Source organism: Hemitrygon akajei, chromosome 16 (assembly GCF_048418815.1).
Source record: "Hemitrygon akajei chromosome 16, sHemAka1.3, whole genome shotgun sequence".
Lineage (NCBI taxonomy): Eukaryota > Metazoa > Chordata > Chondrichthyes > Myliobatiformes > Dasyatidae > Hemitrygon > Hemitrygon akajei.
In genome coordinates, this window is record NC_133139.1 from 81,306,279 (window position 1) to 81,594,636 (window position 288,358).

Consider the following 288,358-nt stretch of genomic DNA (forward strand, 5'->3'; position numbering starts at 1 on the left):
CATGGGATGTTAGGTGAGAAGAAGCAGAATGCTATCCCAGGGAAGGGAAAAGGGGTGAGGATTGATGTGCAAGAAATGGAATTAATACAGCTGAGGGAAGCATCAATAGTGGTGGAAAGGAAATCCTGATTTCTGGAAAAAAACAAGAGGATATCTCGGATGTCCTGGAATGGAAAAAACCCATCCTAAGAGAAGGGAACAGCATCTTTACAAGTGACAGGGTGGGAAGAGGCATTGTCAAGATAAATGTGGATATCAACGGTTTTGTAAAAGATGTTGGTAGATAATCTGTCCGTGGAGATGGAGAGAAAGGTCAAAGATGAACCAAATACATTTGAGAGCAATATGAACATTGGAGGCAAAATTGATGAGCTCGGCATAGGTGCAAGAAACAGCAGCAATGCAGAACTAATGCAGCAGAGAAAGAGTTGGGGACCATTCCTGATGTAAGCATAACTGAAACATCAAGAGGAAAATACTTCAACCGTTGGAATCATGCCTACCACAAAAGAAGATGGTTATGGCTGGGTAAGGTGAATCATCCTTGCTTCGGAACTTTGCTGTTGGAGACTCGTAAGTCCGATCATTTTCAGCCGCTTTATGTATGACCTTCTTGCTGATATTAAGGTAGAACAAGGGAGATCCACTAATGATATTGTAAGGAAAAAGAGTTAAATGTGATTCCTTCTCGGTATATGCTAAGACAAAATGATGTTAGCTTGGAGTAAGATTGGTCAGAGAAAGTACAAGAGAAGCAACATTTAGAGAAAGTTAAAGGAGGGCAAGTCGACTGCCATAGTAGTGGGTAATGGTGACAAACGTGTTTGTCTGGGGAAGTTGACATCATTGTGCAGGTGCACGGTACACAGTGCATGGGCTTATAATTACGTTCAGCATTGAAGGAATGTTTAACGGCATACAAAGGGGCGCATTTTTTTTTGTGCAGGAGAGAGCTAGGTCACGCCAGTGCTTGTGCTGAGAGTTGGAAAAGACGGGACCAAGTACATCCAGAGACTTAGAGTATACCGAGTTAGAGAGAAAGGCTGTGTGAAAGTTTATTGACGTTCTGCAGATCAGCTCGTTTTGTAGATGATACTGTGAGTATTCCTTTGCTTTTTGTGCTACTATAGATGTTTGTAGTTGTTTTTTTCCTCTCTGTATTGCACTTGCGCTGGTTCTAATAGTGTTTCCTTGTGACCTTCAACACATGTGCACTGCCTCCCTTGCCCGGGGCTGAATCAGAAAAGAACACAGAATGAACTTTAAAATAAATTTCCTTACAGATATCGAGTGTTCAATTCCTCAAGAAATAAAACAGATCACACTTTCATTTCCCCAAATAGTTACTCGTTTACCCACAGCATGCAGGGGCCGAGAGTCCTGGCCAGCTCATCTCTTTCCAGAGGCCATGTGTAGATCATGACCACAGTAATAGATTGTAAACAGAGGATTTTATATGCAGTGTGTATGTTAAATAATTTGAAGACCCAGCCTGGCTCAGATTTAGTTGTCTTTGTGGGGATGGTTTTGGGGATAGTGCAGGGAGTTGGGGGTCAGGGACAGAGAGAGTTAGAAGTCAGGGGTAGAAGCTGGTGTTTGGAACACTGCGCTGTCGAATGTCAGCGATCCCAGAGGTTGGCGTGGCATATGCCGAAGAGACTAGCAATCCCCAGATTGGCGAATCCCGTACGACAGGAATCACAGTGGCTGGTGAGATCCCTCCACACCTCCCGGGCACCGGGGAGGGGTGGTGTGAGTCCGGAGGTCAAGGCCTGAAGGTCAAATCCACGTTTGGCGATTTCCCGGGGTGGACAGATTCCGAAGGTAGAAGCCTGAAGGTCATAGCCCTTAGGTTGGCTTGTCCAGAAGTCAGAGGCACGATGTGTGAGAGTCCAGGCCAGTTAAGGGAGGCTGAGAGTCTCAGGTCAAGGATTGGAGGCCCAGAGGTGAATGTCCTGGGATTGGAAGCCTGACTGTGCGAGTGAGGATGGAGTCTGTTTGTTGCAAGGTTACTGAATGCAGAGTCTGGTCATGAGACGGGAAATCATTGTTCCTGCTGCCACTCTGTTGAACATTGTTGGCATCCTGTGTTGTCACCACACATTCCAGCCACACTGGCTGGCTGGACCTCTTCACATCGTTAGGTGTGTTGGTTGTTAACACAAACAGTGTATTTCTCTTTATGTCTTGATGTGTGAGAGATAAATGAATTAAAGCGAATCACACTTGCTGTCAAGCCTGAGCTACAATTGGCTCTAGGACAATAATGGGGAAAGGAATAATGCCATCCATCAGACACAAGGGCCAGGGTACAGCTGACAGGTGTTGTCCCAGTCTGACAGCCTCTTGTGATCAGGACACAGGCAAGTCAACAGGATAACCGGAAAAGTCTGATTTTTCTTCTATTCACTGATTGTGGGCATCAAAGGCAAGACCGACATTTATTGCTCGCAGGGAACTGGAGGAGCCACGTTTTTGGATTGTGGTGAAGATGTTCCCAGGATGATATGGAATAGGAGTTCCAGAATTTAGACAGTAATACAAGGTGCAAGTCAGAACAGTGTGCAACATGGGAGGAACTTGCAGCTTATGATGTTAATGTGCTGCCTTTGTCTTTTATACGGTTGTGCTTAGGCAAGTAAATGCAGTACATTTACAAATGTACACACTCAAGAAGTGTGGGGGGTGGGTAAGAACACCTATTAAGGATTATTCAATGCTGAATCCATTTTCATCAGCTACCATTAACTCCAGATCCTAAATACTTTCCTAGTAAGTTAAGTCTCACCAAGCTGGACCATAACACGAGAATCACCTGCACTTGGAATCATACCAAGACCCACTCAGAGGACCTCCACATTTCTCTTACAGTACAGCAATTAGGGGACAATACAAACCAGGGGCTTGGCCACTTTTTTTTTTAAACAGGTTTGACGCATCTTCTGTTACTGCACACATTTTGGAACTGTGACATTCAGTCCAGTGATAAGTTTGATTTGGATCCCTTGCTGCTACACCAAATCAAAGACCGAGTTCATGTCAAGGGCAGTCACGTTCCTGGACTCTGCACTTTCACCTCGTTTGAACCGTACCGATCCTCGTAGAACATCTGAGAAGCTCAGAGCTGCTGCACTCAGTTCCAGTTGATACCCAATGGAAGTTTGGAGACAGTGCAAGAGGGAGGATAGGCAAGTGATAGAGAAGGGATACGCTCAGACCGATGGTTTGAGAAGCATCATGAACAAAGCAGATCAGAATTAGTACTTGGAGATATGATGTGGTGGCCATTACAGAGACTTGGATGGCTCAGGGACTGGAATGATTAGAGTGCCAGGTTTTAGATGTTTCAGAAAGGACAGGGTGGGAGGCAAAAGAAGTGGGAGCGTGGCACTGTTGATCAGAGATAGTGTCACGGCTGCAGAAAAGGTGGACGTCATGGAGGGATTGTCTACTGAATCTCTGTGGTTGGAAGTTAAAAACAAGTCAATAACTCTACTGGGTGTTTTTTTAAAATATAGACTGCCCAATAGTAACAGAGACATCGAGGAGTAATAGGGAGACAGATTATGGAAAGGTGTAATAATAACTGGGTTGTCGTGGTGGGAGATTTTAATTTCCCAAATGCTGATTGGTATTTCCCTAGAGCAAGGGGTTTAGATGGGGTGGAGTTTGTTAGGTGTGTTCAGGGAGGTTTCCTGACACAATATGTAGATAAGCCTACAAGAGAGGCTGTACTTGATCTGGTATTGGGAAATGAACCCACTCAGGTGTTAGATCTCTCAGTGGGAGAGCATTTTGGAGATAGTGGTCACAATTCTATCTCCTTTGTCATAGCATTGGATAGAGATAGGAGCAGACAAGTTAGGAAAGAGTTTAATTGGACTAAGGGGGAATGTGAAGCTATCAGGCAGGTCCTTGGAAGCATACATTGGGAACAGATGTTCTCAGGGAAATGTACAGCACAAATGTGGCAAATGTTCAGGGGATGTTTGCATGATGTTCCGCATAGGTACATTCCAATGAGACAGGGAAAGGATGGTAGGGTACATGAACTATGGTGTACAAAGACTGTTGAAAATCTAGCCAAGAAGCTTATGAAAGGTTCAAAAAGCTAGGTAATGAAGGAGATCTAAAATATAAGGCTAACAGGAAGGAGCTTAAGAATGAAATTAGGAGAGCCGGAAGGGGCCGTGAGAAGGCCTTGGTGAACAGGATTAAAGAAAACCCCAAGGCATTCTACAAGTATGCGATGAGGAAGAGGGTGAGACATGAGAGAATAGGACCAATCAAATGTGACAGTGGAAAAGTGTGTATGGAACCGGAGGAGATAGCGGAGGTACCTAATTAACACTTTTCTTCAGTATTCATTACGGAAAAGGATCTTGGCGATTGTAGGGATGACTGACAGCGGATTGAAAAGCTTGAGCATATAGACATAAAGAGGATGTGCTGGAGCTTTTGGAAAGCAAAAAGTTGGATAAGTCTCCGGGACCAGATGAGATGTACCCCAGGCTACTGCGGGAGGAGATTGCCGAGTCTCTGGCAATGATCTTTGCATCATCAATGGGGACGGGAGATGTTCTGGAGGATTGTAGGGTTGCAGATGTCGTTCCCTTTTTCAAGAAAGGGTATAGGGGTAGCCCAGGAAATTATAGACCAGTGAGTCTTACTTTAGTGGTTGGTAAGTTGATGGAGAAGATCCTGAGAGGCAGGATTTATGAACATTTGGAGAGGTATAATATGATTAGGAAGTCAGCATGGCTTTGTCAAGGGCAGGCCGTGCCTTACGGGCCTGCTTGAATTTTTTGAGGATGTGACTATGCCCTTTTGATATTAACAGGCAAATTGGTGTTCTAACTGGACTGGAGCTATTGAGTCAGAGAACCAACTAGCTCTGAACCACTTCTTTCATTGCGATCTCCCTGGACAGTACTTGACTTACCTGGATTCTTGATACAGTGTGATGTGAATGGAATTGCCGTTGTGATGATGGGAATCCCAGGAAGTGGCCTCTTTATGAGAAAGATACAAGTGCTGCATTGGCACTTATATGCTGGGCCATGACATCACCAATCATATCCTCCTGCAATTCTTTTTCCTCTGCAATTCATGCTTGTACGTGGAAGGAACATGCAGCTCTGACTGGTTTGTTGTTTGGGTCCAGGTGGAGCCTATGTGAAGGGCGGCTACCTCTCAAATCAGCTGACCATAAGTTCAAGGGGCAGTTCCGACAGAGTGAGAATACTCACCATTCGAGTGAACTCCTTCTCAAGTTCAGAGTGGGTGGCTTATTACACAGAGAGAATCTCATCATCAGCCGGGTTAGCAGTGTTGCAAGCCTTAGCCTTTTATTGAGCCAACTCCTTTTAAGTTAATATACAGTACACGTACTAAAAATAAACATCTGATGGAAACAAATACTTTCAATTCATCCTTCACTGAGTAGTAATGAACAAACAGATTACATAAATCAAGCTGCATGAATCACACAACATTAAACCTTGGTCTTTTCACCTCATCGCTCAGTGCATATTCACCGCTTACGCCACAGACACGTCCTTAAATATTGTGTCAGTTCAATAATGTTCAAGTAGTAGTTATTAAGTGCAAGATTGCTGTTCAATGTCAGGCAGTAGACCAGTGAACAGAGAAATATGCAATAGCTGTTGGAAAGACATCCTGTGAAGTCCCTGCACTCTCCCAAACACACAAACAAAAAAAACTTTGTGATTATAGAAAGTGCAATGGAACCCAGGCAACTGGTGGATCCCAACTACCAATTAAATGATGTTCAGAGATTACTGTTCATTCGTAACAGTGGTGGATTTAGTGAACTGAAATTAGACAAATCAGAAATATCGTTGAGCCACAAGGACACCAGAGAAGGAATGGATTGGCTGCTAGAGGCAAACAGGTTTGGTTTAGTGCAAGCTCAGCAGAATGCCTTAAACTGCAGCATTGCCTTTACTTGAAACTCTTAAATGAAACAGTCCCACTCAAGGAATTTGACAGTTTCGGCTTGTTGTCTTAGTTATCAACTTACCTCATAAAACATGGATTACACCAGGCACCGTGGGCAGACCATTCCTTAAAGTCCCGTAACTATTTCCCCCTGCCCCATTCCTCGTGACTATTTCAGGGAATTCCACAGTGATGAGTTTGTATAACCCAGAGAATGAATTCAGAGGATGAATTCCTGGAAAAGTGGAGGTTTGATTTTACACACCTTCGCAATCTCAACAGTTAAACACTCTCTTCACAGCATCCGACACTGCAAGCCCAGGACAGGCCTGGAGCCTGTTCTTCAGAGATTACTGCCAAGCTCATAAAGGTTTTCATTTTGCTATTTAAATTCCACTGAACGTTTTTTTAATGGTGGGGCCGCAACAAAGACCAGAGAACTGCAACTCAAATGTATTAAAGATAAGCAGACGTTCCCAACAGAATTTTGGGTTATAGAAAAATCCCAAGGAGATTCCAGCCTTAGAATCACAAACATTGAACTATCAGCAGCAAACTTTTATTTAACTGATGCAGTTGGGCTCCTCCAGTGACCCCATGGATATATCCAGATAATACGAATAGCCACAAAGGGCTTAGAAACACTGAAGCAGGATGATGCCAACCAGCTAGAATTCTTGCCAGTTGAGTTTCTCCAAGTAGGTAAATGATCCAGGCTCATCCCATTGCCTGTGCCAACATCGTCAAGACTGAATTTTAAATAAAGCCTTGTAACATGTCACACAAAAGGCAAATGTGCACCAGCAAAATACTGCACTTCCAGGAACCAGGGGAGAGACAAAATGAAGCCAGAATTTCAGACTTTAGACAATGGTAACTTGAGCTCATTCACCAAAGTGCAAGGCTTCACAGCTCGAGCCAAGCTTACTTCACTGCAGCTACACAAAGCCCTGTTTCTCCCGGTGTACGGTTTTGGGACTGTATTTTAGAAAGGATTTATCTATCAAATATGAATGAATGGAAGGCAATTATTGCAGCTTGCAGCAGGGATAGGAAGTGCTACTGGGATGCATGTGTGCATGCACATGCAGACAAGTTCAACCATAGCACTCGACACACTCTCCTGTACTAAGTCCACACAAGGACAGTTTACGTGGCACAATCATTTCATGGTTCAGCGGAGCCACTACACAACATTTATTTCACGGTCTCTTTGTGCACCGGTCACTTGCTCCTAGCAAGATGGCTACCTGTTCTAGTCAATTCATCGAATATAACCATCATATACAGGGCAGTGTGGGGTGGCTCAACCCTATAATACAGATTATCAAACACCTCCAATCACCAGTCTAAGAGGACCCAAATTATGTCACAATGGCACTCATCCTGGAGTAAAGTCCCCAGACCGAGAAAGAGGGTGTTATTTACCACAAATGTTCCACCCATCTCCCCAAAGTGAAACACTATGGGAAGCAAGTCAACAGAAGGCCAAGGATAATGATACCCTTGGTTCCAAAGTTGCAGACAGTATATCCCAACCAATGATAAATGTTTCCCGTTCCTGTATACTTGCTGCCAACAGCTATTAGAGACAAGGGGAAACCCAGGGCCACAGTAAAATGAGACTCTTTAAGTGAGGAAAAGGTAGCATTGTCAGTCATATAGTAAAACTCCGACTGTGAGGAAGTAAACAAGTAATGGTGCTCTCCCTGTCTTCGTTGTCTGGGATCAGTGTGGCCGGGTACTGGACTCTGAGGCGTGGCGGGTGCGCAGTATGGTGTGACCGTTCACGTAACCATTGCGTTTGGTTAGGCCACCAGCCAGGATATCCTGAATATGCTGCACAATCAGATTGATGGCAACTGCAGAGAGAGAGAGAAAAAGGATTTCAAATGAACGCACTAGACAAATCAGGCGACCTTCCCCCCCCCCAACTCACTACACTTCCTAACCCCTTTCAAGTATCCACACCCTCAACCACTCCACTCCCCTTCTGGATTATACTAAACCTACAGAACTATTTAGCAAAGCTCCCTCAGGGAACTGTCAATGATTCTCACCACACCGCAGGAGATGCAATGTCCTTGGAAGAGATTGAGTTAGGAACACCAAGTCTGCATTCAGGGGTTAGAACAGGGCTGGAGACAACCCACAATAGGAGGTAAGCTCCAGGTTTACAGGATCAGACATTTGAATTGAATAAACAATAGACAATAGGTGCAGAAGTAGACCATTCGGCCCTTTGAGCCTGCACCGCCATTTTGAGATCACGGCTGATCATCTACTATCAATACCCGGTTCCTGCCTTGTCCCCATATCCCTTGATTCCCCTATCCATAAGATACCCATCTAGCTCCTTCTCGAAAGCATCCAGAGAATTGGCCTCCACTACCTTCTGAGGCAGTGCATTCCAGACCCCCACAACTCTCTGGGAGAAGAAGTTTTTCCTTAACTCTGTCCTAAATGACCTACCCTTTATTCTCAAACCATGCCCTCTGGTACTGGACTCTCCCAGCATCTGGAACATATTTCCTGCCTCGATCTTGTCCAATCCCTTAATAATCTTATATGTTGCAATCAGATCCCCTCTCAATCTCCTTAATTCCAGCGTGTACAAGCCCAGTCTCTCTAACCTCTCTGCGTAAGACAGTCCAGACATCCCAGGAATTAACCTCGTGAATCTACGCTGCACTTCCTCTACAGCCAGGATGTCCTTCCTTAACCCTGGAGACCAACCACATACTCCAGGTGTGGTCTCACCAGGGCCCTGTACAAATGCATAAGGATTTCCTTGCTCTTGTACTCAATTCCCTTTGTAATAAAGGCCAACATTCCATTAGCCTTCTTCACTGCCTGCTGCACCTGCTCATTCACCTTCAGTGACTGATGAACAAGGACTCCTAGATCTCTTTGTATTTCTCCCTTACCTAACTTTACACCGTTCAGATAATAATCTGCCTTCCTGTTCTTACTTCCAAAGTGGATAACCTCACACTTATTCACATTAAACGTCATCTGCCAAGTATCTGCCCACTCACCCAGCCTATCCAAGTCACCATGAATTCTCCTAACATCCTCATCACATGTCACACTGCCACCCAGCTTAGTATCATCAGCAAATTTGCTGATGTTATTCTCAATGCCTTCATCTAAATCGTTGACGTAAATTGTAAACAGCTGTGGTCCCAATACCGAGCCCTGTGGCACCCCACTAGTCACCACCTGCCATTCTGAGAAACACCTATTCACCGCTACCCATTTACCCTTGGTAAATCCATGCTGGCTCAGCCCAATCCTATCACTGCTATCTAGATATGCCACTATTTCATCCTTAATAATGGACTCTAGCAACTTCCCCACCACCGATGTCAGGCTGACAGGTCGATAGTTCTCTGTTTTCTCCCTCCCTCCTTTCTTAAAAAGTGGGATAACATTAGCCATTCTCCAATCCGCAGGAACATCCTGAATCTAAGGAACATTGGAAAATGATTACCAATGCATCCGCAATTTCCAGGGCCACCTCCTTTAGTACCCTAGGATGCAGACCATCTGGACCTGGGGATTTGTCAGCCTTCAGTCCCATCAGTCTACTCATCACCGTTTCCTTCCTAATGTCAATCTGTTTCATTTCCTCTGTTACCCTATGTCCTTGGCCCATCCATACATCTGGGAGATTGCTTGTGTCTTCCTTAGTGAAGACAGATCTAAAGTACTCATTAAATTCTTCTGCCATTTCTCTGTTTCCCATAACAATTTCACCCAATTCATTCTTCAAGGGCCCAACATTGTTCTTAACTATCTTCTTTCTCTTCACATACCTAAAAAAGCTTTTGCTATCTTCCTTTATATTCCTGGCTAGCTTACGTTCATACCTCATTTTTCCTCCCCGTATTGCCTTTTTAGTTAAGTTCTGTTGTTCCTTAAAAACTTCCCAATCATCTGTCCTCCCACTCACCTTAGCTCTGTCATATTTCCTTTTTTTTTTAATGCTATGCAATCTCTGACTTCCTTTGTCAACCACTGTGGCCCCTTTCCCCCCTTTGAATGCTTCCTTCTCCGGGGGATGAACTGATTTTGCACCTTGTGCATTATTCCCAAGAATACCTGCCATTGCTGTTCCACTGTCTTTTCTGCTAGGATATCCATCCAGTCAACTTTGGCCAGCTCCTCCCTCATGGCTCCATAGTTTCCCCTGTTCATCTGCAACACTGACACCTCCGAGCTGCCCTTATCCTTCTCAAACTGCAGATAAAAACTTATCATATTATGATCACTACCTCCTAATGGCTCCTTTACTGCAAGATCGCTTATCAAATCCTGTTCATTACATAACACTAAATCCAGAATAGTCTTGTCCCTGGTCGGCTCTCGTACAAGCTGTTCCAAGAATGCATCCCGTAGGCACTCTACAAACTCCCTATCCTGGGGTCCAGCACCAACCTGATTCTCCCAGTTCACCTGCATGTTTAAATCCCCCATAACTACTGCAACATTACCTTTGCCACATGTCAATGTTAACTCCCTATTCAACTTGCACCCAATATCCATGCTACTGTTTGGTGGCCTGTAGACAACACCCATTTGGGTCCTTTTGCCCTTACTGTTCCTCAGTTCTATCCACACAGACTCTACTTCTCCTGATCCTATGTCCCCCCCCCCCCCCCCCCTTGCAAAGGACTGAATCTCATTCCTCACCAACAGGGCCACCTCACCCCCTCTGCCCACATTTCTGTCCCTACGATAGCACGTATACCCTTGTACATTCATTTCCCAGATCTGATCTCCTTGCAGCCATGTCTCTGTTATCCCAACGACATCATAGTTACCCATTCGCACCTGAGCTTCAAGCTCATCCGCCTTATTTCTGACACTTCGTGCATTCAGATATAGAATTTTTAGCCCATTTCTCCTCTCTCTGTTTGAATCGCTGCCTATTATGCTTAGCCCAGCTCCCCGAACTCCCATCGGGCTATACGCCCCTAGAATTTTGTTGTCCTTCCTAAATTTACTTATTCTTTCAACACATTTAACTCCATGTTCTGTCAGACCATCCCTCTGTACATGTGTCCTCCTTATCACTTGTTCGCCTCACCTTTCTCTACTACACACTTAATATTCCGGAACCGTGTAGTCCCCACCTGTCCTTTATTCTTCCTCTCGCTATCCTCTCTCACATTCTGGATCCCCGCCCCCTGCAAATTTAGTTTAAACCCCCCCAAGAAGCACTAGCAACCTTCCCCGCAAGAAAGTTAGTACCGCTCCAGTTCAGGTGTAAACCGTCCCGTTGGAACAGATCCCACCTTCCCTGGAACAAAGCCCAATTATCTACAAACCTGAAGCCCTCCCTCCTGCACCATCCTCTCAGCCACGTATTAATCTGTATAATCTTTCTGTTCCTTGCCTCACTTGCACATGGTACAGGTAGCAATCCTGAGATTGTTACCCTGGAGGTCCTACCTGGAGAGTACCTGAGGAGGAAGGTAAAGCTGCGCAAGCGCGGGTGACGTCAGCGGCGAGCGCGGGCTTTAAAAAGCGGCCCACTTTCAGGAACGGGCAGCGGAGTGCGTGGGAGCAGAGTGCTGGGCTTTGGGTCAGCGGGCTTCGGCGCAAGGGGACTTCGGTGAGAGGAAATCAGTGAGCCTGAGGACGTGCTTGCTGAGGTAAAAAGGTAAGGTCAGTAGGTTCTTTTTTAATTTATTCTGACTAATCTGGGATCAGGTAACGGGGGAAGACAGTTAGAGCAATGGTGTGCTCCGTATGCAGTATGTGGGAGGTCAGGGTCAACACAGTTGTCCCTGATGACCACACCTGCAATAGGTGCATCCAGCTGCAGCTCCTATCAGACCGAGTTAGGGAATTGGAACAGGAGAATCGTAGGGACTAGAAAATAAACTAGAAAATATTTCCACTGGTGAGTCAATCAATAGTAGATTATTTTGGCAAAAGACCAAAAGGGAAGAGAAATAGAAATCTTTTGTGTTCCACTTAAGAAGACAATGGAAACAGATAATCAATAACTTTAATGGAGATTTTATCTTTCCGGAATGGAGCAGTGCTGGTAATCCCACCATTCATTATTTAGTTTATTTGTTCTTCAGGTTTTTCTTCTGCTTCATGGATGTCTGCTAAGAGTAAGACTTTCAGGTTGTATACAGTACTGATATTTAATGGAACCATTGAACCATTATTGTTCATCCCTACACCCCTGTGTAAATGGAGATTCCTAAACCTCTGCAGTCTGTACTCCCACTGTTGTTGGAGAGTGTTCCAGGATTCAGAGTTAGTGGTGATTGACAAACGGTGATTTGGACAGGAATTTGCAGACCACGGTCAACTTTGGGCGCATCAGACACCAAAGCCCGCTCATCGTGTTTAGTCAATTCAGTGTCTAAGTCAATGGTAGATGACAAATTGATTATGCCTCAATGAAATGATTAGAGTAAAACTAGCCAGAATGCTAGTAGGTCTGAATTCACACAGGCTGGGCATCCTTATCTGAAGGATATACTTTTGAGATTACTGAATAGTTTTTAAAAAAAAAATTTCAAATTAGAAATGAGATTCAAATTCAGTAAATGCATTGGAGGAATTTAAATTCAGATCTCTGGATTACCACACCCTCGCTGTCAATGTGACTAAGATCAGAAATCAGCGGGAGTGGGTTGAGCATCAACGCTCTTCCAAAAGGCAGCACAACCGTCGCCAGCCAAATCGCTGCTTTGTTCTATTTTCCCATTCAAGTCCGATTCCAACAGACATCACCACTGGCAACACCATTCAATCTGACCAAAGCATTTGGCCCTCATCTACCCCCTCCCATACTGATCCAAGCTCACCATCACAGCAGCAGACAAAATGATTCCATAACTTCACACCTCCACAGATCTGTCCCAAACCACCATGCTGTCCAGATCAACTACTGCAGGTGGCTCTGAACTCACCGAGATTTTCAACTCCCCTGGGGATAATAACATCAGCGTATTTCTTGGTCTGTGAATGAGACACAAATGATTAAATTCACAATAGAACAAGGACCACTCCCATCACAAACAGTCATGCAAGTAGGACAACCCCTCCGTAAGCAAAGGTCTGGCCTGTTCTCTGACAGGCTGAAATTTAATGATCCATCTCATTGGTCCCTAAGACCAGAACAGTCCCTGTAGCCCAATGCACAATACCCCTTCTCACCGGAAGGCAGAACTCCTCAAAGGCAGGCTTGACGAATGTCGTGTACTGCGTCAAAATCTGCTCCAAGTCACGGCCCCTTTCATTGATGTCACGCAAAACTGGGATGCGAAGGATAAATAAAACAAGGGTTAAAAATGTGTACGCTTGCTACACTCCCTGCACTGGGATTGCTCGCAAGATTGGAAAAAGCGTGTGTGGACATGGAGAGAGGGTGAAAACAGGAAAGGTGCTTCAAAGCTCGGACTGCTCAACAGTGATCCAAACACACACCTTTACACTGATCCTTGCCCCAACACCAAAAACCAAAACAGCCTGGGGGAACAAGTGTCTGAGGGGATACGTGGAAAGTAAAAGTCCTGGGATCTGGCTAGAAACAAGTTCATGTGGATCAAAACAATGGAACTTAATTGTGAGATGGCAATAGAGGATAGTGTTGAGATCAAACCCCCCTAACTTTTCATTCCATCCATTCTTCACCTATATATCCACAGTACCACCCCTCCCTTGAATGTACGTTAACCATTTCATCCCCGCCACCCCCACATGGTCCTTTCACTCCTCTCCATCCACCAATCTATAAACCTATTTCAGGGTATTCTTAACTGTTTGCATTTCAAAATCGGCTCCAACAGGGGAGACCCATCCTAATATGCTTTCCCAAAGCTGTTTCCTCTGCCCCATCAACCAATTTCAGTCCCTAGATGATCATCCCAAGCCCACTCACCAACTTCTCCCCCTCTGTGCTGGCACAAACCCCTCACCTCTGCGAGAGAGACGAGTATCAGCATCCGTATCCACGAAGAGCTTCATGTGGAACAAGTCCCTGATCTCCTGGGAATAGAAAACCAGAATGCCCTCGAAAAGAACCACATCCGCAGGATAAACTGGCACCATCTCCGGCTTCCTGTAACAAGAAACCTCGTCACAAGACATATGGACTTCCCAAACCCTCCTGTCCTGCCTTGCAATCAGATCCATTTCCATCCATCCATCCACCCTGCCTCCTTCTGTGTGCATCGTGCACAAATAAATACATCTTTTTTTTTAAAAAAGGAACCTTCCAACTAAGCAGCACAGAACCCTGGTCAAACCGGGGGCATTGTCCAAGATCCAAACAGAATCACTCTGTCGCGGCAATGCATCGTTCACCGAGGTGGCAGAGTAACAAAGCAGCTTGAACACACGGGATCCTGCAGTTGCTGGAAATCTGCTGGAGATGGCGCCAGTGAACATCGCTACCACATATGACGCCTCTCACAAAACTGCTTCTTTCACTTCCTTTACATCTTTTGACTGTGAATGTGTTTCTGGTACGGTTAAGAGCCGGCGATCTACAATTTTGAGATCCATTGAGCAATCTGGCGTTTTGCTGTCTCCGAGAAGGTTCCAAGAGGCGAGCACCCTCAAATCGATCAAGCATTTCTCGCGGAAGATTTAAATAGAAGCGAGCGAGTGTTCAGCGCTGTCTACAGCCTCTTGCTTGCTGCTCCTGAGGGAAGGACCCTCTCAAAGCTGTCGGAGGATGGTACCAAGGTTCTGGATCTGTGATTTAGGGATTGGTCTGTAGCTCACTTGGTCTCTTTCAGTCTTACGTTTATATATTCTGTGCCTTTGCCCATTCTGTCTTGTTGCCATTTGCGCAAATTTTTGTGTGTGTGCGTGCAGGGGGGATGATGTTATTCTTTGAATGGCTTCTGTGGTTTTCTTTGTTACGTGGCTAACTGGAGAAGACAAATCTCAGGGATAAATAGTGCACACACACACACACACACACACACACACACTTAGATAATAAATGTGCCTTGAAATCTAGAGTAACACACACAAAATGCCGGAGGAACAGCAGGCCAGGCAGCATCCGTGGAGAGGAATAAACAGTCGACGGTTCAGGCAGAGACCCTTTATTAGCACTCATCTACTCTACCTCCCAATTCAGTGACTCAGGTTGACCTTGAGTGCCATTTGTATTTCCTCTTGGATGTTCTTGTTTACCTCATAATTCGTGGTTTGGTTGGGAAACTATTAATTTCCCCCAATGTAATTCACTGATAAAAGAATCGAAGAGAAAGCCACAGGCACGCCAGAAGGAACAGTTGTGGTCACAGGGAAATAAAAGGGGGCGAGGGATTGCGCAGACTGCTCTGCCGGGTTCCTTGTGTCTCAGTAAATAAGCAAGCACAAGGTCCAGGGTAACACATGGGCTAGTCAGACACCAAAGTGAATCTCCTACCCACTGAGGACCTGAGAGATGGTTCTCTGTAAAACAAGTTGAGACTCTTGAACACTCTACTCAAGGACACTAGATCACTCTGACTGGGGGTCCATGCCAGGGTAGATCACCCATCCTTAGAATACTCATCAGAATTGAAGGTTTATGTAACAACTGCTTTGATACAAACCGTGAATGATTAACGAAGTCATAAACTGGAATTGGCACCGTCCGCCCATTAATAATGTCCTTGAGAGTACGGAGAATCAACTCGTTGTCGAATGCATCTGTGGGTGGTAGAACGGCATAATCAATACGGCGCAGAGCTTGGAGAAAACAGCAAGATCTAGCAGGACACTAGGATAACACACAATCGCTTTGATACAGGGAATTTTCTGTAAAAGAACAACCCCGACTGCATCATTCCCTTTACCCCTGCGACACGGTGTCATGCTTTATGTCTACAACAACATCCCCACCACCACCATCTTTGCCACACAGTTCCCAGCAAAACTCCCGTGGGCACTCTCTCTCCTCCCATTCTCCTTGCTTGCTTTTCTGTCCACCCGATCAGCTGCTTATCTATAATGGCAGCAGGTACCTGGATGGTCGAAGTTATACTGCCCTTTACTGGCCTTCATCCTCTGCTCAGGGGTCAGCACCTTGTAGAAGCTGTCCTGGCTCAGGATCACCACTTGCCTCTGGTCTTGATCCACTTTGTTCTGTCCCAGCAGCTCAACAATTTTCTGACACACAGATGACTGTCCAAAAGAAAGAAAACATCAAATTCAATTCTCTAGTTTATTCAACAGCTCTAACTGCACCAAAAATCAGACAGAGACACATTCGCCCACTGCAGAATTCACACAGTGTACTGGAGCTGAAACCTCTAATCGGGGGCAAAATCCCTGAAACTGGCAAAGGATCTGAACACTGTCAAAAGCTCAAGAACAGCCGACACTCCTAACTTAGTGGTTATAAACAGGCATAACACTGCCATCTATCAAACGGGGAAATTAGCCAGGTAGTCAATTCCATTCCAGCTAATTACTGCTCATTCACCTCTCCACCAGCACCAGAGTGATGGAAAGTGTCAATGACAGTGTGCACAATACTCGCCGGTGACTCAGAAACGGACTTTACATTTCTTCTTGTCGCTGAACCAGAGGGTCACTCCATCAGGAATCGAAGAGCTGTGAGAGATTCTTTTTTTTTTAAATAATCTGCAGCTAACCTTTACATTATTGCATTTAACAAGGCACAGCATGCTATTGATCTGCTAGAGTTTGTTGTGAAGAACACTGATGCAGTCGAGTAGAAAATTCCTTCACTAGCATTAGACAGAAAACTGGAACAGCAATAGTTCAAAGTTATAGTTGTCAACTGAATACACACAGTACAAATATCAAAAAAAATTAGCATCATAAAATTACCACACTAGGACTTACCGACTCACCTTCAAGGACTTGCTACAACTTATGTCCTCAGTACTATTTTCATTTGCACATTGTTTTGTCGGTCTTTCTGAACATATGGTTCCTGCTGTAAGTTCCATTTGTAATATTTGGTAACATGCAGGGGTGCAGGCAAGTTTGTGAACTTTGCAGAATTTTCTTTATTTCTACATAAATAAGTTAAAATGTGATTAAATCTTCACGCAAGTCTTAAAGCTAGATAAACAGAACTCAATTAAATAAATAAATAACACAAAACATTATACCTGTTTATTTATTTATTGAGAAAAATGACCCAATATTACATGTATTTGTTGGAAAAAGTATGTGAACCTCTGGGGTCATGCCTTCTACAAAAGCTATTTGGAGTCAGGTGTTCCAATCAATTAGATGAGATTGGAGGTGTGGGTTGTAGAGATGTCCTGACCTATAAAAAAGTCAAAGTCAGGTTACTGACAGAGCCTGCTCTTCTCAAGAAAGATCTGTTTATGTGCACCGTGCCTCGATTAAAACAAATTTCAGAGGACCTCAGAAGAAAAATTGTAATGATGCATGAAGATGGAAAAGGCTATAAAAGCATTTCTAAAAACCTGAGAGGTCATCAGTCCACAGGAAGAGAAATTGTCTACAAATGGAGGAATCTCAATACTGTTGCTACTCTCCCTAGAAGTGGGCATCCTGCAAAGATCACACCAGCAACAGCACAACGTGCAATACTGAAGGAGATGAAACAAGAACCCAAGGGTTAACAGCAAAAGACCTACAGAAATCTCTAGAACTTGCTAAAGGCTCTGTTCACGTGTCCACTATAAGAAAAACGCTGAACAAGAATGGTGTTCGTGGAAGGACACCACGGAGGAAACCACCACTCTTCAAACAAAAAAAACATTGCTGCATATCTCAATATTCTGTGGATAGATGAGACAAGTTGAACTTTTTGGCAGAAATGCACACCGCTATGTTTGAAAGAAAAAGGACACCACGCCAACACCAAAACGTCATCCCAACTGTGAAGCATGGTGGAAGGAGTGTCGTGGTTTGGAGTTGCTTTGCCGCCCCAGGGCCTGGACAGCTTGCAATCACTGGAGGAACAATGAATTGAAATTTGTATCAAAACATTTTACAGAAGAATGTCAGGGTAGCAGCCCTAAAGCTTAATAGAAGTTGGAAATTGCAACAGGACAATGATTCAAAAGACAAGAGTAAATCAACACCTGAATGGTTTAAAAAGAAGAAAACTTTTTTTGGAATGGACGAGTCAAAGTCCTGACTTTAACCCTATAAAAATGTTGTGGAAGGATCTGAATCAAACAGCTTCAAGGAAGCAAGGAAGCCCACCAACACCCCAGAGTTGAAGCAGTTTTGTAAGGAGGAATGTCCTAAAATTCCTCCAAGCAAATGTGCTGGACTGATCAAGTTACAGGAAACGTTAGGTTGAAGTTATTGCTGTACAAGGGGGTCACACCAGTTACTGGAAGTAAAAGTTCACATACTTTTTCCAACAAATACATGTACTATTGGATCATTTTTCTCAATAAAAAAACAAACAAGTGTAATTTTTGTGTTATTTATTTAATTAGGTTGTGCTTATCTAGCTTTAGGACTTAGGTGAAGATCTGATCAAATTTTAGGTCATATTTATGCAGAAATTGAGAAAATTCTACATGGTTCACAAACTTTCTAGCACCACTGTATATATTTTTCGATTATAAATTTACTTTTGACATTTTGACAAGCACAAGTTGGCATACCTAGTAGCAGCTACACATAAACGTCCAGATTAAGATCCTATGAGCCTTGGAGGGCAATTTGTTTTCATTGCCTGGTCACATGTTCAATGACGTGCAAATGGATCCACTGAGTATTGTAAACGTCAGACGTAGGGATTAGCTCCGCCCCTCCGAATCAACCGTTAAACGTCACGACGCTGACGTCGCGCACCCCACCGACAATGTGCCTGCGTCTCCGTTGACACGCGGTTCACAATCTAATAGCGGGCTAAAAGCTAGCGGCTAGCTCAGTACTCCGGCTGAAGGCCCCGCGGTGAATACCGGTAGCGCTACTGACCTTGCCGCTGGCGGTGCCGCCGCTAACAGCAATCAGGAAAGGCCGGTGCGGCAGCTTCCTCTCAACAGCCACATCTCCCGCCATCATCGCCGACATTACTGGCGGCCTCCTGGCGCATGCGCACCTTTTCATCCACTCGTCAACCGAACCTGATTCCTACAGGCGGTGACTCGATTGGCTGATCGTTTTCGCGGACGTCACCCTATGCGACATTTTATTGGCTAATCAAGTGTCAAACAAGGTTGAAGCCCTACCTTCAACAGCAGCAATATAGGTTGCGGAAAAAAGAAGAAAGGAAGAGCTTTTTAACTGTCTAGAGAATGACTGTGATTTCTGAACGAAATAATGCAGGCACTTCAACAAAAGTCTCATCATAAAATAATTATTTTAATATATTCACCCCAACGTTACTTTTTTTAAAATATAAAACGGTCGTCTTGTGATGGCCCTTGCGACTGTACTTTCCTCACCCACTTATCCCCATTTCTTTCTTTATCCTGCATTTTTTCCCTTCTCTTCCCTCTCTGTGGGAGACTTCCTGCTTGCTTGCTGTACCCAAGAAGGCGACTCCATCCGAAATGTATGACTAAGGACCGATTGTCTTCACATATCATGTGATGAAGGTGCAGGATAGGCTGGTCCTGAGTTACCTTGGACGGCAGGTGAGGTCTTCATTGGACCCTCAGCCTCATGTGGGAGTGGATCATCTACCTGTTGCCGAGAGCTCACTCCCACCTGGTGGCATTGTGAGAATTACTGTGTTTGATTTCTCTGGTGCATTCAATGCAATCCAGTGAGAAGCTGCAAAGGATGTGGGTGGACAAATCCACTATCTCCTCGATTTCTGACTGCAGACGCCAGTTTGTACGGCTGGCTGATTCTCTGTCTGAGATGGTGGTGAGAGGCCCTGGAGCACCACTAGGGACTCTCCTGTCCCTGTTTCTGTTCACCCTGAACACCTCAGAATTTCAGTACAAATCTGAATCTTGTCACTTGCAGAAGTTCTCTGATGACTCTGCGGTGGTTGGGTATATCAGAGATGGGCAGGAATCAGAGTACTGATGGGCAAGTTTGTGGAGTGGTGCAGGTGGAATCACCAGCTCCTGAATGTGGGTAAAACCAGGGAGATGGTGATTGATTTTAGGAGTAAGAGGACTGACGAGTCCTGTATACGTTCTGGAAGAAGTTGTTGTGGTGGTAGAGGAGTACAAATACTTGGGTGTTCACCTTGACAACAGACTTGACTGGAAAACCAACACAAAGGCTGTTTACAAGAAGGGGATGAGCAGATTCTATTTTCTAAGGAAGGTGAGATCCTTCAATGTGTGCAGATGTTGGAGATATTTTACCAGTCTGTTGTAGTGAGTGCAGTCCTCTTTGCGGCTTTATGTTGGGGGAGCAGCATTGGTGCTGGTGATGCAAAAAGACTAAATAAATTCCATCAAAAAGGCTGGATCCATCCTTGGCTACAACCACACTTTTGAGTTGGTGGTGCAAATGGATCAGTGGTGCAATGGATCACTACACAGTTATCCATTATGGACGATCAGGCACGTCCTCTGCATGACCTACTGCATAAACAGTGGAGCACCCTTTTGAAAAGGCTCATTCAGCTGCGCTGTCACAAGGATTGTCACAGAAAACTTTTCCTACCAAATGCAATAAGCATATAGAATAGTTATCTCTGTGCAACAGAGCACACATCATAGTACAATAGTCTGTGCTTTATTTTGTATGTTATTATTGCACAGTAATTTATTATTGTGTATATTACTATTCTGTACTTTATTATTAGTTAATATTATTATAGCTAAGTGTGTTTTTAAATGTTGCTGCTTTAGCAAAATAATTTCCCACTCGGGATCAATAGTATACTTATCATTATTACTTCCACCTTGTACCTTCCAACCTACCACCTCCTCCCATTCTGAGCACGCACCAGCCCACGTCTATCTCAACTACCAACCCACTGGGTAGCAGGGTGGAGATATGCCCCTACCAAAGGCACTCCTTCCTTCTGCTAGCCTGCAGGTCACCTTGGGCAAGGTGTAGCACCCACTTAGCTCCCCCCTCCCCCCACTGAGGAGTCATGTGAAGCCACGGGAGCAGATGGTGGATGAGCATATGAGCAGCTGGTGCATATCATGCCCTGGTTATGCAACCATTGACGCCAAGCAGACTATGTCAGAAGTTTATTCATAATAGCTGGAGTTACTCTGCCAAGAAGAAGGCACGGCAAACCACTTATATAGAAAAATTATAGTCAAAGACCATGATCGTCTACATCATACAATACGGCACAGAATGATGAAGAGCAACCCATACTTTCCTTATTCACTCAAATCCCTGAATTTGCAGATGTTTTTGAGGGTGGAGGGAAGGGAACATGGGAGGGGGAAGTTGTGATAGAGGGTGAGGTACAGAGATAGCAAAAAAAAAGGAGGGAAGAGGATGAAGAAGAAGAGGTGAGTGCGAGGTAGTTTAGTTGGTGAGTGCACAGGAGGAAATAAAAGGTCTATGAGTGTGGTTGTAATGGGGCATGGGGAAAGGAGAGAGGGAGTAAGAAATGGTGTTTTGGGAAGAGGGTGACAGGGTAGCTGGGTTTAATGGGTTGCAGGAGGCAGGGGCGGGTTTCCCACAAGCACTAATATTATATGTGCTGCAGAGATGTTTTTGTGACAGTGTGAACTTTCCCTAGGTGCCCTAGTTTCCACCTACACGCCAAAGATGTGCTGTCTGGCAGGTTACCTGCCTTCAATAAATTACCCTTTGTATACATGGGTGTGAGCAGAACTTCAGGTGGGTGTTATGTGGGGGAATTACTCTGAATGAAACCCAGCCCAGACTGGATGTTGTAATGACCTCCTTCCATGTTGTATCGAACAGCTGTGTTACGAGACGGAGATGGGGGTGAGTGGAAGGATAAATGGATGGCAGAATTGGAGGAATTACGGGATAAGGTAGAGGAAGAAAGGGTGAGAGGATTGAGGGGGGGGGGGGGGTAGGGGTGTTTCTTCCCGCCCCAATTTAATCTGGAGGTATGCGGCTGGGGTGAGGGTGAGGGATGCTGACCGGTAGAGGGAGGGGGAACTGGCAAAGGCCCGGGAAGTAGGGGAGAGAGCAGGAGGATGGAAATTCTGGAGAATGGAGCCAAAGAGAGGGGCGAGATCCAGTGCAGGGCTGAGCGCTGAGGAAGACGGAAAGTTGAGTGAGTCACTGTCCGCCCACTAATGGCAAGAAGTTTGTCGCGGGCTCCAGTTGTCCAGGCAGCGCCCGTTTCCGCTTCCGACAGCGCCAGCTTCCGCTTCCGGCCTGGTCATGGCGGCGCCCCTCTGCGTCCTGAGCCGCGTGGAGTGCCCGGTGACTCGGGCCCGGCTCTGCCGCCTCCAGCTCCCGCACCAGGTGGTGGACACCCCCGTCTTCATGCCGGTCGGCACCCAGGGCACGCTGAAGGGGATCGCGGTGCCGCAGCTGGAGGCGCTCGGCTGTCAGATCTGTCTGGGCAACACCTACCACCTGGGCATGCGGCCGGTGCGGAGTGCGGTTGGATGGGAATGGGAGCGGGCAGGACTCGGGGAAGGAGCCGGAGGAGGGGAGAAGATCGGGGAGGGGAGGGTGAGAGGAGGAGTGGCCGGGGGGTGATCCGGGGGTAAGGAACCGAGGCGGGAGTGAGGGACAGAGATCTGGTGGGAGAGGGGTAGTCCGGTAGAGGGAATGGTGGGGTGGGTAGGAAATCCAGAGGAGGGGAGTTCTGGGGAAATGAAAGGAGGCCGAAGTGGAGGGAAAGGATGGGGGTGGAAGGAGCTGAGAGTATCGGGAAGAGACGAAGGTGGCTGGGGTTGTTAGATTCTTAGCAGATGGTGGAGGGAGCCACAGATGTGGAAAACAGATGACAGGCCAGAGGGGTGGTCACTGTTGTGCAAAGTCATTCTATTTAGATAGTTTTTCACTTTCAAGGCCACTTCATAAAACATTCTCTTCCTGTCACTTGCTTGTTCATTTCCCAATTAGTTTCTTTCAATATTTCCTTGTTATTTATTGCTCTGCTTTTAATTTCAAATTCAAGTACAAGTTCCTCGGGACCATGGTGTATCCACAAAACACGTATCTCACACACACAGCATATAAAACAAAATATTACCATAAATAAGATAATAAAATAGAATTCAAAATGCATAGCACAGGTAAACAGTAAACAGCTCACTGACCTACTGACAAGACCTTGGTGGTGGCAGGGTATTCATTAGTCTCACAGCCTGAGGGAAGAAGCTGTTACCCAGTCTTGATGCTCCTGTACCTCCTTCCTGACAGTAGTGGGTCAAAGACATTGTGGAATGGGTGTTAGGAATCCTCAACAATACTTTGGGCCCTCAGTATACAGTGCTCTTGGTAAATGTCACTGTTACGAACCTGTAACAATTTAGAAATGAACCAACAGCAATAGAGTTCACACTTGCAGTCTGGTTTTGATGTTAAAACCACCATCTTTATTAGTATCTACTTATGGCAACTTAACCAAGATATACACAAGTTAACAGTGTTAGTGTATTTGTGTGTAAACTATCGAGCCTGGGGGAACAAGGCTTAGAGTCTTGAGATGGTAAAGTATGAAAGTTCAGTAATCGAAGGAATAAATGATGGGAGAGAGATATTTGTAATCCAAGGTAAAACGTAGAGAGAAGGGAATTACATCAAATTCCACAGGTTCCACGATGGTATATAATAAAAATCAATTGTCGAAGATCCTCCGTCGAGCCGTTCCAAATCCACACACGAATTCCCATCAGAGTGATCTGTCACAGAGGTGTCGTCTTCAAGGGGTTAACACATAACATACCCAGGCAAGGGTTAACTTCGATTGGTCCCACAGGACATTCCTAAATCCACTCCTATGGATTACACAGTGACAGGCACACGTTCGATGTGCACTGGATGGATAATCAACCCACCCTTTGGGTGAGGCAGAGTTCCAACTTCCCAGCTTCCACAAGCTGGAGCTGCTACCCTTTCCAGGTTCGCTCCCCTCTCTCTCTTCTGACTGTGACTGTCTGTGTCCTTGTTTTAAAGGTAAACAAGCTGCGAGTCAGTCAGTGAACAACATCACAGCCCTGCCTCACTGAAGCACTCTTTTAAAGTGACAGTCCACAGTAAATGAAACCTGCAGGTTCGTAACAATCACAAACAGAGGAGGGAGACCCCTGTGATCCTCCTGGCAGCTTTTACTAGATACTTCTATCAGATAAATCCCTTCATAACCAATTGTGTTTCAAGGAAAACAACCTCCCCTTCTCCAGTTTAACCACAGATAATTCTACCTCGTGTCAATTCTCTCCTGCACTAAAATAACTACATCACTCCTAAGGGGGGCACGCAGAGAATCACAGTTTCGTTGTTTCATTGTGGCTTCATTCCTCTCGTAGTGAGTCGCTCCATTTATAAAGCATGAGTCCCTTCTGAATCGCTTTTAACAAACAGAATGCAAATTCCGTGCCTTTGTACTTGCAGGCTTGTGTCCTCTGGTTTATATTGCCTATCCTCACTATCCCTACCAAAATGCAACACTTCGTATGACATTTCAACTGTCTGTCTTTTGCCCATCGTGCTGTCTATCCTCTAAGTCTCTTACTATCTCCCTCTCAATTCAATATGCGTTCAAGCTTCGTGCCACCTGCAGAACTGGCGGTGGAGAGGGTGGTTCTGGCGAGGTCAGGCAGGAGCTGGGGACAAGTTAGAATGGGTGAGAGTAGTGTAGGATAGCTCTGGGCAAAGGCCAGGAGAGGAGGCTGATACAGGGAAAGAGGTCGAGAGACCGTGGATCAGGCTGTGGGGATTATAAAGAAATTGGAGTAAAGGGAGGGAGGGACGGAGTTTTGAGTGCATGTGGCTGAGGGGGAATGTAGGCCTCTGGTAGAAAGAGAACTGGGGAAGCAGAGATTAAATCTGGCAACATGACTCAATGTCAGCCTGATTCTCCAATTCCCGGTTCTGGGGACTAATTTGTTGTGGAGCGCGGACATGCTGCCTTCTAGGCCTGGGATGAAAGCTCACTCTCTATACTTCCAGGGCCCGGATTTGATCGCAAAAGCAAACGGGCTGCATGGATTTATGAACTGGAAAAGAGCATTGCTGACGGTGAGCATTTGTTTAATAGCAGGGAAGAATGTCCGCTTTAAAGAACCATTTAAAAATGTAGTATATCTTGCTGTCATTTCCTCTGTTTAGAGACTGTGATATGCAGGCTACCCCTCATTTGATTGTCCTATTGTCCTGCAGATGGAGCATTGACAAATCAGTCTCTGTGTGTCCCTTGTGGGTTCAGTAACAAAGTTAGGGAAGTCCAGTGATGGAGACAGGTTGAACACGTTCCACACACTCCCATCATTGCCCATACAGCAGGTATTCAGTTGGTCGCCAGTTTGCACGATCCTCGTGACATCCTAAACGCAACAATCAGATCTTCATGATGGGTTCAGCTCTCTGCTGAAACCTGCTGTTAAATTTATGCGATCACCCTTTGTCATCTGATCCACTATTCCCTCAATTATCTGTGTTCCATTTTGCTTCAATATCTGCAGAATACTTCTGATCTCCTGATGATCAAACCGTACACTGGACTCAAATTATGGTCACATCAAAATTTTATCAAGCATCATAGAAACATAGAAAACTTAGAGCACAGTACAAGTCCTTCAGCCCACAATGCTGTGCCAAACGTGCAGTCAGCCCTCCTTATCCGCGGATTCCGCATGTGTGGATTCAACCAACCGCGGATTGGGAAAACCTGGAAGTTCTCTCTCCAGCGCTCGTTGTTTGAGCATGTACAGGCTATTTTTTTCTTGTCATTATTCCCTAAACAATACAGTATGACAACTATTTACATAACATTTACATTGTATTATAAGTAATCTAGAAATGACTTAAAAGTACAGGCAGTCCCCGGGTTCTGAATGAGTTCTGTTCCTGAGTCCGTCTTTAAGTCAGATTTGAGGTCGGAACAGGTACATCCGGTATTATTTAGCGTCAGTTAGTCAAATGTTTTTCTTAGTATATAGTACATATTTTACCTTTCTATGCATGTAAAACACTTAAGAAACGTACGTATTTCAATAATTAAACCACTGCGTTGCTTAGTAATAATTGTAGCTTTCATCGGGGCGGGGCCTTTCAAATGCTCCTTTAAAATTGTTCCGATCATTGACCGACTGTAGCCTAACGCTTTTCCAATGACCGATTGCGTTTCACCTCTTTCAGATCGCTTTATTACTTCCACCTTATTTTCAGTCGCGATCGTGATTATTTTCGTGAACAGAAACACTGCAGATTCAGAGCTGCACCGCCAGGTCCACCGTTCTGAACATGTTAAATAAAGTCCAGGGTTCCGCTGGGTCCTAAAGACCACCGTATTGTTTCAGGTTAAATAAGGGACTTGAGCATCCGCGAATTTTGGTATCCGCGGGGGGTCTCGGAACCAATCTCCTGCGGATAAGGAGGGCCAACTGTACTTACTTTAGAAATTACCTAATGTTACCCATAGCCCTTTATTTTTCTAAGCTCCGTGTACCTATCCGGGAGTCTCTTAAAAGACCCTATAGTATCTAACCTCCAACACCGTTGCCAGCAGCCCATTCCACGCACTTACCACTCTCTGTGTAAAAAAACTTACCCCTGACATGTCCGCTATACCCACTTCCAAGCACCTTAAAACTGTACCCTCGTGCTAGTCATTTCAGCTCTGGGGAAAAAGCCTCTGACTATCCACATGATCAATGCCTCTCAATCATCGTATACACCTCTATCAGGTCACCTCTCATCCTCCGACACTCCAAGGAGAAAAAGCTGAGTATCATGATTGCTACTTAATACTGATCTTTAAATATATCCATATATCTGATTTATTCCTTGCCACCAGATATTTTAATGATTTCAAAGTTCAAAGTAAATTTATTATCGAAGCACATATATGTCACGTATTCAACCCCGAGATTCATTTTCTTGCAGATGTTCCCAGTAACCTCAAGAAACAGGGTAGAATCAATGAAATACCACCCCCAACAGGATGGACAAAGTAACAATGTGCAAAAAAAACAACAAACTGTGCAAATACAAAGGAAAAATAAGAAATAAACAATAAATATTAAGAAATGAGATGAAGAGGCCTTGAAAGGGAGTCCGTTGGTTGTGGGAACAGTTCAATGAAGTTATCCCTTTTGGTTCAAGAGCCAGATGGTTGAGAGGTGATAACTGTTCCTGAACCTGGTGGTGTGAGTCCTGAGGCACCTGTATCTTCTTCCTGATGGTAGCAGTGAGAAGAGAGCATGGCCTGGGTGGTGGAGGTCCTTGATGATGGATGCTGCTTTCCTACAACAGCGCTCTGTGTAAATGTGCTCAGTAGTGTGGTGGGCTTTACCCGTAATGGACTGGACTAAATCCATACTTCTTAGACATTTTTCTGTTCAAGGGCATTGGTGTTTTCATAACAGGTTGTAATGCAAATAATCAATGTACTCTCCACCACACGCTTATAGAAGTTTGTCAGCGTTTTAGGTGACTTGCCGAATCTTCACAACTTCATTTTACTGTCAGGCAGGCAGCCCAGTTTCTCTTTTATCCATGCACATTATCTTTCATACCTTTTTGGAAATGTCTTTCATGGTGAATAATGTTTCAGATTTCACAGCACTGAATTTCCCCAAGCCTAGAACTGAAATTCTCCTGTTTTCTACCCAATTCCAATGAGGTTTGCAGCATTGGTTTGTTCAGAGGCCCAACCCCTGGCCCATTGATTAGAAAGCACTTTGAATTCCATTACTGTACAACAGCAGAAAAAATTACATTCAATTAATTAAATAAAGCTGGAATTTAAAAAAAAGACTCATTTCTGAAGTAAGGCCATCAACTAAAATGTTCCTAATGTTTTTAGCTTTTTAATTGCAGACTGCTGCAGCAGTCATGGACCCAGGGACTTGGAATATATTTTTTGTGTGACTGTATTTTATACTGTATGTGCTTTGTGCTGTGAATGACTGTTGGTACTGTGTGTTTTGCACCTTGGCCCCAGAGTTACACTGTTTCGTTTGGCTGTATTCATGTATGGTTGAATGACAATTAAACTTGAACTTTCTCTGTTTTGACCTCAGTAATGCTTTCTGTGAAACTGGGAGATTCTCCATTATTAGACAGCCCAGCTGATTCACTCCAGAGCAGGAAGTCTGCAGCTGATTCCTGACCCACCAATGGCTGAGGAAGCCCCTCGACTGAAAGAACAAATAATGATAGACTGCAAAAAGCTGTCGTTATCAGTCGCATCCTTGTCAAGGTTATCCTGTTCAGATTAGAGACCCACAGAGCATTACAGTGCAGAAGCTGGCCCTCCTGCCCACCTTGTCTGTGCTGGCCTGGTTTTCCGCCCAGTCCCTGGTTCCTGTGCCTCAGTAGCCCTCCCAGCCAAACGTCTCTTAAATGTTACAATGGAATCAGCAACCACCACTTCCACACACACACACACCACCCTCAGAGGAAAGAAGATTACCCTCGGAGCGCCGTTCACCATAAGACATAGGAACATTCATTGCCCTTCCATTTGGGCATTAAGTCTGCTCCACCACCCCACCATGGCTAATTCCTCCTCGCACTTGGAAGTCTTCCTGCCTTAAAACGGGTTCACAACCTGGGGTCCGTGGACTCCTCGGTCAGTGGCAGGGCTCATGGCACAAAAGGTTGCGAACCCCTCGCCCTAAAACGTTCTCGGCTTCTTTAACCCTTTCAGTTCCAGCTTCTTCATCAGCCCTGAATTCCTCCTTTATTTTTAGGCATTCCTTCACCTCCCATCAGTTCCCAAATAAACCTCTTCCCATCCTCCACTCCTTTAAGCACATGAAGTGCGACCTTGATCTGCTTGTATTATCGTAGCCCCTCAAGGTAAGAAAAGGACTCGTTAAAAAAAAATAAAAGTTAGCTTATTATGTTGTTCCTTGACACGATTGCTTAAATGAGGTTACATTGCCCCTTCAAGATGCCTGCTCCAGAATGTGATATGGTTTCAATTGTTATTCCATAGTACATTTTTTTACAAGGTAAGTCAGAGTGTTGTAATTATCAATCCCTTTTATTCTGATCACTCTCCTTGGATGTTCCATTGCCTTTTATAATAAAAATAAATGGGTCTGAAGTAACCACAGATGTATAAAATCACAGTGGCGGGTGGTTGTGATTCCCTCTGGTTTACCTCCCTTTCTCCTTGCAGGACAGCGGTGGATTCCAAATGGTGTCTTTGGTGGAGCTGGCAGAAGTCACGGAAGAAGGGGTGCGCTTTTGTTCCCCTTATGATGGGAAGGAGATTCTACTGTCACCAGAGAAGTCGATTGAAATTCAGAATGCACTAGGTAATTAGCTGAGAATGCCTCAGGTACACCTGTGGCTAGGATCACAACTTCCACATCATCAGGAGGCAAGTGTGCAATGGAGAGGAACTCCTGTGGGTGGTTGAGCTCGGAGAAATGCTCCACAGTCCATCCCACTTTCAGAGTTAGTGAGGTTCAAGCAAAATGTGTATTCTTGTTGGTTTCGCTCCTGGTTTCCCTTTGGAAATGGCCACCCAGCAACAAAAGTGCCCTGATGCCTACAGGTGGATGGAATCCACACAGAAATTCAGGGATTTTCAGACATTGGGAACGATCATAACACGTTGGAGCAGAATTAGGCCATTTGGCCCGTCGAGTCTGTTCTGCCATTTTGTTGTGGCTGATTTATTTTCTCTCTTAAAGCCATTCTCCAGCCTCCTCCCTGTAACCTTTGGTACCTTTACTGATCAAGAACGTATTAATCTCTACTTTAAATATACTCAACAATTTGGTCTCCACAGCCACGTGTGGCAATAAATTCCTCAGATTCACCACCCTCTGGCTAAAGAAATTCCTCCTAATCTCTGTTCTAAAGGGATGTCCCTCTATTCTGAGGCTGTGCCCTCTGGTCCAAGACTGTCCTGCTGTAGGAAACATCCACTCCTGTCCACTCTTAATCAGTAAGTTTCAATGAGATTCCCCCCTCGTTCTTTTAAACTCCAGTGATACAAGCCCAGTGCCATCAAACACTCATACATTAACCTTTTCATTCCTAGGATAATTCTCATGAACCTCCTGTGGACTCTCCAATGCCAGCACATCCTTCCTTTGATATACTGCTCACAGTATTCCAAATGTTGTCTGATAGATGTTTTATAATGCCTCAGCAATACATCCTTGTTTTTAGATAGATAGATAAATACCTTATTAATCCCAAAGGAAATTGCAGTGTCGCAGTACGGTAGCGTTACATGGGCACAGATACAAATATTAGAAGTAGAATAAAAAATAAGTTACCACAAACAATCTTAAGAGGAGGGGGTCATCATTTCCCCAGCTATAGGTTGACTCATTATGAAGCCTAATGGCTGAGGGTAAAAATGACCTCGTATAGCGCTCTTTGGAGCAGCGCAGTTGTCTTAGTCTATTGCTGAAAAGTGCTCCTCTGTTCAGCCAAGGTGGCATGCAGAGGGTGAGAAACATTGTCCAGAATTGCCAGGATTTTCTTTCGGGTCCTTTGTTCTACCACAGCCTCCAGTGTGTCCAGTTTGACTCCTGTAACAGAGCCAGCCTTTCTAATCAGTTTATTGAGCCTGTTGGCATCACCTGTGTTGATACCATTGCCCCAGCACACCACCGCATAGAAGATTGTACTGGTGACAGCAGACTGGTAGAACATGTGAAGGACTGACCTGCATATGCCAAAGGACCTCAGTCTCCTCAGAAGGCAGAGGCAACTCTGGTCCTTCTTGGACACAGCCTCAGTGTTGGTGCTCTACTCAAGTCTGTCATCTAGGTGCACCCCCAGGTAGCTGTAGTCCTCTCGAACTGAATACTAACATCTCATCTGCCTTTCTTACTACCAGCTCAACCTTGAGGAAGTCCTGCGATAGGACTCCCAAGGGACTCAGTGCCAACTTTCCCCAGACCTCGTTAATTAGCCTCGGCTATTGCCTTTGCTGAGGTCAGGTTGTGTTAGGTGTGAGGGTGGAACAGAAACAGTAGAGAAAGGAAGACGTCACTGGATGGGAGGGTTTGCTGAGATTAGGTGTGAGGAAGAGTAGGGTATGATGGGCGGGGTTTGAGTTCCACCTGTTTAATGTCATTCTTTCCATTCTGCTCTCTTCCCACATATTGTCCCCCTCTCTTTCCTCCACCTCTCGCTGATAAGTTAGGTTCAGACATCATGATGCAGTTGGACGATGTTGTGAGCAGTACCGTGACTGGCCCCAGAGTGGAAGAAGCCATGTTCAGGTCAGTGGGAACACATCTCAAAGTGACCTGGCTCCTCCTGCGTGCAGCACTGCTGTCTCTGTGTTTGAAACAGGAATGTGCTTTCGGTCTCAGTTTATAATGAGCTGCTCTTCACCACTTGTACTGGTGAACCACTGCTTTGCTAAACGTGCTCACGTTGTCGCTGTGCAGGAATCTCTAGGAATTTAAACACAGTAATGAAAAAACAGCACACACAAAACGCTGGTGGAACGCAGCACGCCAGGCAGCATCTATAGGAAGAAGTAGAGTCGATATTCACCAGGACGAAGGGTCTTGGCCCAAAACGTCGACTGTACTTCTCCCTATAGATGCTGCCTGGCCTGCTGTGTTCCACCAGCGTTTTGTGTGTTGTTGTTTGAATTTCCAGCATCTGCAGATTTCCTCGTGTTTGCAAATGAAAAAACAGCAGTTGTTATTTCAAAAGTCACAAAGGTTTCAGGCTTCGAGGGGAGGTGATGGAAAACAAATGCAGCAGTAGACATGAAATCTGATTCAAAAACACTAACGCTGAAAGAACTCAATCAAGCAGAACCTGTCGGAGGGGAGAGCAGGTAACATTCCGGATCAGTGACCCCTCCTGGATTCTCTTCTCACGGATGCTGCTGGGCAGGCTGAGTTCTTCCAGCATTTCTGCTTCTGAATCTGAAGCTGTTCTCCAGAGGTTAACCTTTCACTGCCCTCTGAAAGTCGCCCAGCAAGTGATTTTCCACCATACAGAGGGGCTGAAAGACTATAAGACACAGGAGGAGATCTGGGCTATTTGCCCATCAAATCTCCTCTATTTGACCATGGCTGATTTATTATCCCTCTCAACCCCATTCTCCTGCCTTCTTTCCATAACCTGTAATCTTAACCTTCTTCTCCATAATCAGGAACCTATCAAACTCTTTTTTAAAAATATACTCAATGACTTGGCCTCCACAGCTGTCTGTGGCAATGAATTCCACAGATTTGCCACCCTTTGGCTAAAGAAATTCTTCCTCATCTTTTTATTCTGAGGCCGTGTCCTCTGCTCCTGGACTGCCTCCCTATTCGTAACACCTGATGTCCACTCCAGGCCTTTCCATATTTGATAGGTTTCAATGGGACTCTCTCCAACCCCCCCCCCCCCCCCCAATTCATTCTTCTAAACTCCAGTGAACAGAAGACCAGAGCTGTCAAATGTTCCTCATACAGTAATCTTTCCTTCCTGAGTTTATTCTCCTGAACCTCCTCTGGACCCAGGCAGTGTTACAATCAGTTGGAACTTGCTACGCCATCTGTTGTTTGTAGAAAAGCTGCTGGAAGGGAACACCCTTCACACAAGTCTATCAGGTCGTGGTCAGTATGGAACATTTTGGAGGCCTGGTGGGAGAAGGATGTGGTGAATCCTGTGGATAGCTTCCTGGCGCTACCCGTCACCAGAACTCTGAATATCTGCTCTTTTGGCTGGCAGTGAGAGAGCTCTCTCCACCATCACCACTTTATAGTCCTCACCGCAGATCCAGAGTCTCTGTGCGTACAGCTTTCTGGAGGGCTGCATCTCCTCCTGACTGCTGGAGAGGTCCAGGAGAGTTTTCCCTCAAGCAGCTGTGTTGTGGGCTGCTGCCAGAAACATCTCCTGTTGCTGGAAGATCACCATCCAAAGATAGACTTTGACCAGCCTGCCTGAAACTTGCCTTTATTTATTGAGATTTAGTGCGGAATAGGTCCTACCAGTCCTGATTTAGCCCAAGCCTAATCACAGCACGATTTACATTGACCAATTAACCTACTAACTCGTAATCCTTTGGACCATGGGAGGAAACCCACACAGTCACAGGGACAATGCACAAACTCCTTACAGGCAGCGACGGGAATTGAACCTGGATCGCTGGTACAGTAACAACTACGCTACCTTGCCACCAAAATTGAAAACTGCCAACTCCCAAGTTGCAGAGAGAGGCTGAGGGACGCAGCGATGCTCGGTGAAGCCACCACAGTGGCTCTGTGGGGAAGGGTTTGATCCTACCTCTTCTGGGATATCTCAAACCTTTGCAAAGCCTACAAAGGGTGGTGTGTGCAGCCCAGTCCATCACAAGCAAAGCCAACCCCAGCACTGAACACGGACAAGGAGTGCCACCCCCATCATCCAGGCCATACTCTCTTCTCACTGCTACTATCAGGAAGAAAATGCAGGAGCCTTAGGTCCCACAGCACCAGGTTCAGGAACAGTTAATACCCTTAAACCATCAGGCTTTTGAACCGATGTGGGTAACTTCACTCACCTCAGCACTGAACCAATTCCACAATCTATGGATTCACTTTCAAGGACTCATGTTCTCTGTATTTGACTATTTCTGATTTACACAGTTTGACGACTTTTGCACATGGGTTGTTTGTCAGTCTTTGTGTGTAGTTATCCATTGATTCTACTGTATTTCTTTGTTTTACTGTGAATGCCTGCAAGAGAATGAAAAAAAATATATATAGACACACACATACCTTGTTAATAAATTTACTTTGAACTTTATGAATGAGATATTTTAAGGAGGAAACATGGGTGAGGCATTATAAGGGATTGTATTGAATTGCTGGTACAGTGAGCGTGGTCCTGATGCTTACTGTACGTAGTATGGGTAAAGTATAATTTTGATAAATGCTATATGCATTCCTGGTGGTGCCAGGTGTATTCCTAATCATGAAAGATGAGTGATACTGCTGGTCCTACCGACCAGTAATGCACATAACTTGTGAATAAATAGTAAGCAGAAGTAAATTGGAGCAACACACACAAATGCTGGAGGAACTCAGCAGGCCAGGCAGCAGCTAAGGAAAAGAGACTGGCCTGCCGAAGGGTTTCGGCCTGAAATGTCGACTGTACTCTTTTCCATAGATGCTGCCTGGCCTGCTGAGTTGCTCCAGCATTTTATGTGTGTTGCTCGGATTTCCAGTGATTGCAGATTTTCTTTTGCTTGTGAAAAGTAAATTGCAATGCCTTGTGACCAGGTGAATGACTGCTGGTTATGTTAGTGAGAGCTGGTCCATTTTTGCCAGGTAGCTGTTTGAGTATAAGTACACATAGACAGTCCTGCAGTACATTGACACAACCTTCACATCCCGAGGTGTTTGACAGATTCTGTATGTTTCCATCTCTGGCTTCCCTTGATGTCCTCACATGCACTTTCATCCTTTTTACTTTGAGATGTACAGTTTAATTGCACAGAATTTTCAGTGCAGAAACTGACCGTTTATCCTGCAAGCTGCGTGTATCCATTTACTTCATCACTTTATCGACGTTAGCACATCGGCAGCTAACTGATTCGTCCATTTAAATGGATGCAGGCATTTGGGTACAGACACATAGACTGGGATTATTGAATGATAGATCGCACTGTACTGTTCTCTTGCTCAGTGTACGTGCTCTCTCAAACCTGAAATGAATGACGGGAACTGTGTCTTTGCCTACGAAGGTCTATCCGCTGGTTGGATCGCTGCATTGCAGCAAACAAGAATCCCAAGCAACAGAACCTGTTTGCAATAATTCAAGGTGGCCTAGATGCTGAACTCCGAAAGAAATGTCTGGAAGGTGAGGTCGTGAGCTCTCAATATTTCTACTGTTCTTCAATGTTAAAAGTTGAGATCCCTTTTTGTACGATTTGCCCCATTGTGTTCTAATTTGCATTTCTCAGCTCTGTGTCAGATTCAAACCGCCTTGCACATCGCACATCTTTGATAAGTAGCTACCCAGTTGTCATCAATCCACTTCCATGGTGTCTTTCTTCCTCAGTTTTGAGTTTTCCGTTGCTGACCCTGTACTCCAAACTTCCAACAAGCTGCGCTTTCTTGAGCTCTCCAACGTAAATCTCCTCCCGGCAAAGATCCCCCACCAAATGCACGCTCCATTCTGGGTTCTCTTATCCCAAACCGCTTATGCTGTCACCTGATCACTGTTCCCAAACAAACATAAATAAAATGAAATATATATGAAGTGCAAAAGATGAAATAAGGTGGTGCTCATGAACCATTCAGAGGGAAAGAAGCTGTTGCAAAAAGGTTAAGTGTGAGTCTTCAGGCTCCTGTACCTCCTCCCCGGTTCTGATCTGTTTGTACACACAGCGACTAGGTGGCCTATGAGAGATGTAACAGTTACATCCTTTCCATGTCTTCTATCCAAGAAACTCTTTATGCTTCCCTTCATGAGCTTCTGCCATGAGCCTCACCCTCCATTCCCATACCTCCCTCCTCTCTCTGCAGGAAAAGAGCAATGGTGTCTGTAACAGGACTCTAACTGCGCATCACAAACCTAATGAGAGGCCATGAAGTATGAATAGGGTAATGGGTCACTGGCTCCAGTCTACTAACGCTTAGGACATAGCTCACTGCCCAACCGGATGGTCTGTCTTCCCTTTTCAGTATCAAATTTTAATGTGTTTCACCCGTCCCTGGACCCTGTGGGTGCTTTCTGTCTCCTTCCTTTCTAGTCACGGTCTCTTCCTGACTGGAAAGAGACCATTTTGGCTCATGGAGTCTGTCCCAACTCAGAGAGCAAACGTCCCCTCCTGCTAACTTTCCGTTTTCTGTTCTCCTGCTATTCCTGTCAACTCAGGTTCTGACTGCTCACTTCATACTGAGGGCAACTTACAACAGTGAATTAACTGAAGTCTGCACATTTTTGAGCTGTGGGAGAAACCAGAGTGCCTGGTGGAAATCCAGGTCATTTCACTGGGAGAACGTGCAAACTCCACACAGATAATGCCTCATGTCAGGATTGAATCCAACTCGCTGGAGCTATTCATATTTGTTGCATCGTTTCAGAGATGATCAAGCGTGACGTCCCTGGTTTTGCTATCGGAGGACTGAGTGGCGGCGAGGAGAAGGACCATTTCTGGAGAATGGTGTTGCTTAGCACAGATCACCTGCCACGGGAGAAGCCGCGATACTTGATGGGAGTGGGGTATGAGAGAGCCCATGTGCATGACTGTCTATCTTTTGGTATGAATCCTTGCTTTACCCACTCCCTTCCACCTGTCTGTGTGACTGACTGCTGCTGCCCAGCCTTTGTCTGCATGACCACGTAGATGCTCTCATCTGGAAAAGTAGTTGGTTTTGATAGAGTGGGAGGGTCCACTGTTGGAAATTCATTGCATGAAAATTGAGAACTTTTAAATGCAAATCTTTGCTGATAAATTCCTGTGACTAGAAGTGCTAAGTTGAATCAGTGCCCAAGAGGATGCATATGTCTGACCAGGACCATGGCTAGGGAGGCATTCATAGATGAAGGACATGAAATTCAGAGATGCAGTCTGAGAGGTGAATGGATTGAAATCACTTGTGCATTTGAGGTCTCTTATCCCTTTTACTGCTTCCACCACCAACCTCTCTTCGCTCTCTCCGACCAGGTACGCAACGGACCTCGTGGTTTGTGTAGCTCTGGGCTGTGATATGTTTGATTGTGTGTTCCCCACACGAACAGCGGTAAGGACTTCCTTGGTGTTAGGTTTTCCTTGGGAGGCAAAGTGGGGTGTTTGTATCTGTGCCTACCTACTGTCCCTGAGAGCAGGTCAAATGGGAATGGGATCTGTCCGGGCATGGATTTAAAGAATTAGGAATTTAAAGTGTCAGGGCAGTAGTTAACAATTTACTTGCTGAATTGCAATAAACTAAAACCATTGATGTCAGGATCAAGGACTCTGAATGCAGGGCTAAACTGGAGACATGGGGTTTGAGCAACACCTTAGCTCTACAGCTGTGCAGCCTAATCTCTCTCTGATCTCTCAGCGGTTTGGATCAGCACTTGTCCCCTGGGGATCTCTGCAGCTGAAAAACAGACAATATGCCAAGGATTTTAAGCCTATTGATGAGGACTGCACCTGTCCTACATGCAAGAGGTAAGAATGTTGGCCATTTCATTGTGTACGTGTAATATGTTGGTGGTCACCATTACAAAGCTGTGCCTTTGTGCTCAGTTGCATCATTGAACTCCACAGAAAGATAATTCTGACAGTTACTGCCCCTGCTGACTGCATATCAGCTGGAAAAATGTTGTAGATGAGCATCTAGATTAGAGGAAGTTGCTGCTACCGTTACCAATTGCCTGGTGCGTGCGTGGCAGCTTCTGTAAATTATAAACACAAGATTCTGCAGGAGTTGTTAATCCAAAGCAATACATTTAAAATGCTGAAGGAACTTAGCAGGTCAAGCAGTCAATGGAGAGAAAGAAACAGCTGATGTTTCTGGTGGGGACCTTTCGTCAGGACTAGATAGGGAAAGTGGGAGAGGAGAAGGAGTACAGGCTGGCAGGTAATGGGGAAAACCAGGTGAGGAGTAGTTGGGAGTGGGTATAGTGAGAGGCTGGGAGATGATAAAAAAGGTAAAAGGCTGAGTCTGATAGGAGAGGAGAGTGAACCGTGAGAGAACGTGAAGGAGGAGGGGCACCAGAGGGAGGTGAGAAGCAAGAGGGGATCCGGAAAGGAAAAGGGACGAAAGGGGAGGGAAGAAGAAATTAGGGAATCCAATGTTCATGTCATCAGGTTGAAGTATGACCTCATCATGGCAATAGAGGTGGCCATGGACCAGCAGGTCAAATTGAGAAATATAATTATAATGGGTGGTCACTAGAAACTGTTGGGGGACTTGGTGGATGAAGGATAACACCTGGCTTAACTGTGGTGTTCTGCATGGATCATATAGACTCAAAATGAAATCAGTATTACATGTGTAAGTGTACATCAGGTACAGGCTGTGTATTAGGGGAGGGGTGGGCACAAAAACCCCTACAGGGTAGAGGTTGTTTACCCCAGAAGTTGATTTAATTAGTCAGTTGCTCTTTTGTGCTGACAGGTATACACGAGCATATCTCCATGCCTTATTCAAGAGTGATACAGCTGCCCTCCACCACATCACAATCCACAATGTCGCCTACCAGGTGGGTGAGCTTTACTCTTAAGTTATGCAGGGGATATTTGGTGATGGTAAAGAGGATTTTTGTTCTGTGTTCAAACCCCCTGTATCTGGCCAGAGACAGAGGTAAAGAACAACTTTGATTTTGGTAGCATTTTCTCCCTTATATGCTGTCTGTCACATAGACTGGTTACACTCTGGGTGTAGGTTGCTGGACATGTTAGAATGCACCATTGGTGTAGGTTATTACTGTTGGCACATTTGGAGGGAGGGAGAAGTTTAGACTTGCTGCATATGAAAATATGATAGATGCAGGGTTTCACAGCAGATTTTAAAAAAATATTTAATATATTTGTTGAAGAGCTGTAGTCTGCAGTGCTATAGACTTGGACTTAGAAGCCAGAATTGGATGGGGTAGCTCATTTTTAACCCATACAGACAAGTGTCATAAATTTACTGTGGCTTCTCTACAGTACGTCTGGTTGAGGCTGCTGCTTTCTGCATTGCTGTTACAACTAGATTAGTCTTGCTTTAACCAAATGGTTGAATCCACAAGCTGGATTACAATGAAAGGTTCACCAGAATGTTGTATCTGCACACTCAGAATACAGATTGGCTACAGCTTCTCCATTCCTTAAAGCAGGTCAGGCTTTTAGTTAGTGGAATCTATATTCTCAAAAGCTGTGGCTACTCATAGAAACTTAGAAATCAAACAGGGCCTAATACAGGGAAGATACTTCCTCTGTCTGAGTGCAAGATCTCAGGGGAAAAAACAGTAGGCTGTTCAGAACCGAGATTAAATTTTCTAATTGGGTGTAAATCCTTCTAATTTCTTGAGTTCATTCAGACTTAAGACAAGAATTGTGGTCTTGATGAATGGTAGATCCAGTTCGAAGGAGAAGATGGCTTCTTCCTGTTTCTATTTCTCATGTTTTTTTTAGAAAAACAAGCTACCCTGGGATTTCAGGTCAGGCCTGGATCCAATGGCCATCCTGATCTGCTGGGATCATTGCTGCACTCTTTCTGGTACAGGAGGCGTTCATTTTTAAGACAGTTGCATATTGTTTTCCAGTTGAACCTGATGAGTTCGATCCGTGAGAGCATTCAACAAAAGAGATTCCCGGCATTCATTCGGCAGTTCATGAAGAGGATGTATGGAAGTGCAGATAAATACCCACGCTGGGCTGTTGAGGCACTGAGTGCTGTCAATGTTAGACTGGACTAGAAGCTGTGAAATCAGGAAGCCCCAGCTCGCTGAGAAGGTTAGGGGCTGCCCAAAAGGTATCCAGCGTATGTAGCTTGTGACCTGGTGCTGCTGCATTTGCCCATGTCGTATCAGTATCTATGTAATATTTTTAAGCAATAAATTCAGTTTTTCACAAAAATAAAAAGCATTTTGTTTGTCATGTGACAAGAGTGGCTCCAGTAGTAGTTCATTTCCCTCTGTAAATACTGCCTAACCTGCTGCGTTCCTCCTGCTTTGTGTGTTGCATGCACCAGGTTTCCAGCACATGCAGTCTCATGAGTCTCCAAATTTCCAAATGTAGAAATAAACAATGGAAAATGGGAATTGTCGCTGACAGGGTCATCACTTTCGGGAGAGTAAACAATAACTCTGACAGAAAATCCACCCCGAGGAGAGCAAGAGCTGCAGTCAGGGTGGCAGAATGGTTAGTGGAGAGATTTCTAGAGTTCTTTAACTGAAGGAGCACAGATCTCTAAAGGCTGTTGCCCTGTTGAATATTCAGAGCAAGGATGCCAGCTGTGGAGGGATTTATTGGAAAAGGTGGAAGGTTGAAAATCAAGGTGTGGTTTAAATGCTATTATGGAAATGATTACTGAACTAGGATTAAATTCAGATTAATGCATGATTCATGTTCCCAACCTTAATTTGTTTCTCTACTAATCAGAACAGATATAAACCCTCAGGTTACAAATGAACTTAAAAATATTCAAGGGTTACCATCTAAACGTATGACTAAATTACTTTGTTCTCCACTTGAATGAAATCTGTATTATAACCAGCCAAAATGTGGAGATCTGCTCTACTTCTGATAAGATTTTGCCGGTACAAATGCATCTCCTGCTGTTTATATTCACAGCCCATGAACTAGTCAACTTCCTACAATTTTTCTTCCACCCCCCCCACTTTGTAATTTGTGTAAACATTTTTCAAGAAGTAATCTGAATTACCAACTCAAATCATTTTTGACAAATGTTCCATAGTAATGAACTGTTCAGACAATACCTTTACCGCAGGCTGATTGTTTATTTTTGTGCTGCAACTAAAAGATAATTCAATTGCTTACTCAAAGGGCTGTTAAGGGACTGTGAGGAAATGGGTAACCATAGGAGCAACATCACTGAACACACACCATCACCACTTGGATGACAGTGTTCACGGGAGGACGGACAGCCTTAATCACGAGGCCCAGACCTGAAAGCCAGTTAGTCTTGGTTTGCCCAAAAAAGCTTAAGAAAAAAAAACCCTGAAAGTGAAAATACACATCAAGACAAAATTCATGAAAATTAGGGTACCACAAAGTTCAGCATTTGCATTACTTTGTAAACGTTTTATTCAACCACTGAGGAAGATCAACTGCAATACTGTTCCAACTAATACAGGAAAAAAGGTACAAAACATCGTATCTTAAAATAATTCACACAATTATAAAACTAAACTGGGAAAAGTACATTTCAGAACAAAGCCACTTCTAGACAATGAAAAATATTGAAGAGTTATACATTACAGAGAAGGAGGGATATTATAGCATCACAACTGCCAGGCAAAAAAAAAAATGACCCATTACAAAGTGAATTGCTGGAACCAGAGTGCATTACTGCTTATTTTGGTGTACTATTTTAAAATTTAATTTTTAAAGGAACAATTGAAGGTGCCAATAACACAGGGATTGGGGAAAAAATGGAAAGAGACAAAAGTTCTGCTTAACATTACAGCATTGGGGTCACACAAAAAATCTTCATTCAATACAAGCCAGCACCAAGTTGATCTGCTGTGATCTTGTCAATACAGTATCTTGTCCAACACAGGGCATTATTTGGTCAGCAGTTGACAATGCCCACTATCAAGTCCTTTTTCCACTACTTTCCAAGACAAATAATAATTTAACATTTTATACAATTATGACTATGCAGAATTATTGAAGTAGGCTCTCTGCCACAGCAAAATAGAAGGCAGCCGGTGCCAATTAGTTGGTGGTGCTGGAATTCCAGTCTGGATCCTAAACACTACAAAGAAGCATCATACACCACAGCATTACTTACTACAGGAATGCTATTAAACTCAACCAGTGCTAGTGGAAAATGGTCAAGGTGTTTTCTTTTTAAAATTCATTGGCAGCATAAAAAAGATACAGCAGTTAGAAAATAAAACAGAAGGGATATAGAATTTTCTGTAACAGGTCCTGGACATGAGTATTTATCTGTATTGATAGCTGTTCATGTGGTCCCCTCGACTATAGCCCCCACCAGAGCTTGAATAGGCTGACTGACTGGAACCATATCCTCCAGATAATGGTGCGTTATAGCCACTCTGAGATGTGTACCCTGTAAACAATTTACAAAGTTAGCAGAATCAGACAATTGCATAGAATACCCAATACTCTCCAAGAAACATTATTAACCTTTCTCTTCCTACAGATGCAACCTGACCTGTTGCACTCCCTGCATTTTCTAATTTGATTTTAGATTTCCAGCGTCTGCAGATCTGGTTTTGACTTGTGTTCTATTGAGAACTTCCCTCACCCCAGTTGCCAGTTCACATCTCCCAGTTTCCATCCATATAAAAATATTATTAGCTTTGCAGCAATCACTTCAAATTCTTCTAACCAGTACAAGCCCATCCTATTCTTGCTTGATGCCAGGAAGGGAAATGAACAAATGTTTCTACTAGTTATGAGTGTCTTCAACCTGAAACATGAACTTTCTTTCTCTTTCCATTTCCATGGACCTTCTCAGAATATTCAGCATTTTTCCAATGTCTGCAGATTCTTTTAATCTAATATCAGAGTTCCTTCAAGGCAAATATATTGTGTCTTTGTTCAGGAGATCAAACCTACAGTACGTTTGTACTGGTGTCACTTATTTCATTGCCCCACTTACTTCCTTGTAACCTATTCATCAGCTCTGGCATCGTGGTTCTATGACCTAGAACCAACTAGAATGTTTTTGGGGTGAGAGATGAAGTGGGATCGCCTGGGAAAAATCCAGTTAATCACAGGAAGAATGTGCAAACTCCACACAGATTGCACAAGGTCAGAATCCAGCCTGGGTTTGAGTCAGAGTACAGAAACAGGTCCTTTGGCCCATCTCAGACATGCTGAGAAAAGGAAATGAGAGGGTAATAAATCAGCCACAATGAAATGGCAGAGCAGACTTAACAGGGCAAATGGCCTAATTCTGCTCTTGTGATCAAGATGCATGCATTTGGCTCACATCCACAGGCTGTCACTATCACATCACTACCCATTATTCTTTACATGGAAACACACCATCTACTTCCCTATAGGTAACTTATAAAATTCAGGGAAATTTGCAAGATCAAAGCCAAGTTTCAGTAGTCAGTTCTTTCACAGCCCTAGATGTAGGCCATGTGGTCTACCAAACTGATTAATAGTTTCATTAATTTCTCCTGTGACAAGTGTTTTATAAACACAATAGTAAGTAAATTCTTGGTGCTCCACTCTTACTAAATTAGTCCCCCCTCCCCCATTTCCAGAATTCAGTAACTTCTACTAGGTAGTTTACTTTTTAAAAAAATAAAACACCAAAATTTTGAGAACTTCATTGCTGAATCCTGTCAACTCCTCCAACTCCCAATTTTTGAATTTTTAGAGACAATAAACAAACATTCCTTTAATGATTTTAAATTCTTTTGTCAAGGTTTGACCAATTTTTCAATGGTGCTTTACTTCTCAAAGAAAATGTTATTAAGAAATCTGTTAATTGTTTGCATTGCTCAATTACTGTCGTACATTTTATATTTAGAGATACAGCTCAGAACAGGCCTTTCCAGCCTATCCTTCAACCATTTAATACTAGCCTAATCACAGAGCAATTTACAATGACTAATCAACCTACTATCCGACACATCTTTGGACTGTGGGAGGAAACCCAAGTGGTCACAGGGGAACATATAAACAATTTACAAACAAGCACTGGAATTGAACGTGCAAACTCCAATACCCCCAAGCTGTAACAGCTTCGGGCTAACCAATATCGTATCACGCTGCCCATCTTTAGTTTCCAATCTACCTTGATCCACTACTTGCACCCATCATTTGTCAGATTTATGGCAATAATTATTTTAATTCGAGGTCACAGTTAATCACATTAATAACACTTCAATAGATCTTACCAGAATAAGAGCCACCGGAACTTCCACCTCCTCCATAAACGCCTGATGTGCTAGAAGAATATGAACTACCTCCTCCAGAACCGTATGACGAACCACTGTATCCTATAAAATTACAGCTTTTTATTATATATTTACTGGCTACTTTCCTTGCTTAACAGACGTTAGAGGGGAACAAGTAGTGCTCAAATCGGAGTACTACATTGTTGACTCTGTCACTTTGAGACTGCACCTCGAATTACTATACACTGCAGGACAGCATGGCTTTCAATGCACAGGGAAGCACTGCACTAGGCATATACATCTGCCAAATGAGTTTTCAAAAAATGTGCAGGTTCAAAATTATGAAGTGCAGTATTCATTCTTGAAAGATATCGTACACATCCCCCATGTGCTATTTCTACTAACCCTACCTATACTGATCTCTGTTGCCCCTTTGGATTCATTAGCTCCTTGGGGAGGGGGAGCCTGCTGCATGGGCAACAACTCTCTCTGTATCGTACTACCCTGCCTTGCATAACACAGCTAGGATGCAACATCGAACCCTATCAACGGAGGGCATTAAATGTTAAATGCAACAAAAGATCTATAAAATGCACAATATCCCTTTATTTCCACTCCCCTACAGTGTAGGGGCGACAGACAGGCAAGAATAGGCACAGGCCAAGTTCATGTCAAGTTTTTTCTTCATTCTTTGCCCATCAATGCATACTTAGGGCAGTGAGAATAGCTTCAGGGACTCGGTTCTGTTCTTTGTACAAGATGTAGGAATTCTGGGAGATCTCCAGCCTTCCAGATACAGCCTCCACTGAACAGCAGCTCCTCAAACGCTCTAAGGAACTGAAGCTGCAGCTCTATGACCTTTGGCTCATATGGGAAAGCAATGAGGTGATGGATAGCAGTGACAATGAAGTAGTCACCCCCCACCCCCCCCAAAGTTGCAGGGGGCATGTATATGGGTGACTGTCAGGAGGGGGAAAGGTTAATTGGCAGCCAGTGCAGAGTACCCCTGTGGCTGTTCCCCTCGATAATAAATATATCGTTTGGATACTGTTGAAGAGGATGACCCATGGGAGGAACTGCAGTAGTGATAGGTGATTCCATAGTTAGAGGTGTAGTTGCAAGATTCTGTGTGTGAAAGAGACACCTGGATGGTATTTTGCCTCCCAGATGCCAGGGTCAGGTACATCTTGGATCAAATCCATGACATTCTAAAAAGGGTGAGCAGCCAGAAGTTTTAATACATATTGACACCAATGACAAAAGTAGGAAAAGGGAGAAGTTCCTAAAGAGATCATTTATAGAGTTAGGCAGAACAGCAGGATCTCCAGGCTAGAAATCTCTGCATTGCTGCCCATGCCATGTGGCAGTGAGGATAAGAGTAGGATGATTTGGCAGATAAATGCATGGCTAGAACAGGGGGCAAGCTTCAAATTTCTGGATCATTGGGATCTCTTCTGGGGAAGGTATGATCTGTACAAAAGGGCTGGGTTACATCTGAACCTGAGAGAGTCCAATATCCTTGCAGGTAGGTTTGCTAGAGCTGTTAAGAGAGGGTTTAAATTAATTTGGCAGGGAGATGGGAAGTGGGGGTGATGAACTGAGGATGAAGCAGTTGAGATACAAGCAAATGTAGTATGCGGTGATACTGAGGATAGACAGGCAGATTCTAGTGACTGCAATTTTGCCCTGTAACAGGTTCTAGTGTAACATGGGGACAAAGTCAAAAAGGGTGATGAATATAGGACTGAAGATGTTCTATTTCAATGCAAGACATATGGAATAAGGTTGATAATCTTGTAGCACAGTTAAGAGGTTGGCATGTATGATGCTGTGGGCATTACTGAGCCATGGCTGTAACAAGATCATAGTTGGGAACTTAACTTAACTAAAGGATAGAAATTGTACTGAAAGGACAGGCAGGTAAGTCAGAAGGTGTCTTAACTGTTGGTAAAAATGTAAATCAAATCCTTAGATAAATGTGACATGGATTGAAAGATGTAGAAACCTTGTGGGTAGAGTTAAGAAAATGCTGGGGTAAAATTACCCCTGATGGGAGTTACAGTAGATACATGCCTCTGAACAGTAGTCAGGATGTGGGCTACAAATTACAATGGGAGATAGAAAAGGCATGATGAAAGGCAATGTTATGATCATCACGGCAGATTTCAATATGCAGGTAGAATGGGAAAATCTGATTGGTGTTAGATCTCAAGAGAACCTGTAAAATGCATACGAAATGGCTTTTTAAAGCAGTTCATGAGAGAGGGGTTGGCCAAAGTTGATTGCAAGAAAACACCAACAGGGATGACAGCAAAACAGCAATGGATGGAGTTTCTGGTGGAAGTTCAGAAGGTGCAGAACAGATGCATACCGAAGTATTCTACAGGCAGGGTGATGGAACTGTGGCTGACAAGGGAAGTCGAAAACAACATACAAGTGAAAGAGGGCATATAATAGAGCAAAAATTAGTGCGAACGTTAGAGAATTGCGAAGCTTTTAAAAACCAACAGAAGTCAATGAAAAAACACATTTGAGAGAAAAGATGACATATGAGTAAGCTATAAGCAAAATTATCAATGAGAATACCAAAAATATTTTCAGATATATAGAAAGAGTAAAAGAGAGGCGAGAATAGCTATTGGATCACTGGATAATGACATTGGAGATTTCGTAACGGGGGACAAGGAAATGCTGGACAAACTGAATAAATATTTTGCATCAGTCTTCAGTAATGAAGACATTAGCAATATGCAGGAGATCCAAGTGTCAAGGGGCAGAAGTGAGTGGAGCTACTATAACAAGGGAAAAGGTACAACACAAAGTGCTGGAGGAACTCAGCAGGCCAGGCAGCATCTATGGAAAAAATTAGTCGATGCCTGGCCTGCTGAGTTCCTCCAGCATTTCGTGTGTGTTGCTCAGAACTCCAGCATCTGCAAATTTTTCTCTTGTTTGTGACTACGGAAAAGGTGCTTAGGAAACTGAAAGGTCTGAAGATAGACAGGTCACTGATCCAGACGGACTACACCCAAGGTTCTGAAAGAGGCGACCGGAGAGATGGTAGTAACGATCTTTCAAGAATCATCTGATTCTGAAATGCTTCTAGAGGACTGGAAAATTGGAAATGTCACTCTATCGTCAAGAAAGGAAATGAGGAGGGGGTGCAGAAGAAAGTAAATTATAGGCCAGTTAGCCTGACCTCAGTGGGCAGGGGAAAGATGTTGGAATCGATTGTTAAGGATGAGTCTCTGGGTACGTGAAGCCACATGGTAAAAATAGGCCAAAGTTAGCACGGCTTCCTTAACGGAAAATCTTGCCCTACAAATCTTCTGGAATTCTTTGAATAAATAAAAAGCATAACAAGATAATCAGTGGATGTTGTGTGCTTGGATTTTCAGGGCTTTGGACAAGGTTCTGCATGGAAGGCTCTTAAGACGAGAACCAATTGTATCACAGGAAAGATATTAGCATGGATAGAGAATTGGCTGATTGGCAGGTGGCACTGAGTGGGAATAAAGGGAGTATTTTCTTGTGGGGTACTGGGGATAAGTGGTGTTCTGCAGGGTTCAGTATTGGGGCCATTTCTTTTTACCTCATCTGTCAATGGCGGATGACAGAATTGATGGCTTTGTGGCCAAGTTTGCAGACAATATGAAGGTATGACCCGGATGAAGAAGTGGAAGGATGGGTTAGTAAATTTGCTGATGACACAAAGGATGGGGGTGCTGTGGATGTGGAGGGCTGTCAAGAGTTACAGCGGGACATTGATAGGATACAAATCTGGGCTGAGAAGTGGCAGATGGAGTTCAACCCAGATAAGTGAGGGGTGGTTCATTTTGGTTGGTCAAATATGATGGCAGAATATAGTATTAATGGTAAGACTTGGCAGCGTGGAGGATCAGAGGGATCTTGGGGTCCGAGTCCATAAGACACTCAAAGGTGCTACGTAGGTTCACCCTATGGTTAAGAAGGCATACAATGCATTGGCCTTCATCAATTGTGGGATTGAGTTTAACAGCAGAGAGGTCAGCACCCACTTGGAGTACTGTGTCTTATTCTGGTCGCCTCACTACAGGAAGGATGTGGAAACCATAGAAAGGGTGCAGAGGAGATTTACAAGGATGTTGCCTGGACTGGAGAGCATGCCTTATGAGAATAGGTTGAGTGAATTTGGCCTTTTCTCCTTGGAGCGACGGAGGATGTGAGGTGTACAAGATAATGAGAGGCATTGATCGTGTGGATAGTCAGAGGCTTTTTCCCAGGGCTGAAATGGCTAGCACGAGAGGGCATGTTGGTAAGTTGTTTTTTTAAAAAAAACGCAGAGTGGTGAGTGCGTGGAATGGGCTGCCGGCGGCAGTGGTGGAGGCGGAAATGATAGGGTCTCTTAAGGGACTCCTGGATGGATACATGGAGCATAGAAAAATAGAGGGCTATAGGTAAGCCTATATAGTTCTAAGGTAAGGACGTGTTTGGCAGAGCTTTGTGGGCCAAAGGGCCTATATTGTGCTGTAGGCTTTCTATGTTTCTAGGTGGAGGGGCAGGCAGTGTTGAAGAAGCAGGGAGTCTGCAGAAGAAGTTAGTCAAATTATAAGAATGGGCAAAGAAGCGGCAGATGGAATACAATGTCAAGAAGTGTACAGTCATGGTGGAAGAAATCAAAGGGTAGACTATTTTCTAAATGGAGAGAAAATTCAAAAATCAGAGGTGCAAAGGGACTTGGGAGTCCTTTTGTATGATTTCCTGATGATTAACTTGCAGGTTGAGTCAGTGGTGGGAAAGGCAAAGGCAATGTTAGCATTAATTTCGAGAAGGTGAGAATTTCTAAGGATATAATGCCGAGGCACTGGTGAAGCTTCACTTGTAGTACTTTGAGTAGTTACGGGACACTTATCTAAGGAAGGATGGATGACATTGGAGAGTGTTCAGAGAAGATTCATGAGAATGATCCTGGGAATGAAAGGGTTATTTTATGAGGAGTGTTTGATGGCTTTGGGCCTGTACTCACTCAAAATTAAAACCAGTGGGGGATCTCGAAACCCACTGAATAATGGATCACCTAGACAGAGTGAATGGGGATGGGGGATAGGATGTTTCCTATAGTTCGGGAGTCTCGTCAAAGGGCACAGCCTCAGAATAGAGGGTTGTCCATTTAGAATGGAGAAGAGGGTGGTGAATCTGTGGAATTCGTTGCCACATGCGGCTGTGGAGGCCAGGTCATTGGGTGTATTTATGGTAGAGGTTGATAGGTTCTTGATTACTGAGGGCATGAAAGGTTAAGGGGAGAAGGCAGGATAATGTGATTGAGAGGGGAAATGGATCAGCCATGATGAACCACTCGATGGGCCCAGTAGCCTTCTTCTGCTCCTATGGCTCACGGTCTTATGATTAGCCTAATCTTTGGTTGAATGGTAGCAGGCTTCTTCACTTACTTTCAAAACATTGTTGTTGTTAAACACCAATGCACATCCAACACACTGTCTGTAAACTTCCTTTAGTCTTGTGATTAATTGAACAGAAAAAGAAAATTACTTACCACCTTTTCGTTCATATTCCATGCTACCACCGAGACTCTGACTTGGATAGGAACTACTATAGGAGGATCCTGAATAGGAATAATTTTGATTATTGTAGACTTTTGGTTTTGTTGAGGTTGAAAGCGGGGACTGGCTGTAGCTACTGTATTGGCTCGGGTTGTATGAGGACTGCTGAGACTGGTAACCACCACCACTTGCTCCACCAGTGTATGATGATTTCTGAAGTGAGGGCTGTGGCTTGATTGGCTTTTTTAATGGAGGGGTATACCCATCATTCTGGCTGTAGGAGTAGCCCCCCGGCGTGCCTGAACTGGAGTAACTGCCACTGTTGTAGTAGTTACCTGTGGAATGAAGGAGAAACCATTTAACAGTCCAGTCATTTTATCCCAACTTCTTTGGACTAAAGATTTCATCTTGAATACAAAACCTTTATACTATCAAAATTATCAAATTGAAGAAAATCAGAGTGAAGATTTCCTTACTTGCAGCCATCCACAGCAACAATTCAAAAGACTTGGTTGTTTGACCAACAACCAAGTTCACTGTGCACTCTTAAAAGGCAATTTTATTTATTGAGATACAGCGCAGAACAAGCTTCCGGCCCTTCAAGCTGTGCTACCCAGCAACCCCCAATTTAATCCAAGCCTAATCATGAGACAATTTACAATGGCCAACTGGTACATCTTTGGATCGTGTAAGAAACTGGAGCACCTGGAGGAAACTGTGAGAATGTACAAACTCCTTACAGTTGCAAGCAGGAATTGAACCAAGGTCACTGATACTGTAAAGTGTTGTGCTAACCACTACGCCATGTAGCTTAGCCTAGTGGTTAGCACAAGCAGGATACACAAAGGGGAGTCCGTGGATGTTGATTACTTAGATTTTCTGAAGACCCTTGACAAGGTGCCACACATGAAACTACTTAATAAGTTAAGATACAGACATAGGTAGAAGATTGGCTCATTAGCAGGAGGCAAAGAGTGGGAATACAGGGGGCATTTAGAGATGTCTGCTGGTGACTAGTGGTGTTTTGCAGATGTTGGTGTTGGGACTGCTTCTTTTCACACTAAATATCAATGATTTGAATGAAGGAATTAATGGTCAAGTTTGCAGACAATACAATGGTAGGTAGAGGGTCAAGTAGTGTTGAGGAAGTAGGGAACAATTTAGATTAGGAGAATGGGCAAAGTGGCAGATGAAATATAGTATAGGGAAGTGTATGATCATGCACTTGGGCAGAAGAAATAAGGGTACAGACCATTACAAAACAGAACAAATTAAAAAAAAATAATCACAGGTGTAAAGGGACTTCAGTGTGCTCATGCTGGATTCCTTAAAGACTAACTTGAAGTTGATTTGGTAGTAAATTTGAATGCTTAATCACCAGGTCAACAAATGCAGGACCTCAAATTTTAAAGATCTCGTTTACAGCCTATTGGCTTCTTCAATGCCCATCCTTGTCAAAATACACTAGCATCCCATCCCAATGCAATCAAACATACAATTACAGTTCCACTTTACTAATGGGTGATCTTGATCTCAATTAAACACCTTCCATTTCCTCCAGAATAATTTGTTTCTCTGCTCTACCACCATCCTCACTAAATAATTTCCTTCTGACATTCTCACAAGCCATTGCAAGAAATGCAACATCTTTTTACCTATTCCCATTGCATCATTCAGGAACCAAATAACATTCCCAGGGATTCACTTGTAATTATTTTAATCTAGCATACTGCATTCAATAGAGAAATCAAACAAAGACTGGATAACTGCTTTACAGATTCCCCAGGGGCAATCCTAATCTTCCCATTCTCTGCAATTTTGATTCTACAATTGTACAGCTAATAGAAGTGCTAACCTCACAGCACTAGAAAAGCCTGGTTCAATCTCAACTCTGTGCTTAATTCCATGCTTTTTTCCTATGACCATGCATTTCTTTTCAGTGTTCTGGTTTCCTCCCAAAATGTGTAGACTGGTAAGTTATTTGGCCATTAAATTACTGTATAACTGCACGAATAGTAAATATGAAAGCTGGGGTGGATTGGTGACAATGGTGAGGTGAGAATGTGGGGAAAAGTGAGATTCATGTAGCAAATAGGTGATTGATAGAGGACGTGGACTTAATGGGCATCTCTATCTTTCTATAGCCAAGAACAGGATTCAAACTGCATTTTAAAAATTCTGACACTAGTTTGTAGGTGGATGTTTCACTTTTGAGTGAGATTGAGAACAAAGGTTTCTTCAAGGGTAATAAACTCATGGAATTGTCTACCACAGAGAACCATAAAAAGCCAAATTGCTAAATACTAAAGATAGATTAATTTTACACACAAAATGCACCAAGGGGCATGGGGAAAGAGCAGATACAGTAATTAAACAGATGATCAGCCAAAATCATAAATGGCTGGATAGGTTTAAATGGCCAAATGGCCAACTCTTTGCTTCTTTTATCCACTTTTACATTTACAACTGAATATTAAAACCAGCAGTGCAATTTTACTGCAATGCAACCGTGACATAACTGCAACAAAATGAGATGCATTTCGGATAGGCCGCTGTTATCAACACATACCCCAATACAGAAAATCAAGTAAACTTAAGTTTTATTTTAATACCAGCTTTAAAATTAACAAGTAGTTCTCCAACATACATGTTGTTCTGAGGTTGCATTGTATTTCATCGTTACATCATTAGGTGAGCATGAGAGGAAATCCAACTGAACATCTTGTACACTTGAATGCTTATAAACAAAGCATTCCATTCAAGAATCAATTTCATATGGTACTTTATACATTTTACAAGAAACTTGGTCACAGATGAATCAATCTTAAATTGTTAAATCACTTTTAATTCTTAAGCCTTTAGTTTAGTACTTTAAACAATGGGTTGCAGAGCAACTTTAATTGAGATTGGAATATTCAGGAAATTTAACACTAAATTAAGAAATTCAAGATTGCTTTTTAATCAGATGACAAATATGAGATCAGGAAATAATTCTATGATAGCAATTGCTCTCTCAAAAAGGCCAAGACATCACTGAAATATCATTTTAGTAATTGTACTTGTCTATATAGTTAATGGGCTTTTAGTAAGAGGCCTTTCTGACCAAGGTTAATTATGTAATTTCAAAAATATCAAATTTACATTGCCAGGTGGAAAAGTTTACATTGACTTTACTGATACTTGCAATGAAGCAGAACAAGTATTAAAATAGTTCAAGGACCAGATATATATTCTTTACATTTCTCTTTCCTACATATCAGGAGGCTGAGGAAATAGCCCAAAACCGTAAAACCATTCATGATCAGCTAGATGGGTTATTTGAAAGGGATAGTAATGCCAGGCCTATACATAATCAATGATACCTTCCAGTGAAGAATCAGAAAAATAAAGATGTGGTGCATTCAAGAGATGCTAGGATAAGCCATGGAACAACAGGCTAATGAGCCTTACATCAACAGTGGGTGAGTTACTGGAAGAGATTAAGAGAGGCTAAGCAAGGATTGTTAGCACCACTTTGTGCATGGGAAATCGTATCTCACTAATCTACCGTAGATTCCGGATTTTAAGCCGCTACTTTTTTCCCACATTTTGAACAGCTTTGAACTCTGCGGCCTTTAATACGGAGCGGCTAATGCATGATTTTTTTCATGCCGCCAAAAACATTTTGCCTCGTAACAGTAGACCAATAAAATTGATGAGTAGTTCACAGAGGTCCAATGAAATTGTACGATAAATCAAGCGCACTTTCACAATTAAATTATTCTAAATCAGTCATTTGTACTCACCCTCATCAACATGGAAAACACTCGAAGAAAAGCATTGTGCTGCCTTTATGGCAGTTATTTAGTTTATAATATTTTCGCTTAGTAATTCATTTTCTAGTTAAAGTTAGAAGAGTTTTAACTATATTTGTTTTCTGTACTACATCGCGGGATGCTATGACGGCGGGACGGCGGGGGGCGAGCGGTGGAGCGAAAACGCTGCTTTTAAGTTAAAGGCGATCAATAACTTTTCCTGGTAGGCTGCAGTATATATATTTTTTACCAGTCGTTAGGAGATATTGGAATGTTGTTCAGTAAAAAAGTATACGCAACGTATATTTAAAAGTAGCCGCGTTACAGGCACGGTTCGAAAAAAAGCATTTGCAATATGTATTTGTTTATGTTACCATATGGATTTAATTAAAAGTTAAAAAATCCTCACGTGTAATATCTTTCTGTGTAAATATCTCCTATTACAACGTGGGACACCTGCGGCCGAAAATCCGGTGCGGCCTGTACAAGTAAAAAATTGATTTTCTTTCTAAAATTAGAGCCAGCGGCTTTTAATCAGGTGCGCTCTGTAGTCCGGAATCTACGGTAAGTAAGTATTTTGTTTGAAGAGGGGACGAAGAGGAATGATTACTGCATTACAATAGCCATTGTCAACATGAACTTGGCTTTTGAGAAGGTCCTGTATGATATGAACATCTAGGGTGAGCTAGCCAACTGTATAAAAAAATTGGCTCTGTGGTAGTGGAGAGTTATTTTTTCATATTTAAAGCTGCAATTAGTAGTGCACTGCCTAGATTAGTACTGGATCTACTGTTGTTTGCCATTTATGTTAATGACTTGGATGAGAATGTACCACAAGTTTACAAATAGCAAAATTGGCGATATCGTGGATAGTGAAGGTGGTAGTAAAGGTTGCATTTCACTGGACAAAGATTTTGCTTCCTGAATACTTTTGGGTGTGTCTTAGCATGAATTTCCCCTAACAAGCACCATTTTAAAAAAAAATCATCTACATTTGTTATTTCAATTCATAATTCAAGTCAATTAAAACGTTACCCACAATGTAAGTTGAAGTTCTTTTCCTCTTGCCCAGGCATGCTTTGGCAGGACAAGATTTAGAAAATCCACAAAAGCATCATGCACACCACATACCACTTTAGGCATTGATTTTACATGTTTGAGTCTGCCATCATGTTAATGTGCAAGCTTGACACACATAGAATATTGGGTGTACTCATTAAAATAATTGTATTTTCAGGAGTACTTGTGATAGATATAACTGAAAGTATTGAGGCCGTTGCAACACTGGTGAGACATTTTGCTGTGACAATCTCAAAAGATAGAATCCTCTTATTAAGAAAGCCTATGAGCTTTATTTCAGGTGCAAAATTCAAAACAAGACAAAGCATGGGCTCCTCACATTTGTTGTGCAACATGCACTGTTGACCTTAGAACTTGGCTCAGAGGTACTCTGAAGTCAATACTGTTTGCTGTACCGATGATATGGCGAGAGCAGAAGGATGTGACAGATTGCTACTTCTGTTTTATCAGTGTTGTTTCCCCTGCTGAAAACAAGAAATCCATTGAATGCCCCAATCTCCCTTTAGCCATGAGACTTGAGCTGCATGACAATAGTCTTCCAGTACAGAAGCCACCAGAATACGGTGCCCAGAGGCAGACGAAGATGCCATAATGCACGAGCCAAAACTGGAAATGACACGGATACTGATAGATCTCAAGTGAGCCTCATCTGATAACTCAATCTGAGTTAAATGATCTAGTCAGAGAAATGGGTTTGTAAAAAGGCAGAAGAGGAATTACTGGGTTCAAGATTGCAAGGCTGGAATCTGCTAACACCAGGCACAAAAATTTCCATGGGAAGGATTTCAATTTTTGAGACAGGTGTCCCCCAGGTGTTTTGTTAGTCCACGAATCAAATTGGTGATCAGTGACAGGTAATTTGAAGAACTTCTTGTGGGACTGAGAAAATCACATGGAAGGCATTCAAGAATGTTGTTGAAAATTTTCTTGGCAACTACAAAGCACCAAGCTACATGCAGCTGGTTGATAACATGCTTCAAACATTCAAAACCCCAAGTGCAACATGTCACTAAAGATTCATTTTCTAAATTCCCATTTAGTCTTCCATACAAATCTTGGCGTCAGTGACGAGTACAGTGAAAGGTTTCACTGGGACATTGCGGTCATGGAGAAATGGTATCAGGGCAACTGGAATCCATCAATGTTGGCTGATTATAGTTGGAAACTTAAGTGAGAAGCCTCAGTCACTGAGTACAAATGAATATTTTCAAAACCCATTTTTAGCATAATTGATCTTCTGCAAAGCGTCAGCACCATCATGCGGTTAAACGCTTTATATTCAATACAAGTTAATTTCTTGTTTCTCCAAATTCCTATAAGTAGTCTGAAGTTATATTTGTGTTCAGCTTAAACAGTCTTATCATAAATTTAAAAAATTCTGAGGAAGTAACACTCAAAAAAAAAATTTGGTGTCCAGTGTTATGTTTACCAAAAAACATGGATTCTTCAGCTGAGCAAGCACAGGCTTGTAAAGTTAATTGCAAGTGATAACACTGGATATGGTGTATGGAAACACCATTCCATCCTGGACGCATTAACAATGCTTCATAGTAAATGGGTTAAAAACTTTTATTGAATTTGAATGAAACAATTTGACATCAGTCCTAATTAAATTGCTATACAATTGTTCTCATAGAAAAAACTGTTACAACACAAAAGCAATAAAAGGTTGAGGCACAATAAAATAGGTCATACAGAAGATCGCTTGAATTGCAACCCTACTGCTTCAACTGAAATCTTTATCAGATATGGTTGGATCCGTATATACCACATCTTACTGTCTACATTAGAAAAATCTCAATTTAAAACAAAGAATCCAAGCCCAGCACAGAGTGAAAGCAAAACTCTGATTTGAATCATTTTGATCTAGCCGAACATCAGTAGAGAAAATGCTGGAAAGAGTGGAAGATGTGGGGAACACAACTACAGCAGGACCAAGCAAATATCAACATAGGTTTTTGAAAATGTAATGTCAATTTTAGCTAGAGGACAAGATTACCAGAACTCATTAAGGGATGGGAATGGGGAGAAAAAAAAAAATCACTAGATATTGAATATTCAGAATTTTTAAAAGGTTTGCTAAAGTTGCAAGGACAAATGCATGGAACAAGGCAATACATTGGCACAGAATAGGAATTTGTTCACATATAGATAGCATATATTATGTGTTTGGGCTAACAGCTGCAACTGATGGAAAAAATGCAACTTACTCCACTTTGGAGTACAGAACAGAAAATTTAATTTACAAAAAGGGACAAAGACTGGGTGGTGATGTTTGAAAGTCTTGGTTGGTTTGTACGCAGGTTACTGCAATTCAACATAGAGAAACAGCGAACAATTAGGAAGCCAAATGAAATGCTAGCCTTGTTACTGGAGGACTCAAGTACAGGAATTATCATATTACTGGGACCAAGGGTGTTGTGTACTGTTTTGTTCTCCTTACCAAATAGAGGATATACTTGCCTTAGAGGAAGCATAAATATTCAGTAGACTCGTTCCTGGGTTGGCATATTTCCAACTAAGAATGAGATCTCATTGAAATAAAAGTCCTTGAAGGCTGGACAGAGAGCATCACTACTGCCAGCAGCTGAGGACCAGAGATCAATTTCTTAATAAAGGTTAGGCAATTTAGAACTAAGGGGAGAACTTTATTCAGAAGGTGACAAATCTTTGGAATTTTCTACCCAAGTGTCAAGTTCATTCAAAAAAAATTCTGGATAGCAAATTAAATGAGTGATATAAAAAATTGAGAGAATAAAAAAAAAAGTGAGGTAGAAGATCAGGTGCTGTGAACGAATGGTAGAACAGGCTCAAAAAGGAGAGTTTTCACCTGCTGTAGTTTTTATGCTTTATCAAATACTGCCATACAAATAATTTAATATACTAGCCAAAACACCATAAATTTAACCAGTGAAACAAAGGATTTTAGATAAAATTCCACACTGAGATAAACACTTAGTAAACATCAATCCAGTGATTTAATACAACATAGCATTCTTTCTGCTCCCTGACAGAACCCCTTTATATTACATACTGGTAGATTCACAGACACAGACAAGTATAAGGAGAAGAGATTATTATGTATCAGTATCTAGAAATATGTCAAGTGCACTTGCAAAAGATGCTCTAATCAGCACTGAGGTTCTTTCTGATTGAAGTTAATTTCTTAAATAGCAAAATGCCATATGGAGATTAATTTTTTTTATTTAATCCAGCTCCAAGTCAAAATATTACTATTCAAAATTTATGTTGATTAGAATAAACTACTAATTGTATCCAAATCACAACACCTAATCTGTAAACAAAATTAGTTGCCACCAGAACTTGTGAAACCATTATTAAAACATCAATTCAACATGTTCAAATACTGTTAACCTAGGTCGTTTTCAGAAAATGAAAATATCCATATTCATGTGACCAATGTACAGCTCTAAATACAGAACTGGATATTTTAAAACTTTATAGGAAATGTTACCCGACCATGAGTAACAGTGATGACATACAAAATAAAAAGCAAGTTACTTTGTGCCAACTACATGTTCCATGTAACATTTAGGATAGCCTTTAAATTATATAAGAGTTAAACTTTAATACTCAGGCTGACAATAACAAGACTATCATAGGGTGAAAAAATATTCAGAGCCAGAACCGTTTCTTTGGATAGTAAAATCCTTTTGTTTCTTCCATTTCTTTATCTCCTCCCTGCCCACCCCCCAGACTTATTGCTTTATAGGTGTGGTGATCTTGTAGAAGCCTCCTCCCCAAGTCTTTGTACAAAAAGAAACAAATACTGCAGACAAACACTTCCGTGATGGATGGCAGAATTCGGAGTCAAAATCAGTGTGAATTTGCCGTTTCAGTGGTATCGACAAGAAACCAGAGTCCAGATGAAGCAGTATAGTCCAGCATGTGTTTACGGGTTTGGAGCATCAATAGTTCAAATGAGTTAGACCAAACTGGGAGGGGCAGGATTTTGTATCAATTTTCACCCTCTAGCCAGAGGGAAAATCTTGGAAGCTGTCTTTGAAAAAGTCACCTACAGCTGGGAGACAGAGCAGAGAGAAAAAAAAAATTAGGCGTGCTTGGTAAAAGGTAGAATGCCAATTTTTTTTTAGATTTCTCTGCTCCTGTCACCTCGTGCAAGTGTCTTTTTCTGAGGGAAGCAGCTTCCTTGTGTACAATTTCAGTTGATAACTGCAGTTTGCTTCATGTGGCTTACAAAGCAGAGAAATATAAAACATGCCAACTGCAATTCAGCAATAAGCAGTGGGTACAGACATGCTAGAAGACTTCTGGCATTAGATCCAGTTCATAGGGTTGTCATCAAGTACACACCACCCAATACAGAACCAAACTTCATACTGAGCTAGTAGATCTCAGCCAATGAGATTATAAATAGAGGGGAGCCCAGTTTTAATTAGGTTAACACAGCCAGATAAGGACTAGATCAATCAGAGCTGATATGCCCACTTTTAGTAAAATAATGACCCACACTTGGATGAGGACATCTAAAAAAAATTATTAGCTGTAAAAGATGACAAATTCTATACCCTATATCAATTGCATTTTTTAAATGTTGAAATCAGCAACCATTTTTCAGTGCTATTATGACTGCCAACTCAAAATGCTAACTTTAACTTCAAATAATATAGCACAGTACAGGTCCTTACGCCAACAAACAAGCTGACCATTTAACCTATTCTAAGATCAATCTAATCCTTTCCTCCTACATAGCTCTTTTTTTCTATCAACCATGTCCCTAAGAGTTTCTTAAACATCCCTGAAGTACCTGCCCCTACCAGTAATCCTGGCAGGGTATTCCACACACTCATTATTCTATAAATAGCCCTAGCTCAGTCAACATATCCTAATAAGACATGTGCTCTAACCAGGAAGCATACTGACAAATCTCCTCTGCACCTTCGCTAAAGCTTCCACATCTTTCCAGAACTGAACACAACAAAGGGTATCTGCTTGAAACGTCAACTGTACTCTTTTTCCGTAGATGCTGCTTGGCCTGCCGAGTTCCTCCGGCATTGTGTCTGTTACTTGGATGTGCTGCAGATATTCTCTTGTATGACAATATTCCAAGTGTAGTCTTAACCAGGGTTTAATAGAGCAGCAATATTACCTCACAACTCTTGAACTCAACCTGACTAATGAACACCAACACACCAATGCTTTCTTAACAATCCCATCAATCTGTGGCAACATTGAGGGATCTGTTACACCACGTTGCTAAGAATCTATTGTGCCTTCAAATTCGACCTTTCAAAGCGAATCACTTCACTTTTCTGAGTTGAATTCCATCTGCCACTTCTCAGCCCAGCTCTGCATCTTGTCAATGTCCCAAAGTAACCTACCACAATCTTTGACATTATCCAGAACTGCATCAACCTTCATGTTATATATATATTTTTTTACAAAGAGCAAAGGGGTTACAGAACAGATCCTGGGGAACACCACTGGTCACCAAACTCTAGGCAGAATACATTACATCTACTACCACCCTCTAACCTGCAGTGGGCAAACCAATTCCGAATCCATGCAGCCAATGTTTCCCAGATCCAGTATCTCTTCCTCAATGAGATTACAATGGAGAACCTCGTCAAACACCTTACTAACATCCATATACACTACATTCAATGCTCTACTTTCAATTAATTTTATCACTTTCTTGAAAAGTTCAGTCAGGCTGAGGTATAACCTGCCTATCAAAGCCGTGCTGACGAAATGTAATCAGCCTATGCTTCTCCGAATGCATGCAAATGCTGCCTCTAATAGTTTGCCCACAAGTGAACAAAGAAATAACATTTGCCACCTTCCAATCTTCTGGTAATACACCTGTGGCCAGTGAGGATGCAAAGATCATTGCCAAAGGCTCAACAATCCCTTTTCTTGCTTCCCATAGTAACGCGGAGTCAGAATCAGATGACGTGATTCTGATCCCATCAGCCCCGTAGCTTTATCCTAATGTTCTCCTTTCTTAACACTGACATGTTCCAGCATATTAACCTGTCCTCACACAATCATCCAAGCCTCTTACTGATGAATACTGAAGTATTCAGGAGGATCTCCCTTACCTCTGACTCTAGGCACATTTCTTAACCCTGATTGGTCCTACCCTTGCTCTAGTCATCCTTTTGTTCTTCACTTACGTGTAGAATGCTTTGGGATTTTCCTTAATCCTACTCGCCATGGCCTTTTCATGTCATCTAGCTTTAAGTCCCTTCTGAAGTTAATTCCTAACTACTTTATAATGCTCCAGAGCCCTGTCTGATCCTTGCTTCCTAAACCTTATGCTTCTGTCTTCCTCTTGACTAGACAATCCACATTTCTTATCAGAATTGGTTCCTTCTCTCTACCATCCTTTCCCTGCTTCAATGGGACAACCCTATGCAGAAATACATGCAAGTACTCCCTAAATAACTTCCACATCTCCAATGTGCATTTCCCCAGGTATGTCTCCAATTTACACTAAAGTTCCTGCCTTACAGCATAATTCACTCTCCCCAAATTAAAAACTTTTCCATACTACCTGTTCCTTCAAGGCTATGGTAAAAGTTAGGGAGTCATGGTCACTGCTCCAAAATTCTCACCCACTTGGGCAGGCTCATTGCCTAGTACTAGATCTAGTGTAGCTCCTCTTCTAATCAGCCTGTCTAGATACTGTATCAGGAATCCATTCTAAATCCCACCTCATTTAAGCCTATTGCACTAATGAGGTGCCGATCAATATTAGGGAAGTTGAAACCCTCCCTTGTTATTCTGCACCTTTCCAAAATCTGCATCGTGACTTGCTCCTCATGATCTGCTCTTTTGCTCTGGGGGTGGGGTGGAGGGGAGAGGACGGGTCAACAGAATACTTGCAATTTAATGATTGTTTCCTTCCTCTTTCTGGCTTTCATCCATGCTGACTCTGTACAATTTCCCTCCAGCAGCCCTACAGCTATGATCCTGTTCCTGATTAACAACATTAATCAACAATAAAATGGTACTAAATGATCGGAGGACAACTGGCATTTCCCCAGATTTACACACAAATTACTGATTAAAACAGTGATACCAGCTGTAAACTACGATTCAAAAACCTAATGCTCAAGTGTTGTGATAAGTTTAGCAAAATTTCAGTTATTGAAAACAAAGTAAGGAGACTGCATCCAAAGCCAATTTAGAAATAAAAATTGATAATCCCAAATTGAGACAATTAGTCACCCTTCCATTCCAAGATGATAACATTCCTTGTTATTCCCGCCACCTAATTTTAGGATGGTCTGAGGTCAACGAGCATTATTTCCCCATATTTAAATACAACAGATTAAAAAATACACACATTCTATTTAGCACCACCCTTCTCTTACAAGCTCCCAAAAGGAGGATCAGAAAGTATTACCTAGTTGCTGGAGAATAACATGCAATACATGAAGTTGTCAGACGTACTTAAAAAAATATTCTTACCATATCCACTTGAAGAATTAGAAGATCCATAACCATAGTTGGAGCTACCACTTCCTCCTCCTCCACCACCACCACCACCATATCCGTAGCTACCTCCACCATAACCAGTCCCTTTTTGCCGGGGGGGAGGGGGGGAGAGAAGAGATCAGGAGAGACACCGTCAGAGTTGATAGATGTCCTTACATGAATCACAATAATTCAGAGACAATTTTTTAAGTGCTAGGACAGTGACTAATTTTCTACCAGTTCCACAGAATTACATATATGCAAAATCCCACAACTGCAGACATCAGAAGACCCAAGCAATACCTTCATCCTAATAAACTTAACAAGGGTATACAAACAATAATTAAAAGCCAAGCCAATATCCAGTATTTCCATTCACAGCACAAGATAGCGTGCAACCTCAGAGTGAAATAGAGACTATTTCAGCCCAACATTGTGACTCATTTTTATCAGACCTGAAGAGAAAATAGCCAGTCTTTTGTAAATTTAATAAAAATGTTCCACAAAATAAAATTGTGTCCTGATTAAAATGGTTTCAATAACAGAAGCACTGCCACTGGGAATATCTTACAGTTACAACATATTAAGAGCTACCTCAAGCTGGCCCCAAGGTGCAATGAGGGACACTGCAGCACAAGCTACAGAATAAAGGCAAATTTATTCTGTAAACAAAGCCTTACCTGAAGACAAGTAGCCAGAATTGTTGGAAATATTGAAACCACCTCTGCCACCTCTTCCACGTCCTCTGCCCCTACCTCTCTGTACAGGAGGGCCAGCGGGGGGACCAGAAGGTAGCACTCCCATACCCATTCCACCACCAAATCCCATGTTGTGCTGCTGCGGCTGTTTAGAGAGAAATCTATATGTTAAATTAAATCTGAAAGCTTTCTGTAGTGTAGTACAGTCATTAACATATGCTTTGATTTTCCCGTCTCATCTATACTACAGATTAATCTCAGACTCCGTGTAGCTAATACCAAATTAAAATGTTGCACAAACTAAGTATACAGTAAATAGGCTTTGTACATTTCTACTCCATTCAGACCCAATCCACATACAGGCACAATGGTGACAGCAAGATTTTTTTTGCTTTACGTTCCATTAAGTGGGTGCACGAGAGAAGGTGCAGTTAAGTTTTTATTAAATGAAACAGCCTATCTGTATGGGTGATTCTGCTGTGTTTCAACTACTCATCTAATCCATTATGGAGAAAGTGCAGTTCTGCTTCATTTTTGAGTTGTACAGTCTTCACCCTCAACAACTTTTTACTTTTTTAATCATACATTTAGACCCTGAATTTGGGATCACAATATCTAGAGTAGTCTACCTTTCATTAAATTTTAACACCCCAATCAAATTGCTTTAAAATTCTCTTCTTTGTTCTAATCAAACACATGAATTTAACCAGGTCCTTTCTTTGAATTTCTTAAATAGATTTTAAACGTCAAACTCAACATATTTTCTGTAATGTTGAACACCAGGTGACTAAGATTGCTTATTTTTTACATTCCATATATTGCTCCAAAACAGAATTCTCTCCATTTTTGTCATCCCATTACTTTTCTCTTTAAGTCAAATTCACATGCAGTAATAATTAACATGAGGAACACAGATCTTCAAGTATGTATTTCATTCTTTGATCACAATATCTTCAATATAAAGCCTGATTCTATCTTCACCTAACAGCTACATTGCCAGTAATGCTTAAATTATGAAACATCATCCAAATTGTCAGCCACAGAGTCTGAAACCTCGTATCAGCGGTGCCAAGCCCAGCTGCAAAAGGAGGAGAGTCGGGCATGAGGCTAGCAACCCTATCCTGTATAAACCCAGAGCTTCAGGAACACCAACAGAAGTTCCAACGACCTCACCCTGGGAGAGGAAGAACCTTCATAGAAAACATGAAATCTTGTGGTGAAACCAGAAACCACAGTCAATCAACCTTTGGCATAAGACTAAGGAATATCTGCTGATAGCAACCTATGCTTCAGTAGGAATGTTCTTGATCTTGATGTGGTGGCCCTTATAGAAGCTTATATATGGATTTACAAGGACAATATAAATAAGTAATGAATTTGGATGTTCTAGCTAAGTAAGCTTCCAACTCGTGAACAAAATCACAATTATGAACGTGAATACCTTTCAGTGTTAAGCACATCGAAAATTATGGAGCCTACTAAATTACTGTTCAGAGCAAAGTTTAATCTTTTTTCAAATAACCCAATGCTTAACATAGACAACATGTTGTTTTAGAAGATCTACCTGAATAATCCTTTTCTTCTTTACCTCCATAGGAGGCTGGTGGGGAAAAAGTTTCTCCAAAGCAGCTAGTGCAGCATGGGCTTTTGCCACTTTCTTATTGGAGCCTGATCCAGTAAATTTCTGACCATCAACTTCAACCTGGAGTAAATAAAAAAACCTTATTTCTTAAGATGACATAAACTACATTCACAATCACCTGCAGCATTTTTGATATTCAAAATTATCTGCAAAACTTTTCACATAATAATAGTTCTTACTTTCACATTTTTTATTAAAGTTGATCCTTACCTCCATAACAAACCGCTTGTCATGGCTACCACCCGTCTCAGATATTAATTCGTACTTAAGTCCCCTTCGCTTCTCATTTAGCTCCATTACTGGATTTTTCCCTTGTTTGGTCAAAATTGGCCCTTGTTGACGTGTACTCTAAATAGATATTAGAAAACTGTATCAATTGAAAACACCAAAAAAATGAGGGGGTATAATTTTTAAGTGATTGGAAGTACAGGGGGATGCTTACAGAAATATTTAATTGTTTCAATAACAATACATACCAGTGAGCAATAAAATACTTTGAAAGGAAACCCTGACCACACAAGAGTTAAGAATAGTTCTAGATTGAAAGTAAAAGCCTATGAAGAAAAATAGTGACAGACCTCAGGATGAAGAAAATGTTAGTAACTTATGAAATAATTAGCAGCTGAGTGTGAATGGTCAAGGAATATGAAGACACTGTAAGATATTGGGAGCATTAAGTAACTTTTAGATAGGCACACTGACTAAAGAAAAATAGAGTGCTATGTAGGAGAATGATTAGATTGATCTTAGAGTAGGTTAAACGGTCAGTAAATATCGTGGGCTGGAGAGCTTGCACTGTGCTGTAGTCTTTCAAATTCTATTAGCTACAAATTTACAAAAAGGAACAAAATAACAAGCATGTGATGGTCCCTTAGAAACTGAGACAGAGGAATTGTGAACAGGAAATGATAGGGACATTTAGATTTTCAATATAAATTTGACCATGTTCCTTACTAAAAAAAGTACAATAGTAGAATGGGAGAGACAACTTTATTCAGTCCTCCCACTACAGAAAAATAAATCCTAACTAAATTAATATGAGTAAAGGATGACAGATTTCAGGGAGTTTTAAAAGAAATAGCCAGAGATAGTAGATGCAATTGTTGTGATATTTCAAGGTTTCCCCTGATTCTAGCGAGCATAGGCTTTTTCAGCTTCCTAGAAATGTTACTGTATTAATCAGGAATTACGAGCATTAAAACAAGGAGCTATAGCCAGTTGCTCTAGCTAGCATCTGTCATTTGGAAAAGACATGTCTTATTCTACTAAATTGTTAGAATATTTAGGATTTCACAATACAATTTTGATAAGTTTACTTCCACTTTGAGAATGGAATGAGCAGAGTGGACAATGGGCAATTAGAGGATGGAGGATACTGAATTTCCAAGATGCATTCAATGAGATGATTGCATAGATACAAGTTCCTTATACTAAGCATAATGTATTAGTACGGATTGGTTACCCAATAGAAAACACAGTGTTGGGGCAAGTGTGTCACTTGTAGGTTTGCAAGCCAGGATGCTACTGGGATCAGAGATTAAGTGTCAGCTACTTGCTACTAAGATTACCAATTCAGATAAAGTACGAGTTTACCGCTTCCAGGTTTGATGATGGTGCAAGTATGGGTGTGAATGCATATTTTAAGATGTCAAAACTAAGTTAATTAGTTAGTTTTTATTTTTAAAAAGAATGGTGGGTGCACAGAATGCCCTGCCAGACTTGTAAATTATTCGCAAGTACTTATCCACTTACTGTTCAATCCAATGTTCCAAGTCATTATGGCTAAATTGCCCATCAACTTACTCGATAATTGCCATATTTAAAGCCCTAGTTTCAGAACTACTTTAGTTACTTTCAAAATGAATATGAAGTTCTAACAGCTTATCAGCATTATTTTGAATTAAGAATTCAAATATTGATGAATCTAATCTCATTTATACAGGACTCAAAGTAAAATAAACTGTTCCACAACCCACTGCCATAAGGAACTCCCTCCAACGAGTCCATAAAATTACCGTTGCTAATTTATTCAGCAAAATCCACATGGAGATTAAAGCTGTCCATGAGTACTGTATTATCTTTCTTAGAAGCATCTTTTTATTTCTCGATTGATACTCTGTCTAATGTAATTTCACTGTTGGCAAACCTAAAGACTAAGCCCACCAACGATTTCTTAGGTAGGTACATGGATGATAGAAAAATTCAGGACTATTTAATAGGGAAAGGTTAAGTTGATCTTAGAATAAGATCAAGCACACCAGTGTAGTCAGTACACCAGTGGGCCAAAAAGCCTTTATTGTGTTACGTTTGATAAAGATGTGTCCAGAGAAAATCCCTGCAAATGTTGAAAAAACTGTACTTCACCATAAAATGTTCCTTTTAATATAAAGACAACAGATATTATACCTCAGCTTCTGGAGTTATAGCAGGTGGTTTTATGGTCACTGCTGCAGGGACTGGAGTGACTGGCTTGGGTTCTACTTTGATCAGTGTTTCTTCAATTTTCTCAGGTTCCACTCCTGTTGGAAGACCTTTATCTTGCAAAACCTGTCAGAAAACTAGTTATGACATCAGGTAGGACAGACACCCTATTACTCAAACTACAATATCCCAAACAGCAATTTAGTTTACCCAGCTAAGCAGAATACTTGGGCAATCTGTACTACTGATTGCTCCAAGTGCTCAAATTCCCCAAATTAAATAGCAACTTCATTGGAAGGCATCTGTGATGATACAACCTTACAGCTAGCAATAAAATTGAACACTGTTGCCATGATGCAATTTAATCTCGTCACCAAAATCTCATTTCTCTACCATCCCCACCAGCCAAAATTACCTGAAGGTGCCCTCCAACTCATCACCTATCTTCTAGCTAAATGTGAACAGCTAAATAAAGCAAAAAGATAGAACTAGTACAATATCGATCCCCAATCACAAATACCGCAATATATTGCGGTGTCCCTGAATACACCAAGTTGCTGGTACAAACGGTGTCCAGTAAAGTTTGTGGCCTTTGGTATCATTAAGTTAAGCAAAGCTATTCTGTACACAACTCCTTGAACTTTGATGAATTTCAAGCATTTATCATTTTTGTGCTCAAGTACACCAAATTCAACAATATGCAGTTGCTAGCATTCCACATTATTCCAAATCAAAGGATCATGAACTACTACCCCTTTGACTTCATAAATCAAGTTTACTTTGCCTTACACATGTCCCAGATGGAACTACACAAGATAATACTGCACCTTAAACATATGTGCATGCAGAAATATTGGCATTTATATAAATGATTTTGCATTCAATATTTAAAAATCATAATACCTTGACCGCTACATGAAGTTTGGCAGTTTTTTTAGATGGTCCTGATGCTTCATAGTTCTTTCCATCAACTTCCACAGACATGGTGAATACTGGAGCATGGACAGGACCCGTCTGAGATATTAATTTGTACTGAAGACCAGGCCGTAGTTGATTGAGTCTCATTAATGCATTCATTGCCTGTGCCGGTTCGACCTTTTCCTCTGCTGCTGTCGACCACAAGCAATAGTTTAAACATAATTTCTAATTTACAGAAGATGCATCACATACTTAAAAAATGAAAAAATTCCTTTGGCTGAATTCTCTGATTTGTCTTTTCTCCCTATCACACTAATAGTTGCATATATTTATTAATACTCCAAGCCTGGTCTTGGCCAAACTGGTCCAAACCCTAGTCAGAAATGCAGACTACTTCAAGATCCAGTGAAACCATCACCATACAAGTTTAAAAAATGTCTTGCTCATTTCACAACTTCTAGGCATCAAAGAAGCACTTTACAACTAAGTAATTTGGTGAGCAGCAACATTTTCTCATGTCAGCACTAGTTACAATAGTCACACAGGAAAAAAAGGACTGGTGTTTCCACAGTGCTCTGAATACCACAAATGAGGGTGTCTAAAGAGGAAAACATAGATTTAGTGAAATATAGAGAAAACTGCTGCATTCTTCTCCAAAGCTCCAGATAATGTCAGGAAACTCTCAATGCAGTTAATTAACCTCCAGTAGTAAGTTCCCAATTAACCCTTTTGACTTCTTAAACTAAGTTTGCTTTGCCTTGCACATGTCACAGGCAGAACAATATAATACTGCACCTTAAACACAACTGCAAGCAGAAAAATTGGCTGCCTCAGAGCCCAGACAGCTTGTAATCATTGAAGGAACAATGAATTCAAAAATTGCATCAAGATATTTTACAGGAAAATATCAGGATAGTGGTCTGTCACCTGAAGCTTAATACAAGTTGGGTAATGCAACAAGACAATGATCTGAAACACAAGAGTAAATCAATGACAGAATGGTTTAAAAAGAAAACCAGTTGAGATGCTGTGGCATAACCTGAAGAGGACTGTTCATGCAAGGTATCCCTCAAATATTGATGAACGGACACAGATTTGCATCAAGGAATGGTCTAAAATATCTCCTCACCATTGTGCAAGTCTGATCACCAGCTACAGGAAACATTTGGAGGTATTGCTGCTAAAGGAGGTTCTACCAGTTATTAAATACAAAGGTTTGCATACTTTTTCCAGTCTGGACTGTGAATGATTAAGCAATGTGATCAAGAAATTGTGTCTGTTATTAGTTTAGGTAGACTGTGTTTGTCTATTATTGTGAATTAGATGAAGGTCAGACCACATTATGAGTAATTAATGCAGAAAACCAAGTAACTGCAGAGGGCTCAACTTTTTCTTTCAACTGTAGCTAGGGTGGCTAATACTTTAGCACAGTAATGTATTTGTCAACATGTAGCGCTGATGGAGGGGTATGAGACAGATTGCAGAGAAGCAGTGCCAGGGACAGGAGTGTAGGCACACCCAGCTCTGAGATACCAGGCAAGGTCATTTGATTCCAAACAACTGGTTTGTTGATTACAGAATGTACCTCTGGTGTTTCTTGTTCCCTTCCCCTAACCATGACTCCCTTCCCAATCTCAGCACACAGTAGCAGCCCATATCTGAATCAGGTTAATCAACATACAATATAAAATTTGTTTTTTTTTGTCATGAGTTCAATACACAAAATTACTACAGTACTGTGCAAAAGCCTCGTATAGTACTGCTTGAATAAATTTCAGTAAAATTCATGCTTGTCTGCCCTTAAAGCAATCTCACTTGCAAAGTGCAGTGGACAATTTGTTAGTGAATAGCATCTAATGAAGAAGCAGCAATGCCAACTTGCCTTTCTTTTGAGTTTTCTTCTTCTTCTTGTTTGGAGACTTGTCCTCACCAGAATCTTCGTCCATTGGCCGCTTCACCGGGGTGCTGAATGCACTTGGAGGAATTTGCACTGTAATATTTAACAGTAAATAATAAGTGTCACCTAACAGATGAACTGCAGCAACTCAAGGTATAAAGGCAACAATTCCCTATTATGGAATCCTTAAAGATGTCCCTTCCCCACCAAAAAAAACTTCATATAATTAAAATCATGGACAGAATAACACAAGTTGAGGAACTTGCCCCAATTTTTCAACACTGTACCATGCGTATCCACAAAAAAACCCCTCTGTTTATTATACTATGTCAATGTCATGATACAGAGTCTCATTTGTATGAGGGTATCTTAATAGACCAGAGGTTATGGTTCTTTCACTGTTCTCGTCTTCAATATATATGCAGGCAAATTGTTGAAAAAGTAATGCTAGGAATTGCACCCAGCCCAAAACCTTGAGAGAAAATGAAGAATGCACCCACATGAAGTTAACTTAGAATAAAATGCAAAGAAAGAGAAGCTGAAAAGGAATTCTCACATAAACACTGCCTTACAAACATGGTTACCCATTCTTGACCTTTTAATAATAAAACTGCAAGGCAGATATTCGCCATCACATTACAGTCTTCATTTTCTAGGAAGGACCATAGACTTGCATTCCCCCCTCCCGTCCAAAATGAACCCAAATATTAACATACAGATGTTGCCCATCAGAAATTCCTCTCTACCTCTGGTTGGCAAAGCAAAGTCAAAATCTCAGTCCCCAATTTTAAGCAGTACCTTTTTGTTCATTGGGGGTACAGACCAACAAATCTGGTTTACAGCAATATTTTCATTTAATCACTTCCCATTAACAGCATACTCTAACTGCACTTCCCATTCAATCACTTATAATTTGCCGAGTTACTCACTGCACTTTCACTGTATAATTTTTACCATTGAAGTTACAGCCAGAGAACTTTATTATAAAACTGATTCCAAGTCCTGTTTTAACAATCTTAAAGTACACTCACAAACAATCCTTTCTGAATGCCGCATTTACTTCCAGGCTATAAAACTCATTTTCACCATTAAATCTTGTGAGTCTGATCCCTTCAGCATTTCAGTCACCAAATTCCACAAGTGGTGTTGTTTTCATACATGCAGCAGTTAAAATCCTGAACTCAAATAAAACTGGATCCAAGTGACTAGTCTTGATGAAGGCGCAACCTCTAAGGTCAACCATTCTCTTTCCAGAGAAGGAATATTTTCAGCAACTGTAGTGTTTTGTTTTTCCAGTTTGAAACTCAGTTCCAGCATTTTTTCTTTTTGTTGTTCCTTTTTAGTCATCTTTTTGCATCTCCTCAATAGCTCCTGCACTCAAAACTTCCAGTAACTAGATCCTTAATTTCCTCACTTGCAGATCCCAGTCAGTTTGGATTGGCAACAGTATCTCCTTCACAAACACCATCAGCACAGGTGCATTGCAAGGCTGTGTTCTTGGCCCCCTGCTCTACTTGCTTTATAATTATGACCGTGAGGCCACGTATAGTTCCAATGCCACATTTAAGTTTGCTGACAATACCACTGCTGGTCAAACCAAAGGTGGTGACAAAATCTCCATATAGAAGGGAAACTGAAAGTGTAGTTGAATCGTGCCACAACAACCATCTCACTCAACATCAGCAAAACCAAGGACTGGAAGAGGAGGAAACCAGAGGGATCAAACATGGCGAAGGTCAGTAACTCCATTCTTTGGGATTATCATTTCAAAAGAAATGATACAAGGCAGGCATGGCAGCACCTCTACTTTCTGAAAAGTTTGCAAAGATTTGGTATGTCATCTAAAACTCTTGACAAATTTCTATAGATGCATGGTGGAGTGTATACAGCTCAGTCCATCAAAGGTAAAGCCCTCCCCGCCACTGAGCACATCAAAAGGTGTGGTGTCACAGGAAAGCAGCGATCATTATCAAGGACCTCACCATCTAGACCACACTCTCTTCCCGCTGCTATAAGGGAGATGGTACAAAAACCTCAGGATTCACACCATCAGGTTCAGGGAATGTTATTACTCCTCAACTCCAGCTCTTTGAACCAGAGGGGATAACTTAACTTCACTCACCCCATGAATGGAAGGATCCCACAAACTATGGACTCACTTTCAATTACTCTTCATCTCATGCCTTAATAATCATTGCTTATTTATTGTTATTTGTTTTTGCAGGGTAGCATATATGCTGACTTATGTACTTTGAACTCCTCGTGATGCACTTGTGATAATGATTTCAGCAGCCTCTTTGGCACCACTTTTGCCAGATTTTCACTACCATAAATATTCTCTGATCTCCGTACTCTTCTCCCGTGAATGCCTGAATTCAAAGTGCTGATTAAAAACAGTCACCCAAAATGCAACTGACTTCCTCTTTGTACAGGTCATGCTGGGCTTGGAACCACTTTCAGTAGTTTTGATTTCAACTGTAGCATGTTTTTGTTTTGCTTGAAATTTATTTTGATCTTAGCCTTCAATTTCACTATTCTTTCTAGTTTCTCCTTCAATGTCACAACGGACTCAGGCTGCTTCTATGGCTTGAAGCTTAGCTATGCTACCTGGAGGGAGCATAGTGCTTAAGTCACTTTGCATTTGACATTTACCTACCCAGCAGCTCAACATCTGGACCATTCGGTGCAAAGGCTTTGCTGCCATTGCCTGTGTTCTAATTTTGGGTCTGGAATCCTAATCAAACTGTACAACTCCTTATATGTTGGGTACATTCACCTTTGTTATATTGAGCAATCTGGTGATACCTGAACTAGATTTAGACTTTAAGAAACTCCTGGATGGCTACATGGAGCTTAGAGGGCTATGGGTAAAGCCTATGTAGTTCTAAGGCAGGGACATTTTTGGCACAGCTTTGTGGGCCAGAAGGCCTGTATTCTGCTGTAGGTTTTCTATGTTTAGATGCTTAGTGGAGATTCATTCAACAGTCTGCAGAAAGTAGCCTTTAGACTGCATCGTGCACTATGCACCAGAGAGCAGTTTATCGCCTTTATTCTGATTTCTGGTCTATGGAGTTAGCAGAAATGCATGGTAAACCAAATTCCTCTGCAACAGATAAAAGTATTTACAAAGAGTTATCCAATAAGTTTCCACTAGTCTGTTAGAATTGCATCAGGAAGAAAACTAGCTGTCTGGTCACAAATTAATATTTTATTATATTTGAAAAGACCACCACCAGGGAAATGTTGGCAGGTTGCTAAGCCTACCTGTATAATCCACTGGATTTTCATTTTTAGGTTTTCTTGGGAGCTTAGAAGGCAGAGGATCCATTCCCAACACCTTATGCAACTGTCCAAATGCAGCTAGCCGCAAGGCATGCTAAACAAAAATGAAGGTTTAACACAATTCAGAAAACATAATTCAAAAAGAGAACAACAACAATTAAGCAATGTTTTATTTTTACCTGACTGCTTTGAGTTATATCCTCCCTTTGCTGTCTGGTAAGAGCACCAACAGCATCAGTAGCTTCCTTTTCACATGGATCATAGATACCAGGTCCATCTGGATTCAAAAAGAGGAAACAAAGAACAAATGGTCAAACCAAAAATTCTGCCCAAAGATGAAAGGGGCACCTGGCCAGGATCATGTCACCACCCAGACACCTCAGGATAACTGAGCCAAATACAAATCACATTCTACAGAATCAGGAATTCAAGCTTAAAGGGCCTCTTAATGCTACACAGGCAATCTGACAAATTGCATTAAATTTATGTCCTTGGTACGTCCTTTACAACGAGGTGACAGTTGAATGCAGATATCACTGGCAAGTAAGTTTTGACAGTTGTAAGTGACCATTTACTTTTGAATTAACATTACTTTAGTAAGAGTTATTGTGAGGATGCTCAAGCAATTGTACAAAATAAGATTTCATACAGGTGAATTGCAGTTATACTGCCAGGTTGCAGACCAAGAGTGAAGAGGATTAAATAAATAAAACTGTAAAAATGTTTAAATACTTATGAACTGTACATACCATACCAAACACCTACCAAGCATTAAAATTCCAGAAGCCAAGCATTCCAATACCCTTCGCATTGCTTCTCCTGCACCTAAAGGCCTGTTAGCAGTTCCAATTGCCTTTTCACAGATCAACTCCAAAGGCTAAAATTTTAAAACAAATATTTAAGTTCTTGCCTTGGCTGTAAAATACACATTCAAAATGACCTCAGTATTAAAAGGTTCAAGCTGAAACAGTAGTTCAGAATAGAACAAGGTCTAAGATGGAGAGAGGTGAAACAGGCAAATAAATTTGAAGACATTTTCATAGTTGACTAAACATTAAAACTGCACTCAAGTAAATCATCCATAAAGAAAACAATCCAGAAAAGTGGGGAAGGGAAAAATACAGAAATGTTATTAACTAATATCCATATGAAAACTTTAAAAATTGCAAACACTAGAAATCTGACAAGCAAGAAGCTAGAGGCACTCATCAGGCCAGGTAATACAAGGTTAATGTTTTGCAAGACAGAAATACATAGGAGCAGAATTAGGTTATTTGGCACTCGAGTCCGCTCTGCCATTCAATCATGGCTGATTTCATTTTCCTTCTCACCCCATTCTCCTACCTTTCTCCCATAACTCTTGGTACCCTGACCAATAAACAACCGGTCAACGTCACAACTAAATATACCCAAAGTTGTCCTGCACAAACAACTGTGACCACTCTACCTAGGCATTCCAGTATTTGGTAGACTTCAATAAGATTAGGAGGCGAGCTCACATTATTTTAAACTCCAGTGAGTACATCTAGAGCCAAATACATTAACCCTTTCATTTACAGAATCATTCTCATAAACCTTCTCCAGACACTTTTCAATTCTTGCTCATACTTCCTTAAAGAGCCCAAAACTACTCACAATATTCCAAATGCAGTCTGACCAATGCCTTATAAAACCTCAACATTGCATCCTTATCTTTATATTCCAGTCCACACAAAATGAATGTTAACACTGCACTGGCCTTCCTTAGGACAGACACAATATGCATGTTAACCTTAGACAATCTCGCACTAAAACTTCTAAGTTCCTTTGCACTTCCAATTTATGAATTTGCTTCCCATTTAAACAATAACATATACTTTATTGAGGTATATCCCCAATAACCTGCTGACTAGATTACTTCATTTTCAGTTTCTCCCCATGTTTCTCCTCGCCTTGGAGATATTACTTTTCCATTCCTCTCACCTCTACAACTTAAGTTTCCTAATTAACACACACAAAATGCTGGAGGAACTCAGCAAGCCAGGCAGCATCTATGGAAATGAGTAAACAGTTGATGTTTTGGGCAGAGACCCTTCATCATTTACTCTTTTCCTTAGATGCTGCCTGGCCTGCTGAATTCCTCCATTTTGTGTTTTTTGATTTTTTGAATTCTGAGGAAAGATCTTCAAAATGAATTATTAACCATTTCTTCTACAGATATTTCCTGACCAACTGAACATGACTATTTCTTTGTTGAGACCAAACTCCACATACCCATCCTTTAAGTGGTGCCCAGGTGGGAACTCTTGAACACAAATCCCGGAGAACACGGATGACAATCACACAAGACTTCAGTCCATTTGCTCTGGCCTATAAAATCATGGATTAGAAAGTTAGTGCCCAGTTACTAACTCATTTCAATTCAGCATAAAATGCAAAACTAATATCTGCAGTGCTACTTTGTCAAGGGTAAAAACGTTCTTGTATTTAAAATGAAAACTACATATCAATCTAGTTTTTTCATAAAAAAATTACTCTTAACACAAAGCAGCAACGATGCAATTATATCAAAAAATACTAAGATTAATCCCTAAAACCCCCACCCCATCCAGTTCTTTCATCTTACTACTATAGCCATTTACTTAAGTGCTTGTTAGCAGCTGTGCCAAGACAGAAGCTAAATGTTGCACAGAAATTAAAAAATACAAAATCAATTCAACACACGTAATTAACAAAATGAACTGAATAATTTTAATAAAAACTTTCTACTTTAGACAATAATGTAAGAACAAGATCCAAACCTGGAACCATTTGGCGTGTCGCAGGGACGCCAAGGCGGTTAGGCATTTCTGCCTGTCCAATACATCCGCAGGCTCACTCATCGTTACTGTTTCTATTGATGGAGTGGAATAAGAAGACAGGCAGTTTGACCAAGGGGTTTCTGTCATGCGGCGGGGAGCGGCAGCATCCTACTGGGCAAACAGGGCTCCCCACCAAAAGTCAAGTTGCAGTGAACACTCAACATTTCTACTTTGTTGTGTAGCTAAATGGGGATCAGAACTAGTGTACATCTGAACAATGAGGAATCTAAAGGAATGTATATTAAGCCTGAGTATTAATGTTTGTAATAGTTTTCACTAATATGCATATTAAATGGCTTTTGAATCCCTATACTGATGTTATTGATGTGAGGAAGACTATGTTCTATTGATGTGACATTATTAAATTATCTGATCTTGTTAGTTACACTAAGTAAATGTAGCTATCAAGTAGGCTTGGGGCTCTGTCCGTGGGAAACCCCCTCTGCCCACGAGGGTCGACTGCCCAGGCCCCCATGACAGAGAGCGTCCAGTTGGTCAAAGGTCCAGCGTCCCTAAAAGAATTGACAAACTAGAAGGCTTGGTAGACGTGATCAAATAGTAAATCCACAGGCAATATCAAAACTTCAAACACCATATTATTTTTATATATACAGTGGGAAACTGTTAAAAGTGTAAAGTGTTCAGATTAAGTCCATTATTTCAAGTCCAACTGTTTGGTGCATAGGCTTTTAGCACCAAAAAGTGATATTAGTTCCACTGTTGTATTTCTCAGTCTCCCACTGCATATTCCAAACTTGGTGGCGTCTGCACTGCAGCAAAACTGATGGTCTGGTAGTACCATTACTGACCAGAGTTTCAAATAAGGTCACTTTGTTATGGATATTTCTGAATAATGAATCCAAATGCTCAAAAGTTAAATTACCAATTAATTCGCAACTCTGTTTTTGGATACGTACCAAGAACCAGATGATTAAATTCTCAGCCAAATCAGCTGAAGTCAATGACCAACCTGACATCCCAAAAGTCCAGATCAAGTCCAGGATCAAACTCATAACTACCAAAACTGATGCTTTCAATGCAAATATAAAGATAATATGCCAAGGAATAGTGTTTGACTCAGTAAACTCCAGCAATGCATTCAAAACCCACAAATTTTACTGACAGGGTAGATCAGTACACACAGGTTGTTCTTTGTACAAGGAGAGTTGATAGATTCAATTCCAGTTGTAGGAAAGTAGTGACACTCCATTTTAAAAAAAAACATTTATTTTATTTCAGCACATCACCTATGCAAACATTAAGTTGAAACTATGGTTATTATTTATACTTCAGCTATAACTTGGGAACCAAGTTAATCAATTGGATTACATTTGGTTCAGAGTCCAATCCTCCAACTGTCAAATGAATTCAACTTCCCAATCTCCTAAAATGAAAGAGCTCAATGTATTAGCAGTTGGCTGTGCACTGAAATTCAAAGGCAAAGGTGTGAAAGGTATGTTTATCACTTTTGCCAAAACTTTTGAGGTTGTAAGACACACAACAAGACAATTTGGTACCATCGTCATGTATTCTTGGCTAATATCTAATAGGAGTGTGTTACTGCAATTGCTCAGTTCACTGCATACAATAAAACCAGCACTTCATCCCATCACAATTGGCTACATTTGAAACAAGTTAAAGAGTGCCAGACCAATTAATTCACAAGGCTTTGCACTTTCCAAGACATCTTGCTACATATTAGAGTATAATGTGCATTTTCTCCAATCAGGAGTAAAAAGTGCACGACTAATCACATTACAGATGTCAAAAGCAATACCCTGCAATTGAGGATGTGCTGATTTTCCACAATTTGTCACAAGTTCTTGTTTAATAGGAATTACCATCCAGAAGGAAAAAGAAAGATGTGCAATTAAAAAGCTCTAAGATAATTGACTCAAGTAACCAGCAAACTGTCTTATTTATTCCTTCCTTTCTATGTGCCACTTGGAAAAGCGTTGCACAGTAATTTTACAGAGCAGCAATAACAGACAAAATTGAAGGTCACACCACCTTAGGACTCTGGTAGAGAGATAAAACGACACATGCTGCAAGGCAAAAACAAATGCAATAAATCTACAAAGAGCCAAACATTATCTAAAACTCTTGCCAGCCATGTCATTTTTTTCAGACACTAAGCAAAACTGAAAGGCCCAAGAATTAGTCATTTTTGCTGCAATGCAAACTTACTCAGGTATAAACCAGTGGCTTTGAACAACTTGAACACATGCACAATCAAGAACAATTCTCAGCATAAGCTTCAAGTCTTCTGGACAACTTGTTCAGAAGTCTTAGGTCACCTTATTTAAGGTAGTTTGAGTGTAACATTGTGTATTGGACCATCAAAAGGCTACAATTGCTAAGATGTCAGTTACAGGGTGTAAAGCTGCAGTATACTACAGATCATGGTTGTTTTAACTGCCAAAGAGTGAACTTAGAATTGTACAGCATAGATAGAAGAAATGCTGAAGATCATAATCTAGGTATCTATGGGAATATTGTGCAGATTAATGAATGAGTCTTTTCCAGGACAAAATAGAATGGTTGGTACATAATCCAATACAGTAAATTCACTTAGTTACACCAATAAAATTGAGCATTCAAAATGTGGCTGTTATTGGCCGGATTATACTACACAAAAATGTTGTTACTGCACAAGCACAATTTCAATGAGCTAAATGATTTTTCCTTGATGTACTCCAGCACCCTACTGTATTTGGTGTGGATCTATAAGTTCAAGACTCTCCCCATCTTCAAATCCTCTCCCCTCCCCAAACCAACTACAACACAAATGACAACACTGCACGCATCTTCATACACCAACAGATGCCAATGACCACTACCTAGCATACAAGTTCCTGCAAAGCCAATTGGAATGGCATCAAAGCCCACAGTAAAATACATTAACTGCCAACCAGATGGAAATAAATGTCAGAAAGTAACAACATATGCACATAACCTTTTGCACATTCCTACTGAACAACAGAAGAGCAAGGAAAAGGCATCTGCCAGCTTAGGAGTCAAACTATGACAGGAAAGACACTCCAAATATATATTTCATAAAATTGCCGCTAAAAAGGTTGGATTGATTACCCAAGGTCAAATCAGAAGGTCAAACAGTCAGGTACTGCCAGACCCACCTCTCCACAGTAAGACCTAAGGAACTCTTTCCCTTAAGATTATTACTACCCATTCATTCTTAAATTAATTTTAATGCAGTTTTGCATTAGTAAATCTGGTTGAAGTGCCAAGATTAGACAAGTATATTAAGAGTGTAACTCTCTTTACAGCTAGACTGAAAAACTGATATTTAAATATCAGTTCGCCACCAGAGGAGACTTGTTGGCACAGAGACACTGTACTTCACAGGAGCAGTAGTTACTCATAATCTACCATAATATATTGCAGTTTTAACCTCAAGACATGATCCAAAAACAAGCTATATTGAAGGCCCAATAAACATTTTATAACGCGGGTTGAAGTTTGCCACCTACAACCCATCCTACCTCCAGCAGCCTGCTTCTCAAGTTCCTCCCGGACCAGAGGAGAAGTCAATTTAATCTTCAGGGTTAGTGGTTCTTCTTTATCATTCTTAATAATAATTGCTGCATCTTCAATTGAAGGATCAATTTCATATTTTTCTTCAGTGATCGTCTAGATTTTAAAAAAGACAGTTCAAGACTCATCCATATCTTTGGCTCCGAGTTTCAGATTAATCTGTTAATAAGCTGAACATCAGTTTTAAAGTCTCATTTATTAAACTATCAAACATTGAACAGAGTAATACAAAACTGTTGCTGATTTTGCACAGGGAAGAAATTCTTACCGCAAATTGTACAGCCAAATTATCTTTGACCTTAGTCAGCAGTGATTTAGTAGGCTTATCCCTGCACAGCAGTACAAGTTCAAGATCAAGATCTCCTTTCAAGAGAAGTCCCTTGGCAACTAGCCCAACTCGCATTACACCCCGTAGGGTCCGGCTGGCATTTTGTTCTGTTGACTTCTGTTCCCTATTAAGAGAAGTAAAACACTTCAAGTCTACACCATTATTAAGACATTTGTCACTTTCACCCAAAAGATATTCTGGCTTCCTAAATAAGGAGGAGCCAACAAATTAAATTTATCAAGGTAGTATCAAAATCGGCATTGGGAGTCTCCTCCCAAGGGAATGCAATTTCATCCAGATATTGGAATTTAATTTCTCATTAGTGCCAGCAGTTTCAATGTCAGAATCAATAATTCTGACATGTTCAATGGCTGGACCAACTCACTAAAATTCCCAGTGAGTTTTAAAATAAAACATTCAAGAACACCATAACAGAAAACACTTTCATTAATCATTTCACAAAATACTTGACAATGGCAAGAATATTTTGAGATTACAGACTGCATTGGGCAATGGAAGGAGAGGCGATGTAAGAAGATTGCCTTATTAAAGGACTGTATGGAAACAAATTCTATTTTCTGACCCTAACAGCTGGATAAACCTAATCCAGGAAAAATTTTGCACACATTTAAAATCTAGAACATATTGAGACATCTAAAGATTATTGTTTCTAGATCTGGACAAATAAGAAAAAATTTGAAATTCGTGCCAGCAAATAAATTATAATTAATACACAATTTCAACCATCAGGTCATCCAAATAAATGAAATTTTACCAGAATGTTAACGATTCGTGCATCTAAACACAGTTCTTGACTGCCGACCAAGCAAAAATGCAGTTAAGTTGTGAGTGATGCATCTCAAGGCTGCTGCTCTCAATATCTTGAAAATATGAGATACACTGCACTATTATAGCTCCCAGGCAGCACAAATATCTGCTAACCAGTTACTTAATGGCACACAAAATACCCAACATGCCCAGAGGAGACTCTTTGTTTAACTTCAAGTCATAGATCTCTTATTTCACAAATACAAGCCCAAAGGAGGCACCTTTAATGCAAGCACTTCTATTAGGAGTTTCAGTTTTTCGGCAAATTCCAGATAGCGATTCGTTGAGTTCCAGTTATTGCCTGGAACAATTCTAAACCTTCCAGCAAACTTTGCTAAGGGAATTCCAAGAGATTCAACCAAAGCTGTTCCAAGGAAAATGCAATCAAATGGGGAGAACTTTCAGTTACATCACAATATATAAAGGTGCTTACACTTCAGCAGGATTAAAACATAATAGGACATAACAGTACAGCACAGAAACAGGCTTTTGTTCTCATTAGCTTAATTATCCAACTAATTAAGCTAATGAGGCCTAATTAAACCCACCCCTTCTGCCTGCATATGCACCACCTTTCCATTCACATGCCTTTCTAAGAGCTTCTTAAATGCCTCTACCATTGCCCCTGGCAGCACATTCTAGGAACCCATAGAACATTATAGCACAGAAACAGGCCTTTTGGCCCTTCTTGGCTATGCCAAATCATTTTTCTGCTTAGTCCCACTAACCTGCACCTGGCCCATATCTCTCCATACACCTCTCATCCATGTACCTGTCCAAGTTTTTCTTAAATGTTAGAAGTGAGCCCGCATTCACCATTTCAACTGGCAGCTCATTCCACACTCCCACCACTCTTGTGTGAAGAAACATCCCCCCCCCCAAAGTTCCCTTAAACTTTTCCTTCACCCTTAACCCATGTCCTCTGGTTTTTGTCTCCCCTAGCCTCAGTGGAAAAAGCCTGCTTGCATCTATACCCACCATAATTTTATATACCTCTATCAAGTCTCCCCTCATTCTACTACGCTCCAGGGAATAAAGTCCTAATCTATTCAACCTTTCTCTGTTACTCAGTTTCTCAAATCCCGGCAACATCCTCGTAAACCTTCTCTGCACTCTTTCAACATTAATATCCTTCCTGTAATTCGGTGACCAAAACTACACACAATACTCCAAATGCGGCCTCACCAATGCCTTATACAACCTCATCATAACATTCCAACTCTTATACCCAATACTTTGATTTATAAAGGCCAATGTACCAAAAGCTCTCTTTACTACTCTATCTACATGTGACGCCACTTTTAGGGAATTTTGTATCTGTACTCTTAGATCCCTCTGTTCTACTGCACTCCTCAGTGCCCTACCATTTACCTTACATGTTCTACCTTGGTTTGACCTTCCAAAGTACAATACCTCACACTTGTCTGCATTAAACTCCATCTGCCACTTTTTAGCCCATTTTTCCTGCTGGTCCAGATCCCTCTGCAAGCTTTGAAAACTTTCCCCACTGTCCACTACACCTCCAATCTTTGTATCATCAGCAAATTTGCTGGTTCAATTTACCACATTATCATCCAGATCACTGATATAGATGACAAATAACAATGGACCCAGCACACTGATCCCTGTGGCACACCACTAGTTACAGGCCTCTACTCAGAGGAGCAATCCTCCACTACCACTCTCTGGCTACTCCCATTGAGCCAATGTCTAATCCAATTTACTACCTCACCATGTATACCTAGCGACTGAATCTTCCTAACTAACCTCCCATGCGGGACCTTGTCAAAGGCCTTACTGAAGTCCATGTACACAACATCCACTGCCTTCCCTTCATCCACGTTCCTTGTAACCTCTTTGAAAAACTAATAGATTTGTTAAACATGACCTACCACGCACAAAGCCATGATGACTCTCCCTAATAAGTCCGTCTATCTAAATACTTGTAGATCCTATCTTTTAGTACTCCTTCCAATAATTTACCCACCACCGACGTCAAACTTACCAGCCTATAATTTCCTGGATTACTTTTAGAGCCTTTTTTAAACAATGGAACATGAGCTATCCTCCAATCCTCTGGCACCTCACCCGTAGATACCAACATTTTAAATATATCTGCCAGGGCCCCTGCAATTTCAACACTAGTCTCCTTCAAGGTCCGAGGGAATACCCTGTCAGGTCCTGGGGATTTATCTACTCCGATTTCTCTCAAGATAGCAAGCACCTCTTCTTCAATCTGTATAGGTTCCATGACCTCGCTACTTGTTTCTTATTTCCTTGACTCCATTCCAGTTTTCTTAGTAAATACAGACAAAAAAAACTATTTAAGATCGCCCCCATTTCTTTTGGTTCCATACACAGCCGACCACTCTGATCTTCAAGAGGTCCAATTTTATCTCTTTTGCTATTAATATACCTGTAGAAGCTCTTTGGATTATCCTTCACTTTGACTGCCAAAGCTACCGCATGTCTTCTTTTAGCCCTCCTGATTTCTTTAAGCTTTTTTTTTTTGCATTTTTCATACTCAAGTACCTTATTTGCTCTCTGTTTCCCATACATGTCATACATCTCTCTTCTTATGAGTTCTAATATCCCTCAAGAACCAAGGTTCCTTATTCTTATTCACATTGCCTTTAATCCTGACAGGAACATACATACTCTGTACTCTCAAAATTTCTCCTTTGAAGGCCCCCCACTTACCAACAACATTCTTGCCAGAGAACAACCCATCCCAATCCACACTTTTTAAGATACTTTCTCACTTCTTCAAATTTGGCCATTTTCCAGTTTAGAACCTCCACCCGAGGACCAGATCTATCTTTATCCATGACCAAGTTGAAACTAATGGTGTTATGATCACTGGAACCGAAGTGTTCCCCTACACACACTTCCGTCACCTGTCCTAACTCGTTTCCTAATAGATCTAATATTGCATCCTCTCTAGGTGGTACCTCTATATATTGATTTAGAAAACTTCCCTGAACATATTTTACAAACTCTAACCCGTCTAGACCTTTAACAGTATGGGAGCCCCAATCAATATGTGGAAAATTAAAATCCCCTACTATCACAACTTTGTTTCCTGCAGTTGTTTGCTGTCTCTCTGCAGATTTGCTCCTTCAATTCTCGCTATTGGGTGGTCTATAATACAACCCCATTAATGTGGTCATACTTTTCCTATTTTTCAATTCCACCCATATGGCCTCGGTAGACAAGCCCTCTGATCTGTCCAGCCTGAACACTGCTGTAACATTTCCCATGACTAGCAATGTCAACCCCCCCCCCCCACCCTTCATCCCTCTGCCTCTATCACATCTGAAACATCGGAACCCCGGAACATTAAGCAACCAGTCCTGCCCCTCCTGTAGCCAAGTTTCACTAATGGCTACAATGTCATAATTCCACGTGTCAATCCACGCCCTCAGCTCATCAATCGTCCCCACAATACTCGCACTGAAATAGACATACCTCAGAAGATTATTACTACCACACACAACCCTTCTATTTGTGACTTTGCATGAAACTTTAACACCATTTATTTTCACCCTTGCTCCACTATCTTCTCTGGCACTGGTTCCCATCCCCCTGCAAATCTAGTTTAAACCCTCCCAATAGCACTAACAAACCTCCCTGCAAGGATATTGGTCCCCCTGTAGTTCAGGTGTAACCTGTCTCTCTTGTACAAGTCCCACCTACCCCAGAAGAGGTCCCAATGATCCTGAAATCTGAAACCCTGCCCCCTACACCAGTTTCTCAGCCACGAGTTCATCTGCCAGAGCATCCTACTCTTACCTTCACTATCATGTGGCACAGGTAGCAATCCTGAGATTACCACCCTCGAGGTCCTGCCTTTTTACTTCCTACCAAGCTCACTCTACTCACTCTTCAGGACCTCCTCACACTTTCTTCCTATGTCATTGGTACCGATGTGTACCATGACATCTGGCTGCTCACCCTCCCATTTCAGAATGCTGTGCACATGATCAGAAACATCCCTGACCCTGGCACCCAGGAGGCAACAAACCATTCAGGAGTCTCTGTCGCGACCATAGAACCTCCTGTCTATACCTCTAACTATCGAGTCCCCTATCACTACCGCTCTCCTCTTCACACTTGCTCCACATATCTCCAAAATTGCCCCACCCCCTAATGCACATCAATTCATCTGAGAAGTGACTTGGATTCACTCAACTTTGCCTACTTACAGAGCAGAAGCCATTCCATTGGCTCTTCAATCAACTCCAGAACATCCGGACAGCAAACTCCTCATCAACTGCAGCTCAGCATTCAATAATATCATCCCCTCGACTAATCAATAAGCTTCAAGACCTTGGTCTCAATACCCCTTTGAGCAACTGGAAGATTTCCTCACTAGTAGACCCCAGTCATTTCTGATTGGCAACAACATCTCCTCCACAATCTCCATCAGAACATGTGCATCACAAGGCTGTGTGCTTAGCATCCTGCTCTACTCACTTTACACTTAAAATGGTGCAGCTAAGCACAGCTCCAATGCCATATTTAAGTTCACTCATGATACCACTGCCGCATACCAATCAAAGGTGATGACGAATTAGCATATAGGGGGAAGACCGAAAATCTGGCTGACAACAACCTCTCACTCAACATCAGCAAGACCAAGGAGCTCATTATTGATGTCAGGAGGAGGAAAATGGAGATCCACGAACTAGTCCTCATCAAGGAATTGTAGGTGGAGAGGGTCAGTAACTTTAAATCCCTGTGTTAACATTTCAGAGGACAAGAACAAATGCAAGTGCATTACACGGAATGCACAGCAGTGTTTCTAGTTCTTTAACAGTTTGCGAAGACTCTGCACAACATCTAAAACTTTGACAAACATCTTAGTTAGGTGTTGGACAGTATATTGACTGGCTGCATCACAGACTGGTACGGAAACACCAAGTCCCTCGAATGAAAAGAAATTCTACAAAAACAGATAAAGCCCTCCCCACCACTGAGCATATTGACATGGAATGCCGTTGCAGGAAAGCAGCATCTATCATCTGGAACCTCCACCACCCAGATCATGTTCTCTTCTCACTGCTGCCACCAAGAAGCTGTTACAGGAGCCTCAGGTCTCAAACCATCAGGCTCTTGAAACAAGGGTATAACTTCTTCAACTTCACTTGCTGCATCACCGAACTGTTCCCACAACCTTATGAACTCATTTTCAAGGACACTTCATCTTATGTTTTTTGGTATTTATTGCTTATTTTTCTTTCCCCCTTTCTTTTTGTATTTGCAGTGTACCTTTTGCATTATGGTTGCTCGCCCTGTTGGTGCAGTTTTTCATTAATTATAGTATTTTATTGTATTTAAAGAGTATGCCTGCAAGAAATTGATTCTCAGGGTTGTATATGATGATATGTATGTACATAGATAATAGTTGCTTCTGGCAAATGGGGCTCATTAAGCATGGTTGGCAGCTCATCTAGGAGGAGGAAAACTCATCTCAAACCTCCGCTGCTTTGCGACTATACCCACTCATGGAGAAGCTTCAGGAGTAAACCCAGACAGAAAAATCCGGAGCTGGAGTCCCTAAGGCAGTCCTATATAGAGTTCAATGTTGACTAGCAACTCCTGTGATGCTGCTGGTACCAAACTGTATTGGTCTCTGCCATTCCTTTGGGTTCATCAGATGTGTGGAGGGGGAGCTGGCAACTTGGGTAACAGCTTGCTCTCCATATTGTACTGCCTAGACTTGTGAATCCAAACAGCTAGTATGCAATATCCATGGTCAACTGACTGACTGAAGCCTTCACCTCGCTTGATAATAAATTTACTTTTAACATCTTCTAGTAATTAAACATTTTGATCCTGGGAAAAAGATGCCAGCTGCCTATCCATCCCTCTCATAATCACATAAAACTGCCAGGCCTCCTCTCAGCCCCCACCACTCCAGAGAAAACAAACTGACTTTGTCCAACCTCTCCTCACAGCACATGGCCTCACAACCAGGCAGCATTCTGTTAATTCTTGGGCACCCTCTCCATATTCTTCCTATAACGAGGGGGAATGAGAAATAAACACAGTATTCTAGATGCAGTCCAATCCAAATCTCATGAAGATGCAGCCACTAACTGTGAAATTTCCCATTTCATTTGATCTCACACAATGACTCCTCACACTTTCTAGATTAAACTACAACTGCCTTTCCCCCATCCATATCCATATCCATAGTATATTTTGACAAGCTTCTACACTATCCACAATGCCACCTATTTTTATTTCACTGCCAACTTATGAATCTACCCATCCACATTTTTTGTTGGTACTTCCAGTCCGGTACTCAACTGCTCCCATTAGAGATGGAGATGCAACTGTCAGGACACTCTCAATGGTGTTCCTATAAAATTCAGTTAAAATAGGGGTTGGGGGGGGGGGGGCCTCACTTGCCTCATTCTCCTTAGGAAGTGGAGGCACTGCTGTGCTTTCTTGCTCAGAGAGGTGATATTAAGGGACCAGGTGAGACCATCTGTGATGTAAATTCCCAGGAACTTGCGCACTTAACTCTCTGTAAGGCGGAGCCATGTGCTCGCAGAGGGGGATGGTTAAACTGCACCTTCCTGAGTCCACAATAATTTCCTTGGTCTTCTCCACATTCAGGCTTTGATTGTTTTTCATGCAGCACTCCACCGGATGCACTACTTCCTCTCTGTACTTTGTCGTCATTGCTGTTGATGAGGCCAACCATTGCTGTACTATCCACGAACCTGATGTCACAATTTGAGCTGAACCCTGCAACACAATCACGTGTCAGCAGTGTGAACAGCCACAGGCTGAACACAGAGTCCTGGGGAGCATCAATGTTCAGTGCAATGGAATTAGAGACTACACAGACTGAATGCGGCCTTTTTATTACTAAGTCCAGTAACCAGTTGCAGAGGGAGGTGTTGAAACACAGTGAGGAAAGCTTCCCCACCTGTTTCTGGCATATGATGGTTTTAAACACCAAACTGGTCTATAAACAGCAGCCTGGCATACGAGACCCCATTTTCCAGATGGCACAGGAGAGAGTGGAAGGCAAAGGCTACTGCATCATCAGTGGAACGATCTGAGTAATAAGAAAACTAGAAAGGGTCCGATGTAGCCAGGAGTAAGCTTTTAATGTGCTCCATGAACGGCCACTCAAAGCATTTCATAAAGATTGATGTTAATGCCACTGACAATGGTCATTTGGCAGGTTACTGCTACCTTCTTGAAAGATGGTTGCAGCCTTCAAAACCGAGGGAACAGTGGGCTATTCCAGAGAGATGTTGAATATATCCATCAGTGGGTTGACTCTGGCCACGATTTTCCTCACCTCAGCTTTAGGCAGACAGAACGTCTGCTCCCCTGGAGGGATGGGGTGCCTTCCTAGCCAGCATCAGACCAGACGTAAAAGACATTCAGCCTGTCAGGGTATGAGGCATCTTGGTGACTGATGTGTAGGATAGACTTGTAGTCTGTAATCTTCTGAATTCTCTGCCACATGCACCTGCTCTGTGTCCCTGGTATCGCAGAAGTGGCTGTATATTCTGAGAATGCTCCCATTTTGCTTTCCTGGTGGAGTGGGAAAGTAGTTATTGCTTCCCTGAGGTGTCACATCTCCCAATCTAAAGGCAGCACCACAATTTCTCAGCCGTGCATGAGTTTCTGCAGTTCACCATGGCTTCTGATTTGCCCTTACTCAGATATGTTTCATGATGGGAACATCCTCAGTACATTTCTGTATATAGTTGGTCACAGAATCTACATATTGCTCGATGTTGGTGCAATTCCCATAGGTAGCAGCATCCCTAAACTTTCTCCAGTTCGTGTTCTTAAAGCCCTTACATGTCAGGTTTTCACGCTTTGAACCTCCTTGCCTCTAATCTACTGTAAAAGATTTAACAATTTTCATTGCTCTTACTTGAAGTCAGGCCTTTTTAGGCCTGATTTCTCCCAGGTCCTTTATAACCACCAAGGTCTCATTACATACCAATTGCCTATACTTAAACATACACTACCTTTTTCCCTGATCAAACCTTCAAAATCACTTGTTAACCAAAGTTCCTTAAACATGTCACCTTTGCCCCTTACCCTTTGGATATACTCTAAAACATCTCATACTTACCAGATGTTCTCCCCTTGCATTAGCAGCCATTCTTAACCCATTTCCATCTATAGGCAAGGGAATTCTGACTATTATAGGGAGAGATACATGTTGCTTTAACTATCTAGAAATAGATGTTGAATTGTTTGATACAATTATCCATTGACGAGTTTACCTGGTTGGTTCTTAAAGCAAGTCCCTTAAGTGGCCTTCTCCTATAAACCAGGATGCCTGCAATTAATTATATATAGTGGTTTATTCTCTCCCTTCTCCCGCCCCCCCCCCCCCCAACATAAATTCCACAACAGCATTTTTTTCCATTCCATGTCTCATCTGGCTTGGGAGTAATTTGTGAATTTATTACATGATCTTCCACAAATCATGGCTATACCTGATATACAGCAATAAATTCCCTACAGTAACTACCAAGTTCTCAAATTCAAGAAAATTTACGTTTCAAGACTATTTGACTAGTATAATTACATTAAGCACGCCTGACTCTTCAGTTATTTCCTCCAATGCTCTGGATCCCCCCAGATTATTCACCATCTCTGTGACCATTTCTTTTCAAATCCTTGAAGATGAGCAATTGGGTTACAGAATTTGTCTGCCTTTAGTCTCAATTTGCTCTCAATATTCTGACTCTAATTTGTTTTCATATTTGAAATTAGCCCATCTGTGAGTAAAGGAGTATTTGCAGTGTCTTCCACCAAGAAGACTGATGCAAACAAAAATTCCGATTTAATGTATACGTCACTTTTGTTTCTTGTTATTAATGCCCCAGTACCATTCTCAAGTGCCACACTTACTTTACTCAGCCACTCTTCCTGTGCATATTTTGCCTCAATTTTCTTATGAGCTTTTTGCTGCTTTATGAGTCTTCATGAATTTTTCAGTTAGTTTCTAATAATAAATTCACAGTCCTCTGGCCTACTACTAGCTCTTGCTGTTTTATACGCCCTACTTTTGACTAAGACCTTTAACTTTTCATTAACCTTTCTCATGGAAATCCACTTTAATGAGACACTGTTGAGCATGAAGGACCAGCTAGTCCTTCATAAATGCTACTGCTCACCCATTGAATTCTGAGCTTATTTGCCCAATGTCCCAGAAAACTACATCTTCACACCATTAAAATTGCCCTTGAAGACACTATCACAGGTTCCAAGACCATTCTCCTTCAAAACTATCTGGAATTCTACCATGTTCTGGTCACTACATCCCTCATGATTCTTAACTATACTATCTCTCATTAATCTTTAAAGTTCAAATGTCATTGAAATATAATGAATGGGCAAAAAAAATTAAGTGAAAACAAAAGGGCAAGGAGATTTATTCCCTTTTTTCCCCCAATACAGAATTTTTCTAGTAAAGTTGCACATGCAAGTTGACATCCTGCAACAGCTGCACTTGTTATACAAAATAGTGCATTAAAATCCATTCAACTAAGTATACACAGTTCCAGAGAAAAGATAAAGTACTTTTCACAACCTTAATACTACGAAGGACTCTCCAATGAAATAGATTTTAGGAAAAAATATAGGAAACATATCAGCTGATTTGCACACATCAGAATCCCCAAAAAGCAATGAGATATCAGACAAACTTGTTGAAACCTTGGCTGATATATATAATCAGAGGATAGCACATCTACTGGAGAGCAGAGAAAGCCTTGAATGACAAAAGGAGAGTCCACATCAATGAGTTACTCAGGTATACATACAAGTCACCATTAACACCTGCAGAAGTTAGTATAGTACTTTATGCTAATGTCAACAGAAATGAAACAACACTGTCTAAAATCTTCCCACATGCATGTTGCTACCATGAAATATGGCAATAAAATTATGTTCCAGTAGAGGTTATAAATTTTATGGAACTTACTTTGCAGCCACCCAGCCTATCCCCCTTGAAGGAAGCACTTTAAGCATGCAAGCACCATGAAGTCACCTGGTTAGAAAAGTAATTCAAATTGGAGTGCATCTAAATTTCTAAACCACATTTGTGAGAGCAGCAGCAGCAATATTACGTAAATTATCACAGACTTCATGTTTGTCATCAATGAAATTTTACTTCTGCAATAGTCTACCAGTTTAATGATAATAAAATTTGGCATACATGGTAAAGTTGTCATGGTCTTCCATTCTGTGAAAGAAAAAGAAAAATAATAGGTCACGATAGAAATGCATGCACCTGGTGGTGCCATTCATGCCTTAGTTAACAGCCATTTCATCTAACTTGGGAAAAGGAGGCCAATGTGCCCCTCAAGCCAGTTCCAGCAATTATTAAGATCATGGCTGATGTGACCTAACCACGTACCATGCCACCCACCACACCCGTCAATACATTTAGGTAAAGCTATTTTGATAATGAAAATGGATCCCTTGCAAAAAAGCAAAATAAAACAACATGAGTATAGAAATATTCCCCAATCCATTTTTGAAAATGACTAGTTTAAACTTTTAGCCCAATACTCCTGAACTTTTGATCCAGAAGAAAATTTCAGTGCACGCCATTAATTTGCATTACTGTTTTCAAATTACTTTTAAGCAAAATTCCAGGAATACAACCAAGGCTAATATGAACTTCCTAAGAGATACCTAGGTGTGATGTAACCAGGCTTACACTCTTGAATATCAGTTCAAGATGAGCTCAAAATTTCATTTTCCTTTTGATTTTTAAGTGAACACCACCATCCACGCCAATTCGAACAGCCAAAGTTTAGACCTGGAGATAATTTGTTTAAGGGACAAAAATCTTACCCTGATCAAAACAAAGGCATTATCCATATATCCGAGATTTTTATTTCCTCACTTCAGAGCATTGCAAACCTTGTAAATAGTTTAAAATGCACTGTAATACATATGGAGAATATATTTTCTAAAAGAACAGTTTTCTTTACTCTGGGAGCAATAAATGCCATTATTTGCTTTACATGGTTATAAAGTTCAAAATACAGCTGAAGTTATTATGAAAGCATTATGGAATCAACTAGTTAGAAAACGGATTCAAATTGGTTAATTATCACAAATTATGAAAAGTTTACTCTACTCTTGCAAGAGCAACTTTCTTCAGGTGTCAGTTATCCTTCCATGTTTATACTGCAGGGCTAGACAGAAACAACAGGACAGAAGCCATACTGGTACTGTACATACCAGCAGAATAGGGTGGCTAAAAACTAAAGAAAATGTGATAAAGTGAAGTCATATTGACTGAAAGTACTTAAGGTCAGCTGTTCACAGGAATGCAAACATTGCAAGAAAAGCTTGGATGGCAACTGCTTAGGCTCCAGCCATGTTACTCCATATTACTTGGATTCAACAGAGATATAAAGAACCTGTAGCCCTATTAAAAAAAAGGGTTCAGCATTCAACCAGCCCTATTTCACTAGGAGGTAAGCTTATGGCCATAACCATGTTTCTCCTTCCATTTAGTAAACTGAATGCATTAGTATACTGAACACAAATCAATGCAAGACTGAACAGCATCAAGAACCCCAGGAAGTAATGTCTATTGGATGCAATGTTAAAACTAATACCTTGTATGCTTACTGAGATGAATGCAAGTGATCGCATGATTCCATAAGTGGTTGTTCCCCAGATGTTCAAAACACTTTTAAAACTGCCCATAAATTCAGTCAATATACTATTGCTTATGTGAACTTGTGTACAAGTTGGCTGTTTTCTGCATTAGTGATTACTACCAAGTATTTCATAGTCTGACACATTAAACACATTCATTTTGGGGTAAGAGTGCTTATAGGAAGGTCAGCTCAGACTGATAAAAAACAAAGGAATCAGCATTTCAATCTTCAGGGAATGCACAGGAAAACAAAGCCCACTGGGTCAAAGGGACAATAGCAGCATAGATGCTAATTTGTCATAAGAACTTCGATTTAATTTTTATAGGCAGAAGCAAAGGTACTTAAGACTGCTATTCCTTTCATATTCTACTTTGAAGTCTACAGAAACTCTGAAGTGAGGCCAATGAAGTTAACAATCTGAAGGTCAGACAATAGACATTCACATGACAGATGAAATTAAATGCAGAGCAGTTAAGGAATGACACTGTTTAAAGCATTTGATCAATGCTTTCAAAAATGGATGCAGGTACAGAAATTTAAGTAGTGATGGGAGAAATTTAAAAAATAAGGAAGCGATCTTAGCCTTTATTAACAAAGATACAAAAGGAAGTTACACTAAACTGCAATGTTCAGGTTGGCCATTATAACAGTGGTTAATGCTAGTATATCAAAATTTCAAGACACTTTAGAGATTTAGCAGAAGACTACTAAGATCAAGCAATTTGGTATCATCTACGGCTTATGTTCAGTAATCTGTGATTTATTGTCATTGTTCAATTAGCATTCCAGCTAAGCACTACATCCAGTCTAAAGGAAACCTGAACTATCAGCTACTACCATCTTCTAGATGAGACAAATTACTAAGGAGATGCATGTCTTAAAAAAGGAGCTCTCCTCGTCAGTTGAACAATATTTACCCTCCCATCAACATCAATTTGTGGTCATTAAATGGCAACTGTGGGAAACACCTGTACAAACTGGCTACAGTTTTTCTTCTATCACATGCAGTGATTCTCAAAACTTAGGGATTCCACGCAGTCATAATATAGATGTACCCCCCTTTACAAAGGTAGAGCGTTCCTATGAAACCTTTCTCAAGCCGAAATGGTGTAAAGCGAAGAACCATTAATTTATACGGGAAAAATTTTCGTAAAAGTATAATTTCGTAAAAAGAAAATCTTCTTTGTAATGTAAAAACAGGTTACTAATGTAGGTCTTTTGTAAAAGTGAAGTGGCGCAAAGTGAACATTCGTAAAGGGGGGGGGGGGCGAGAGAGAAAAACACCTGTACTTGTACATCTCTACAGTAGAAAAAGGCACGAGATAGGCCAGTCAAAAACTCCACATTCATTTGACAAATGACTAGTAGACAAGGTCAGATTTGAAATGACTGGCTAAAAACTAAAAGCCAAAAGAAAACAATTTAAATGAAAGCATGACCTTGCATGTAGTCTTTGAAACAATGGTGGAAGCCATTTCAATATCAACTTAAGTGAATTTCATAAAATAGTTAATAGAAAAATGGCATGAATGGGGAAAAAAGGGAACTGTTGCATAGGTTGAGAACTGGCAGAGATACATTGGTTTGAATAAGCTTCCTTCTCTGCTGCATAATTCCACAAATTTGAATTTCCCCTACAAGAGTGCTATTGTAAGCAAGCACTAATCATCCTAAAAACAGTTCAAAGCTTTCCATATAAAATGCTGTAGGAACTCAGCAGGACAGGCAGCATCTATGGAAAGAAATAAACTGTTGTTACAGGCAGATAAAGGGCCCCGACTCAAAATGACAACAGTTTACTCCTTTCCATAGCTGCTGCCCGACCTGCCGAATTCCTCTAGCATATTATTCTGGATATTCAGCATCTGCAGAACCTCTCATGTTTATTAATGCTTTCTTACCACTACCCCAACCCCCATCCCCAGTTAGCTAAGATGCAGTTCTTACATACCCTTCCTTGTTCTCGCCTTCTGTTGCAGGTTCTTCAGTTGCTTCAGTGACTTCTGTTTTAGAACTAGCCTTTTCCTGCTCATCCAACCAATCAGAAACTGCCTTCAAGGCCCGTTCAGTATGTGACACCATATTCTGTACTGCTTCAAGGTCTTCTTGAGTTGGGTAGATGGCAGCATGTTTTGCCATTACATGGCGGTCATCATTCACGAAAATACGCATGGGACGCTGGTAGGAAAACAAAGCATTTACAATGAAGCTAGGTAAACCATAATGGCAACATCAAATTCAAATTTCTCTTTGAAGTTAAAAGACTGTACTATTTTACAACTTGTATGCATATACCAGATCTCACGGCTAGTACAGAAAACTTGAGAATATGTAGGGGATTGAAATCTTGTTATGTTGTGACCCTCGGTCGTCTACAGAAGATCTCCAAGCTAGATCTTAGGAGGTCACAGCCAGCTCATACAGTGTGAATTCAGGTAATTGGGACACTAGGACCACTACATTTGGCCCAATTAACCAAACTTTCTTGGCAATAGTTTAAAAAAAGTATTAAAAAAACTACCAGTTCACTGAGTAGAACAGTACAAATTAGAACACTACCAAAACTACTGCAGCACTATTTAGTTCCTAACAGTTAATAACAGATTCATCCAGTGTACACTGCACTAAGTCATTGAACATTACTGCACAGAACCCATCTCTTCAGCACATCTAATGCACGCCAAAATTTTTATCTGCCTAGTCCCATCAACCTGCACCCGAACCATAGCCCTCCAGCCCCTCCCAACTATGTATGTTATCTAAAATCCAGGGGGTGACTTATCCCAGCTCATCAGCAAAACAATTGAGTTTTTCCTACTGTAACGTCTATTTTTCTTTTCAGTGTTGCTGAATCCTATCAGAATCTTTGATGATCCACAGCAGACTGCAGATCTGCACGATGCCGCTCTTGGAACTTCCCAACCAGTCGTGTTTCAGCATGTCCAAGTTTGGCCTGAAGTTGGGCACCTTCGAGGACTGCACACCAGTGTCGTACCCTGAAGCATAGTGGGAGCCAGAACATTGATCACAGCGAGAGTAGCTGGCGGAGGGCTCTGTACTCGGTAATTGATGTGTCAATTCTTGAGTTGGGGAACTTGAAATAAAAAGCCACGCTTCAGACTAACAAAGTAGTGACTGTTGTTTCCTGTCACTGTGGAGAGAGTGCCTGTGCGATGTCAAAATGTTAAGAGTGGACAGTTAGTTTTTGATGGACTGTAGACCATGGTCTCTCTTTGGGTGTTCTGCTTTTACATGCATAGTGGGTGGTGGGAATGCTGATGCTTTATGCTAGAATAAGTGTGGGGGGGTGAGGGTTGATGCTGCTTGCGTGTGGGAGGGGGCAGGGGGCTTTGGGGGTTCTTATGTATTTTTCTGTCATTCATTCTGTGGCGATTTTTCTTCAGTTTCGAGGATGACTGCTGAGAGCAAGAACTTCAGTTTACATATTGTATACATTCTCTGACATTATATGTAACAACTGAACTACTGAAATGCTGAAATCAAACTTTCCATCAAAGCAACAAAAGGATATTGAAGCACAGCAGCAAGTGCACGCTGCCTGTCTTTTGATCAGTTGCTCTGACCAGAGAAGGAAATGCCTGGTGCTGTGCCCAGGCCTGGTGAGCACTGTCCAAAACTTTTCCCCGTGTTTTTGGATTTGGTCTTTGGACTATAGACTATTTTTCAACCAGATAGTTTTTATATTCTGAGGCTTTTCGCCTGATCGTCTGTTTTTTTTTGTGGGGGAGGGGGATTTGGGGGTCGATGTGCCTGTTTTGTTTTTGTACTTTTTTTTGCAGGGAGGTGTGATTCTGGGGTTGACGCTCGTGGTGCTTTTCTTTTTTTTAATCTTCCTTGGTTTCATGGCTACCCAATGAAATGAAAAATTTCAGTGTCGTATACTTTGATAATAAATTAACCTTGAATCCACCACTCTCGCTAGTTGCTTGTTCCACTCTCTCACCACCCCAAGCTCCCCCCATATTTCCCCTAAAAAATTTCATCTTTCACCCATAACCTCTAGTAAAATCTCACCCAAATAAAGTGGGGAAAGCCTGTTTGCTATATCCCTCAGAATTTTGTATATCTGTATCAAATCTCCTCTCAATCTTCTATGTTCTAGGGAATAAAGCCCCAACCTATTCAACCTTTCCCCATAACTCAGCTTTTCAAGTCCTGGCAATATCCTTGAAAATTTTCTCCATGCTCTTTCATACTTATTGTCCTCTTGCTTGTAGGTAAGTGACCAAAACTGCATACAATACTTAAAATTAAGCCTCACCATCTTAAGGCTGATTTATACTTGTGCGTTGCATTAACACCGTAGGTACCGCGTACCCTACACCGTACCTACGCCATAGGGTGACATGCACCTCCCCAAAAAAGTAACCCACGTGCTGCGGCAACGCAGACCGCAACAACTGTGATTGGTCTGCTTGGTAGCATCTCATTTCTTCCTATGCATTTCCGGTTGCTTCTTCTCCACCATGTCTGTACACCGGTATGTGAAATAGGAGGTTGGTCAAGAAGTTTCAGTCGCTTGACATTCAAGATGAGGTAGACATTGATTTTGTAGAAGCCAAACAGTGGTAGTAGACAGTTGTCAACTGGAGACCTGTGACTATTGATTTGCCACAGGAATTGATGCTGGGTCTTTTGCTTATCCTCTGGATCAGCAAATTTGCAGATGACACCAAGGTTCGGGGCAGTGTTTACAAGGAAAGCTATCAAAGTATTGAGTACAGGAGTTGGGATATTATGTTGAAGTTGTGTAAAGGCTGATTTATAGTTGTGAGATGTTATTTCCGATCCAGCTGCAGCAGGAGATAGAGGCCCGTGGTTTGGAACTTGTTGGTGACAACTGAGGGTATGATTGTGTTGAAAGCCAAGCTGTAATCAATAAGCAGCAGTCTAACATACATATTACTATTGTCTTGGTGATCCAAGGCCAAATGGAGAGCTAGTGAGGCTGCACCTGCTGTAGACCTATTGTGGTACCAGGCAAACTGCAGTGTGTCCAGCAGGCCTTGCTTAAGCAGGAGCCGAATCCAGCTCTGAACAACCTCTCAAATCACTCCATCATAAGATTTGTATGCCACTGGGTGATAACAGCTGAAGCACCTGATCCTGCTCTTTTTGGGCAATGGTCTGATTGCTGCCCTATTGGGCATCTATGAATCTTTCACAGCCTAAATTATTACCATTTAATTTTGTTCTCACTTACACACCAACTCAGAAGCAGCAATTGAACATTTGCAGTATTGCATTATTACACTGATCACAGCACAGGAAACTGCCAATTAGCCCCTCTATGCTATGTCAGTACTGCAGGCACAATCTAATTCTGCTGCTGCCCTACCCCATGACTCTCACCACAATGGTGTATAACCTTCTGAAAAATTCTGACAAACCCATTTCCACCATCAACACTGCAGCATATTTTAGAGCCCAACCACTTAACTGCTCAGCAGTTCTTCATCATGTCACTTATTCTTTGCTCTTTCAACCATTTACTTTATCTACTACCTACATCTGTGACTTACTCATTTCAAAGAACCACCACTAGCTATTATTTCCCATTCCTGTGATCATTTTGGTAAATCACTTCCATATCCTCTCCAAAACCTATCTTTCCCATAAAGTGTAGCATCCAGAACTGGAGACAATACTCCATCTGCATTTAAACCAAAATTTTGTACAAGGTTAATCATGGCACCATATTTGGAGGCTCTTACAAAAGTGCATTAATTGTCCAATGCTTCAATTAACTTGCAGCCTGAAATCCATCCTTTAGCCCCTTTAGGCTTATGTTCTCTATTTACATTGGCTTTTCTTATGCATTATACCAAAATGCAACACCAATCATCAGTAAATTTAATTCCACTAGTTAGTCTGTATTTGCTTTAAATCCAATACGTGCGTGCGCTCAAGTTGATCTTTTCCGGATACCATCAGACAATGGCAGCAATTGTAGTCCCAACACCTGGGGGCCACTGCACAAGAAGATTAGAATAAATCACCAGGGCTCCAAGGTCTGCCCCACCATTCAATTATAACCTTGGCTGATACTTAGTGGCTTCAATAACTCTTCTGATAAATCTCCATAGCCTTCAATCTGTCATATAATCCATCAGCATCCAGTGATAACAATTAACCAGACAGCTAGAGTCAAGTAGCATAACACTTGCTACAGAAAACTCAAACTTCTACAAAATACAAAACCAGTTATATTACAATTAGTATAAAATAATTACATGTACATAGATTATATTGGATTCCAGTTAATTTGGACACATTGGCACCAGCACATTTTGGCTAATTAAGCAGATACCCCAATTAGCTGGAGCTTAATGGAACAAGTTAAAAAGGTATATAAAACAAAATGCTGTTTAACTTGAGTAACAGACTAATAATTAAATAAAACATAGAACAAATTACATGATCAATACTACTATAGTACTATAAAACTGCATTAGAGGCTAATTGTTATTGACAGAGGAATTCATCAAACAAATTCTGTACAGACATCTAGTGTAGATAATGAACTGCCTTCATACAATGTTATCACCAATTGCATCCTCCAAATCTCCATTTCCATAAGCATGGTTACCGTTGAGTGCATTCTCAATGTCATTTTGCTAAAAATACAAACAAACTTACCTTTCCTGAAGGAAATCAGCCAAAATATTCTGCTTTTTACTCACCATTGTGCTTTCAGTCTCCACCTGCTCTTTCCTCCCACGTTTCCTTTGGCTCGGTGGGTGGTTCCTTTAACTCCCTGCGAGGTTTCTTTGGGGTTTTATGTAGCTTTTCCAAGGCCCTCAGGTGATAAGATTCCAACTACTCTTGAAAGGAGACACAATTGTACCCCAAATGCAACTCCTTGTATCTACAAATCAAATAGGATTAATAAGAATTTGAAAAGCAAACATGAGGAAATCTGCAGATGCTGGAAATCCAGACAACACAGACAAAATGCTGGTGGAACACAGCAGGCCAAGCAGCATCTATAGGAAGAAGCACTGTCGACATTTCGGGCCGAGACTCTTCGTCAGGACTAATGGAAAGGAAAGATAGTAAGAGATTTGAAAGTAGGAAGGGGAAGGGAAACGCGCATTTCCCTCCTCCCCCTCCTACTTTCAAATCTCTTACTATCTTTCCTTTCAGTTAGTCCTGACGAAGGGTCTCGGCCCGAAACGTCGACAGTGCTTCTTCCTATAGATGCTGCTTGGCTTGCTGTGTTCCACCAGCATCTTGGATGTGTTGCATTAATAAGAATTTGTACATTTCTTCATCAGGTAATATACCTGATGAAATGGTTAAAATTAAAATTTATGCAGATTCAATGCACAAACTATAGATTAAAATCACAAAAAAAAATCACAAGATTACACACAGAAAACAATCTAACTTCCAACTTTTCCAAGTTTGGATAAAATTAAAAATTTTACATACAGGTGGCCCCCATTTTTTGAACGTTCGCTTTACAACACCTTGCTGCTACATTAGTTACCCGTTTTCGCTAACAGTAGAGTATTCACTTTTACAAAAAAAGACAGTGCACGCCCTAAGCAGTCAAGCTCCTCCCCTGGAACTGCACTCTAGCTGCCATTGCTTAAACATATGCCTGTGAGCATCTGTGCTTTATCTCCATTTATTTTGTGTTCCGTTCACATCCAAGTGGTTGGAATACCAAGTGCTTTTTTTCTGAGTACGAGTGGATACCTTAGTTCTTTTGTTGAAAAATACTGTGCAGAAAATAACCTCGATAATAGGTGTCTTTTGATTGTCGATAGTAGTGCTGCTCATCCACCTGGCATTACCGAGTATAGCAGTAACATTTATGTTGCGTTCTTACCGCCAGATACGACATTGTTGCTGGAGCCGTACGACCAAGGCCAAATAGCCACAATTAAGGCTTACTATACGCAAAATGTGATGCGTTTTGTTGTAAGTACTATTGATAGAGAAGGCAACTCCGAAGCATCTTTGCGAGAGATCTGGAAAGAGTACAATATAAAATTGGCAATCGCCAGCATTGGCGATGCTCTTGATAGGCTAATAGTCTCAATGAGAAATGGCGTTCGGAGGAAACTGTCCCAAAGCAAGGAACGATTTTAAAGGCTTCAAACCATCAACAATAAATACAGCAATAGTGAATTTGGCTAAGGAGGCTGGGTTTGTGGAAGTTGACAAAGATGATGTTGAAGAGGTTTTGGCATCCTATGACCAAGAACTGACAAATGACGAGCTGATGTAATTGCAAGAGGAAAGGATAATAATCGAAACTGAACGCAGCAGTGAACGGTTTGAAAGTGAAGCCATCCAGGAAATAATGTGAAGCAATTGCACGAGATCTTTGCTGCGATTGACAACACGCAATGATTGCGGAAAAGTATGACTTTAATTTTGAAAAGATATGTAGGTTTAGGGCAGGTTTGCAGGATGTTTTGAGTGCTTACAAAGAATTGTTTGATAGAAAAATGCGCGAGGTTAAGCAGTCAAGCACACTGTCATTTTTCAAGCTTTCCACATCAGCCGATGAACTTCGACATCAAGGCAGGCAGATATAGAAGACGTTAGTGACCAGCCTGCCCTGATGGAAACAGACAACGATGACGACACGACACCCCAGTCTCCTGTACCTACCGTCACCCAACCTCCGATGACTCAGCCTAACACACCATCAGTGTGCTCGCTGTCTTCTCAATTCCGCTAAGCGTAACTACACTGTACATACATTATTTCTACTTTATATAAGCTGTGTATTTATCACATCATCCCTGCTTTTACCATATGTTACTGTTATTTTAGATTTTATGTGTTATTTGGCATGATTTTGTAGATTTTTTTGGGTCTGGGAATGCTCACAAATTTTTCTCCATATTAATAAATGGTAATTGCTTATTCACTTTACGACATTCCGGCTTACAAACCGTTTCATAGGAATGCTCTACCTTCGGCTAGCAGGGGAAACCTGTAGTAATTTGCTCACACTAAAGCATCGAAAGTATCAGCTATAAAGGTGGACAGACCAAATATGAACAAAGGAACACAAGCATGATGCAAATCAACTACTGAACTTGCACAACAATACATCCTTAAAATCAGTCGATCTATCAAAAAAGTAATACTTTGGGTTGAACTTATTATAATCTGTCCATGTTCTTCCTCACTGCCCCACCCCAACAAAAAACAAAATTTCAAGAATCTAATTAATGGGCTGAGTAATTTTTGTACAGTGTCATGAGTCAATGCAAATAATTATTTGATAAACAAAAGTCAGCAAACTACAGCATAGTACTCAGCATTGTACATAGTACAGCATTGTCATTTAAAGTAAAATTGGAACAGAATGGAGGGTTATGGGTTGAGTGCAGGTCGGTGGGACTAGGTGAGAGTAAGCGTTCGGCACAGACTAGAAGGACCAAGATGGCCTGCTTGCGTGCCGTAATTGTTATATGGTTATACTCTACTCTTATTGATCTTAGAAACTGTATTGGCTGTTTCTATTAATCCAGTTATAATTCCCAACTTTTCTTTCACTCAATATGCAATATTCCACCCCCACCTTCCCCAAGTGTCTACAAGAGTATCTGATTAAACAATTTAGCATACATAACACAAGTGAATCTGCAGATGCTGGAAATAAATAAAAACACAAAATGCTGGCAGAACTCAGCAGGCCAGACAGCATCTATGGGAGGAGGTAGTGACGATGTTTCGGGCCGAAACCCTTCATCAGGAGTGAAGTAACATGGGATGGTCGAGGGGGGATAAGAAGTGGGGGGGAGGGATAAAGTATTGAGCTAGGAAGTGATAGGCTGGAGGGAAATGGGCTAGGGGGAAGGTGGAGAATTATGGGAAATAAGAGAGAAAGAAAGGTAGGGCTGGGAGGAGATTATAGTGAGGGGGGGGGGGGGGGAAGAGAAAGAGAACCAGACTAAAATAATAGATAGGGATGGGGGTAAGGGGGGGGGGCAGGGGAATCAACGGAGGTCTGTGAGTTGAATGTTCATGCTGGCAGGTAGGAGGCTACCTAGGCGGGAGATAAGGTATTGCTCCATTGACCTGCATGTGGCCTCATCTTGATGGTAGAGGAGGCCATGGACAGACATGTCGGAGTGGGAGTGGTCTGTGGAATTGAAGTGTGTGGCCACAGGGAGATCCCACCACTGCTGGAGGACTGAGCGCCGGTGTTCGGCGAAACGGTCTCCCAGTCTGCGGCGGGTCTCCCCAATGTATAAATGGCCACATCGGGAGCACCGGATACAGTATATCACTCCAGTTGACTCGCAGGTGAAGTGGTGCCTCACCTGAAAGGACTGTCTGGGGCCTAGGATGGTGGTAAGGGAAGTGTGGGGGCAGGAGTAGCACTTCTTCCGTTTGCAGGGATGAGTGCCCGGAGGGAGGTCGGTGGGGAAGGATGCGGGGGATGAATGGACAAGGGAGTCGCATAGGGAGCGATCCCTGCGGAAAGCCGAGAGTGGGGGGAGGGGAAGATGTGGCTGGTGGTGGGATCACGTAGGAGGTGGCAGAAGTTACGGAGGATTATACGTTGGATCTGTAAGCTGGTAGGGTGATAGGTGAGGACCGGGGGACTCTATCCCTGGTGGGCTGGCGGGGGGATGGGGTGAGGGCAGAAGTGCGTGAAATACGGGAGACGCGATGGAGGGCAGAGTTGATAGTGGACAAAGGGAAGCCCCTTTCTTTAAAAAAGGAAGACATCTCCGTTGTCCTAGAATGAAAGGCCTCATCCTGAGAGCAGATGCAGAGGAGGCAGAGGAATTGAGAGAAAGGGATAGCATTTTTGCAGGAGACAGTGTGGGAGGAGGAATAGTCTAGGTAGCTGTGAGAGTTAGTAGGTTTGTAGTAGACGTCAGTGGATAGGCTGTCTCCAGAGATAGAAACAGAAAGATCTAGAAAGGGGAGGGAGGTGTCGGAAATAGGCCAGGTGAATTTGAGGGTGGGGTGAAAGTTGGAGGCTATGTTAATGAAGTCGATGAGCTCAGCATGTGTGCAGGAAGCAGCGCCGATGCAGTCGTCGATATAACGCAAGAAACGAGGACGACAGATACTGGTGTAGGCTTGGAACATAGATTGCTCCACATGGCCGACAAAAAGGCAGGCGTAGCTAGGACCCATGCGGGTGCCCATGGCTACACCTTTAGTTTGGAGGAAGTGGGAGGAGCCAAAGGAGAAATTGTTAAGGGTGAGGACTAATTCCGCGAGGTGGAGAAGAGTGGTGGTAGAAGGTGACTGGCTGGGTCTGGAATCCAGGAAGAAACGGAGAGCTTGGAGACCTTCCTGGTGGGGGATAGAGGTATATAGGGACTGGACGTCCATGGTGAAAATGAGGCGGTGGGGGCCAGGGAACTTGAAATCTTTGAAGAGATGTAAAGCATGGGAAGTATCACGGACATAGGTGGGAAGGGATTGAACAAGGGGACATAAAACAGTCGAGATAGGCAGAAATGAGTTCAGTGGGGCAGGAGCAAGCAGAGACAATGGGTCTGCCTGGACAGGCAGGTTTGTGAATCTTAGGAAGGAGGTAGAAACGGGAAGTGCGGGGTGTGAGAACTATAAGTTTGGTGGCCGTGGATGGGAGATCTCCCGAGCTGATGAGATTGGAAATGGTTTGGGAGACAATGGACTGGTGCTCCCTAGTGGGGTCATTGTCCAGGGGTAGATAAGAGGAGGTGTCAGCGAGTTGTCGTCGTGCCTCCGCTATGTACAGGTCGGTGCGCCAGACGACAACAGCACCCTCCTTTATCAGCGGGTTTGATAAGGTTGGGATTGTTGCGGAGGGAATGGAGAGCACAGCGTTCAGAGGGGGTAAGGTTGGAATACATAACAGATCAATTCTAATTCAGATGTCATCCGCATAACTCCCTGATGTACATGTAGCTCTATTTATGAAGCCCAGGATCCTACTTGTTTTACCTACCGTAGATTCCGGATTTTAAGCCGCTACTTTTTTCCCACATTTTGAACAGCTTTGAACTTTGCGGCCTATAATCCGGAGCGGCTAATGCATGATTTTTTTTCATGCCGCCTCGTAAACATTTTGCCTCATAACAGTAGACCAATAAAATTGATGAGTAGTTCACAGAGGTCCAATGAAATTGTACGATAAATCAAGCGCACTTTCACAATTAAATTATTGTAAATCAGTCATTTGTACTCACCCTCATCAACATGGAAAACACTCGAAGCATTGTGCTGCCTTATGGCATACTTAGTTTATAATATTTTCGCTTAGTAATTCATTTTCTAGTTAAAGTTAGAAGAGTTTTAACTATATTTGTTTTCTGTACTACATCGCGGGATGCTATGACGTCACACCCGGTTTCGCAGTGTCTTGTGGGAAAATGCCGGTTTGCGATAAACGGAAAGGAGGGGGGGAGCGCATTACGCGAGCAGCTTTGGATCTGAGCGAACGCTGCTTTTAAATGCCGTTTGCGATAAACGGAAAGGAGGGGGGGGAGCGCATTACGCGAGCGGCTTTGGATCTGAGCGAACGCTGCTTTTAAGTTAAAGGTGATCAATAACTTTTCCTGGTAGGCTGTAGTATATATATTTTTTACCAGTCGTTAGGAGATATTGGAATGTTGTTCAGTAAAGAAGTATACGCAACGTATTTAAAAGTAGCCGCGTTACGGGCACGGTTCGAAAAAAAGCATTTGCAATATGTATTTGTTTTTGTTACCATATGGATTTAATTAAAAGTTAAAAAATCCTCACGTGTAAAATCTTTCTGTGTAAATATCTCATATTACAACGTGGGACACCTGCGGCCGAAAATCCGGTGCGGCCTTTACAATTAAAAAATTGATTTTATTTCTAAAATTAGAGCCAGCGGCTTTTAATCAGGTGCGCTCTGTAGTCCGGAATCTACGGTAGTTCTTTTTCATTCAAAAATTTTCAGCATTGACTCTTAAAAGCATCACTTTAAGTCAAAAGCTTGCTTGCTTTTGACTTCCCTTACATTATCAACTTTGCAATTGGGTTTTATATTATTTCTTTAAAACAAATCAGGAAGCTGGCAACCACACAAGCTGTGGTCTCATATACACTTATAAGAGTAAAAGAGTCGTCACTGTAAGCCAAATGGCAAGATCCAATTACTTTGTCTAGTGTAACAAATAACACAAACACTCATCACCTCAACTCATTTTAAAAATAACTTCAGCAAAGAAACCAAGAGTAACTGCACCTTTATTTTTATTTAGAGGTAGAGTGTGGAATGGGGGGGGGGGGGGGGGGGAAGCAGAGCACCAGGAGAAACCCACACGATTCATGGGAAGAACATACATACTCCTTACAGACTGCACCAGAACTGAGCTCTGAAACACCGAGCTGTAATAACATAACACTAACCACTTCGGTACCATGGTGAGCTGAGAGTAGTATTGATACAGAAACCCAGACTTTCATTCAAAACAAGGCTGATTTTGATGATACATTTCCAGTCACTAAAATAATGTCCCTCAGAATTATCTTGCTGTTCATTTACATTTTTCTCAGGTGGAAATGAATATTGGTTCGTTTTAGACTTTTGAATACAACACATTTATTTCTGCTATCGAGGCAAGCTACTAAGTAGTGACAGCTTTTATCCATTGAATAGCTGAGCAGCTTCATTAAACTAAAACATTATAAAAGTTGCATAGTAGCACAGGTCATAGAGCCACTGCCTCACATCAAAGACTAGGCCCAATCCTGACCTTGTATAGTGTGTAGTTTGTACATTCTTTTTATGATTTTGTCACATTCTCTCCAGTTTCCTACTATCACAGGCCAGAAGGTTAATTGGTCAGTGCAAACTGCCCTATGTGAATAGTGGGGCAAATGTGATTACTGTAAAACTAATGTAAATGGGTGGTTGATGATTAGTGCAGGCATGATGGGTAGAAGTATCTTTTACTGAGCTGGATCTCTCAATAATACTATACCAAGGAGAAAGCTTAGGTTTTTAAATAACTGCTACTTTGCACATACACACACAAAAAGTTAAAACACTAGTTTTTTTTTTGAAATTTTTCCTTCAATTGCAACATTTTGTTGTTTATTCATTAAATTGTTTATAAAATTGATACGTCATAATTCAGACAATGCTCCCACCAATTGCTAGTGTCTAGCGCATCCCCAAACATCAGATCACTCACTGAAAAATTTCCATGATCATACTTCAATAAGAGGCATCTTCAAAAAAAATAGCCAACATGAAAAAATAATTTCACTTCTACAGTAGATATATGAAAATTATACCCAGATTTAGTTCATAACCCTTTACTGAGCAATGAATGGTATACAATGGTGTCGTGGGAGTCAGATCTCTGGCTGTGTTGCCCAGAGACCCAAGATCTTTGGGCACAGAGCTCAGAAAAAGCAGCACAACAGACTTAACATTGTAAACCACCAAGTTATTTACTGAACAACATACACAAAATGCTGGCGGAACACAGCAGGCCAGGCAGCATCTATAGGGAGAAGCGCAGTCGACATTTCGGGCCGAGACCCTTCATCAGGACTAACCAAAAGGAAAGGAAAGATGGTAAGAGAAGTAAAGTTATTTACTGTCTCCCCTCTCGCTGTGAAACAGATACGCCTCTTTCTCCCTTATTAGGGAGAGAGAGCCTGTGGTATGTAGAACAAGTAGCCTTTGAGGTACTACACGTCTGGGCCTTTACTGTACACTTGAGTGTTCAGTGGTGAGTACCAATGCTTTTATTTTGCTGGGAGGGGGGTTGGAGTTCTATCATTTACTGCCATTCATCTTTTGGGGGCAGCCCTGTTTTTATGGATGAAGAAAAAGCATTTCAGGATGTATATTGTATACATTTCTCTCACATTAAATGTACCTTTGAAACATTTGAACATAGCTTTGAACATTAAAAAAAAAGGCAGTTAATTAAACTGGCAGAATGGGACCAATATCCTGCAGGTATTAATACCAGAAATAGAACAATTTTCCCATACAAGATGCGTAGCACAACATTTTTCAGCTGGCCCTGACTTGCAGAAATTATGTCATATGTCTGGTGGAATTAAATGGAAATGAAATCATAAGCTCACAGGTGGCTTTGGGGGTGCGTGAAGGTTCCTCCATGTTTTAACAGTTGAAACGAGCATATAAGGTCACCTGGAAGCACAACCTTATTGTTACCTACACATGTTGCTTGGTTTTACTTGGTAAGAAGTAATAGCATTCAAGTCCTGCCACAGCTGTCAAGCATTCTTCAGCGATTCATGTTTGGTCCAGAATTGCAACTTTGCCCATGTGATGGCTTTTTGGGAATCATACCTGGACCTCTTGCATCTTACTTGGTTTCCAGACCTGAATGTCACTGATCTGCCCATCAGCAGACTGCAGATCTCATGATTCATCCAGGGCTTCTGGTTGGGAAAGAATGATTTTACAAGGACACACTCCTCTATGACAACTGTCCTTATACAGTCAGTAGTGTATTCATTCAGATTCTTTGAACACAGCCCAATCCAGAGTCAAAACAATCGCGTAGCCACTCCTTTCCCTCCTGTGACCATCACTTTGTTGTCCTCATCTCTAGAGCAGGTTCTCTGAACTGCAGCCTAGTCATGGAACAGTAGGCATTCCTTCTCATACTATAGCAGTGGACAAGTGTGTTGGGACCCCTGATGCTGCAGATTATATGCTGATAATTGGGCAGAGATGTCTTGAAACAAGCCCAACTGAAGTCCCCAATTATGATTTTAAATACAGTCAGAGTGGACTATTTCTTATTTGGTAATGGTAGCATTCAATATCTCAAGTGGCTGACCAGTGAGCACTTTGGCAGTATATAAACTACAGTCAGGCTCACAGAGGAGAACTCCACTGCTAAATAGAATGGTCAGCATTTAGATGTTCCAGATTGGGGGAACAAGAGTACGACAAAACTGCCGCATCTGAGCACCACAAAGAGCTTTAACATAAAACACTGACTCCACCTTTGCCTTCTCTGAACAAGAGTTCAGTTCATCCTGAACAAGCCTTCAGGTCTTAATGACGCAGCAACATATCCAGAGTGAACAATGTCTCAGTGAACACAAAACAGTGCTTCATTTTCCTCCAATACAGCAATCACATCCTTAGGCCCTCAATCTTGTTCTCAAAGAGCTGTACATTTGCTAACAAGATACTAGGCAGAGAGATTCTCATTCCTCCGCGTTACAGCCTAGTTTTGCCCTCCTCCCTCTCTTTCAGCCATGACGATGTTCTTTTTTCATTCATTGTTAATCCAGATCATCCACTTAGAGGGAACAACTGAGGTTCCAACATTGATCACTGTATATGTGAATGGTCATTTTCAGATTGGTTGGCTGTGATTAAATCTTCTACCCATTTCTTAGAAACATGTTAAATCCATTAATATTCAATACACACCACGGTGAATTCATTTTGTGTAGTAACCTTCAATGACCCCTTAAGACTTTTGAGAGTTTATACACAACTAGAATACCCTTAGTTATTGCTAGTTAGGACCATAAGCAAATGTCATACATTGTCTGTTGTATATCCATACTAACAGATCAAATTAATATTTTCCAAATACCTGGGTTACCAATCCTTAACAAGATTTTAGCATTTTTCTCACTAGCACCTCAATAACTAGTCTATCATTACTTTTCCAGTCCCTATTTAACTCTTTTCTTAAATCAAAGTTAGAAGTTATACCATGTAATTTGTGTAAAGAATTCTACAATCTATATAACTTAGGAAGGTAACAAACAGGGCATTCACTTTATGAAAGTCATCACTGCAATTACCTACTATGTTGATCATCCGGTACTGGGGATTTATTAACTTTTACTAATGTGGACAATAAATGTTTTTTTTTTAAAAAAGTAACACACATCTTTCAGTTCCTTGTTTACTTCAGAAGTCCAATTTCCTAATGAATTTTTGGTAAGAGTTGATATCTAACTTCTGACATTTCCTTATTCTCAATACAAGAGTATCTTTTTTCTTCAATTCATATGGGCAATGCAGATCAAGACAACATTAAACTGCTAATTTCCAAAAACCCTTGAGAAAATGGTAGTGAAAACTCCACTCTTCACTGTGTGGATATAGCCACAGCACTGTTAGGAAATGTTCCAAGAATATTGACCAGACAATAAGGAAAGCAATGCAGTCCCAAATCAAGGTCAGCTTTATTACTATGTCACACATTATTATATTTTTATTTAAAAGAATATCATACCCTGGTTTAAGACAATAAATTTTTCAATCTTCCCATAAACTTATACTATTTTATAATCATTCTTAAACAGAGCTTCTTAATTACCTAAATTCTTTCATAGGACATAGTTCTAAAATACCGTATATGCCGGATTATAAGCCGCTACTTTTTTCCCACGCTTTGAACAGCTTTGAATACTGTGGCTTTTACTACGGTGCGGCTAATGCATGGTTTTTTTTCATGCCGCCAAAAACATTTTGCCTCATAACAGTAGACCAATAAAATTGATGAGTAGTTCACAGAGGTCCAATGAAATTGTACGATAAATCAAGCGCACTTTCACAATTAAATTATTGTAAATCAGTCATTTGTACTCACCCTCATCAACATGGAAAACACTCGAAGAAAAGCATTGTGCTGCCTTTATGGCAGTTATTTAGTTTATAATATTTTCGCTTAGTAATTCATTTGTTAGTATTTTCTAGTAAAAGTTAGAAGTATTTTAACTATATTTGTTTTCTGTACTACATCCCGGGATGCTATGACGTCACATCCAGTTTCGCCGCGTCTTGTGGGAAATACCGGTTTGCGATAAACGGGAAGGTGGGGGCGAGCGGCATTAGACCCGCGCGAGAACGCTGCTTTTAAGTTAAAGGCGATCAATAACTTTTCCTGGTAGGCTGCAGTATATATTTTTTTTTTACCAGTCGTTAGGAGATATTGGAATGTTGTTCGTGCACTGTTCAGTAAAAAAGTATACGCAACGTAATTTGTGTGTTACCGATACGTATGTATATTTAAAAGTAGCCGTGTTACAGGCACGGTTCGAAAAAAAGCATTTGCAATATGTATTTGTTTATGTTACCATACGGATTTAATTAAAAGTTAAAAAATCCTCACGTGTAATATCTTTCTGTGTAAATATCTCATATTACAACGTGAGACACCTGAGGCTTAAAATCCGGTGCGGCTTGTACAAGTACAAAATTGATTTTCTTTCTAAAATTAGAGCCTGCGGCTTTTAATCAGGTGCGCTCTGTAGTACGGAATCTACGGTAGCTTTGCTCCAATAAATTCCTCAAGTCTTATTTTAAAAAGGTCCAAGTTGAATGTGTGACTTACAACAGGCATGATAGTAATCACTTAGTAATGGATTCCAACATTATACAGGTCACGTTGTCTCATAACTTCATGCTTACTTTAAGCATGAAGTTACTGATGTATGTAATTCAAATATTTATACATGTAACTTGTAATGAATTACTGAAACGAGCAATGCTTAAATATACTTAAAAGATTACTGAAACATTACACAATTAAATTCACAACAGACACTCAATGTTAGGCTGAATGTGTGTACAGGCCCCCCCCCCCCCCCCGTTTTTCAAACATTCAATTTACGACAACTTGCCGTTACAGAAGACCTACATTAGTACCTGTTTTCGCTAATCAGAGGATTTTTGCTTTTACAAAAAAAGACACCCGCTTTATATGCATGTTTACCCCGAGAAAGACTAACATGACCGTGAAGCCTTGTGTGCGCATGCATGTACGTGCCGATTTTTTTCCTCCAAATCAATTTTGGCTCGCCGTCTTCCCAATTTTGATAAGTGAAACTACACCATACATACAATATTTCTACTTTATATAGGCTGTATATTTATATCATTCTTGCTTTTATTATATGTTCATGTTATTTTAGGTTTCCTGTATTATTTGGTAGGTTATTTTTTGGGTCTTGGAACGCTCAAGAGTTTTCCCATATAAATCAACGGTTTCATAGGAACGCTCCACCTTCGGATAGTGGGGGAAACCTGTAGTTGCCTATTGTGCTTTCTTAAATAAAAGTTGTACATTTCATATTTTCCAACTGAAAGATTTTGGAAAGCAAGGAACTTCAGCAAGAGATACCAACTTACTCATTATCTTTACCACTGGTCTCCAAACTCTACAATAAAGGCCATCACCCAGCCCTGCATATTAGGCTGCCAATATTTTAACCCAGCTAATAATAGTTTGAAGTAATGTCACATCACCTTTTCTCCTCTGCCCACTTGACAAATTTCATGTTTCTAGCTTTGGTCATTTTGCAACCACACAGGCCATCAGATCAAACTTATTTCTCTATAGTTGAGATATGGGCCACTGTTAAAACGGGAAGGCTTTAGCGAGTTAAATTTTTCATCTACATTCTTCATCACATGTGCAGTGAGAAAGGCTCCAGGGGTTGATATACGCTTTATGTGAGATGCGGGTAATCTGACAGACCTCCAACCTCCCTAAAAACCACACCTGTAGCCGGTGCACTGAGGTAAGAGCTACAGGGAAGTTGTCACCAAGTTGCAGGAGACAGGCACCTAGCTGTCGGGAGAGGGAAAGGAAATGGGTAGTCAGTGCAAAGTATCGCCGTGATCGTGCCTCTCAATAACGTTTTGGATATTGCTGAGGAGGATGACTAAGATGTTTTGGTGAATGGCTTGGCTTCAGACCGGACAGCCAAAGCGTTTCAGGGTGCCTGGATCCGGGTGCTGAAACGTGGCACTTTGACATTTTAAACACTGGCACAGATAGACTGGAAGCTCAACTGTTGGGCATAGATTGAACTGATTCTGCTCGCCATTCTGCAAATGTTCATTCCTTTCTCTGCAGCGCCAAGGCCGTGAACTGCTCCAACTATTGTGCATTTCTATCCTGGGATTCACTTTGGTTCAGGATGCTGCTGGCTTGCTTCTGTTGTTTGCACAATGTACATTTTTTCTCCTCTCTCTTTCTCTGCATAGTGGTTTTGGTCTTTTTTTAAAAATTGGGTTATTCAAATTTCTTGCTTTGTGGCTGCCTACAAGTGGATAAATATCAAGATATATAACTTGTACACCCCACAATGGGGCAGTTGGATACCATTAGATGCAGTGTGCAATAAAACTAAGAGGAAGAACTAGCAGACAATAGGGCAAAATTGCAGTCAGTGGGATAAGTTGTTATATTTGAATGCACGCATTATAGAGAATAAGGTAGATGATCTTGTAGGGCAGTTGGAGCATGACGTTTTAAGGATACACACTGTACTGAAAGAACAGGCAGGCAGAGGGGATGGGGTAGCTCTGTTGGTTAAAAAAAAGAAATTAAATCCTTAGAAAAAGGCAGTATAGGATCAGAAGATGTAGAATCCTTGAGAATAAAATTAAAAATCTGCAAGGGTAATAAGACCCTGATGAGAGTTACATACAGGTCTCTGAACAGTAGCCAGGATGTGGGCTACAAATTACAATGGAGATAGAAAACATATGTCAAAAGGACAATGTTACGATAGTCATGGGGGTTTTCACTGTAAATTTTCAAGGTAAATCAAGAAAATCAGGTTGGTGCTGGATCTCAAAAGAGAACTTGTACAATGTCTGTGAGGTGGCTTTTTAGAGCAGCTTATGGTTGAGACTACTAGGGGAAAGTTTATTTTAGATTGGTTGTTGTGTAATGATAGACTTCAATTTGCATTTTGAGAGGGAGAAGCCAAAGTCAGATGTATCAGTATTACAGTGAGAGAAACTGGCCTCAGCTGATTGACAGGGGACACTAGCAGGAATGACAGCAGAACAGCAATGGCTGGAGTTTCTGGGAGAAATTTGGAAGGCACAAGATAAATGTGTCCCAAAGTAGTAGTATTCTAAAGGCCAGATGGTGAAACTGCAGCTCACAATGGAAGTCAAAAATAAAAAAGCAAAAGAGAGGGCATATAATAGAGCAGCGGTGTCGAACTCAATTGCACATGGGGCCAAAACTCAAAGCACACTTTAGGTCGCGGGCCGAACAGGATAAACATTTATTGAACACACTAAAACTAAACATTTTTTGAACATAAATATGAATAAAAACAAACAAGAATATTATTCCAGAAAAAATAAACTAAAACTTTAAATAACTTAAATATTTTGCTCTCCATAAAAAAATCTCCTGTCAGTATTATACAAGTTAGAAATATGAGCATGCTGCAAAAAAACCCTGAAAATATAAATAAAATTTGTGCTTTTCAGCAAAAGTTAAAATAACAACAAATCAAAACACTCAGTTTTCTTTGCTCTTATGCTGTTTTGTCAGAGCTGGATGCTTGGCATCTTTTCTTGGCAATAAGTTCGTTTAGGTTTGGTGTAAGGTTCTGTGTTGTGGAGATTCTCAGGATGAACTGCAGGTGTTCATCAGTGAGACGACTCCTGTGTGATGTTTTGTTAATCTTCATCACTGAGAAAAGCTTCTCACACAGATATGTGCTACCAAACATGCACAAGGTTCGAGCCGCATGTAGCTGAGGCATTGCTTCAGGAATGGAGCGAATAAACTGTACGGGCCCTGCAGTGTCGTACTTTGCCTTTAGTGTCCCATTACACTGCAGCTCTATCAGCTCCATCTGAATCTGTACAGGTGCAGTTTCCATGTCGTCGGCAAATGGGCTGCGAAGCAGCTCGAAATTAATTTTTTGTGCTTCAAAGTCACCAAAGCGCCGTGCGAACTCAGTGCGAAGAATAGCGTTGTATACAGCAACAGATGCTTGACGCGGGAATGTTCCCGGGTAGCCTATCGGCAGCTGTTGCGCTGCATTATGGAATCTGTAGTTTGTGTGTTATCAGCGCTTCATATCGCCGGGCCATTAATAATTAAAATAATAGATCTATCTAAAATGATCTCGCGGGCCGGATATAATTGTACGCCGGGCCGGATATGGCCCGCGGGCCTTGTGTTTGACACCTATGTAATAGAGTAAAAATTAGTGAGGTTAGAGGACTGGGAAGCTTTTACAAACTAAAAGGTAACTGAAAAAGCCATAAGGAGGGAAGAGAAATACAAATATAAGTTAGGTAAGAATATAAACGTTAAAAGTTTTTCCCCAGATATATAAAAGAGTAAGAGAGGCAAGAGTAGACATAGGACAGCTAAAAAATGACATTGGAGTGGTTATAATAGGGACAAGGGAACGGCAGACGAACTAAATTACACATCTTCACCTTGGAAGACACTAGTAGTATGCCAGAAGTTTGAGAGTGTAGCGTGGGAGAAGGTGCTTGGGAAGCTAAAAGGTATGAAAGTGGATAAGTCACTTGGACCAGATAAACTACACCCATAAAAGAGGTGACTAGAGGGATTGTGGAAACAATAATGATCTTTCAAGAATCACTAGATTCCAACATGGTTTCCAAGGGTTGGAAAATGTCATTCTACTCTTCAAGAGAGGGAGACAAATTGAATTATAGGTCAGTTAGCCTGATTCAATAGCTGGGAAGATGCTGGATAGACAAAGGAGTCAGTGGACTTTGTTTATTTGGATTTTCGGAAGGCTTTTAACAAGGTTCAGCACATGAGGCTGCTTAACAGGATGAAAGCACGTTGTATTACAGGAAAGATACTAGCATGGAAAGGATTGGCTAATTGGCAGGAGGCAAAGAGTGGAAACAAAGGTGGAAAAAAGTGGAAACTTTTTTGGTTGGTTGTGGTGGCTTGTGTTGATCTGCTGGGGTTGGTGTTGGGACTGCTTCATTTTATGATACATGTCAATGATTTGGATGGCTGTTTTGATAGCTTTGTGGCCAAGTTTACGAACGATACAAAGATAGGAGGAGAGACAAGTTAAGTGGAAGATGGAATACATCTGCAAGGAAGTGGACGGCCATGTACTTTGGTAGAAGGAAAAACAGACTATTTTCCCAAACGGGGAGAAAATTCAAAAATACGAGGTCCAAAGGAACTCGGGAGTCCTCATAAAGGATTCCCTGAAAATTTACAGGTTGAGTTGAAGGCAAGAGCAACATTAGCATTCATTTCAAGAGGACCAGAATATAAAAGCAAGGATGTAATGTTGAGGCTTTATAAAGCACTGATGAGGCCTCATTTGGAATACTGAGAGTAGTTTTGGATCCCTTATCTGAGAAAGGATGTGCTGACCTGGAGAAGGTTCATGAAAATGAGTCTGGGAATGAAACTGTTGCTGTACAAGGACTGTTTGAAGGCCCTGGGCCTGTACCTACTGGAATTTAGAAGAATTTGGGGGGGGGGGGGGGGGTGGGGGGGAATCACATTGAAACCTATCAAATGTTGAAAGGCCTAGATAGAGTGGATGTGGGGAGAATGTTTCCTATATTAAAGAAGAGTCCAGGACCAGCAGGCACAGCCTCATAGTAAAGTCCACTGAGAAGAGATGAGGAGGAATTACTTTAGCCAGAGGATCGTGTATCTGTGGAATTCGTTGTTACAAGCAACTGTGGAAGCCAAGTTATCAGGTGCATTTAAAGCAGAGATTTATAGTCTTGATTAGTCAGGGTGTGAAAGATTACTGGGAAAAGCCAGAAAAATTCAGTTGAGAGTGAAATGGCTGAGCAGCCATGATAGGCCGAATAGCATAATTCTGCTCCTACCTCTTATCAAAGAGATCTCCTGCTGCCACTGTATGTTCATCAGGATTTCAAATTAAATATTATGGGAGCTCATTTGTATGTACAGGCATTTGTAACCTAGAGATACCATGTATACCAAATGTCTGGACTCCACAGCTGAAACTGTTTACACACACACTGAATCTAAAAATTCACAGCAAAATCTGAGAAATCTTCTGATGTTACAACCAAGTTGATATTGCATTTTAAATATTAACCGACTAGCTCTGTTTAAACAAGGATTAGTTAAAAAACAGATACTGAAAACTGCAGAAAAATACTAGTTGTAAATTTAGACAATTTAACCTATTAGTAAATTTAGACTATTAGGAGCTGTAATCAAAATGTGAAGGCAAAAATCAAGCTGCAATTGTACCCAGCTCCGAACTACTCACTCTAATCCTATTGTCCTTTCAGTACAAACATTCTCATATAATCATGATGTCAAGGAATCTGGCACTCCAGCATGAAACCCTCATGACTCAAGAGTGTAGTATTTGGAAAGTTGGGTGATCAGAGCAGTCAATCAATGCCGTGAAGGGGGAAACAAACAAAAAGAGGTACACCTGCACAATAAGGCTAATGCCAGTCACTGCTGAGCACTGGCTGCTCCTGTGGCATGTCGGAGCACTGGGAAGCTGCAGGCTCTTATTAATCCTATTAGGCATTAGATGACAAAAAAGAGTGTCACCTTCTCTGCTTGGCTAAGAAGAACTCTAATCCAAAGATATTTCCAAGCTAACAATCTCAAACTCTGGGCCAGGATGTACCATACAGCAGAGGGGAAACTGTAGCTTCCATCACATCTAACACAATGTCAAGAGAGGCTCATATCCAGAGAACGGCAGACTTTAAAGCATACTACTACTCACCAGCAAAGGCCTGCACTAATCTCAGCATCCAGTGCATCATCCCTACCTGTCAAACACTAGCATTCACTGGCAGGCTCTCCATAGCAAACCACAGATTCAATGCTGGGAAAAAGTCAAGTTTCCACACCGCAGCAAAGGCATCACACAAGGAAAGAAGTTCACATTAGGTTCCCTAAAGAATGGCAGTACTGCCAGTAACAATTTCTATAACTAACAATCGATCATTTTGAGTAATGATTCCATTAGCAGTTCAATTCGGGAAATTTAACTAAAGTACAAATTGAGGAGCACTGGTTTCGTGCATCATGAGTTTTGAACATTCAATTGGTTCACACACAGGCCAGGTGCATGAATGATATCTGGCAATTTTCTTGCTATCAAGGAAAAATAGAAACATTCAAATAAAAACCTCAGTCTTCCAGAGGTGAAATACAAGATTCTGCAAATATAATATACTTGTTCATCTTTCAACTTCAACTCTTTCAAACCTTATTCTGGGTTCCCTCCTCCCAGCCCTCTCCCCTAATAACAGTCACACTCCAATCAATACTCCTTGAAACAGGCCATCTACGATGCAAAGTGCAAATAAATGCACGCACACAGGATGCCACCTTCAAAAACAAGCACACTACTGTAACAAAAGTCAACTGAGTACGTCAAACTTCACAAAACAAACTTCACAAAGTTGTATTGTTGAAACTTCAGGCTAATAGTATGGATGCATACCCATGAATCTTTCAACCACACAAATTATATTTTGCTCTTCAAATAATTTACAAATTTTAATATGTCAAATAAAACACACTAAGATTGGCAATTATTGGTTACTGCAATGTCTTGTGCTCCCACAAGTTGGTAGGAAATTCCAGAATTCAGAAACAACCAGTAAATGCACAGCATGATGTGGGAATTTGTCAACAATGCTGTTCCCAGGCACCCATTGTCTTCTCTTTGATTTAAGAGACAATAGCCATGACAAGCTCTCCTTGCATCAGTAGTGGGGGAAATTAAAAGCACACTAAATCACCACAAACTGTCAAGTTCTGCAGTTAGAAAAGACTTTAAAAAGACCATAATTCCTCAGAATTATAACAAGAAGTTGATGTAACATACATATGAATAAGTAACAAAACAGGATTAAAATATGTGGTGGCAGAGTATGCTCCAAATCACAAAGAATAGACTTTAATGCAATCTGTTTACTGATGTACTACAAAGGATATTTTGCTAGATAAAAACAGGTATGAGAAATGTACAAAAATAGCAGGACATACTGACAGCAGTGGATAATTGATTCAGGGAGGCAAAGTTCAAAATCTTAAAACAATTTTCTTATATAATGGTTATACCAATACCACATCCAATTCACAATTAACTGATGTGGCGACCCTAAGGGATGTAGAATGAAGTTGGAACCAGAGGGGTAATAAATTTGAGGGGTGAATTTACAGCTGCCCCCATCTTTCAAGTTTAGGAGACAGAGTGGGCAAAAGACACGGGGAGGCCAGGAGATGCAACAGAACATGAAGCTGAAAATTGTGATCTGGCTCTCAGTCTTCTTCCCCTATCATATGGGGATAGAGAATTAAACAGAGCCTGCAAAGGAAACTGCCTAGACATCTGTTTGAGAATAATTTGGAAGATTTTAGGGGCAAATACAGCGGCGGTCCAGGGAGCAAACACATTCCTGTAGCGTTAACAATTTAAAATCTACCAATAAATGTAATGGATAGAAACTTGAATGTGAAACTGACTTGAAGTCACAAACTTAAAAGACAGCGAGCAGAACGTGGGAGAGGAAAACTTACATACAGATATATATTAAAAAAAACTTTAATGCAGTTTAAGGACAATAGATACACGAGGTGATAAAGACATACAAAATCAAAACGGGATTAACATTCGGACGGCAGCTCACCCAGGGACAGAACGAGGAGGGGGCGAGCAGGGACAAGGCTAAAGCACACGGAGGCGGGGCCGAGCCCACGCCGGTCGCCCCACACCCGCCGCCATTTTGACTGCGGCCACTTGTCGCCTCATGTCGCGGGCAAGAGAATGAGAGAGAAATGAAGTTTCAGGCCGCGCCGACTCCTGGGTGGCCCCACATCGGTATGCACAGCGCGCCTTCCTGGCAGAGCGCCCCATCTCCACTTCTCTCCCCCCCCCCCCAATCCCTTCTCCCTCTAACCGGAGGCCTGACACGGCCTAGGCCACCAGTGACGCACTTCAGACACGGGTAGAGGGAGAGTACCCAATAAGTACGACCATACTGGGCGATGCTTGGGGAGTCCAGACTGATGCGCTGGGCCCACCGTGTCAGGAATGGCATTTGCCCAGGCCGTCGGTTACCTTGAGCCGACTTAGTCACTCACCCTCTCTCGATCCTCGCCGCACACGCTCCGGAGAGGACAAAAAAAAACCTCACGTGACTGCGTGCCGCCAACTGTTCTTTTATGGATGCAACAGCGCATGCGTCCAAAGGCGCCTCTGCGCATCGACGTTCCTGGTTTCCTTCAAACCGACCAATCATACGAAGGAACGCCCCCCGTGCGTTTGACGTCACCACGCAGAACGGTCTCCTGTAAGCGCTTGAACAATGGGATGGTTGTAGCAACCGCTGGTCAGCACATCAAAGCCTCATTCTGGGTTGATGGACAGTAAAACAGGATTTGAAGAGGAAATATTAGCTGATGAATTGATGTCAGTCGATGATTAAAGAGATAGGAATGCTTGCACACAAAGGGTTGATGAAATGTCACTTATAAGAACATACAAAATAGCAAGAGCGGGCTATTTGATTCCACGAGGTCATGGCATTTCTTATATTTCAACACCATTCTCCAGTTCAACCACTGCTTCATTTATTATCTATCTTTTAAAACAGAGAATTTTAAAACGTACCATCTGCTGTTTGAATAAATTCGTCATATGCCAGGCAATAACCTAGCCCATATGTTATATAGTTAAGTCTGAGTTCTCCGGGGAGTAGTGCTGTGTCCTCTTGTTTATGATAATATATATAAATGCTTAGGACAAAAACGTAGTTGACCTCTTTAGTAAGTTCGCAGATGGCATAAAAACTGTTAGTGTTGCTGATAGTGAGAATGATTGTCAAAGGATAAATAGGATAATGAGTTGGAGATATAGGCAGAGAATGACAAGGAATTTAACATGAAAAAGTGTGAATGTTGCACTTGAGGTCAAAAGTAAAGAGGAAATGTATCGAGTTAATGGCAGGACACTCATGACATTTTTAAATACCGTTCTTCCTACTTTCCCGAATCTATATTCTATGGATAGTTTGGAAAATATTTTAGATTTAAATCCTTTTCAGAAAGATGCAATAGCAACTATCTACAATATAATTATGAAAATTCATTTAGATGTATCTAATAAAATTAAAAATGATTGGGAAAGGGAACTTAAGCTTACTTTACCTATTGAAAAATGGGAAAAAGTTCTTCAATTAGTTAATTCATCCTCTATATGTGCTAAACATTCGTTGATACAGTTTAAAGTAGTGCACAGAGCCCATATGTCTAAGGATAAATTAGCTCGCTATTATTCTCATGTGTGTGATAGATGTCATTCTGAGACAGCCTCTTTAACCCATATGTTTTTGGTCATGTTATTCTTTGAAAAAATATTGGGAAGATATCTTTGATATCATTTCAACTGTATCAACAAATATTCTGGTTGTCTCATTATAAGTAGGATATGGAAGCTTTAGAGAGAGTACAGAGGAGTTTTAACATGCCTGGATTACAGAGCATGTCTTGTGAGGAAAACTTAAGCAAGCTTGGGGTTTTCTCTTAGGAGTGAAGAAGGATGAAAGGTAACATGATAGAGGTGTATAGGAGACAGATAGAGTGGACAGCCAGAGCCTTTTCCCAGGAAAAAAAATGGCTTTTTCTAAAAAAATATATAAATAAGAGAGCATAATTTTAAGGTGATTGTAGGAAAGTACAGAGGGATGGCAGAGATAGTGTTTTGTTAAACAGAGAGTGGTGGGTGTATGGAACATACCACCAAGGATGGTGGCATAGGCAGATAGACACATGGATGATAGAAAATGGAGTGCTATGCAGGAGGGAAGCATTAAATTGATCTTGGAGTAGGTTAAAAGGTTGGCACAACATTGTGGGCCACAGAATTATACTGTGTTGTAGTGTTCTAAATATCATGAACATCAACAATCATATTTAGGGGCTGGCCCTGTATAAGAGCTGGGTTAATGGTGAAACAAAATTGGCAAAGGATCCATCTGAAGACTCTCTAGTGTGTAAGGTCATCTTGGTGAGAGCAAGATTAAAGATTCAACTTTGCTGCTGAGCGATGGTAGAATAACTAAAGGAGAATATGCATAAGCTGCACATGAGCAACCATCTGGATGAGATGCTAAATATAAATCTGCCAAAGAAGAAAGAGCATGTCTTGGGATGCAATGGAGAGAAAGGGTGTGGTGGTTCAGGCACAAAACAGAACACTGCTATCGCATCATCATCATCATGGCTTGGCTTTGCGAATGAAGATTTAGGAAGGGGGCTGCCCACGTCTGCTGCAGGCTCACTGGTGGCTGATGAGACCAATACGGGACAGGCAGACCCAGCCGCAGCGGGTGCAAGGGAAAATCTGTTCTGGGTTTGGTGCTGCTGTGTCACGGTTCTTCCTCCTTCTCCTTTTGTCCTCAAGGCCAGCCCTGCATGCATTCTCGAAGGAGGAGACAGACTGGTGAATGGTGTGTCGCCAGACCTCGCGATCGGAGGCTAGAGTAGACCACTGGCGATGGTCAATGTGACAGGCGCCAAGGGATTTCTTCAGAGTCCTTGTACCTCTTCTTCGGTGCCCCCCTGTCACAGTGGCCAATGGAGAGTTTGCCGTACAGCACAACCTTGGGCAGGCGATGACCCTCCATCCTGGAGACGTGCCCTGCCCAGCGCATGGTTTCGATGCTGGTGACCTCCGCCTGTTTGAGAACTTCAATGTTGGTGACAAAGTCACTCCAGTGGATGCTAAGGATGGTGTGGAGGCAGCACTGGTGAAAACGCTCAAGGATTCGTAGGGATGATGACAGGTGACACACGACTCGGAGCTGTACAGGAGGGTGGTCAGTACAACGGCTCTGTAAACTGAAATCATGATGGTAATTTAACTCTAGTAATTGTTCATGTCCTTTTTATTGCCAGCAGTGGCTTTTTATGGTGAATACTGAAAGTTACACCTGTACAGGTTTCCCCCGGGGCTGACTTGTGTACAGCTTGTACTTACCATGCTCCTTTCTGGTCGCTAATGAGAACAGCGCCAGCTTTGAGCTTCTCCTAAAGGTCGGAGTTAATAAGATCTGAGCTAAGAAACTGGAAGTCAAGTTATACATACAAGGTGATTGAATATGAAACAAAACAAGAATTGGGTCTGAGGTGGACACTGTAATGCATCAGTTTAGGTTAATACAACCCCTTCTTGTGCTGTGAAAATGAATTGTTGTTACTTTCTGCACTGGGGGCAGGGATTAATATTAATAAACCCCAGACCATTAGCTAAGGGGGTTAAAGCTAATCAGTACAGGCATGTGCTACATATTATCTTGCCAGTTTGTGCAAATAGCTTTGTAGAATACATTAACTCCTTTTTTTTGACCTGCTGAGTTGCTCCAGCATTTGACTGACAGATTTATTAGGCTGCAAGAAAAATTCAAGAACAAAAATGGACTTTCATCAAATGCTTTCCATCTTTGCGAAGTACCAATCCTTGCCATCTTAGCTCTAGAACTGTTTGTGAAAGAGGCTATACCATTCAGGATTTTGTTTAGAAAAAGAAACAATCCCAGACTTGCCCCATCCTTTGCCTACTGCCTTCAAGCAGGGATACTGAGCCCTGATTCCGCACTATAATCCTGTTGGACAGGAATTATGGGGTGTCCTGGTTCTTACACAAATCTCACCGTCTGCAGTCGAACGTCTCAACATGCAAACAGCTTAAATCTGCTGCTTAGCAAACATCTCTTTGCAAGCAGTCTCTCACTGCATCCAACTGAAACTGAGAAATTTCAGGCACCTATCCAGTTGAATGTTAACATTACAATTTATTGGATCCACACCAACTCCATGCAGATAAATTTTAAAAAGTGGGAGCTACAATAGCTGCAATATAATAAATGACATTATTGTGTTTTTAATGCTTTTCATAGCAAGGTATGGGAGCAAACGAGAGAACCTGCAGATGCTGGAAATCCAAGCAACACACACACAAAATGCTGGAGTAACTCAGCAGGTCTGGCAGCATCTATGGAAAAAAGTACAGTCGATGTTTTGGGCCAGACATTTCAGCAGGACTGGAGGTAAAAAAAAAACTGGAGTTAAAATGTGGGGGGAGGGAAGTGAGAAACTCAAGCTGATAGGTGAAAGCAGGAGAGGAATGGGTGAAGTAAAGAGATGGAAAGTTGATTGGTGAAAGAGATACAGGGCTGGAGAAAGGGGAATCTAAAAGAAGAAGACAGAAGGCCATGGAAGAAAGAAAGGAGGGGGGAAGGAGAACCAGAGGGAGGCAATGGGCAGGCAAGGGGATAAGGTGAAAGAGGGTAAAGGGGATGGGGAAAGGTTAATGGGGGGCGGGGGGGAAAGGCCTCTACTGGAAGTCTGAGACATCAATAGACATATCGGAATGGGAATGGGAAGTGGAATTAAAATGGGTGGCCACTGGGAGATCCCACTTTTTCTGGCGTATAGGTGTTCGGTGAAGCTCTCTCCCAATCTTTGTCAGGTCTCACCGATATACAGGAGGTCACACCGGGAGCACCAGACACAGTATATGACTCTTAACAGTCTCACAGGTGAAGTGTCACCTCACCTGGAAAGGCTGTTTGGAGCCCTGAATGGTAGTGAAGGAGGAGGCTTAGGGGCAGGCGAAGCTTACAAGTGCCAGGAGGGAGATCAGCGAGGAGGGACGAATGGACAAGGGAGTCACAAAGGGAGCGACCCTTGCAGAAAGCAGTTAAGTGGGGGCGGGGGTGGAGAGGGAAAGATGTGCTCGGTGGTGGGATCCCGTTGAAGATGGCGGAGGTTGCAGAGAATTATGTGCCGGACACAGAACCTGCTGGGCTGGTAGTTGAGGACAAGAGGAACCCTATCCCTGGTAGGGTGGCAGGAGGATAGGGTGAGAGCAGACATGCATGAAATGGAAGAGATGCAGTTGAGGGCAGCATTAATGGTGGAGGAAGGGAAGCCTCTTTCTTTGAAGGAGAACACCTGCTTCCTACTGGAATGAAAACTCTTATCCTGAGAGCAGATGCAGCGGAGAAGGTGGAATTGAAAGAAGGGATGGCGTTCTTACAAGTAACAGGGTGGGAAGAGGTATAGTCCAGATAGCTGTGAGAGTCCGTGGGTTTATAATAAACATCAATACATAAGCTGTCTCCAGAGACAGAGACACAGAGTTTGAGAAAGGGGAGGGAGGTGTCAGAAATGGACTAAGTAAATCTGTGAAAGTTAGAGGCAAAGTGAAGTCGATAAGTTCCACATGGGTACAGGAAGCAGCACCAATGCAGTTGTCTGATGCTCCCAGTGTGGCCTCCTGTATATCGGTGAGACCTGATGTAGGTTGGGAGACTGCTTCACTGAACACCTACGCTCTTGTCCACCAGAAAAAGCGAAGTCTCCCAGTGGCCATCCATTTTAATTCCACTTCCCATTCCAATATATTTATCCATGGCCTCCTCTACTGTTGCAATGAAGCCACACTCAGGTTAGAGGAACAACACCTTGTATTCTGTCCGGGTAGACACCAACCTGATGGCATGGACATTGATTCCTCGAACTTCCAGTAATGGCCTCACCATTCCCTTTTCCCTCTCTCACCTTGTCTCCTTGGTTGCCTATTGCCTCCCTCTGGTGCTCCTCCCCCTTTTTCTCTTCCATGGCCTTCTGTCAGATTCCCCTTTCTCCAGCCCTGTATCTCTTCCACCAATCAACTTCCCAGCTCTTTACTTCACTCCTCCCACTCCTAGTTTCACCTATTATCCTGTGGTTCTCCCTCCCTCTCCCCACCTTTTAACTCTACTTATCTTTTTTTTTCTCTCCAGTAATGCTGAAGGGTCTCGGCCCAAAACGTTGGCTGTACTCTTTTCCATAGATGCTGCCTGGCCTACTGAGTTCCTCCAGGAAAATCTGTGGGAGCAGTTTGCTAGAGGCCAGCTATAAATTGCTGCAATCGATACCATGAATACAAAACAGCCTTAATTTACAAAAAGAAGAATACCATTTTATTTTTCGGTTGATAATGTGGACATGCAAATGGTGATTAGCTGTACTTCACACATTTTATATGTACAGACAAATAAATGTAGCTATATTCTCTGCAGTCTCATTTATACAGAAAAAATTATATAGGTCATTTCTTAAAATAACATTTTGAAATTTTAAATACAAAATAGAAGCTGCTTCTGTACAAGGTCAAAGCTTTCCTAATTGAGAGAGGCTTCCAGGAACTTAACAAGACTGTCAAAGTGTATTAATCATTTAAAAAATCAATGCCTTTAATCTCAACCTCAACATACAGAAACAGGATTTTGTTGCCCAGCTTTAGACTTCATGTGATATACAACTGTACTCTTTATTAATGAACCCATGTAGTAGAATGGTTAACATATTCTTTAGAGAAATGTGTCCAGGGTAGCAGGTGTGAATAAAGGAGAAGATGAAAATATCCCTAAGATGCCAGGAAACTTGAAGGTTTCCTGAACAGCACCACCAAAATACTTAAAAAAATTAGTTCACAAGGTGTCAATGTTGTTGCGAAGTCTAACGTTTAATGTACATTTGCTAACTGCTCTTGGCACAATGGTAGTAGGTTACCTTAATGAACAATCAAAGTCTGTGTGCCAATGGTACTGGCACACTCCATTGCAATTTCATACAACTGAGTTTTTTTGGGCTATTTTGGAGTAAACAACATTAGAATATTTGGAGGCACAGATACCAGTCTATCCTTAAGAGAGCAAATGAATCAACTGGGTCCTTACAATAATATAGTCATTATAATTATGATGCTAAACTCTGGTTTATTTCATTAATTGAACTTAAAATTCCTAGCGACCTTAAAGGAATTTGAATTAAAGTTTCTGAACCAACAGTTAAGGCTTCTAAATGAGCAATAATATAACTGTTTTGTTTCAACGATCTGGAAGATTAACATTTAATTTACTGTTATCACTCAAGTGACTAGGGCTTTACTTACACTAACATCAGGGGTAAAGTCAGAATACATCAGATGCCTATCTTAGAAATGTTTTTACAGTTTAATAAAGATTGGTAAGAGGATGCTCAGCACCCTAGAACATGCCCCATAATTAACAGCAGTTGGGTAGAGGTTAGGAAAGGCAAGGAAGAGAACAGGAAACAAAAATTATTATATGTAGACTTACAGGTACTTGACAATGCTTACATGCTAAGCATAGCAAGAAAGCTTGGCCACAATAGCCAAAATTTAAAAGTCAATTGTGGAGTTTATTAAAACCATTCCAATCTGGCATGCAAAATCTCATTTGTTAGTAATACCTCTGAATTTATTCTCTGTAAAATAATTAGAGCAGAAGATGTTAAGTGTGGGTCTGCCTGGCACAATCCTAGATAGATCATCTTTTTACAAATGCATGTAAAAAATACAACAAGATAACATGTTTTGGCACAGCTCAGTACCCACTGTACTGCAGACAAAGAACTCACACAGAAGAACCTCTGCAAGAGTCATATCCTAGAGTTTGGATATACTCTTGATTTCAGGCATCTAGCTCCATGTTCAGATAATGATTAGGATGATGTAAGGAAGCTCCACGTTGTTTGAGTAGAGGTTATGTCCCAAATTGCAAGCTGCACTCAACAGTCTTCATTCATTTTTCTTCCTCAGGACCTTCAGAAGACTTTTGGACATGAAATAAGGTCTCTCAGTTGAACCATCATTCCTTTCCAGGTCTTCCACTGCATGAATAGCAATATCATATTTATAAACAAGAATCTCAAACCCCAGTAGGGTTAGTATCCAGAAACTCTATGCGCTATCAACCCCAGGCCTCACTCTAAAATCCTGACTCACCACATTGCAGCCTTTCAAACTAGTGTGTTGCACTCAAACCTATTAACAGCTAAAAGATTAAATGGATCAAATTATTTTATTTCCAGTATATGTGTAATGTTGCATTAAAGTGCAAAATTATATCGGTAATTGATTATATTAATTATTTCATATGTTGACAATAATAGTAAGAACGTATAGTGAAATCTTTTTTAAAGATTTACAAGAATCTTTAGAAAATGAAAATTACGTGTGCTTTTAAAAAAAAAACACACATATCAATTCCCAATAACTCTCTCTCAAATGAGCCTCCAATCCCTCACTCCACTTAAATACTTCTCATACTCATATAAATCATTCATCTTATTCTCCAGCTCTGGAAATTTTTCTACCAGTTACAATTAAATGCTCTGCAACAGTTTCAATACTGACAAACACTCTTCAGTTCACACTGTTTGGTAATATTACTAACATAGGGAATTCTGCAAAGACAAAGCAAGTGTTGGCAGTTGAGTTACTGGATCTTCTCTGGAGGGTATTACTAATGGATTCATTAGAGGTTTAATAAAAGTGACTGTGCCTCATTCAGAAGCTTGCCATCACTCTTCTTGCAATTCTGACGCGTGAGAAGGGTACAGTTCCTTTTTGTACAAAATGTCACGTAGCTCTGGTGATGTGTAGTATGGTCTCTCTGGAGAGCCGTCATTCCGTTCCAAATCTTCACCTGGTTTCCCAACAACGACACAGCAGTAGAGGAAAAGCAGAAGAATCCAAGTATATCAGAGGTGATGAATGGAGGACAAGGTGACAGCAAGAGGAAAGAAGGGAGAGAGTAAAAGAGAAAGATGCAGATAATAATCAGAGCCAGCAAAAGAACATATTGCAGCACACATATATAGACAGAGCTCAGGATGGTGATTAGCAATGAGAGATCAGAAAAAACAGGTAGCTAGAATTACTGTAAAAAAGACCATGGCTATCTATACTTGAGAGTGAATTCCCTTCATCAGATAACAAATTGGAGCTTGGCTCAGTTCGTTCGTTCGTACACGTACGTGTACACACACACACACACACACACACACACACACACACACACACACACACACACACACACACACACACACACACACACACACACACACACACACACACACACACACACACACACACACACACACACACACACACACACACACACACACACACACACACACACACACACACACACACACATAAACAAAGCCCCAATTTATTTGACAGGATATTCTCTGAGAATGTTAGCAGAAGCTCCAGCCTTTCACATTCAAACAACTCAGGACCTAGTTACCTCTGGATCTGAGGATGTACAAAGAGTACAGGAACAAAACAAGGCTGTCTATGACTGACTCGACACTGTCAACCCATAATTGACAAGGCAGCAACCGTTTGTTTCAACATGAGCTGGGAATGTATCCAGAGGCAGATCCCATTCAGGTTAAAGGGCCTAACTCTGTCCAGATTTCTCATGAGTGAAAGGGGGTGGGTTAGTGCGTAATCCACACAACAAAGGCTCCACTGTAATTGTGAAAATACAACAGAAAACTGGATTGGAAGATAGCTAAAACTAAAAGAGGGAACTAAGTAAAAGATCCTGTTCGAGGGAGCTAATGGGGATGAGCTAAATGCAAATAATTAGATACAGAAAATGTCTGAAGTCATAAACATCAGCTAAATTGGCAAGAAATTTGACTAGCATGGACTATGGACAAATTTGGTCCTTAGCAAAGTACAGCTCAACTGAATCCAGTCTTTCAACAAATCTTAAATGAAACCATGATTACAATGACAACTGATGCGGATTTTAAACTGTTCCTCTGAGACAAAGATAAATTCAGTACTCTCATCTTTCTCCCCGGTTTTTCTAAAAGTAGCAACCTTCACTGGAGTACAGTGCAGTGAATGGAGTATGGTCTGAGTCACGGTCATTTTAGGAACATTGGAGCAGAAGGAGACTATTTATCCCTTGATGTGGCTCAATCTTGTCTGCAGTATGGCCAAGGTAACAATTGTCAATCAAAATGGACCCGTATTTAATTGATATTCACAAAGGAGCTAATTCTTGGTTCATGCTGAAACCAGTTGAGGCCCCTATAGAGCACCAAGCTGAGATTCATTAGTTCAGCAGTAACTAGGGGCTGGACTTTGAAGCTGCAGATGACAAAAAAATTCAGCATCATTCAGAAATAACAAGAATAAACTCAGATTTTAAAGATATAGATCATACTTTTCTGCTTAGATGCTTAAGATAAATAATCAAAGCTTTCACTAAATCATTAACAAAGCATCAGATCTGAATTTCAGCCCTCGCTGAGAAACACAGAAGCACATGTATGATACTCACAGAAACAGAGGAACAGTGTGTCCACACACATAGCATAGACACTGAAGAACCCATGTGCAACAAGATATGAGCCAATAATCAGAGTCTGTAACACAGAATAATAGGAATATTACTGGCACAGTCAGCTTTCCTCCACTTTCTAGATGATTCATTATCATTCAATACTATTACACCCAGCATCAAAACACATGGCATAACAATATTATCACATACAGTGTCTATAAAATGTATTCACCCTCCCCTTGGAAGTTTTATTGTTTTACAACATTGAATCACAGTGGATTTAATTTGGCTTTTTTTGGCACTAATCAACAGAAAAACACCCCCTTGTGTCAAAGTGAAAACAGATCTCTACAATGGAATCTAAATTAAGTACAAATATAAAACATAATTGATTGCATAAGTATTTACCCCCTTTAGTATGACACACCAAATCAGCACCAGTGCAGCCAATTGGTTTTAGAAGTCACACAATTAGTTAACTAGAGATCTAGTGTACAGTCAGATGTTTCAATTGATTGTAATAAATACACACCTGTATCTGGAAGGTCCAACTACTGGTGAGTCAGTATCCTGGCAAAAACTACACCATGAAGTCAAAAGAACACTTCAAGCAACTCCGCGAAAAGGTTATTGAAAAGCACAAGTCAGGAAGAGATGGATACAAGAAAATTTCCAAGTCACTAAATATCCCTTGGAGTACAGTTAAGTTAATCATCAAGAAATGAAAAGATTATGGGACAACTGTAAATCTGCCTATCCTCAAAAACCAAGTGACCATGCAAGAAGACTAGTGAGGGAGGCCACCAAGAGACCTATGACAACTCTGGAGATTTACAAGTTTCAGTGGCTGAGACGGGAGAGACTGTGCATACAACTGTCGTCCAGGTGCTTTACCAGTCGCAGCTTTATGGGAGAGTGGCAAAGAGAAAGGCACTCCTGAAAAAAAAACTCACATGAAAAAACTCGGGGGTGACCTGACAAAGGACAACCATGGCAATCGGGTCTTTGGCACTGAGCCTAGTTCCGTGGTGCAGAAAGGAGAGAAGAAGATGAGGAATACGGTAGTCATAGGGGATTCCATAGTGAGGAGAACAGACAGGAGGTTCTGTCAGCCTGATAGAGATACCTGCATGGTGTGGTACCTCCCAGGTGCCGGGGTACGGATGTCTCAAATCAGGTACGGAGTATTCTGAAGGGATTGGGTGCACAGCCAGGTTTTGGTACACGCTGGTATCAATGACATAGGTAGAAAAAGGGAGAAGGTCCTGAAGAGAGAATTTAGGGAGTTGGGTAGGAAGCTGAAAGACAGGACCTCCAGGGTAGTAATCTCAGGATTGCTGCCTGTGCCACAATGCCAACAGGTGCAAGAATAGCATGATCAGGAATATTAATGTGTGGCTGAGAGACTGGTGTAGCCTTCAGGTTCCTGGATCAATGGGGCCTCTTCTGGGGGAGGTATGACCTGTAGAAAAGGGATGGGTTACAGCTGAACCCAAAGGGGTCCAATATCCTAGCAGGAAAGGTTTACTAGAGCTGTTAGGGAGGGTTTAAACTAATTTGGCAGAGGGATGGAAAACACAGTGATAGGGCCTAGGAAGGGGAAAAACAGAAATAAATCAAAGATAGCGTGCAACAGAGATGATAGGAAGGACAGGTAGGAGATTAGGCATAATCACAGCCAGTGAGATGATTTACAACAGAAAGCAACAAATACGGGACTGAAAAAGTTATATTTGAATGCATGCAGCACAAGAAATAAAATGGACGATCTTAAAATTCAGCTGCAGATTGGCAAGTATGATGTCATGGCCATCTCTGAAACTTGGCTAAAGGATGGCTGCCATGGGGTGCTGAACGTCCAAGGATACACGGTGTATTGGAAAGATAGGTTAGTAGGCAGAGGGGGTGGTATGGCTCTGTGTACAAGAAGTAATATTAAATCATTAGAAAGGGATGACATAGGATCGGAAGGTATAGAGTCTCTACGGGTTGAGTTAAGAAATGGCAAGGGTAAAAGGACCCTAATGGCAGTTGTGTACAGGCCTCCAAACAGCAGCCTAGATGTGGATTACAAATTACAAGAAGAGATAGAAAAGTTGTGTCAGAAGGGCAATGTCATGATAATCATTGGGGATTTTAAAATGAAAGTGGATTGAGAAAACCAGGTCAGTACTGGACCTCAATGGAGAGAATTTGTAGAATGACTAAGGGATGGCTTTTTAGAACAGCTTGTGTTGATCCCACTAGGGAATTGGCTGTGCTGGATTGGGTGCTGTGCAATGAACCAAAGGTGATAAGAAAGCTTAAGATTAAGGAACCCTTAGGGAACAGTGATCACAATATGATCAAGTTCATTTTGAAATTTGAGAAGGAGAAACTAAATTCCAATGTGTTGGTATTTCAGTAGAATAAAGGAAATTACAATGGCATGAGGGGGAGCTGGCCAAAGTTGACTGGAAAGGGACATTTGCAGGAAGGACAGCAGAGCAGCAATGGCAGGAGTTTCTGTGAAAAATGAGGGAAGTGCAAGACAGATATATTCTAAATAAGAAATTTTCGAATGGAAGGACACTACCATGGATGACAAGTGAAGTCAGAGCCAAAGTAAAAGCAAAGTAGAGGGCGTATAAGGAAGCCAAAGCTAGTTGGAAGATAAAGGATTGGGAAGCTTTTAAAAACTTGTGGAAGGAAACTAAGAAGGCCATTAGGACGGTAAAGATGAATTATGAAAGGAAGCTGGTGACTAATATCAAAGAAGATATTAAAAGCTTTTTTAAGTATATAAAGTGTAAAAGAGAGTCGAGGGTAGATATCTATGGTCTGATGAAACCAAAATTAAGCTTTTTGGCCATCAGACTAAATACTATGTCTGGCACAGCACATCATCAAAAGCATACCATCCTTACAGTGAAGCATGGTGGTGGCTCCATCATGTTAGGGGGATGCTTCACTGCAGCAGGCCTTGCAAGGTTTGTGAAGGTAGAGGGTAACATTAATGCAGCAAAATGCAGGGAAATCCTGGAGGAATTGCGACTTGGGAGAAGATTTGTTTTCCAGCAAGACTACGACCCCAGCCAAAGCTACACAACAAAGTTAATGTCCTGGAGTGGCCAAGTCAAAGTCCAGTTTTCAATCCAATTGAGAATTTGTGGTTGGTCTTAAAAAGAGCTGTTCACCAATGATCCCTGTGCTTGAGCAGTTTTGCAAAGAAAAGGGAAAAATTGCAGTGTCCAGATGTGCAAAACTAATCCACACAGGCCATGACAGTAATTGCTGCCAAAGGTGCATCGACTAAATACAGACTTAAAGCAGGTGAGTAATTATGCAATCAGCTATTTTGTGTTTAATAATTGTAATAAATTTAAACCAATTTGTAGAAATTTGTTTTCTCTTTGGCATGAAAGAGTCTTTTCTGTTGATCAGTGTCAAAAATGCTAAATTAAAATCCACTGTGATTCAATGTTGTAAAACAATAAAACATGAAAACTTCCGGGGGGGGGGGGGGGTGAATATTTTTCATAGGTACTGTATATTTGTTATTTTCCAGACTGCTGTAATTGATAGCTATCACACCATACTGAGACGGTCACACATTTCACAATTTTTAGCATCCCTCAAAATATTCTCCTTTTCTGTTCTGAAATTAAGGCTCTCTCAAAGTTCAAAGTAAATTTAATGTCAAAGTACATAATGTCACTATGTATGACCCTGAAATTTGTTTTCTTGTGGGCATACTCAGAAAATCCAAGAACACTCAAAATGATGGATAAACAATCAATGTGCAAAAGACAACAAACTGTGTAAATACAAAAAAAACAATAAATATTGAAAATGTAAGACGAAGAGTTGAAGACTGTATAGGTTATGGGAACAATTCAGTAATGGAGCGAGTTAAGTTATGCCCTCTGGTTCAAAAGCCCGTTGGTTGAGGGGTAATAACTGTTCCTGAACCTGGTGGTGTAGGTCCTGAGGATCTTGTACCTTCTTCCTGATGGTAGCAGCGAGAAGAGAGCATGGCCAGGGAGGCAGGGGTGCTCTGGGCTGGTACCATTAGAAGCCTCAGTAAGTAGTTATGGTAGCTGTGGCACTGCATTATTGGCACATTGTTGGACTCAATCCTACATCTCATCTGCCATGAATGCTTTCATTCCCTCCCTCCTTACACATACACACACGCCTGCACAAGCTTTCCAGCAGGACGTCACCAGACTGCAATTAGCAGCAGAAATCTAGGGCACATACCCCTCCCCAATCCAATGTGCTGAACACAAATGTAAATGTAGCTGAGATCAGTTAATTAGCACAGTGAAGGTGAAAGGTGTAGCATCTTTCTAGTTTGTACACCTTGGTTATTCATTGTGTATTGGTGGAAGACTAACATAGTTGTGCTGAGAGGTTTGAGTGTGGGCTATGTAGTTAACACATGCAACTCTCTCACCAGCAGTGGAAGCCAGTAATAATTCAGAGCTGGCGTCTTGTCCTCCAATATCGTTATCCGATTAGTGAAGAAGAAAAATCCAAGGATGCCTGAGGATGAGAAAAAATAATCAAATCAGTGAGTGATCAACTTCAATGCACATGGTCATATTGGCAGGTTGAGCTCACTCTCAACAACCCTCCAAACCAGAGGCTTCCTAACCAAACACTCCTACACCATTCTCCATATCCTTACTGGCCCTTAAGCCTACCTTATGAGCTTCCACACCAGATGTCAGCAGCCTTCGACAAGGCAACTCCAAATCCAAACCTGACCCCATAGGAGATTGATCAATGGTGAGAACTCACCTGCTTCTGCCCAGGATACAGAGCTGCAGCGCCAACCACCGTCTGGCTGGGATCAGCAAACTCAGAGTGGAGCTGGAACCAAGTAGCAAATCTCTACCTCAGAGTGGACATCATGCCACATCAAGTTGTGCATGGACTTCTAGCACTATCAACAGCAGATTCAGCATAGTGACCACTGGACCCTAACACAGGTTTGTGCTACCAAAACACAAGGACATAGGGAATGGGAAACTTCCCAGCAAGAGGGTGGAGTAGAGATGGGAGCCCCTCAGAGAAGAGAGTATATGCCAGGTGCAGAGAGGGAGGCAGGTTTCCACCCAAGGCATGGAAGCACAGGGTAGAAGGTTTGTGCATACTAACCTACTCCTCCAACTATGAGCAGCTTGCCAAGAAACAGAAGGAAATCCGTGACTTTGTCCAGAACAACCACCCTGAGAAGAAAAAATATCACCAACTGAGTGATCACAACGATACTGTTTCAGCAGTTCAAAATTCCCCTGAACACACTTGTTGCATCACTCCACACCCCCCCAACCAAGTCACTTTTTCCCCACTCACGCAAACACTTGCTCACACTCTCACCGGATGATATTTCTCATGAGTAGGAAGAATGCATTCTTTGCTGAGGTGCAGAAGTTACTCCCATAAATTGAAATCTGAGGGAAGAGAAACAGTGAGAGCAATATTGGTAAAACCCTCTTTGTTGATATAAATATTCTCTTCTCTGTGTAACGTGTTCCAATTATCACCTTAAACAAGTAGCATTCTGAGCCAAAGTGAGTACCGTCAACCTAACCAATTGCAGAGCTAATTGTGACAAAAATGAAGGATGTGTTCACCATCCAACAATGCACATAGCAACCCAAGCAAACCACCAGAGCCACAGAACACAAAACCATGCCCTTCAGCCCATCGTGTGCAGGCTGACCATTAAATACCCTTATATACTAACCCCATTTACCAGAAATTGATCCACAGCCTTGCATACCTCGATGATTCAAGTGCTTGTCCAGAAACTTAAATTTTGCGATAATACCAGCTTCCACCAACCCTTCAGGCAGTATGTTCCAGATTCCAACAACCCTTTTGGTGACAAAAAAATACTTCTCTGATCCCCTCCAAACTATTTAACATTGACCCCCAAGTTTTAGATAACTCTGCTATGGAGAAAAGTTTCCTTCGATCTACATCCTACCTCTGCCCCTAATAATTCTGTTTGTCTTAATATTAAGTTCCCCCTCAGCCCCCTCTGCTCAATCAAAAACAAACCATTTTATCCAGCTTCTCCTCATAATTGAAGCACTTCCTCCTACCCCCACTCAAGCATCATCCTTATGAATCACTTCAATACCCTCTGCAGTGCAATTACATCCTTCCTTTCGTGTAGTGACCAGAACTGCACACAGTACTTCAGCTGTGGCCTAACCCAGTTTTATAAAGCTGCAACATACCATCGCTACTTTTATGCACCATGCTCCAGCTAATAAAAGATAAGCATTTTGTTTGCCATCTTCATCACCTTATTTAACTATGCTGCCACATTCAGAGATCCTTAGACTTGTACACCAAGGTTCCACTGTTCCTCAAAACTCCCTTGGACCCTATTATTCATTGTGTATGTCCTCTATTAGTCCTCCCGATGTGCAACTCTCAAAGTTAAGAGGAATAAATTCCATCTACCATTGTTCTTCCATCTTATCAATGTCATTCTGTAGCCTAATTACCTTACCCTCAAACCAATACTCCTCCCCCCCACACCTGGCACCACACATTAGTAACAGCAAGGAGATCCGGAACACTTCACTCAGCAAAGAGTAGTATCTGTAGTGGTGGTCTTCCAGATCTGTACAAACAGACTAAAGGAATAAAAGGAGGCCAGAAAAAGAAAAAAAATATAAGAGAAACACACAAACTAACTGAAGAAAAATGTGTGAGAGAGATCTGCGGGAGTTACAGCAGGGAAAAGTAGCAACAGAAGCAAAGACAATAAGGAGGCAGACAAAGGGATGAGGAAAGAGAAAGGAAATAGGATGACCTGAAGAAATAGTGGTGATGGGAGGGGAAGATCATTTGAAGAAAGGATAAAAGAGTTTTCGTTGGACTTTATATCACATCTGATGACCCTGTCTTTCTCTGTCTTGCATCTAAAGGACAGATGGTCAGTACAACGAAGGGAACAAGGTGGGGCAGTAGGAAGATGGACAGACCCAGAAGACTGACCAAGTCACCAGTATAATGAAATTGTAGACAAGGAATCTCAGAAACAACACTGTAAATGGCAAATCATCGACCACTAAGGCAGATGTGTTGAATAATTCCTGTGCAAAGAAACATGATGATTCAAGCACTCACCATTATATAAGCATTCCTGTTCAAAAACTTCAGGAATTTCTCCAGACACCAGAAGCAACATTTTAAGCAGGCCAACAGAAATTTCGTAACTTTGTTTTCTGAACCTGTAAACCACAATGATAACAAATTACATCTTTCACCCAGTCCTCAATAGAATGAACACATCAACCCAACCAACAGATCACACAGACCAACTTTAAAACCCCGCTCAGAAATAAAAGAGGGAGGGAATCCACTGGGTATCAAAGTTCCTAATATTACTGGTGGTTAAAATTGTAGTAAGTGACACTGAGTTAGACAAATCTGTTGGAAATGTTCTGCAGCGTTAAATAGAAAGATAAATATGGGTAAGCTTGTCAAGGTAATATCTCTAGATTCTTGATAAGCTGTTACACTCGATTAAACCATTAGGATTATGAGATAATAGGTCAGCTTGGACTGAAGACTGGTTTCAAATCAAAGTAAAAGTAGAAGTAGGGTTAAGAGTAAAGAAAAGTTTTCTATATAGTCCATGGCTGGAATCCAGCGCCTGCAGATATGGTGGAGGGAGGTTCCATTATGGTCTTCCGGTCTTTCAAGGCTATGGGAGAGAGCTGGCATGGACACGATGGACTGAAGCCACTCTGATTCTAAGATCATCTGGTTGACTAGTGGACAACTGGAAAACTGCGGTGTCATCTACAGTATTAACATCTGCATCAATGACCACACCAGGACAAAGTATAAATGCAGCCATGTCTGGTGACAATACAGAGACAGGTGGTAATATTACCAATGAGGAGGATACAAAGAGATGATGAGCAGATTAGAAATTGTGCAAGAAGATAGCTGAGGGAAGAAAACATGAACATACACTCACTGGCCATTTTAATAAATACCTCCTGTATCTAAAAAAGTGGCCACTGACCGTATGTTCATGGTCTTCTGCTACTGTAGTCCATCCGCTTCAAAGCTCAATGTGCTGTGCATTCAGAGATGCTCTTCTGCACACCACTATCATAACATGTGGTTATTTGAGTTATTGTTGTCTTCCTGTCAGCTTGAACCAGTCTGACCATTCTCCTCTGATCTCTCACTAACAAGGCAATTTTGCCCACAGAACTGCCACTCGCTGGATATTTCTTGTTTTCCACACTATTCTCTATAAAGTCGAGGAACTGTTGTGCATGAAAATCCTAGGAGATCAGCAGTTTCTGAGATACTCAAGCCACCCCATTTGGTACCAACAATCATTGCAAAGCCACTTAGATCGCATTTCCTCCCCATTCTGATGTTTAGTTTGAACAACTCAACTTCTTGACCATATCCGTATGTTTTTATGCATTGAATTGCTGCAGAAGATTGGCTGATTAATTATTTGCATTAACGAGCAGGTGTACAGATTAAGTGGCCTCTGAGTGTATAAAGCAAGAGAAGCAGAACTCAATCATAAGTGGTTATCAGCACTACCAAACAAGCACACTGCCATAACTTGAACTGCAGGGGGAGCACCAGGTCCGACCTCTGGCCAGCACCAAGGGAGTTCCTGAGCCAATTTTTGATTAACCTGTATTTCGGATAAATCAACACCAGTCAAACTTACATAAACATATAATGAAGCTCTTTCTGTATGTTTTGAAGATTGACTACCAAATGTTGGCACAGAGTAATTTCAACAATTCCTATGAAGTAGTTAATGATGTTTAATAATTAGATCCTGTGACCAGCAAGCTAAATGTTATCATTAACTTTATGTAAGACATTTAGGAACCAAGAGAAAGTCCTGCTGAGACTATAAACAACCTTGATCTGATCACACCTAGGAGTTGTCATGTATTTTTGGGTCTTCACATGAAAGAAACAGTATGTTTGCTTGAGAGATGGTATGATAAAGTTTCAAAACATTGACTCAGAGGATCATGGGAGATTCTGAATGCATTACAAATGCAAATGTCAATAGGTTGTTTCCTTGGATTCAACTGTTGATGATCCACATGACAATCAATAAAACTGGGTGGAGATCTGATGGATTTTAAGATAGAGAAGTAGAAGGTAATATTAACAATGAGAGATTGTCTAAGCTAGGGGTGGCCAAGATGGCATGTGGCGCCGTCCTTCAATTATTTAAACCACACCTATAATTAAAAAGGATACATAATGATTATCTCTACGTACGAATGAGCCAGCAAATAATTTTTTTTACAACCTGAGAGTAGTGCAATGTTTTCATAGGAAACATCTTATGCTGGCTTGGCACCAGCTAGACGGTTATGAGAACATGTAATGTTGGATGATACATTTTGAAATCCTCACTATCCTGGTATACAAATCAGCACTTGGATAATAAGTGGTTACAATAACAAACCAATTTATAAGTGATGTTATTTTTCAATTATTTTTTTAAAAGACATGTATTAATAACTTTTGAAAAGATTTGCTAAAATGCTTCATTTCTTTAATCTGTCTCATACATTTTCTAAAACCAACGAATACATGTAAGTAAGCAATAGGACTCATGCTTTTTATTTGGAAAGTTCCATGATTATTGTTACTAACTGATTAATCAATAATAATTTCTGTTCAAAATACTCATAGCACCTGATTTTTAAAAAAAGATTATCACCAATTTGGCCACACACTCTCAAAAAGGTTCGCCTCCCCTGGTCTAAGCTGTAAAGACGCAGGGAAGAGGAAACATTTCTTTCCCCAATGTATTGTGCATCTTTGAAATTATTTACCCACAAAAAGTGCGGATGCTCAATCAACAAACATATTCAAAACTGATACCCACAGATCTTTATACTCCAATAGATTCAATGGGAATAGTGACTGCAGCTTTCACAGAATCAGCTATGATTTTAGTTAATAGCAAAGTTGGTTAGTGATTTGAGAGGAACTATACACCTGCTGTAATTAAAAGCATCAACTCTGCATTAGCCTTCAATGATAAATTAAAAGTCAATTTTATTTTACCACTGAAGTACATCATCATGGCCACAAACGCACCAATTTGGATATAAAATCTTTCAGTGATTCTCTACCTTGTTAAGATGCATAATTTTTGTTAGTACATCATACGGAAGTAATAAATTTATATGACACAAGTTAAGTACAAAGTTATGCTCCCACTTCTATCAAACACATCACATTTGACATGAAGAGCAACATCAGCTCTATGCTATCCCATTGTAAAGGCAGTACTCTCTAGTGCAACAATGGGTCATTTCCATTTTCTACACTACAGCCGCTCATATCAAGCAGAGGAAAATGTTTGCCCACACTCTGACAACATGAAAAAATGTGGCAGCAAGGTACAGTTATGAAACATAAGCATGGCAGCTTCTAACCTCCTGTGCATTTCTGTTAAGTGAACTGTTACAATTAAGAACGTTTATCGTGTCCAGTGCAGCTGAATAGGTCTGCTTGCCTCGTAGTCACCTGGAATCAATGGATATGTGCATAGGCACATAATTTGTAGGTCGAGCATTAATTGATAGATGGACAAGCCGACAAAATCGACCAATCATGTGATGTCACATGACAGAGTGATAAACAGTCACCCAGTGGATAGGACATCTCTGCACCTGTAAATTTTTAGACAAAACCAGCTTGATAATATTCCAAACACGAGGAAATCTGCAGATGCTGGAAATTCAAACAACAACACACACAAAATGCTGGTGGAACACAGCAGGCTAGGCAGCATCTATAAGGAGAAGCACTGTTGACGTTTCAGGCCAAGACGAGTCAGGATGAAGGGTCTCGGCCCGAAACGTCTACAGTGCTTCTCCTTATAGATGCTGCCTAGCCTGCTGTGCTCCACCAGCATTTTGTGTGTGTTATTGATAATATTCCACTGGTTTTCTGGTCCATTCTGATCAGCACAATCCAAAAGCCCCCAAGACTGAGTGATAGTCTGGATTCAGTGCTTTCAACTGGGAATTTTGCTTCAATAGGTTGCGGGGCTAACCCGTCTTGTTCGCCAGCTTGCTCTGGAATGAGGGAGTCACTTGGCCATTTCAATTGATTTCATGCTCAAGAAGAACCCCGTCACAATCAAGCAGCTGTAACTGCTCCCTCATACAAGTCTTCTGTGTGTAATGAAGTGTTGTAAGTGCCTTGAAAGAGTCAGAGCCAAACACTTCTACCTATGTCTTTTCACTGCATAGTAATAGTACATCCAGTGTCGAGTTCAAAGGGAGTTATCTATAAAACCAGATCGGAGGCAGAGGTCAGCAAACTTTTGCCAACTAGAGCAGGCGGAGTCTCAGCGTCGACAGTCAGTAGGCTCCTGGTAAAATTCACCACAATGGTAACATTGGAAACCAGGAATGTAATTCCCTTTTTTCTAAGCTAGGGACACTTTGTTAACATCAATATAATCAGCTGCATTTATAGGCAATGGGGATGTCGCCTCTCTTTGTACTTTGCACTGCTGAAACTAAACTGCATTTTTATCTGCTGCTTCCGTATCATTTGCTATATCAAACACCGACTTAATTGTGAGCTCTGATTCTGCCAATAGGCGATGTTGAATGTGAACATCACACATGCTGACAACACATCTATCATATCCTCTTGAACAGTACCAAAACAAAAATCACAAAATTCAGTCAGTTTCTTTAATTCAGCAACAAACGTTACTACTGATTCATTTTCTAATTGAATACGACTGTTGAACCCAAAGCGTTGCACAATAACTGGTTTAGGATTGTAATGAGACCCAATTAGTTTCACAAGTTCCCCATAAGATTTCAAAGATGGCAAATCGGGACTCACCAATCTTTGGGTGGTGTTGTATGTTTCTGGACCGCATACACTGAGCAAGATGCTGACTTTTAAAAATTGGGCTCAGTGGTGTTGTTTGCCACGAAAAAAACCGTCCAAATGTTCGGTGTAAACATTCCAGGGGTATTGTGAGTCACAATACTCTTCAACTTTTCCAGCTATTCTCATTGATCAATTGTGAACATGTATTCCAAAAGAGTGAGGGAGGCAGGAATATCAATTTCTCCTTTTGGTAAACTTCTATTCCCCACTTTAAGCTTTTACCTCTTCTCATCTGCCTATCATCTCCCCTGGTGCCCTCTTTCTTCTCTTTCTCCTATGGTTCACTCTCCTCTAAAAGATTCCTTCTGCTCCAGCCCATGACCTTTCCCATCCACCTGGCTTCACCTATCACCTTCCAGTTAGCCTCCTTCCTCTCACCCCAACTTTTTATTCTGGCATTTACCCCCTTCCCTCTCAGTCCTGAAGAAGGGCTCGGCCCAAAATGTCAACTGTTTATCCTTTTGTATAGATGTTGTCTGACCTGCTGAGTTCCTCCAGCATTTTGCAGACTTTCTTATGTGTATGATAAACTAAAAAACTAGTAAGGACAGCATAAATGGAACGCAGCCATGCCTTGCATGAGGAAGGGAACAAATTATCAGGAGTTTTGAGACTGATATGCACCCAGTAATTTCGCTCTAAGAACCCTGGATAAGGCACAGATGTGACCCTTCTCATTCGTTACACACTACTGGCACCATATCTGAAGGCACAAAAATTGTACAGCTAAATACTCCTCTTCCTCCTGAAGCACACGTAGAACCCTATTTTGTACCTGCATGGAACTCACAATCTGGTGTGAAGAGATAACTTCAACTTGGAGGAGTAGGGGCAATTAATGAGGCTGTGAAAAATGTTTTTGGATGGTTTAAGCCCATGGAGCTAAAGAGAAAATTTAAATAGTTTTACCTTTTAATTTCTGATCAATATATTCCAATAAAACTCTGATAATTTGGACAATGGCCAAGAGCAGAGATCCAAATGCCAAGGAGCCAACATGATATCTGCAGATACAGAGAGATGCAGTTAAAATGAATAGGAAAGAAAATAACAATAGTGTTCCAATATTAAGTATTACAAATCATGACACTTGTAATGTATACCTTTTTCAGTAATTTCTGTAGCATTAAAATCTACAATACCTCAGGCTCAAGCAAGAGAAAAGCCATTATTACCTAAAAAATAGGTAATGATAGGAATCTAGAAGATTATAAGGCTAGGATGAAGGAGCTCAAGAATTAAATTAGGAGAACCAGAAGGGGCCATGAGAAGGCCCTAGCGGACAGGATTAAGGAAAACTCCAAGGCATTCTACAAGTATATAAGACGATAAGACGTGAGAGAATAGGACCAATCAAGTGTGACAGTGGAAAAGTGTGTATGGAACCAGAGGAGATAGCAGAGGTACTTAATGAATACTTTACTTCAGTTTTCACTCTGGAAAAGGATCTTGGCAATTGTAGGAATGACTTGCTGTGGACTGAAAAGCTTGAGCATGAGATATTAAGGAAGAGGATGTGCTGGAGCTTTTGGAAAGCATCAAGTTGAATAAGTCACCGGGACCGGACGGGATATACCCCAGGATACTATGGGAAGCAAGGGAGGAGATTTTTGAGCCTCTGGCAATGATCTTTGCATCATCAATGAGGATGGGAGAGGTTCTGGAGGATTGGAGGGTTGTGGATGTTGTTCCCTTATTCAAGAAAGGGAGTAGGGATAGCCCAGGAAATTATAGACCAGTGAGTCTTACTTCAATGGTTGGTAAGTTGATGGAGAAGATCCTGAGAGGCAGGATTTATGAACATTTGGAAAGGCATAGTATGATTAGGATAGTCAGCATGGCTTTGTCAAAGGCAGGTTGTGCCTTACGAGCCTGATTGAATTTTTCGAGGATGTGACTAAACACATTGATGAAGGTGGAGCAGTAGATGTAGTGTATATGGATTTTAGCAAGGCATTTGATAAGGTACCCCATGCAAGGCTTATTGAGAAAGTAAGGTGGCATGGGATCCAAGGGAACATTCCTTTGTGGATCCAGTACTGCCTTGCCCACAGAAGGCAAAGGGTGTTTGTAGATGGGTCATATTCTGCATGGAGGCTGGTGACCAGTGGTGTGCCTCAGGGATCTGTTCTGGGACCCCTACTCTTTATGATTTTTATAAATGACCTGGATGAGGAAGCGGAGGGATGGGTTAGTAAATTTGCTGATGACATTTGTCAAAAGGTTGGGGTTGTTGTAGATAGTGTGGAGGGGTGTCAGAGGTTACAAACGGGACATTGATAGGATACAAAACTGGGCTGAGAAGTGGCAGATGGAGTTCAACCCAGATAAGTGTGAGGTGGTTCATTTTAGTAGGTCTAATATGATGGCAGAATATAGCATTAATGTTAAGACTCTTGGCAGTGTGGAGGATCAGAGGGATCTTGGGGTCCAAGTCCATAGGATACTCAAAGCTGCTACGCAGGTTGACTCTGTGGTTAAGAAGGCACACGGTGCATTGGCTTTCATCAATCGTGGGAAAGAGTTTAAGAGCCGAGAGGTAATGTTGCAGCTATACAGGACCCTGGTCAGACCCCACTTGGAGTACTGTGCTCAGTTCTGGTTGCCTCACTACAGAAAGGATATGGAAACCATAGAAAGGGTTCAGAGGAGATTTACAAGGATGTTGCCTGGATTGGGGAGCATGTCTTATGAGAATAGGTTGAGTGAACTCAGCCTTTTCTCCTTGGAGCGATGGAGGATGAGAGGTGACTTGATAGAGGTGTTCAAGATAATGAGAGGCATTGATCATGTGGATAGTCACGAGGCTTTTCCCCCAGGGCTGAAATGGCTGGCACAAGAGGGCATAGTTTTAAGGTGCTTGGAAGTAAGTACAGAGGAGATGTCAGGGCTAAGTTTTTTTTTCCCCGCAGAGTGGTGAGTGCGTGGAATGGGCTGCCGGCAGCGGCTGGGGAGGCAGATATGATAGGAACTTTTAAGAGACTCCTGGATGGCTACATGGAGCTTAGAAAAACAGAGGGCTATGGGTGAAGCCTAGGTAGTTCTAAGGTAGCAATATGTTTGGCACAGCTTTGTGGGCCGAAGGGTCTGTATTGTGCTGTAGGTTTTCTATGTTTCTATACTATTGCTAGAGATTTTAACCCTAGATAACCTTCTTCTGCATGCAACTCAACAAAACATATACGTCTGAAATCTAGAAAAATGGCCTGATATAATCAGCTGGTCCAACAATGCTGTTAGAAAATCAGTTGGTTTTAGCTTGTAGCCTCCATAATGACCTTGATTTCTTGACTTGTGCCATTAATTTCTTCTGTCTCACTTCCACTCCACACTGTATATATTTCCTTACCTTAATGCTGTCCTGGTCTTTCTTTAATTCTGCTCATTTCTGAAGGAAGCCAACCAGGTCTCGATTCAGAGTTGCAGCTGCACTTTCTGAACAAGCCAGAGGATGGCACCCACATCAAACAAAACAATCAGCAATGTTTCACTCATGGTAAGAACAAGCAGAGTGGAAGACTCCTGGGTTCTGTGAGCTTTCTCTGCTATTCAGTAAAATCACAGCCGATCCTGTGCCACATACAGGATTGCACAAAAGCCCCATGGCCACTCTATAATTTTTAAAATGTCTATGACTCTTGTACACAATGACTGAACAATCACTGAGTTAGACAATTCCGGAGTTACTCCTTTCTCCCAGTCTCAATCCTAAATGGCTGACCCCTCATCCTGAGGTTATGGCCTCAAGTTCTGCATAAATCCTGTTACTCTCCCAGAATCTAATATTTCAATAGAAACACCTCACATTCGAAGTCCTACTCAATGTCTGCTCATAGCACTATCATATCATCCAAGCAACCAGTGAATCAAGGCAAGTATACCTTGACTTGGGCAAGGAAACAAAAATTGCAGTACTTCAAATATGGTCAGACTGAAGTCCCCCAGAACTGTTGTGTGCCCATCTCTTCTGGGTATAGAGGCCTGATCCAGGACCAAAATCCTATCAGCAAATTTGTACACTTCTCTGTGGCCTTACCACTCTCCATCTCAGTACCATATTGTGCCTTACTGAAATCCTTGTCTTCTAAATAGTTCTCTGCCTTTCCTTCATATCATTATCCCACCCATCTCCTTGGCAGATAAGTCTTCAGCTACCTAGGTCTAATGCAAATTCCCCAGCTAATCTCAACTCCTCTCTTCTAAAACACAGGCTATACCACCCCCTCCCCTTTACATCACTGACCTCATTAGGTTCACTGTCTTCAGAGGTTTCTCTGTTAAGAATGCTACACAGAGCAAATGTCAGCTCATTAACGGACATGATCTGATATGGTGTGGCAATGAACAGTGGTATGAGTAAGATAAAGATATGTTACAACTATACAGTCACAGCAGAATTTCTTAAAGTGTAATTTGATCCTGTGCCTTGACCTTTCTTCATCACCAGCACCTCCTATTCCTGACATCCCTTGGCAGAATGCTACAATCATGTTTCCCTCCCTTTATCCAGAAATTCTCACAGTATAACGTATCAAAGTCCAGTGAGGGTAATATTAGGATGAGAGAGGAAGGAGGTAATCTAAACTCATGCTTGACACAACTACCAACCTCAACAGCCTTACAATGCAGCATGAATCACAAAATCAAAGGTTTGGACGATGGCCTCATCAAAAAGCAAAAGAAAAAAGGAGTTTAAAGAAAATCACAGACTTCAATTTCTGAGGAAACTTGGAATGACATTTTTAAAATGGTTAACACTTCATCATTATGTGCCTGTCATTCCCTTTTACAATTTAAAGTGGTTCATAGGGCTTACGTGTCTAAAGATAAGCTATCTCATTTTTATTCTGATATATCCCCTTTCTGTGATAGAGGTATTAATGGAGAAGCTTCATTAATTCACATGTTTTGGACATGTCCAAGCCTTGAATGATACTTGAAGGAAGTATTCCAAACTTTCTCTGTTCTTTTCAAGGTAAATTTTAAGCCTAACCCTTTGATCGCATTATTAGGTATTGTTGTTGATACCTGATTTGCATATTTTGGCTTTTACTTCTCTTATAACTAGGAGGGCGTTCTTGCTTAAATGGAAGGATGCTGTTCCGCCTACTCATGCTCAATGGTTACGGGATGTTATGTCTTGCTTAAATTTAGAGAAGATCTGTTGTTCAGTTTTTGAATCTGGCCAAGACTTTTACACATTGTGGGGACCATTTTTGAGTTATTTTCAAAACCTTTGATTTGTTGTAAAAGTACAGATGGTGGCTAATAATATATTTTATTATATGATAAGGGTTTCCCCCCTTTTTTCTTGCTTTTCCTAACAGATCTGACTTTCGTAGTGGGTTTAGATTTGTTTTCTGTATAACAAAATTTTTATATTTCAATATTACGATTTAATTTAATTTTTATGAATACAGGGTTTTGTAATCGTAACTAGTTTTAATACAATGTATTTGGTACTATTTTATTTTCTAATTTTGACTTATAATATACATCTTCTTGTACTCTGTATTCCTTTATGCAGAAACTAATAAGAAATATTGAAAGAAAATCAAGCAAACAGAAGTGGCACTGACCATAAAGATTTCATAAAATTTAAGACCATGCAGATCACTGAACTGTCAATCAGAACCACACTGTTGGAAAGCCACACAAGATACTGAGGAGGATTGACAGGGAGATGCCAAAAGCCTAGAAAGACAGTGTCATTCAGTGAAATAAATTTTTTCAGCAGGCTTGAATCTTTGCAATTGTCCACCTCAGACATTTGTGGATATAGAGGTACTAAATATATTCAAGTAGGAGATAGATACTTGAACTTCAGTAGTTATGGGGATAATCTAGGAAAGCGAAGCAACAGCTTACTAAATGGCAGAATGGTCACAAAGGGATGATCAACTCTGACATGTTTCTATGCTTGGCTGCAAATAAACAGAGAATCAGAGTATCCAGAGTTTAACCATTGTCTGGCTTATCTTCTTTCCTCACAATAGCCATTTCACCCATTCAGGAAGGCAGTTTTAAAATAAATCACAATCTTTGCTAGTTCAAGCTATCAAGGGACATGGAACAAAGGTAAACAATGCTGATGCGCTGGTCAGACAACATCCGGTGCGATTCTGGCATTGGTTTGAGGTGCTGAAAAAGCCTCCCACAATATCCTCAACTCTTACCTGAGAGCTCGTCCCATTGACGCCAACACAGGAAATTTTGGCATGTCAGCTGGTTTATTAAAGGCCCAATAGTAGGAGGCAAATGCGCCTGCTAATGTAACTTCTCCTATGGCAATGACAAAATTAACTAGCCAGAAAAAGAGGAAGAGATTGTAGAACTGGAACAAGGTGAGGTATCGATGATAATAGGTCTCGCCCCCATAAAATGCAAATGAGCACTGTGCTTCTGGGCACTGCTTTTTGATAGTAGAATCACTGAAACCCTGCAAGGAAATGAGAACACAGATTACAGTATGACCTTGGTTCAAACAAATAAATACCACAGAAATCACAAATTAGACAGATCTCCTGGAATATGCTTGGAGTTTGAACTACCATTCTCCAAACCATAATCTGTTTTATCAGATAAATCTGTGACATTAAGTTAGAGTTGCAAGCAGTGAAAAGAATAATCAAGTCTTTCTTCTCAGCTATTAGCCACAGCTTTGGCTGAAATGCTTGATATTTCCCCCAACAGATAAAAGCAGCATCAACATTTCACATTCTGATAAAATGTTAAGTTTTTTCACACCTGCTGAGCTTTTCACAAAGTGTTTCCAGCATTACCAATTCCAATTTATTAATGGACATTTTAACATCAAGTACAAACACAGGGGATTCTGCAGATGCTGCACACACATGCAGCAACTCGGCATGTCACATAGCATCTATGAAGGGAAATAAACAGTCAACGTTTCGGGCCAAGACCCTTCATCAGAATTGGAAAGGGAGGGGGAAGACAGCAGAATAGAAATATGTGGGGGTGGGGCGTAAGGAGGATTAGCCAGAATGTGATAGATCAAGCTAGGTGCATGGGAAAGGTAAAGGGCTGGAGAAGAAAGAATCTGATAGGAGTAGAGAGTGGACGACGGGAGAAAGGGAAGAAGGACATTAAGAACCTTTCCTCTAGTACTACCCCCAGTAGATATATGAGTCAGTGCAAAATTAGAACAGATCTCTCTAATCAGCGAGTCAAATAAACAGAACCTGTAGCAGAAAAACAACACAGGAGTCAGTGGAAGATGAAATGTTTAAAGGGAACATGAAGACTGAACTGTGTCAGCCTGAAACGGTGACTGTTTATTCATTTCCATAGATGCTGCCTGACCTGCTGAGTTCCTCCAGTATGGTGTGCATGTTGCTGATTCCAGCATCTGCAGACTTTCTCGTCTTTAGGCAGATTAATATTTCAGACTAGGTGGGCCAAAGAAGCTTCTTTCTGTGCTGTAGTGTATGAGTCAGCTGGTGAGTACTGCACTTGGGAAACAGATTTGAGCACTGAAGGATAATTACAATTCATTAGATGCTTTAATAGTCCGATACAGGTATAAAGAAAGGCTACTGGGCAGTAATTTCTTACCGGATAAAGTCTGATCTCAAATTAACAATCGCAGGTATAATCCCAAAAAGGACAAAAATTTGGCTGAACCACTGTTGCAAGTTGTGAAATTTACAGCACAGAAACAGGTCATTTGGCCCTACTGCACTGTGTCAATTCTATTCCACATGAACACTCTTACTTCAGTGAACTTTTAAGCATCTGGTTGAATTTAAACTCTCCCTCCTACATCAACTTATCTGTCCTTGGCCTTCTCAGATGCTGCACAGAGGCCAAACGCAAAGCAGAAGAACAACATCTTATATTCTCCTTGGATAGTTTACAATCAATGGTATGAACATTGTGGTTTCCAGTTTCAGGTAACCCATACCTCTGGTGTTCTCCTTTCACACATACTTATCCACCTACCTAGTTTTCTTCTTTTGTTCATTCCATCCCCCTTTCCTCCCTCCACCTGTCTCTATCTGCCCATCATCCCCTCCCTGTCTGGTTTCACCGATCACCTACCAGCTTCTGTCTCACCAACTTACCTCTTTCCTCTCAGTTCTGATGCAGGGTCTCAACCAAAAACATATTTTTATACTGCTTTTTCCCTCATTTTTATGACAGAGCACGATAAATGTGACGATTCACCAGAACTCCTCTCTACAGGTAAGAGCTCCTGTCAGCATTCTCTTAAAATCCACATTAAAGGACATCTACAAACCAGTGCCCACTGTCTGGTTACCAAAGAGTCAATGGGGCTAGAATAAGTCTCTTCTCCCACAGCATTTGTTCTACAGGAGGCAGTACTCACTTTAGGGTCACAATTCATCAACGTGTAGTTGCAAGTTGTCTCATTGCCAATTACTTTATAGATTGCTTCGCTGGAAGTCGATAAATAGCTTTTGAAAGAGCAGTCAAGGGAACAAGGGGTCTGAAATTCAAAACTGAAACTGAGATTTATAGTTTCTTAATATTCCTCTTAATAATTCTTAATAATCCACGAAATTTTGAGATAGAACAAATTGCTCTGAGATAACATAATAGGAGCAGATATCAGCCAACACCACAGAAAATGACCAGTAGTTTGCTTTGACTGAATTTGGGAGAAATATTGCTTGGAATATCAAAGAACTCTCCTTCCTTCTGAGAATATCTTAGAAACTTTAAAGTTAAAAATTCATCTGAGCCATGCCAGAAATACAAACAATACTGTGAAGTCAGAAATCAAGTTCACACAAAGTAAAAGAATTCTGTAGCTGTTGTTACCATCCTGTTCATATTTAGACTTCTGTTTTTCAATATCAAACACCCCCAATGTACATCAATGCTAAATAATTGGCAGCACCAATTTTTCCAACCATAATTTTATAGAAAAACAACATCCTGCTATTCACTTACATTAGCACTCAGCTTTATTAAAAGGAAAAGATTCAGAAGTAACATCAGGAGTATCCGTATGAATTCAGACAAGGCACCACAAGGCTATGTGCTTAGCCCCTTATTCTGCTCATTTTATACTTAAGACTGTGAGGATAAGCACATAAGCTCCAATGCCATATTAAAGTTTGCTGATGACACCTCTGTTATCCGAATCAAAGGCGATGACAAATCAGAAGAAAGGGGACTGAGAATCTGGCTGAATGGTTTTGCTGACATTGAGTGACTAAAGTAGGAGAAAATCGGATGTCCATGAGCCAGTCCTCGTCAGAGGATCAGAGTTGGACAGTGAAAACAACAAAATTCCTTGGCATTACCAATTCAGAGGATCTGTCTTGGGTCCAACACATAACTGCCATTACAAAGAAGGCATGGCAGTGCCTCTTTCTTAGAAGTTTGCAAAGATTCAGCATATCATCTAAAACCATGACAAACCTCTATGGATGCGGAGAATACACTGACTGGTTGCACCACTGTCTAGTATGGAAACACCAATACCCTTGAGTGAAAAAGCCTACAAAATATAGTGGATACACTCCAGTCCACTGTGGGTAAAGCCCTCCCCACAAATGAGACATCCACAAGGAGCACTGTCACAGGACATGCTCTCTTCTCGCTGCTGCTATCCAAAGGAAGTCCAGGAGCCTCATGTCTCACCCCACATTGCTCAGGAACAGCTACTATTCCTCAACCTTCAGACTCTTGAACTACAGGAGATAACTTCACTCGCCTCAACACTGAACTGATTCCACAACTTATGGACTCATTTTCAAGGACTTTGCAACTGGTATTTGCTGTTTTTTGTAATCTGCACATTGGTTGTTTGGCCGTCTTTGTTGTGTGCGATTTTTCATTGTTTGTTTGTATTTACTATGAACGCCTACAAGAAAATAAATCTTATGTATATGGCAGTATATTTATTTACTTATTGCGATACAGTGCAAAATAGGCCCCTCCAGCCCTTCAAGCCGTGCTGCCAAGCAATCTCCCAATTTAATTCTAGCCTAATCACTGGACAATTTACAATGACCAATTAACCTACCAACTGCAATGTCTTTGGACTGAGGGAGTTAGCCCAGGCACCCGGAGGAGGTCCAAGTGGTAACAGGGAGAATGTACAAACTGCTTACAGACAGTGGTGGGAATTGAACCCGGGTCATCTGTACTGTAAAACATTGTGCTAACCACTCCATTACCGTGCCACCCTTTTCTCTGCTTCGATAATAAACTTACTTTCAACTTTGACAAATTAGAAGCAGCAGTGATCCATTTGGCTTAGTGCCATTATTTATTAACATCCCAGCTGACCTGACAGTAACATATACTCTGTATTCCTACCTAGTCCTTGGTAACTCTTTACCTCCACCCTCACCTCACATTAAGACTCTATCAACCTGCTTTAAAATATTCAAGAACTCTGCATCCATTTCCCTTTGAGGCAAGGCCTCTCAAAGACTCATAGGCTTCAGAGAAAAAAAATGCTGCCTCCTTCCCATCATTTACTCTGAAACTGTGACCTGCAGATCAGGACTCTTCCACAATAAGAAGCATCCACTCTAATTCCACCTTGTCAAGGCCCTCTGAACATTTTAATTACTCTTCGAAACTTCTGTGGTCATGAGTGTAGCCTGTCCAACTCAGCCTCATAAGACAACCTACCATTCCATGAATCAATCCAATATTCCCTCTCCAACTGCTCCTGATGTATTAACATCCTCCCTTGACTGAATACAGTAGTGAGATGAATACTGTAGATGTCATTTCATCAATACCCTACAACTGACCCAAACTTCTCTTCTTGGGATTTAATTCCTTCAGCAACAAATGATAAAATCCAGTTAGCTTTCCTAATTACTTATTGCACCTTTTGCTTGAGGACATCCAGTTCCCTCAGCTATTTGGATAGTACTCTTTTATACAATTCTACCAAAATGGACAATTTCATTTTTTACCACACTGTATTCATTTTGCCAGATCTTTTCCAACTGACACATATCCATATCCCTTTGTACTCATGTCCTCTTTGTAACTTACCTTCCCATTCATATCTGTCCTACCATAACCAGAATGCCTTGATCTAAGTTAGGGGTTCCCAACCTTTTTTATGGAATAGACCCATAGCATTAGTTGTTTGATTGAAATGTAATAGACTGAGGCCACAGCACTGATCTGTAGAACTTAATTCATTATTTTTGTTAACCCAAGAGAAGAACTATTGAAACCCTCCCTCTGTTTCCTGCAAAACAATATCCCCACCAAATGCTGCCTCCATTATTTTCCACAATAACCTTTGATAGGGCACCTTATCAAGATACATATCCTCTATAAGTGGAAGGATATTGTTTCTACTCTATCCACAAGGCATGTTACTTCTTCAAAAACTGTTGACATTGCCTGACTTTATTTTTCTAAGCACTCAGTTATAATGTCTTTAATAAGTTTCTAACATTTTCTTTATGATAGACACTTAGCTAAATGAGTGCAGTTTTCTACAACAAGCTGACAAAGAATTGCTGGAGGGAGGAAGACATTAAGAACAAGACACCATTCACTCCAGACTCTTGAGAACAGGAGCCCCACACTGGGTTTCTCAAAGAGAAATCCTTACTGAAAGCGCTTTGAAGCAGCTTTTGATCCTGAAATGGTTCCTATAAGCCCTAATAACATTCCCCGTCACCTTCACCACCCTGTGTTCAATCACACAGGCACTTAATGGGTTCTTTAGCCTACTACAGAATTCTATGAAGTGTGATATACTTAATTCTTTCAATCTTACACTGCAGCTGTAAGCTAATTATTAATAATGCTCAGGAAGTCAAAACGGATGCACTTTACCATAAAGAACACACTAAGACCACCATTTCAGTTCTCAATCTCAGCCAGATTGCAAAAAGGGTTTTTTTGTCAGCAAGACTTAATTAGATATGGCCACTTATCACTATCTTCCAGCCATGCAAAAGTATGAAAGTAATTCCTCATTTTTCACACTGCACTGTGAATTAATCTTAGGGGTTTTCCATCTGCAAACCTTACACACATTCATCCAATGGTCCACTGAACATTGACAGTTACATACACTAACTAATGGAGTAGGGCATTTCAACAAGGGCACTTAATAAGTTCCTCTTCCTTCAAAAGCATACTTAGGAAGCAGCTGCAAAAGGTCTGCATATTACTTAATCAAGATGAAAACACTGTAACCTCATGGTTTCCTTTCAAATCACAGCCAAAACACAGCAACCTATTTGGCATTTAAATTATTGCAGTAGATAGCACCATGTTTTACAGTGCCATTGAACCTGGGTCACTTCCAGCTGCTGTCTGTTAAGAGTTTGTACGTTCTTACCCTAACTGTGTGGGTTTCCTCTGGGTGCTCTGGTTTCCTCCCAGTCTCAAGACATACCAGTTGATGTTAGTTGGGTCATTGGAAACTGCCCCATGATTAGGCTAGGGTTAAATCGGGGGTCGGCGGGCAGTGTGGCTTGAAGGGCCATCAGGGCGTATTCCACACTGCATCTCAATAAATAAATCAGTTACAGGCCTAACTCAAAACCCTCTTTGAAAGGATCAAAATGTGCTATAAATGGATATTGCCTATTGGCTCTATCTGTGATCTTCAAGCAATGACTTTTTAAATACAAGGTGGAAAATGCTTGAAATGCTCAGGGTCTTCAACTTGAAATGTTAACAATTAAATTATTTTTTTAAACCATCTGCACTCTTATTGTCAGCATAAAAGCATGATGGAAGCCCATCAACAACTAGCTGAAAGTATTGATTATCATGGCTAGACTCTGTGTAAGGTAGGTTGAGTCTCATGATATGGCATCCTAGATGGCTCGTCCATTGCTCGGTTCATCATTTACTCCTTTTGATGAGTGCATGAAGGCTATCTATGACATGAGAGAGGGACTATACCCTGGCAGGACATAGCAAAATGATGCTGTGCAATCACTTACTGAAGCATTCACCTTGTGCTTTGAACTGACAGCAGCCCAAGCCCTCCAAAAGTTAAGCAATATGAGCAAATGAAAGATAAAGACTGATCACAATGAGTTTATGCCCTTGATGCCTTGACACCAGACTTCACAGTACCTTGGGGGTGAAAACCTGGGTGTACTGGTGGGAACAGGACTAGGAGTCATTGATGACAGAGGAGAATGATATCCCAGTGAGAATCTTGAGTCTTCACACTGCATTCTCAAAGCACCAGGTCAAAATTGATCTGTGCACCTGTTGTGGCCCAGATTGCCGGTCTCTTTGTAGCTTCCAAAACCTTTCAAAGACAAGGAGACCACGAACCTCATGGGTGCACTAATGTCCTACAAGCTGCTGTTCATACTGCTAAATCAGGATTGGCAGAGTTCTGGAGGATTGAGAGCAAGTCCAAATGGAGACAAAAACATTCTCAAATTTCCTCAGCATTACCATGAACTGGTAGAAATTAGAGAATCCGAGGTGAATGCCAACATGAATCTTCCCTACCTTTCTTCTGAAATAAGTCTTACAGGCTAAACATCACTCCAAGCCTTTTAGAATATCTACCCAAAAGTCTGCTCCTAAAATCACAGACATCCCTTTTATTTCTCTCCACCTTGCCCTTTCCTCTGAAACTTTAAACTAGGTTTATTTCTATCTTTTTTTCAATTCAAATAAAAGGTCATTGACCTGCAACATTAGCAGCTGCTCTCTTCATTAATGCTGTCTGGCCTGCTAAATATTTCTATCATTCTTTTTTACTTGCAGGGTACTGTAGCCTGCATCGTCTTGTGAACAATTTGTTAACTGTATTGAAATGTAGATATCATATATATAATATTGTCCCAAGCAACAAATATATCAAGCTTCTGTATTCTCTGTAGTGGACTTGTGCAAAATACCTGTTTAACTCTTTTGCCCTTTCTTTATTTTGCATTATTAATTTTCTTTCCAACAGCCTAACATTTACAGTATTTTAAAAAATAATCCATAAATCTCCTATCTGATTTTAGGCTTCTATCTATTTTGTTCTGTATTCTGCTAATCTTCCCTTTCTTACTTTTCCATTGTTATTAATCTTTTAGTCATCTTTGTGCTTTATTCTAGCTTGTCAGCTGTGTAGATTAGATTGGACTGATACGTTATTGACCCCAAAGTACCACAGTAGCATTACAAGTGCACAGACACACAAATATTAGAAGAGAAGTAAAAAAGAATAAAATACAGGTTATCTCAAACATTCTAACAGGAGGGGCTGGCTCATCACTTCCCCAGCTACAAATGGCCAAAAGTAAGAATGACCTCATATAGTGCTCTTTGAAGCAGTGCAGTTGTCTTAGTCTATTACTAAAAGTGTTCCTCTGTTCAGCTACGATGGCATGCAGAGGATGAGAAACATTACTGAATTGCCAGTACTTTCCATAGGGTCCTTCGTTCTACTACAGCCTCCAGCGTGTCCAGTTCATGACTCCTATAACAGAGCCAGCCTTTCTAATCAGTTTATTGAGCCTGTTGGCATCACCCATGTTGATGCCATCGCTCCAGCACACCACCGCATAGAAGACTGTGCTGGCAACAGCAGACTGGTAGAGCATGTGAAGGAGAGGCCAGCATACTCCAAAGGACCACAATAAGTAGAGGTGACTCTAGCCCTTTGTGTACACAGTCTATTTTTTTTCTCCAGTCCTGCTGAAGGGTCTTGGCTCGAAACATCAACTGTACTCTTTTCTGTTGATGCTGCCTGGCCTAATGAGTTCCCCCAGCATTTTGTGAATGTTGCTTGGATTTCCAGTGTCTACAGATTTTCTCTTGTTTGCCATCCTTTAACTTGATTTGGAGAAAAACCCTAGCTTTTCATGGCCTAACAATTGCCTTATTTAAGTTTAAAATGCTAACCTTGTATCCCTTCTTCTCTCCCTTAAACTGAATATATTAAAAGTTATAGTTTAAGGTGAACTGATATAAATGGCAGGAAGAAATCTAATCAAATAAAAATAATCTAATAGCAACTTGTTTACGTCAAAGGATACACAGCTGTTATGGCCCAATAAGCTATGCAGAATAACAGCAGGACAAAAGTGATGAGTGGAAAGAGAAGAGAGGACATTATGTATCCAATGGCCCTGTGGAAAGAGAATGAAGACAACATTAAAACATGCAAGTGTTTTAAATCCAAACTTCTTTCCCCCATGTTGCTTAAACTCACATCCCCTGCATCTGGGTCAAAGACTGTGACTAGCGCAGACAGCATTCACTACAAAGCAATGCAATTAGCCCTAGCTCCTAGAAACCCCCAGCAGATAAGGCAGAAACCAAGGAGAAAGAAAGTGGAAGCACAATGGACTAATTAACCAGAGCCCATCAGTTAATTGGGGCAATCATTTGTTTGGGACAACTCTTAAATAACAAAAAGTAATTGAGAAAATAGCTAGGATCCCCTTTGTTCATTTGGGACACTAATCCACTTAATTGGGACAGGAGACTGTTGCCAGTTTCTAACCAGCATCAATTGTGTGAACTTGTGGGCTGTAAGACACTACACCGTGCTTAGAGCTAACAGTTTTTAAACATTGTAATTTGTGTGTGTTTGTGTTCAAAGAGCAGAGATTTTCTTTTGTCACTGAGAGCTGGCAAGACATAAGCAGCAAAACAATTTAGAATGTTTTAATTTAGAATTGTTTTGCCCACTGCAGTTTAAGCATTCAGGCTTGGAGATGCCAGAAACAACCAGGAGAGTGAAAATGAAACAAGTTCACTACTTCAGTAAGTTAAGAACTACAAAGAATTTGAAGGAATTCACAATAATCTTGAACATTACCATGAAAGTAAATCAGAAGGACACAGAAGCATAAACATGAGACTCTCCAGATGCTGGAAATCCCAAGCAAAACATACAAAATGCTGGAGGAACTCAGCAGGTCAGGCAGCATCTATGGAAATGAATAGATAGTGTTTTGTGCCCAGACCCTTCATCAGGACTGAAAAGGAAGAGGGAAGAATACCTGAATAGAAAGGCTGGGGAGGGAGGGGAAGGAGGCTAGCCGGCAGGTGATAGGTGAAGCCAGGTGTGTGGGAAGGATCAAGAGCTGGGGGAAGGAGTCTGACAGGAGAGGAGAGTGGACAACAGGAGAAATGGAAGGAGCAGCAGACCCAGCGAGAAGTGACAGCCAGGTAAGAGGTAAAAGGTCAGAGTAGGGAAATTGGGGGGGGGGGGGGGGGGGGGCAGGAGTGGAATTAGTTTACCATAAGCAGAAATCGATGTTCTTCCACCCTGAGGTTGGCCTCATCTTGGCGCAAGAGGAGGCCGTGGACTGACACAGTGGAACAGGAATGGGAATGGGAACTAAAATAAAACAGCAGTGTATTGGTTATCTGTCATATCCAACAATGACAATGAAATCTGTATGGGAGAGTTTTTGAAGTGGAAAAGCTGTTGCACTGGCATGACCTCAGAAGTCCAGGTCCAATGGTACAAGTAGTTGTCACAATCTGGGGGGGTCTTCCTTCATTGCAGTCAATAACCATGCATTATCATGCCCTTCACTCTCCAAAAAGCTTTGTAGAACCTCCTTCTTGGCCACCTGATCTCACTGTTGATCTCATCTGCCCCAGTCCGCCAAAGCTGACTTCACTTGCTGGGATAGGTATGTCCCTATTTCACCAGGGTATGAGGCCTGCTGGCTACCCTCACCTGGTTTAACCAAGCAGTGTTCTGGGGTGTGGCCGCTGTCGCATGCAAGTAGCTACAAGGAGCCACAAGTGAGAGCTGCCTCAGAATGGAATCAGTAAGTGCCTTCACCGGATGTGCTACCCCTCCTGGATACACCTTGCATAGCAGCGTACACCAGATGAATTCCTCCAGCAACAACTATTAAAATTCCAGTTTAAGATTGGGCTACTGTGGATGGGTGACAACTTACTGGCAGTTCATAAAGCAAGAAATACAACTAAATACAGTCGGCCCTCCTTATCTGTGAATTCCGCATGCGCAAATTCAACCAACCACGAATTGCAAAAGCCCAGAAGTTCTCTCTCCAGCACTTGTTGTTTGAGCATGTACAGACTTTTTTTCTTGTCATTATTCCCTAAACAATGTAGTATAACAACTATTTTATATACAAACCCCATTTCCAGAAAAGTTGGGATATTTTCCAAAATGCAATAAAAACAAAAATCTGTGATCTATCTCCTATTGAAAATGTATGGCGGATCACGAAGAGGAGACTCAGACAATGGAGACCACGGACTGTTGAGCAGCTGAAGTCTTATATCAAGCAAGAATGGACAAAATTTCCAATTGCAAATCTACTACAATTAGTATCCTCAGTTCCAAAATGATTAAAAAGTGTTATTAAAAGGAAAGGTGATGTAACACAATGGTAAACATGCCTCTGTTCCAACTTTTGTTGAGTGTGTTGCAGCCATCAAATTCTAAATTTGTGTATATTTACAAAATACAATTAAATTGGTCAGTAAAACTATTGAAAATCTTTTCTTTGTACTTTTGTCAGTTAAATAAAGGTTCACGTGAATTAACATATCACAGATTTTTGTTTTTATTGCATTTTGGAAAATATCCCAACCTTTCTGGAAATGGGGTTTGTAGCATTTACATTGTATTAAGTATTATAAGTAATCTAGAGATGATTTAAAGTATACGGGAGAATGTGCGTGGGTTGTCGTGGATCAGGATTGAAAAAAATCGGAAGTTCTCTTACAAAGTAAGTTGGAACAAGTACATCCGGTATTATTTAGCGTCAGTCAAACGTTTGTCTTAGTATATAGTATATATTTTACCTTTCTATGCATATAAAACACTTAATAATGTATGTTTCAGTGCAAACCTTGGAAACAGAAGTTCCCGAGTTCGACCCAGTGACAGATCACCCCCGAGCGCGCTCTCCATCCATGTCTGGTTGATGTGGAGGATCAAAAATCCAAAACCCAATAATTAAACCACTGCGTTGCTTAGTAATAATTGTAGCTTTCATCGGGGCAGGGCCTTTCTCACTTTATCTTTTAAATTTGTTCCGATCGTTGACCAGCGTAGCCTAATGCTTTTCCAATGACCAATGGCATTTCACCTCTTTCCGATCGCTTTATTATTTCCACTTTATTTTCAATCGTGATCGTGATTATTTTCGTGATTCAGAGCTCCACCGCCAGGTCCTAATGTCCACCGCACTGAGACGGGTTAAATAAGGTCTGGGGTTCCACTGGGCCCTAAGGTCCACCGTATTGAGACAGGTTGAATAAGGGACTTGAGCATCCGCGAGGGGTCCCAGAGCCAATCCCTCGCGGATAAGGAGGGCCGACTGTACTTATTAACACTCTTTCTGTGGAAAATAATGGTAATAATCATCGCAAACAATGAAGAGGCAAGTGAGGGTCGAGGCATGCGGGTGCAATGCAAAGTCAGAGTAAGGTTGAGGTATGATCGGAGCAAGGTCAAGGCTTGGTTGAAACAGAGTCAGGGCATGCGAAGTGGAGAAAAGTCAGTGAAGGTGTTTCAGAGCCCATCCATTTAAACCAAGAGCAAGGTTTGATCAACCTAAGAGCCAGACCATTTTGGAGGTGTCAAGTACAGGCTTAAAAATGGTGGTGAGGTCTAGATCCAGAGCGTATCAATGCCACAGGGCCTGGGTCTTAGAGGGAGGAACCTGGTGTTTGGCTGATTTAAACACAGTGCTGGATGGATGAAAAGGAGGTGTGTTTGGACCAGTGGCGTGGGTCAGCTTGATTCTGTTCGCTGCTCCGCGATGTTTACTCCAGTCTCCGCGGCAGAGGCTGAGGCCTGTTCTGGCTGCTCCAGGCTTTCGGTCTGCGAGCTCCTTGACAATTTTCTCTGCTGTGTAATGAAGTAAGGCGAAGGCTATGGACCTGCTCCAGCTGCTATGGACTCAATTTCGTCCTGAATGCCGTTTGCTTACTTTTATTGTTTACACTATATGTGATTTTTCCACCCCCTCTGCACATTCAGTGTTTGTTAGTCTTTCTTTTAAATGGGCTCTTTAGCATTTCTTATTTTGTGGCTGCCTGTAAGGAGATGAATCTCAAGGTTGTATAATTTATACATACTTTGATGATAAATGTTCTTTGATCTTTGAACTAATATAGTTTTACAGAACTGTGGTATCACTGGTAGTGTTCCAATTTGTTCTGTTTCATTTAAATACATAATCTGTTGCTCAGTTAAATTGTAGTGTGTCATTTTATAATACTGTATACCTTTTTAACTATTTCCATGAAACTTCAGCTTATCAGTGCAGCTGATTAACTGGGTCAAAATGCACTGGTCCCAATGTGTCCCAATTAACCACAATCCACTGTATTTCAGATTAATAGCTTTACAGCTGAAAAAAGATACGATTAAAGAGTAAGTAAGATCAAACAAGCAGAATAGGTGCGGGCATGGTTTCCCTCTAAAGCTGCTGCCTGACATCCTCCAGCCCTTTGTTTACTGTAGTGGGAAGCTAGAATGTTTAGCATAGAAAGGCAGATATTGTTTTTGATGCATTTACCTGGGGTGACCTCTTCAAAAGAAGTGAAATGCTGGTAGTAATTGAGGAATGGAGAAAAGTATCATAGGATTTTAAGTCCCTGCCACTAACCACCCCTCTACCTCTACCTGTTTAGTTTCCACATCCTGCTTTAACACTCTGCCATGCTCCACTCCATCTCCAGTGAAGTTTGAGTGATCAACGTTAACAAAATAAATATGACAAAGCCATCTATCTTTTTAAACCAATCACTAAACCCCAATTACTTTAACCACTCTGTGATTTCTTCATTCCATAAAAAATCCACTCTCTATTTCCAAAACCCCCGTTCTTCATAATTATAATCTTACCTGCTTGCTTCCTTGATCAAGGCAATTGCAATAGCAATTCTTTTCCGTAAGAATATTAAGATGAGAATGATGATAATTTCAACTATAATCAGAATGATCACTGCAACAGAAAAAAAAGCAGTAAATGCCTAACTTAGAACTGAAAGACAAGAGTTCAGAAATACAAACAAAATAAAAACACAAAATGCTGGCAGAACTCAGCAGGCCAGACAGCATCTATGGGAGGAGGTAGTGATGATGTTTCGGGCCGAAACCCTTCATCAGGAGTGAAGTAACATGGGATGGTGGAGAGGGGATAAGAAGTGGGGGGAGGGATGAAGTAGAGAGCTGGGAAGTGATAGGCTGGAGGGAAATGGGCTAGGGGGAAAGTGGAGAATTATGGGAAATAAAAGAAAGAAAGGTAGGTAAGAAGGGGGGAGAGATTATAGTGAGGGGGGGAAAAAGAGAGAGAAAGAGAACCAGACTAAAATAATAGATAGGGATGGGGGTAAGGGGGGGGCAGGGGTATCAATGGAGGTCTGTGAATTGGATGTTCATGCCGGCAGGTAGGAGGCTACCTAGGCGGGAGATAAGGTATTGCTCCATTGACCTGCGTGTGGCCTCATCTTGATGGTAGAGGAGGCCATGGACAGACATGTCGGAGTGGGAGTGGTCTGTGGAATTGAAGTGTGTGGCCACAGGGAGATCCCACCACTGCTGGAGGACTGAGCGCCGGTGTTCGGCGAAACGGTCTCCCAGTCTGCGGCAGGTCTCCCCAATGTATAAATGGCCACATCGGGAGCACCGGATACAGTATATCACTCCAGTTGACTCGCAGGTGAAGTGGTGCCTCACCTGAAAGGGCTGTCTGGGGCCTGGGATGGTGGTGAGGGAAGAAGTGTGGGGGCAGGTGTAGCACTTCTTCCGTTTGCAGGGATGTGCCCGGAGGGAGGTCGGTGGGGAGGATGAATGGACAAGGGAGTCGCGTAGGGAGCGATCCCTGCAGAAAGCCGAGAATGGGGGGGAAGGGGAAGATGTGGCTGGTGGTGGGATCACGTAGGAGGTGGCGGAAGTAACGGAGGATTACACGTTGGATCTGTAGGCTGGTAGGGTGATAGGTGAGGACCAGGGGGACTCTATCCCTGGTGGGCTGGCGGGGGGATGGGATGAGGACAGAGGTGCGTGAAATACGGGAGACACGATGGAGGGCAGAGTTGATAGTGGACGAAGGGAAGCCCCTTTCTTTAAAAAAGGAAGACATCTCCTTTGTCCTAGAATGAAAGGCCTCATCCTGAGAGCAGATGCGGCAGAGGCGGAGAAATTGAGAGAAAGGGATAGCATTTTTGCAGGAAACAGGGTGGGAGGAGGAATAGTCTAGGTAGCTGTGGGAGTTAGAAGGTTTGTAGTAGATGTTGGTGGATAGGCTGTCTCCAGAGATAGAAACAGAGAGATCTAGAAAGGGGAGGGAGGTGTCAGAAATAGACCAGGTGAATTTGAGGGCGGGGTGAAATACAAACACTGGTTTTAATAGTTTCTTATCCAGAAAAAGCACTTTGATGCACATAAGCCTCCCCTGTTTAACAATGCTCACTGCAATTTTCATTTCCAAACAATATTCCTGTCTGATGGAGGAACAGAATGAAGTCTGCCTTTCAAGGGAGGCTGCAAAAAGCACAATTTCCCAGAGATACCAAAAAGGCAGCTGGCATTTGCAATTCAATTACACTAAATATTCATTAATGAAAATTAAATTTTGGTGAATCTGAACCAACTGAAATGCTTACAAGTTATGAGACTAAATCTCTAAGTTATGAAATTAAAGTCAACTGATTTTTTAAAAATGAAATCAATACTGAGCGCGAGCAATCCACAATCCCAAGGACAAACCAAGACATACTTGAAACATACAATGGAAATAATTTATCATATTATTTTACTACAATACTTCTAGATTTAAAATTAAAATATTATTAAAACTGGCAGAGAAATAGCTGAGATACTGAAAAAAAATAAATGATGCACACCATCAGCAATCCACGAACAAATTTACAGAGCATGTGCCACATTTGCAAATTTCTTTTTGCAAGAAAAGCTTTGCATAGTGACTAGTGTGAGTCCTCCAACATCCTGTCAATCTACAAGCAGAAAGAGCAAATCAACATCCCTATCCAAATGATATTAGCATGAATGGGTACCTGATGGTGACAAGCTGAAAGATCTCTTCCTATGCGCTCTGCTCTCTGAGCAACAATGGTCTTATTGGACTCAGATGGCTCCAGTGGGCAGGCCACATCATTTGACGGTCCAACAGTAGACTTTAGAAATAGGCGCTCTATTCCAAGTCCCACCACAGCAACAGAATGCCAGATGAACAGAAAAAAATCTTAAACCAAATCATTTCAGCCATGACTGTTCAGTGTTCAGAAGAACCATTTGGGATAGGTTTGTAAACCTGGAATCTATTAATCAAAGAACACACAGAAGCCCCACGTGAATGGCAGGAGGTCACCATCTAAGCTACTCACTCTTCGCTTATAACAAGCAACTTCTACCATCCATATGAAATTTGTGAGTCTAATGTTATGCTCAGGCCAAGTCAAAATCCATTGAATCGGTGTGAACGATAATCAGCCTCTATTCTCAAGAACCTCCAATTAACTCAGTGCACATTTCCACATAAATTACACTGCCGAAGCAAGAAACCATTGATCTCAGGAAATAAGGCTATGCTTCTCATTACAGTTTCTTCAAATGTTGATCAATCAGAATTGCTTAGAGCCTAAAGCACATAATGCTTCTCTGAAAATATCATAATCAACACTAAACTCTGGACCATGGGAGTCAACACCTCCCTCTGCAACTGGATACTTGACTTCCAGTGAGTATCAATTAATCAGTGAGGATAGACAGCAATACCTCTGCCATAATTGCAAACACTGCTGCTCAACAAGGTTGCGCACTCAGTCCCCTATTCTATTCCTTATGCATTCATGGAAATGGATAGATTCTGTTCCAACTCCACTTACAAGTTTCAGATGATAGTGGGTCATACTTTCCCTGTAGCTTTTACATTTTATTCCGTATTGTTACTGTTTTACCTTGTTGTGTTCTGACTCGATTTGTATGAACAGTATTCAAGATGAGCTTTTCACTGCATTTTGTACATGTAATGATAATAATAAAGCAACAATAATCATAACTTAGGACAGAAATAGTTGGAAGTTATGTCCACAGCATTGTTCCTGAGAACCCATCAGCATCACTGAAGTCCGGCTAAAGAGCAATGCATTAACATCAAGCTGATATAATCTCCAAACTCTCAAAACTCCCTATGGAGTGGGAATGTTGAGAAGGTGAACTCACAGTCATATATACAGTAATTGAAACCAGCAATGTGGTCCAATGCACTACTACTCACTGAATGCCAGCCACGTCTGCCGTAGATGTAGGTACACACGTAGGTCAGTCTGAAAACCCAGGTCTTTGATGGTGATATCAGAACCTTGAACCCCTTTCAAGCTTGCATATTCCATGTAACAATGATAAATCCCTACAAGAAGAAAATTATTAATTGATGTACCAGATCCAAATATTTCAGAAATTGGTTTGTTTTCCTGTTACCAGCTTCCAGTTCCTCACTAATTCTTGCTTGTGGTCAGTTTCTTAAAACAGTTTCCACAAATTCCAAAATAGAGATATATATATATATATATATATATATATATATATATATATATATATATATATATATATATATATATATATACTTGGAGCAATTGGGCTATCTGAAAGGAGAAAACACAGCCAAATCTCACCAATGTCACAAGTCAGAATTTCCTTGCTAAGTCTCATTTTCTTAGGCCAGGCAGGGTATGAGGCCAAATTCAGCTCAGGGTAAACAGATAACACAATCTGGTCTCTGGACTCAGGTACTGCACTGTGGTCCATACCCATTTCCCCCAGTTCACACCCTTCACACAACCCACAACAAGCCCATTATTCTAGCCCCTAGCTCATACTGCCTTAGACTAAGCCAAGAAGATGCCTGCTAATAGTCACTTAAAAATTTGCTCCCTGGCGACCTTGGAAGGAGAGTGGCAACTTTGACCTCAGGTCCGAACTGGTGACATACCATAGCCGAGGGCAGCAATGACCAGCAGAATGGATAGCCACACCATTACTGTGGCAAGGAAGCGTAGCAACACAACGTAGATTAGACTAATTACCAGTGCGATGAACAGACCACTGTGGAAGAAAATAGCATTAAATCAGTCAACAACATATAAAACATTATACAGCACAGATGCATCACAGGAGTACAATTGAACCTAATAGAACACAAAGCCACCTAAGGAGATACTAGGACAGATGACTAAAAGCTCAGTCAGAGAGGGTGTGAAAGGAGCTGGAGTGACTGGAAAAGGAGCCAGGGAGGCTTAATAGGAACAAGCAGCAGTTAATTACTTACATCAAAATCCAGTACCAAGATTTCGTGTAATCTTCAAATATCTTCATCGCCACTTCTCTGGCTTCAAGAATACGATTTGCTCCCCTTTTAAAGAAAGATAGTTCATACCAACATTAAAATGACAACACAAACATACGGACCATGGGAAAGTGGACCAACTGAGCAACGTGGGGTTGAGGTCCTAGAAGAAGCAGGAAAGTGTCGTAAGGAAATGATGCTGATGCTGAAGGTGAGGAGAGCTTTTGTTCAGCCCTGGAATTCCTGAAGATATCAAGTGGCACCCCAAAAGTCTATCTGTTGGGAACTCTTAGCACCTGATAAACAAAACATGTAACTCTAAGACCACTGGAGCAGTGGATAAAACATCCCTACATGATTTATGGGCAAAATTAGCTGTCCTCTTTAACGATAATCAGTGTGAACATCAAGTCTGTATGCAAGGCAGGGGATGCCATTCACACTCTTTCCCAACACCAAGTATAACAACAAACTGGACATTGGCTTTTATGTGTGGGTGCCAATTCAGAGACAATTCAAGTTCCAGTAATGAACTTTTTTCCTCTCTTTCTCTGCCATGTTTAAGCATTTGGGGCAGTTTTAAACAAGCTATTTTGAGAAATGACACCTAATGACAAGTAACTGATACTTTGAATAAGGTAGGTCAATATGAAGTTTGATGTGTGCAGGCATTAAGCAGCCCTCTAAGGAGAGCTACAGGGCAAAGAGACTGTGTTACCCTGCACCAACAGAACTAAATTAGCCTTCATTGTCCTGTGGGCAATTATTTGTTTAAACAAGAACATTGCTTGATAGATGAACTTTGGAAAGGACAGCAAAGAAATTCCTTCTGGTAATTCAAAACATCTCCATTGTCATAATGCATCGCCAGACTATATTAAGTGCTTAATTCTGAGTATAGATTTTGAACCCTCAATCTTCTGACTCAGACAGAAGAATGCCATGACAAAGCAATGTACATCTGTCTTGAAACCACAGAATTAAACATGTGCCTAACCCGTGGTCTATGTGACATAGGAGAGATCAGTACTGACACTAATGAATTTACCACTGCAGAAAGCTGCCCATCTTCACAAGTGGGAGAGTCACAAACAAGTGGATATCATTACAAAATAAAAAAAGGTCAATCATTTAAAACTGAGGTACATACTGTAGAAACTTATTTTTCCTCAGTCCGTAATGAATCTCTAGAATTCTCTGCCCTTCTGGGGGTAGTGGAGGCCAGATCATTAGATATATTTGAAGTGGAGATAGATAAGTATTTGAAGGTTGAAGAATTAAAGATGATAGGGTACAGGTGCAAAAGAGGAGTTGAGGCCAGGATAGATTAGTTATGATCAGACTGAATGTCAGGTTTTGAGATCTGATGGCCTTCTCCTGCTCTTATTTTCTTGTGTTCTCTCACCCTGATATTAACATTCTCCCACAACCATAAAAGTTACATCAGAATATGAAGGAAGTTTACGAACTTAGCTCCTTCCAGTAGCTGCGTGACATTCACAGTTCCTCCATCGGCGAAATTATAATTAGTCTGGTTGTTGATCATAATCACACCTTTACTGGTTTCTAGGGCAGGGAAGCATCTCCCGACAACTGCACAGAACAAGAGGTTAAAGTAAGGGTTGGAAGATTAGAAATCCTGCTGATCAAAGTTCCAACAGTTGCATTAAGAATCAATCCAATCCAATCTATGCTCTTGTTTTGGTTTTTGTGATTGATCTAAAAGGAATTCAAAGAAATTCAAGGGAAGTTCTTACAGCTGCAGAATCAAACCTCCAAATACTTACAAGGCTTGCTGGGAGTTAGGAAGGTAGGACAATCCTGATCTCGTAACACTTCTGCAGCTGACTGAAAGGCAAAGAGCGACCAGAGGTTTAATACGTTGACTTACAAGCTTGTATTATGCACATTGTACTTTCCTTCCATGAGACCTATTGTTAAATTGAAAACTGAAGCTCTACATCGACTCTGACTGGAAAATATACATAAATCCACAGCATAAATGTGGACCTTGATGGAGTAGAGGAAATCCAGGTGGACCCCGCACACCTGCTAGAGAGCTATTGTAAAGCATCCTGACTCACTGAATGATCATCTACCCTAAGCAGATCAGCACATGGGGGTTCCATCCGAGACAAAACCATTAGCTATGGACAAAACAAATCAGCCATAATCCGAACCCAAACACTATCCAATAGCTACAGATAATCAGAGCACTGCCATACTTCATTATTCTGTATCTGCTGTCACTGACTACCCAGGTTCATGGAAAAAACTGGCCTCTTAGGAAACCATCTGAGACAGTACAAAGCAGGGACTCATTCAAGGGAGAGTTCAGGATCACCAGCGGCAGCAAGAATAGCAATCTAGATAGAGTCGGTACTTTCAGGATAGTTTGTGGCGGTAGATCTATTTTACCATTTCAGTAACAAAAAAGAAATCTCATAAAAAGGACGCGTTAAAATAGTTCAACTCACTTTGCTGGAATCATTAAAGCCTGGTTTACAGTACTGGATGTAATTATTCCACTTCTTTGGGGAACGGGAAATACTGAGGTAGCTTTCAAAACTTTTTGGGCATTGTTTAACACAAGTCTGCAAAAATAAAAAAAACAAAGGCAATAAGATGAGCCAAGTACAGGTAATATTCCAGACACTTTGCAAATAAGTTTGTAGCGTCAACATACAGTGGTTGCGTGCATTTGTACTTGGTGCAAACATCAGAACTCATCAAATACAGATCTTCAATATGACTTGTTTTTGGGTCCAATGAGAAAGTAAAAACTGATATATTCAAATTTAGAATACTGACCTTTGCTAATTTTTAACAGATTTATAAGAGCTTCTGCAGATACTGGAGATCTTGAGCAACACACACAAAATGCTGGAGGAACAGAGACCAGGCCGCATCTATAGAGGGAACTGAACAGTTTTGGGCAGAGACCAGGGTTTTGTGCATGTTGCTCTAGTTTTAATGATTGTGTTTCTGTGCAATCAATATAATACTGAATGATACAAGTAATACTGTGCAAGTATACACTATATAAAACACTGCTTGATATTATTCAGATACATGGATCAGGGAACAGGAAGCTGACCATCTAGAAATACCTATTAGCATAAATGATAAACACCCAGCTTGGATTACTTTGACTATGGATTCACATTGGAAACAGTCTGCAGTACAATGGTTAGATACAGGTTAAAATTCCCTCCAACAAACATTCCCAGGTTTACTACAGAGAAAAAAAAGCTGTTTCTATAATTCCCACCAAACTTTCTAGGCTTGGGTAAAGTTTCATGTTGGCAACCCAATGTAATCGAATAATATCTGTCAAAATGTTTAATCCTCTAATTATAAGGCAGTGACAATTTGCTACTTCCACCTAGAAAGCAGCAATTTTCTCACCTGTGTTGTTGGGCACTGTAATTTCAACAGCGACAGAGGACTGGCACACTTGAGAATGTTGAAATAAAACAAAAATGGTTTATGTCTGGGAAAAAAACAGGAAAGAAAAGCAAACTAAATCACGGTTGTAAATGGCAGTGTTAAGCAGCAGACTATCAGTCAACATTCTGAAACCTGACATTAGATTAGCAACAACTCAACTGCTCAATGTGCCCCTGCCCCAGCTCACCTACATGCTGCACACATTGTTTTGCACACCCACACACTTTATTTTATAAAACATTCCCTTTTCTTTCTTCACTATGGTGCTGTACCAGCCACATTAATTGCTGAGCTATCTTGTCCATGCAATCATCCTCTCTCCAATAACCGACAGTGATTGCCAACAAGGTACCGGTATTTGAATTGCAAACATCTCCCTGCTATAAAATTAGCATGGGGGTACAAGGCCATCTCAGCTTACATTTTTGTCTTTCGCAGGCTTAAAGAATATTCTAGAACCTGAACAGCTTGTGATGCAAAGACATTGAATCTGAGATCTTACAGTTTTAACTTGTTGAGCGTGAGCTCCAGCTGCGACTGCCTAGTTGTATATCCAGCAAAGTGAAGAGAACTCACTCATTCCTACTTCCAATTTGACCACAGAACTCCCCCCGACTGTCCGTTGGATAGATCACCTTCCGAGGGTCTCCATGTGTCCAAGCTAATTAAAAAAAAAACATACTTTCATCAATATCATATACAGATATCAGTATATCAGAACAACTTTGCTTTATTATCTATAAAAGGACAACTGTCCACAGGGGAAAACACACAAGCACAGTAAACAGTCTATGAAAACTCTCCTCTAGTGTTAACTAAACCCTCAAAGATATCAAACAAATTTACTTCACCCCCTAATGTACTCTATACTTCATGCATAAACAAACATAACACACTGCACGGATCTATCCCTAATATAAATATGAGCAACATTCTTAAAATAATGCAAACAGCTTTTCTAAATTATGTTTCCCTCCCAAAAGTAAAGCTGGTCAGCAATTAACAAAAAATGGACACAGCATAATTGCACCACTACAGGAAGGTTTTACAGACTTAATTGTTCTGCCAATTTGGAAGCAGATGACAGGAAATGCATAGAACACAAGGCTAAGAGAATATATAAATACATCAATTGCAGCAATAAACATAATGAAAAAAGGAAAAGGGTCAGAAAGGATTATGATTTGTATTTCAGCATACTGGACTCTTTACAGTAACAAGGGCTCTATAAACTGGGTTCCCACTACATACAGTGCAAGAATGCTATATCAGCTCAGTAAAAGATTAGGTTGAAGCCCAAACCACAATATTCAGTACTTTCCAACTTTCAGCAGTTGTACAAAAGAAGTTGTATTTGTTCTAACATTAGTAAGATCATGGTTAATCATGTGCAGTTTCTCTCTGACCCCGCCCGCTTCCCTTATTGTTAATAAGAGCGTGGTTAATCTTGTGCTTGATCTCCTTTCTCATCTGGACATCTCCTCCACAATTCCCTTAGCATTCTTTAAAATCAGCTTTCACTTTTAGAACTCCAAACCCAATATCACTAACCACACCTTGGCATTAGAGCGCCCCAGTTCACTTTGCAGCTCATCACATCGTTCCCAAATGTAAGTGGGTTGGGCAGCAATTGCTGCTCTTGCAGAAGTTGTGAAATATAGAACAGGAAAAAATAATTGGCAGGCCAGGAAACACGTATTTGGTTGCGAAAAAATTTTCATAGGTTGATTCCTGGGATAAATGGATTGGTAAATAAAGATTAAGGAGTTAGGTTTATAATCATTTAGTATAGAAAAAGAGAATTTGAAACATAAAAGATTCTGAAGAGGGTTGACAAGGTGGATGCTGAAAGTACTTGCTCCCAGAACTAAAGCAGTTTCTGAATAATAATAAATTTAATTTTTGCCAAGGGATATGAAGATGGAGTAACAAAGCAATATTGAGATGACACGAGGAAATCTGCAGATGCTGGAAATTCAAGCAACACACACAAAATGCTGGTGGAACGCAGCAGGCCAGGCAGCATCTATAGGGAGAAGCAATGTCGACGTTTCGGGCCAAGACCCTTCGTCAGGACTAACTGAAAGGAAAGATAGTAAGAGATTTGAAAGTAGGAGGGGGAGTGGAAAATGCGAAATGATAGGAGAAGACTGGAGGGGGTGGAGTGAAGCTGAGAGCCAGAAAGGTGATTAGCAAAAGGGATACGGAGCTAGAGAAGGGAAAGGATCATGGGACGGGAGGCCTAGGGAGAAGGAAAGGGGGAGAGGAGCACCAGAGGGAGATGGAGAACAGGCAGAATGATGGGCAGAGAAAGAAAGGAAAAAAAGGGGAGGGGGAAAAACAAAAAAAACCTAAATATATCAGGGATGGAGTAAGAAGTGGAGGAGGGGCATTAATGTAAGTTAGAGAAGTCAATGTTCATGCCATCAGGTTGGAGGCTACCCAGCCGGTATATAAGGTGTTGTTCCTCCAACCTGAGTGTGGCTTCATCTTGACAGTAGAGGAGGCCATGGATAGACATATCAGAATGGGAATGGGACGTGGAATTAAAATGTGTGGCCACTGGGAGATACTGCTTTCTCTGGCGGACAGAGCATAGGTGTTCAGTGAAACAGTCTCCCAGTCTGCGTCGGGTCTCACCAATATATAAGAGGCCACACCGGGAGCACCGGACCCAGTATACCACACCAGCCGACTCACAGGTGAAGTGTGGAAGGACTGTCTGGGGCCCTGGATGGTGGTGAGGGAGGAAGTGTAAGGGCAGGTGCACACCTCTGAGTCGGCTGGTGTGGTATACTGTGTCCGGTACTCCCGGTGTGGCCTTTTATATATTGGTGAGACCCGATGCAGACTGGGAGACTGTTTCGCTGAACACCTACACTCTGTCCAGGGAAAGCAGGATCTCCCAGTGGCCACACATTTTAATTCCACGTCCCATTCCCATTCTGATATGTCTATCCATGGCCTCCTCTACTGTCAAGATGAAGCCACACTCTGGTTGGAATAACAACACCTTATATACCAGCTGGGTAGCCTCCAACCTGATGGCATGAACATTGACTTCTCTAACTTCCGTTAATGCCCCTCCTCCCCTTCTTACCCCATCCCTGATATATTTAGTTTTTTTTTGTTTTTTCCCCCTCCCTTTTTTTTCTTTCTCTCTCTGCCCATCACTCTGATTGTTCTCCATTTCCCTCTGGTGCTCCCCTCCCACTTTCTTTCTCCCTAGGCCTCCTGTCCCATGATCCTTTCCCTTCTCTAGCTCTGTATCCCTTTTGCCAATCACCTTTCTGGCTCTCAGCTTCACCCCACCCCCTCCAGTCTTCTCCTATCATTTCGCATTCCCCCCCCCCCCCCCCAACTTTCAAATCTCTTACTATCTTTCCTTTCAGTTAGTCCTGACGAAGGGTCTTGGTCCGAAACGTCGACATTGTTTCTCCCTATAGATGCTGCCTGGCCTGCTGTGTTCCACCAGCATTTTGTGAATATTGAGATGACAATTGGATCAGCTAAAGCATTACTGAATGACAAAAAGTCTTAAAGGGCTGAGTGGCATATTGCCAAAAAAAATTCTACAGGCCAGAATTTAATTAGATGTGGAAAAACTAGGAATGATTAGGAACAGCCACAATGGCTTTGTGCATAGAAAATTCTGTTTGACTAATTTGATTGAGTTGTTTTTTGAAGAAGTAACTCAAAGGATTGATGAGAGCAGGACAGTAGATGCTGTTTACATGGACATTAGTAAGGCCTTTGACAAGTTCTTCAGAGAGGCTGCTCCAGAAGGTTAGAGCACGTGTACTCCTAAGCAAACTACTTAACTGGATCCAAATCTAGTTTGACAAAAGGGGGCAGGTTGTAGTGAAGGGATGCTTCTCTGATTGCAAGTCTGTGACCTGTAGAGTACTGCTTGGATTGGTGCTCGGATCTTTGCGATATACATCAACAACTCGAATGTGGCTGTAAGAGTGTGACTGCAAATCAGTACATTTGCGAATGACATGAAAAATGGTTCTATTCTAGATAGACTCCATCAGCATTTAGACTGACTGCAGAGTTGGACAGAGCAATGGCAGAAAGGTTAAGATTGAAAAATGGGAGGTGCTGCATTTTAGAAGTCAGATAAGAGTAGGACATACACAGTAAACTGAAGGGTACTTGACAAAAGGAACAAGGAGTACAAGCTACAGTTCTCTGAAAGTGACAAGACAGTTGGATAGGGTGATGAAGAAGGCATAAGGTATGCTTGTGTTCATGGGGTGGAACATGTAAGAATTAGGACCTGACATGTTACAACAAAGTACTGACTAGACTGCACTTGCCCGTAACATGCGCAGTCTGAGTTTTCACATTGCAAGAAGGATGCAATCACACTGGAGAGGCCACAGAAGTGATTTGCTACAATATTCCCCAGATTGGAGGGGCTTACATTATAAGAGAATGGAGTCAGTGAGTGTTTTCTCTGAAGGACAACTCGGTAGACACAAATAAGGTTAATAGTAAGAATCTGTTCCCTGCTGTAGGATTATCTAAATTAAGGTGTGAGGGAGGAGGTTTGGAGGAAAACAGCGGGAAAAGCTAATCACAGACTGGTTAATGGCCATCTAGAACACTCTGCCAAAGGAGGTGGTGGAGGCAGATACCCTATAACCCTTTAAGCATCTAGACAGACACTTAAATAACTAGGGCACAAGGCACCTATGGCATAATGCAAGAAAATGGGATTAGTAAGCGATAAAATGGTTAGAATGGGTGTGGTGGACTTTAGGGCCAACTTCTGCTCTGACTAAAGCATACAAAATGCTGGAGGAACTTGGCAGGCCAGGCAGCATCTATGGAAAAAAGTACAGTCAATGTTTTGGGCTGAAATCCTTTGGCAGGACTGGAGAAAAAAAAGCTGAGGAGTAGATTTGAAAGGTGGAGGGAGGGGAGAGAGAAACACCAGGCAATAGATGAAACGGAGGGGGAGGAATGAAGCAAAGAGCTAGGAAGTTGATTGGTGAAAGAGACAGAAAGCCATGGAAGAAAGAAAAAAAGTAGGGGGAGGAGCGCCAGAGGGAGGTGATGAGCAGGCATGGAGATAACATGAGAGAGGGATAAGGGGATGGGGAATGGTGAGGGGGGGGCATTATTGGAAATTTGAGAAATCCATGTTCATGCCATCAGGTTGGAGGCTGTCCAAACGGAATATAAGCTGTTGTTCCTCCAACCTAAGTGTGGCTTTATCCCAATCAACTTCCTAGCTCTTTACTTCATCCCTCCTCCTCCAAGTTTCACCTATCGCCTCGTGTTTTTCTCTCCTGTCTCCCCTCCCCCAACCTTTCAAATCTACTCCTCAGCTTTTCTTCTCCAGTCCTCCCAAAGGGTTTCAACCCGAAACATCGACTGTACTTTTTTCCCCATTGAAGCCGCCTGGCCTGTAGAGTTCCTCCAGCATCTTGTGTGTGTTGCTCGGATTTCCAGTATCTGCAGATTTTCTCGTTTGTGATTCTGCTCTGACTACATCCCTATTAACATCCACCGCCACACCTCTAAAGGAAATTAAACAGCCATTTAATGTGTCACTCTTGATGTTATTCCCTATTGCAAATTACTGTAATGATTAGATTCCACTTCCTTCTTCCTCATTTTCCTCCCCTTCCATTAGCCTGATGTGATAAGAACATAATCTATTTCACAAGATTTTTGAAATAAAAAATGCTGAGTAAGGGATGCTAGGGATGGGCACTAATGGCTAGTGGTGTCCACAGCACAGGAATGTGAAGAAACATGGAACCTACACACCTGCTTGTCCAAGCCTAGAGAACAGATGAGTAGTCAGTCTAATTATTGGGGACACCAGTAGGCAGCTTAACAATGTACATTATTTTCTTACGTTTACTACTGACTGATTTCTTGCTATACAAGCTGGCTCAGGTCAAATGCTTGAACTGTTCCAATTATTAAGTCACCAGACACAGGAGTTGCTGGACAAACAGGAAATCCTACAAAGGGTAGTAGATATGGCCCAGTCCATCACAGGTAAAGCCCTCTCCACCACTGACAGCTATCACAGGGAAGTAGTATCCATCATCAAGAACCTCCACCACCAGGTTACGTTCACTTCTGCTATCGGGAAGGTACAGAAGCCCCAGGGCACACACCACCAGGTTCAGAAACAGCTAATAACCCTCAACGATCAGGCTCTTGAACCAAAGGGGATAACTTCACTCAACTTCATGCTCCACCATTGAAATGGTCCCACAACTTATGGGAAAATTAATTAATCAATCAATCAATCAATCTATTTATGTATGTATGTATGTATGTATGTATGTATGTATGTATGTTTGTTTATTTAATTTATTTTGTATTTGCAGTTTGTTGTCTTTTGCACACTGGTTGAATGCCGAAGTTGGTACAGTCTTTCATTGATTCTATAATGGATACATTGAGTATGCCTGTAAGAAAATGAATCTTAGGCTTATATATAGTGACATACATGTACTTTGATAATAAATTTACTTTGAACTTTGAAAAAAAATGCTAGAGGAACTCAGCAGGTCAAGGCAGCATCTATGGAGAGGAATAATGAGTCAATGTTTCGGGCTGAGACCCTTCATCAGGACATTTGTGTCCTCTCCATAGTTTTTTTTAATGCTTTCTTTTTTGCTGATTTCAAAGGGATCAGCAAGTTCCCCAGCAGAAAGCGAAAATTAATTAAATTTGAAGTGACATCCATGTGTTTGTGTTGACACCTATAACTAGCCCATTAAACCAGCTACATGACTTAGGATTGTCAACGCTAAAGGATTTGGAATAGGGCAGTGGGGGTAAGGAAAGGGGGATGGAGAAGGATCCTTAGATTTGTTCAGTACTTTGTTGCACACCCCTGAGAGTCCATCCTCTGAATGTTTTACCTTGCCTAGTAAAGCAAAAGAAAAACCAATGCATAACAGTAAGCATGCACGTTAAGGAGTCAGTTCAATGGCACCACTTAGGACTCAAAACATTCCACTCAGTCTCACTTTCACTTACCTACTATGCCCACAATGACGTACCCGATGATAGCCGCAATGAATATCAAGCAACAGATAACATCGGTGCAGCTCCTGTAGATCGGAGATCAACAAAAGCTGTGTAAATAATCTGGTCATGTTCTCATTCCATGCATACTTTGCCTCACACCCTGCGCCAGTCTCCATCTCTCCACTAACGGGAAGTGGCTTCATTTTGCTGATCTTAGATTCTATTGGAGTCAGAGCTGGACCAATCTCTTTGGTTTACTTTTTAGATTGAGTAGTTGTCCAGTCAAATGCAAACATGCAAGAAATTTGAGCTGAAGTAAGGCATTCTACTCTTTGAGCCCATTCCACCATTCAAGGTTATGACCTTTGTCTCAATACTTCACTGGCCATAACCCTCAGTTCTCCCCCTAGTTCGAGTAATTTTAGCTTCACATATCCTTAATGACGTGGCAAGCACAGATCTCTAGAGAAAGATTCCAAATATTTACAACTCTCATTTCAATCAAGTAGTTGACCCTTTATTATGAGATAACATTGCCAACTTCTAGACTCCTCTGAACAGGAAAAGATCCCAACAATATTGACTCTTCAAAGTCCTGACAGAATTTTATATATTTCAATAAAACCATTGGCTTATTCTGTTCAGTGCTGCTGTGTAAAGCTATCTCTTCATCCCAGGAATCAACCTTTGAAGCTGCATTTCATTCTCTTCAAATCAAATGCACAGCTTCCTTAAATAAAGGACTAAAACTGTACGCAGTTCTCAGGATGTGCCCCGACTGAAACTTTAAGAGTTCCTCTTGAAGTTCCATTCTGTGCTAAAGCTGAATGTTTCATTTCTATTTTTAATCACTTCCTGCATGTTATATTTCTAAATTTACTAGCATTTTCCTCTAGAGTCAAGTATTGGACCAGAATTCCCCACAAAAGACTGTGAGAACAGCTGAGAGGATCACAGGGGTCTCCCTACCATCCATCGGGGACATTTATCAGGAGCGTTGCATACACAGGGCCCTTGGCATTATTAAGGATCCCACTCATCCATCCAGCATCCTCTTTAACTTTCTACCATCAGCAAGGACCCAACGATGCATAAAAACAAGAACAATCAGGATAAGGAACAGTTTCTTCACCCAGGCCATTAGGCTTCCGAACTCCTTGCCACATCATATTTGAAGTGTCAGATTGTGAGGTTAATTTGTTCTGTACCTTACAATATTTAATATTAATGCAATTTCAGTTGTTATTTATGTGTGATTCAACTGTAGATTTTATCCTTGCCTTCATAAGATATCGTGTGTTATATCCTGGTTCAGAGCAACACTGTCTCGTTTCTATATACATTATATGGTTATATACATGTATAGAATTAGATAACAATAAACTTGACTTGACAAGGGAACACATGAAAACAGAAGGTTTGGTGGTTTCATCCACGATCTCTGCAATATTTGCTGAGCTCAGCACAAGGAGCAAAGGAAAACTTCAACGATGTTTCCCTTGGCTCTCTGTGTCCACCAGCATTAGTCAACACTGCTAGAGAGTGGATATCAAATAAAAGACAAACCACAGCTGTTAGCTAATTCCTCAAAATCATGTCACCATTCATAATCAAATCTCACACACCGGGCAAATAGTAGAGCGATACTTGGACTAGATTCAAGCACTCATTTATAATGTTCTCATTTCTAAGGCTATTATTTAAAGGTAGATCACTACATTTTCCTAAAGAAGTTAAACTTCAGGCTTGTTTCCACCTTGTTAATAAAGTGACAGATCTTGATTCCATTACTACAGCATTTACGTATTAAATAACTCAAAATACTCTCAAAGACAAATTTGCAAATGTAAAATTTATAGTTTAAAATTCTTTGATCCTGACTGGAGAGAAATTTAAAGGCTACGTTTCCTCCTACCTGTTTTCAATTGGTCCTTTGAATGTTGGATCAAATTTCTTTGGTTCACCTACAACACAAAAAACAAAAGCAGAAAAAAAACATTAAGCAAAAAGAAAAGAATGTAGATGTTGGATATCTAATTAAAACAAGATGTTAGAAGTACTCAGCAGTTAAGGCAATGTTTGCTAACAAGATATAGAGCACTGTTTCAGATGAACAAAATATCTGGGAGAAAATAGAGAGGACAGACAGAGTAGTAATGGTTTCCCAATGGCAGGAAAAGCATGGATAACAGCAGATGACAGAAAACAGGGGAAGGACAACAATAAAAAAACTGCATTAGATTTGAGACGAACAAGGTTGTTGGAAATCTGAAAAAAAATGAAAAATGTTGGAAAAGTCTAGCACAGAGTACTAGGGAGAAAGAAATCCAAGGTAACATTGCAGATGCATAATTTGGCCAGAGAAGAAGAAGCAAAACAAAAAACACAGATCCTGGAAATATGAAAACCAGATATTTCTAGAAATACTCAGCAGGCCAGGAAGTAACACTGCGCGAGAAAAAGACCAACACCTCTACCTCTACCGTTATGAAAGGTCATTTATTTGAAACATCAGCAACAGACACTGGTCTTTGAGCACTCCCCGAATTTTCTGCTCTTCACACTAGAACTGTCCAGCTTATGCAAGAATTGGCAACCCACAGTTGTTGAATTCACTGTTGAGGCCCAAGTGCTGTACTGTGTCTGGGCAGAGGATAAGGTGTTGTTCTCAAGCTCACACTGGTCTTTGTTGATACAGCATCAGTGACTAAACACACAGGTCGCAAACACGAGAAAATCTGCAGATGCTGGAAATTCAAGCAACACTGGTGGAACGCAGCAGGCCAAGTAGCATCTATAGGAAGAAGTACAGTCGACGTTTCGGGTCAAGACCCTTCGTCAGGACTAATGGGAAAAAATAGACAATAGGTGCAGGAGTGGGCCCTTCGGCCCTTCGAGATAGCACCGCCATTCAGTGTGATCATGGCTGACCATCCACAATCAGTACCCCGTTCCTGCCTTCTCCCCATATCCCTTGACACCGCTATCTTTAAGAGTTCTATCTAACTCTTTCTTGAAAGCATCCAGAGAATTGGTCTCCACTGCCTTCTGAGGCAGAGCATTCCATAGATCCACAACTCTCTGGGTGAATAAGTTTTTCTTGAACTCCATTCTAAATGACCTACCCCTTATTCTTATACTGTGGCCTCTGGTTCTGGTCTCCCCCAACATCGAGAACATGATTCCTGCCTCTAGCATGTCTAATCCCTTAATAATCTTATATGTTTCAATCAGATTCCCTCTCATCCTTCTAAATTCCAATGTATACAAGCCCAGTTGCTCCAATTTTTTAACATGACAGTCCCGACATCCCGGGAATCAACCTCGTGAACCTACGCTGCACTCCCTCAATAGCAAAAATGTCCTTCCTCAGATTTGGAGACCAAAACTGCACACAATACTCCAGGTGTGGTCTCACCAGGGCCCTGTACAACTGCAGAAGGACCTCTTTGCTCCTATACTCAACAAAAGAGACAGTAAGAGATTTGAAAGTGGGAGGGAGAGGGGGAGACCTGAAATGATAGGAGAAGACAGGAGGGGGAGGGATGAAGCTAAGAGCTGGAAAGTTAATTGGCAAAAGGGATACAAGGCTGGAGAAGGGGGAGTATCATAGGACGGAAAGCCTTGGAAGAAAGAACGGGGGAGGGAGCACCAGAGGAAGATGGAGAACAGGCAAGGAGTTATTGTGAGAGGGAAAGAGAGAGAAAAGAAAATTATTAAAATTTAGGGATGGGGTAAGAAGGGGAGGAGGAGCATTAATGGAAATTAGAGAAATCAATGTTCATGCCATCAGTTTGAAGACTACCCAGATGGAATTTAAGGTATTGTTCCTCCAACCTGAGTGTGGCTTCATCTTGACAGTAGAGGAGGCCATGGATTGACATATTGGAATGGGAATGGGATGTGGAATTAAAATGTGTGGCTACTGGGAGATCCTGCTTCCTCTGGCGGACAGAGCGTAGGTGTTCAACGAAACGGTCTCCTGGTCTGCGCGGGTCTCACCGGGAGCACGGGACACAGTAGGCTCACAGGTCAAGTGTCGCCTTACAAGGATAAGTGCCAGGAGGGAGATCGGTGGGAAGGGATGGGGAGGACAAATGGACAAGGGAGTCGCATAGGGAGTGATCCCTGCAGAAAGCAAAAAAGTGGGGGGTGGGGGGAGGGAAACACACAGGTCAGTGGGAGCGCAATGGAAAATTTAAGTGACAGGCAACTGCAAGCTTGTGGGCCATCCTTGTAAATTAGAGGTGTTTATCTATGAACAAGTTGTAAAATACCATCAGCAACATTAGATATGGTCACTTCAGCTTTGCGCTATAGGATATAACGCAACATACAAATAACTGAAGTTCATTTGGGATTTTTGTTGACATATAATTTCACTATAGATGCTTGGTGGTTACTTGTGTCATTACACTGTTTCAATACTTGTGCCTGTAAGTGTCTACATGAAAACCACTGCCATAAGCTATAGACACAATTGCTTAGTCACTGTGCTGACAAATCTTGAAAACGTCATTGCATGATTTATAGTCTTTGTGACCTATACTTTGAAACCTAGAATTGATATACAGATTTAAGGACAAATATCTTCAGTGAATTTCTTCAGTAGGTTAGGTGACATGATTGACAAATGGTCTGTCTGTGCTAATCCAACATCCAGTTATTACACCATGCAAAGGAGTTTCCAAATGGTCAAAAAGTTATTCTAAAGCCAATGGAGAAAGGAACAAATAGCTATTCAAAGTATTCTCATTTCAGGCAACCTTTTTAAGTTACCATCTTCTGTAACTCTTATATTGGTACCATTCATGCCCACATGTACCTTGCCCCATGACACATACAATCACCTATTAATCAATAAGATCACAATGATTTATCAGAGTTGCACATTCTCAATACAGTTGATGTCACTGTTTTGCCAACAGCACAATGCACAGGATGGTAATAGTTGAGAGCCACTTCTATAATGACAGTGGCTGATGACACACAGAATGAATAGACAGTATTGAGATAGTTGATCCCAGGCTGGAGTACAGATTACAGCTTAAGGAAGTAAATATATCTAGAAAACATGTTTGTAGTTATTCCTTTATGTTAGAAAGTAAGGGAGTGGGCGGCAGCAGCAGGACAAGCTAGGGATGTGGCATCTACCACATTGTGCCAACATTCAGAAGACCAAGTTCATGTGGAGGACTTGCCGGTGGGAATGGGGAGGGGGGTGAGAAGAACTGAAGAGGTATCAGGCTAACTCTTAGTTGGAACACCTGATAGATTGATTTCTAGAGCATTGGTTCCACTGGGCACCAGCTCTCATTGGCTCCATGAGATGTGTTGTTTTCATCAGTCCTCATTGGCTTTCAAAGGCCCAACATGCACTGGGTGACAGCAGCTGCATTTCTCCACCTTTTGCTCTGCATGCTACCCAGAGAAGCTAAATTCATGCACTGATTGCTTCCTTAAAGCTCTGGAAAAAGTTATCCCTTGACTGAGTTTTAAAACAAAACTTGGGTGGAATGAATCATGCGGAAAAAATTTGCACAGCTGCAAAATAATCCAAGCGGCACTCCTAAATAAATTTTATCCAATTATTTCAGATGAGAAACACTTTTTTAGTAAGGCTGCATAATGTTTCTTTTTACAGGGAATACCATGTGCTAGAGGAGTTTCTTATTCCACTGATGCAAGGAGAAAAAAAGTATTTATATTAGACTAGTTCTCAGCTCACGACTCTCCCTGACTTGACTCCTGAATATCTTTCCCAACTGCCTCAGAATGACTCACAACATACCAGCCCCTCTACTCAAGTTCCCCCTCATACCTGCTCCCCTCCATACTCATCCCTCTGACTGGATAACAACATCCCCAATTTCTTCATACGCATCACTTCCACATACCTTTTAATTAAATAGTAACATCCCATTAAAGGTTACATTTCTACTGGGCACTTCATTACAGTAAATGAGGGTCTTTTGAAGTAGCTGTTTGTTTAGAGATTAAGTGTGGAACAGGTCCTTCCAGCTTTTCAAAGCCTCCCTACCCTGCAACTCACCTATTTTACCCTAGCCTAATCACAGGACAATTTACAAAGACCAATTAGCTGATATATCTTTGGACTGTGGGAAGAAACCGGAGCATGTGAAGGAATCCCACCCACACACACACAGAAAAACATACAAACTTTTTTTACAAAGGACCCCAGAATTGAACTTTGAACTCTGACACCCTGAGCTGTAATTGAGTTGCACTAACCACCACCCTAATGGGGGACCCCCCCCCCCCCATGTTTATTGTAGCACAGTAGCAAGCTCAGTGACAGCAAGATCCCAGACACCTAGAGCACAGACTCCCAAGTTTCAGTGAGAGTAACCCCACTCTCTCTTTATAAATACAACTCCTTATTCCAGGAAACATTCTGGTGAATCTCTTCTGCATTCACTTGGTTGCTACCATGGCCTTCCGGAACTGCATGCAAAACTTTAAATGCCAACAACTCCATGCTTTATACAACTACAACATGGCATCCCATCTGTTATATTCAATGCCTCAGCCTGTGAAGGCAAACATATTAAATGCCTTCTTCACCAATCCATCCATCTATGCTGCCACTTTCAGCGAACTACAGACTTACACTCTCCGTACACCAACTTTCCTAAGGTCCCTGGCTTGTACTCCAAATGTCTTATATACATCCCAAAGTTCTTTAGCTCAGACATTTCTGCTTTGAATTACATCTGACACTGTTCCACACTACCTTATAACTGATTTGTGCTCAGCTATCTGTAAACAACCTTCCTTACTATCTATGACTCCACCGATATTGTATCGGCTACATACTTACTTAATACCACCTAGATTTTTCACCTACAAAATCAGGCAACAGTGAAATACATGTCAGATAAACAAGGAGAAATTCTAAAAAAGAAAATCTCTTCTATTTTTCAAGATACAGTTAGTTCTAACTAACAGAGTTAATAGGGTTTCACCTAACTTCTGCTTGTAGCGATGGAACCTCCCCAAGCACATCACCATCACTATCATGATGAAGTTGTTGCAGTGAGCCAGTAACAAAAAGGATTATAGGGGCAAAGCTCAGTAAGGAGGAAACAGAAACTAGGAAACAGGTTTCTCAAATATATTTTCTTCAATATATTGTACAGGACAAAGGGTTATTTATGTCACCCCTTTGATAAATACTACTATTATAAAGGCACAGCATCCTTCGGTATTAGAGCAACTGTGACAAATTCCAGCAATCCTTTATCATTCTTACACCCTTTTGATACCATGCATTACAATACTGTGGAGTGGTCACAATATCAAGGAATCACTGAATCATGCCTGAAGGAAGGTTGTAATTGGGAACTGAATGCCCAAGGTTACATGTTGTATCAGAAGGATAGGAAGGTAGGCAGAGGGGATCTCTGCTGGTAAAGAATGGCATTAAATCAGTAGAAAGATGTGACATAGGATCAGAAGATGCTGAATACTTGTGGGTTAAGAAACTGCAAGGATAAAAGGACCCTGATGGCAGTTATATACAAACCTCCTAACAGGGATCTGTAGACCACAGATTACAACAATCAATAGAAAAGATGTGTCAAATGGGCAATGTTATGATAGTCATGGGAGATTTCAACATGCAGGTTGACTGGGGAAATCAGGTTGGAAATGGAACTCAAGAAAGTGAGTTTGTTGAATGCCTACAAGATGGCTTTTTAAAGCAGTTTGCCGTTGAGCCTACTGGAGGATCAGCTATAATGGATTGGGTGTCATGTAATGAACCAGGAGTGATTAGGGAGATTAAGGTAAAGAAATTCCTAGTGTTCACAATATGATTGGGTTCAACTTGAAATTTGATAGGGAGAAAGTAAAGTGACATAGCAGCATTCCAGTGGAGTAAAGGAAATTACAGTGGTATGAGAGAGCAGTTGGCCAAAGTAAATTAGAAGGAATGCTGGCAGAGCAGTAATGCTGTGAGTTTCTGGGAAAAATGAGGAAGGTGCAGGATAGTCATATTTCAAAAATGAAGAGTACTCAAGTGGCAAAATAGTACAACCGTGGCTTGCGAGGGAAGTCAAAGCTAATGTAAAAGCATAAGAAAGGGCATACAAGAAAGCAAAAATTAGTGGGAAGATAGAGGATTGGGAAGCTTTTAAAAACCTACAGAGAGCAAATAAAAGAATCATTTGGAGGGAAAAGTGAAATATAAAAGCAAGCTAGCAAACAATATCAAAGTGGTTGGTAAAAGCTTTTTAGTGGTATGTAAACAATAAAAGAGAGATGAGAGTGGATATTGGACTGCTAGAAACAGGCTGGAGAAATAATAACGGGGGACAAGGAGATGGCAGATGAACTAAATGAACATTGTGATCAGTCTTCACTGTGGAGTGTGCCAAATGTTGAAGGGTGTGAGGGAAGAGAAGTGAGTGCAGTTACTAATATGTAACCCTCAGTTCAGCTAGCAGCTTAATCTAGGAGAGGACAGCCCTCGGCCCAGCCAAACTTAAGAAATCTTGTTTGGGTGGATGTTGTGCGATGTGCCCCTGTTACAAATCAATACCACAAAATAACAAACAGTCCACAACATGCGATTAAAAATTGAGCTTTATAATTCTTAATTTGACTATATGGTTAGTAAAGAAACAAAAAAAAGAGAAAAGGGCCCATTCTCATGAAACAGTTAAATGCGCAACGTTGAGCTCACTGTTCAGTCCACTGGTTTCCCATCGACCTCCTTCAAGTGAAGCTGACCCTCAGACCCTTGTTCCAAGTCCCATCTGTCCGGTGGTCTACCAACTCTCTCCATTCACGTCTTCTCTCCTCATCTCTCCTTGGCAAGAGCCCCCGAAATCCTTGCTCCCAGATCCACAAGAAAGAACAACGTGCCTCTCATTGGCTAACATACATTCCAAAGGCCCATTATCTCTAGTCATAACCCAAACATTGCTGCTACAGAGAAACCATTACATTAGCGGTGAAACCTTACAGCACATTACAATTACAAGGGAGAAGGTTCTCAAAATGCTTAAAGACCCAAGGGTAAATAAGTCACCCAGACCAGATGAACTGCACCCCAGAGTTCTGAAAGAGGTAGCAGTAGAGATTCTGGAGACATTAGTCAAAAGTCATTGGACTCTGGAAAATTGCAAATGTCACTCCACTCTTTCAGAAAGGAGGAAGGCAGCAGAAAGGAAATTATAGACCAGTTAGCCTGCCCTTAGTGATTGGGATGATGTTGGAGTCAATTGTTAAGGATGAGGTCATGGAGTGTTTGGTGACATAGGACAAAGTCAGCATGGTTTCCTTAAGGGAAAATCTTGCCTGATCTGTTGGAATCCTTTGAGGAGATTACAGGTAGGATAGATAAAGGGGATGCAGTGGGATGTTGTTTATTTCAACTTTCAGAAGGCCACATATGGAAGCTGCTTATCAAGTTAGGAGCCACGATATTACAGGAAAGTTACTGCCATGGTTAGAGCATTGGCTGATTGGTAGGAGGCAGTGTGAGAATAAAAGGCTCCTTTTCTGTTTGACTCCCAGTGACTAGTGGTGTTCCACAGGGATCAGAGTTGGGACTGCTTCTTTTTTATTCTGTATTTCAGTGATTTAGATGTTGGAGTAGACACCTTTGTTGCCAAGTTTGCAGATGATATGAAGATTGGTGGAGGGGCAGGTAGTGTTGAAGAAACAGGCAGGCTGCAGAAGGCCTTAGACAGATTAGGACAATAGGCAAGAGAGTGGCAAATGAAATACAATGCTGGAAAATGCATGGTCATGCACTTTGGTAGAAGTAATAAATGTGCAGACTATTTTCTAAATAGGGAGAAAATCAAAAAATCTGAGATGCAAAGGAACTTGGGAGTCCTTGTGCAGAACACCCATAAGGTTAACTTGCAAGTTGAGTCAGTGATGAGGAAGGCAAATGCAACGTTAGCATTCATTTCAGGAGGTTTAGAATACAGGAGCAGGGATGCAATGCTGAGGCTTTATAAAGGCAGTGCCAAGGCCTCACCTTGAGTATTGTGAACAGTTTTGGGCTCCTCATCTATGAAAAGATATGTTGGCATTGGAGAGGGTTCAGAGGAAATTCACATGGATGATTCTGGGAATGAAAGGGTTATCATTCGAAGAACATTTGAAATCTTTTGTATGTCAAAAGGCCTAGCCAGAGTGAAAAGTAAGATGTTTCTACTGGTGAGGAAATCTAGGATAAGAGAGCACAACCTCAGGATAGAGGAGCGTCAATTTAAAAGAGATGCAGAGAAATTTCTTTGGCCAAAGAGTGGTGAAATCTGTGGAATTTGTTGCCACAGGTGTCATGGAAGCCAGGCTGTTTGATGTATTTAAGGCAGAGCTTGATAGGCTCTTGATTGGACACGGCATCAAAGGTGACAGTGAGATGTTAAGGAGTTAGCATCTCATAAGCCTCCTGTGACCCTGGTTATTTTGTTAAGGGTCACAGCGGCTAAGACTTTGCAAAAAGTATAGAAGCACAAAGTGTTCTTGCAAGGTAAGCTGAGCGGGTGATATTATTCTTGGTATGCGACCTGTGTTGAATTTCAGTTCTTGCTTAGAAGCAACTTGTATCATTGCTTGATTAACTGCTGTAGGGAGACATACAGTACCCTGCTTTGTACTTACTATAGCGCTTGCAAGATAAGCATTAAAAAGAATGCCTGTTTGAAGGGTAGGAGGCTCCGAGTGGTAAGCTTGTGTCTGGCTGTTCCCAGATATAGGGACAGTTAAGTTGCTACACGAACAATTTATGGCTGATAAGTTAACAATAAACATCTGTACAGAAAACCAAGGGGGTTGAACCCACATGTATCTGGTGTACGTGACTGCATGTGTAATAAAAGAGCTGTATTTGCTTTAGAAACCAGAGACCTCCAATGTAGCCTCTGAGAGAGATTGCTTAAGGAAGGTTCTCTCTGGTAGCTTGCTACTAATAAAGAGTTAAAAGTTCCATTCACATGTAGTACATGGTGTCTTTGCTTTGGGTAGGTCGAAAGAAGTTTACAACAACAGGGAGGAGGCCAGGGAGAGGGGCTAAGGAGGGGGGAAGAATCAGCCATGATTGAATGGCGGAATAGATTTGACCGGCCAAATGGCCTTATTCTGCTCTTATGTCTTATGGTCTAATTGTCATGTTCATAAGGACAAAATCGAGTTACAGATGTCTGCATAAAAAAATGAAAGCACTAATCAAGGACAACCTATAAAGGATTTCAAAATGAATTTTCTCTGCTGTTCAGTTTCCACAGCACTAAGTGATCAGTTACAATAAATAAAACCAAAAGCACCAGAACATCTCACAGTCCCTTCAAATGGAAATTATTCACAGAGCTATCTTTTTTAAAAATAGGTTGACTGGTCTATTTTCAAAAATGGCCTCATTTACAGCAGCTTGGGATAACAGCTTTTCACATGTGCTACCTTTGTTTTGTTGAAAAGGCTTTGGAATCAGAAGACGAGAGACATTACAGGAAACCTATAAGTGCCAATCTCCCTTTTCCTAGTTTGCAGGCACTGGATAATATTTCTATCAAAATGTAAAATACAACCAATGTAATGCAAAAAATCAGTTGAAGGAGTGAAATGCCTTTGAAAGGAAGCTGCACACAGAAACCTATCTTGGTGGCTCACTCAAAGAAGACAGTTTGCTGTTTCTTAGGTTTGAGCTCTACATCCTGTTGATTTTGTTTACAATAAGCCAAAAGAGGAAGTTGAAACATCACCTAACAAAGTACCTAAAAGCTTTTAACTATGAATTTCTTCAAGATTTTTCACTGAGGCAACAGAATATAAATCAAGTGCAGTGGGCAGGGCAGAATTTTCACATGTGGATCAGATGAGTTTACAGCACAAAAAAAAGGTTTAGGAAAAGATAGGACTGGTAGCTTAACACTGTAATACAGAAGTTTCAACTATGGATGGGAATTCAAGAGAATTGCATTACAGATTAGGGAGAAACAGCAGAATTAGTGGTAGAAAGTGAGTAGGCAGAGGACACTGGTGGAAGGATGTTTTGCTAATTGGAAGTCAGTGACCAATGGTATACAACAGGGATCTGTGATGGCACCTTTGCTGTTAGAGATACATGGGATATGTGGGAATATACAGCCTTGAATGTGAATATTGGAGATATTATTAGTAAGTTTGTAGATGTAGTTCAATCACATCTGAATATATCCAGGTAATACATTTTGGGAAGTCCAGTGGACTAGTAAATGGTGAGTTATTAAGGTATGTTGTTAAATAGATGAAACTTGGGGTTCAAGACTTGTTGCTTTCTAAAAGTGGCAACATCAGCAGGTGGAGTGGTGAAGAGTGGTGACACACTTGCCTTCGTAGGTCAGAACACAGAATTGAGATGTTATGCAGCAACTTTAAAATACACTGTTTATATTAAATTTGGGAGTAAATGCATAGATAGAGTAGATGGTCAACACCTCTGTTCCTACAGTAGGGATATCAAAGACAAGAGGGCAGTCTTTGCTGAGGAAGGAATTTGAGGGGAAAGTGTTTTTTTTTAAATAGTGGAACTCACTACCAGAAGAGGTGAAAGAGTCAGACACAATCAACACAATCAGGAGATATTTACCCAGGCATTTAAATAGGCAACGTATAACAGGATATAGCTCTAACAGAATCAGTAAGATATGCAAAAAGCAATTCTGTATCAATGTGGTGGGCTGGAGGACTTGGTCTTTGTTGACAGTCAACCATGGTTTATGAAAATTCACTCTGAAATCCCATACAGGCCACTGGTAAACGTTCTTTGAACTCATCTAAAGTAATGATTTTGGGTTGACAGAAAAGCTGTGAGTCCATCACTTGGACCAACATTTCCCTTTCTCCTGTCGATCATTTGTTTAATGTACAATAATTCTTACAGGGAAATTAACAAGAAATAAACTTCTTGTTTATTTCAGATTGTCAGATTATTTTCCATCCCTAAGGTTGTCTTTTTCCATCTAGGGACGTGCTTTTGTTTTGATTTCCAGTTGCTTGTCACCTTCTGTCAATCCTGTCAAAAGTCTTAGCCGCATATATATATATATATAGCTAGGGTGCCTAAGACTGTAGTAATTTTATGTATTGCACTGTATTGATACCACAACAAAAAGCACATTTCATGACATGTGAGTGATGATAAACCTGATTCTGATTTGGGTCTCTGTGTGGACTGAGAGTGGGAAGGGAGCAGGGAGAGGGGAATCATTGGTTGGGAAAAGGGGCAGGGAGATGGAAGCACCAGAGAGACATTCTATGATGATTAATAAACTGTTTAGAATTAAATGGCCTTGCCTGGTGTCTCAGGGCTGAGTGGGTCTGCAACCACGCCACCCCTCACCCCTGGCACTCATTCTTTGCCGCCTGTCCTACACACCTCCTCCAATGCTCCACCCTCACCATTCTCAACATCCTTTGTTCTCGCCAGATTTACAAACTTGCTCTCTGCTGTAATTTGTCCAAACCATCTAGATCTGAACACTTGTATAATAAATACAGAAAATGCTGGAAACACCAAGTAATGGCTTGACCACAGTGCTTCCAATATTTACATCTTTTTTTGATTTTCTAGGAACCTCCCACACTATTTGACATGTACATCCTTCAGGGGCAGCATGTGCAGTAAGATTAAGTGAATCTGCCAGTATTCAGAGCCTCACAGCAGATACTCATTCTGCTTTACCACAACGCCCACATGTGAACTGTGCAGCTATGGTGAGTGACCTGACGCAGGAACTCCGCTCACCCATGTGCATCAAGACTTACAGCTGAGCAAAGATGCTGCGCCAGTTGATTAATTGGCCACACAATGACTTTTGAACAGGTCCTCGAGCAAGCAAAGCCGAGGCAACACCAATATTAAATCAGATAACTCATACAGCATAAAGCTGTTTTCCCTTTTGCTGTTAGGCTATTCTATGTCTTCCCATGAAACTCCAGCACAAGCAGCGATTAATGTGGGAATTAAAAGCATCAAATCATGAAGAGCCTACAAAACATTGCAGCTTCTTCATGCCATACTAGCACAAGGCCACTGGATTCCTGGCCGTACACAGGCCTCTGTTGGTCACAGTCAACGATGGATGTTGCGTCCTAGCTGTCTACATTCGATATGCAAGCCAGTACACAAGCCAATGCAGTATGAAATGGACAGCAAACTGTTGCCCATGTAGCAGCTTCCTCCTCCCCATACAACTGAAGGAACAGCAGAGGCCGATACAATTTGACACCAGGAGCATTCCCAATCACTGTTAAACTCAACTTAGGACTACCTCCGGATTTCTCCTCGGGCTTTACTCTTGAAGCCTTCCCCATGAGTGGGTATAGCCGCAAGGCAGCGGAGGTTTGTGATCAGAGTTTTCCTTCTCCCAGATAAGCTGCCAACCAAAACTGACTAGCCCCATCTGCCTGAAGTGACTGGTTTTAAGGCACCAGTAACATGCCTTTGCCCTGGTTCTGCCAGGCTTAGTAGCCAAGTTGCACATGAAGGCCAGCAGCTGGACTTGGTTGTCAGAGGCTATTTCAGACGCACACCATTGGGAGCATTTAATAGGTAGTAGGAGCTTATCCCCACTATGACCAAATGGCAGAGCAGGCTTGAAGGATGGAAAAGCTGACTCCTGCTCCAAATTCTTGTTTGCATTCAACTTTCCCATATAAATAAGGGGCTTGCGGGTGTCAACCACTCATGGTTAGTAAAATATTTCTTCATTGAATACTTAATAAGCAATACAATATCCAAAAGAAAGTCTTTCAATCCCCAAGGATAAGCAGTTTATGTACTGTAGCATATCAAAGCTGAGATGAAAGATCACAGTTATATTGAAGGACAGAGGAGCATGATGAACTGATTAACCAACCCTTTTACTATTATGTACGTAGCATCTGTGCCCCCAATATACCCCCATTCGCCTAGGGTGAGCTGTCCTCGCCCCAACGATAGTGCAATATTTCGGTGTAAATATGGTGTAATGCCCCAGTACACGCTCGCAACACAAATATCAGACAATACACCAAAGGCAAGTAAATAATTGCAACTTTATAGTTATTTCTTAGTTATTTCCTAGTGAGGGTTAGTAGAAACAGAAAACCTAAAGGCACCAAATCAGTAAGTTTATCAGTTTGTGCACATAATATTTTAATACGTTGGAGCTCAGTTCCATCCACAACGGCCTTCTGAGCTTTTGGCCACCGTCAGAACCACCGACGTCCAGTATCCGCAGCCCTGGAACCGCTATCCGCTCCTCACAAGTCTGTCCTCCTCGCTCGCCTCCCGAAAAAGCCTTCTAACTCCCGCTCGGCTCACACATACAAGATAGCATAACAATTCTCCATTGGTTAGTTCCCCCCCTTATCTGCAGTTATAACTCCAGATACTGTCAAGTCAAGTCACTTTTTGACCATAACTGCTGGTACAGTACATAGTAAAAATGAGACAACGTTTTTCAGGACCACGGTGTTACATGACACAGTACAAAAACTAGACTGAACTACGTAAAACACAGAGAAAAAAAAACACACAACTACTACACTAGACTACAGACCTACCCAGGACTGCGTAAAGTGCACAAAAACAGTGCAGGTATTACAATAAATAATAAACAGGACAATAGAGCAAGGTGTCAGACCAGGCGCTGGGTATTGAGGAGTATGATAGCTTGGGGGAAGAAACTGTTACATAGTCTGGTCGTGAGAGCCCGAATACTTCCGTGCCTTTTCCCAGACGGCAGGAGGGAGAACAGTTTGTATGAGGGGTGCACGGGGTCCTTCATAATGCCGTTTGCTTTGCGGATGCAGCGTGTAGTGTAAATGTCCGTGATGGCGGGAAGAGAGACCCCGATGATCTTCTCAGCTGACCTCACTATCCACTGCAGGGTCTCACGATCCGAGATGGTGCAATTTACAAACCAGGCAGTGACGCAGCTGCTCAGGATGCTCTCAATACAACCCCTGTAGAATGTGATGAGGATGGGGGGTTGGGAGACGGACTTTCCTCAGCCTTCGCAGAAAGTAGAGACACTGCTGGGCTTTCTTTGCTATGGAGCTGGTCTTGAGGGACCAGGTGAGATTCTCCACCAGGAGAACACTAAGAAATTTGGTGCTCTTAACGATCTCTACCGAGGAGTTAGCGATGTTCAGCGGGGAGTGATCACTCCATGCTCTCCTGAAGTCAACAATCATCTCTTTTGTTTTGTTCACATTAAGAGACAGTTTGTTGGTTCTGCACCAGTCCGTTAACTGCTGCACCTCTCTGTAAGCTGATTCATCACTACCACGGTCGTGTCATCGGCGAACTTGATTATGTGGTTCGAGCTGTGTGTTGCAGCACAGTCGTGGGTCAGCAGAGTGAATAGCAGTGGACTGAGCACACAGCCCTGGGGAGCCCCCATGCTCAGTGTGATGGTGTTGGAGATGCAGCTCCCGATCCGGACTGGCTGAGGTCTCCCAGTCAGGAAGTCTAGGATCCAGTTGCAGAGGGAGCTGTTCAGGCCCAGTAGGCTCAGCTTTCCAATCGGTTTCTGAGGGATGATTGTGTTGAATGCTGAACTGAAGTCTATGAACAGCATCCGAACGTAAGTGTCTTTTTTGTCCAGGTGGGTTAGGGCCAGGTGGAGGGTGACAGAAACCCATTACAGCATTAAGTAACATTACAGAGAAGCCATTTCATTGTAACAATACAAAGAAGGCATTTTGTTAGCCTGAACAGTTAACACCACAGTTACTGGTACTGAGAGCCCTACATGTACATAACAATTGGCTGAGAAACTGTCAATTGTAATTGTATATATCCTTGTATTGAGGAAATATATGGAGAAATTGTCTCTCACTTTGGAGCCTTGATAGCACATATTGCTGTCTGTTAGTATTTTACAGTAATGCCTTTCCAGAACATCTCAGTCAAGCTATTCTGTATAGGAACAGCGACTGGCTGCACAGCTCTGTAGCACAGATGTTCAGGATGTTGATCGGTCTGCTGCATTTCGTGATCTCAGTGAGTTCATACTGTGCAAAATTTATCAAACTAGCAGAATGGTGGCTTCTAAAATGGTGGGATCTCAGAAAATAGCCAAGGCAAAGCATCTACTCTGTACTTCTTGGTGGTCTTATTTATGGTCTTACTTAGTCCTCATATATTGTTAGTTGCCAGTGTTGAGGATGGAGATACTTGGGGGGGGGGGGGGGGCTCCCTGTCCTGTTACATGTGTAACTGCTATTCACAAGATACCACAGGCTCTGTCCCACTCTTTGTTGATCACTTCGCTGCATGGTGTTTTTTTTCTGCTGAGTACACAGGTACTCCCACGTGACACTTTACTAGGTATGTGCCTCATTTTCAGACATGCCCTTTTGCTGTTCATTGAACCTGTGGTGATCTCTGACTTCACAGTAATGACAGAATGAGGGTTATGCCAGCCACAAGGATTCAGACTGCAGTAATGTAGATTTCTGTTACTGTCCATAACATCTGATGAATGCTAACTTTGGAACATCACGTGGTAACCGATTAACTATAGTGTCGACTATCCTTGGTACGAATACAAGATTGTACACCCAAGGACGACTCAGTGGTGACTCCTATCACATTGTTGTGGATAAATGCATCTTCCACAGGTAGACTGATGAGAACAAGATCAAGTAAATTTCCTTGTTGTGTTGATCCAATAAGGCAGCATCATCCTTCTGGACCTAGCCAGCCAATCACTGATGCCACTACAGGTAGGTCTTGGTAACAGACATCAAGTCTCTCAACCCCAGTTCATTTTGTGCCCTTGCTACTTCCAAATGTTACTCAACAATGATGAGCGCCTATCATCAGCTGGGGGAAAAGCAGTAAGAGTAGTCAGAAGGTTTCTTAGTAGAAGCAAAGACTGCAGATGCTAGAAATCTGGAACAACACACAAAGGAGCTACAAAGAATCAGCAAAAAGTTACATACAAACTTTCTTTGGCTATGTTTGACCTGTTAACATGAGACTTCACTGAGTCTGAAACCAATTTTGAAGACGACTCCCTCCCACCTTTGTGCCCATGTCACTCTTCTGGTAGATTTGTCTGGAACAGGCTGTACCCAGGAAGGGTGACAGAGGAGCTTGATTGTAAAATACTGTTCCATAAGGACGTTTTCTAGTTTACTAGTTCTCATTAAAACAGCACTGAGTAAATGTTTGACAAAAAGGCATTGAGGCTGCTAGGCTGGGAATAATTTTGTGCTGTCCAAATTCAGTACTTAAGTCAGTTTTCCATGACCCTTCTTAGTTTATTCATTTTCTCCCCCCCCCCCCCCCCCCCCCCCCCCCAATGCAAAGGTCATCATCTAACAGAGCTGCGTGCCTGGATATTTCAGAATCAACTCTACTGGTGGGACAAACTGAGCAAGGAAGGCAGATGTCTTTCCAGAAGTATATTTATGGCCATGTGGACTCTTCCAAAAATTTGATAATTTTGATCACAGGTTGTTTAAAACTGTATTTCACAGTTGCTACTGCAGTCTCTAAATTTCTAGTCCAGCAACTTATCTGCTATGGCACATTCATATTTACACAGTGAATGGGTGCAACAGACTTTATAGGTAATTAAATATATTAAACAGGAAATCCATAATGGTTTAAAAAAATTGAAAAGGTCATATCAGTGATTTGCAGACTTTAACATATCTCACAACACAACACATTCATCAGTCACCTACTCTGAATTTTAAAACTATTCACACACCTCCAACAAGTACAGAACAAGTGCAAAACAAGCAGCCCAGCCCACAAGAAGCCACTATTAATGTCAGTCTTCCTCCAGCAATAACTAGGGAGGTTCTGCGCAATTTTAAATAAATAAATGAGTTTCAATGTACACTTTTAATTTCAATGCAGTTACAAAATCCAAGTCATTTTTGATTGTACCTCCAATCCTAGCTTGCTTCTGTAGCAATACTGAATTAATATAACCAAATCACCTACTACCTTGTGAACATAAACTTGTAACATTCATTGAATTCATCACTACAGGAAACAAGGCCAAGATAGGCCGGTCTCTTTCTTGCAGAATCTGCACTTCAGGCTCTGCAACAACCAAACAGCAGAAAACACTCAGTATCAGCAAACAACAGGATCCAAACATTACAGGAAGATAAAATATTACCATATTTTCCATAGAAATCTTCTTCTTCGCTCATGTTTTTAAACTGCAAATGCCTCACACCAGGCTCAGGTGGAGCACTCCCTGTAATTAGTATGACGTGTATGCCGTTTGTCTGCTATACAATTCAGCAGAGTCCAGACCAGTTTAACTGGAAACTCAGTAAATAAAGGCACAGTAGAATAAAGAGGTAATGCCCCCAAAGTAATGAGTAGGAGGCAGTTTTTTTTTTAAAAAAAGAACACATTAAACTTTCTCACAAGAAAATTTCAAATCTATATTGTTGTGACATTTCTCACCTCAATATGTCACATAGAAGGCACTTCCACACCTGTACTTTCATAGAAGTGTTAACATATTACCAAATTCTCTAACTTCTATAGATGCTTTTTTGAAAGTATCCTGACTGAATGCATCATGGCCTGGTACTGCAAATTAAATCCAAGGGGCTGAAGAAGACTACTTGACAGATAGACCTCAGTATGTGCGGTTGGGAGACTGTAGGTCTGACACGGTGGTCAGCAGCACAGGAGCGCCGCAGGGAACCGTACTCTCTCCGGTCCTGTTCACCCTGTACACATCAGACTTCCAATATAACTCGGAGTCCTGCCATGTGCAGAAGTTCGCTGATGACACGGCCATAGTGGGGTGTGTCAGGAATGGACAGGAGGAGGAGTATAGGAAACTGATACAGGACTTTGTGATATGGTGCAACTCAAACTACCTGCGTCTCAATATCAGATAGATAGATAGATAGATAGATAGATAGATAGATTTATTCATCCCCATGGGGAAATTCCAACTTTTTTCCAATGTCCCATACACTTGTTGTAGCAAAACTAATTACATACAATACTTAACTCAGTAAAAAATATGATATGCATCTAAATCACTATCTCAAAAGCATTAATAATAGCTTTTAAAAAGTTCTTAAGTCCTGGCGGTAGAATTGTAAAGCCTAATGGCATTGGGGAGTATTGACCTCTTCATCCTGTCTGAGGAGCATTGCATCGATAGTAACCTGTCGCTGAAACTGCTTCTCTGTCTCTGGATGGTGCTATGTAGAGGATGTTCAGAGTTATCCATAATTGACCGTAGCCTACTCAGCGCCCTTCGCTCAGCTACCGATGTTAAACTCTCCAGTACTTTGCCCACGACAGAGCCCGCCTTCCTTACCAGCTTATTAAGATGTGAGGCGTCCCTCTTCTTAATGCTTCCTCCCCAACACGCCACCACAAAGAAGAGGGCGCTCTCCACAACTGACCTATAGAACATCTTCAGCATCTCACCACAGACATTGAATGACGCCAACCTTCTTAGGAAGTACAGTCGACTCTGTGCCTTCCTGCACAAGGCATCTGTGTTGGCAGTCCAGTCTAGCTTCTCGTCTAACTGTACTCCCAGATACTTGTAGGTCTTAACCTGCTCCACACATTCTCCATTAATGATCACTGGCTCCATATGAGGCCTAGATCTCCTAAAGTCCACCACCATCTCCTTGGTCTTGGTGATATTGAGACGCAGGTAGTTTGAGTTGCACCATATCACAAAGTCCTGTATCAGTTTCCTATACTCCTCCTCCTGTCCATTCCTGACACACCCCACTATGGCCGTGTCATCAGCGAACTTCTGCACATGGCAGGACTCCGAGTTATATTGGAAGTCTGATGTGTACAGGGTGAACAGGACTGGAGAGAGTACGGTTCCCTGCGGCGCCCCTGTGCTGCTGACCACCGTGTCAGACCTACAGTCTCCCAACCGCACATACTGAGGTCTATCTGTCAAGTAGTCCACTATCCAATCCACCATGTGAGAGTCTACTCCCATCTCCGTTAGTTTGTGCCTTAAGATCTTGGGCTGGATGGTGTTAAAGGCACTAGAGAAGTCAAGGAATGTAATCCTCACAGCACAACTGATCCCCTCTAGGTGAGAGAGTGATTTGTGCAGCAAATACGTGATAGCATCCTCCACTCCCACCTTCTCCTTATACGCAAACTGAAGAGGATCCTGGGCGTGCCTGGTTTGTGGCCTCAGATTCTGTATTATCAGCCGCTCCATGGTCTTCATCACGTGCGACGTCAAGGCAACAGGTCTGAGGTCATTCAACTCCTTTGGTTGTGGTTTCTTCGGTACCGGGACAATACAGGATGTTTTCCACTGTCTGGGTACTCTTCTCTGCTCCAGGCTCATGTTGAAGATGCGCTGTAGTGGTTCTCCCAGCTCAGTCGCACAGGCCCTCAGTAATCGTGGGGAAACTCCATCCGGTCCAGCCGCCTTGCTGGTACAGATCTTCCTCAGTTGACCTTCCACCTGTGCAGCCGTAATCCTGGGCGTGGGCAAGGTCTCCTGTGAGTGGCTATTTTCCTGTGAGGGAAGTAAGCCTGATGTGGATTCCTGCGGTGAGGATGAGATTGAGCTGTCGAACCTGTTGAAGAAGTTGTTCAGCTGGTTCGCTTTCTCCACATCTCCACTTATGTTCGCACCCCGCTTTGCACTGCATCCGGTGATGATCTTCATCCCATCCCACACCTCCTTCATGCTTTTTTTCTGCAGCTTTTGTTCTAGCTTCCTCCTATACTGCTCCTTTGCCCCCCTTATCTGTACTCTGAGTTCCTTCTGAACTCTTTTAAGCTCCAACCGATCACCATCTTTAAAGGCCCTCTTCTTCTGGTTTAGGAGGCCTTTGATGTGACTAGTGATCCAGGGCTTATTATTGGGATAGCAGCGAACAGTTCTAACTGGGACAACTGCATCCACACAAAAGTTAATATAGTCCGTTGTGCATTCAGTGACCTCCTCAACGCCCCCACAGAGCCCCCCTTGCAGTACATCCCAGTTAGTAGTACCGAAGCAGTCTCTCAGGGCCTGTTCAGCTTCAGGAGCTTCACCAAGACCAAGGAGATGGTGGTGGACTTTAGGAGATCTAGGCCTCATATGGAGCCAGTGATCATTAATGGAGAATGTGTGGAGCAGGTTAAGACCTACAAGTATCTGGGAGTACAGTTAGATGAGAAGCTAGACTGGACTGCCAACACAGATGCCTTGTGCAGGAAGGCACAGAGTCGACTGTACTTCCTTAGAAGGTTGGCGTCATTCAATGTCTGTAGTGAGATGCTGAAGATGTTCTATAGGTCAGTTGTGGAGAGCGCCCTCTTCTTTGTGGTGGCGTGTTGGGGAGGAAGCATTAAGAAGAGGGACGCCTCACGTCTTAATAAGCTGGTAAGGAAGGCGGGCTCTGTCGTGGGCAAAGTACTGGAGAGTTTAACATCGGTAGCTGAGCGAAGGGCGCTGAGTAGGCTACGGTCAATTATGGAAAACTCTGAACATCCTCTACATAGCACCATCCAGAGACAGAGAAGCAGTTTCAGCGACAGGTTACTATCGATGCAATGCTCCTCAGACAGGATGAAGAGGTCAATACTCCCCAATGCCATTAGGCTTTACAATTCTACCGCCAGGACTTAAGAACTTTTTAAAAGCTATTATTAATGCTTTTTGAGATAGTGATTTAGATGCATATCATATTTTTTACTGAGTTAAGTATTGTATGTAACTAGTTTTGCTACAACAAGTGTATGGGACATTGGAAAAAAAAGTTGAATTTCCCCATGGGGATGAATAAAGTATCTATCTATCTATCTATCTAAGTAGCTCTGACACAGCCTAAGATATCTAACATCCAGGCCATACCTTCACTTTACTGCTACTATCTGATATGAGGTAGAGTTTCACATCACTTGCTTCCGAAACAGCTACTTATTCACAAACATCACATTCTTAAAACTACCTGCACAATCATAACTCTGCCTCAGCAACGGAACGCTATGAACCACCTATTGCACTACCCTGGACTTCCCCTTAACCATGTTTTTGGCTTTTTTTGCAGCCCCCCACACCCCCCCCCTCAGCTGTGTGATATAATTTCATGCATAATTTGTTTAAACTTACGTAAAATTTATATTTTGTGCATGTGTGTCTATATATCTGTGATGCTGCGGTTTCTCATACTGTACCTCATGGTACTTATGCACATGATAAAAAAATTGACTTTATACTTCGATAATGTAAATAGATTATTTTTCAAATTACAAAGGACAGATTGCAGCCTCTAATACACTGCAAAGCAATTAGGATTTGCTTTATGTGATAATCTTTCTCTGTTGATCTCTTTTGCACTCCTAGCAATTCTCAGTCACAGATTATGTCTACTTCTCAGGAAAAAGCATACAGAGGTCATTGTCTACGTTAGTTGTTGACTTGTTAGGTGTGGATATCAACCGATTTCTCTCCACACCATCAGCTAAAAGAGACATTCCATTAAAAGATAAACCTTGTCTATGGATTGACCTATAGGGCAGCTAGGGAAAACATTGAGCAATAACATGTTGGAAAGACTCAGAGGGTTTTCCTCACCACCAGTCAGGATTATTCATGGTGCCTGTTGGTCAGTTATGTCTACAAAAATGTTGCCAAAGGCACTGACCTCAAGCATTTGTCCAGATAGAAAAAGATCCATGATCTCTATATTTACAAGTCCAAGTATATTTTCAAAATGAGCACTACCTGGTTATTTTGCAATCAAAGGAGCTACATGAAGAATAATTCCATCTGGAAGAGTAGAGAGAGATGCAGTACATTCTGTTCAGCAATCCTGAGTCCCTGTGGCTACGTACAAGGACAAGATAGAATCCCAACTTGAGTAATATTTGGTTTGCAGACAATTCTGGAGACAGCCAAGGATAATGATGGCCATTACAATCATGTTGCATTGAGAATGACCCACCTGCCTTGCTCTCTAGCCTTTTTCATAATTGTCTTTGCAGCTGTCTGACCTGGTGAGTTCCTCCAGTATTTTGTGTGTGTTGCTGCAGATTTACAAGTTTCTTTTATTAGCTTTTCAGTTCTGATAAAGGGAATTTGACCTGAAATGTTGATGCACTTTCTTTTCCCACATACGTGGCCTGCTGAGTATTTCCTGCACTTTCAGGTTATATTCGTAAGTGTGAAGAGGCAACATCGACATTACGTAGGGCACTTATGAGTTCACACCTCAAATACTATATGAATATCTGGTCTCCTCACATGACGAAGGATATTCTTGTGATAGAAAAAATATGATCAAGGTTCACCTGGATGATTCTTTCAATGTTGGGAGGTTGGGGTGGCAGGGGCAGGGGGTGGGCGGTGTTGCAGAGGTTAGGATAAGTTGTCCCACAGACAACAATTAAGTAGGCTGGGCTAATACTGGGTCTCAAGTTTAGAAGAATGACAGTTAATCACAAATTATAGAGCTTTACAAGGTAGAAGTTTTACGGTATCTCCCTTCTATTGGATGTCTAGAATGAGGGATTATATTACATAGAGTTGGCCATTCATCACTCCTTACAATGGGGTCTAGGCCTGGAAGCTCAGGATCCTGGTGAACAACCCAATTTATGCAGACCATTCTGCCATTATAGCCTGTGAACTCAGATGCTTTGGCATTGACATCACCAGCTTGAGATATGAAAGACAGGAAATGGGAAGAAGGTGATGGGTACATTTTCTTTTGGAGGATTATCTGGAAGAGCATTGCCATTTTCAAGGCTTGGGCTTTGACGTTAAGCATGAGATGATGGCCTTGTAATTAGCCTTCCCCCAATTTATCATTTTCACCCAAGAATCAGTCTTATCTTTATCTATAGCTAACAAATCCTACAAAATTATAATCACTATTCCTAAAAAGCTCCTAATTGAAGTTTTGATTTAACTGACCAATGTCATTGCCCCAGTCAAGGTTTATTATGACTTCCATCTTTAGCCAGACTATCTAAAAATTGTTTCATGAAACCCTCTTAGCAATTTCTGCTCCATCTAAGCCCTTGGCACTAAGGGAGTAATAATCACTATTGGAAAAATTAAAAATGACCTACTACAATAATCCTGACCTTTATCACTTATGGTCTTTTTACATATCTGGAAAGTTAAGAGATCTTTCCTCTGACTCTCACTGGCTATACGGAGGCCCCATCACTGTGACTGGACTTTACTTATTCCAGAGTTCTACTCATATAACCTCATCAGATGAGCCCTTCAAGATGTCCAACCTCTCATGGTCCTAGAGCACATTATACACAACCAGGAGAGCTCACCTATGCCTCCACTCTCTGAGAAGGGTGAAGAGAGCTGGACGATGCATATCTATACTCAAGGCATTTTACAGATGCGCAGTAGAGAGCATCCTAACAAGCTGCATTACTGCTAGTAAGGAAACTGCACTGCAGTGGACAATAAGGTTCTACAATAGGTAGTCAAAACTGCCTAACACATCACCGGCACCAGCCTACCACAATCAAATGCATACAGTGGTGCTAGGAAGTCTGTGAACCCCTTAGAATTTTTTCCATTTCTGCATAAATATGACCTAAATTGTGATCAGATCCTCACACAAGTCCTAAAACTAGATAGAGGACCAATTAAATAAACAACATTAAATATGTTCATTTATTTATAGAGAAAAATGATCCAATATTACATGTTATGTGTTGGAAGAAGTATGTGAACCTCTAGGATTATCTTTTTTTAAAAACAAAATATACTTTATTCAAAAATAAAATTATGTACAATAAACCATTCAATGACCCTCAGTCCTTTACAAATGTTTCCATTACAGTCTTTACATTCCCACACTTTTGCCACCCAGGTGACACTCTGTTACTTCATATTTACATACTTGTTCAGGGGTATACACCCCGCCCCCGCATCCCTCTACTCCCGCAGGAGAAGAACCCTAGACTGTGGTCCTTCCCCACCGGGCCCTTACGGTGGCTGCACCAAGTTTGAGTGCGTCACTCAGCACGTACTCCTGCAGCCGAGAATGTGCCAGTTGGTATCATTCCCCCACGGACATTTCCATGTGCCGGTAGACCATCAAGTTTCAGGCCAACCAGAGCGTCTTTTGACTGAGTTGATGATCATAATCTTGTGATCTGCCAACAGCACTGGATGTTGGTCTCCGTGTGCGTCCCCAGGAACAGCCCGTAGATCAGAGAGTCCTCTGTTACTCAGCTGCTGGGGATGAACCTTGACACTGTCCCTTCCATCCTCCTCCACACCTTCTCTGCGAACCCACAGTGTACAAAAAGGTGGGTCACTGACTCTTCCTCACTGCAGTCCTCCCATGGGCAGAGGGGTGTGGAGGCGACGTTCCGGGCGTACAGGAGGGATCAGACTGGGTGGGCCCCTCTCACCGCCAGTCAGGCGAGGTCTTGGTGCCTGTTGGTGAGGTCTGGCGATGAGGCATTTTGCCAGATGAACTGGACGGTCTGCTCAGGGAGCCACCCCACCATGTCCATCATGTCCTTCTCCTGCAGTGCCTGCAGGACCTTACGTGCTGACCACTGCCTGATGGCCCTCTGGTCAAAGGCATTGACCTGAAAGAACCTCTACGTAGGACATGTATGGCAGCAACGACCAGCTGACAGGGGTGTTGCGCGGTAAAGGGGCCAGACCCATCCTTTGCAGCCAGGGCGACACGTAGAACCTGGGCACGTAGTGGTACTTGGTGCCCTCATATCTGGGATCCACATACAACCTGATGCAGCCACACACAAAGCTGGCCATCAGGGTGAGGGCGACATTGGGAACGTTTTTGCCCCCGTTGTCCAGGGACTTGTGCATGGTTGTCCGTCTGACCCACTCCATCTTGGATCTCCAGACGAATCTGAAGACGGCTCGGGTGATTTCCAAGCTGAAGGAGTAGGGGACTGACCACACCTGCGCCAAGTACAGCAGCCCTGAGAGCACCTCACACCTGATGACCAGGTTCTTGCCCATTATCGATAGGGAGCACCCTCCCCACAGACCCAGTTTCTTTTTGACCTTGGCAGTCCGCTCCTGCCAGTTCTTGTTGCACACCTCGGCCCCTCCGAACCAAATCCCCAACACCTTCACGTGATCGGACCTGCTGGATCGATCAGGCCAGTTGCCGAAGAGCATGGCTTCGCTCTTCATGCGGTTGACCCTGGCCCCCGACACCTGCTCGAACTGTTCGCAGATGCTGATCAGCCGCGAACTGACCACAGATCAGAGCAGAAGACGGTGACGTCCTTCATGTACAGGGAGGTTTTGACTAGGGTCCCTCCACTGCCTGGCAGCGTCACCCCTCTTATGCCCCCATCCCTCCTGATGGCTTCGGCAAAGGGTTCTATGCAGCACACGAACAAGACAGGGGAGAGAGGGCAGCCCTGCCGGGGAAGCTGTCTGTTTCCCACCCGTTGACCTGGACTGTGTTACAGATGTCTGTGTAGAGCAGTTTGATCCAATTCCAGATTCCCTCCCCAAATCCCATTTTGGAGAGTACATCCGGCATGTACATGTGCGATATCCTGTCGAAGGCCTTCTCCTGGTCCAAGCTGACCAGGCAGGCGTCCACCCCCCTGTCCTGCACGTAGGCGATGGTGTCCCTCAGCAGCGCGAGGCTGTCTGAGATCTTCCTGCCTGGTACAGTACAGGTTTGGTCCGAATGGACCACCCGCTCCAGTGCAGACTTGACCCTGTTGGCGATAGCCTTGGACAGGATCTATTAGTCCACATTCAGGAGTGAGATGGGCCTCCAATTTCTAATGTCTTCCCTCTCCCCCTTCTGCTTGTAGATGAGGGTGATGATGCCCTTCCTCATGGATTCTGACATGCTGCCTGCCAGGAGCGTAGCGTTGTACACTTCCAGCAGGTCGGGGCCCATCCGGTTCCACAGAAACAAATACAAATCGATCGGTAAGCCGGGATTATCAGTTCATTTAAAGGGAAATTGGAATCAAGTTCTTCAATCAATGGGATGACAATCAGTGTGAAAGTGGGAGACCCTGCCCCATTTAAAGAACATAAAGCTGGGTCTTCACTATTGAAGTTGGATCTTCACCACACAGGTTCTTGGAAGTGCGCCATTCTTCAATTAAAGGAGATTGCTAAGGACGTCAGAAAAAATATTGTTGATGCTCACCAGGCCAGAAAAGGATACAAAATCTAAAGAGTTTGGCCTCCACCAACCCACAGTCAGGCAGATGGTGTACAAGTGGAAGAAATTCAACATGGTTGTTAGTCTCCCCAGGAGTGGTCGACCAACAAAAACCACTCCAACAGCAAGGTGTGTAATATTCTAGGAGGTCACAAAGAACCCCAGGGTAACATCTAAGGAGCTACAGGCCTCTCTTGCATTGGCTAATGTCAGTGTTCACGAGTCTACCATCAGGTAAACGCTGAACAACAATGGTATGGCATGGCAGAATTGCAAGGAGAAAGCTACTACTCTCCAAGAAGAACATTGCAGCCCATCTAGAGTTTGTTAAAGACCACATGGATAAGCCAGAAGGCTACTGGAAGAGTGCTCTGTGGACAGATGAGTCCAAAATAAAACTTTTTGGCTTAAATAAGAAGCATTATGTTTGGCGAAAAGCAAACACTGCATTCTAGCATAAGAACTCCATCCCATCTGTGAAATATAGTGGTGGCAGTGTCATAGTTTGGACATTCTTTGCAGCCTCAAGTCCAGGACAGCTTGCCATCATTGATGGAACTATAAATTCTGAATTGTAGCAGCAAATTCTACAGGAAAACGTCAGGGTATCCATCCGTGAACTGAAGCTCAAGACAAAGTGGATCATGCAGCAGGACAACGGCCCTAAACACATGTCAGTCTACCAAAGAATGTTTAAAGCAGATGAAATTTCATGTTTTGGAATGGTCGAGTCAAAGGAAAAGTTGTGAAAGGACCTGACCCCAAGTAGTTCATGCAAGGAAGCCCACCAACATCCCCGAGTTAAAACAGTTTTGTAAGGAAGAATGGCATAAAATTCCTTCAAGAGAATGTGCAGAACTGCTCAACAGTTACCAGAAACGTTGGGTTGAAGTTATTGAACAAGGAGGCTACAGCAGTTACCGAAAGCAAAGATTGACATACTTTTTCCAACAAAGACAAATAACATGCAATCATTTTTCTCAATAAATAAATGAACAAGTATAATGTTTTTGAGTTATTTATTTAACTGGGTTCTCTTTATCTAGTTTTAGGAATCATGTGAAGATCTGAGCATATTTAGGTCATATTTTTGCAGAAATAGAGCAAATTCTAAAGGGTTCACAAACTTTCCTGCACCACTCTATATACAGAAAGGTGCTGGAAAAGGGCCAGTAACATCATGAAGGATCCTACTCACCCTGCTCATGCACTGTTTTTCCACTCTCATAAGGGAGGAGGCTACATAGCACCCACACCAGGATCACAAGACTCAAAAACAACTGCTTTCACCAAACCATAAAAATAATCCAACACCCCCGCTCACTAACCCAAGCCACCACTACCTTATCATTTCCTGTCAGTCACATGTAGACACTCCTGTTCCTGGTGTCACTTAATGGAAAAACAATCAATGTGTAATCTATCTTGCATATAGAAACACAGAAAACCTACTGCACAATACAGGCCCTTCGGCCCACAATGCTGTGCCAAACATGTACTTACTTTAGAAATAACCCAGGGTTACCAATAGCCCTCTATTTTACCAAGCTCCATGTACCTATCCAGGAGTCCCTTAAAAGACCCTATCGTATTCACCTCCATCACCATTGTCGGCAGCCCATTCCACACACTCACCATTCTCTGTGTGAAAACCTTACCCCTGACATCCCCTCTGTAACAATTTCCAAGCACCTTAAAACTGTGTCCTCTCGTGTTAGCCATTTCAGCCTTAGGAAAAAGCCTCTGACTATCTACACAATCAATGACTCTCATCATCTTATACACCTCTGTCAGGTCACCTCTCATCCTCTGTCACTCCAAGGAGAAAAGGCCGAGTTCACTCAACCTATTCTCATAAGGCATGCTCCCCAATCCAGGTAACATCCTTGTAAATCTCCTCTGCACCCTTTCTATAGTTTCCACATCCTTCCTGTAGTGTGGTGACCAGAACTGAGCACAGTACTCCAAATGAGGTCTGACCAGGGTCCTATATAGCTGCAGCATTACCTCTCAGCTCTTGAACTCAATCCCATGGTTGATGAATGCCAATGCACCGTATGCCTTCTCAACCACGCAGTCAATCTGCGCAGCAGCTTTGAGTGCCCTACGGACTCGGACCCCAAGATCCTTCTGAACCTCCACACTGCCAAGAGTCTTAACACTGATACTATATTCTGCCATCATATTTGACCTAACCACCTCACACTGATCTGGATTGAACTCCATCTGCCACTTCTCAGCCCAGTTTTGCATCCTATCGATGCCCGCCGTAACCTCCGACAGCCCCCACACTATCCACAACACCTCCAACCTTTGTGCCATCAGCAGATTTACTAATCTATCCCTCCACTTCCTCATCCAGGTCATTTATAAAATTCACAAAGACAAGTGGTCCCAGAACAGATCCCTGAGGCACAGCATTGGTCACCAACCTCCATGCCGAATATAACCCATCTACAATCACCCTCTGCCTTCTGTGGGCAAGCCAATTCTGTGGTCCCCTTGGATCCCATGCTTCCTTACTTTCTCAATAAGCCTTGCATGGGGTACCTTGTCAAATGCCTTGCTGAAATCCATAGACACTACATCTACCGCTCTACCTTCATCAATGTGTTTAAGTCACATCCTCAAAAAATTCAATCAGGCTCGTAAGGCACGACCTGCCTTTGACAAAGCCATGCTGACTATTCCTAATCCTATTATGTTTCTCCAAATGTTCATAAATCCTGCTTCTCAGGAGCTTCTCCATCAGCTGAAGTAAGACTCACTGGTCTACAATTTCCTGGGCTATCTCTACTCCCTTTCTTGAATAAAGGAACAACATTTGCAACCCTCCAATCCTCCGGAACCTCTCCTGTCCGTCCCCATTGATGATGCAAAGATCATTGCCAGAGGCTCAGCAATCTCCTCTCTCACCTCGCACAGTATCCTGGGGCATATCTCATCCGGTCCTGGTAACTTACCCAACTTGATGCTTTCCAAAAGCTCCAGCACATCCTCTTTCTTAATGTCTAAATATATTTATTGTATTTTTTATTATTATAGTATTCTTTAGCTTGTGGTGTTTTTTGTGTTGCATTGGATCCAGAATAAGAATTGTTTCCTTCTCCTTCACACTGGTGTGCTGAAAATGACAGTAAACAATCTTGAATTACTCCTGATGGATCATTTAATTGCATTCATAATGCAATCAAAGGTTCCAGCAAAGACCAAAGCCGGAAACTTCTTATTAGTCATGGGAAGGGCTGGAATAGCTCCCAATATGCACTCTCGATATCACACTGACATTTATCACAGGGAACAGAATTCTTGGTACAAGACAGCTACTAGCCAAAATGTCAACAATGCCTTTGCCTTGACAGATACAGTTCGACCCAATGAGTTCCTCCAGATGTTTGTTTGCTCTAAGTGCTGACTCCCACCACTCATTAGCTTTGGAAATGGAGAAATAGCCCCTTGCCAAAAAGTTTCCAAGAATGATTATCATTGATTCCTGATCAAATTAACAGCCCCCAGGTCTAGCAGCATGACTATTATATAAATGCTAGGATTCAAAGATTCTGAACTCCAGCATGAATAGCAGGTTGCTCTCAATTCTGTACAGCAAGCCCAGGATAACAATCTTTAAGCCAGCAAATCTGAATTAGATCAAAACCTAGAACATTTTTCCAGAAACAAAGACATGAGAGAGACTGCAGATATAGGAAATCTGTAGGTATAATGCATGTAAAACAATGGATAAACATGATACAATGGACAGCATGGTAGAAAATGAACAGTCAACTTTTCAGGCCAAGACCCTTCATTTCCCTCCACAGATGCTATCTGGCCTGCTGAACTCCTCTAACATTTTTTATTTTTGCCCAGAAATTGAATTTTACCCTTTTTATTATTGAACGGTGAAGTGTTAATATCCAATTGGATTCTGCGCGCAAATTGCCTGACTGACCAAAAATGTTAAAATCACTACATTGTTGGAAACTACATGAAAATACACTGAACTGCTGGAATTACGCTGGGCTGATCACCAGGGAAAGCATTAAACCTTCAAGAAACTCTTTCTGTGGCAGTAGCAGAGTAACTGTATACAGAATCTAAACACAAGAGATTCTGCAGATGTTGGCAATCCAAACCTACACACACAAAATACAGGAGGAACACAGGTCAGGCAGCATCTATGGAAAGGAATTAAAGAGTCAACATTTTGAGATGAGGAGAAAGGTAAGAAGGGGCTAGCCTTATTCAATTGACCATTTCAATCCAGTCCTGTGCTAAAGGTGGCTCCCCCATATGAACATGAGAAGCAGGATGATCAATGATATAGAAATCACAATGTCAGTGGTGATCTTCCCATATTGATAGTGGGGCCCTGACAACTTTAAGCCTTTGAATAATAAAGGGAAGCAGTGGGACTCCTTTTTGTTGGAGAGAGTAGCCTTTAATTTAGCTACCACAAAGCTATTCACACCCTGAACTACTGAAGACTGGCTGATGCTTCACTGGAGTTCTCAAAACGGCACTTCCACACTGAAACCATTTGGATTTTTAAAAAGTATCCAAAACTAAATGCTAGATTTGGTTCTACCAAACCTGGCTGTAACTAGTACATTGAGAGATACCACTAGAAATATTTATTTAAGTACGATTTCTCCTCCAACATTACTACAGCACAGAAATATCACCCATGAATCAGAAAGATGCTTAATGATGATCAAAAGTGAAAGCTTCTCAGAACAAGCAAACAACTCTGTTGCGTCACCTTTGTAATTTCTCACGAAACATGCAGCTTCCTGCAAAAGATGGCCTGATAAACATTTGTCAAGTTTAGGATTTGACTCAACAGATTCCATGCCTGCTCTCTGTAACACAGTTCCATGTGGAAGTGGTGGTTTAGAACTTGAAACCAAAGTCATTTCAGCTGCTACCACAGGTCCATATGCACTGCTCAACAGGAACAGTAAAAATTATTAGAGGAATTCATTTGCATGACCTATGCTCCAAATGTTACTTTCCAAAATATATCTAAGATTAGTTAGCTCAGCACAAAGTGAGTACCATTATGTGTATTGGCTATTGCTGAATTAACTTGTGTTACCATCCAGATTACCATCAGTGTTACCTGAAACAGATTCTGAAAATGATTAAAATAAGAATACCAATTGGAAAGACCAAACAGCAACACACACACACACACACACACACACACACACACACACACACACACACACACACACACACACACACACACACACACACACACACACACACACACACACACACACACACACACACACACACACACACACACACACACCTCCCCCCCCCCGTTAAAAATGCTGAACCTGTCACCATTACATTTCTTTTTAGAAGCTACGTGAGCTCAGTTATTAGATTACATTCTTCAATACTGACAGATTAATTTGTGAACTTGTGTCAAAAGAAATAATTAATAATTCCATTACACAACACTCCCTGGTGATAATTAAATGCAAAGCAAGGGTCAAAGTGTGTGAATCCAAGTTACGAATGATCCTCATTAAGTTTTTAATGTTTCCACACTAAAATGCCCTGAAGATATGCCTTAGTCATAGAGGCATACAGAACAGAATATCCTTGCTGACTATCATACACATCTGTATTAATCCCATTGACCAGCACTCAGTCCAATTGCCTTGGCATTCAAGTGTCTAGTAAGACCACCTGTCTCCATCTTCTCGGGAAGTGCGTTCCAGATTGCAACAACAATCTGCAATTTTTCCCTCCTCAAATCCCCTCTAATAGTCATACTAAACCTATACTTTTTGATTCTGGACTTCTTTGCTTATGAGGAAAACATTCTCGTTATTCAACCTATTTGAGTCTCAAAATGGCACTGTGAAAGGTGATAACAGTCACTGTATGCTATGTAACGTGTCCCCTGTAAAAATAATATGTAGGAGGGGATCCACAAAGAAAAAGACCGAAGCACGTAATTCTGTATCAACCTGGCAACAGTGAGCACTTTACAATGGACATGATCTCATCGGAATAGAGTGCCATTTTATGTGGTGTTCTCAGATGTTCACAACAGATTTATTATGATAGTAAAAAGATGCCCATCTCAGATTTAATCAACAAATGGAAAGATTTAATATAATTAGGCAGTAACACTGACTTCAGCAGCTAAATGAAGGCATAAAGTAATGCATGCATAGCAAATATGTCCAAAATAGTTTTCAAGCTTGGTCAGAAGAGTCATTTAGGCTTAATTATAAAGGCATACTTATTAAAAAAATTGACCAGACAAGATGGGAGCTGTGATACAAAATGTGCAGAGAGCTAAATGAATTGTAAACAGACCCCACTAAAAAAAACTTATAAATTAAATGCTGGATTGTGGTGTTTCTGAACTAACTCCTCTTTCTTTTCTCAAAGGCTGGCAAGCAATATTACTGAATGCAGCTCCCTTCCTAGTAGCCCACCAGCAGCTATATCCCATGAAGACTGTTACCTGAGATAAGATATGTTCTATAGATCCTTCCAACCAAGTGGACCAAATAGCCTCTAGTGAAATATTGACATGCACTACCGCTAAAGCTTTTACCGGTGAAATAATTTTGACCAAGATTAATAATTAATTTAATTTCCAACTTTAACAGATCTGCTTCCAATTCTATATTAGTGCTTTGCATTAGTCAATTTGCCATTCCTACACAGCTAGCACCTTCAAAAATCCTTTTTTATATATACATACTGGAGCTTCAGTGTACCATAAATACAGTTCAACTGTAAAATTACCTGAAATCATTCAAACAATGGGAAATCTAATGCCCTGTGCAAACATTTATCTAGCCCCTGAACCTCAGTGAGATGTTGGTGAGAGGTGGGAACTGCCAGCTACTTTCCTGAGCAGACATTAAAGTGAAGGGGCCAGCAGGCATACTGTCATATGCCTTGAGAAGAAATGCCCAACTCTTGATGAACCAAAAATTGACTGAAATTTCTACATAAGATCAATGGAGGGGGTCCAACATTGTTCAAATATCTCTATATTGGAAGAACATCTTGAGGAATTTGTTTAGCCAAATGCAAACTATTCATCCCTATTATACTTCGTGACAGATTTACTAAAGTTGCACATATAAGATGCATCACTCCAGATAAAGGGTCTCAACTTGAAACTTCAACAATCCATTTTCCTCCAGAGCTGCTGCCTGACCTGCCGAGTTATCTAGCTACTTTTTACTTGCTTCCAATAAGGCTGGGTCTTTTCTCAATAAAGCCTGAAACAAGAGAAGTCAGAGGGTGGTAGTGGAGGATTGCTTCTCTGAGTGGAGGCCTGTGAGTGGTGCCCCTGTTCTGGTTGGCTGGTGGCAAAGTGAGATCAGCGCCGGGTTCAAGATTTGAGAACAGAGGTTCCCGAGTTCGATCCAGTGACAGACCGTTCCCGAGCGCGCCGGGTTGATGTCGATCCAGTGACTCCCGTACTATCCGTGCCGGGTTGATGTCGAGCTCACAACTCAACTTCGTAAAAAAAAAACTGCCACCTCCAGTTTAAATTCCCATGCAGAATATTGTGGCGGATCAAATACCCAAACCCAGCACAGCCCCCACTTGTCCCATTTAACCTGTCTCAGTACGGTGGTCCTTAGGACCCGGCGGAGGTCGGGAACCGCCGCCCGCAGTGTTTCAGTTCCATTGACGGGAAGCAATCGCGATTGAAAATAAAGTGGAAATAATAAAGCGTTTGGAAAGAAGTGAAATGTCATCAGTCATTGGAAAAGTGTTAGGCTATAGTCAGTCAACGATTGAAACAATTTTAAAGGATAAAGGATAAAGTGAGAATAATGGAGCATGTGAAAGGCCCTGCCCCGATGAAAGCTACAATTATTACTAAGCAACGCAGTGGTTTAATTATTGGAATACATACATTTCTTAAGTGTTTTGTATGCATAGAAGGGTAAAATATATACTATATACTAAAACAAACGTTTGACTAACTTACGCTAAATAATACCGGATGTACATGTTCCGACTTACATACAAATCCGACTTAATGACAGACTCAGGAACTGAACTTGTTCGTAACCCGGGGACTGTCTGTATAAGAGTTGGAATGTTATGGTGAGGTTGTATAAGGCATTGGTGAGGCCGAATTTGGAGTATTGTGTGCAGTTTTGGTCACCAAATTACAGGAAGGATATGAATAAGCTTGAAAGAGTGCAGAGGTTTACAAGGATGTTGTCGGGACTTAAGAAACTGAGTTACAGAGAAAGGTTGAATAGGTTAGGGCTTTAATCCCTGGAGCGTAGAAGGATGAGGGGAGATTTGATAGAGGTATATAAAATTATGATGGGTATAGATAGAGTGAATGCAAACAGGCTTTTTCCACTGAGGTTAGGGGAGAAAAAAAAAGAGGACATGGGTTAAGGGTGAAGGGGGAAAAGTTTAAAGGGAACATGGGGGGGGGTGCTTCTTCACACAGAGAGTGGTGGGAGTGTGGAATGAGCTGCCAGATGAAATGGTAAATGCAGGGTCACTTTTAACACTTAAGAAAAACTTGGACAAGCACACAGATGAGAGGTGTATGGAGGGATATGGTCCAGGTGCAGGTCAGTGGGACTAGGCAGAAAAATGGTTCGGCACAGCTAAGAAGGGCCAAAAGGCCTGTTTCTGTGCTGTAATGTTCTATGGTTCTAAGAGGCAGCCATAGTTAAACCGTCCACTGTTGGCCTGAACAATTGGCCTCCATGCTACAGGACTGCTTCGATGATGTCAACTGGAATGTCTTCCATGATGAGGATGTCTCCAAGTTCACTGATGGAATCATGTGCTTCATCCAGAAGTGCATCAACAATGTTGTCTCCCAGAAGTCAGTCAGGGTCTTCCCGAACCAGAAACCCTGAATCAATAGCTCCGTGCGAGCAGCACTTACTGCATGACGGTAAGAGCTTACATCACTGGCGATCAACTAGAGCTCAAAAAAAGCCAGCTATGATCTGTGCAAAGCTATCAAGGCTGCAAAACAACAATATAGGGAGAAGATCAAGTCAAGATTCACAAAGAATAGCACGCATGACTTTTGGCGAGACCGGCATACCAAAGCAGACTTCAAAGCCAAACGTTGTGGTGCTGCCAATATCATGGCCTCTTTCCCAGATGAGCTCAATCACTTTTACACTAGGTTTGATGTCACTAACTCTGAGCCTCCAAAGAAAGCCACCACAACAACCTGCAACTTGTTATCTCTGAGGCTGGGGTATGTAGATGTTTCCAATGAGTGGACAGTCGCAAGGTTGCGGGACTGGATGGCAACCCAGGGTGAGTACAGTACTTAGGACGTGCGCAGCACAACTGGCAGGTGTGTTTACAGACATTTTTAATCTCTCCCTCTCCTAGTGTAGAGTGTCCTCCTGCTTCAAATTATCTACTATTGTCCCTGTACCAAAAAAGACCAAGATAACATGCCTGAACTACTGGCGTCCTGTCACACTCACTTTAATAATAAGCAAATGCGTTGAGAGGCTGGTCAAGGGTTACATCTGCAGCTTACTACCACCCAAACTGGATCCCCCACAATTCACCTACCAACACAACCGATCAACATATGATACAATAGCCAATGCTCTACATACCACCCTCACACATCTGGAGAAGAAGGATGCTTTTGTGAGAATGCTGTTTTTGGACTACAATTTAGCATTCAATACCACAGTTCCATCCAAACTCAACAAGAAGCTCAGGGACCTCAGCCTTGGCCTGCTTTGTACAGCTGGATCCTGCATTTCCTGTCAGATCGCCAGCAGATTGCAAAAGTGGGCACCGTCTGACTCTCAATACAGGAGCCCCTCAGGGCTGCATACTGGGTCCCCTCCCTCACCCCCTGTATAGCCATGACTGTATTGCCAACCACAGATTCAATCTGCTAATTAAATTTGCCGATGGCACTACATTGATTGGGCTTATCTCAAACAACAACCAGGTGGCCTACAGGGAAGAAGTCACCTCTCTGACACAGTGGTGTCAATAAAACCTCTCCCTCAATGTCGCAAAAACAAAGGAGCTGGTTGTGGATTACAAAAAGAAATGGAATTGAGCTATCCCCTATTGACATCAATGGATTTGGGACTGCGAGGGTAAACAGCTTCAAGTGCCTTGGCATGCACATCACTAAGGTCCTTGTGTGGTCTGTACACACCAGCTGTGTGGTGAACAAGGCACAGAAGCACCTCTGTCACCTCAGATGGTTGAGGAAGTTTGGTATGGGCCCCCAACTCACAAGGACTTTCCACAGGGGCACAATTGAGAGCATCCTGACTGACTGCATCAGTACTTAGCATGGGAACTGTACCTCCTTTAATCGCTGGACTCTGCAGATAGTGGTGCAGTCAGCCCAGCGCATCTGTAGTTGTGAGCTTTCCATGATTCAAGGCATTTACAAGGACAGGTCTGTAAAAAGGGCCTGTAGGATCATTGGGGACCTAAGCCATCCCTAATCACAATCTATTCCAGATGCTACCATCTGGGAAATGGTATTGCAGCATAAAAGCCAGGACTAACAGGCTGCAGGACAGCTTCTTCCACCAGGCCATCAGACTGATGGACTCACGCTGACTTGAGTGTACTCTATATTACACTGACTGTTCTATTTATTATAAATTACTCTGATTGCACATTTAGATGGATATATAATGTAAAGATTTTTACTCCTCTTGTATGTGAAGGATGTAAGAAATGAAATCAATTCAATTCAATTCAGTATGTTGGAGCACTTCATCAAAGAAATTCAGAAACCTGATAAGATCCATGAAACAATAATTCTACTTCAAGAACTTCGGGTACTGCAGGGCTACTCCATCAGTGAGCTGCTCGTTGATCGAAGTTGCTGGATTGGTGTTGGCAGAGCCAGCTGGAGTGTCAATGGGTTGGAGAGAGGCAGCCAAGGTGTCGAAGGGCTGGCCATGATGCTGAAGGAGACAGCCAGGATGTTGGAGGGGCTGGTTTGGGTACAGAGGAGCTGACATGCCTGCAGAGCATGCTGCTGCCCGCTACTCAGAAGTATCGAAGTTGATGCAGTATAACTGTGGGAGATTGCCTCACACATTTCACTTGCAATCGTGTCCATTGAGCAATGATAAGTTATGTTGCCTCAGGACTGTTACCCTAGTCTGATGGAGGGGCAGATGACATGGGAGCTGCGTTGCCTCAGCTGTAACAAGGAGTAGGCCTCAAACCTCAGGCTTGCCTACTGTTGCAGACCAGTTGAGAGATGTGGAAGCGCTACAGCGTGACGTCCACGCTCGGCAGGGACCTGACCTTTCCCATCGGAGCTCCCTCTCCAGTGCGTGAGCAATACAACGACAGGCTGGTTTGCGTGTGTCTGGATATTGCCGAAAGACTGAACCATCAATTGCCAGGCACTGCTTCTTTGCTCACTATTTTGAATTATGTTATTCAGTTTTTGAATGTTTTTAAGTTTGCTTGCTATTCTGAATGTTTTGCACCTTGGTCCCAGAGGAACATTGTCTCATTCAGCTGCATCCATGTATGGTTTGAATGATAATTACATTTGATTTGATTTTAAATCGAAGCAAGAGGTGGAGAGGGAAGAGGAAGAAGAAGCTCGGAGAGAAGCTGTTTTTTTTAACTGATCGGGGCAAAGAGGCTAGAATGCGCAGGCGCGTGACGTAGCACGCCAAAGGTTTAAAAGGAAGACCGCCATATACAGCAGCCATTGTCGGAGTGGACTGAGGCAGAGTGGGACGGCTTTGGCTCAATCAGGCTTCGGCGGGAACAGGCAGAGGCGAGGGTGAACGGGGCACGACTGCGCAAGCGCGTGGAAGTCGGCCTCTGAGATCAGCGGCGGAATTTAAAAATCGAGCAGAGGCTGAGTACGAGCTTCACTCCAGGTGAGGTAAGGCCAGGTAAGCTCCTTTAATTAATCTAATTAGCTTAGGAGTAGGTAATGGAGGCAGCAGTTAGGGCAGTTGAATGCTCCGTTTGCAGTATGTGGGAAGTCAGGGCGAGCACAGCTGTCCCTGATGACTACACCTGTAAAAGGTGCATCCAGCTGCAGCTCCTGACAAACCGTGTTAGGGAACTGGAGCTGGAGCTGGATGAACTTCGGATCATTCGGGAGGCAGAGGCAGAAATAGACAGGAGTTTCAGGGAGATAGTCACCCCTAGGAGTCAGGAGACAAGTAGTTGGGTGACTGTCAGGAGAGGGAGGGGGAATGGGCAGGAAGAGCTGAGCACCCCTGTGGCCATTCCCATTAACAATAAGTATACCGTTTTGGATACTGTTGGTGGGGACGACCTACCAGGGACAAGTTGCAGTGGTTGCGTCTCTGGCACTGAGACTGGACCCTCAGCTCAGAAGGGAAGGAGAGAAAAGAGGAAAGCAGTAGTGATTGCGGATTCGATAGTTAGGGGGACAGATAGGAGGCTCTATGGAAGAGATTGAGAATCCCGGATGGTCTGTTGCCTCCCTGGTGCCAGGGTCCGCGATATCTCAGATCGAGTTCCCAATATTCTCAAGAGGGAGGGTGAGCAGCTGGATGTCGTGGTCCATGTAGGGACCAATGATGTGGGTAGGAAGAGTGAGGAGGTCCTGAAAGGTGTGTTTAGGAAGCTAGGTGCCAAGTTAAAGGGCAGGATCTCCAGGATAGCAATCTCAGGATTGCTACCAGTGCCACGTGCAGGTGGGTTCAGAAATAGTAAGATAGTGCAGATCAATACGTGGCTGAAGACATGGTGCAGGAGGGAGGGCTTCAGATTTATAGATAATTGGGCAGTTTTCCAGGGAAGGTAGGACCTGTTCCGGCGGGACAGTTTACATCTGAACTGGAGGGGGACAAATATTCTTGCAGGTAGGTTTGCTAGAGAGGCTCTAGTGGATTTAAACTAGATACGAGGGGAGAGGGGAACCAGAGTGTAGGAACAGATATATGGGAGAAGGAAGAAAAAGACAGTAAAGTTCTTTGTACTGTTATAGATAAACAGAGAGGAACAGGTGGAGAATTTCTTAAATGCATTTATTTTAATGCTAGGAGCATTGTAAGAAAGGTGGGTGAGCTTAGAGCATGGAATGATACCTGGAAATATGACGTTTTAGCTATTAGTGAAACATGGTTGCAGGAGGGGAGTGATTGGCAACTAAATATTCCTGGATTTTGTTGCTTCAGGTGCGATAGAATCGGAGGGACAAGAGGGGGAGGTGTTGCGTTGCTTGTCAGAGAAAATATTACAGCGGTGCTCAGGCAGAATAGATTAGAGGGCTCGTCTAGGGAGGCTACTTGGGTGGAATTGAGGAATGGGAAAGGTGTAGTAACACTTATAGGGGTGTATTATAGACCACCTAATAGGGAGCGAGAATTGGAGGAGCAAATTTGCAAGGAGATAGCAGATATTTGTAGTAACCACAGGGTTATGATTGTGGGAGATTTTGATTTTCCACACATAGACTGGGAAGCCCATACTGTAAAAGGGATGGATGGTTTGGAGTTTGTAAAATGTGTGCAGGATAGTTTTTTGCAGCAATACAAAGAGGTAGCGACTAGAGAAGGGGCAGTGTTGGATCTTCTGTTAGGGAATGAAATAGGTCAGGTGACGGAGGTACGTGTTGGGAGGCAGTTCCGGTCCAGTGATCACAATGCCATTAGTTTCAATATAATTATGGAGAAGGATAGGACTGGACCCAGGGTTGAGATTTTTGATTGCAGAAAGGCTAACTTTGAGGAGATGCGAAAGGATTTAGAAGGAGTGGATTGGGACAATTTTTTTTATGGGAAGGATTTAATAGAGAGATGGAGGTCATTTAAAGGTGAAATTTTGAGGGTACAGAGTCTTTATGTTCCTGTTAGGTTGAAAGGAAAGGTTAAAAGTTTGAGAGAGCCATGGTTTTCAAGGGATATTGGAAAACTGGTTAGGAAAAAGAGAGATATCTACAATAAATATAGGCAGCATGGAGTAAATGAGGTGCTCGAGGAATATAAAGAATGAAAGAAGAATCTTAAGAAAGAAATTAGAAAAGCTAAAAGAAGATACGAGGTTGCTTTGGCAAGTAAGGTGAAAATAAATCCAAAGGGTTTCTACAGTTATATTAATAGCAAAAGGATAATGAGGGATAAAATTGGTCCCTTAGAGAATCAGAGTGGACAGCTATGTGTGGAGCCAAAAGAGATGGGGGAGATTTTGAACAATTTCTTTCTTTAGTATTCACTAAGGAGAAGGATTTTGAATTGTGTAAGGTAAGGGAAACAAGTAAGGAAGTTATGGAAACCATGATGACTAAAGAGGAGGAAGTACTGGCACTTTTAAGGAATATAAAAGTGGATAAAACTCCGGCTCCTGACAGGATATTCCCTAGGACCTTGAGGGAAGTTAGTGTGGAAATAGCAGGGGCTCTGACAGAAATATTTCAAATGTCATTAGAAATGGGGATGGTGCCGGAGGATTGGCATACTGCTCATGTGGTTCCATTGTTTAAAAAGGGTTCTAAGAGTAAACCTAGCGATTATAGCCCTGTCAGTTTGACGTCAGTGGTCGGAAAATTAATGCAAAGTATTCTTAGAGATGGTATATATAATTATCTGGATAGACAGGGTCTGATTAGGAACAGTCAGCATGGACTTGTGTGTGGAAGGTCATGTTTGACAAATCTTATTGAATTTTTTGAAGAGGTTACGAGGAAAGTTGACGAGGGTAAAGCAGTGGATGTTGTTTATATGGACCTCAGTAAGGCCTTTGACAAGGTTCCGCAGGGAAGGTTAATTAGGAAGGTTCAATCGTTAGGTATTAATATTGAAGTAGTAAAATGGATTCAATGGTGGCTCAATGGGAGATGCCAGAGAGTAGTGGTGGATAACTGTTTGTCAGGTTGGAGGCCGCTGACTAGTGGTGTGCCTCAGGGATCTGTACTGGGTCCAATGTTGTTTGTCATATACATTAATGATCTGGATGATGGGGTGGTAAATTGGATTAGTAAGTATGCAAATAATACTAAGGTAGGTGGCGTTGTGGATAATGAAGTAGGTTTTCAAAGCTTGCAGAGATATTTTGGCCAGTTAAAAGAGTGAGCTGAACAATGGCAGATGGAGTTTAATGCTGATAAGTGTGAGGTGCTACATTTTGGTAGGAATAATCCAAATAGGACATACATGGTAAATGGTAGGGCATTGAAGAATGCAGTAGAACAGAGTGATCTAGGAATAATGGTGCATAGTTCCCTGAAGGTGGAATCTCATGTGGATAGGGTGGTGAAGAAAGCTTTTGGTATGCTGGCCTTTATAAATCAGAGCACTGAGTATAAGAGCTGGGATGTAATGTTAAAATTGTACAAGGCATTGGTAAGGCTAAATTTGGAGTATTGTGTACAGTTCTAGTCACCAAATTTTAGGAAAGATGTCAACAGAATAGAGAGAGTACAAGGGAAGATTTATTAGAATGTTACCTGGGTTTCAGCACCTATGTTACAGGGAAAGGTTGAACAAGTTAGGTCTTTATTCTTTGGAGCGTAGAAGGTTGAGGGGGGACTTGATAGAGGTATTTAAAATCATGAGGGGGATAGATAGAGTTGACGTGGATAGGCTTTTTCCATTGAGAGTAGGGGAGATTCAAACAAGAGGACATGAGTTGAGAGTTAGGGGGCAAAAGTTTAAGGGTAACACGAGGGGGAATTTCTTTACTCAGACAGTGGTAGCTGTGTGGAACGAGCTTCCAGTAGAAGTGGTAGAGGCAGGTTCGGTATTGTCATTTAAAGTAAAATTGGATAGGTATATGGACAGGAAAGGAATGGAGGGTTATGGGCTGAGTGCAGGCCAGTGGGACTAGGTGAGAGTAAGCGTTCGGCACGGACTAGAAGGGCCGAGACGGCCCGTTTCCGTGCTGTAATTGTTATATGGTTATATGATTAGTGTACTAATGATTGAATCAATACATGGGACAACTCTCAAAACAATTTACAGGAAAGATGCTACCATGGATATAGAATTGGCTGATTGGCAGGAAGAAATAAAGGGAGCCTTTTCTGGTTGGCTGCCAGTGATTAATGGTCTGTGATAAGACCACTTCTTTTTACATTACATGTCAATGACTTGGATGATGGAATTGTGACCAAGCTTGCAGGCAGTATGAAGATAGGTGGAAGTGCAGGGTGCGTGGATGAAGCAGATATGCTACAGGACTTTGACAGGTTAGCAGAATGGGCAAAGTATGACAGATGGAATACAGCATTAGGAAGCGTATGGTCATGCACTTTGGTGGAAGGACTAAAAGGGTACGCTATTTTCTAAATGGAGAGAAAAAATCTAAAATCTAAGGTGCAAAGGAACTTGGGAGATTTGTGCAAGATTCCCTAAAAGTTAATTTGCAGGTCAAGTCAGTGGTGGGAAAAATAAATGTGATGTTAGCATTCAATTTGAGAGGACTAGAACAAAAAAATAAAGGATGTAATTTTGAGGCTTTATAAGACATTTGCATTGAATAGTTTTGGGTCACTTATCTAAGAAAGGATGTGCTGGCATTGGAGAGGGCTCAAAGGAGGTTCACAAGATGATTCTGGGATTCGAAGGCTCATTGTATGAGGAACATTTGATGGCTCTAGACTTGTACTCACTGGAATTCAGAAGAATAAAGGGGAAATCGCACTGAAGCCTCAGGAGAGTGAATGCAGAGAGGACATTTCCTATGATAAGGGAGTCTAAGACCAGAACACACAGCCTCAGAATAGAAGGACGTCCATTCAGAACAGAGATGAAGAGGAATTTCTTTAGCCAAAAAGTAGTCAATCTGTGGAATTTGTTGCCATAGGCAGCTGTGGTGGCCAACTCATTGGGTATATTTCAGGCAGTGGTTAATAGGTTATAGATTTGTCAGGTATGAAGGGTTACAGGGAAAAGGCGGGAGAATGGGGCCAAGAAGGAAATGGATCAGCCATAATGAAATGGTGGAGCAGACTTGGTGGGCCAAATGGCCTAATTCTGCTCCTATTATCTATGGTCTTAACTAATGGTCATGTTTCAGGCAAACAGAATGGAGATAGTAGAATCATACAAGAAAAACAAATGATCCCAAGTGTGATATCTAAGTTAGAAGGCTCAGAGGCAAAGTGACTGAGAGAAGCAACTGCAAGGAGTTATCGACAGAACATTCTGATCGGTCACATTAGTGAGTTAAGGAGTAAGTAATACTTGAAGTTAAAACAAGTAAATTGCACCATCTCAGATCGTAAGACCCTATAGCGGATAGTGAGGTCAGCTGAGAAGATCATCGGGGTCTCTCTTCCCGCCATCACGGACATTTACACTACACGCTGCATCCGCAAAGGAGACAGCATTATGAAGGACCCCATGCACCCCTCATACAATCTCCTCTCCCTCCTGCCATCTGGAAAAAGGCTCCGAAGTATTCGGGCTCTTACAACCAGACTATATAACAGTTTCTTCCCCCAAGCTATCAGACTCCTCAATACCCAAAGCCTGGACTGACACCTTGCCCTACTGTCCTGTTTATTATTTACTGTAATGTCTGCATTGTTTTTGTGCACTTTATGCAGTCCAGTGTAGGTCGGTAGTATAGCTTTCTCTGTTTTTTTTTATTACGTAGTTCAGTCTAGTTTTTTGTATTGTGTCATGTGTTATGATCCCAGCCCCCTCCTTCTTGAGAATCGCAAGATCGCTATTAATTCGGGTCTTGGACCCAGGAAATGAGAGAGGATCCTCAGCAAGACAAAGCAACGGATTTGGCCATTGTTTCTTGGAGACACCCTTGTGGATTGCGATCCTATACTACGTGCCAGCTCTCAGGGCAACGTGGGCTGGGGATTGCATCACCCCACACTGATTGACATCTACAACCCTGCAAGTCAAGATAAAAGAGGGGCTGTAGGGGGCAGTCCCCTAGCGACGCACCAGAAGGAGACACCATCGCTCATCGCTCCCGTGATAACGGGAAGCTATTCGGAAGCCACGTGTGGTCCATTTCCCCTGGCCTGGGGAACGGTTGGCTGATAACACCGAAAAGGACTTCGAACTAACAACGGGGAACCCACGTTCCTGATTCAGTGGTTTGCGTCCTAAAAGACTGGGCAAGTTTATTTTCTCACCAAAATCTCTCTCTCTCTCTCTCCAACAAGTGAAACCCAGCGGTCCCCAAAAGGCTAAAGCCTGCATGAACTTGAGAGACTTTTATATTTCCATCGGACAATATTTTTACCCCTAGACAAAACGATAGAGCTACTTCTAATTGATGATTATTACTATACCCGCACTTTAGATTGAGTATTGACGATGTATATTATCTGAATGTTTGTATTAACCTTACTTTTGTGCCCCTTTATAAATAAAAACGTTTAAAAATAGTACCATCAGACTTCAACGGACCTCTCTATCTTTGCTGGTAAGTGACCCAGTTACGGGGTTCGTAACACATGTAAACCATGGTCCTGAAAAACGTTCTCATTTTTACTATGCACTGTACCAGCAGTTATGGTCGAAATGACAATAAAAGTTGACTTGATTTGAAGTACCAGTTAAAACATTTTATACCCCAAACCAGACTTAAGGCCTCTGTCAATCTGTTAATAACTTTGTCTCTGCAATATTAAGGGAACGTGAAGCAAAAGCTATGGGGCATTCACTTCCATCACTTAAAGCATGTGACATAACTGCACCTATACCAGAAGGCGAGGTGTCACAGGCAAGCTTCTCTGGATCATAAAGTCTGAGTTCAGTGTCTGCTGTCACCATTTCCTTTGCCCCTTGGAAAGTCATCTCACACTTTTTGCCCATTCCCGAACTGTAGTAGTGAATTCAAGGGGTGGAAAACAGTAGCCAGGTTTGGTCAGAACCTGTGACAGTGTTCGGGTGTATTCTGGGGTTTGGGTATGTAGCAAATATTAACCTTAACAACAACCAATCTTCAGATCTGAATATGGACTGTAGATTGAATTTAAAATGCAGCTTGGACAGTAAATTGCAGACCAGGAAACACCCAACTGACTGATACATGTCTTCATATGTATGAATGCAATCAACACCCTATTCCATGAGTAAGACTCAAAGAACACAGAGACACTAATTTTGAGTGATTTGGTGGGAAGACCCAGGGATTTTAAAAAATGACTTGCAACTCAAAAGAAACATTATGAGGGCATTGTAACTATAGAAATTGTCCTGTTACCTTTGTTCTTCAACATATAAAAATGTGCTGCAATGTTGGGTCGGGGATAGTCTCTCCCTCCCTCTCTCAAGTGACTCCAAAGGCTGTCAGCTTGTGTGTGTCTCACATAAAGACTTTTATATCTACCAGCAGCATCTCTCTGATGACTGCTTTCACAATTACAATAGGAATTGATAACTCCTGAAAAGGACCACAACTGTGACATATACTTCAGCCTTGGGACATCCACCACTGCTTGAATTTTCTCAGCATACTTGTGTTATCCTTCTGCATCAATGGTGTAACCACAGTTAGTGATGCTTGGTTTAAAGAATTTACACTTATTGCCTGATGCTCTGAGCTTATAATCTTCTAATCTTTTTAACACTGTCTTGAGAATTTGGAAATGTTACTTGTCATCCTCACTGGTAACAATTATGTCATCCAGGTAACACTGAGTGCCTGGGCAGCCTTGTAGCACCTACTCTATGGCTTTCTGCCAGAGCACAGATGCCAATGCTACTCCAAAAATAAGCCCATTACAATGATAAATCCTTTTGAGTCCTTCTGAGCTATTGGGACCACTGATGGTGCCTATGAGCTCCACTTAAACTTTGAAAGTATTCCTTCAGTCTCCATGCGATAATGCTCTCTGGCTACTTAATAACAGATGGTCTGAGGAACTGGATGCACTTTGTAAAATTTAGGTCTGGCATTTACATTTAACATTATTTTACCCTTGATATGCTCTAGTTTTCCAATGCCATCCTTAAACACTCCTGTGGCATCAAACAGAACCATTCTTAATTCACTTTCAGTTGACTCTTATCACAGGGAATGTGGCATGCAAATGGTGGATGGAATTCAAATCAGGTTGTATTTGTCTCAGTCAAACATGGCTCAACAATGCTGGCCCTCCTGTCTTTACTGCATACGCCCAATGTGGCATCTTGGTTTTATCTCACTATTACAAATGTTATTCCCACAGGAGCTATCTTTTCTCCATTATAAGTTTTCAATTGGATATTTGCAGGTTTCAGCTCGGTATCTTTGAAATGCGATTCAAACTTATTTTGTGGAATGACTTCAACAGTTGAGCTAGTGTCCAATTCCATTTTAATTAATTTGTCGTTCATTTCTGATGCAAGCCATATTGTTTTTCTCGTATCAGTTTTCATTTGTAAATCTTAAGGCTACCCAGTCCTGTGACACTCTCAGAGTTTTTTTTAAAATAAACAGCATGCAGATTAATGCCCTTTGTGAAACTGCAATGACATTTTATCTTTTTCTTTTCCCTGTGCAGTCATACATTTTTGTCTGCCCAGTATGTTCTTTGTATGTGTCCTACAAGCTTCACCTTTAATCCTGCATTGGTCTGGTGTATGTGAGACCCTGACACAAGGTTAACACAATTTGCTCAGTGGGTAGCTTTAGATTTTGCAATTTTGTTCATGCTCATTTTCATTCCTGACTGCAACTCTTGCATCTCTGTCTGGTGTTTCCATTGAAACAGTAATTTCAACTGCTCTTTTAAATGAGTGCAGTTCAGTTTGGAATGGTTACTAAATGCTTTCTTTTTTTTGGGAATTTATTTCTTTATTGAAGTTCATCATCAAACAAACATTTCCATAAGATGTATTTCAGACATTGTACATATATATCATACTAAACGCTTTCTTATAAGATTCTACAAACTAAACAATCTCTCAGTGCATCATTAAGCCCATTACTGAACTGACAATGTTTAGGCTATTTCTTCCATTCAGCCACATAAGCGGAAATGTCTTTTTATTGTGCTTATGAAACCTAAAGCATTCAACTATGGTTTTGGCTCTAAAAGTTCTCACATTATGTTCACAATATCAGCAAAGCCTATTTCGGCTGGTTTGGTTGGAGTACCATTTACTTCTCAGTAGATGATACGCTTTTCCATCCATTACACTCAGCAACACTGGAACTTGTTTTTCATCAGATATTTAATTTGATTCAAAATACTGTTCATTTTTTCCATATACATCATCCAGTTACCTATTGTGCAATCAAATACATCTATCTTTCCAATGTAGCCAGCCACTTCTGTTTTATCGTCATCATCCGAAACTCACTGCTTATGAACCCGTGGCCATACCCATTACTTGCTAATCTAATCAATTTTCTGCTTTTTATTTTTCAAACTCAAACACCTCTCTCCCCATCCGAAGAAAAACGTGCTATGCTTCAACAGGTAAATACAGTCGGCCCTCCTTATCCATGGGGGATTGGTTCTGGGACCCTCGCGGATACCAAAATTCACGGATGCTCAAGTCCCTTATGCAACCTGTCTCCATCTGATGGACCTTAGGACCCAGCGGAATCCCAGACCTTATTTAACCTGTCTCAGTGCGCTGGACATTAGGACCCGGCGCCAGAGCTCTGAATGCGCAGTGTTTCTGTTCATGAAAATAATCACGATTAAAAATAAAGTGGAAATAATAATTTGTTCGGAAAGAGGTGAAATGCCATTGGTCATTGGAAAAGCGTTAGGTTACAGTCGGCCAACGATCAGAACAATTTTAAAGGATAAAGTGAGAAAAGCTCTGCCCTGATGAAAGCTACAATTATTACTAAGCAACGTAGTGGTTTAATTATTGAGTTTTGGGTTTTGATCCTCACATCAACCCGGTACGGTGGAAAGCGCACTCGGGAGCAATCTGTCCCGAGTCCCGAGAACTCCCGTTCCCAAGCCCGGCGCTGAAACATACGTTCTTAAGTGTTTTATATGCACAGAAAGGTAAAATATATACTATATACTAAGACAAACGTTCGACTAACTGACGCTAAATAATGCTGAATGTACCTGTTCCGACTTACTTAGTAAGAGAACTTAACGATTTTTTTCGATCCCGATCCACGATAACCCATGCACATCCTCCCGTATACTTTAAATCATCTCTAGATTACTTATAAGACCTAATACAATGTAAATGCTATGAAAAATGGTTGTTATACTGCATTGTTTAGGGAATAATGACAAGAAAAAAAAGTCTGTACATGCTCAAACAACAAGTGCTGGAAGAGCACTTCTGGGTTTTCGCGATCCGCAGTTGGTTGAATTTGTGCATGCGGAATCTGCGGATAAGGAGGGCCGACTGTACTTGTTTTGCATTTGTTTTAAAAATTCCTGGTCACCACTGTTATACTTTGTAACTCCACAAACTAAACAAAAGAGAAACACAGGAGCCAATTCATGTTTTGTCCAATTTTTCTTTAGTGAGGTGCTCTCATATGATATGGTGGCTTAATGGTGTATACCTTTCCTATAATCCCTAATGAATTATGTAAACAACAAAGAATGCTTTATCAAACAATATATTTACCATATTACTCAAATGTTATCAAAATATTAAATACAGTACAGCAAGTGCCACTTGGGACAGTGCAGTCTATATCCAAACAGCTGAAAGAGGAATACCAACTCGGCAAACACGAGGAAATCTGCAGATGCTGGAAATTCAAACAACACACACAAAATGCTGGTGGAACGCAGCAGGCCAGGCAGCATCTATAGGAAGAAGTTAAGTCAACATTTCAAGCCGAGACCCTTCGTCAGGACTTACTGAAAGAAGAGATAGTCAGAGATTTGAAAGTGGGAGGGGGAGGGGGAGATCCGAAATGATAGAAGACAGGAGGGGGAGGGATGAAGCTAAGAGCTGGAAAGTTGATTGGCAAAAGAGATACAGAGCTGGAGAAGGGAGAGGATCATGGGATGGGAGGCCTAGGGAGAAGGGGGAGGGGAGCACCAGAGGAAGATGGAGAGCAAGCAAGGAGTGATTGTGAGAGGGACAGAGAGAGAAAAAAAGAGACTGGGAGACCGTTTCGCTGAACACCTATGCTCTATCTGCCAGAGAAAGCAGGATCTCCCAGTGGCCACACATTTTAATTCCACGTCCCATCCCCATTCTGATATGTCTATCCATGTCCTCCTCTACTGTCAAGATGAAGCCACACTCAGGTTGGAGGAACAACATCTTATATTCCGTCTGGGTAGCCTCCAACCTGATGGCATGAACATTGATTTCTCTAAATTCCGTTAATGCCCCTCCTCCTCTTCTTACCCCATCCCATATTTATTTATTATTCCCCCCCCCCTTTTATTCTCTCTCTGTCCCTCTCACAATCACTCTTTGCCTGCTCTCCATCTCCCTCTGGAGCTGCCCTCCCCCTTTCTTTCTCCCTTGGCCTCCCGTCCCATGATCCTCTCCCTTCTCCAGCTCTCCTATCATTTCGGATCTCCCCCGCACCCCCAAATCTCTTACTATCTCTTCTTTCAGTTAATACTAACTCTGGCTGAGTTTCCTCCCTTCCTAATCCAAGATAATAGAAGCCCCAAATGCCACACTGCCCAGGGTCAGAAACCTCCATTTGGCTGGAACTGTAGACCAGCACTATCCCAAATAGCTCAAAGAGTAAAACAACAGACACATGCAAGCAAAATCTGCTGTTTTTCTACCTAGGTGCAAGGGACTAACCAAACTGCATGAAGATTTACACTGATCTGCCTCTTGCTGTTCTGAGAGCATGCTACACTTGTAAAAGACTGGCTTTAAAACTGCCTGGGACACCACCACAGTTTTAGCTTCCCATCTAACCTTTAACTTTTTTGTTGGAACTTCAAGTCCACAAATGCATTGTTTAGAATTTCTTTTCCCAGGCAGATGTTGTTCAGCCCAGTCCTCCTATCACACTGGACTTTTGGTGCAACTTGAATAGCCTGGAATGCTTTTTTTTTGACAGCCAAAGTCAGTATGGGGCTCCTGATTCACCACCCAAGCTAGTAATCCCTTCTTTCTGTATTTCCTGTCATAAACCTCCACAGGAATTCACTGATATCTTTTGTGATACTCGGAGACATTCCACATCTGCAATACCATTCGTTATCTTGATTTTAGCTTCACAGCCTGCCTATTTGATAGAAGTATGTTTTGAAAAGTATTTGAACAAAATTAAGTAACTAATTCCAGTGATGTTTACTATGACTCAAGAAAAAATTAAGGCAGTGTTACTCAAGCAACTGCAAGTCAGACATTTATCTATTTCCAATTTCACTGCAACAATGCAAGGCATGTGGAAACATGTCACAGTTAATACTTATTCAGACCTGAATCAACAACAATGACTCTGTTGATACAGCAGCTTTTAAATGGCAGAATTATCCCAGGGTTCTTCACAGAATTATTATTAGGCAATAATTGATACCAAGGTGTCAGGATAGATGACCAAAGAAAGGTTTGGTCACTGATAACAAATTTTAAGGAGAACTTTAGAGGAAAGCAAGGTAGAGGAAATTCCAGAGAAGGCTTCCAGAGTTAAATCAGGAAGCCGAGTGCTGATGAGCAAGATCCAGGAGTTATATCAGCGCAGGTGTCATGGTGATTTAACTGAATGCAGGAGATGACAAAGACGGGGAGCAGCCGGGGATGGAAGAATTTGAAAACAAACATGAATTTCAAAACTTAGGTGTTGCTCAATAGGAAGCTAGTGAGTAACACCTAAGTGAACGATGCACAGGACTGAGTGTGACTTAGCACAGAAGCAAAGGAAATTTGTAGGACCACCCATAATTGGTTTGACTTGCTCAGCAGAGGAACACTGAACTTAGTGATGCACTACCTACCAGCAATGGTCAGAAATGCAAATTACAAATTGAATTTTGCCACGACCATAACTCATACGAACCATGAGGAAAATACCGTACATATTTTCTTTCATTACACCGGCCATCCTTTGCATTGGCAACTTGGTCCACAAAGCATGATTCGCCACACTGCAGCTTTGAGAAGCAAGGAAATAGCACCATCAAACACCTAACATAGCCACAACCATAATGTCTAACATTCAAAAACTGCTAAAAATATGCACCATAAAAATATTTAAAAGAATGCAAAGGAATTTATGTTATCAATTAAATACATTTAAATTTACTCATTAAAAAATAGCTATCTTCCCAAAAGCCATTTCCCCACTAATTGAAAGGGTTAGAGTTGTTGAATGTGGGAGTTTCTACCAAAACTGGGGCAATTACAGGAAGTTGACACTGGGCTGCTTGACTTTACAGAGAAGTCCAAAGCCACAGTGTAGAAGCAGCACCGAGAGCAAAATCCTCTTGGGAACAGTCACATTCATACAAGTAGTTTCAGAGAGGCAACCTGGCCCTCCCCACAAAACAACTGTGAATCACTAGCTCAGAATTATATAAAGAGTAGAATCAGAGACCACTCTGGAGTTCCAAAGACATGTAATGTCTCGAGTTGACAAAAATGGCTAACAGGTGTAGTAGGAGATGAACCAAGATAAGAGTAGAATAGGTGAGTGTACTGATGTCTGAAAGTTTGAATAACTTTGCATGAAATGACTATTATTCCAAAGCAGGTGTTTGTCATGTAACATCCTCAACATTTGAATGGTTGGGGGGGGGGGGGGGAGGGGTGGAACAAACATCATTCGGAAAAGTAGAACATCCTTCTGAGTTAGCAGTTTCCCTATAATGTTTTCTATACAACTCAAACCACCCAATGTTAAAATTCCACTGCTACATAAACTAGGTTAGATAGAAAAAAGTACTGTGTTATACAGACAATTCAACATGCCTCAGAACATAAACAAGGTGTTAGTCTTAACCACAGACAGCATTAGACCAAAGAAGAATTGAGGAGAAACGCCTCTTGCAGGCAATGGTGATTTAGGGGAAAACAATGATATCATGCAAGCGCAACACTTTTAAAAAAATAATCATTGTACAGAGTAGACAGATGTCTCCTACAACTTATGTTAAACCCCGATAAAAAGCAAGTTTTCTGCTTATCCTGCTGAAATCTAAATTATTTAAGTGAAATGGGCTCAAGGGAATCAATGAGCCTGCTCTTACATTTTAGATGTCGCCAACGTATTAAGCAGTAAATGTCTCTGAAATATTGTGCTGGAGTAAAATTGTTAATTCCTGGAGTACAGAACAATACAGTGCAGAAACAAACCCCCCAGTCCACAATGTTGAGCCTAACTAATTAAACTAATCCCTCCGTAGTCAATATCCCTCCATTCTCTGCACACTCACTATTAAAAACCTACTTCAGTACCACACCTGGAAGTGCATTCCAGGTAGTATCACTTTGTTTGGAAAAAAAACTTGCCTTACACATGTCTTTGAGCTTATCCCTGTCTCACCTTAAAAGCATGCCCTCTGGCACTAGACGTTTTCATCCTGGGGGAAAAAATGCCAGCTATCTACACCTTATCATATAAACCTATAAATTCTCCCCTCAGCCTCTGCCGCTCCAGAGAAAACAACGCTAATAACATTACATTATTAATAAGACTATTTCTAAACATATGTGCACAGTTTCAGACGCACACACACACCCTTGTCTTCAGCTGACTCACACACAGTAACATTCCAGTTAAACGGTTGTCAATGTTCGTGCTCCCTCAGCAACCTTGTCTTAGCCAGGGCTCGATAACAAACACTAACAAACCTCTTAATTATCCAAGCCCAAACAAGTGGTGTTTAAAGGTCAGGAGGTCTGGAGTTAAGCTTCATCCTTCCACAACAAACCGGACTACCTCTTCCCCTTACTGGAATTTACAACTTAAGTATATGATGTGTGACAAAGAGTGGTAGTAGTGAAACAACACATCAGCAGGAACATTTCTCTTTCTAAGACAGGAGGAAGATACCAGAAACAATATCAAACATGAGGAAATCTGCAGATGCTGGAAATTCAAACAACACACAAAATGCTGGTGGAACACAGCAGGCCAGGCAGCATCTATAAGCAGAAGCACTGTCGATGTTTTGGGCCGAAACCCTTCGTCAGGACTAACAATATCACTTTACTCTCAAAATCAGACTTCGTTGAATACTGTACATGATCCCAGCAAAAAAAATACATTCATTGTCATTGCCGTGTATTCAAAAATATTAGGAAAGTTTGTCAGAACATGACTGAGCAATTGCAAAACACTGATGGAAGATTGAACATTCAGTCAGCCAGTTTGAGTCAGGGAAACATGAAAAATTGCCCATCCTAACCGAAAATACACCAATAAAACAACCCACAACATATTCCTATCTCTAATAACAGATCCTTGGCTCCAACATCTCAATAATAAAATAACTATGCAGTACTCTTGTCAATACCAACCACAAATAAATATCAGCTCTCCGCTTATTCAATTTCCTTGTAATAAAATATTGCTTTATTTATTCTTAAAATTAATCAGTGTCCAAATTACTAGGGACCATCAAAGCTCACAGAGCCTAAACTATTCAAGGGATATTGGTGGCAGTACTATCCAGTTAGGTGGGTAGTTATTATCTAGTTTGTATGTTCAAAAGATTATCTTTAACATTCTGAAAGACATCTAACACTAGACACATTTTCTTAAAGAAATCTGTAAATAGGGAAAAGATTAATATGTTAAACTGAAAGAAATCCAGAAAACAGAACAATAACCATCTTTTTTCGCTGTTACTTCACACTCTGGCCAAAACCAAGCCCTAAAATCAAATTAAAGGCTGATGGGTTCCTGGAAACTTCCAAACACGTAGGTACACAAGAACAGGTTAGTACTTAAGAACTAAATGCAAGTACTGTACTGAAAAAAAGATTATCGACCACCTGTTGACACCCCGGAGCGATTATATCCTTACAGTAGCTAACCTCAATTAGCAACATCATGGACATAAGCATCTGCACACCAGGGAATGATCCTGTTAACATTTATTTTCGTGGCGTTTTCAGGGAGTTATGATACCATCTCTTTACATCATGATTTTCCACGACTGAATAAACAGATATGCTTGGAAAAGTGCAAAATCTCAAAAAGTTTCCAAGTTCCTTCACAGCTAGTCTTGAGACTGGCATCCGTTTGGTTTGTTTCTCTCTGAAAAGAGGCCTACGTTTAACCTCTGAGTCATAGACCTCTCCCTGCTGGCTGGCAAATCTAATACCCCCACATCCCGGGGCAGAGACCATGCACCCTACCAGCCTGGGCCCCTCACACCGGGGCGGGGCAGGGCAGCAGCCGACTCCCGGCTGCACTTTACCGCTTTAAGAGCCACGCCCATGCCATCGTGCCGCCGACCCCGCCCGCTCACCGTGCTGCGGCTCCTCGCCGGTACCCATGGCGCCTGCTTCCCCTCCGCCGCTCGAAGTCGCCTCAGAGCCGCGCCACGTGCCGCCTCTCGTTCGCCCCTGTGTCGACGGGGCCAGGCTCCGGCTGCCAAAACAGACCGGCGGCGGGGCGACCAATCGGCGTACAGGGCGACCAGAGCCAGAGCCAATCACAGCCCGAAGCTCGACTGATTGGCATGTGTCTCAGAGCGAGGGGCGGGATAGGAGCCGATGCCAGTCCCGTTAGCCGACCGGAATGTTTTGATGCCATGCAGAAATATAAAAGATCTGAGAGTGACAGGGTCCGTATTAACGTTCAGCCTGCTCTACTGCGTGGGATAGGAGTCTGTGTTGTGTAGCTTGTTCCGAAAGATGCTGCTATTAGAAACTAGGTGAACGATATCCTCTGGTCTATGCGAAACTTGCCGATTGAAGAAGCTATTCTTATATCGAGTTACATATAGACTGCTTGATAGGGTTACCGCAAAATAAGTATTGAGAAAGAGCACACTGCACGTCAATGGACTGGTGTTTAAAGTCCCTTGCACTGATCATGTAAAGAATGCATACAAGGAAAATTAATGATAATATATATTCAAAAATGTATTATGTGCATTTGGAAATGTTGTATCTGAAGTACTAGTTTTGAGATAGTAAGAGCCTTCACTGAACGATGAAAACTATTATGCAGTTCTGCATAGACCACCATACAGTCGGAGCCCATTAAACTACGTTTCATTTTCAGTTTTAAACTAATTCTGCACTCAGCGGCCACTTTCGGTACCTCTTGGACCTGATAAAGTGGCCACTTAGGTACTTCAAGACGATGTGTTGTGTATTCAGAAATGCTCTTCTGTACACCACTTTTGTAATGCGTAGTTATTTGAGTTACTGTCGCCTTCTTGTCATATAAGACACAGGAGCAGAATTAGGCCATTCAGCCCATCAAGCCTGCTCTGCCATTCCATCATAGCAGATCACACTCAATCCTATGTCCTTTGATGCCCCGACCGATCAGTAAACAATCAACTTCCGCCATAAAAATATGCACAGACGTAACTTCCACCGCGGTCTGCGGCGGAGCATCCACAGATTTACTACTCTCTGGCTAAAAAATTCCTCCTTACCTCTGTTCTAAAGTGTCACCCCTCAATTTTGAAGCTGTGCCCTCTAGTTCTGGATAGGAAACATCCTCTCCACATCCACAATCCAGAAAATCTGCAGATGCTGGAAATCCAAGCAACACACACAAGCTGCTGGAAGAACTCAGCAGGCCAGGCAGCATCTATGGAGAAAAGCACAGTCAACGTCCCGGGCTTTTTTTCTCCAGTCCTGCTGAAGGGTTTCGGCCAGAAACGTGGACTGTGCTTTTTTCCGTGGATGCTGCCTGACCTGCTGCGTTCCTCCAGCATTTGTGTGTGTTGCTCTCCACATCCACCCTATCCAGTTCTTTCAACATTCAACACACATGAAATGCTGGTGGAACACAGCAGGCCAGGCAGCATCTATAGGGAGAAGCACTGTCGACGTTTCGGGCCGAGACCCTTCGTCAGGAGTTTCAACATTCGGCAGGTTTCAATGAGATCCCCACACATTTTTCTAAATTCCAGTGAGTATAGGTGCAAAGCTGCCAAATGCTCCTCATATGCTAACCCCTTCATTCCCGGAATCATCCTCGTGAGCCTCCTCTGGACTCTCTCGAATGACAACACATCCTTTCTGAAATATGGGGCTCAAAATTGTTGACAATACTCCAAGTTCAGCCTGACTAGTGTTTTATGAAGGCTCAGTATTATCTCCTTGCTTTTATATTCTATTCCTCTTGAAATAAATGGCAATGTAACATTTGCCTTCTTTACCACAGACTCAAACTGTAAAGTAACTTTCTGGGTGTCTTGCACGAGGACTCCTAAGTCCCTCTGCACCTCTGATGTTTGAACCTTCTCCCCATTTAGATAATAGTCTGCACTATTGTTCCTTTTACCAAAATGCATGATCATACATTTCCCAATACTGTATTCCATCTGCCACATTTTTGCCCATTCTTCCAATTTATCTAAGTTCTGCTGCAATCGCATTGCTTCGTCAGCTCTACCTACCCCTCCACCTATCTCCGTATCATCTGAAAATTTTGCCACAAAACCATCAATTCCATTATCTAAATCATTGACGAACAATGTGAAAAGTAGCAGTCCCAATATTGACCCCTGAGGAACACCAGTAGTCACTGTCAGCCAACCAGAAAAGGCCCACTTTATTCCCACTCACTGCCTCCTGCCTGTCAGCTATTCCTCTGTCCATGCCAGTATCTTTCCTGTACGCCATAGGATTTTGTCTTGCTAAGCAACCACATGTGTGACATCTTATCAAATGCCTTCTGAAAATCTAAATACATGACATCTACTGCCTCTCCTTTGTCCATCCTGCTTGCTACTTCCTCAAAGAAATCTAACAGATTTGTCAGGCGAGATTTCCCTTTACAGAAATCATGCTGAAATTTGACTTATTTTATCATTAGTCTCCAAGTACTTCGAAACCTCATTGTTAATAATAGACTCCAACACTTTCCCGACCACTGAGGTTAGGCTAACTGGCCTATAATTTCCTTTCTTTTCCCTTCCTCCCTTCTTAAAGAGTGGAGTGACAATTGCAATCTTCCAGTCCTCCAGGACCATGCCAGAAACAAGTGATTCTTGAAAGACCATGACCAATGCATCCGTTATCTCTTCAGCAACCTCTCTTAGGACTCTGAGATGTCGTCCATCTGGTCCAGGTGACTTATCCAACCTAAGACCTTTGAGTTTGCCTAGCACTTTTTCCTTTGTAATTGCAATGGCACTCATCCCTGCTCCCTGACCCTCACAGAGCTCTGGCACATTGCTAGCATCTTCCACAGTGAAGACAGATGCAAAGTACCCATTAAGTTAATCTCCCATTTCTTTGTCCCCATTACTGCCTCACCAGGATCATTTTCCAGTGGTCCAATATCAAGTCTCACCTCCCTTTTACTCTTTACATAACTGAAAAAACTTTTAGTATCTTGCTTTATATTTTTGGCTAGTTTGCCCTCATATTTCATCTATTCCCTTCTTATAGCTTTTTTAGTTGCCCTTTGTTGGATTTTAAAAGCTTCCCAATCATCCAACTTCCCATTCACTTTTGCTACCTCATATGCCCTTTCCTTGGCTTAAATGCAACCCTTAACTTCCCTTGTCAGCCATGGTTTCCTACCCAAGCCATTTGAGAACTTCTTCTTCTGTGGGACATATCTATCCTGCGCCTTGTGAACTATTCTCAGAAACTTCAGTCATCTCTGCTCTGCTTTCATCCCCGCCAGTATTTTCCTCCAGTTCACCTGGACAAGCTTCTCTCTCATGCCTCTGTAATTCCCTTTATTTCATTGTGATACTGAGACTTGTGACATGCTTCTCCCTCTCAAACTGCAATATGAATTCAGTCGTATTATAATCACTGTCTCCTAAGTGTTCCTTTACATTAAGTTCCCTAATAAGATCTGGGTTATTACACAACACTCAATCTAAGATAGCATTTCCCCAAGCAGGCTCAAACACAAGTTGTTCTGAAAAGCCATCTCATAGACATTCAACAAATTCCCTCTTTTGCGATCTGACACCAGCCTGATTTTCCCAATCCCCTTACGTATTGAAGTCCCCATTACAATTGTGTCATTACCCTTATTACATGCCCTTTTCCAGCTCCCTTTGCAATCTCAGCCCCACCTCTTGGCTACTACTTGGAGGTCAGTATGATTCCCATAATGTTTTTCTTTACCTTTGCAGTTTCATAACTCCACCCACAAAGATTCAACATTCTCTAATCCTATGTCCTCTTTAAAGATGTAATTCCATCTCTTACCAACAGAGCCACACCACCGCCTAAGCTTTCCTGCCTGTCCTTTCAATACAAAGTATATTCTTTGATATCAACCTCCCAACTATGGCCTTCTTTCAGCCACAACTCAGTGATGCCCACAACGTCATACCGACCAGTCAGTAACTGTGCCACTAGTTCGTTCACCTTCTTCAGAATGTTATGTGCATTTAGATACAGCACCTTCAGCCCTGCATTCTTCACCCTTTTGAATTTTCCCTCTGTGGTACAATTTAACTCTGTCTGCATTTGTACCCAATCACTGACTTGTCCTTCCTTACATTCATGTTATACCCATCATCTACTTATAAACCTGCGGGCTCATCCTCAGCTCTATCATACTGTTCCCATCCCCCTGCCATATTAGTTTAAACCACTCCCAACAGCTCTAGGAAACCTGCCCGCAAGAATATTGATCCCCTTTGGATTCAAGTGCAACCTGCCCCTTTTGTACAGGTCACACCTGCCCCAGAAGAGGTCCCAATTAACCAGAAATCTGAATCCCTGCCCCCTACTCCAATTCTTCAGCCACGCATTTCTCTGCCACCTCATTCTATTCCTATCCTCACTGGCAAATGGTACAGGCAGCAATCACAAGATTACTACCCTTGAGGTCCTATTTCTCAGCTTCCTTCCTTACTTCCTGTATTTTTTTCAGGACCTCCTCCCTTTTTCTACCAATGTCATTGGTTCCAATATGTACCACAACTTCTGGCTGCTTACCCTCCTTTTTCTGGATATTATGCACTCAGAAACATCACTGACCCTGGCACCTGGGAGGCAAACTACCATCCGTGTTTCCTTCTCACATCTACAGAATCACCTATCCGTCCCCCTACCTAGAGTCTCCTATTACTACTGCCATCCTCTCCAGTTTCCTGCCCTTCTGACCCACAGGGCTAGACACAGTGCTAGAGGCACAGCCACTGTCGTCCCCCTGACAGTACTCAAAATGGAGTTCTTATTGTTGAGGGAAACGGCCACAGAGGTGCTCTCCACTGTATGATGTTCTCCATTCCCGCTCCTGACAGTCACCCATTTGCCTGTCTCCTGTATCCTTGGGGTGACTACCTCCCTGTAGCTCCTGTCTTGACCGCTTTACTTTCCCTAACAAGCCGAAAGTCATCGAGCTGCAGCTCCAGTTCCCTAACATGGTCTCTATGGAGCTGCATCTCAGTGCACCTGGTACAAATGTGGCCATCGGGGAGGCTGGTAGTCTCCCGGAATTCCCACATCGAACAGCCAAAACTGAACAATAGCTCTGCAAACATACTTCCTACTCTCTCAAGAGTTAATTCAGAAAAAAGAAATAAGAAATAAGGAATAAACTTACCTACTTACCTTACCGCCTGTTTGCACCAAGGCCTTGTTGAACCAAAGCCTTACTATTCTGACTCAGACCACTCCAATGATGACCGCTCCCATGATAACTGCTCCACTGGGCAGTACTTCTTCTTTGTAGAGATTGGCTTTTAAAGCTCTTCACCGGACCTGCGCAGGAATGCTTCTGTTGCATCTGCGCACTACTCCAATTGAAGACCTCGTCAAAAATCTTCCTGCTTTTTAAAGCTCTTCACCAGACTTGTGTGGGAATGCTTCTGTTGCATCTGCGCAGTACTTCAGTCAAAGACCCAGTCAGCTTGAACCAGTCTGACAACTCCACTCTGACCTCTGTCGTTAATAAGGCAATTTCCCCCACAGAACTGCTATCTACTGGATGTTTTTGTTATTGTTTTCCATGCCATTCTCTGTGAACTCTAGAAACTATTGTGTGTGAAAAATCCACGCGATGAACAGATTCTGAGATACTCAAACTACCCTGCCTGACACCAACAATCATTTCACAGTCAAAATCACTTAGGTCACATTTCTTCTCTAATCTGATGTTTTGGTTGAACAAGTGTTTGCATGTTTTTATACATTGAGTTGCTGCCACATAATTCACTGATTAGTCATCTGCATTAGTGATCAGTTGTGCCTAATAAAGTGGCCTCTGAATGTACATTGAAAATTATTTTAATTTTTTTCACCACATTTTCTGGCAATGAATTCTGAAATATAAGAGAAACACTTCATAACTATTTCTTTATCTTTATTTTGTAAACATCCCTCAAAATTTCATCCACTTTTAACCTTCTTTAATTTGCATATTAATATCCAACATCACTAAAATGCTTACCTCTTGATTACATTGCTATTTGTGATAACCTATTGTGCATAAATCAGCAGATGTATTTCCTGCATACCATCTACAATGATGACTATTATTCAAAAGCACATTACTGACTATAAAATAATTTGCTCTGCCATTAAGGACGGGCAAAGTTGTATATCTACAGCACCTTCCCTGTCCACAGTTACCCCAATATACTTGACAAGGAACAAAATATTTCTAACGTGTACTGTCACCATGTGAACAACTTGCAACAAGATTCCATATTAGCAATACTGAGGAATAAATGTAGACCGGACCACTGAGGTGAACTTTATTTTATTTTTATTTTATTGAGATACAGCACAGAAGAGACCCTTCCGGCCCCTTGAGCCACAGTGCCCCAACTTAATCCTAGCCTAATCACGAGGCAATTTACAATGACTAATTAATCTACCAACTAGCATGTTTTTAGACTGTGGGAGGAAACTGGAGCACCCAGGTGAAACCAACGCGGCCACAGGGAGAACGTACAGATTCCCAACAGGCAGCGGTGGGAATTGATCCCCAGACACTGGTACTGTAATTGTTGTGCTAACCACTACACCTCGATGCCGCCTTCTGCTGCTCTGTTAAAAGCAATGCCACAGATCTCTATGTCCTCCCTGCAGAGCCTTATCTACTACTATATCTACTTATAACTGCAGTAATAGAATTAGCCCATGCTATTTGTTTTTTAAAATTGTTTTTAGTGCTTAATTATCTGGAGTCAGAGTTGATCCAACAACCTTCTGACCCATAGGAAAGAAACAACCAGTTGTTGGTGCTAAGTTATATAGAATGCTGATTCACAAGCAGGTTACCAGAGACCATCAATTAGCGCCATCACACACTGCAGCACAGAAACAGGCCCTATGACCCATTTCATCCATGCCCCATCGACCCATACCCAGTCCATAATCCTCCACACACCTCCCATCCATGTACTCATCTAAAATTGATCCCACATCCACCTCTGCTGGCAGCTCGTTCCACACTCTCACCACCCTCTGAGTGAAGAAGTTCCTCCTTAAATATTTCACCTTTTCACCCTAAACCCATGACTTGTTGTCATTCAACCTCAATAGGAAAAAAAAGAACCTGCTTTCATTTACTCTAACTATACCCTTCATAATTATGTAGACCTCTATTAAATCTCCCCTCATTCTCCTACATTCCAGGTTAAAAAGTCCGAACCTATTCAACCTTTCCCTGTAACTCATATCCTCAAGACCCAGCATCATCCTTGAAAATCTTCTCTGTACTCTTTTAAACTTAGGGATATATTTCTTGTATGCAGGTGACTAGAAATGCACACAATTTTGACCTCACCAACACGTCTTATACATTTTCAATACAACATCCCAGCTCCTGTGCTCAAGCAACACACAGAAAATACTGGAGGAACTCAGCAGGGCAGGCAGCATCTCTGGAAAAAAGTACAGTCAACGTTTTGGGCTGGGACTCTGCCGGGGCTCATTCTCTGTATTCCTGTATTCAATACTCTGATTTATAAAACCCTATGTGCCAAAAATTCTTTCTATGACCCCACCTACCTGTGATGCCACTTTCAAGGAATTATGGATCTGTATTCACAGGTCTCTGTTCTACTGCATTCGTCAGTGCCCTACTGTTCACTGTAAAAGTCCTACCCCGGTTTGCCCTCCCACTTTACATGTGTCTGTATTAAATTTTGCCTGCCATTTTCCAACCATAGTTCAGATCCCACTCCAAGCTTTGATAGCCTTCCTTGCTGTTCACTACACCTCCACTCTTGGCATCACCCACATATTTACTGATCCGTTTCTCTCATTGGGATCTCTAGATATTAAGGAAACTTTCCCGAATACATTTGACAAACTCTATCCCATCCTGTCATTTACAATATGGGAGTTCCAGTCAATATGTGGAAAGTTACAATCAGCTATTATCACAACCTATTTTTCTTGTAACTGTTTGCTACCTCTCTACAAATTTGCTATTTCAACTCCCACTCTCTATTGGGTTGTCTATAATATAATCCCATTAACATGATCATCTGACTCCTCAGTTCCACTCATATAGCTTCAGTAGGCGAGCCCTCCAATCTGTCTTGTCTGAGCACTGCTGTGACATTTTCCCCGATGAGTAATGTCACCCCTCCCCCTCTATCATGTCTAAAACAATGGCACTCCGGAACAAGGAGCTGCCTGTCCTGCCCTTCCTGCAAACAACTATCACTAATGGCTACAATATCATAATTCCACATGTTGATCCATGCTCTGAGCTAATCGGCCTTACCAACAATACCATCTGCACTGAAACCGACGTAACTCAGAATGTTTTTTCCACCATGCTCCAACTTTCAGTTACTGTCTTTGTATGTAGGCTCAGCATATTCTTTCCCCAAAACCACCCCACTATCTGTTTGGCTCTATGGTCCCCACATCACCCCCACCCCCCGCAACTATAGTTTAAATTGGAGTTAAGCATAGAGAAGAAAATTGAGGGTGGCCCAAAATAAAGGGATATGACCAAAATCTTCTGGATGTGGGAGGATGGTCCCATTTTTGTACCATCACCTGCACGAATGCACGTTTCCTAACTTTTCTCCGAAACAAGTTGGCTCTGAATTTCACCATGTGAAATGAAATCACTTCTTTAATCTTTGCATCATAGAGAATCCAAGTTTACTTCCATAATTCCTTCTTGTGATTTAACTTCAGAATGAGGGTGTACTGGACCACTTTCTGAACGGTATTTCATCACTCATTCTACTCTCTGTAAACTTGAGTTCATCCAAAAGTCTATTTGCCATCTTTGCAACACCCTGTTCATCCATCACGGTTTACTAATTCCCAGTGAAAGGGCAATTAATTAAATAATTAATCTTTGTTTAAAAATTCCATGCCTCTAAAATCTCCCCCAGCCACAGAAGGTTCTGAGGTATCTATGTCCTTCAGATGTTGGCATCTAGTCAGCAATTTCCAATTTCATTCACTGAAGGTATAAACTCTACAATTTTCTCCCTAAACCTTTGCCTCTTTTCTCAAGTAAGATGTTTCTTAATTCTGACCTTCAGCTCTAATACCAGTGTGCTTTTGTTTTATAGAGGTTATTGTGAATTGTCTTGGAAATGCTTGTAATGGTGAAGCTTCTGTAAATGTTGTTAATAATGAAACAGCTCATTCTGTACTGTAACATTTACTGATGCTATGGAACACTGACTGTTTTATGTATTCCCAGTTGCCATAGCTGGTAGCAATTCAATATTCTCTAAATCTTGACAAGGAGTGTCTTGTATTTAGGAACAACCTTCAAACTCTGGTAAAGTCATAGTGGTGTAGAATTCATGGTACAGGGGAGCAATTGAGGTTAATCACAGTTTCCACAGCTTGGTATGTAGACTGTGTTTTTTAATGTTCGTCAAAGTTCTTTTAAATGTCATGACGGTTTCAGATTCCATATGAAGTGACAATGAACAATTCTATATGCATATTTCCTATGAGTAGGAATAGGTCAGAATGGAATGTACTGACTTTTTAAAAAAGTTTATCCAGTTTTTAAAGGAGGTTGTCCAAGAGATTAGGAAAATACAAAAAAAACTACTACCGTATATACAATATGTAACATGGGATGGTCGAGGAGGGACAAGAAGTGGGATGAAGTAGAGAGCTGGGAAGTGATAGGCTGAAGGGAAATGGGCTAGGGGGAAGGTGGAAAATTATGGGAAATAAAAGAGAAAGAAAGGTAGGGCTGGGGGGAGATTATAGTGAGGGGGGAAAAAGAGAAAGAGAACCAGACTAAAATTATAGATAGGGATGAGGTAAGGGGGGAGGGGCAGGGGTATCAACAGAAGTCTGTGAGTTGAATGTCTCCCAGTCTGTGGCAGGTCTCCTGGAGGGAGGTCGGTGGGGATGTGGACAAGGGAGTCGTGTAGGGAGCGATCTCCCGTATCCCACGTACCGGATCGCGTCTCCCGTATTTCACGCACCTCTGCCCTCACCCCATCCCCCCGACAGCCCACCAGGGATAGAGTCCCCCTGGTCCTCACCTATCACCCTATCAGCCTACTGATTATTTTAATCAGTATGGTGAATCTTACTCAAGATAATTTTTGTGAATTTAATATTCCAGTAATATTTGACATATTGTAAATATATGGTTTACTTAAACATTCTTTATTTGCTTAAATAATTCATTATGGGTTATATGTAAAAGTACATGAATGACATGTCATTATGCCACCATATCATTTGTGTACACCTCACTAAAGCAAAAGTGAAGCATGCACATTCTCCCAAGCTCCCATGCTTTTCTTCTGATTAGCTTTTAGAGTTACAAAACAGTGAAGTAGCAATGAATAAGTTTAAAAATGAACCTGAAATGACTACCTACCTGTTGAAGCGCAGTGAGACATTCCAGTTTAAAAGAAAGCTTCACATGGAAGTTGAAGGAATTCTTTCCAAGGTTGAGTGGAATTCAACAGTGATCCCAGTAGCCAAGAAGAATGGGTTTAAAGAGCAAATATGAGGAAATCTGCAGATGCTGGAAATTCAAACAACACACTCAAAATGCTGGTAGAACACAGCAGGCCAGGCAGCATCTATAAGGAGAAGCACTGTCGACGTTTCCGGCCGAGACCCCTCGAATGGGTTTGTCAGGATCTGTGCCACTGTTCCAAGTAGCATGAAGAATGGGTCTGTCTGAATCTATGGCGACTTTACGGTCAACATCAACCCAGTACTGAAAGTAAATCAATACCCTTTGCCCAGGATAGAAGATGTCTTTGCAAGCCTTTCAGAAGGAAAACATTTCAGCAAAGTGAACAGCTGAGGTCTACCTACAGATGGAGATGGAAGAAGAGTCCAAAGTGTTTCTTGCCAGAAAGGGGTTTATCACTATAACAGGCTTATTTTTGGAGTAGCATCTGCATCCACACTCCAGCAGAAAGCTATAGACCAGGTGCTGCAAGGCTGCCAAGGTACTCAATGTTACCTGGATGACATCACTGTTACCAGTGAGGATGACAAGGAACATCTGCAAAATCTCAAGATGACGTTAAAAAGATTAGAAGATTATGGGCTCGGAGCACCAGGCAACAAGTATGAATTCTTTAAACCAAGCATCACTTACTGGGGTCACACCGTTGATGAACAAGCATGACACAAGCGTGGTGAGAAAATTGAAGCAGTGCTGGGTGCCCCAGGGCCAAAGGACATATCACATTTGTGGTCCTTTTTAGGATTTGTTAATTCTTATAACAGGTTCTTGCCAAATATGGCTACTATGCTCCACCCCTTGAGCTCAGTACAACAGATTGGAAAGAAATGGCAATGGACGAAGCAGTGTGAGGTGGCTTTCCAAAAGTTAAAGGGCATGGTGACATCAGATACTGTACTGACACATTATGACCCATATTGTACAGTGAAGCTTACCTGCGATGCCCTGTCTTATGCTATAGGTGCAGTTATGTCACATGTTATGAGTGATGGAAATGAATGCTCCAATACCTTTGCATTACGCTCCCTTACAGCTACAGAGAAAAATTTCACACATATTGACAGAGAGGCTTTAAGTCTGGTTTGGGGTGTAAAATGTTTCAACCAGTACCTGCATGGGAGAGAGTTTATTTTCATTACTGATCATTAACCACTAGTGTCCATTTTCAATCCTCAGAACAGTGTTCCACTAACAGCAGAAGCATGAATACACAGATGGGCTCTGTTTCTTGGAGGACACAATTACAAGATCAAATTCAAGAAATCATAGAAATGCTGATGGATTGCCCAGTTTGCCCTAGGAAAAGGAAATAACTGAAAAATTTATAAAAGAGAACAATCCCCTAGATGTATTCTCCCTAACGCAAATCAAAAGTCTCCCTATTGTGGCAGAGGTGACCCAAAGGGAAACCAGAAAAGATACCAGCACGATCTCAGGTCTACATGGCAACTCAAAAGTTGGAATATGCAGTAGATTCCTGTTCCCCCATTTTTGCCAGCACCAAGATGAATTTGCCCTTGACATTGGTTGCCTAATGTAGGGATTGAGAGTTGTTATACTATCTGAGCTGAGAGATGAATTGGGGGAGCTACATGTTAGTCATCTAGGCATGGTCAAAATGAAAACATTGGGTTAAAAGTTTGTCTGGTGGCCTGTGATAGGTCAGCAGATCAAGCAGCTTGCCCTGCACTGTTTGAGATGCTATCACACCGGACGTTGCCAAGAGCAGCGCCTCTCCATCCCTGGGAATGGCCTGCATTGCCCTGGCAGAGTACTTATGTCAACATTTGAGCTCACACTTGGTTTTTCTCAGAAGGACAAACAGCTGAGAGAAACGGAGGGCTTCTCGAACAAGGAATTTCGATGTTTCACTCCTGGACAAGCAGCCCTGGGGAGGGACTACAGAGGTGATTGAGAGTTGGTACTTAGCAAGATTAAGGACAGGACTGATCACTCTCCTACACAGTGGAGATTGCATCTGATGTCACCTGGAGATGACACAGTGATCAGTTGAGGGGAGTCAATTGTTGGAGAAGAAGGGTGCAAAGGTGTCAGAACCACTTCCTGCAGTCCCAGAGTCAGCTCCTACGATCACCATGGAGGAGGCCCCAGAACCTGAGTTTGTTTCATGCAGTAATAAATCCTGCAGTGATGAAATCTTCAGGCCTGAATGGGACTTTTATTATGCTGTGGATGTCTATATAGTAGCTGTATTATATAATATACTGTAATCTGTATCCATATGTGCATGTGTGTGTATGTATCTTTATTTAAATATTTATTTTTTAATTTATACTGTATATGGATATAAATTAAGATGTATTTTATATTGAGTTGGGAGTTTATAGCTAAGCAGGGAGGAGTGTTAAACCAAACACCCCAATGGTATCTTAATTATCACAGACGAATTTAACCATCAAAACCTTAAAACAGTCCTGCCTGATGTTGACCAGCATGTTGATTTTGCTACCAGTGTTGAAAATACTCTAGACCTGGTTTTTATATTAGCATACCAGGTGCCTATAAAGCAGTCCCTTGACCCCACATTGGATTCACAGATCACTTATCTGTAAAGTTAATTCCAGCATACAAACCAGTGATCAAACAGGTCAAACCAGCTCTAAAGGTGTTGAAAACCTGGCCTGAGGTTGCAATCTCTGCACTGCAGGACTGCTTTGAAAGTATGAACTGGAGAATGTTCAGAGAAACTGCTGCATATGGCAACCATGTTATCATCAAGGAATATGTGAAGTCTGTATTGAAGATGTTACCATCATGAAACATATCCAGGTGAGGGAGAATCAGAAGCCATGGTTTACTGCAGATGTCCAAGCACGGCTGAGGGATCGTGATGCTGCCTTCAGATTGGGAGATGTGACAACTTTCATAGAAACAAGATCTGTCCTTTCTTCCCTCCATCGGGAAGGCAAAATGGAAGCATTCTTAGAGAATTTTCTTGAGGGCATTCACTGTAGAATAAAGTAATACATTAGAATGGAGATGGACAGACAACTAATGTGCAAAAGAAGACAAAATGAGCAATGCAAAAATAAATAAATAATACTGCAGACATGAGTTGTAAAGCCTTCGAAAGTGAGTCCATAGGTTGTGGAATCAGTTCAGTGTTGAGGTGATTGAAGCTATCCATGCTAGTTCAGGAGCCTGATGGTGGAAGGGTAATACTGTAACTGTTCCTGACCTGGTGGTGTGGAACCTAAGGCTTCGGTACAGTACCTCCTTCCTGAAGGCAGCAGCAAGAGGTGTGGTCCTCGATGATGGATGCTGCTTTCATGTGGCAGTGATCCTTGTGATGTGCTCAATGGAGGGGGGTTCAGGGGCTTTTCCTGTGAAGGACTGGGTTGTATCCACCACGTTCTTGTAGGATTTCAAATTCTTGGCACAATTGATAGGTCTTGCGTCTTTTGGTGATGCAACCTTTCCTTAGTTCTGAGACTAAGGGAAGATCTAAGAGAGGTATTCAAAATTATAAAGGCCTTTCATGCTGTTACAGCATTCAAACCATAACAGAATACAAGTCCATCCTACACATCAATGGCAGTGATGCCTCTCTTCCTGATAGGCTGAATATCTTTGGTGCACAGCACAATGTGCTGGCAAGGAAGGCTGCCCTCTCCCCTCGGAGCATGCACTCTGTCTGGGAGGTTGATGTGAGGAAGACCCTAGCCGAGGTCAACCCCCATAAAGCTGTGAGGCCTGATAACTTTCCTGGTTGCTTGCTGAGGGACTGTGCAGCCGACTTGGCAGAGGTTCTAATGGACATCTTCAACATCTCTCTGGAACAGTCTACCGTCCTCACAGGCTTCAAGGCAGTAACCTGTCTTGGTGATTACCTTCCAATGGCACTGACCTCAACAATATTGAAGTGCTTTGAATGGCTGGTGATAGCATTAAATCCCATCTTCCTCCTGCATTGGACCCTCTCTAGTTCACTTATTGTTCAAATTCAGATGGTGCTATGGCCTCTGCCCTCTGCTCATCCCGTCCCAACTGGATAATGGTGCCTCATATGTCAGGGTGCAAATGATCAAATTCAGCTTGGCATTTAATATGATCATCCCTCAGAAACTGGTGGGTAAACTGTCCTTGTTGGGTCTTAAAACCTCTCTTTGTAACTGGATCCTGGACTTCTTGATAATATGAACTGGAGAATGTCCAGTTACCCATGGCAACCATGTTAACATTGAGGAATATGTGGATTCTGTGACCAGCTACATAGAGAAGTGTACTGAGAATGTTACCATCACAAAACACATCTGGGTGAGGGAAAATCAGAAGTCATGGCTGACTGCAGAGGTCTAAGTATGGCTGAGGGATCGTGATGCTGCCTTTAGATCGGGGGATGCAACAGCTCTCAGGGAAGCAAGATCTGTGCTTTCCTGCTCCAGGAAGGTGAAATGGGAACACTCTCAGGGAACTTACAGCCACTTCCGCAATACCAGAGACACGACGCACATGTGGTAGGGAATTCAGAGGATAACAGACTACAAGTCTACCCTGCGCATCGGTGACCAGGATGCTTCACTCCCTGAGAGGCTGAATGTCTTCTTTGCCCAGTTTGATGTGCAGAACAAAGTGCTGGTGAGGAAGGCATCCTTCCCCCAGGGAGGCAGACATTCTGTCTGACTGAAGCTGAGGTGAGGAAGACCCTGGTCAGAGTCAACCCACACAAAGCTGCGGGGCCTAATAATATACCAGGTCAGGTTCTGAAAGACTGCACAGCCCACCGGACAGAGGAGCTGATGTATATATTCAACATTTCTCTGGAACAATCCATTGTCCCTCGGTTTTCAAGGTGGAAACCATCATTCCAGCACCAAAGAAGGTGATAGTAAACCGCCTAAATGACTATCGCCCAGTGGCATCAACATCAACTATTATGAAATGCTTTGAGTGGCTGGTCATGGAGCACATTAAAGCCTCTCACTTGGCTACACTGAACCCTTTCTAGTTTGCTTATTGATCAAATCGATCCATTGCAATGCAAAAGCCTCTGCCCTCCACTCTGTCCTGTCCCACCCAGAATATGGGGTCTCATATGATGGACTGCTGTTTAAAGACTTCATTTCGGCACTCAACACCATCATACCCCAGAAGCTGGTGGGGAAACTGTCTTCGCTGGGTCTCAACACCCCCCGCCCCTGCAATTGGATACTGGACTAATGAAGGGTAAGGCCACAGTCAGTCTGTGTGGGCAACAACATCTCATTACGTTGAGCACCGGCACTCCCCAAGCCTGGGTGCTCAACCCACTGCTGATGCATGGTTTAAACATTGTCATCAAATTTGCGGATGACACAACGGTTGGCCTCATCGAGAGTGATGAGGAGACAGAGTACAGAGAGGAAGTGGAGCGGCTGATGTATTGGTGTGAGAAGAACCTAAGTCTGAATGTGGAGAAGACAAAGGAAATGATTGTTGGCTTCTGGAAGATGCAGACAAACCATCCCTCTCTGCGAATACATGGCTCCTCCATAAGTGCACCATCTTCCTGAGCACCATTGAGAGCATCCTGACAAGCTGCATCTTCACCTGGTATGGGTGCAGTCAAGCATCAGACCAGAAGTCCCTACAAAGGGTTCTGAGAACAGTTCAAAGGATCATAGGGGCCTCCCGACCATCTACTGGGGATATTTATCAGGAGCACTGAATATGAAGGGCCCTTAGTATTATTAAGGATCCCACCCATCCATCCAACATTCTCTTTGACTTTATACCATCAGGCAGGAGACTATGATGCATAAAAACAAGAATGGTCAGGATGAGAAACAGTCTTTCCCCCAGGCCGTAGGCTTCTTTACTCTCTGTCGCATCGTATTCGAAGTGTCACTGGTTAATCTGTTCCACATCTTACAATATTTAATATTAAGGCACTTCAGTTTGTTACTTATGTGTGATTCTTCTGTATATTTTATCCTTACCATCATAATTTATCATGTGTTATATGTGTTGTGTGTCCTACTGTCTCCACCAGGTTTGGAGAAACATTAGATAGATAGATAGATAGATAGATAGATACTTTATTCATCCCCATGGGGAAATTCAACTTTTTTTCCAATGTCCCATACACTTGTTGTAGCAAAACTAATTACATTATTTCATTTCTATATACATTATATGGTTATATATATGTATAGAGTTAAATGACAATGAACTTTGAATTGACTTAAGTATTGTAAATATATTCAATTTAGCATTCTTTGTTTAAATAATTAATTACAGGTTATATGTAACAGTACGTGAATGACATTCATCATTATGCCACACGTCATATGCGCGTGCTTCACTAAAGTAAAAATGAAGCGTACACATTCTCACAGGCTCCCATGTTTTCTTTTGGTTAGTTTTTGGAGTTACAAAACATAACGATAATTATCGAAAATTTACATTTTATTTTCGAGTAGTCAATCTGAAATACTATTGTATGTATAGCCAGCAATGGAAACATTAGTGTTAATTTGAAACATCCCATTCTTACATTAACTTAATCTTTTAAAAAAGTCTTAAATAAACCTTATTTGAATCAAAGAACAAAAAATTGTTGTGAAATGGACATGACCTCAACAGTTCCACTAATGATGACATAAACATAATGGACTGCACAAGTTTAATCAGTGTCCTAAATTTCTATGATTTTAACTTTTCGACAAATGATTTGAAAAATGGAAATAGTAATAAACAGAGCAGGGCTTAACTAAGGGCTATCTCTACACAACTGGTACATTGCACATTAGATTGCAGCATCTGTCATCAGGTAAATAGAGTCACAGTTGTGGGCCAAGCATCGTATTCAAAGGCAATCTCAAATGAAGTTCAGTTCTTCAAAAAGTTAATAATCATATGAATCATACAAATTATAATTGAACAGAAAAGTGCAATTAAGTTATATTTCTATTTTTGAATTTTGTTGACATCTTTATTTTGGATATGAGAAATTTCAATTACTGAGAAAAAAGTCGAATCCAGTAATATCATTGGCACAGTTTTACAATTTTTTATTGACATGTTCTCTTGAGATTTTCCATGATTTTTATTTTCTACTGTTTAGAATTGTTTAACATTCAGACATTCAACAAAATAGAAATCATAAAATATTACATCTGCTGTTTCCACCAGCAATCGGTAACGTTTTGGCACTTTTCAAACATCCTTCACATTTCAAATGTTTGTTATATTTCTGTATCACAGCTCTATTTTTAAAAGGTCAGCTATTTCCTTTTGGGCGTCTCATAACATTGAAAAACCATTCATTTACAAACTTCCATGGCAGCAGAAAAAAGCAGCTAAATTCTCTCTGGACTTTTCTATGAAAGTGGATGTCAGGATTCTCCTGTCGAGTATTCCACTATAATTGGTGTTGAGATTGTATCTAAACTGCAGTTAGACCTGTGAGTTGTAAGGGTAACTTGTGCATATATACTGCACATACTGTGTGTTACATTGTGCACTGTAACTATATTCTGACCTACCCATAAGAATCACTATAGGAATGTGTCCCATCCACAAGTTTGTCACAATTGATCCATACGGCATTTCTGAATACCATTCAAATAAATTAATCTTAAGTAAAACAAAAAAAAGTCAAAAATGTATAAAATACAGTTTGACTAAGTACTTGGGTTGCATGACATTTGTAAAGTACTGTACAACTACGTACATATTTAAAACACCTTAACTGTTAGATAAAGAACACTGTGCTGAACTGAATATGCCTGGATTCTTTTTGCACGGGTGAGGGGTGGTGTTGATGTTCAGGTTTCTCAGGGATGTATACTGCATACATACTTTGATAATTAATGTACTTTGAAACTTTGAATCTTGATTCTTGTCCAAAAAAGTCAATCCTACAATTCTAGGTTACTGTACCTCAATATTTTTTCACCATTTTAAAATCAATAATCTGTTTACATGGCATGGTCTAGTGATAATACTAAGTAAACCTCTTGGGTTAAAGAGTATTACAAATTTCATATTCTATCTTTCCTATCGTCAAAGCAACCGAAGTGGCATTGGTAGCTTATTGAAGAATAATAAAAAGTAGCTTGTTTTGATACTTGGGCAATGGTTCTATGATTGATTAAATTGACTTGGCTGAAATCACATAAATAAATTATAAGGCAATAAATTAACCAAGAGATAGCCTTTTATGCTATTAATTTTGCTGTCATTGAGTAATTCCTTGGTAGTATAGTGGTTAGTATCCCCGCTTGTTACGCGAGAGACTGGGGTTCAGTTCCCCGCTGGGAAGGCACAAGTTTCCGTGCGCGAGTGAGGGTGAGAATAGGATGATTTGATGAATGCACGGCTGAAGATTTGATGCAGGGGGCAGGATTTCAGATTTCTGGATCATTGGGATCCATTCTGGGGAAGGTACGACCTGTACAAAAAGGACAGGTTACACATGAACCTGAGGGGGGTAGGGGGGAAATATCCTTGCTGGCAGGTTTGCTGAAGTTGTTTGGGAGGGCTTAAACTAAGTTGGCAGGGAGATGAAAACTGGAGTGAAGGGCTGAGGATGGAGCAGTTGGTATACATATCAATGCAGTGTGTAGCGAGAATGGGAGGAATGATGCCGACGGTAGGACAAAATAGCAGTCAGTGGGATGTTTAAGTGTGACATGGGGGCAAAATCGAAAAAGGTGATGATTACAGGACTGAAAGTGTTATGTTTGAATGCACTGCATATATGGAATAAGGTAGATGATCTTGTAGCACAGTTGGAGATCGGTGTTGTGGCCCACGTTGTGAGCATCTGAGCCGTGGTTGAAAGAAGATCATAGTTGGGAACTTAACACCCAAGGATATACATTGATTTGAAAAGACAGGCAGATAGGCAGTGGTGTAGGGGGTGGCTCTGTTGGTAAAAATGAAATCAAATCTTAGAAAGAGGTGACATGGGATCAGAAGATGTAGAATCCTTGTGGACAGAGCTAACCAACTGCAAGGGTAGAAAGACCCTTACGGTTGATTATATATATAGGCCTCCAAACAGTAGCCAGGAAATGGGATATATAATTGCAACGGGAGATAGAAAAGGCATGTAAAAAGAGCAATGTTGTAATAGTCATAGGGATATCAATATGCAGGTAGACTGGGAAAAGCAGGATGGTACTAGATCCCAAAAGATAGAATTTGTACAATGCTCATGAAATGACTTTTTAGAGCAGCTTGTGGTTGAGCCAATTAGGGGGAAGGCAATTCTGGATTGGGTGTTGTATATTGAACCAGATTTGTTTAGGGAACTTAAGGTAAAGGCACCCTTAGGACACGGTGACCATAATGTGAAAGAATTCACACTGCTGTTTGAGAGGAAGGGCTAAAGTCAGATGTACCTATATTACATTAGTAGTAAGGGGAATTAGAGAGGCATAAAAGTTGATGTTGATGTTGGCCGAAGTTGATTGGAAGAGGATGATGGCAGAATGGCAACACTTGGAGTTTCTGGGTGCAATTTGGAAGGTGCAGGATAGATTCACCCTAAAGAAGAAGAATTCTTAAGTGAGGATGGTAAAACCATGGCTGATAAGGGAAGAAAAAGACAGCATAAAAGCGAAAGGGATGGCATGTAATACAGCAAAAAGTAGTGGGAAGTTAGAGGATTGGGAAGCTTTTAAAAATGAGCAAAAGAATCTAAAAATGCTTTAAGTAAAGAAAAGATGAAAGTATGAAGGTAAATGAGGATACCAAATTTTTTGAGATACATAAAGAGTAAAAGAGAGGTGAGAATGCGTATCAGACCACTAGAAAATAATGCTGGAGAGGTAGTAATGGTGGACAAAGAAATGGCGGAGGAACTTAAGTATTTTGCATCAGTCTTCTCTGTGGAAGACACTAGCAGTATGCAGGAAGTTCGAGTGTCAGGAGGAAGAAGTGAGTGTAGTTGCTATTACTAAGAAAAAGCTACTTGGGAAACTGAAGGTTCTGAAAGACAGCTGGATCAGACTTGAACCCCAGGGTTCTGAAAGAGGTGGCTGAAGGTATTGTGAAGGCATTAGTGATGAAGTAAGGGGGGAAATGCCAGAATATAAAGGTGGGGGAGGGGAAAGAGGCTAGCTAAAAGGTGTTAGGTGAAGCCAAGTGGATGCGAAAGGTCAAATGCTGGAGAAGAAACAATCTGATAGGAGAGGAGAATGGACCACAGGAGAAAACGAAAGAGGAGGAGACCCAGAGGGGTAAGAAATAGGTAGGTGAGAAAAAAATAAAAAGTCAAAGTAGAGAATGGGTTGGGGGGGGGGGGGGGGTGAAGGAGAAATCGATATTCATGCCATCAGTTTGGAGGATACCAAGACAGAATATAAGGTGTTGCTCCTCCACCCTGAGGGTGGCCTCATCTGGGAACACATTGTAACAGGAATGGATATAGGAATTAAAATGTTTGGCCACCGGTAACCCTCACTTGAGGCAGACAGTGTAAAGATACTCAACAAAGTGGTCTCCTGTGACCACACGTGTTTCCTGCAAAGCGCTCCGATTTCCTCCCACATTCCAAAAACGTGTAGATTGGTAAATTAATTTACCATTGTATTAATTCACCATGCATGCACCGGTGAGTGGTAGAATCTGCGGGAATGTGTGTTTGATGGTCAGCGTTGACATGGTGTACCTTATGGCTTATTTATATGCTACTGTATGTGACTCTAAAAACAGGAAGCACTGGAAATACTCAGCCAACTCTGAAAGACTGGGAAAAATTGTATTAATATTTCAGATAAACTGCCTCACATTAATATGAGAGGCCCTAATGAAATCTAACAATGAGGCTGCTTTGAAGATTTTTACATTTTGTTTTCCACTTTTTAGCAGTTGACTGAACTTTTCTTTGGTTAAAATATTAATTTGACTTTGTTAATTCAGAGACCTTTTTGATGGATGAATGGAAATATGCTGTGCGGTTTAATGCTGGTTTAGATTAGATTGCAGTACTGACCTACTGCTGGTATTTGACATATTCTCATAAGAACACAGAAATAGAAGCAGGAATATTCCCTGTGTTGATTTTGCGTTCAAAATCATTGCCATTGCACCAGTTCTCTGCACTAAATCTATTGCACCTCTGCATTGAATATAGTCAGTAATTAAGTGTCGACAGACCTTTGGATACTAAATTCCAAAGATTCATACATTTTTTCCCCTTCATCCTTGTTCTGAATAACCAACCCTTTATATTGAGACTGTAACCCATGGTTCTAGATACTCCATCCAGGAAAACACCATGGTTGCAATCTACCCTGTTGAAGTTGGTAAGATTTGCAAGTTAAAGTTTATGATCATTCCATTGTACACAAGCATACAGCTAAATGAAATAACCTCTGGACCAAGATACAAAACACAGTACCTGTATCACATACAGCACATAAAATAATACTAACACAGTAGTATTAACAGATAATTAAAAATATATTCTGAAGATGTACATGTTGATATAAAGTGCATATACAATATATAGTAAATGTACAGCAGTGTAACGCTACAGGCACTGTCATAAAGAATGTGTACTGGGTGGTAGCAAGATGTTCAGAAGTCTCACAGCCTGGGGGGAGAAACTGTTACCCACCTTAACAGTCCTTTGTTCGCATACTGCAGTAGCTTCAGCTTGATGGTAGGAGGTCAGAGAGAGTATGGGATGGGTGGGAGGGACCCTTGACAATGATGAGGGCTTTGCGAATGCAGTCCCTCTGGTATATGTCCTGGATTTGGGGAGGGACCCTGATGAATCTCTCAGCTGTTCTCACAATTCGTTGCAGGGTCTTATGGTCAGATGTCTTGCAATTTCCACACCAGACAGTAACATACGAAGGGCCTGAAGCACTATTAAGAATCCCTACCACCCAATAAACTATCTTTTTCACCCACTCACATCAGGAATGAGGTACAGGAGCATCTAAACTGGGACTGCCAGACTGGGTAACAGCTTATTCCCTCAGGACGTGAGACGAATGACTGTCCTGTCACCACCGAGGTCTCGTCACCAGGTCAGCGAGCTGTTTACTGCTTACCTGGGCTACATATCTCACATGCATTTTGAATCATATTTTATGAACTTATTTGTGGCAATATTTTGTTTTCTGTGCTGTGTGTGATATGTATATCATGGGTGCACCATGGTCCAGAGGAATATTGTTTCGTTTGGTTGTATACATGTACAGCCAGATGCAAATAAACTTGAACTTGACTTGATGATCCAGCTGGTCAGGACACACTTCATGGTGCTCTGGTAGAATGGGGAGGGGAGCCTCACCTGCTTCAATCCCTCAGGAAGTGGAGGTGCTGCTGTGCTGACTAATGAGGTAGTGTTGAGCAACCAGGGTGAGATCATCATGATGTGCACTCCAAGAAACTTAATGTTCCTGACTCTCTCTATGGAGGAGCCATTGATGTGCAGTAGGGAGTAGTCAGCCTGCACTTTTCTGAAGTCCTCAATTATCTCTTTAGCTTGTCCACATTGAGACTGAGCTGTTGTCCTTGCACCAGTCCATACCTCCTCTCTGTATGCCGACTCATCATCATTGCTGATGAGGTCAATCATTGTTGTCATCAGCAAACTTAATGATGTGGTTAGAGCTGGATCTAGAGGTACAGTCAGGCATCAGTGGTGTGAACAGCAGCAGGCTGAGCACACAACCTTGGCGGGGGGGGGGCAGGGCATCGGTGCTCAGTGTGATGGAGTTAGAGATGTTGCTGCTAACTTGGACTGTCTCTCTGTCAAAAGTCCAGGATCTGGTTACAGAGGGAGGCATTGAGACCCAACAACAAGGGCAATTTACCCAACCGTTTCTAAAGAACGAACACATTGAATGCCAAACTGAAGTCGATGAACAACATTCTGAATAGGATGCACCATTCTGGAACAGGACTGAATAGAAGGCAACTGGTCCAATGTAGTGGGAAGGCAGGAATTAATGCAGTTCATGACTAGCCACTCAAAGGTCAGTGCCACTGGATGGTAGTTGTTAAGGCAGGTTACCATTGGCCTCTTAGGCACTGAGATGATGGTGTCAGCCTTGAAGCGGGCAGGGATGGTGGACTGTTTCAGAGCAATTTTAAAGATGTCCATGAGAACATCTGCTAGCTGGCTCGCAGCACCCAAACAGGTATGTTTTCAGGCCTAGCTAGGGTCTTCCTCACATCACCTGTGGCTAAATGTATGTTTCAATTCATCACTGAGAAATCCATGTTTGGTCTCTTGAATGCTCATGTAAAACTATAAACCTGTAACGGTCCTAAAGCGATTTGAAACAAATGGGAATGTTTATCCATTTGCAAAACTCACAAGAGCTTTTCTCCAAAAACCAACCTTCATCTCTTGAATATACTAGGTTTTTTTTGTTGAGCTGCAAGTTTTGGTTACTTTATACCAATGACAACAACTCACAAGTATAGCCTAAATACTATCAGAAGGTTACTTAATCAAAGGTGTATCCACTCTGCCCAATCCTGTAGATTTCACAAGATAGTTATTGGAAATGAGAAACTTTCTAAGTTAAATCTGCTGAGACTGACTGTAACTATCTTACAAATTGCATTTGTAAGTAGGAATTATTCTAGCCAATTTATGAAAGCAAACGCTGTGGATACTGGAACTCTGAAATAAAAACAGAGTATAGCTCAAGTACTCTCTGAAGAATGCCCTGAAACATCAATTCTGTTTTTCTTTTCACAGTCGGGGACAATCTACTTCATTCTGTTTTCATATTCTAGTTATTTTCCCTTGTACTCCATGTCATTATTTATAAAACCCAAAGACGCCTTAGGTCTTCATTAGAGATTTATTTGCCCTCTCTCAATTTCATTTCAGTGTTAATATCCTTGACTTGAAGTTATAACAATATCCCCATCCCCTGAGATTGAACACAAAATCATGGTTGACATTTTAATACTGCACAATCTTTTAGAACAAACTTGAAATTGAATTCCCTTTGGTTGTAATCTGGGATGTTCTCAGACGCATAATGTACTACAGTAATACATAATCTCTCTTTTCACATTCATATGCTCGAAGAATTAGGTATCTGTACTCCATCTTAACTCTATGTTGAAATCCAAAAATTAAATGGAAAAAAATAAAGTTCATACTGACTTTAGTACAGATATATTCATAACTCTGTTCGGATATTTTTATTGCCTTGTTTCATCTATGACTCTCAGTTCCTCCATGTACCACTTCTGCTTTTGATGTGGCTGGCCTCTGCTCTTGGCAGAGCTAGAGGTAAATGTGTTCTTATTCTCCACAAAGGCAATGCTACTAAATGGCAGGAGGTTATTACAATTTCTACACAGTAGGTGAACATACAACTATAGGTCATTTGGAGTCACAGGAGACTGCAGATGCTAGAGACTGACAGGAAAGCAATCCTTGACACTTAGGATCAAAACCCTGCATCAGAGTCTGAATCAGGATTTTGACTTGAAGTACCAACAATTCCTTTCCTGCACAGATGCTGCTCAGTCCGATGAGTTCCTCTAGCAGATCGTTTGTTACTGTAGGTCAATTTTTCCTGTTAGGTCTCTAATTGGCACCTACAGTTTATGCCTTGGAACACCACTACAACACAACAGCAATTGAAATCAGGAGCTCACCACATACAAATTGCAGTGACAGACTCATCAATCTGTTAAAGAATAATATTTTAAGTAATGAAAATTAATTCAAGTACAGATATTACCATATTGAAAATGCAATTGTTGAAAGGGGGTCTGTGGCTCACCCATATGTCAGACAGTGTATTTTGGATCTCATTCCAAAATTGAGAACATTAATGTAAATTGCATAGTGACTTTATAGCATTTTCATTCTAGTTATAAAAATTCTATTGGTAGAGAAGCCCTATATTTGTACAAATTTAATTTTGCCAGTTACCCTGCTATGGTGTAAAAATACTCTACATCATGCTTTCTTCTTAATTAAATATATTACAAGGTCTTTGGGAATGAGTAATGCTATTCAGTATTTTCTACTGCATCAGTAATAATTATGACATCTAACAGTCTTTTTAAAATGATTGTAATATTTTTGTCTTTGCTCAGAAACACTGATCACTCTCTATGAAGGTTAACTTCAGCCCTGGCTTCCCCTTTAGTAATCTGAATCTCTGATCTGTCCTGCTCCCGTGCTATTTTAAAATGGTATTCAGTATTAACCTATTCTACCTTATAAATCTTATTATATCACTTCTTATTCCAAACTGAACAACCCAACTTCCTCATAACTGACATTTAATATAGAATAATCACCATAGCTCTTTTTCACATCCAACTCTACTTTTTTTCCTCAATTTCCAAGGCAGAAACTTAGCTTGCACTGTATTTTATTGTTTTGTTTACAGTTCAACAGTTGCTTTTAGGAGTGTCTGACTGATGCTAGGGACTTTGCAATCAAGAGAAGAGACTACTGTAAAATAAACTCACTGAAGACTTTCTCACAGAGATGATGGCAGTGTTTTCATCATTTCCACAAGGTTTGGTTGCTATACCCAGAGCAGCTAGGAATGGTCAATAAATACTGCTTTGTTAGTGCTACCTGCATGTCATGGGCAACTAAGGAAAATATGCAGTTCCCATTATACATTACTAATGTATATCTCTATTAGATCCCTATGCTGAACAGCTCCTTGCTAACACGAGTGTACAGGAAAATAAACAGAGCCATGTATTTCAAATGTAGCATACACAGCTTCCCTGTTGGAATCCAAGTTTCCAAACAGTTACTCAATACTTCAATGTGAGCAGCTGTACTTTGTCTGATCTCTGATTCTTCTCTTATAGGTGGCTGTTTCAGGTTTTGCCTGATCTACCTAATTTGTTAATTCTGTGTAAAGGAGCTGTCCCTCCACAATATTTCAGACTAGATCCAAAAAAACACTGAATGCTCATTTCCATGAATAAAGATCTTAGATTTAGATTATACTACAGTTCTCAGATTTCTACATTCTGTTCAGAAATAAATGAATACAAAATAATCAGTATGAAGAACTTCCGGTTTATAGCTACACACCATTAAAATATACTTTACAAATGATTACTTTCCACATTGCCATTTCCTACTGGCTGGTGTTTTCTCTCCATCCTGACAAGGTGCAAATTCCTGACAATTAGGAGAAAAGATTAAAATGATTCATCAGTATTTTTTGGCCACTTTTTTGTCCTTTACTTTCCCAACAAAGGTACAGTTCATTGGAGAACAGAGTCTTATTTTGGTGACTATTCGAGGTAACTAAACCTGGATAAACAGTACTTGCAGACTATTCTAAGTTGAGAAACGTGACAACAAAACCAAAAACACAAGACATTCTGCAAATACTGTAAATCTTGAGCAACACAAACAAAATGCTAGAAGAACTCCATCCTGATGAAGGATTTCAGCCAAAACACAGACTGTTTATTCCCCTCCATAGATGCTGCCTGGCATGCTGAGTTCCTCCACCACTTTGGGTTGCTCAACAAAATCAATCTTATTTTTTACCAAGCTGCCCAGAGTTTCCTGTAGTTTGCAGAAATGATCACAAGGTGGACTGTAGCTAACTTCCTCTCTTCCTGACTTAAGGTCAGTGGAATCAACTGCAAGAGCCTAACTATCTTTCTTACTGAGTTCAATTAACAATGAAGAAACTAGGGATAGAACAACTGAGGAGATATGATGCTTCTCTGTCAAGTGAAGGAAGTGAGATAAATAATGCATCTCTACATTCCACAGAGTACAAGGGCATCTCACACTTGGGACTTGAGAGGGACAATAGAAATTAATGGAAAGTAGGTTGTGGGGTGAAGTTGGATGATTGAAAGTTCAGTTGACACAATTTTTAAAATAAAGGTTTTGTGAATGTGAAAACAGGAAAAAATGGGAGCAAAAGTTATGAAGTGTGAGACAAAGAGAGTTGAGGGTTCTGTTGTAGATGATGCTTGGGAAGAAAGCTCTGTGAAGCACAGTTGGAAGAGCAGAAATGTGAGACATGATTGGCTGGCAAATGCAGACAAGGGTGAGGACTTTGATGTCTTTATTAACTGAATTTAAAATTATATGCAACTCGGAACTTTTGAGGAAACTCGCCTGGAAAAGTAAAATGCCGGAGCTGAGTATTTCTAGGCTTGAAGCCAAGCTCTTGGGGTCTAGTTGAACACCATAATTGTACAACACTGGCCTAAGCTTAAAAGACAGGAATTAGAATGTGTAGATGTCTTGGATGTGAAACTTCAGTTAGGATCTGAATAACATATTATCAGCCATGACAGTGACTAACTGCTAAAATGTTTGGTTCATCTACACATTGACAAACTATGGCAACTGAGTGGTGAAATCTCCAGAATTGTATAGAAATGGAGGATGAGTGGAATCAAGAAGACAATGCAATATAAAGCCAGATGTGAAAACAAGTTATTGCCTTAGGAGCAAAGTAAAGGTGAGAACTAGGAGGAGCAGAAGCCCGTGTCCCTTTTACAAATATCTCCGTGATGCACATCACTCACCTCACTTTATAATGTCACTTTTTGTTTAGTCTAAAATAGAACATAATATAAATTAGAGTGGACTGAATAGCATACATTTAGTTCATAAAAACTTCACTAACTATGGAAAAATAAATAATATTTCTGACTTAAAGGATAAGCCAGTACTGAATAAACAAGATTCACAAAATTAATGGGCACTATGTAGCCTTTCCCCCACAAATAAATTTTTATTCACAAATGTCAAAATTAAAAGTGAGTTTATTAATTTTTGGTTTAGAAAAAAGATCATTGTTAGATGCGTTACCAACAAATTCAATTGCTTCTTTCTGCTGCTGAAAAGATAAATTATTTCTCTGAGCTGACCTCTGGTTTAAGATGGTGCTACCAAAGATGTGCAACAGCTTACTAGTAGTTCAAAAGCGAAGGAATTTGATTAAAAACATTACTAAAAACACTTTTTTCGAAGTAAATTGTGGTAAACTATCACCATAAGCAAAGAAGAAGTGAGCAAAGACAAAGCAAATTTTCAGGATGTGCCCTTTTAGAGAGCTGCAAAATTGTTGCACTTGGAGTTGGAGCCGTGCTGGTTGGAGAAAATGATCAGAAGGGGAGAAGTCGCGACAGAGGACTTCCGATGCCCGTCCAACTACCTGGGTACAGTGTTGGATCACTCTAAATGCCAACTGAATTGGAGAGGTCAAGAACAGCTTCTACAGCAGTGAAATCCAGTTCTGAAGCGAATTGATGGGCGGCGTGATCAAGGCCCGGGTCCTAATGTGAGATACAATTGGCTGTTGGGACAATCTAAATGCCAGCCCATATAGACTGGAAAGGCAGGATGTCGAGAGTCGTACACCTTGGTTGGATCGTTCTGGGCACTGTGCTGATTTGAAGAGGCCAAGAATGGTTTCTTCGGCAGCAAAATCTAGGCCCAGAGCGATTTGTCGGAGGCGGGGCCCGGGTTCTAGTGCAAGGTTCGAATAACTTAAACGTCAGCCCAGATAGCCTGGGGGCTTCTCTCTCCACGACACTAAGGCTGTGAGACTGCCCCAGGCTCCTATGCTTCATGTCTGCAAACTTTGCAGTGATTTGCCCCGCTATTATGATGAACTGAATACCGAGGCTTTTGGCCTATTCTGAGCTGCTACAGGGGTTTGGATCTAAGGGCTCAATTTGGTTCGGAATGCTATTGTTGTTACTCACTTCTATTGTTTATATCATTTGTTTTGTGTTTTTTTTCTCTTTCTCTGTGGGCACTGGGAGGTTGATTTTATTTTTTTAAATTGGTTTCTTCCCAGTTTCTTGCTTTGCAACAGCTTGTAAGCAAATAAATCTCAAGATTGTATAATTTATACATTATTTGATAATAAATGCACTTTGAAACAGACCAGAAATGGCCTTGGCCTAGACTTGAACATGGTTCAAATTGTGCGAAAAGTGCTTAGTCAAGGCATGATCTCACCAATACAATAGTTTCAGAAGCTTCCACATATAGTATGTGATTAGGCAAGAGTTTTGCTTGAAATCTATTCCATTTTTCAAAGAAAACAGTTACCTATTGAACTTGTTGCAGTTGTTTAAGACATTGGCGAGGCCTAATTTGGAGTATTGTGTGCAGTTTTGGTCACCTACTGACAGGGAAGATGTAAACAAGGTTGAATGAGTACAGAGAAAAATTACAAGGAGTTTGCCAGGTCTGGAGGACCTGATAGAATAGGTTCAGACTGTATTCTTTAGAATGTTGAAGATTGAGAAGAGACTTGATAGAGGTGTACAAAATTATGAGGGGTGTAGTCAGGGTAAGTGCAAGCAGGCCTTTTCCACTGAGGTTGTGTGGGACTATAGCCAAAGATCATGGGTCAAGGGTGAAAGGTATAAAGTTTAAGGGGAACATGAGGGGAAACTTCTTCACTCAGAGGGTCAGTAGTATGAGCTGCCAGCACAAGTGGTGCACGCAAGCTCGATTTCAATGTTTAAGAGATGCTTGGATAGGTACATGGATAGTAGGGGTATGGAGGGCTATGGTGCCAGTGCAAGTCAATGGGAGTAGCCAGTTTAAATAGTTGGGACATGTAAGCATGGACTAGATGGGCCAAAGGACCTGTTTCTGTGCTGTACTCCTTGACTGTATGACTCTGTTCTATAGCATGAGAGTCAGCTTGATACATGGCGTTGGTGGATCCTATCAAAACATAAAGTGGACAGTTCCTGGTTACGTAATGAGTGTTTTCACATTTGCAGTAGAAAAATTCCATCAGTTTTCCTTAAAATAGTGAAGGAAATGATCTGTGGGCTGAATCCAGTAATTTCAATTAAAGGTCTTCAATTAAGTCTCATTCAGCAGGTTGCAGACTATCCACATGACAATCACTGGTATCTTTTGGATCAATAAGCATGTGCTGTCTTGAGAGACATCAGCGAGGACGGTTAGGACCCAAGTACTGGAGCATCCGAGACTCGAACTGAGACACGATACAAGACTGAAATGAAGTGTGTATGGCCTCCGTTGGTCGTGGTTGACCATGGGTACCGCGCCTCTGGTAGTCACTGCTTTGTCAAGCAGCGTCAACTGTGGCTATTGAGGCCGATTCTGGAACAGCAGGCTCTGCCACAGTTGCTGCATGTGTAGGGCATCATGGAATTGTTATCTGCTGTCTGCTGTGCTCTCCGCTTAGCTCTCTGCTCCTCAAACTGACTCAGGATCATTCTTTCACCTTGCTCTAGGTGTTACTGATGAGTACCTCGCCATTTGTGGCCGTCATCTGCTGTATCCTCCTAGTACTCTGTGTTGATTTTTAAGGCTTTCATGTCGCGCTTGCAGAGGTCCTTGAAGTGAAGCTGGGGTCTACCAATGTTCCACTTGCCTGTTGCTAGTTCTCCGTAAAGGATGTCCTTTGGTAGTCTATCATCCTTCATACGACGGACATGGCCCAGCCAGCGCAGTCTGCATTGTCTTAAAAGTGTGAACATGTGGGAAGTCCAGCGCGGGGGAGGATCTCAGAGTTTGGGACTTTGTCTCTCCAGGTGATACCGAGGATGCGGCGAAGGTGGTGCAGGTGAAAACTATTGAGTTTCCTCTCCTACTTGTAGTAGATGGTCTAACTCTCGTACAGGAGGGTGCTGATAACGCATGCATTGTACACAGCAGTCTTGGTCTTTGTAGCAAGTTTCAGATTCTCCCAGCCCTGCAAGGAGAGTCGAGCAAGGATCAATGCTGCTTTGCCGATATGCCTATTGATTTCAGCATCGAGGAAGAGAGTGGCGCTAATGGTCGACCCCAGGTATGTGAACTCGTGGTCCTCTTCTCGATTGTAATTGTCAATGGTAATGACTGGTGTCTCCACTGCATTCTGGGCAAGAATATTTGTTTTCTTTAGGCTGATGGTAAGCCAAAAGTCCTTACATGCCTTAGAGAAGCGGTGCATGAGAGTTTGTAGTTGCTGTTTGGTGTGCGAGGTTATAGCAGCTTCATCGGCAAAGAGCATGTCATGTATTAAGATCTTTCGCACCTTTGTTCTTGCTCTCAGGCGCGCAGCGTTGAACAGCCGCCCATCAGACCTGGTGTGCATGTAGATGCCTTCTGTCGACATCCCAAACGCATGCTTCAATAGCAGAGAGAAGAAGATGCCGAATAATGTTGGGGCCAACACGCATCCTTGCTTGACTCCACCATGAATAGCGAAGGGTTCTGATGAGCTGACATTGTACTGAACAGTAGCCCTCATGTCATCATGGACTTGATGATACTTTGGAGTTTCGGGGGACAGCCGATCTTGAGGAGAATCTGAAAAAGCCCATCCCTGCTGACAAGGTCGAATGCCTTGGTCAAGTCAATGAAAGTGACATAGAGGGGTTTCTGTTGTTCCCTGCACTTCTCCTGGAGTTGACAGTGTGAGAAAATCATGTTGACAGTTGACCTCCTTGTGCAAAAACCACACTGGGACTCAGGGTAAACTGGTTCTGTCAGAGTTTGTAGACGTGCAACAGTTACACAAGCAAAGACTTTGCTGACAATACTCTGGAGGGAGATAGCCTTGTAGTTGTTGCAGTCACTCCTATCACCCTTGTTCTTGTACAAAGTGACGATTTTGGAGTCGCACATATCCTGTGCTCAACTTTGGATTCTTGTCCAGCATCTAATTTAGAACCTTGTCTTCATATCGTATAGCCGTACCACAGGATATATGAAATGAAGACAAGGTTCTAAACTAGACACTGGACAAGAATCCAAAGTTGAGCTGATGATTGAGCACCAAACCTCTGCTCAGGTGCTCTTCAAATATTAAAATTTTGGTGCCAAAACATGGCCGCCAACTAGCTATCCATATTTTGGAAAGTAGAGCATTTAAACTCCAGAGGCTGGCATGGTCGGCTGCATGTCATAACAGGACCCCCTCCTCTACGGCCCTGGCTGCTCGGAGAGACCATGGTGGTAGTCATGGTTGAGAGCCGGATCCAAGGTGTCCCTTTGAGGAACCCAGCACCATTCCCCCAGGTCCGAATCCTTCCCAATCCATGAGGAACTGCTGAACACCTCGAACAGTTTGTGAATCCAGAATTCTTTTTACAGTAAAGACCTGTTCCTTATCCACAAACCTGGGTAGCAGTGGGACTGATGGTGGTGGGGCTAAAGGACTCGTCTTTGCCGGTTTTAATTTGGAAATGTGGAAGGTGGGATTGATCTTGAGGGTCTAGGGGAGCTGCAAGCTGTAAGCCACTGGGTGTACTTTCTTGAGAACCTTGAAGAGTCAATTGAATTTGAGCGCCAGCTCCCTAGACTCCACCTGAAGGGACAAATCCTGAGTAGACAGCCAGACCTGTTGCCCAGGCTGCTAAGCTGCTGGTCTCTGTCTTCTCTTGCAGTTAGCCTTTAATTCAGCCTTCTGTTAGAGGCCAACAAAATCTCCCTTGCCCTATTCCATTTTTCCTTGCAGCATCAGATGAGATCTTTGGCTGCAAGAACCCTAAACTTGGCCTCCTGTTCAGGGAAGAGTGGCGGAGAATATCCAAATTGGCATTTGAACCGGGACATCCCGTGTACAGAATGCTGTGAAGTGTTGTGGGTAACTTTGGCCTACTTCAAATGGTCACACCACTTGTCTGATTTTTCTGACGCTAGGCTTCTTAGGTTCGTTCCATATCATGGTTTACTCGCTCCGTCTGGCCGTTGGACTGTGGGTGAAACCCAGAGGAAAGACTCACTGTTGCCCCAATCAGTATACAGAATGCCTTCCAAAAATATGATGTGAATTGAGGACTGCGATTGAACACAATGTCCACCGGAAAACCATAATCCTGAAGACACTGTGCAGGACAATTTTGGCTGTCTCCGCCACAAATAGCAGTTTGTCCAAGGCAGTGAATTTGCAGGTCTTTGAAAAACGATCTACAATTACCATGATGATGGTCTTCCCCTTGAAGGGCAGAAGACCCCTGACAAAGTCCATGGAGATGTGCACCAATGGTCTGTCTGAAACAGGTAAAGGGTGAAGAAGCCCTTGAGGTTGGGTGCGAGGCTCCTTGTTCCACACCTTGCATGCCTACACGTATTGTCAAATCTCTCTCGCCATTCCAGGCCAGCAGTATCCTCCCTTAATGAACTTAAGGGTCTTGGCAATCCCTGGATCAGTAGTCATTCTTGATACATGTACCCATTGAAGTACCCGGGATCTAGGTACTTGGAACTTGGGATGAACAGATGATCCGGAGGACCATTCTTGGGAATCTCCTCTTGTGCCTGGGCCTTAGGAACATGTGGAAGGTTCGTCAGTGAATTGGCGCTATCACCTTAGCTTGGGGCAAAATGGTGGTAGACCGCTGTTCTCTTTTGGGCTCGAACTGACGAGACAAGGAATGTGGTTTCTGATTCTTTGACTCTGGTCGATAGATCAGGATGAAATTGAGGCAGTTAAAAAAAGAGACCACCTGGCCTGCATGGAATTCAACTTCTGGCTTTCTGAATATAAGCCAAGTTCTTGAGATTTGTCCATATAATAAAAGGGTTCTTGGCCCCTTCAAGCCAGTGAAGCCATTCCTCCAAAGCCAACCTGATCACAAGCAGCTCTCTATTTCTGATGTTGTAGTTCACCTCTGCTGGGGATAGCTACCTGGAGAAGAACACATATGAGTGCAGTTTATTGTCTGAAGGTGTCTGTTGAGACACCACTGCACCCACTCCGACATCCGAGGCGTCCATCTCCAGGATGAAGGGAAGGTCCAGGTTAGGTGAAACCAAGATGGGAACCGTTGTTTGAGCTCTGCAAAAACAGTCTCCTATTCCAGACAAAAGGGCCTATGGATTTCTTAGTTAGAGATATCAGCAGATCTGCCACTGAGCTGAAGTTCCTGATGAACTTTCAGTAAAAGTTGGTAAGTCCCAGGAATCACTGGACTTACTTCATATTGGATGGTTGTGGCCAATCTCTGATTGCTTGTGTATTAGTAGGGCCCAACTTGAGATTGCCATTAGAGATGATAAAACCTAAAAATGAAATGGTGGTTACATGAAATTTGAATTTCTCCAGCTTGACATAATGTCCATGACATAGAAGCCTCTTTAAGATATCCCTGATGTGAGCAACGTGCTCCTCCATTTTCTTCAAGAAGATTAGGATATCACCAAAGACGAAGGCATACTTATGGAGAGCATCCCAGAGCATATTGTTTATAAACGCTTGGAAGACTGCTGGCATGTTTGTGAGACAGAAGGGTATGACCAGATATTCATAATGCCCTGTCAGATTGTTGCATGCAGTTTTCCACTCACCGCCCTCCTTTATGTAGACCAGTTTCAATGCAGTCCGCAAGTCTAGCTTCAAGAATACTCTTGCCCCTTGGAGAATCTTGAAGGCAGTGTTCATGAGTGGAAGGGGTAACAATTTTTGGCCGGTATGCAATTCAGCTCTCTATAATCAATGCATGTCCACAGGCTCCCGCTCTTTTTCTGTATGAAGAAGCCTGTGCTGGCTGGTGAGGAGGAAGGCCGAATGAATCCCATGGCTAGAGCCTTCTTTATGTATCCTTCCATAGTGCTTCTCTCTGGGCCTGAGAGCCCACATAATCAACCCTGTGCATGACAAGTACTAGGCAGTAAATCTATTGCACAGTTGTAGGGTCAGTGTGGTGGAAGAGTTGAGGCCTTTCCCTTGCTGAAGACCGCTTCCAAATCCTTGTAGATGGAAGGACTTTCAGCTGGCTGCAATGTTGCAACTCCCCTACGTATCTCCCTTTAAGGATGACTCCTGAGGCTGCTTAGGTAGCAAAGGTGATTCAGCAGTCCTCAGAGTCTCTTTCATAGGTTCACTGGAGTCTTTAGATGAAACAGAGACCAAATCAGAGTCCACATACTTATCTGTATCCTCAGACAACTCCAATGAGGTGCTACAAATGGTCTGTGCACCTGGGACTAGACTCCATGGGTCTACATTTAGATGGGACCTGGCAACTATATCCCTGACTGCTTGGGTGCCTTCTTGGCTTGATCCTCTCTCTCTAGTTCCATCGCACCCCCAACTAGCTGGAGCTGGCTTGCTTGCACTTGCCGGGAAGACTGGATCTCCTGAAAGCTCTTGTTACCCCGAACAAAAGTCTGCCTCATCATCGGCCGCTGGTCTCAGGAGAGTCTGGGGGTTGGCGCACTATCACAACGTGCCCTCTTGCAATGACTGGACCGTGAAATGATATTCCCCTCCTTCCATTTCATAAAAGGGTTATGCTGGGACAGCCAAGGGTGAACAAGGATTAGGGAACTGTGAGAAGAATCGATGATATAGTAACAAATGTCCTTGGTATGTTCCTCTATCCTCATCTGCAAAACTGATGTCTGTTGCAGGATCTACTTGGAATCAAGAGGACGACCACTCTGGGCTGTTGCTGGCTCAACTCCTGCAGGGGTACGTAGAGCCGACAGGTGGTCCCCAAGTCTAGGAAATTGTCGGCTTCCCCGAGTCCACAAACGCATTCACCTCTCATTGGTTCTACCTCGAGAAGTTCTCCGCTTTCAGCGTGACATCAGAATCAGTAGGGTTGGGAGTAGTGGCTGCTACCCTCACAGACCTCCCTTCACTGGATGGTCTTAGTAGTGGTGGTTGCAGCTTCAGACATTTGCCCGCAGGTGACCTGCATCCCTACAGTAATAGCAGCAACCTTGAATCTAACTCCAGGACCTCTTATCGGTGGAGTCTTGTGCAGCTGATTTGCATGGGCAGGATCCTGAGCAGGAGATGGACTGATCATTGGCCGAGGTCAGGAAGTGAAACTGTGATGCATTGAGGCCAGGTTTGGGCTAGCCCTCTTTGAGTTCATGAGATAATCCTACTCTTGCTCCGTCAAGCAATTACCAAGGCAGATGGACTGGTCAATTAAAACCTTTAAGTGTTCTACTGGTTCTCCCAAGGCAAGGGCATCCTTTAGTTTACATCAAAGTCTGTGGCGGTACAGAACGGGCAAGGCTTCCCCATTCCAGCCATTCTCCTTGGCCAAAGTCCGAAAGGCAGCTGCGACTGTCAATCCTGATACGCCTTCATCAGATGGTCCATGGCTCTGTTTGTTCTGGCGGGATGATGAAACAAACTCTTCACGGTGTCCGTGAATTCCTCCGAATCCAAGCAAAACTTCGATTGGATTGGAGAGAGATCATGAAGGCCATCTTTCCACGCTCTGTAGGGACCCAGAATGGCTGGAGTTCAAACACCAATGAACACTGAGTGAGAAAGCCATGGCAAGAGCCCAGGTCACTGCTGAGACTCTCCAGACTCTGTTGAGCGACGAACAGCCTCGCCCAAGTGACTGGCTTCCTCCTTGCGATAGTTGGCACATGGTGACCTAGAGGTTATGTATCTCTGGGCTCTGTCTAGAAATTTTCTTGTTGTGGCTAGCCACAGCTGACGGAAGCTCTGATACCCCACCGGTTCCATGTTAGACTAAATTGTACTGTGACCAGAGCCCTAGGCAAGGATGGTTAGAACCCAAGTGCTGGAGTATCCAAGACTAGAACCAAGACATGATATGTGACTAAAATGAAGGCAGGGTTCTGAACTAAACGTTTCACAAGAATACAAAGTTGAGCTGATGTTTGAGCACTGAAGCTCTGTTAAGGTGCTCTTTAAATATTAAAATACAGGTGCCAAAACATGGTCGCCAATTAGCAGGGTGGGCCTGAATCTTTGAAGGGCCATGCCGGCTATCCATATCTTGGGACAGTAAGACCATCTAAACCGCAGACGCTGACACAGTCAGGTGCAGGTTGTAACATATCTTTGCACAATTCTAGAAAGATTGTAGGACTTCAGCCAGTTTGGAGGTGCACATTTGATGTGGTGTGTTATTAGCTGCAAGTGACTAACATCTCACCATATGTTTAATGGTGTGATGTTGGAAAGTGCTTGTAATTATAGCAGTGGTGTGAATTTAAATGTACAGCTTTGATTAGCATGGAGAAGAATTTTATATGTGAACACTCTTCTGGCGCTCTGTATGTCACTGTTAGGACCAGTGCACCTTACGGAGCTTTCAAACTTTGCTTCTCAAAGTTTCTGCAATTTCTCTTTCCGGGATATTGGTAATAGTAGGGAATCTGATTAATTGACTCCTACGTACTCTGGTTTGAAAGTAAGAGAGTAAATAACACATTACAGAGTTCAAAGTAAATTTATTATCAAAGTACATATATGTATTGTCACCATATACAACCCTGAGATTCAGTAAATACAAGAAACACAGTAGAATCAATGAAAGACTGCACCCAACAGGACGGACAACAACCATTGTGAGAAAAAACAACAAACTGCGCAAATACAAAAAGAGAGAAAAAATTATAAATTAATATTCAATAAATATCAAGAACAGGATAAGGAGTCCTTGTAAATGAGACCATAGGTTGTGGAAATAGTTCAGTGATGGGGTGAGTGAAGTTAACCACTCTGGTTCGAGAGCCTATGGTTGAGGGGTAATAACTGTTTCTGAATTTGATGGTGTGAGTCCTGAGGCTCCTATACCTTCTCCCTAATGGCAGAAGCAAGAATAGAGTATGGCCTGAATGGTGGTGGATACCTTGCTGTGTGGAAGCAATTCTTAACCTCTGCTGGAATCAATTTTTGTTATGCTTTTAATAAGATAGTAATATATTTTTAGCAATAATAAATTTGTAGTTTTACTAACAATGTTAACTTGTATTTTTCATAATATGTGGAGTTAGACTCCATCTACTGGTAGCAAAGTGATGTAGCGGTCACATTACAGTTTTTGTTTTTCATTGGTTAACTGTTAAACGTATTATGCTTGTGTGACCTAATTGGCCCTTTGCTTATCTCATAATTTGCTTAATCTTCATAAAAAGGTTTTGTTTTCTGCAAAAAAAATCACCATCTTGTCTTTGTTCTTAGTACCTTGTTTTTGCTTTTCCTTAGGTCCTTAGCTTCATGAGCTTGGTACCTGCTTCAATAAAAATGATCATAAAGTAACAAGTTTTCACTCATTCTTGGACCTCTAAAAGAACCTGTGGATTGAAAAATCACTAGATCCAACACCTCCATCAAACCACATCTACTTGGAGTGTCTGTTCTACAGTATCAGTGGAGGAGATATATGTTACAAGTGCTACATTATATGCAGAGGAGCGTTTTCTGAGCTGATACAGGGATGTTACTAGTGTAAAAGTAGTGTAAAGATTGTTCCTTTTCCAGTGATCTGTGGCAGGCCATTATTTTCCTTCTATGAACATTAGAAAGACGTGTAATTTTCAGAAATACAGCATAAAGTGATTCAAGGAAGTATTAACAGGTCTTGATCACTAAAAAAAGTAAGGAATCCAGGTCATTATCTTTTTTCAAACCAGGGAAAAAGGCTAATGACTCCAACATCATTCCACAGTTTGTCATATGCATGGAGTAACTACTCCTGGATAGATTAGGCCAATACATGATCCCACAGAACTAAAGAATTAAGGTAATTTAAGAACTGAACTTTGCTGCTGAGAGATATAATAAACTGCAACGTCAATACAAGATTCTAAGTAATGAATGGCTTGATCTTAAAACTACAATTCAAGATATTTTGCAGTATATTTATCGTGGACATAAAACTTACACTTTCTTTATAAGCTTTCTCGGTGAAAAGAACCAGGCCAGTATTAGCACAACAGAAAAACCAACAAGAACTGCTACAACAACTGGAAAAGAAAAAAAAACAGAATGAGCGCAAAAGGAGTTATGGTTCTGCTATGGTATCAGTTCTGTCACATAAACAGCAATACAGAGATATAGAATTACTAAATGACTTAAAGTACCCCTAATGAAAAGACATAAGATGTGCTAAATGTGCTCCTTTGCATTCTGAATGCTAGTTGTCATTATCCTGATGTTGTATAGATACACAATTTTATCCAAAATTATCAATTGGGTTATGTATTCCATGATCCAGTTGCAGAGATGAACTTACCATTCTTGGTAATAAACGAAGTGTGTTGCATGGGCATCTGACTAGTTTAGAAAAATGCAGTGAAATAGTATGGTGGATAAGTAAGGTAGATAAGCAATCTAGGGGCCCAGTCTCATGATTCACTTCAGATACCATTTGAAGTGAATTGTTGCTAATACAGCTAGTGTTTGCTCTAGTTTGCTACTGCAGCATGGGGGGGGGGGGGGGTGGTGTTTAAATGAGAGTTGCAAAGGCATGGGATCCAGAACGCCAGAACAGATAGAGGAGAGCCTGTGAAGAAAAATGTTAAAACCTCAGACGAAGTTAGGAATCAAAAGGTTAAGCCTGGTGCGAGTAATGTCCTGAGCTGCGTAGATTTCAATGCAAAATGTATTGTAGGAAAGGTGGATGAGCTTAAGGCATGGATCAACACCTGTAAATATGATATTGTAGCCATTACTGAGATTTGCTTGCAGGAGGGTCAGGACTGGCAGCTCAATATTATGGAATTTCATTGCTTTAGATGTGACAAACAGGAGGGATTAAGAGAGTACAAAGTACAACTTTGAGAGTACAAAGCTTGTATGTGCCTGTCAGAATAAAATGTAAAGATAACAGGTGTAGGGAACCTTAGTTTTCAAGAGAATTTGTGGCCCTGGTTAAGAAAAAAAGGAGGTGCATAGCAAGTATGGCAGGTAGGAACAAATGAGATGTTTATGGAGTATAAGAAATGCAAGAAACACTTAAGAAAGATGTGAGCAGGGCTAAAAGGCATGAGTTTGCCCTAGCAAACAAGATGAAGGAGAATCCTAAGTGATTCTACAGATATGTTAAGAGCAGAAGTATTTTTAGAGACAAAATTGGTCCTCTGGAAGATCATAATGGTAATTCAGGTGTGGAACCAAAAGAAATGTGGAGGCCTTAAATAATTTTTTGCATCTGTATTTACTTGGGAGGCAGACACAGAGTCTATAGAAGTGAGGCAAAGTGGCATCGACTTTATGGACCTAATACAAATTACAGAGGAGGAGGTGATTGTTGTCTTGAGGCAAGTTAGGGAGGATAAATCCTTAGGGCCTGACAAGATGCTCCCTCGGACTCTGTGGGAGGCAAGTACAGAAATTCCTGGGGCCCTAGCAAAAATATTTAAATCTTAGATATTTAGAGATATTTAAAGTTATTGGAAAGTATTCTAAAGGACCAAATATATGAGTATTAGGATGGACATAGACTTACTAGGGATAGCCAGCATGGCTTTGTGCGTGGTAGGTTGTCTCCAACCAACCTTATAGTTTTTTGACGAAGTTATCAGGAAAGTTGAAGGTAAGACAGTGGATGTTGTCTACATGCACTTTAGCAAGGCATTTGACCATGTATCACATGGGAAGTTAGTCAAGAAGATTCAGCCGCTCGGCATTCAAGATGAATGCACATCATTGCGCAAGGCCGCTGAGAAGATTTAAAAAGCAAGGAGTTTCTTTCAACAAGAGATTTTCAATGGGAGAAGTGCACAGACACAGTAGCTCATCATTGTGCAAGGCCTCTGAGAAGATTCTGGAATAAAATGGAGACACTTCCTAGTGGAGTGGTCATCGAAGGAGTAGTCATCAGAGTAGCGTGGGTCAGAGTAGTAGGGCTTTGGCTCATCGGGGCTTCGGCAAGGATGGGATTAGGTAAGGTAAGAAGGTAAGCTACTTTCATATCTCTTTTTTCCCTCTAACTTAAGACTAGTGAGTATGACTGCAAGGCCAGTTTTCTGCTCTGGGTGTCAGATATGGAATATCCAAAAGATTTCCAGCCTCCCTGATGGCCACATCTGCATTGACCTGCAGCTCCTTAAGAGACCAAGTTAGGGAACTGGAGCTGCAGCTCAATGACCTTCGGCTTGTTAGGGAAAATGAGAAGGTGATTGATAGGAGTTACAGGCAGGTAGTCATACTGGGGCCACAGGAGACAGATAATTGAGTGACTGTCAGGAGAGGGAAGGGAGAGCACCCCTGTGGCCATCCCCCTTAACAATATGTACTCAATTTTGAGTACTGTTGGTGGGGGGGAATGACTTACCTGGGGGAAACAACTGTGGCTGTGCCTCTGGCACTGAGTCTGGCCCTGTGGCTCAGAAGGGTAGGAAATGAAAGAGGATAGTAGCAGTAATAGGGGACTTTATAGTTAGGGGGAGAGATAGGCGATTCAATCGGCACGAGAAAAAAACAAGAATGTAAATTTGTCTCCCAAGTGCCAGGGTTTGTGATGTTTCTGAACATGTCCACAACATCCTAAAATGGGAGAGTGAGCAGCCGGAGGTTCATGGTACATTTTTCTACCAATGACATTGGTAGAAAAAGAAGGCGGTCCTGAAAGCAAAATACAGGGAGTTAGGAAGGAAGCTAAGAAGCAGGACATCCAGGGTAGTAATCTTGGGATTCCTGCCTGTGCCACGTGACAGTGAGTATAGGAATAGAGTAAGGTGGTAGATGAATGTGTGGCTGAAGGATTGAAGCAGGGATTCATATTTCTGGATCATTGAGCTCTCTTCTGGGGCACGTGAGACCTGCATAAAAAGGACGGATTGCACTTGAATCCGAGGGGGACCAATATCCTGGCAGGGAGGATGTGAGGAAGGATAGGCAGATGTTAGAGCAATGATGCACTCAGCCTGATGGTTTGAGATGTGTCTATTTTAATGCAAGGAGTATCATAAACAAGGCAGATGAACTTAGAGCATGGATCAATACGTGGAACTATGACGTTGTGGCCATTACAGAGACTTGGATGTCTCGGGGCAGGAATGGCTGCTGTGTGTGCCAGGCTTTAGATGTTTCAAAAAGGACAGGGAGAGAAGCAAAAGAGGTGGGGGTGTGGTATTTCTAATCAGGGATAGTGTCACGGTTACAGAAAAGGGGGAAGTCATAGAGGGATTTCTACTGAGTCAGTGTGGGTGGAAGTCAGAAACAGGAAAGGGGCAATAACTCTATTGGGTGTTTTGTTTATAGGACCCCCCCCCCCCCCCCAATAGTAACAGGCACATCAAGGAGCAGATAGGGAGGCATATTCTGGAATGGTGCAATAATAATAGGGTTGTTGTGATAGGAGATTTTAACTTTCCTTATATTGACTGGCATGTCCTTAGAGCAAGGGTTTAGATGGGGTGGAGTTTGTTAGGTATGTTCAGAAAGGTTTCCTGACACAATATGTAGATAAGCCAACTGGGGAGGCTGTATAGTCGACCTTTACTAATCTGACTACCTATAATCCAGTTCCTTTGATAATCCAGCACTGATTTCAAATTTTCCATGCAACTGTTATTTCAAATTTCCTGGGCCACCGTACCAATCTGCTGTGCATTGTTTTGGTTGCGCTAGATCTGTTCACATGTTGGGGCACTCTTGTAAGCACAGACAGGTGATTCCTACTTGTTTTCCTGCATTTATTAATATCATTTGCGTAAGGTGCAGCTGCCCGGCACCTGCCTGTGTCACCTGCCAACGGCAGGGGAGTTGGCGCTTGCTGGGTCGGTCTGCCTTCTCGCCTGCCTGCCGGCAGTCGTGCACTACCCTCCGGTGTTGCCCGGCCTGCACTCCGTTCTTTCAGCCTATGACCTCAGATCAGATGTGGCGACCCACCGAATTTAAGCATATTACAAAGCAGAGAAAAAGAAACTAACTAGGATTCCCTCAGTAACTGTGAGTGAAGAGGGAAGAGCCCAGCACTAAATCCCCAGCAGTCTGGCAGTCGCGTGAAATGTGGCATAAATTTGGAAGACCTCCTTTCTCTGACTTCTGCTTCTGCTCACCCAGATGTGCTACCACTAACATCAACAGTTTTTGAAGAAACTGTTGTGCTAGTTTCAGCACCAGTTCCTGATGCTTCACTCATTTTTCAAGATGAAGATGTTGATGATCCTGACAACCCCACACTTGCAAACATGTAACTTTGCCTGAAGGTATATTAAATGTCTCACTTTAGAAGCAGAAGTGCTCAACTGTTCTGTATAAGTTAATTCCTGTACATTTACCTGTACCCATTATTTTATCTGTGCCTGTACAGTATATTACTTTATTAAAATTTCTCTTGCTACTCATTTAATATTTCTCTTTCATTATTATCTAACTTGTACTGATCTTTGCATTATCGATAGGGACAGAAGTACCGGACTGGAGGGCTGCAAATGTTGTTCCCTTGTTCAAGAAAGGGAGTAGAGATAACCTAGGAAATTATAGACCTGTGAGTCTTACTTCAGTGGTGGGAGAGTTGTTGGAGAAGATCCTAAGAGGTAGGATGTATGAGCATTTGGAGACATAATCTGATTAGGGACAGTCAGCATGGCTTTGTCAAGGGCAGGTCATGCCTTACGAGCCTGATTGAATTCTTCAAGGATGTAACAAAACACATTGATGAAGGTAAAGCAGTGGATGTAGTGTAAATGGATTTCAGTAAGGCATTTGATAAGGTTCCCCATGCGAGACTCATTCAGAAAGTAATGAGGCATGAGATCCAAGGGTACCTTGCTTTGTGGATCCAAAATTGGCTTGCCCACAGGAGGCAAAAGGCAGTTGTGAGTGGTTTGTATTCTGCATGGAGGTCGGTGACCAGTGGGGTTTGTAGGGATCTGTTCTGGGGCTCCTCCTCTTTGTGATTTTTATAAATGACCTGGATGAAGAAGTAGAAGGGTGGGTTAGTAAGTTTGCTGATGACACAAAGGTTGAGGGTGCTGTGGATAGTCTGGACGTTTGTCAGAAGTTACAATAGGACATCAATAGGATGCAGAACTGGGCTGAGAAGTGGGAGATGAAGTTCAATGCAGCTAAGTGTGAAGTGGTTCATTTTGGTGGGTCACATTTAAAGACAGAATATAGCATTAATGGTAAGACTCTTGGCAGTGTGGAGGATCAGAGAGATCTTGGGGTGCACGTCCATAGGACATTCAAGGCTGCTGCGCAGGTTGACAGTGTTGTTACGAAGGCATATGGTGTATTGGCATTCATCAACCGTGGGATTGAGTTCAAGAGCCCTGAGGTAATGCTACAGCTATATAAGATCTTAGTCAGCCCCCATTTGGAATACTGTGTTCAGTTCTGGTCACCTCACTACAGGAAGCATGTGGAATCTACAGAAGGAATGCAGAGGAGATTTACAAGGTTGTTTCCTGGATTGGAGAGCATGCCTTATGAGGATAGGTTGAGTGAACTCAGCCTTTTTTCCTTGGAGCAATGGAGGATGAGAGGTAACCTGATAGAGGTGTACAAGATGATGAGAGGGCTGAAATGGCTAACACGAGGGGGCATAGTTTTAAGGTGCTTGGAAGTAGGTACAGAGGGAATATCAGACAGAGAGTGGTGGGTGCGTGGTGTGTACTGCTGGTGACGGTGGGGGAGGCAGATACAATAGGGTCTTTTAAGAGACATGGAGCTTAAAAACATAGAGGCCAATGAGGTAGGGTAATTCTAGGCAGTTTCTAGAGTAGATTACATGGTTGGCACAACACTGTAGGTCAAAGGGCCTGTAATGTGCTGTAGACTTCTATGTTAAGTAGTAATTTGGATTAGACATTGGCTTTGTGGGAGAAGCCAGAGAGTGGTAGTAGATGGTTGCCTCTCTGACTGGAGGTCTGTGACTAATGGAGTACTGCAGGGACTGGTGCTGCGTTTGTTGTTGTTTGTCATCTATATCAACAATCTGGATGATGTGGTTAACTGGATCAGCAAATTTGAAGATGACTTCAAGATTGGGGGTGTAGCGTACAATGAGAAAGGCTATCATGGCTTGCAGCAGGATCCGGACCAGCTGGAAAAATGAGCTGAAAAATGACAGACAAAATTTAATGCAGACAAGCATGAGGTGTTGAACTTCAGTAGGACCAATCAGGAGAGGTCTTACACAGTGAACGGTAGGGCACTGAAGAGTGTGGTAGAACAAAGGGATCTAGGAATACAGGTCCATAATTCATTGAAAGTGGTGTCACAGGTAGATAGGGTCAGCAAGAAAGCTTTTTGCACATTGGCCTTCATAAATCAAAATACTGAATGCAGGAATGCAGGAAACTTCTTCACTCAGCAGGTCATGGGACTATGGAATGAGCTTCCAGCAGAAAAGCTGCATGCGAGCTCAATTTCAATGTTTAAGAGATGTTTGGACAGATACATGGATGATAGGGGTATGGAGGACTATGGTCCCTGTACAGGGATCCAATTGGATTTGAGCGTTTAAATGGCTCTGCATGGACTAGATGAGCCAAAGGGCCCATTTCTGTGCTGTACTTTTCTATGACTCCATGACAATCAAAGTACATAGGATATTTTGCGGGCCACAGTCTTGAGAAGACACCGGATTGTGCAGACAGAGAGAGAGGGAGAGTTTAAAAGAAGTGAGCAGGGGCAGTTGGCATACTTTGCATGCTACAGTCCTGAGGTGACATCAGATTACATAAAGGGAGAGGAAGTTTGAAAGAAGCAAGCTTGGGCAGTTGGCACATTTTACACACAATGGTCTTGAGGAGACACTGGATTGTTTAAAGGGAGAGATCAGAGAGAGAGATTAAAATAATTTTTGCATGCCATAGTTACTGAGGTGCACATAATTATGTACTTAGCAAGGACCAATTAAAAAGAAATTAGGTTTAAGTGGAGTGGCCATTGTGTGAGTAGACCAGTAGACCAGTTTTAGAGTGGGGAGTCCAGGCTTTGGCTCATCAAGACTTAGGAGAGGCAAAGGACCTATGTAGATTTTTTTTGTCCACATTCTTCTTTCTTTCTTATGGCACATTTTGAGCAGGGGGGTTGTCGGGCAAGACAATGGACTGCTTCTCTTGCGAAATGTGGGAAGGCAGGGAGATGATTACACCTGCAGTAAGTGCATCCAGCTGCAGCTTCTAACTGTCTTAGGGAGTTGGAACTGGAACTAGATTTACGCAGGAAGACCATACGATATAGGAGCCGAATTAGGCCATTCATCCCATCGCGTCTGCTCTGCTATTCAATCTTGGCTGATCCTGGATCCCAATCAACTCCATAAACTTCCCTTCTCGCCATACCCTTTGTTGCTCTGACTGATCAGGAAACAATCAACTTCCACCTTAAATATACACATGGACTTGGCATCCACCTCAGTCTGTGGCATAGCATTCCACAGATTTACTACTCTCTAGCTAAAAAAAATTCTCCTTACCTTTGTTCTAAAGGGTTGTCCCTCAATTTTGAGGCTGTGCTCTCTAGTTCTGGATACCCCCACCATAGGAAACACCCTATTCACATCCATCCTATCTAGTCCTTTCAACATTTGATAGGTTTCAATGAGATTCTCCCACAAAATTTTGCGAAATGTGGGAAGGCAGGGAGATGATCACACCTGCAAGAAGTGCATTCAGCTGCAGCTTCTAACTGTGTTAAAGAGTTGGAACTGGAACTGGATTTATGCAAGATCATTTGGAAGGGACAATTGGCATGTCAACTGGAGAGAGATTAATACTACAATGGGCAGGTTTACTAGTGCTGCACAGGGGTGTTAAACTCAAGTTGTGGGGGGATGGGAATCAGGGTGCCAGAACAGATTGTGGAGTAGTTGTGGAGAAAGATGTCATTATGCCTACATACAAAGTCAAGAACCAAAAGATTGAGTATGTTAGGATTAAAGTTCTGAGCTGTGTGTATGGTATATATCAATGTAAGTATCGTATTGTAGGACAGGCAGATGAGTTTAGGGTATGGATCAGCTTGTGGAATTATGACATTGTAGGAATTAGTGAGACTTGGCTGCAGGAAGGGCAGGACTGGCAGCTTAATGTTCCAGGGTTTCATTGTTTTAGATGTGATAGAGTGAGAGGTGTTAAAGGAAGAGGGGTGGCATTACTAGTCAGGAAAAATGTCATGGCATTGCTCAGTCAGGATGGACTGGAGAACTCATCTAATAAGGTGTTATAGGTAGAACTGAGGAATAAGAAAGGTATGACCACTTTAATGGGATTATATTACAGACCACCCAACAGTCCGCAGGATTTAGAGGAGCAAATTTGTAGAGAGATCAAGACTGTTGCAGGAAAGATTAGTTTGTGACAGTGGGTCATTTTAACTTTCCACATATTGACTGGGACTCCTATACTGTAAAAGGGCTAGATGAGAAAGAGTCAGTCAAATGTGTTCAGGAGAGTTTCCCTAATCAGTACACAGAAGTTCCAACTAGAGGGAATGCAATTTTAGATCTCCTATTAAGGAATCAGACAGGGCAGGTGACAGAAGGTTGTGCAGGGGAACAATTTGCATCTAGTGATCATAATGCCATTAGTTTCAAGGCAATTATGGAAAAGCATAGTTTTTAAGTTGGAGGAAGGCCTATTTTGATGGTATCAGGAAGGATCTGGTAAGTGTGGATTCGGACAGGTTGTTTCCAAGTAAATGTGTTCTTGATAAGTGGGAGGCCTTCAAAAGTGAAATTCTGAGAGTTTGTAAGTTCCTGTCAGAATAAAAGGCAAAGAGAACAGGTTTGGAGAACCTTTCTTTTCCATAGATATTGAGGCCCTGGTTAAGAAAAAGGAGGTGCGTGGCAGGAACAAATGAGGTCCTTGAGGAGTATAAGGAAATACTCGAGAGCACTTAAGAAGGAATGCTGGAGGGCTAAAAGAAGATATGAGGTTGCTCTAGCAGACATGTTGAATGAGAATCCTCAGGACTTCAACGGTTATATTAAGAGCAAAAGGATAGCAAGGGACAAAATTGGTCCTCTGGTACAGCAGAGTGGTAATCTGTGTGGAGTCAGAAGCGATGGGGGAGATCTTAAATTAATTTTTTGCATCTATACTTACTCAGGAGACAGGCACAGAATCTGTAGATGTGAGGCAATGCAGTGCGGCAATGAGGCAATTGCAGTGAGGCAATGCGAGGTCACAGATCCCATACATATTACACAGGAGGAGATATTTGCTGTCTTCAGGAAAATTAACAGAAGGAATGTGGAGATGCTGTTGCTAACTGCTTGTTCTCTTTATGCAGGAGATAAATTCCAAACTTCCAACTGTGTCCAGGTTTGATTATTTTGTTGAAGTAAACTGGAGCAGAAGCAGTGTGAAATTATGGATCTCCACTTTACTGTCACTCAGTTACGACCCAGCTTGAATAAAACAGAACCTTTTTTCTGCTAATAATAAAAGGTGCCTTTTACACAATATTAGAACATAAGAAATAGATGCTAGAGGAGACACTTGGCCATCTGTGTATGCTCCATCCTTCAGTAAGGTCATGGCTAATTTTTTACATCTGTGTCATTTTTGGACTAACCTTATATTCTTTGATTACCTTAATATGAACAAGTCGATCACTTTCCCTCTTGAATATACTCAGAAAATGAGTGCCTCTGGGTGGAGGAATTCCTTTCCTTTCAAGTCTGTCCTGAATCACTGATCCCTTGTTATGAGTTTGTGAGCCACAGTTCTGAATGCATCACCAGCCTGTGGAAACCTTGCATTTACTCTGTCAAGATCTGTCAGAATGTTGTATGTTCCAATGACAGAGCACTATCCAAAGGTTCAGCTAGATGGAAGGGTGACCACCAGGAGAAGCGTGGAGATAATGCAGAAATCTCTGAAACTGTCACCATCTCTAATAAGTGTACCATTTTGGATATTGTTAGGGAGGGGGATGGAGTTGTAAAAGGCCTCTCCGGAGAAAATGATAGCAGCTGTAAAATCAGTGGCACCAAACTGACTCTATTGGACAGCAAGGTAGATCAAAGACTAGGCAAGCAATAGTGATAGGGGATTCTTTAGTCAGTGGCACAGACTGGTGTTTCTGTGACTGAGAGTGATACTCCAGGGTTGTGTATTGCTCTCAGGTGCAAGAGTCAAGAATGTCTCTGCGCAGGCACAGGACATTCTTAAAAATAAGGGTGAACAGTTGAAGGTGATGGTCCACAGTAAAGAGGAGGAGAGAAAACGTCCTGCAAAGTGAATTGAGAGAGCTAGGTAGAAAGTTGGTAAACAGGGTATTGAGGTTGTAATTAAAGAATTACTTCCTGTGCCACATACTAGCAAGGTAAGAAGTTGGAGGATAGTATAGTAAATGTGTGGCTAAGGATCTGGTGCAGTATGTAGTGTTTCAGGTACAAGGATCATTGGGGTCTCTTCCAAGGCTGGGGCCCTGTACGAGAAGCATGTGTTGAACTAAAACTAGAGAAGCACCGCTATCCTTGCAGGAAGACTTGCTACTGCTACTCAGGGGAGGGTGGAATCCAGATTACTAATCAGATTAGTATACAGAGAGATTGATAAAAAGGTAGAGATTAGGTCAACTAAGTCTGAAAGAAGGGACAAGCAGGGGCAGGCTAATGTGCTGGGCTGAAGAGTCTGTATTTACAGTTAAGAGAGATGAACTTAGATCATGGATTAGTACTGGAATGACAACACTGTTGCCAATGCAAAGAACTGGCTAAGAGAAGGGTGGGACTTGGGGTTCAATGTTTCAGATATAATATAGAAAGATGTAAAATATGTGGATGGTTGAATTACTGATGAGGGAAAATTTTACAGCTGCACTTTGGGAGGACATTCGGTGAAGCAATTTGGGTAGAGCTCTGAAATTAGAAAAAAGCTGAAGTCACTATGTTGGCAACATCTAAGAAGTGATTAGAAAGGCTATCATTGTGATACTTATAGGCCTCTTAATAACCACTGAGAGGCAGAGGAACATATGAAAGGCAGATCATTGAAAGATAAAACAGGATTGTTGTAGTGGATTACTTTACTTTCCCCAATATTGACTGTGATTTCCTTGGTGCCGGAAGTTAAGGTTGGCCAAATTCTTAGATGTCTCCAGGGAAGTTTCTTGACTCAGTAGGGAGAGAGCCCAAATAGGGAAGGAGCCTGGTCAGGTGATCACAGTTTCAATGGGAGAGCATTTTGGACATGGACACGGAGGATAGTGAGATCAGCTTGATGTTTGCTGATATTCTAAGGCATGTTGATATCAAGAAGGAGAACATGAAGGTTTTTTAAAAAAGAAATATTAAGTTGGAGAAGTCACCACACCAGGGCCTGATGAGATCTATTCCAGGTTATTGAGAAAGACAAGAAAAGAAATTGCTGAGCCCTTGAGAGAGATCTTTGAATCATCTTTAGCCACAGGCAAAGACTCAGAGGATTGGCAATTAGTCAAGGTTGTTCCTTTGGTTAAGAAAAAAAAAGGACAAACTGGATAATTAGAGGCTACCGAGCTTTACATCATAGTTAAGGAATTTAAAGGAAGAGTTTCTTAGGAATAGGATTCACTCACATTTAGAAAAGTATGGACTGGCTAGGGATAGTCAAGATTGCTTTGTGTGGAGGTGGTTATCTCTTATAAATTTGATCAAGTATTTTTTGAGGAGGTAATGAAAATGACTGATATGGAAAAGTACTAAAAACAACATGGACTTTAGTGAAGCTTTCAACTTGGTCTCTCATATTCCGGAGGATTAAGGCAGATGTGATCCACGGGGATTTGGTGGATAGGATTCAAAATCTATACTAATTTTTCACTTATGTTAATATTCTTAAACTCTTCATTCAATCTAGACACTGTTCTCCACTTCTTTCGGGATGACTTCTGTCTCTTCTTTCAAGAAGGCAAGCACAAAATATGTATTTAATTTCTCTGCCATTTCTTTATACCCACCTTGTCTTTTATGTAAAGGCCTCTTTTAAATTTAACAAGTATTTTGATTTTTACATCCCTAAATTATGTTAAACATTACTTCTGTGTTTCTTTTTCTGCGAGTGAGGGGGTTGGGAATTGTTATTATTGTTGTTATTTTCAGTGGGGAATGTGGTTGGGGATTGTTATTGTTGCTGTTTTTCTGCAGGAGGGTCAGGGATTGCTATTGTTGCTGTTTTTTCTCTGTGGCGGAGCGGGTCTGGAATTTTATTGTTGCTATTTTTTTCTGTGGGGAAGGGGGCTGGGGATTGTATTGTTGCTGTTTTTCCTGCAGGGGAGGGGCTGGGTATTGTTATTGTCACTGTTCTTTATCTGCAGGAAGGGGGTGGGAGATTCTGGAGTCTGCAGGTTCTGTTTCTTTTACTTTTTCATGTGTATTTCATGGCTATCTGGAGAAGACAAATATCAGAGTTGTACTGTACATACATACTTTGACAATAAAATGAACCTTGAACCTTTAGACCATTCTCATATTTCCCTGTTCCTATCAATGTGTTGGTCTTCCTTTAATTAATCTGAAAATTTCTGAATATACTTCTTTTGACATTACAGGCTTTTGATGTATTGTTATGTTAATTTTTCTTGATAAACACAGATAGACAACTCTCTTTTTACTTGTTCCCTTTAGAAATATGTAAATTAAACATGAGTTATTTAATATTACAAATACTATATTTTTAACAATTCCTTAGAGCTGCTTCAGATGAAAGTTGTAATTGTGGAGGCAAGGATATGTTCTCCTTAACGCCCACAGTGTAATCTTACATAATAGTTTAATGTTTGGCAATTTTCTCTTGGAGATCTAAGGAATGTTTCCAAACTGTCATGGGATTATAACCCGATGGGATGAACAGTAATCTTTTAATCCTTCTGGTAATTTTTTTTTCTTTTCACCTTTTCTCCTCCCCTTTTATTTTCCACTCTAGCTTCTATTTACCTCTTCTTCTCACCTGCCTATCACCTCCCTATGGTGCCCCTCCTTCTTCTCTTTCTCCCATGTTCCACTCTCTTCTCCTATCAGATTCCTTCTTCTCTAGCCCTTTACCTTTCCCACCCTTCATTTCACTTATCACCTTCTAGCTAGTAGTCCTCCTTCCTCCATCCCCTCCTCTTAGCCTACCTTCCCCTCCCCACCCTGTTTATTCTGGCATCATGGATGAAGGGTCGATATATCACCTTATCAGAAGTTCCCCTAACAAAAGCACAAGAGATTCTGCAGGTGCTGGAAATCCAGACAACACACACAAATGCTAGAGAACTTCAGCAGGCAGCATCCATGAAATTGAATTATTTTTAAATGAATGGAGTTATATACCTTTGGAAATGGATTCAGACTCACAGCAGCAAGCCTTGGAGTGTGTCAACAATAGAAGAAAAATATAGTCAATGTATTCCCTGTAAAGGTAATTGTACTTACTTGTTGATGGTAAAACATAAGTAAAATTAATGTTGAGAGGAAACTTATATTAATTCTTCCACTTTGGAACCTGATGTCCTGGAACATAGTCTAACATTGCTAATATGGTGGGTCCCAATAGTATCTCTAATTAGAAGCCTAGGAGTTTCCTGCTCTGTAATGGTCAATGACTCACTAACAAAACTTAACAAGCATCGGTAGAGCTATATGGTAGTCAGAACTTTGAGCCAATTCGCTACTTACTGAACATGATTATTCTGAATCGCCTTTTCCCAATCATCCAATACTCATTGTGATTAACACCTGGCTTGTGTTCATTCTCATGGTTATCTTCGTGTTCATCTTCATGTTTGAGTGCATGTCCAGCATTGTGGTGCTTATTAGCTTGCTTGATCTTCTCATTTTTTAAGTCTGGAAAGCAAAAGAAAAACATTAAATATGAACAATAATTAAAGTTTTAATACTGTACAGCATTAAGCAAAGAACTGTAGGTCATCAAAATCTGGAACAACATTCTAAATACTGTAGCTATGAAACAATAGGACAATTATGGGATCGGGTTATTAAAACACACAATTATAACTTTTGATAATCCAATCCCATAATTTACATGGAATCCATGATAAGTTGATCAGCTGGGTAAAAAATCAGCTTGATCCAGCTCTGAAGAACTGGAGGCCTATGATCAGTGGCATTCCACAAGGATCAGTATGGGACCTCTGTTGTGTGTAATATATATTAATAACTTGTATAAAAAATGTAAGATTTCTAAGCTTGCAGACAACATGAAAATTTGTGAAATAATGGATAATGAAGAAGATTGTCAAAGAATATGGCAGGATATTGTTCAGGTGGAAATTTGGGAAGGAAAATGGCAGACTGAGTTCAGTCTGGCTAAGTGTGAGGTGTTGCACTTGTGAGATCAAACATAAGAGGAAAGTGTACAGTAAATGGCAAGACTTTTTAGAGCATGATACACAAAGAGATCTGGTGCAAGTCCATAGCCAATGAAAAATGGTAACACATGGAAAGGGTGGTAAAGAACACATGCATTTTCCAACAACTTTCATTGGAGATTGATCACGAAAGTTCATGTCACACTGATGGACATATATTCCTACATTCAGCAAAGGCCAAGAATTGACATTGGTCTTCTTAAATCTGTAAGGGGAAGAACTGCATTTAGTGGCCTATGTGACTTACAAACAATCCTGTATCCACTTAACTTCTTGTTTCCCCTTTACTCACTTGCATAAAAATTTGGCTTCAAATTATGTCTATCTTGGTTAATATTGATCTACTCAATGATTGGTTAAATTGACTTAACCAAATGAAAATGCCAGCCTGGCCAGTTTTCAATGGAAGTCCTTTGACCACTGAAATATTACTGACCTTAAACATTATCTTTGTCAAATTCTCTGTCTTTCTCCTTCTGCAGATGAAACTGACTTGTTAAACATTTCTAACAAAACACTTTTATAAAATGCTATTACCTTTAGTTTTATACTCCAAACTCAGATTTAGTTTCCACGTGATTTTTTTTCCTCATTAAATTCACTGGTTATGAGGTCAAGTTTCTCTCTCTCAAGAGATAATGTCCTACTAGGACACTCTCAGTAGTGTGATCAGGTGTAAATGAGCTTATTGTCATATAGCCAGGGTGCAATGAAATTCCTAAATTGCCTTGCTTTTGAATGAGGTCAGACTGAGATATCATATTAACTACTGTGTTTAAATGAAACTTTTGGAGAGGGTAAGTTATGTAGAGAATGATATTGTTGTAAATGAGCAAATGGATATTTCCTATGGTGCTAACATGTTCTCAAATATCACTGCATGTAGTCATTAAAACAATGTATAAAATGATCTCTGCTCCACGATTTCTTCTTTACAAGATGGTAAAGAGCAAGCTACCCAGCAACAACCATCTCTAACAATTGAAACTCAAAACCAGATAATGAACTATTTCACAACACCACAAACAAAATGCTGGAGGAACCCTGCAGGCCAGGTAACATCTATGGAAAAATGTACAGACGACGTACGAGTTCTGCCAAAAGGATTCAGCCTGAAACATTGACTGTATTTGTTTCCACAGATGCTGCCTGGCTTGCTGAGTTTCTCCAGCATTTTGTGTGTGTTGCTCGGATTTCTAACATCTGCAGATTTTCTCTTGTTTGTGGAGGAATTCAGCAGGTCAGGCAGCATCTATGGCGAGGAATTGAAGGGTTGAATGACCCAATGAAGAGCCTCAGCCTAAAATGTCAACTGTTTATTCCTTTCCATAGATGTTGTCTGACCTGCTGTACTCCTCCAGCATTTTGAGTTTGTTGCTCTGGATTTCCATCATCTGCAGTATCTCTTGTATTTATAATGAACTATTTCAACATGTTCATTCTATAAAAAAATGATTCCATCTGCTTAAGACTAAAGCTATTCTGCTGAATAAGCGAAGTATGTAAATGTTTTCAATAATGTAACATGAAATTCAAACACATCCATGATAGAATGCCGGCTACTGTTCAGTAAACCACATTTTTTGCCTCAAAAATAGGTTTTAGGTTCATAGACCACCTTCACAGACATGCACAAAAAATGTGCACAGGGAACCTATTTGTTCACAGAATGATTTACTTTAATTCATATGGAATTACCACTATTTTATGTGTTGGCATGGATGTAACATGGGCTTGACTAAATATAGTTCCTTGCTCATTGGCGTAATTACACTTGCTAGTTTGGCTCACATTAACAATATCATGAAGAGTGCATGGATTCATACTGGAAAACGTGCCTTTTGGCTCACTGAGTCTATGCCAACTATCAAGCATCCATCTACAGCAATTCCACAGAATCCTACTGTGGTGAACTACATATACCTGTCTGGACACGCCCCCCCACTTACTGCTCCTGTGGCTCCTCCCACTGACCGTGCCTCCTCCCACGGACCCCGGTATAAAGGCGATTGGAGACACAGCCCCGGCCTCAGTCTCCAGGACGTAGTGTGGTGGTCAATTGCTGCTTGTTCTTTCTTCCAGCCAATAAAAGCCTATATCTCGCCTCACGTCTCCAAGAGTTATTGATGGTGCATCACCTACTTAATTCTTTCCACATTCCTATTAATTCCCCCTTGCACCGGATTACACTATCGGAAGCAATTTAATGGCCAATTAACCTATGAACTAGCACGTCTTTAGGAAGTGGTAGGAAACTGGAGTACCTGGAGGTCATGAGATCATAGTGCAAACCCTACTGACACCAGAGGTCAGGTTCTTAGAACAGTGAGGCAGAGGCTCTGCTAGCTGTGCCACTGTTCTGTCCAATTGCCATTGCCCTAGAAAATGGTGTGCTTATCAAACAATATTCCAAAAGAACCAAACAAGGTAAATTTGAAGAAAGGAAGAGAACACACATGCTGAAAGATTGCAGCAGGTCAAGTAGCTTCTAATAAGGCAATGGAATGGTTTGACATGTAGGCTGGAGACCTTCTATCAGGTCTTAGGGTATAGAGGGAAGATAGCCAGTATTTGGGGCAGCACAATAGCATAGTGGTTAGCACAACGCTTTACCCCGGAAAAATTTGAAAGCGGTGATCTGACCGTTTTCTTCTCCAAATTTCTAGTGGATGTCCTGGGCGAAGAAGTCCTGGATAACCCCCCATTAATCGATCGGGCTCACAGAGTCTCTAGATATCGGGCAGATTCAAGTCTGAAACCACGGCACATAATTCTCAGGATCCATTATCCTCACATCAAAGAACGACTGATTCGTGCGGCTCGTAAAAAAGGTATGATAACCTATCAAAATTTTAATTTTCGCATTCTGGAGGACTATAGCCCCGAAGTACTACGGGCTAGGCTGGCTTTCAGATCGGTTATGTCGAATTTTCACCAGAAAGGCTACAAGCAAGCGTTGCTGTTTCCAGCACACCTGAGAGTCACCCTTCAAGATGGATCTTTTCGGCTGTTTAAATCGCCAGCGGATGCTCAAGATTTCCTGGAACAATGACATTTGATCGGGCTGATCAATGTAATCTAGCCTATAGATTTGGATCTGTTATAGATTGACGTTTGGGTTCTTTTTTGATACGGTTCATATGTATTTCTTATATACGATTAAAGCTCTCTTTTTTCTACCGGGTTTATTCCGATTTCATATTTTTATATATTACTAACCGATTAATGTTGAAGATGACCTATTAGGGTTATTTTTTTTTTCTTTTTTTTAATCGATATACGCTCTTTTTTTTACATTTTTAGCATTTGAATATTAAGATTTGGAAGAATAAAATGGCGTTTCTTCTTCCCGACAGACTCCAGTGTCTGTAGCGTCATAACTGTTTTGATCTGTTCGAAAGTGTTAAAC

General features: G+C 41.8%; 4 protein-coding genes across 8 annotated transcripts; 1 reads left to right on the forward strand and 3 right to left on the reverse strand.

Annotated features, from left to right (window-relative positions):
• Nucleotides 1-5,305: 5,305 nt before the first annotated feature.
• Nucleotides 5,306-19,004, reverse strand: LOC140740220 (uridine-cytidine kinase 2-like). The gene is made up of 7 exons (XM_073069291.1): nt 18,880-19,004; nt 15,960-16,119; nt 15,549-15,645; nt 13,911-14,053; nt 13,150-13,247; nt 12,903-12,951; nt 5,306-7,823 (listed from the first exon to the last, which is right to left on the reverse strand). The coding sequence occupies exons 1-7, from the start codon at nt 18,973-18,975 to the stop codon at nt 7,690-7,692; spliced, it is 777 nt and encodes a 258-aa protein (XP_072925392.1). The 5' UTR covers nt 18,976-19,004; the 3' UTR covers nt 5,306-7,689.
• Nucleotides 19,005-22,182: 3,178 nt separating this feature from the next.
• qtrt1 (queuine tRNA-ribosyltransferase 1) lies at nt 22,183-39,489 on the forward strand. The gene is made up of 10 exons (XM_073069290.1): nt 22,183-22,410; nt 24,943-25,011; nt 29,123-29,261; nt 31,115-31,193; nt 34,646-34,761; nt 35,991-36,129; nt 36,575-36,650; nt 36,954-37,063; nt 38,016-38,100; nt 39,148-39,489. The coding sequence occupies exons 1-10, from the start codon at nt 22,198-22,200 to the stop codon at nt 39,298-39,300; spliced, it is 1,179 nt and encodes a 392-aa protein (XP_072925391.1). The 5' UTR covers nt 22,183-22,197; the 3' UTR covers nt 39,301-39,489.
• Nucleotides 39,490-40,627: 1,138 nt separating this feature from the next.
• Nucleotides 40,628-118,383, reverse strand: ilf3b (interleukin enhancer binding factor 3b). Of its 3 annotated transcripts, none has more exons than XM_073069293.1 (21): nt 118,282-118,383; nt 98,119-98,303; nt 93,366-93,592; nt 89,950-89,976; nt 78,849-79,032; nt 78,529-78,676; nt 74,966-75,057; nt 74,439-74,534; nt 72,951-73,062; nt 72,365-72,462; nt 72,168-72,279; nt 68,889-68,996; nt 66,992-67,194; nt 66,074-66,214; nt 63,878-64,015; nt 63,590-63,727; nt 62,008-62,170; nt 61,322-61,432; nt 48,983-49,324; nt 43,453-43,554; nt 40,628-41,642 (listed from the first exon to the last, which is right to left on the reverse strand). In XM_073069293.1, the coding sequence occupies exons 2-21, from the start codon at nt 98,119-98,121 to the stop codon at nt 41,515-41,517; spliced, it is 2,673 nt and encodes an 890-aa protein (XP_072925394.1). In that variant the 5' UTR covers nt 98,122-98,303; nt 118,282-118,383; the 3' UTR covers nt 40,628-41,514. The 3 variants fall into 3 exon arrangements, with proteins under 3 accessions (XP_072925394.1, XP_072925393.1, XP_072925395.1); XM_073069292.1 differs by having other exon boundaries at nt 66,992-67,197; XM_073069294.1 differs by lacking the exons at nt 40,628-41,642; nt 43,453-43,554; nt 48,983-49,324 and adding an exon at nt 55,415-57,905 and having other exon boundaries at nt 66,992-67,197.
• Nucleotides 118,384-124,143: 5,760 nt separating this feature from the next.
• On the reverse strand, nt 124,144-231,589 carry LOC140740223 (choline transporter-like protein 2). Of its 3 annotated transcripts, none has more exons than XM_073069296.1 (23): nt 231,447-231,589; nt 176,949-176,997; nt 175,043-175,116; nt 168,602-168,686; nt 167,984-168,068; nt 167,053-167,169; nt 166,363-166,423; nt 166,045-166,168; nt 164,558-164,641; nt 164,222-164,334; nt 163,508-163,639; nt 160,111-160,210; nt 155,291-155,383; nt 148,657-148,744; nt 146,483-146,745; nt 141,216-141,310; nt 135,498-135,601; nt 133,728-133,801; nt 133,506-133,576; nt 132,799-132,887; nt 128,358-128,442; nt 126,555-126,698; nt 124,144-125,880 (listed from the first exon to the last, which is right to left on the reverse strand). In XM_073069296.1, the coding sequence occupies exons 1-22, from the start codon at nt 231,472-231,474 to the stop codon at nt 126,574-126,576; spliced, it is 2,139 nt and encodes a 712-aa protein (XP_072925397.1). In that variant the 5' UTR covers nt 231,475-231,589; the 3' UTR covers nt 124,144-125,880; nt 126,555-126,573. The 3 variants fall into 3 exon arrangements, with proteins under 3 accessions (XP_072925397.1, XP_072925396.1, XP_072925398.1); XM_073069295.1 differs by lacking the exon at nt 231,447-231,589 and adding an exon at nt 194,185-194,279; XM_073069297.1 differs by lacking the exons at nt 126,555-126,698; nt 231,447-231,589 and adding an exon at nt 194,185-194,279.
• Nucleotides 231,590-288,358: the final 56,769 nt, after the last annotated feature.

What these genes read in the sequence shown, in the direction of transcription:
- LOC140740220 (XM_073069291.1), bottom strand. Translation starts at nt 18,975, where the DNA reads ATGTCGGCGATGATGGCGGGAGATGTGGCTGTTGAGAGGAAGCTGCCG. An exon ending in GCGGCACCGCCAGCGGCAAG is followed by an intron (nt 16,120 to 18,879) that starts GTCAGTAGCGCT and finishes TCTTTTGGACAG; the next exon opens with TCATCTGTGTGTCAGAAAAT. An exon ending in CAGGGGAGTTGAAAATCTCG is followed by an intron (nt 7,824 to 12,902) that starts GTGAGTTCAGAG and finishes CTCTCTCTGCAG; the next exon opens with TTGCCATCAATCTGATTGTG.
- qtrt1 (XM_073069290.1), top strand. Translation starts at nt 22,198, where the DNA reads ATGGCGGCGCCCCTCTGCGTCCTGAGCCGCGTGGAGTGCCCGGTGACT. An exon ending in GGAAAAGAGCATTGCTGACG is followed by an intron (nt 25,012 to 29,122) that starts GTGAGCATTTGT and finishes TTCTCCTTGCAG; the next exon opens with GACAGCGGTGGATTCCAAAT. An exon ending in TGTTCCCCACACGAACAGCG is followed by an intron (nt 36,651 to 36,953) that starts GTAAGGACTTCC and finishes CTGATCTCTCAG; the next exon opens with CGGTTTGGATCAGCACTTGT.
- ilf3b (XM_073069292.1), bottom strand. An exon ending in TGAGAAGCAGGCTGCTGGAG is followed by an intron (nt 75,058 to 78,528) that starts GTAGGATGGGTT and finishes CTCCATCAATAG; the next exon opens with AAACAGTAACGATGAGTGAG. An exon ending in GACACGCCAAATGGTTCCAG is followed by an intron (nt 74,535 to 74,965) that starts GTTTGGATCTTG and finishes ATGATTTTATAG; the next exon opens with GCCAGAGCAAATGGACTGAA.
- LOC140740223 (XM_073069295.1), bottom strand. Translation starts at nt 194,218, where the DNA reads ATGAGCGAAGAAGAAGATTTCTATGGAAAATATG. An exon ending in CCTAACTCCCAGCAAGCCTT is followed by an intron (nt 166,169 to 166,362) that starts GTAAGTATTTGG and finishes TGTTCTGTGCAG; the next exon opens with TTGTCGGGAGATGCTTCCCT. An exon ending in CAGCTACTGGAAGGAGCTAA is followed by an intron (nt 164,642 to 166,044) that starts GTTCGTAAACTT and finishes TTTCTTTAAAAG; the next exon opens with GGGAGCAAATCGTATTCTTG.